Source organism: Pelophylax lessonae (genome assembly GCF_965119305.1).
Source record: "Pelophylax lessonae genome assembly, chromosome: 8".
NCBI lineage: Eukaryota > Metazoa > Chordata > Amphibia > Anura > Ranidae > Pelophylax > Pelophylax lessonae.
This window is the reverse complement of record NC_138775.1, coordinates 131,634,998-131,891,123: the sequence shown is the minus strand read 5'-3', so window position 1 is coordinate 131,891,123 and position 256,126 is coordinate 131,634,998. Positions and strand designations below refer to the sequence as shown.

Here is a 256,126-nt window from a genome sequence, read left to right as displayed (position 1 = left end):
CTGAACAGAGGAAGCTCTGCGTGCAACCCCTTAAATGAGAATTATTAGCAAGAGTATGTTAAAAAAGAATGGAAGGCCAAATATTGTTCTACTACCAACTGAACGAAAGAACACAGGTCACTGAAAAAAGAGACTCACACCAGTAAAAATCATTTTATTAAGAAACTGGACAGATATTTTTCCAGGACTCAGAACCCAATGGCAGATACAGATGGTGCCCTGGTAGTGACATGGGATCAGTATGCCCTTAACAATGCATTTCCTTTGCTGAAACCTTTACCTCATCTACTTCAAAGGATTGAAAGCTAAGGCATTTAAGTAATTCTCATTGCTCCAGATTGGCCTCTTTTGTTTATCAGCTGACACTCTGTGGCCTCTACCAAATCAGCCAGAATTGTTATCCTAAAGACCAATCTTCCACCCTGCTTCTCAGTTGCTGGATTTCATGGCCTGGCTGTAAAACCCCATTGGAGAGACAGGGGCATTTCTTACACAGTTATCAGAAAGTCGACCATGCTTAAAGCTCAAACTGTAAATCTACTTCCTGCAAAATATATTAACGAATGTAGAAAATGTATTTTTTTTAAGTTTATTAAGTTTAGTTATTAATCTCAAAATCATAATTTTTCTTGCCACACTTTACAGTTATCTACAAATGTATCCAAATATAGTTCAAAAAATTGTAATAAAATAAAATCTTTCTAGCAAATATAGGTGACTGCGTATTTAGATCTTCCAGCACCTCTATATTCACTCTTCAAACCAGTGCTGTAAAAGAGGTATGCTTATAAACAAATGGACTAGTTATATGACCGTACTATGAGAAAAGAAAATCAGGTGCGCTAAATTCACATATGTCACACATCAAGACTTGGGTGTGACACTATAATGAGTGACCAACCAACCTCTGCAGTGTGTACCTTAGTTGATGTGCACTAAGAGGGTATATGGTATTACCAGATACCCTGGTGCTAACAAATGAAAGGTGATGGATGAAATAATAGTTTTCAATGTGATAATAACAACATAATCAAATGGTGCTTCACAAACAATACAAAATAAAGTCCAAAACTCCAGTGTGAACCACCTAAAGTGTATATACACCCTTGAGGGGTACACGAGTCCCAAGTTCCCACACAAATACTAATACAATCCACAAACGTGTATTGGGTAAACTGTGAGGGTGCAATGGTTCCACCACCTTGATGGGGATTGGCCTCTTACCATAAGAAAGAGGTCAAGGGCGGATAATTAACCCAGTGATGTCCTAGGGGTCCCGGGGATCACCTTGGGATGTGCAGACAAAATTGGCCTCTTACCAGATCACTCAAAGTATGGGCAAGTTGTCTCACTCTTGGTATTATGTCCCAATCCCGGTCCTCTATCTTCCTGGGGGTTCTCTCTATTGTCCCGGATGGAGGCTTCAACTTGTGGCTCATGAAAAGAAATCAGACCATAGTGCAGTACCTTGGGTGGTTTTATTTAACAAAAATAGATGCACTTACATTTGGATGGTCATCTCAAATCACAAAAACCAATTCCAGTAATAGAGGCCGAGACCACCTGCAGTGCGGTCCGGCGACCAACGATGACGGCGCGGCGCTCCTCCCTGACGCGTTTCCACTCAATAGTCGTCTACGGAGATAGGAGTATGCCTGCACCGTCATCTTCCGCCCTTAAGAAGCAAATGTGTGACGCACTTCCGGTGTCCGCAGTATCCTCCTTCCTGTGCGCGCACAGGAAGTGACCTCACACAAGAAGTCCGTCCCGATACTTCCTGTTATGAAAAGTAAACATCCGGATCAAAGTCCGTGACGCTACCATAAGCAGGCTTTCTTTTTCTTCTTTTACCTATTGCCCAAACCATGTTTAATTTGAGGTAATATTTTATTGATTTTATTATTATTATTTTAAACATGTGATTTAAATATTATTTAATATTGTGTAAAATCTATCTACCTACCTACATTGATGGCAGGGTTTTACATTTTTTATTGTATAATGGCTGTATTTAGCTGAGAAGCATTGCGGCTTTTTATTTTATTTTGTACCGTACGGAATTGTAATGGGCATTTTATATATGACCTTTATTTATATAGTACTAGTTAGTCCAGATCCCGACTTCCTGTGGCGGCCGGATCGGTCCCCATTACATGGGTGGCGATCGTGCTGCTTATGGTAGCGTCACGGACTTTGATCCGGATGTTTACTTTTCATAACAGGAAGTATCGGGACGGACTTCTTGTGTGAGGTCACTTCCTGTGCGCGCACAGGAAGGAGGATACTGCGGACACCGGAAGTGCGTCACACATTTGCTTCTTAAGGGCGGAAGATGACGGTGCAGGCATACTCCTATCTCCGTAGACGACTATTGAGTGGAAACGCGTCAGGGAGGAGCGCCGCGCCGTCATCGTTGGTCGCCGGACCGCACTGCAGGTGGTCTCGGCCTCTATTACTGGAATTGGTTTTTGTGATTTGAGATGACCATCCAAATGTAAGTGCATCTATTTTTGTTAAATAAAACCACCCAAGGTACTGCACTATGGTCTGATTTATTTTCATGAGCCACAAGTTGAAGCCTCCATCCGGGACAATAGAGAGAACCCCCAGGAAGATTGAGGACCGGGATTGGGACATAATACCAAGAGTGAGACAACTTGCCCATACTTTGAGTGATCTGGTAAGAGGCCAATTTTGTCTGCACATCCCAAGGTGATCCCCGGGACCCCTAGGACATCACTGGGTTAATTATCCGCCCTTGACCTCTTTCTTATGGTAAGAGGCCAATCCCCATCAAGGTGGTGGAACCATTGCACCCTCACAGTTTACCCAATACACGTTTGTGGATTGTATTAGTATTTGTGTGGGAACTTGGGACTCGTGTACCCCTCAAGGGTGTATATACACTTTAGGTGGTTCACACTGGAGTTTTGGACTTTATTTTGTATTGTTTGTGAAGCACCATTTGATTATGTTGTTATTATCACATTGAAAACTATTATTTCATCCATCACCTTTCATTTGTTAGCACCAGGGTATCTGGTAATACCATATACCCTCTTAGTGCACATCAACTAAGGTACACACTGCAGAGGTTGGTTGGTCACTCATTATAGTGTCACACCCAAGTCTTGATGTGTGACATATGTGAATTTAGCGCACCTGATTTTCTTTTCTCATTTCATATCACCTATTGGCTCTAAGGTTGCTGCTTTTTTCACCTACTCTATCCAGCGCACTTTTTTCTTCATACACATATGACCGTACTAGAAACTCAGGTCAGTAGCAATTGGTTTAAACAATCCTCTGCTCTATTCCTTGAATGTTCATCCACTATGTCCTCTGACAGTTCTATAAACTCTACATATTCCCTCAATAACCGGGGCAATGTAAAAACACATGAAGCTCTCCATGATGGAAAAGGGAAATGTTCTGGATGTCACACATTTCCACAAAACCCCATAAGAAGGTGTATAACAGTCTCAGCTCGCGCTCCAACCAGGCCACACCCCCTACGTGTTTCACTCCACCCTCGGATATTAGTCATGGGTGAAACACATTGTTTTTTTTTATCAAAACTTTTTCATTGACAGGGATTGTAAGTGACCATACAGCCCAATAATATGGTATACAGATCAACCAGAACATAATTATTGCACATACTAATACATATATATTCAGAAAAATAAAAGGCAGTCACTTGGTATATAGCACATACAGTGGTGATCGAAAGTTTGGGCACCCCAGGTAAAAATTTGGATTAATGTGGATAAAGAAGCCAAGGGAATATGGAAAAATCTCCAAAAGGCATCAAATTACAGATTAGACATTCTTATAATATGTCAACAAAAGTTAGATTTTATTTCCATCATTGACACTTTCAAAATTACAGAAAGCAAAAAATGGTGTCTGCAAAAGTTTGGGCACCCTGCAGAATTTATAGCATGCACTGCCCCCTTTACAAGGCTGAGACCTGCCAGTGTCATGGATTGTTTTCAATCATCGTCTGGGAAGACCAGGTGATGTCAATCTCAAAGGTTTTAAATGCCTAGACTCATCTGACCTTGCCCAAACAATCAGCACCACAGGATCTTCTAAGCAGTTGCCTAGAAAACTGAAACTGAAAAAAGTTGACGCTCACAAAGCTGGAGAAGGCTATAAGAAGATAGCAAAGCGTTTTTAGATGTCAATATCCTCTGTTCGGAATGTAATTAAGAAATGGCAGTCATCAGGAACAGTGGAAGTTAAAGCAAGATCTGGAAGACCAAGAAAAATATCAGACAGAACAGCTTGCAGGATTGTGAGAAAAACAATTCAAAACCCACTTTTGACTGCACGATCCCTCCAGAAATATCTGGCAGACACTGGAGTTGTGGTACACTATTCCGCTATAAAGATATACTTGTACAAATATGGTCTTCATGGAAGAGTCATCAGAAGAAAACCTATTCTACGTCCTCACCACAAAAATCAGCGTTTGAACTTTGCAAATGAACATATAGACAATAGAGAAAAAAAAAATATATATATATACGAAATATATATTAGCGCGCCAAGGAGGTTATATCAGAATCTGGTATGAATAAATATATGTGTGGATAAATAAAGTGATTTATAAATTAATAAATTAATAAATTATTTGCAGCTGCTATGTAAAGTGCGGGTGCTAGTGATGAAAGAAAAGTAATCACAGTAGTGATAACTATAGCGCTTGCAGTGTTCCCCTAGTGGAAAAATTGTGAATTACGATAGTGCTAAAAATATATATGTTGCTCTCAAATTAAATCAATCAAATACACTGATAGAAATAGATCATAAATAAATAAGTAGATAAATTAATAAACCACTTATAAATAATGTCCTTCCAGTGTATAGTGATAAAAAGCTGATCAATGTGCCAAAAAATTAAATAATTATCATATACAGTCCAAAAAACTTAGATGACTAAAGTGCTGGTGCTTCTTGCTTGATTTCTTGGTGCTTCCTTCACCGTGAAAATAAATGAAATGCCCACTCACCAGATACTGTGGGTTCTATATGTCTTACGACATTAGAACCGTGTGTGCTTAATAGGAGATCCTTTCCAGGTTCGGATAAACTCTCCCTGGGTATATACAGCCACTGCGGGTTAGACTTCCACCTTAGGATATATCTCCTCCAGCCATGATCCAATTCCTGGAATGTGCCTCACCTGTAAATCACCAGATACTGTGGGTTCTATATGTCTTACGACATTAGAACCGTGTGTGCTTAATAGGAGATCCTTTCCAGGTTCGGATAAACTCTCCCTGGGTATATACAGCCACTGCGGGTTAGACTTCCACCTTAGGATATATCTCCTCCAGCCATGATCCAATTCCTGGAATGTGCCTCACCTGTAAATCACCAGATACTGTGGGTTCTATATGTCTTACGACATTAGAACCGTGTGTGCTTAATAGACATATAGACAAGCCTGATGCTTTTTGGAAACAAGTTCTGTGGACCGATGAGGTTAAAATTGAACTTTTTGGCTGGAATGAGCAAAGGTACGTTTGGAGAAGAAGGGGCACAGAATTTAATGAAAAGAACCTCTGTCCAACTGTTAAGCATGGGGGTGGATCAATCATGCTCTGGGGTTGTATTGCAGCCAGTGGCACAGGGAATATCTCACGAGCAGAAGGAAAAATGGATTCAATAAAATTTCAGCAAATTTTGGATGGTAACTTGATGCCATCTGTGAAAAAGCTGAAGTTAAAGAGAGGATGGCTTCTACAAATGGATAATGATCCTAAATACACCTCGAAATCCACGGGGGATTACATCAAGAGGCGTAAACTGAAGATTTTGCCATGGCCTTCACAATCTACTGACCTCAACATAATTGAAAATCTATGGATAGACCTTAAAAGAGCAGTGCATGACGGACAGCCCAGAAATCTCAAAGAACTAGAAGACTTTTGTAAGAAAGAATGGGCAAAGATACCTCAAATAAGAATTGAAAGACTCTTGGCTGGCTACAAAAAGCGTTTACAAGCTGTGATACTTGCCAAGGGGGGCAGTACAAGATAATAACTCTGCAGGGTGCCCAATCTTTTGCAGATGCCATTTTTTTGTTTTCTGTTATTTTGAAAGTGTAAATGATGGAAATAAAATCTAACTTTTGTTGACATATTATAAGACTGTCTAATCTGTAATTTAAATCCTTTTGGAGATTTTTCCATCTTTCCTTGGCTTCTTTATGCACATTAATACAAATTTTTACCTGGCGTGCCCAAACTTTCGATTACCACTGTATATAACATTTTTTTTGCAAAAACAGAAAACAAAAGGAAAAAGAAAGAAAAAAAGAAAAACGAATCAAACCTCCCGAGCTTGTTAATGGACATCTGTTCAAAATGTCAACTTAGCTGTGCTGATATTAGGGATGAGGTTGGAGTCGAAGGTAAGTTCGACTCGAACATCGATAATTCGATCGTTCGACAAATGACGAAGAAGTGTGCTTCTTCAAGGGAAATTTGAGTTTCCCATAATGCACTGCACGAGCGTTATGTGATTGGGAAAAGCATGCACCCTGATCTCATGCTTTGGCCAATCAAATGATCTCTGCCATGATTGGATTAAAGGCAGGCGGCCTTTAGCCAATCATGGCTCAGGAGCCAAGTACATGCCCCACACTACATAAAGGCTGCTCGCGCAGCCGCAGCTTGTAGTGTCATTGTGCGGGTGATAAGACAGGGACAGGCAGGCGATTTAGGCAAGGAGAGAGTCATTTTTTGGGGGGTCAGACAGTGCAGAGAGACATTCCTAGCAGTGTAGGGAGGGAAAGGTTCCTGTGCGAGGTAGGGATAGATTGATTTCTTTACATCATATCAGACAGTATAGCGCCAGTGAGTGAGTAGCAGTGTAGGGAGGGCCAAGGTTCCTGTGTGAGGTAGGGAGAGCTGTCTTACTTTACATCAGATACCAGTCACAGTATTGTTCATCGGTCAGTTTCTACAACATTCTAAAATATTCATAGACCTGTAGGAATAGAGATCACTGCTGATATCAGCCACAGTAACCTTTGCTCAGTTGTGGATCTTGCTATAGGGATCACAGACCTGTAGGAATAGAGATCACTGCAGAAATCAGCCACAGTAACCTTTGCTCAGTTGTGGATCTTGCTATAGGGATCACAGAATTGTAGGAATAGAGATCACTGCAGAAATCAGCCACAGTAACCTTTGCTCAGTTGTGGATCTTGCTATAGGGATCACAGACCTGTAGGTATACAGATCGCTGCAGAAATTAGCCACAGTAACCTTTGCTCAGTTGTGGATCTTTCTATAGGGATCACAGACCTGTAGGAATAGAGATCACTGCAGAAATCAGCCACAGTAACCTTTGCTCAGTTGTGGATCTTGGTATAGGGATCACAGACCTGTGGGAATAGAGATGACTGCAGAAATCAGCCACAGTAACCATTGCTCAGTTGTGGATGTTTCTATAGGGATCACAGATCATCCATCTATAGGATTATAGATTACATCAGATATCAGTGAGAGTATTGATTAACGGTCACTTGCGTACATCTATAACCATCACAGCTCATCTATAGGGCTATCAATTACATCATATTAGCTCATTGAGTATCTATTGGTCAGTTGCGTATACCCTATATTGATCTGTATCAACATCATGTCCGAAAGGAGGGGCCGATGCTCACAGGCTACGAAAAGAGAGCAACACCTACCGCAAAGGCCCAACTTTTGGCACTTGTATAGCACATGCGATTTCAAATTTGCATGGAATTCTTACCAGCAGGTCCCATTATTGCACCCACCAAGAGCAACTGCGAGGCCTTGGTTACAGTGTTAAGGCACCACCTACCGCAAAGGCCCAATTTTTGGCACTTGTATAGCACATTCGATTTCAAATTTGCATGGAATTCTTACCAGCAGGTCCCGTTCCTGCACCCACCAAGAGTAACTGCAAGGCCTTGGTTACGGTGTTAAGGCACCACCTTCCGCAAAGGCCCAATTTTTGGCACTTGTATAGCACATTCGATTTCAAATTTGCATGGAATTCCTACCAGTAGGTCCCATTCCTGCACCCAGCAAGAGCAACTGCGAGGCCTTGGTTACAGTGTTCAGGCACCACCTTCCACAAAGGCACAATTTTTGGCACTTGTATAGCACATGCGATTTCAAATTTGCATAGAGTTCTTACCAGCAGGTCCCATTCCTGCACCCACCAAGAGTAACTGTGAGGCCTTGGTTACGGTGTTCAGGCACCACCTTTCGCAAAGGCCCAATTTTTGGCACTTGTATAGCACATGCGATTTCAAATTTGCATGGAATTCATACCAGCAGGTCCCATTCCTGCACCCACCAAGAGTAACTGCGAGGCCTTGGTTACGGTGTTCAGGCAACACCTACTGCAAAGGCCCAATTTTTGGCACTTGTATAGCACATGCGATTTCAAATCTGCATGGAATTCTTACCAGCAGGTCCTGTTCCTGCACCCAACAAGAGTAAAACCAAAGGCCCAATTTTTGGCACCTGTATAAACTTTTCCTCTGTTCGCGATGTTCTGGTGTGAATTGAACCGGGGGGTGTTCGGCTCATCACTAGCTGATATATAGAACATAAGAAAAATCCCAAGCCCCGGCAAACATCACTAAAACTTTTGGTGGGTTTAAAATCTTAACAATCTATCCATTCACTAGCTGTGGAGGAGCAAGGCTAGAGTTATCTAGCCAGTTTTGTCAGACAAGGTTGAATTTTTTGACTGCATTACGATGATGATAGACCAATTGTTCTCTAAGAAGAGTAGAGTTAACATAGGCAACCCACTGGGCCCTAGTAGGCACAGTGGATGCCAGCCAAAATTGGGCAATCAACTTCTTAGCAAGGTATATTAATCTGGTTACCATGATGTAAATACCTTTTGGATACACTTCAGCATCGATTGTACCCAACAGACACACCAGCAGGTTGTGAGGTATAGGTGTTTGGGCTAGATCATAAATGGTCTGCAGACTCTGCATAACCTCTGCCCAATATTGTGTAAGCTTTGGGCAATGCCATATCATGTGTATAAAGTCCCCTCTGTGGACTGTACATTTCAGGCATAAAGGAGAGTCCCTCCAGCCCCAATCAAATAGTTTAATAGGTGTACAATATGTTCTGTGCAGGGTAAATAGTTGCAAGAGTTTATGGGAAGCTGATACTGACAAAACTGGAAGAGACTCCAGGACCATGTCCCATTGATCCCCATCTATATCTCCAATATCAGCAGTCCAATGGGTTCTACATTTAAATAAGGCAGGATCCTGAATGGATGATAACAAAACTGAGTATGCTCGTGATATCAACCCCTTGCGATCAGACGCCTGCATAACCTTCTGTAGCAACGAGGAGCTAGAGACAGTCAAATTTAGTGTTTGTTTTTGGGTCTGTATGGCATGCCTGAGTTGGAGATATCGATAGAATTGTTTGTGTGTTAATCGAAATTCTGCACATAATTGATCAAACGTCTTGAGAGTGCCACTAGAGTATAATTGATTGAAAACCCAGATCTCTTGCTGCCTCCATAAGGAAAATCCTTGTAGCTTACATAATTCAGGATAATTAGGATTATTCCAAAATGGAGTAAACTCCATAGGTCCAGTAATGGATAGTGGCTCCCTGGTTGCTTGCCAAACCTTTCTAAGCAGATTCACTGTTGAAGATGAAGAGGGGACACCTGGAAGATCTATCTCCAGGTCAGAGCCAGCTGTAAGCATGGGAATAGGTAAAGACACTAGTTGGGCAATTAGATCTTCTGTGTCCCCAATCCTCAACCTACGAACTGCTGTAATTGGGATGCCAAAAAGTAAATTTTGGAGTGTGAAAGGTATCTAAAAGAACTAACAATATCAATCTGAGAGGCACCTATGGGGAGGGGTGATACCAGCGGGTCAAGGGGCATAAGAACAGATTTAGACCAGTTTATGGTAAATCCAAAGAATTCCCCAAATGTAGTGATGGTTCCAATTTAAGTTCACAAGGAGTCAGTGTCTCCTAAATGCATTATCCACATAAAGAGACAGGATTCCTACGGATCAACATAGCCAAAGGTTCCACCGCCAGTGCCAATAAGGGGGACAATGGACACCCTTGATGAGTTCCTCTATGCAGGAAAAAAATGAGAAGAGAGGGAGTTGTCAATACGGATTCTAGCACCCTCACCCAATTGATAAAACTGATAAAATTGTCCCCCAAGCCAAACCGAGACAGAACCTCCCAGAGGTGCGGCCACTCAACACTATCAAAAGCCTTGGCAGCATCTAAAGTTAGAATGGCCCTACCCCCAGGATTATCCACCAGTATTTGTAAGTTTAGAAATAGTCGTCTTATATTATCTGCCGTAGATCGTTTGGGATAAACCCAGCTTGTTCTCGGTGAACTATTTAAAAAAAGAAATAGGACAGTATGAGTCTGGAATGAGTCTGTCCTTACCCGGTTTAGGGAGCACCACTATTATGGCCTCCTTCATGGAATCAGGTAGATGACCTGTTCTAGCCGCCTCATGTAAGGCCTGCAAAAGCGGAGGGAGAAGGACCGGGCCATACCTGGAGTACACTTTCCCCAGGAGGTCATCTGAGCCCGGTGACTTGTGGTTAGGTGCATCAGCAAGGGCATCAGTTAGTGCCTCAATAGTTATCTGGGAGTCCAGGGCAGCTCTTTCATCAACAGACACCTGTGGAAAGATACAATCTTGTAAAAATAGTGTTAAATCAAGAGGCGTAGTATTGGTTTTTGAGGCATACAAGACAGTGTAGAAATGCTGAAATATATCCAAAATGTCACAGCTAGATGTATACACACTACCAGTCAATGGCTTAATCGCAATAATAGAACAATCCTCTCGCTGTGCTCTAGCAACCAGAGCCAACAGGTGGCCCTTGCTTTCCCCCCTCCTCAAAGTAACTCTGTTGAAGGAAGTATCTCTTTTTCTCTGCTGACGATAACACTACAGAATTATATAAGGATTGGGCCTCAACCCAACTACTATGAGCAGCTTGTGTGGGATTAGCCATGAATGCCTCCTCCCTACGTTGTAATTCAGTAAGAACAGTGTTCTCCTATTCTCTAGTTTTACGTTTAACACCAGTGATTTCCCAAATAAACAGAACCTGTAAGAACGTCTTAACGGAGTCCAATATAACAGCCCCGCTAGCAGAATGCATGTTAAATTGGATAAATTCCGCTAATGCACTGGAAATATTATCTGGGGTAGGGAGCAGTGTTAACCAAAATGGGTTAATTCGCTACAAAGGATGAATGAGAGTCCGCAATAGATAAAACGCACCCAAAAGGGAGAATGATCCGAAAGAAGGCGGGGTTCATATGCAGAGTCTACTATATAGGGGAACAGGGCATTATTCCCCAATCCTAAATAAATTTGAGATAGTCCACCATGAGAGGCAGAACGACAGGAATAACACTTCATATCGGCATGTCGTATACAGACATCCGACGGGCCCCTCTCAGAAAGCAGGGAGGCAAACAGTATTATACCAGAAGCGGCAGGTGTAGGCAGTGGCGTAGCGTGGGTAGTCAGCACCCGGGACAAGGCAAGTAATTTGCGCCCCCTAACCCGTGGGATTTTAGCACTCGAGTCTCTTCCACTAGATTAGTTAAAGAAACCTTTACCCCCTAAGCACATGTATTGTTTGTTATGAAAATACTGATGTAATTAAAGTAAAATGCATCTAAATACAAGTTTGAATGACCAGCATGCCCCCTTTCAATGCAGAATGACCAGTGTGCCCCCTTTCAATGCAGAGACACCAGCGTGCCCCCTTTCAATGCAGAATGACCAGCGTGCCCTCTTTCAATGCAGAATGACCAGCGTGCTCCCTTTCAATGCAGAATGACCAGCGTGCCCCTTTTCAATGCAGAGAGACCAGCGTGCCCCCTTTCAATGCAGAATGACCAACGTGCCCCCTTTCAATGCAGAATGACCAGCGTGCCCCCTATTAATGCAGAGAGATCAGCGTGCCCCCTTTCAATGCAGAATGACCAGCGTGTCCTCTTTCAATGCAGAGAGATCATCGTGCCCCCCTTCAATGCAGAGAGACCAGCGTGCCCCCTTTCAATGCAGAGAGACCAGCGTGCCCCCTTTCAATGCTGAATGACCAGCGTGCCCCCTTTCAATGCTGAATGACCAGCGTGCCCCCCTTCAATGCAGAGAGATCATCGTGCCCCCCTTCAATGCAGAGAGACCAGCGTGCCCCCTTTCAATGCAGACAGATCAGCATGCCCCCTTCAATGCAGAGAGACTTACCAGCAGCAGTGGCTTCTCCTCAGTTCCCCGCATCTCCTCGAGTCCTCCCGCCTCCTCCTCGGCCAATGGCATGCGAACGCCTTTCGGCCAATCAGGAAGCAGGTCTCGGACCCTCTTCCTGATTGGCCAGAAGGAGGATCTGTGTGACAATAGCGAATTTTCATTCGCTATTGTCAAGCAATGGGTGGGATCGAGGCGCACTGCTCTACGCCCCGGGTCCACCCTTTTTTAAAGCCTATTAGAGCCTCTGGCTCTAATCAGGTGATTAAAAAAAAAAAAACCCACTCTGTGACAGCGCCAGGCTGCTGACTCACTCGCTGCTAAACTGTCTGAGCAGTGAGGAGAGGCGGCATAGGCGGGGCTTGGCTTGCAACGCCACCCCACCCTACACCAATGGACAGGTGAGGCACAGTCCAGCCCCGACCCGCCATTTTCAGCCATAGGGCGGCCACGCTGGACATCTCCCAGCCTAAAGATGGAGGCAGCCGCAGACAGTGTGTGAACTGTGTATGTCAGAGTCAGACAGACAGAGTGACACTGCGGATGCGCCCCCCCCAGATGTTGAGCCCGGTGCGGCCAGCCCCCCCTGCACCCCCCACGCTACGCCACTGGGCGTAGGTCTCGAATGGATCGACAGTCTATCCAACTGTGGATTAACAACATTGTTAAAGTTTCCCAAGGATAAAACAGGAACACCAGGGTGCAAAGCCATAAATTGTGCCAGTTTCTTAAGAAGGTCTGAAGAGAAGGGTGGAGGAACATACATGGCTGCAATAATACACAAGAAGCCCTTAAGTTTACAAAACAAAAAGACGAATCTACCATCTCTGTCAACCTGCTGTTCCAGGCAGGTAAAGGAGATATTACTAGAAATAAACACAGTCACTCCCCTGGAAAAAGAGGAGTATGCAGAGTGGAACTGAACAGGAAATTTGCTGAAGCGTGGCAGGCGAACAGAGTTAGCTTCTCTCACCCACCAAGCTTTCACCTGGATACCTCTATCCCTGGCACTTTTCACAGTCCACAGAGAACCACAAGTGAGTGCTCCGGCCCTTCCTCTAATGTATTTTGTCATGAAGGATTTTTTCAAACGATTCTTATATCCTTTCTTATATCCTAATATTCAAATATCCTTTGTAAACTGATAAACTAGCAGACTGTATATGTGTTCACTCTTCAAACCAGTGCTGTGCCCAACACCTGTGCTTATAAACAAACTAACTAGAGTTAAATAAATATTAAGGTACAGTGCTTTTTTAACATCAAATATCAGTGAAAAAAATCACTAAATACCGTGCAAACAATATGATGTGACTCAAAGTGCTCAAGTGCAAATGAATAGCATTAAAGTGCAAAATCTTAATGATAAAGTGACTAAGTGCTATAATCAATCACATCAATCATTGGAAACCAAGGTGTCTATAGAAAAATTAAAAGTCCATCAGGTTTCTTCTCCCAGGTGTGTAAACACAATAGAAAGGGTCTTATCCAGTGCTTCAAAAAGTGCCAGTGCTGTGTGTTATCACTAGGTCAAATAAAGCAATTCCTCTCAGGGGTTAAAGATGTTTCCTCCTCTGACTCAAAATACCCAGGGGTTAATCCAATGGATTGGATGTATTATATCAGGCAATCACCAATATCACTTACAGCATACTATCCATATAGCATGTAAGGAAGAGAGAGGCACAAAGACATCTAATGCTCTCCATTTTTTAAAAGTTTAATTGGGAATTAACATAGTAAAACTCACACACTCCAGCACAACAAGCTGTGCGGGCTATGGGCACATTTCTCCTAAGACTCCAAGCGAGCGAGCTGGCAGCTTCCTGGTTGCCGTGGAAGTTTCCACCCCTATACGCGTTGCGTCACCGGACAGGGCTGTTTGACTTCGTCAGTAGGGGTGGAGAATCACAGGCAGCCAGGCTAGAGTTAACTTGAGTTAAATGACCCTACTAGAAATTCAGGCTGATAGCACTTGGTTTAATTAATTCTCTTCTCCCTGAATGTTCATCCACTATGTTTACTGATAGTTTTATAAGCTCTGCATATTCTCTAAATGATCATAGTAATGCAAAAACACATGAAGCTCTCCATGATGTTATACCATTTAAAACATCCTTTGTAAACCAAGAAGCTAGCAGACTGTGAATGTGTACCATAGGGATAATTGGAACATGAAACTCTACACAGACAAGCAAAGATTCTATCTCCATCGCCATCACAACACTCCTGGTGCCCCCCTGAATACTGATGTAAGCCACCGTTGTGGCATTATCCGATTGAACCTGGACCAGAAGTCTAAAAGACAAACACAAATAAAACACAAATAAAGACAGACAAATTACTTGCACCTCCACAATGTTGATTGAAAGTTTTGATTCCTCCAGAGACTAGCAGCCTTGAACACACATCTAGAACTCTGCACCAACCCAGAAGGCTGGCATCCATTGTTAGAATCTTCCAATGTAAAAGAAAAGAAAATTGCCTTCCAACAATGTTTAAATGGAAGCCACCAAAACCGTTGGTTTGAGGAACTAACCCATTTAGAAAGACTGGATTTGTCCCATGCCGTGAGGATGTTTTGTTGCAATGTTCTGGACTGGAATCAAGCAAAATGGAACTGATTCAAAGGTAGATATCATCAATTCCAGCACTTGCATGCAACTCTAAAGTGAAGACACGTCAGGATGGAAGTTCCCAGGTCTAATTGCAGTTTTATTAACTTCTCCGGGGGTAGGAAAACTTTGGATTGAAAGGTATCCATGTGATGTTGCAAAATCAGAGATGGCTTCTCAAAGTAGTAGAGGTCTGTTTGCACAGCAGCAGATAAATCAGATATCTAACCTTTGGGATGAAAAGGACCCAGAAAGCCCAAGAGAATGGCCTCAAACATAAGTTTGCAGTTGAGACCCACAGTAAAACGAAGAAATTGCTGGTGACCTGGAAAGATGGGTACTCCTTTATGTTGATGGAAGCTAAGAAGTCTTCGTAATAAAAGGCAATGATAACTGACTGAACTGATTTCATCCAAAACTTTTGAGAGCGAACAAAGGTACTGAAAGCTTTTAAATCCAAGATAGGACAAAAGGCCTATTTTGGGTTTTGGAACTGTAAACAGGTTTAAATAATTACCTTGAAATCTTTCAGCTGTAGAAACGGGAATGATAACTCCCTGATTCAACAATTCCTGAGTTGCTGAAAGAAAGTCCATCAGACAATGTGGAGACATAGGAAGATGCACAGAAAGAAAATCATGGTGGATGATATAAGAAATTCTATATTTGGAGACCTTTGCACCCATGCATCAGCTATGCAAGCTTCCCAAATCTCTGTGAAGGAGGTGGTGGGGTCAAACCTTCACCTGCTGGCAGATTGATCTGCAAGGATTTGCGCTTTTAGTCTATTTATATTTATAATTGCCTGAGCAAGTGGGAGAAGACTTGTGTGTCTGGGAACTGGAACCTGATTTGGAGGAAAGAAAGGAACATTTAGTATCTAGAAGTAGTAGTAGAATCAGAAACATTAGGCATCTCTGCATCAGGTGCCATGTGGGAAGGTGGCGATGGGCAGTTTAACCCCATGCTTTCAGGGGGGAGCAACAAACTGCATTAACTGAGTTATAAAACCATGCAAGACCGTAAAGAATACTTCTGATTATTGCCCAAGCTTTATTTGACCAATATTGAATCAATAAAAGGAGGAGGAATGAGCACCAGAGGATGAATTCTAGGGTAAGAAATGGCAGCCAGAGTAAGTGTTCTGTGATAAATACAGCACAATATTTTCTGTGACTTTACACTTAGAACAGATAAGGTCCTGCATATGTGGTTTGCCAGCAATCACAGGGTGATAGCTTTTCTGTTTAGTGCCAGACATTTTATCAAATACAAAAAAAGAGAACGGTGGCATGGCTTGGTGCGCGGGAGTGATGGCCGTATAGCAGAGGAGCTCCGCCAGTGACTCGACCCCATCCACGCTCGCTTGCTGAGATCTACAAAAATATGGGCAGAATTTCAATGGCAGGCACTCTCTCTAAGCCCCTGAAGGCCGGGAGCTCTGTTTCAGGCAAAAACATCCAGGATTTATTCAGGTCCCATTCACTAGGCCGGAGAGGCGCGGTAGGCCCCAAGATGGCGTGGGCACAGCAACGGGAGGAGAAAGATGACTTTGACACTGAATCCCTAGCAGAGTCTGAGGATACGGTAGACCTTGCCCCACATGATCACCCTGCTTGTCCACCTTTGCAAGAGGAAATTTTATTTAAGGCCAGACAGAACGATCAGGTCCTCTTTAATGATCATACCATTCATCTATTCCAAGACCTCTCCCCTATAACACTCAAGAATAGGAGGGCAGTTAAGCCTATGCTGGAAGTGCTGAGGAGCAAGAATATTCCATATAGATGGAAGTTTCCCTTTGCAGTGCAAGCCACTTATAATGGGAAGCAATACTTTCTCTGCACACCTGAGGACATACTTACCTTTTGCTCCAACCTGCAAATTGATTTAGTGGCCTTACCGGAATGGTACGCAGAATTTCTCCTGCCCCCTCCTGTTGGAAATAATCAGGCCTCTGCGGGTCCTTCCTCTCGGAAGTCTCCACATCTGAAGACTGGCAGGAAACAAAAACAGCGGGTCCTGAGCAACTTGTTTGTGTCTCTCCCTAAAACCCCCCAGAACCAGAGACCTCAAATAATAGGTCCACAGCTTCTTTGAAGTCACTCCTGTTCTGCCATTCTTTTGCCCTTTTCCATAACTCATTATGGTTTACACATGCCTGCATTCCTTTCTTTTTTTGGGTTTCCCCCTTTTTTTTTTTTCTTTCTTTTTTTTTTTACCGTTTTTACTGCCCATTATTTGTCAATTCCCTTCTCATCTAGCTAACCGCACTTTTGCTGGACTGCAATTCCAGCTCTGGCCACTAGATGGTGCCACAACCTCAGTTTTTGAATTTGTTGTTTTTTTCAGCATGACTGCTTTACTACTGATAGGATTCCCTTTCCCCCTTACAATGGCAACGCACCAGACTGTGTCACCAGAAGGTTTTAGTGCTGTGTTGTCATTTTAGAATGTCTCTTCACATTTGCAACAGCTGTGAGAAATACCCCATGCCTTTTTGTTTATTTATTTTTTAAAAATTTTTGTGAAGGCATGCAGCTCGCTATGTGGTCGCTATATTATGATTCTGGAGGCAACGACCTTAGAAAGTTTGACAAAGACAGATGTCTCCTATATGGGCCCACCTGATACTCACCTGACCCTGATGTGTCTTGGAGGGGTCCATGTTTCTCTATGTTGGTTCTTTCTTCCCTGCAGATTTACCGCACATAAGGACTATGAGAAGGACCTGTATCTACGGACCAGCACAGGACATCGTGGAGGAACATGTACCAGAAGCTGTCTTGTCAACTGCTCTCCACCGAAAGGCGGTACACTTTTCATGATGTCTAGTTCCCACCGGATTTGACAACACCTTTTGTTCAAGTGTACATTTGTTATGAATCCACCTTAAGGTTTATGAAAATCCCTCCCTACAGTCCCTAACGAATAATGTTGAGCTGACATACTTTAAGAGACACGTTGGACTGGGGGGGGATGTTATGTCCCTAACCTCTTTTGATCTCGGAGATATGAAGTAGTAATCAGCAATGGCGGTTGTTTAGGGGGAGGTGGTGAAGGCTTCCCGCTTTCCTTAATTTTGGGTTTCTGTTCCAGCAACTCTCCCACATACTCCCAAATCTCAGTATTGGTCTTAACTAGTGTTGAGCGAACACGGACTGTATTATTCGTGTTCGTACCGAATAATTGGATTTTTTGTACCCGAACACGGACACGGACACTTTACTGTATGTTCGGGTAAAAATCCGTGTTCGGTCGTTTTATTTCCGGGTTTTGCATGCTTTGGCGCTCTTTTCATGGCGGGCTTTCAACAGCCAATCAACAATCGTTTAACTGGTGTGCCTTAAGCCATCCCAGCCATGCCTGCAAATGTCTCAGTAGCTGTGATTGGCCGTCTGAAGCATGTGACCAAGTCTTTATAAGTTCGAGGCAGCCGCAGCGGCGTCATTATGCTGCTTAGATTCAGGGACAGAGCACACATCAACGTGCTGGCTGCTGATTAGGGAAAGATAGGCAGGAAAAAACCATTTGTGTCCGGATAGAATTGAGGGACAGGTCGGAGTGTTTAGGCAGGGCGAGTTGTAGGCATTTTAGGGATAGAGTCTGCTGAATTATAGGGTCAGTGTCTTCTACAAACTACAATCGATATTGCTGTGTGGGGGGTGGGGTCTGCACTCAATCCTGATCTACGATCTCTTCTCAATCCTGTTAGGGACAGAGTCTGCTGAATTTTAGGGAAACTGTGTTCTACAAACTACAATCGATATTGCTGTGTGGTGTGGGATTGGAGATAGGCAGGTGTCAGTGATCCACATCCATTTTTCTGTGTGTGAGCTGCAGTGAACACAATCTTTTTGGGCTGCAGTGAACACAATCTTTTTGGGCTGCAGTGAACACAATCTTTTTGGGGTGCAGTGAACAAAATCTTTTTGGGGTGCAGTGAACACAATCCTTTTTGGTGTGCAGTGAACACAATCTTTGTGGGGTGCAGTGAACAAAATCCTTTGTGGGGTGCAGTGAACACAATCTTTTTGGGGTGCAGTGAACAAAATCCTTTTTGGGGTGCAGTGAACAACATCCTTTTTGGGGTGCAGTGAACACAATCTTTTTGGGGTGCAGTGAACAAAATCCTTTGTGGGGTGCAGTGAACACAATCTTTTTGGGGTGCAGTGAACACAATCTTTTTGGGGTGGAGTGAACAACATCCTTTTTGGGGTGCAGTGAACAAAATCCTTTTTGGGGTGCAGTGAACAAAATCATTTTTGGGGTGCAGTGAACACAATCTTTTTGGGGTGCAGTGAACACAATCTTTGTGGGGTGCAGTGAACACAATCTTTTTGGGGTGGAGTGAAAAACATCCTTTTTGGGGTGCAGTGAACAACATCCTTTTTGGGGTGCAGTGAACACAATCTTTTTGGGGTGCAGTGAACACAATCTTTGTGGGGTACAGTGAACAGAATCTTTGTGGGGTGCAGTGAACACAATCTTTGGGGGGTACAGTGAACACAATCTTTGTGAGGTGCAGTGAACACAATCTTTGTGGGGTGCAGTGAACACAATCATTGTGGGGTGCAGTGAACTCAATCTTTGTGGGGTACAGTGAACACAATCTCATACTTCTGAAGGTTTGAGGGTGCTGCCTGTTCCATACTCCCCCTACTCCTCATCTAGCCTTTTAGGGGTACAAACAATAGTAATTGGGGCCTAGTGTGGTTGTGTACGTGTGATATACATACACTTTTTTGGGATCATATTTTCTATTCCGCTATTTAATCAAAAACCTTTGGGGATCAGTTAAATTGGGGGATAGTCTGTGTTGGTACGTGTGAGAGAGATCCACCTTTCCAAGTTGTTGGGGTTCATCTCATACTTCTGAAGGTTTGAGGGTGCTGCCTGTTCCATACTCCCCCTACTCCTAGCCTTTTAGGGGTACAAACAATAGTAATTGGGGCCTAGTGTGGTTGTGTACGTGTGATATACATACACTTTTTTGGGATCATATTTTCTATTCCGCTATTTAATCAAAAACCTTTGGGGATCAGTTAAATTGGGGGATAGTCTGTGTTGGTACGTGTGAGAGAGATCCACCTTTCCAAGTTGTTGGGGTTCATCTCATACTTCTGAAGGTTTGAGGGTGCTGCCTGTTCCATACTCCCCCTACTCCTAGCCTTTTAGGGGTACAAACAATAGTAATTGGGGCCTAGTGTGGTTGTGTACGTGTGATATACATACACTTTTTTGGGATCATATTTTCTATTCCGCTATTTAATCAAAAACCTTTGGGGATCAGTTAAATTGGGGGATAGTCTGTGTTGGTACGTGTGAGAGAGATCCACCTTTCCAAGTTGTTGGGGTTCATCTCATACTTCTGAAGGTTTGAGGGTGCTGCCTGTTCCATACTCCCCCTACTCCTAGCCTTTTAGGGGTACAAACAATAGTAATTGGGGCCTAGTGTGGTTGTGTACGTGTGATATACATACACTTTTTTGGGATCATATTTTCTATTCCGCTATTTAATCAAAAACCTTTGGGGATCAGTTAAATTGGGGGATAGTCTGTGTTGGTACGTGTGAGAGAGATCCACCTTTCCAAGTTGTTGGGGTTCATCTCATACTTCTGAAGGTTTGAGGGTGCTGCCTGTTCCATACTCCCCCTACTCCTCATCTAGCCTTTTAGGGGTACAAACAATAGTAATTGGGGCCTAGTGTGGTTGTGTACGTGTGATATACATACACTTTTTTGGGATCATATTTTCTATTCCGCTATTTAATCAAAAACCTTTGGGGATCAGTTAAATTGGGGGATAGTCTGTGTTGGTACGTGTGAGAGAGATCCACCTTTCCAAGTTGTTGGGGTTCATCTCATACTTCTGAAGGTTTGAGGGTGCTGCCTGTTCCATACTCCCCCTACTCCTAGCCTTTTAGGGGTACAAACAATAGTAATTGGGGCCTAGTGTGGTTGTGTACGTGTGATATACATACACTTTTTTGGGATCATATTTTCTATTCCGCTATTTAATCAAAAACCTTTGGGGATCAGTTAAATTGGGGGATAGTCTGTGTTGGTACGTGTGAGAGAGATCCACCTTTCCAAGTTGTTGGGGTTCATCTCATACTTCTGAAGGTTTGAGGGTGCTGCCTGTTCCATACTCCCCCTACTCCTAGCCTTTTAGGGGTACAAACAATAGTAATTGGGGCCTAGTGTGGTTGTGTACGTGTGATATACATACACTTTTTTGGGATCATATTTTCTATTCCGCTATTTAATCAAAAACCTTTGGGGATCAGTTAAATTGGGGGATAGTCTGTGTTGGTACGTGTGAGAGAGATCCACCTTTCCAAGTTGTTGGGGTTCATCTCATACTTCTGAAGGTTTGAGGGTGCTGCCTGTTCCATACTCCCCCTACTCCTAGCCTTTTAGGGGTACAAACAATAGTAATTGGGGCCTAGTGTGGTTGTGTACGTGTGATATACATACACTTTTTTGGGATCATATTTTCTATTCCGCTATTTAATCAAAAACCTTTGGGGATCAGTTAAATTGGGGGATAGTCTGTGTTGGTACGTGTGAGAGAGATCCACCTTTCCAAGTTGTTGGGGTTCATCTCATACTTCTGAAGGTTTGAGGGTGCTGCCTGTTCCATACTCCCCCTACTCCTAGCCTTTTAGGGGTACAAACAATAGTAATTGGGGCCTAGTGTGGTTGTGTACGTGTGATATACATACACTTTTTTGGGATCATATTTTCTATTCCGCTATTTAATCAAAAACCTTTGGGGATCAGTTAAATTGGGGGATAGTCTGTGTTGGTACGTGTGAGAGAGATCCACCTTTCCAAGTTGTTGGGGTTCATCTCATACTTCTGAAGGTTTGAGGGTGCTGCCTGTTCCATACTCCCCCTACTCCTAGCCTTTTAGGGGTACAAACAATAGTAATTGGGGCCTAGTGTGGTTGTGTACGTGTGATATACATACACTTTTTTGGGATCATATTTTCTATTCCGCTATTTAATCAAAAACCTTTGGGGATCAGTTAAATTGGGGGATAGTCTGTGTTGGTACGTGTGAGAGAGATCCACCTTTCCAAGTTGTTGGGGTTCATCTCATACTTCTGAAGGTTTGAGGGTGCTGCCTGTTCCATACCCCCCCTACTCCTCATCTAGCCTTTTAGGGGTACAAACAATAGTAATTGGGGCCTAGTGTGGTTGTGTACGTGCGAGATACATACACTTTTTTTGATCATATTTCCTATTCCGCTATTCAATAAAAACCTTTGAGGATCAATTGAATTGCGGGATAGTCTGTGTCGGTACGTGTGAGAGAGATCCACCTTTCCAAGTTGTTGGGGTTCATCTCATACTTCTGAAGGTTTGAGGGTGCTGCCTGTTCCATACTCCCCCTACTCCTCATCTAGCCTTTTAGGGGGTACAAACAATAGTAATTGGGGCCTAGTGTGGTTGTGTACGTGTGATATACATACACTTTTTTTGGATCATATTTTCTATTCCGCTATTTAATCAAAAACCTTTGGGGATCAGTTAAATTGGGGGATAGTCTGTGTTGGTACGTGTGAGAGAGATCCACCTTTCCAAGTTGTTGGGGTTCATCTCATACTTCTGAAGGTTTGAGGGTGCTGCCTGTTCCATACCCCCCCTACTCCTCATCTAGCCTTTTAGGGGTACAAACAATAGTAATTGGGGCCTAGTGTGGTTGTGTACGTGCGAGATACATACACTTTTTTTGATCATATTTCCTATTCCGCTATTCAATAAAAACCTTTGAGGATCAATTGAATTGCGGGATAGTCTGTGTCGGTACGTGTGAGAGAGATCCACCTTTCCAAGTTGTTGGGGTTCATCTCATACTTCTGAAGGTTTGAGGGTGCTGCCTGTTCCATACTCCCCCTACTCCTCATCTAGCCTTTTAGGGGTACAAACAATAGTAATTGGGGCCTAGTGTGGTTGTGTACGTGCGAGATACATACACTTTTTTTGATCATATTTCCTATTCCGCTATTCAATAAAAACCTTTGAGGATCAATTGAATTGCGGGATAGTCTGTGTCGGTACGTGTGAGAGAGATCCACCTTTCCAAGTTGTTGGGGTTCATCTCATACTTCTGAAGGTTTGAGGGTGCTGCCTGTTCCATACTCCCCCTACTCCTCATCTAGCCTTTTAGGGGTACAAACAATAGTAATTGGGGCCTAGTGTGGTTGTGTACGTGCGAGATACATACACTTTTTTTGATCATATTTCCTATTCCGCTATTCAATAAAAACCTTTGAGGATCAATTGAATTGCGGGATAGTCTGTGTCGGTACGTGTGAGAGAGATCCACCTTTCCAAGTTGTTGGGGTTCATCTCATACTTCTGAAGGTTTGAGGGTGCTGCCTGTTCCATACTCCCCCTACTCCTCATCTAGCCTTTTAGGGGTACAAACAATAGTAATTGGGGCCTAGTGTGGTTGTGTACGTGTGATATACATACACTTTTTTTGGATCATATTTTCTATTCCGCTATTCAATAAAAACCTTTCTAGGGCAAGATCTTAAATTACAGAAATATGAGGAGACCGTCAAATAAGGGCCGTGGCCTGGGTCGTGGTGCTGCTGGTAGAGCTCCTGTTGCAAGGAGAGGACATGGTCGATCTGTGCCAGCTACACGCACAAGTGAAACACCTTCCTCAAGTGTGAGTAGGCGACAGAACCTGCATCAGTATTTGGTAGGGCATCAAACGCCCCTAGAAGTGATGAGGCCAGAACAAGTTGAGGCGATAGTAGATTGGTTTGCTGCTGACAGTGCCTCCAGTTCCTTCACATTGTCTCCCACCCAGTCTACTGCAGAAAGGTCAGAGTTGGCACCTGCAGCCAATGTCCAACCGTCTTTCACCTCACCCCCTTGCAAATCAGGCCAGCAGTCTGAGCCCCAAGCCATACAGCAGTCTCTTATTCTTTTTGAGGACTCTGTCAGCAGGGTTTCCCAGGGCCATCCACCTAGCCCTGCCCCAGAAGTGGAAGAGATTGAGTGCAGCGATGCCCAACCACTTATTTCTCAAGATGAGTACATGCAAGGATCATCGCAGCACGTCTCCGATGATGACGAAACGCAGGTGCCAACTGCTGCGGCGTTCAGCATTGTGGAGACCGACAAGGAGGGCAGGGGTGAAGACTGGGTGGAAGATGATGTGGAGGACGATGAGGTCCTCGACCCCACATGGAATGAACGTCATGCAGGTGACCTGAGTAGTTTGGAGGAAGAGGCGGTGGTCGCACAGAGCCACCAGCACAGCAGAAGAGGGAGCAGGGTGCAGAAGCGGAGCGGCCGTGCCCTAGACACTACGCCCGCTACTGCCCAACGCAGCAAGGGAACGAGCGCACCAAAGTCAGCTCAAAGGAGTTCTCTAGCGTGGAAGTTCTTTAGAAAATGTGCTGATGACAGGACACGAGTGGTTTGCACCCTGTGCAATCAGAGCTTGAAGCGAGGCATGAACCTTCTCAACCTGAGCACAACCTGCATGATCAGGCATCTAAGTGCAAAGCACGAGCTGCAGTGGAGTACACACCTTCAAAACCAAGAAACGTCTCTGGCTCATCCTGCTTCCTCCACCCCGCAAACAGACGATCTGTCAGCAACACCACCACCTGGGTCACCAACAACCATCTCCACAATGTCCCGTGGAAGCGTTCAGCTTTCCATCTCCCAAACACTTGAGAGGAAGAGGAAGTACCCCCCTACCCACCCGCGATCCCTGGCCCTGAATGCCAGCATTTCAAAATTATTGGCCTTTGAAATGCTGTCATTCCGTCTGGTGGAGACGCACAGTTTTAAAAACCTTATGTCGGTGGCTGTCCCACAGTACGTCGTGCCCAGCCGCCACTACTTTTCCAGGCAAGCCATCCCTTCCCTGCACAACCAAGTGGGGGAAAATATCAGGTGTGCACTGCGCAACGCCATCTGTGCCAAGGTCCACCTAACTACGGATACGTGGACCAGTAAGCACGGTCAGGGGCGTTATATCTCCCTAACGGCACACTGGGTAAATGCAGTGGCGGATGGGCCTGAGGCGGATAGCAATTTGGCGCATGTCCTTCCACCACCGAGGATTGCAGGGCGCTTCAGTTTGCCTCCTGTTCGTAACTCCTCCTACTCCGCTTCCTCATCCTCTACCGCCTCCTCATCCGGACAGCGTAACACCTTCACCACCAACTTCAGCACGGCCAGGGGTAAACGACAGCAGGCAGTTTTACAACTTGCCTGTTTGGGGGACAAACCACACACCGCGCAGGAGTTGTGGAGGAGCATGGAACAGCAGACAAATGAGTGGTTGCTGCCAGCGAGCCTCAAGCCCGGCCTGGTGGTGTGTGATAACGGGCGAAATCTCATAGCAGCTCTGGGCCTAGCCGGTTTGACGCACATCCCTTGCCTGGCGCATGTGCTGAATTTGGTGGTGCAGAGGTTCCTTAAAAACTACCCCGATATGTCAGAGCTGCTGCAGAAAGTGCGGGCCGTTTGTGCGCACTTTCGGCGTTCTCACCCTGCTGCTGCTCGCCTGGCAGCGCTGCAGCGTAACTTCGGCCTTCCCGCTCACCGCCTCATATGTGACGTGCCCACAAGGTGGAACTCCACCTTGCACATGCTGGAAAGACTGTGCGAGCAGCAGCAGGCCATAGTGGAGTTTCAGCTGCAGCACGCACGCGTGAGTCGCTCTGCGGAACAGCACCACTTCACCACCAATAACTGGGCCTCCATGCGAGACCTGTGTGCCTTGTTGCGCTGTTTTGAGTACTCCACCAACATGGCCAGTGGCAATGACGCCGTTCTCAGCTTAACTATCCCACTTCTATGCCTCCTTGAAAAAACAATTCGGGCGATGATGGAAGAGAATGTGGCACAGGATGAGGAGGAGGAGGAGGATGAAGAGGTAACATTTCCAAGGCTTTCAGGGCAGTCATTCGCAAGGGGCTCCGAGGGTGGGTTCCTGCACACGCAAACGCCAGGGACGCAATTGTCCAGCAGGGGCACAGTTCTGGAGGATGAGGAGGATGAGGAGGATGAGGAGGAGGAGGAGCTGGAGGAGGAGATGGAACCATGTTCACAGCAGGGTGGCACCCAGGCCAGCTCATGGCCATCACTGGTGCGTGGCTGGGGGGATACAGAGGACACGGACGATACACCTCCCACAGAGGACAGCCTTTCGTCGCCTCTGGGCAGCCTGGCACACATGAGCGATTACATGCTGCAGTGTCTCCACAACGACCGCCGAGTTGCCCACATTCTAACTTGTGCTGATTACTGGGTGGCCACGCTGCTGGATCCCCGTTACAAGGACAACGTACCGTCCTTAATTCACTCACTGGAGCGCGATCGCAAGATGCGCGAGTACAAGCGCACGCTGGTAGACGCCATGCTGCTGGCATTCCCATCTGACAGCGGGGCCACAGTGGAAGCACAAGGCAGAGGAGGAGGAGGAGGAGGTCGCCAACGCAACCAGGGCACCGCCAGCACCTCAGAAGGCAGGGTTAGCATGGCCGAAATGTGGAAAAGCTTTGTCAGCACGCCACAACAAACAGCAGCACCAGCAGCTCAGATGGAACGTCTTAGCAGGAGGCAGCATTTTACCAACATGGTGGAGCAGTATGTGTGCACACGCCTACATGTAGTGAATGACGGGTCTGCCCCCTTCAACTTCTGGGTCTCCAAATTGGGCACATGGCCTGAGCTTGCCCTTTACGCCTTGGAGGTGCTGGCGTGCCCTGCAGCCAGTGTATTATCTGAACGGGTATTTAGCACGGCTGGGGGCGTTATAACAGACAAGCGCAGCCGCCTGTCCAGAGACAATGTGGACAAGCTCACGTTCATTAAAATGAACCAGGCATGGATCCCACGGGACTTTTCCGTACCTTATGCAGAATAGCAATGGATACCGACCTTACCCACCCATTGTTCCATTTTTGCTCTTTCTCACTCTTTTGGGGTGTACCCTCATTTAAAATTTTTGAAAAGAAGCAGTGTTGGCTACCTCGTCCTCCTCCTCAGGGCCAGATTAATGTAGGGGCTATTGGAGCTGCAGCTCCAGGCCCCTACCTTTTATATAGGCCCCGGGTTGGCCATATTCACTGTTACCGCTCTTCTGTCACTTGTAAACACAGAAGTCTGGCTTCTATGCTCGCTTCCCCAGGCAGCACCCTCAGAACCTCCCCACACAGCGTGAAGGCCGGACAAGGAGGGACAGTTGGCGATGCATGGATGTGTTTATGGGCTTCAGAGACAGCATCCCATGTTGAATTAGGCATGCATGGCTGCACCCTTCCTCCTCTGGGTGCATGGCAAGGCACGGCCCTTAAGGCCCTTCAAAATCCTCAGCACCAAGCCCATGATGCTGTTAATCCGGCCCTGGTCCTCCTCCACCGCCGCTTCCACCTACACCGCCCATAGGTGTGCGCAGCCTATTGCATTAAGGTGTGCACCCCAAAGTTGAAATACACATGCATGTGTTTGCCAGCAGGGAGAGTAATGTATCGGGGCCATGTACCTGTAGGCAAGGAGAAATAGAGCAGAGCAGGTCCCAGGGAGATCTTTCCCATCTCCTCACTGGCAATGCTATGTGCCCTAGGTGATTAGGGTGTGCCCAGGCACACCCAGCACACCCTGTGCGCACGCCTATGTCACCGCCACATCCACCACCACCTCAACCTCCCTCCTACTCCATATGGGCCTCGTCCTTCAGAGATGAAGAAGAACATTGTTTTATTTTTCTGTTTTTTTTTTGTTGTTTAAATTTATTTCCCTATCCACATTTGTTTGCAGAGCACTTGCCATGCTCTTAATTACGTTTTGCTGCCATTTGCAGCACTCTAGCCCTTTCCTTTGGTGTTTTAGAGCCATTTTAGTGCCTTAAAGTTCGGGTCCCCATTGACTTCAATGGGGTTCGGTGTCCGGGAAAAGTTCGGTAAAAGTCCGGGACACGGACCCGGACTTTTTTTTAAAGTTCGGCCGAACCCGTCGAACACGGACATCTAGGTGTTCGCTCAACCCTAGTCTTAACCCAATGTTCATCTAATCCGCTTCGTATGTATGCTTTACCATCTGTTTTACAAAGTGTTTTATGGTGGAAGGATCTCTGTTTACAAAATCAGCTACTACTGTTTTATAGAATAACTAGACATTAAGCCCGTTAAATTAACGGGCGCTAGAACATATGGCTGACTGATCGGGGGCTGCGCGCATGGTACAAGGGAATGCGGGGCTGCGCGCATAGTACTGGGGAATGCGGGGCTGCGCGCATGGTACTGGGGAATGCGGGGCTGCGCGCATGGCACTGGGGAATGCGGGGCTGCGCGCATGGCACTGGGGAATGCGGGGCTGCGCGCATGGCACAGGGGAATGCGGGGCTGCGCGCATGGCACAGGGGAATGCGGGGCTGCGCGCATGGCACAGGGGAATGCGGGGCTGCGCGCATGGCACAGGGGAATGCGGGGGCTGCGGGCATGGCACAGGGGAATGCGGGGGCTGCGGGCATGGCACAGGGGAATGAGGGGGCTGCGGGCATGGTACAGGGGAATGCGGGGCTGCGGGCATGGTACAGGGGAATGCGGGGGCTGCGGGCATGGTACAGGGGAATGCGGGGCTGTGGGCATGGTACAGGGGAATGCAGGGGCTGCAGGCATGGTACAGGGGAATGCGGGGGCTGCAGGCATGGTACAGGGGAATGCGGGGGCTGCGGGCATGGCACTGGGGAATGCAGGGCTGCGCGCATGGCCCAGGGGAATGCGGGGCTGCGCGCATGGCACAGGGGAATGCGGGGCTGCGCGCATGGCACAGGGGAATGCGGGGGCTGCGGGCATGGCACAGGGAAATGCGGGGGCTGCGGGCATGGCACAGGGGAATGCGGGGGCTGAGGGCATGGCACAGGGGAATGTGGGGGCTGCGGGCATGGTACAGGGGAATGCGGGGCTGCGGGCATGGTACAGGGGAATGCGGGGGCTGCGGGCATGGTACAGGGGAATGCGGGGCTGCGGGCATGGTACAGGGGAATGCAGGGGCTGCAGGCATGGTACAGGGGAATGCGGGGGCTGCAGGCATGGTACAGGGGAATGCGGGGGCTGCGGGCATGGTACAGGGGAATGCGGGGCTGCGGGCATGGTACAGTGGAATGCGGGGGCTGCGGGCATGGTACAGGAGAATGCGGGGGCTGCGGGCATGGTACAGGAGAATGCGGGGGCTGCGGGCATGGTACAGGGGAATGCGGGGGCTGCGGGCATGGTACAGGGGAATGCGGGGGCTGCGGGCATGGTACAGGGGAATGCGGGGGCTGCGGGCATGGTACAGGAGTACCATGCCTGCAGCACTGCATCTCTTGTAGTATGCCTGCAGCCCCCGCATAATGGCAGGCAGTGCAGCAGTGGAGGAGTCTAACTTACCTGTTCCTGATATGTGCTGGGGAGGATGGGGGAGCTCCTCGGTGTTGGAGGCCGGTTCCCGGGTGTTGGGGGTCACCCCCGATAATGGTGCGGTGTGAGGGCCGTTCTGAATTCCTATGTGCTGGGGGCGGGCACTGAACTTTTTAGGCTGGGGGAGTTCCTCGGTGTCGGAGGCCGGGTATTGGGGGTCACCCCCGATGATGCTGCGGTGTGAGGGCCGTTGTACTGCCGATCGTTTCAGTAGCCACCGTCTGATCCGTATGTGTTGGGGAGGCGGAGTTCCGATCCGTTGCCTTAGATTTAAAAATGGCGCCACCCGGCGCCACACGTCATTGCGTATACGCCGCTGCTCTGTAATTTTCGGGAATACCCAAACGTTTCCGAGCTTTCCCGAGCGGCAGCGTATACTCAATGACGTGTGGCGCCGGGTGGCGCCATTTTTAAATCTAAGGCAGCGGATCGGAACTCCGCCTCCCGCCTCCCCAGCACATACGGATCAGACGGTGGCTACTGAAACGATCGGCCCTCACACCGCAGCACCGTGAGCACCGGTAGTACAACGGCCCTCACACCGCAGCATCATCGGGGGTGACCCCCAATACCCGGCCTCCGACACTGAGGAGCTCCCTCAGCCTAAAAAGGTCAGTGCCCGCCCCCATTCCCAATCCCATTGGCTGTCCGTGGTGCACATGCGCAGTAGCGCAATATCACGGACACACGGAATCTAGAGTGTGGACGCAGGGACAGTTGCATTTTATAAATATAGATAAGGGGAACTGGCGCCTAGGAGTTCCTTGAAAAAATAGAGAGCCTTCCAAAAATAAGAATAATCTATCAGGAATGCAGTCAATGAACCATAGCAATGCTATGTATGCAATATCATAAAAAATAATTAGCGCAATACCTGTAGATTAATCTCCAATGTGTCTTATATATGTGGTATACTAAATCCTAATAGTGATATCTGTTAATGGATGAAAAATTAAAATTGAATTAATTGGACAATAATTACAAGTGCTAGTGCATGTGCAAACTGCAAAATATAAATAGATAAATATGTCCAATTGTGATTAAATAATCCTATATTATTCTCAAACACAATAATATAAATACGTTTTATTGGAATAAAATCTATGAGTTTATCAATGCACTACCCAATATTATGAAAGTACCGGACTCCTTAATTAATTTTAAAGTGAAATAAATAAGGTGAATAAATAATTGATGAATCAAATATTAAACTGATCAAAAAATGTCCTAAGCCACACCCTACCGGTTTCGTCACCTGACTGGACCTCCCCGAGAAGACGTCAGGTGACGAAACCAGTAGGGCATGGCTTAGGACACTGAGACAATACCGCACACTGTTACTTTGTATCCATGCTCGCGGCTTAGCATACAACAACCCGGGCAGCGGAGGAGGTTTATTATGCAGATTCCTAGTGTCTGGTAGACACCATTATATGCAAGTGCTTTTATTTTGTTGCTCAATAAAAAGTTTCATACAATATTATGCTATTGTCGGCATCCCTTCTTATGTTTCCTCACATGATCCATCCTGAGCTGGTGTCCATCCTGGGGTGATTAACCATGCTATAAGGAGAAAGGATTCCAGGCTGATCTCTGTTGTGGCTTATTCTGTTTTGCTGGTATATAACTTGACCAGCAAAATTTCTGGTGCGTTGGATCTAGGCAAATTAATTAAGCACTGTGGGTGGAAGGATCCTCACTGAACACCTGCGTTTGGATGAATAGCACTGTTTGCACTTTGTCACTGGATGATTTAAATATGGACTTTGTTTGATGGACTTCTTATAATCTACACCATTTATCCATTGTCTTATTATTTTGGATAATTTCTGTGGTTATTGCTTATTGATATGGTCTATGCATAACTTTTTTGCACTGCACTAGCGCTTTTTTTATGAATTAATTAGTCATTGCACTAGCACTTCCATTTTGGAGGATTAATTTTGTCATTACTTGTTTCACTTCTAAATTAATTGATTATATAAGATTATTAATTAGCATACAACACATACATTAATAGTAATCAGCAGCCAATAGCTGCAATAAATAACACATTGATTTGCACTTTAATTTAGCACATTTTTGCACCAGCACTTTCTCGATCATTTTTTGATCTTTTTAATATTTGATTCATTATTTATTTATTTACCTTATTTATTTCATTTTAAAATTAAGGAGTCCGGTACTTCCATAATATTGGGTTGTGCATTGATAAACTCATAGATTTTATTCCAATAACTCGTATTTATACCATCGTGTTTGAGAATAATATAGGATAATTTCATCACAATTGGACATATTTATCTATTTATATTTTGCAGTTTGCACATGCACTAGCACTTGTAACTATTGTCCAATGAATTCAATTTTAATTTTTCATCCATTAACAGATATCACTTTTAGGATTTTAGTATACCACATATATTAGACACATTAGAGATTAATATACAGGTATTGCGCTAATTATCTTTACTGATACTACTGTTTTATAGTCTCGCTTTTTGTGTTACCGAGACTTTTTATATTGCGGTACCGAGTCGTCTTGGACTCACAATGTGGATGACATTTATTTTTTTTTTCCTTTTTGAGGGTGCACAACCTCGACCCTACCAAGGAAATATCCTTTGTGACTGTGATATCATTTATTCACATATTTCTCTCACTTGTGTTTTTTCCTATTGTCCTGAGTGATCAAAGTCAGTAAACTTTTGCTTCTCTGGTCACTTACTACTTCATAGTCGGTTTTCTTCTTCTTTATAGTTTCTCCTTTCCTCCCTTTTTTTTCTCCCTTCCCCCTTCCTTTTCCTCCCCTTTATCCCTGAAACATGGCATACTCACATTTGGGGAAAAATCTGTTGGTCTTGCATAATGTAAATGGTCTCAACGTCCCTGAGAAAAGAAGACGTATCTTGTCTGAACTTAAAAAGTGTAAGCCACAAATTGTCTTTTTACAGGAGACCCACTTTAGAAGTTCCGACTCTCCAAAACTTACTGACAGATATTTCACAAAGGCATACTTTGCCTCCAATCAACAAGCCAAGACTAAGGGTGTCGCCATCCTATTGCATAAAAATTCCACCTTTTTAGTGGAAAAACAACTAGCAGACCCAAACGTTAGGTATTTGTTTCTTCCGGGTACCATACAAGGGAAGCCGGTGACCCTGGCTAATGTCTATTTTCCGAACAAAGCTCATATCTCATCCTACAATTCAATAATTACAAGCTAAAGGGCTTTGCCCGGGGATGTGTCATTTTGGGGGGAGATTTCAACGTTCCGTTGAAGCCCTCTCTTGATACCTCCACGGCCAAGACATCCGTTGTATATAAAATCCTCAAAAGGCTCAAGCAACTTCTCAGATCTATGACACTGATTGACGTTTGCAGGCTTCTCCAACCGTCAACTAAAGATTTCACCATCTACTCGGCCCCTCACAGGAGATACACTAGAATTGACAACATTTTTATCTCACAAAGAGACTTACCGGACTTGACAGGTGCAGAGGTTGGATTGATTTCGATCTCTGATCATGCTCCGGTTTCCCTACACTTGACTGTTGTTTGGCCCCTGAGGAAGTCTGACTCTGTCTGGAGGCTGAACCCCTCTTTGTTGGTTGACCCGGGAATCCAGGACAAAAATACAATCCTCATTACACAATTATTTCGTAGAGAACTTCTCCCCTGATGTCTCTCCACTCAGGATATGGGAGGCCCACGAAAGTGTCCTCAGAGGTGAACTGATCAAATTGGCTGCCACTAAAAAAAAGAGAGAGAGAAGCGCCTAAATTATTTAGTTCTAAGATTTCTTCCTTAGAAACCCAGCAAAAGCAGTCTCTCTCTTTACGGGTAGAGAAGGAATTGACCCAGGTGAGAAAGGAGCTCACTTCAATTCTGGATGCTGGAATTCGACGCTCCCTCTTTTTAAAAAAATCACTATATTATGAACATGCGAAAAAGAGAGCAGGGTCTGAGACTGCTTTATAGGTAACACACCTCCATCCCTATTCGTACATACAAAGAAGAGAAAAACGCCCAAGGGACGTTAGATGAGGTGGGTACCATAGGCCATAAATACTGCATTTTATTTTGTCATACAATACACAGTAGACAGGATCAAACAGCAAAAATACAAAAAAAAAATAGTAAAAAAAGTATACATATAGGTCCCATAACAGTATAAATTGCATATTGGTACATAAACATCTTGAGGCTCAATGCATTTCGTGAGGTTCGACTCTCTTCTGCAAGATTAGATGCGTATTTGATCTATAAATATAATACAACATAGTATCAAAATACAATGCAGTAATCATAAAATTTTATGTTAAAATGGACCTAAAGGCGGATAAGTACTCACTTTGGCTGAGCCGGGATGAGAGACCCGTGCAACCCCCAGGTAGAGGCCGCAAACGCCTGATCCGGGAGTTGAAGGTGTGGAACAAACAGATAGCCTCCAAGGGGGGACATGTGGGAGATAAGTGTGGTATATCGAATGTGGGAAGGTATCCCTTGTGCTCCATAGCGGTTTGCTGTAACAAATATATGTGTATATGCGTACATAAGAATATGTAAAAATAATGAAATAAGGTCATCTACTATATATAATGTAATGGAGTAAAGGAGGTATCTGTGTAATATACATATAGTAGAGCACAAGCAGGAGTATGGAGCAAGAGATAAAAAGATTAAAGATGTATAGTGAAACAGATGGAGACCAGGGAAGTGGAGGAAAAAGAAACAGTAATACCAATAAAGAGTGTGGCAAAAAAGAGTCAAGAAAGAGTGAGAGATATATAGGGGTAGGAAAGTGTGAAATCCATAGGGAATAAATGAACATACCAGAGTGAGTGGAAGTCTGCCAAGGCATACAAATGTGAAGCCAGTATATACAGTGCCTTGCGAAAGTATTCGGCCCCCTTGAACTTTGCGACCTTTTGCCACATTTCAGGCTTCAAACAAAAAGATATAAAACTGTAATTTTTTGTGAAGAATCAACAACAAGTGGGACACAATCATGAAGTGGAAAGAAATTTATTGGATATTTCAAACTTTTTTAACAAATAAAAAACTGAAAAATTGGGCGTGCAAAATTATTCAGTCCCCTTAAGTTAATACTTTGTAGCACCACCTTTTGCTGCTTTATGTTTTGGATCATTGTCTTGTTGGAAGACAAATCTCCGTCCCAGTCTCAGGTCTTTGCAGACTCCATCAGGTTTTCTTCCAGAATGGTCCTGTATTTGGCTCCATCCATCTTCCCATCAATTTTAACCATCTTCCCTGTCCCTGATGAAGAAAAGCAGGCCCAAACCATGATGCTGCCACCACCATGTTTGACAGTGGGGATGGTGTGTTCAGGGTGATGAGCTGTGTTGCTTTTACGCCAAACATAACGTTTTGCATTGTTGCCAAAAAGTTCGATTTTGGTTTCATCTGACCAGAGCACCTTCTTCCACATGTTTGGTGTGTCTCCCAGGTGGCTTGTGGCAAACTTTAAACAACACTTTTTATGGATATCTTTAAGAATGGCTTTCTTCTTGCCACTCTTCCATAAAGGCCAGATTTGTGCAGTATACGACTGATTGTTGTCCTATGGACAGAGTCTCCCACCTCAGCTGTAGATCTCTGCAGTTCATCCAGAGTGATCATGGGCCTCTTGGCTGCATCTCTGATCAGTCTTCTCCTTGTATGAGCTGAAAGTTTAGAGGGACGGCCGGGTCTTCATAGATTTGCAGTGGTCTGATACTCCTTCCATTTCAATATTATCGCTTGCACAGTGCTCCTTGGGATGTTTAAAGCTTGGGAAATCTTTTTGTATCCAAATCCGGCTTTAAACTTCTCCACAACAGTATCTCGGACCTGCCTGGTGTGTTCCTTGTTCTTCATGATGCTCTCTGCACTTTAAACGGACCTCTGAGACTATTACAGTGCAGGTGCATTTATACGGAGACTTGATTACACACAGGTGGAGTCTATTTATCATCATTAGTCATTTAGGTCAACATTGGATCATTCAGAGATCCTCACTGAACTTCTGGAGAGAGTTTGCTGCACTGAAAGTAAAGGGGCTGAATAATTTTGCTCGCCCAATTTTTCAGTTTTTTTATTTGTTAACAAAGTTTAAAAATTTCCAATAAATTTCGTTCCACTTCATGATTGTGTCCCACTTGTTGTTGATTCTTCACAAAAAATTACAGTTTTATATCTTTATGTTTGAAGCCTGAAATGTGGCAAAAGGTTGCAAAAAGTTCAAGGGGGCCGAATACTTTTGCAAGGCACTGTATATTACGAACAAGGGGACAAGGGGGGGCAAGACTCTTGCTCTGGCTCTCAAAGGTGCTCAGGTTTCAAAAAACATACATGGTGTTCTGGATTCCCAGGGTAAACTCGTACATGACCCTAGAACAGGGGTGTCAAACTCCACTTCCATCGCGGGCCGCATCAGCATAATGGTTTCCCTCAAAGGGCCGGTTATATCTGTAAGGTTAGATGTCAAGAGCACCCCACGCCCCCTTACACCACAATGCACCCCCTTACCAGAGGGTGGATCTGGGAAGAAGTGCAGGGTCTGGAGGAGAACCAGAGAAGGGCTGGAGTCAGCTTCCGGAGTCTGCTGAATGCTGAGACCAGGGGAGGCAGAGACAAGGTGGTGTTGCGGCTGCACAGAGAGGTGGAGGATCTGCAGGAGGAGTTTTGCCCTCCTCTCTGATACGGACTGCTGAGGAGGAGGGGGGGCAAAGATGAGCCTTTGGCACTGCCACTCCAACAGTAAGGCTTGGTTAGGCATTGAACGAAACTGGACTGTATGAACTTAATAGCACACTATCTATTTTCCAGCGAGTCGCTTCCAAACACAACCTATTTTCATACCCGAGCCCGATTACTTCTTTGTCTAACAATCGAGAGTTTATGCCCGGCGTGGGGAATGCCTCCCTGCTCAGCTCCTCAAGAGATCCAAAGCGGCCTGTCCTGGCCAAAGACTGCTTTCGCAATGCTATTTTCCTCACCTTCTCTGAGCTGGGGGGGGGGGGGGGGGCAAGCAATGGGAGAAGGCATGCTTTTTCTCGCACAAATGCTCCCTCAGTACCCGCATGTAGGAAACTGCTTTTAAGGTCAGGAATCAATGGTACAGAACCCCCGTTAAACTGAAGCAGTGGTTTCCCCAACTCTCAGATGTATGCTGAAGATGTGGCGTCAGTTGTGGCACATTCCTCCATATATGGTGGGAATGTCTCGAGATACAGCGATTTTGGACAGCTGTGACTTATTGCATTAAACATATTACAGACTCAACTGTGAACTTTGATGCCCCCTCATGCCTTCCCCACATTAACAGGCTCTCCTATCGGAGGTATAAATCCTCCCTTATGAGACATCTTTTGAACGCGGCCAAAGCCTTGATCCCCCTACACTGGAATTCCAAACAAGTCCCGAGTATCTCTGACTGGATAACCAAGGATTCTTGGATCTACGAAATGGAAGAGACTGTAGCAATTAAATCTGAAAGGAATGACAAGTTCTATAAACTATGGAACCCTTGGCAGATCTTTGTTCTTTCAGAGGAATACAGGTCCTTGAAATCCCTCTGAACGATCCCCCTACTTTGACATCATTTCTTTAAATTTAAGAACCCTCTGCATTCTGTATGGCCAACCTCCCCCTTCCCTAACCCTACTACCTTACCCACCTTCCCCCCCCTTTTTTTTTTTTTCTCTTTCTAGCTACTAGTTTCTTCTCTACCATTTCCTAGCCTTTCTGTCTTTTCTTTGCTTTCTTCTCTGGTTGACCCTCCGGTCCTAAGATCTCCGTTGATGCCCGGAGGGCACATTCTTGCCCTCATGTGGGACATTATATGTTCACTGTACTATTTATACTGTAGTACTTATCACTGTTTGAAATGTTTCATCTATATTGAACTTTCTCTATTTGATAGTTTTCTTTTATCATTTATTGCTGATATATTTCTCATTGATGGCCAATTTCTCCCACAAAAAAAATCTTATTTTTGATGATGTTACTTAGTCTTCTGTGTTAATTTTTCGTTATTGTAATATCTGAAGTTGTAACTTGATTCACTCAATAAAGCACCTTTTTGTGAGAATTACCCTGCTTCCCCAGACATACCAACAGATTAGCTAAACTTGATGAGAGTCAAAGGGTACACAGAAGAAGCCAATGTGACCAACATCCTGCAGACAGGGCGCAATTACCACCAGGCTGTCTCTGCTACAAAGCTCTGACCCTGTGCGGCAAGCGTAAGGCATAATCTGTGTGGAGAGATTTGCCATTGCCACCACTAAGCATCCTGGTACTAGCTGCAGAGAGCTGCATCTCAACGACCAATCTGAAAAGAAAAAAAAACGTGCTAACAGAGCTAGGTGTGCACACCAACTGCTCCAGAGTGCTGCATCGTAAGAAACCAGCCTAAGAAAAAAGCAGTGGGAGATTCAAATATCTGTTCTAGATATTCAAGTATCTGCATAAACAGTGCCTGTCTGCCAGATACAGACATGAACAAATAAGGGTTTCCCCTTGTGGTTGTTTCAGAAACTGCTCATCTTAGAAAAATATGTTAAAAGAACATAGCAAAGCAACAAAAAATAAATAAATACTGTCCTACTCACACAGTGCCCAAATACGGCCAAATATTTTATAGTTAGTAAGTACATAAACAGAGACAAATCTCAGGTACATTAAGAGAAATAATTCCCGCCAGGAGACCTCTAAAGCCACTGACAAGTCTTCAGAGACAGGGAGACATGAACCGTCACAGTTCTGGTCCTGAGAACACTGTAAATTGGTTATAGGTTCTTCCAGGGCCTACTGGTTATTACCGTTTGATTTACTGTGACCTTTATTTGCGCATATGATGCAGCACCTATGATGAATAAATTCCACAGTGTGATAGGGGTGGGTAAAATTAGTGTGTTTATTAAATGGTAGCTGCAAGGGCATTGTACATTACCCTGGGGGAATAGGGTATAACTGAAAGGAAGTTCCTACCAGAAACAAGTTACTGCGTTTTCTTTTCCACCTGCTGGCTGGCAGTGTTCTAGGAAATGTGTCCTCTTTTCAGAGCAGGATTTTAGTTCCAGGCTGCAGCTGCTGGACATAATATGTAAACTATGTAATATAAACTTTATTTTTGAGGGGTGCCTACTTTTTACATCCTTTACACTCTCACCCACAAAATTTTTGTGTTGTCCTCCACATAAGCAGATGGGCTATGATATAGCATCATTTTCTTACAGTATCACAGTATCTTTAGGAAGTCTTGGGTAAGTAGAAATTTGGGTTTTATTTCTATATGTTTGGGAAGGGAGACTGTGAAAACAAAAAAGGCATACAGTCTAATGAGACATTTATACATTTTATACTACCCATTAAAAGGGCCAATCTGATTTTAGCCTATTGAAGTTTACTATACGTATAGGGATCTCAGATAGGCCCCACATGTCCCAATATGAAAATATTTTTTTCTATCCATTCAAAGGGAAGGGTTAGAGAACACCCCAGGCACCTCACAACTGAAGAGCGATTAAATATTGGTGCTAACCAGTAACTCCTCATTAAGCCCTCCTGGGCTCATAGTATTTAGGGTAAATATCCAAAAAGTTTCTCTATGGTATAATTGGGTGTATCTTTACCCTTCTGGTAAATGCACAGAGATGGCTTGTATGCCAAACAGTTCTATCCTCTGGTATTCTCAATATGTTAGATACTGAAATGGTGAGGCATACTATGCTTAGTAATACCTTCCTCGATAAACCTCCTATGTTCGTTACCTCTCGTTCGCATAGTGCGAATAGTAGAGATCACATAATATAAGCCACATGGACACCTTAATTGGGTACCACATGTAATAAATTGGTTTATTTTCCATTACTGTCTATGGACTCCTTTTGACCATGTCTTATAAATGTACAAGCCCTACAGTTTGGTTTTTACACTTGAAAGTGCCCCGAATGTCGAAGAGGGAGAGAATTTGTCAATTTTTGGTTGTAACCCCTTAATTTTGCTGGGTGCTATGCGGTTCTTTATATTCTTGCTCCTCCTAAACACAATGTTCAACTGGTACTAAGGAGCCAAAAGTGTGCCAAGAAAATATCTCCCACACCATTACACCACCAGCCTAAACCGTTGATACAACGCAGTGTGGATTCATGCTTTCAGGATGGATTCATGCTTTCATGTTGTTTATGCCAAATTTTGACCCTACTATCTGAATGTTGCAGCTGAAATTGAGACTCATCGGACCAGGCAACGTTTTTCCAATCTTCTATTGTCCAATTTAGGTGAGCCTGTGTGAATTGCAGCCTCAGTTTCCTGTTTGTAGCTGACAGGAGTGGCACCTGGTGTGGTCTTCTGCTGCTGTAGCCGATCTGCCTCAAGGTTTGATGTGTTGTTCGTTCAGAGATGGTATTTTGTATACCTTGGTTGTAACGAGTGGTTATTTAAGTTACTGCTTCCTTTCTATTATCTCAAACCAGTCTGCCCATTCTCCTCTGACATCAAGGCATTTTCGTCCACACAACTGCCCCTCACAGACTATTTTCTCTTTTTCGGACCATTCTCTATAAACCCTAGAGATGGTTGTGCATAAAATCCCAGTAAATGAGCAGCTTTTTAAATACTCAGACCAGCCCGTCTGGTACCAACAATCATGCCATGTTTATAGTCACTTAAATCCCATTTCTTCCCCAGTCTGATGCTCAGTTTGAACTTTAGCAAGTCATCTTCACTACATCTAGATGCCAAAATGCACAGAGTTGCTGCCATGTGATTGGCTCATTAGCAATTTGTGTTACCAAGCAATTGAACAGGTGTACCTAATAAAGTGGCCGGATAGTGTATATACATATATACACACTCACACATACTCGCAAACATTCACATACTGCCCAAGATCATTTAGCATGTTAGAGGGTGCAAAACACAATAACATATTTCTGACAGAGCTTTATTTTACAGATTAATACAAGTACAAAACAGTTTCAATCCACCCCATTGGTTATGTGAAAAATGCTTTCCTTCTATTCTGCTTTGCTGTGCTTTGACTAAACAAATGACATTTTCAGAAACTGTGTAACCTGTAATTAACAGTCTTATTTAAAATACTAATAATATTACTTTTTCTACAAAATACTTGGATTGGATAGGTAAACACAAAATAGGTGTATATACATTTGTTATATATAGAATATATTTATATATGTATACTAGATCAGTGAAGTGGTTTAGATTCAGCCCTTGAAAAAAAATCAATATTCACTGCAAATAGAGGTTGCTATAGGTAGTTACTCACTGGTGAATACAAGTGATGTTTGCTACAGGAAATCCAGCAACAGGTAACAAATGTGCAATGCAGAAAACAACAAAAAAACATCTATGTCCATAACATTTCCGCCTACTCGACTTTTATTAAAAGGTAACTTTAAATATGTACAAACACATACTCCTGGGTTGGAAGAAAGCTAAAATGCTTTCTAAAACGTAAACTCTGTGCATACAGATCTTTGTGGCAGACATAAAACAGCAGGACATGTCCATAGCACTGCTCTCATATTACAGCTTTCCTTCCCTTCACTCTGATGGAGAATGGTTTTTACACGTTTCCCAAAGTAGGCTGACATGCTATATACACTTTTCTAATTAAAATCACTTCAAACAGTACATCCGGGGAAAAGAAGAAAAAAAAAAAAACATTTTCTCTGACATCTTATCTTGCAAAACACTGGATGTGGGTAGAGTTTTTAAGGTTTCAAATCACAGTATGGTATCGATGACTAGCCTCTCTGCAAAAAACTTTGCTGATTTCTACCAGTTAGTAATGTCTTAGGAATGCCAACAGCGTGACTGCTGTTATAAAGTATTGAAAACAGAGATATCTAAATAAAGAAATAGAAGAGTCCACATGTTATCAGGCTCAGGACTATGTTCCACTAGTTTGTCTTCTTGTCATCTGTAGGTGCATATGGAGGGGGTCGTTCCTAAAGGGAAAAAAATAGAAAATTATTGACAAGATTTAAGGCAATTGCATACAAATATATGCAAGTGTGAATGTCTGTCCAGGTTGCACCTATCTGTATGAGTAGTTTCCATCAGCCAGCTGGAACAACAAAACAGCTTTTAAATATAAAATGAACAATTGTGTAGCAGTTTGTTGAGCCAAAAAGGAAAAAAAAAAAAAAAAGTACATTCGTAATTCAAAAAGTGTATGGGTGTTAAATTAAGTAATGTGGTGTATAAATCACAAAATATTGGTAAGTGAAGCAGATCCATGCAAAAACATTCTCAGTCAGAACTGCTTGCGATTATTCTCATGATTCACCATTCTAGTGTGATTTTTTTTTTTTTTTCAAAAAGGAAAATGTTTTTTATATAACTTAGAATTTCCTTAAACTGACAACAGCAAAAAAAAACTCCTCCTAAAACCCACTAGTTCTGGGGTTTTTTTTCCAGCCAGAAAACGCCCCTGCCAAAAAACACAAATAACAGCCTATGTCTGCATGGACACATAGGACAACATGCTAGGGAGTTTACTGGCTGCAGAAAAAAAATTGGATTTTTGACACACCGTAAACTCCATTTCTCTGATGTTCATTGACGGACACAGCTCCTTATCTTCTTGATCATTGGGTTATACTGCCCCCTACAGGAGCAGGACACTAGGCAGGAAAAAGCTTGACTATGCCTATAGTGCAGTCCCAGGGGGTATACTCCCACTCCGCTATAGGCACTCCGTTTTGTTACAAGCAGTGTCAGAAGAAAGCCAACTTCACAGAGGGGTGGGTGCTGTGTCCGTCAATGAACATCAGAGAAATGGATTTTTCAGTAAGTCAAAAGTCCTGTTTTCTCTTTCGTTCATTGACGGACACAGCTCCTTATCTTCTTGACCATTGGTATGTCCCAAAGCAGTGTCAAACATGAGGGGTGGAAACAGCAAGAAAAAATTCGAAAGGCTAAACCGTAGCCAACCAGGTAACATGGCGCTCAACCATAAAACAACTGGAGCTCGCCAGAAAAAAACAATACACCCGCAAAGCGGGCGAGGTCCTCTAAACAGCAGCCTGCAAAACCTTGTGGCAAAAAGAAGCATCCACAGATACCAACACATCTACTTTATAAAACCTTGTGAAAGTGTGCACAGACTACTAGGTGGCCGCCTTGAAAACCTGCATCACTGACGCCTGAATACGGAAGGCCCAGGAGGCACTAAGTGCCCTGAGTAGAGTGCTCCCTAACAGGAGGAACCTGACCCCTAATTGAATAGGCCTGAATCACTGTTTGTCTGATCCATCTGGAAATGGTCACAGCAGAAGCGGCCAACCCTTTCTGAGGTCCATCTGAGAGTACAAATACTGAGTCTGACTTCCTAAAAGACTCCGTAGCTGCCAGGTACACCCTGTTTGCCCGAACCACATCCAGCGAATCCAAGGCAATTTCCTTAGGATGTTTAGGCCTGGGGCATAGGGAAGGCAACACAATGTCGTCACTCAAATGGAAATCAGACGACCTTTGGAAGGAACGACAGACAGGGACGAAGAACCACCTTATCTCTAAACCACCAGGTAAGGTGAACGACAAGACAACGCCGCCAGTTCCGACACCCTATGCGCAGAATAGCCAACAAAAAGGCAGACTTCTGGGAAAACGTAAGCAGGGGAACCTCCCAAATATTTTTCTGGAGAACTGACAACACCAAATTGAGGTGCTGCGGCGAAAATGGAGACCGCACTGAAGGAGCCAAGTGTCAAACTCCCTGGATAAAGGTACACACCAAGGAATGCGTGGCCAATGGACATTGAAAAAAAAACACCAAGGCCAAAACCTGGCCCTTGATGGTAGTCAAGGCCAGGCGCTGTTCAACCCCTCATTGGAGAAAAAAAAGGGGAACCCTAAGAGACTCACACCACGCAATGTACATCTTACAAGTACAATTGCAGATCTTCCTAGAGGTCAATTTTATAGCCTTTAACAGCATAGGAATCGCCGATTCAGACAAACCTCTATCCTTCAGCACCTGGCTTTCAAAAGCCATTAAAGCCAGCAACTGTAAAGCAGGATGGAAGATTAACCCTTGTGACAGCAGACCTTCCCTGAGTGGAAGTCTCCAAGGAGCATCGGCGACAAGTTGTACCAGATCGGCGGACCAAGATTGCCGAGGCCAGTCTGAAGCCACTAGAATGCGTCTGTGGAATCGGCCAGAGGATCCCAAGACCGTGCCACAAACCTCTGTACCTTCCTAGAAAAGTGTACAGCAGAGGACTGGAACAAAGCGGTCTGCCCACCTTAGAACCCTGGTTACTTCCCGAGCCGCCAGGACATTTCTTGTGCCCCCTTTGACATAGACCACAGCTGTGGCATTGTCCGACTGAATTTGCACCGGACAACCCTGAAGATGAACTGTCCAATGATCCAGACAAGTCTGATCGCTCAGAGTTCCAGTACATTAATCGGCAGTCGGGACTCTTCCAGAGTTCCAGAAACCAGACCCCCTGAGCACAATCTGTGCCGAGGACGCCTACCCACCCAGACAGGCTGGCATCCGTGGTAATAACCGTCCAGTACAGGGGGAAAAGGATTTTTCCCTGTCGAAAAGTGCCGGAAAACTAAGCCACCTCTAGAGACCATGGATTCTTGTCCCATTTCACCAGAATCTCTTTTTGCAGAGATCTCTAGTGGAACTGTGCAAACAGAACTGCCTCAAAAGGCAGACACCATGAGGCCCAGCACCCGCATGCAAGCCCGGAGGGATGACCGTCTGCTGGACAACAGAAGCGGAATTGCCTCCGGCAATGTCTGGGTTTTTTTTCAGAGGAAGAAACATTCTGGCTGAGGCCGAGTCCAGAGTCAGACCCAGATATTCCAGTTTTGTGAATTGAACCAGATTAGACTTCTAAAGGTTCAGAATACAACAGAACTCCCTCAGAGTTCGCAGAGTAATCTCCAAGTTGTCCATAAGAGCAGTCGGAGGCTTCGCTCGCAGAAGAAGATCGTTCAGGTACCCCAGTACCGTGATCCCCCGCTGACGCAACAATGCTAGCACTGGGGCCAACATTTTTGTGAGGACCCAAGGAGCAGAGGCGAGAACAAAGGGTAACCCCACAATTGATAATGCTCCTCGCCCATGGCAACGTGAAGGAAGCGCTGGTGACTGCCACATATTGGAATGTGAAGGTAGGCGTCCTTGATATCAATAGAAGCAAGAAAATCCCCCTGATGTAGGGACACCACTACCATGCGAATAGACTCCATTCTGAACTTTTGTACCTGTACAAAGCAGTTTAGCGCCTTGAGGTCCACAATTAGATGTACCTTGCCTTCCTTCCTGGAAACTGTAGAGAGGTTTGAGTAAAACCCCTGAAAACGTTGTGAATTTGAAACGCCCCTTGAAGTAACAAGTCTTGCACTGCCCCAAAGAGACACTGTAAGCAATCTGGGGAAAAGTGCAGGTTAGAAAGGGGGAGACACTTTCTGAGAGGATAAGACCAAAACTCGATCTTGTAGTCAGACAGAATGACTTTGTGGACTCACTTGCTTTGTACCAGGGAGGTCCATGGATCTGGAAACATCCCCCCACCTCAGATACGGGTGAGGGCGCCCCTTCATGCACAGGAATCCTTGTCCGCAGGTCTGGAAGAGCCTGCTCGTGGCTTTCCAGACCAGGTCCCCTTGAAACCTCAGCAGGAGGCCCTGAAGGGCTTTGGTTCCTTATCTTGAGAATCTGAGGAACGAAAAGCCCTCTTATGAGCCAAGAAGAATGGTCCACATCTACAACGGGGCTCCTTGCCCTTGGTAGCCTGTGGAAGAAGAGTACTCTTTCCCCCCCCCCCCCCCCGTGAGACCCTTAATGATGTCATCCAAGGAAGCTCCAAACAGGCGATTCCCTACAAGGGGGAGATCAGATAAGGCCTCTTAGAAGTCTGGTCCACAGACCAGCATTTCAGACAGATAATACGCCGAAGGACCACTGCTAATACAGACAGCCTAGAATCAAAGGAGCCGCATCCAAAGAGGCATCACAGATAAACTGTAGCCCCTGGACCAACGGATCTGCCAGCTCCGCAAAGGCAGGGGGAAATTACATAGTTAGTCAGGTTGAAAAAAAGTCCATCTGGCTCAACCAATTAAAAAACAGTAAAGAAAACACAACCATACAATCCCATATACACAATCCTCTACCTGCAGTTGATCCAGAAGAAGTTGTTTCCCCTCCAGGTCCCAGTGTAAAAGTTTAGCCCACTCGGTCATTTTTTTCGACAGCAGGGCAAAAGTAAATACCAGCCTAAATGCCAAACCAGCCACAGTGAACATATGGCGGGCCAGAGCCTCTGCCCTTCCTATCAGCTGGATCTTTAAAAGCCAGGGACTCCTCAACTGGAATTAAAGTAGCTTTATTTAACCTGGAAACCAGCGAGTCCCTACAGTTGGGACCGTCCACTTTTTAAGCAGGGAATCCTCATAAGGATACCACATAGCAAAAGGCTTAGGGACCACAAGAGTGTGTTTTGGACAACCCCACTGTTTTGTGACGTTGTCAAAGTAAGAGGAAAAGGGGAACACCCTCGCCACTTTGGAGGGCCTGTGCGTGCCAAAAGGGACTGGAGCCTCCGATGAAGCATAAGCTGCATCCTCCATTTTTTGAAGTTTCACGCACTGACGCAATCAGTGCATCCACCAGCGCCTTTTTTATTAGCGGCTAGAGGAGCAGAGGAATCATCCTCACTATCTGAGCAATCAAGGTGCGTGGATGCAGACCCAGTAGGTTGACTTGCGTCAGTGGTGGCCAAAACAGATTCAGGATCTGATGGGACAGATAAGGCAGGGGAGGGCAGGGGGAGCTTTATACTAAGCTCACCCGGAAAACAATCTGGGGAGGGCTGCCGACTGCGATCCCGCAAAGGAGCCCTGATAGTCCCGCAGCTCTAAAAAGGGGCAGGTGCCCTACACAATAGCGGCATGGCTGCCATCAAAAAACAAGACGCCCCCACAGCACCACCCCCTCCAAGGGAGGCGCCAAGCTGGCCGCAGGGCCTAGTAGGCCGCAAGTCACTATCTACATTTTTATGAAGGCCCAGTTGCAAGTGCATGGATCCCAGCCAGGCAAATGGCCAAGAGAAAGAGTGGGGGGCTTCAGCTTACCTCACTGGGGCTGCTCCCCAACGGAGGCGCTCGACTTGGCCTCAGCCTAAATTTTTGTGGATGCCCAGCCGATTGGGTGCTAGCCACAGTGGAGCCAACCACCCTGGGGCAGCGGAGGGGAGGGCGGATGCCCAAATGGAGGGGAGTGGCTTTAGCCACCCTCACTGGGGCCGCTAGTGGAGGAAAATTTTAGAGGGGCTGGGGGAAAGGAAAGGGAACCCAAGGGTCCCACCGTCCCAGGAAAGCCCACGTCCACCCCAAAACCTTCAGGGGACGAGGGGGGGGGGGCTACTTACCATACTAGGAACAGGGTGGGCACTGCTCCTGACAGACCACCGCTCCATCGAAATGGGGGGCTGTTGGCCAGGAGGAACGCTGCGACTCAAGCCGAGGCCAGGTCGTATGCGCCCTCACGAGACATTTAACTCACAGGCCAGCCCCCGTCCAGTGGGGCTATGTCATGGCTGACCTAGCGCGGAGCTGAGGCCTGTGTGCGCTTGCTGGCCAGACTGAGGGGGTCCCTCTGGATCTAGATTATCCAGTCCATTGCCCAGTTCGGCAGTTGATTGTAGGACTCTCACAGGAACAAAATAACATAAGACAGGAAAAAAATTCCATTTAAAAAGAAAAATTGCCAGGACCAGAGATCCCAACAAGGAACTAGGTCCTTACTCCTGACTAAGCAGAAGAAAACCGAGTGCCTATAGCTGAGAGTGGGAGTATATTCACCTGGGACTGCCCCATAAGGGTAGTCAAACTTTTTCCTGCCTAGTGTCCAACTCCTGTAGGGGGCGGTATAACCCAATGGTCAAGAAGATAAGGAGCTGTGTCCATCAATGAACGAAAGAGAAAAAATGCCTGAAGCTAAAAATAGCAGCTGTAAAAACATTCAGTGTGCATGAGGCCTCAAGCAAATGGTAAAATACTGTATATTACTACAGTTGAGTAACATATGGAGGTTTCAAAAAGGTGCTAAACATTTACCATTACGGTCAATAAGTAACCAAATAATGCTTATAAAAATGAATATTTATTAATGTTACATAAAAAAGTATGATCTACTAAAAAAGTTTGTTAAAACATACTTTCAATATTTGAAACCTATAACCTCCCAATATTATCCCATTAGTTATATTAAACATCATTTAGCTGTCTTTTTGCAAAGAATACATCAATAAATTTGCCATTACAACTTTAATGGTTGGAACCCTTGTTTTGCAGAATAGATTCACTTCATCACAAGACAGAGGTGGTAAGTTTTGTTATACATACATATCCAACATTAATACCAATCTACTGTTGGGATAGGGGGTCTGCAGAAAACATCAATGAAGGACTGGATGGGACCAATTTGAAATACTGGCTTACTCTTAAAACTATAGCAATCCCAGCGATCCAGTGGGACCTTTCCTTAGTGGTCCACATCTTATAAAAATAATACGGGAATCCATGTGAATCCTGTGATATGGCAGATCATTCTCGGAGCCCTCCACTGAGCAAACAGTGGTTTGTAGGGTTGTATGTAAGAGATGGTCCTTCGTTAAAAAAAACTGAAGCCAGTCTTTGAAATACTGTATTTCTCATGCAATCCCTTCATAGACATCCACTACAGAAACCATTATCTCTGAAAAGCACACAAGGCATTCATGAAAAGTTTAGTGAGTGGAAAAGTGCAACTTTGAGGAGTGTAATTCTTGCTTACCATAGGCATGTAGACATCATGAGGATTTGCTGGGTTGTAATAGGCGCTGGAAGCAGCTTCTGCTGCCTTGCCATTTGCTTGGGGAAGAAAAATCAATACTTTAGGTTCTAGTAGTTTTAATTATTGCAAACTACGAATCTTTTGCAGGCTTTCCACAATCATGTCATTCTTGTTATTTAGCATTTACAATGTGGATACTTTTAATGGTGTTCTACAATTCTAACTTTTACAAACATCACAGGAAAATTCAGGATTGCTTTTACCAAAAAATGCTGCATATGAAGGCTATGCCTTAGGGGCATTTCTTTGGCATAGTGTTTATATGCATTTTTTGGTATAACTTCCATATGCAGCATTTTAAGTGCATCTAACAATTTAAAGTGATTATAAAGTCTCGGATTTAACCCCCCCCCCCCCCAAAAAAAAAAAAAACCAAAAAAAAAACCGAACAAACATATTATACTTACCTGCCCTGTGAAGTGGTTTTGCACCGGGCAGCCTGGATCCTCCTCTTCTCGGATCCCTCTTTGCTGCGCCTGGCTTCGTGTGTCCATTCAGAAATGGAGCTGATGTTCAGCCCTGCCCACTCTCTCTCCCCTGATTGGCTAACTGATTGGCTAACTGACTTTGATTGACAGCCACAGGAGCAGCACCATCAGTGCCCACACTCAGTGCCCATAGTGCTGCCAGTCAGTGCCCATCAGTGCCTAGATGAGCAGGCACTGACTGGCAGCACTATGGGCACTGATTGTGGGCACTGATGGCATTTTATTTCACTCTTGTGTAATCAGGGCACTGGTGATCAGTGCCCTGATTACATTTCTCTGTTTTCCCTATGAGGAGGAGCTGCTGATCGGCTCTCCTCGCCTCACACACTGACAGTGTGAGGCGAGGAGAGCCGAATAATGGCACTTCCTCATTTACATGTGACTGGCTGTGATTGATCATGTCATTGACTCTTTACCGAGACAGGGATCGCACCGTGTCCTAGCAACACGACGTGGTCACGATCCCCGCTACGCTCGCCCCCGGGGGCGGGGCGAGAGAGGCTGTTCTGGTGCGCCGTCATATGACGGCGTCCCAGGATAATAGCTACACCGATCCGCCGTCATTTGACGGCGGGCGGGTAGTAAGTGGTTAAACATGAGAGTGTGCACTTTCAGCCCATATCCATTATAAATCTATAGCTTGAATATGTTTTGGTAAATACCTGAAAAAAACAAAATTGTGCCTGTATCTATAATATATTATATACACACACACATTATATATATATATATATATATATATATATATATATATATATATATATAAATACACACACACATACATACATATGCACTATTGTTAAAGTTTGGGGTCACTGACAAATGTCCTTATTTTTGAAAGAAAAGCACTGTTTTTTCAATGAAGACAACGTTAAATTAATCAGAAATACAGTCTAGACAATGTTAATGTGGTAAATTACTATTCTATCTGGAAACGGCTGATTTTTAATGGACTATCTACATGAATATGGTGTACAGAGGCCCTTTTAAAGCAACCATCACTCCCGTGTTCTAATGGTACACTGTGTTAGCTAATCGTGTTACAAGGCTAATTGATGATTACAAAACCCTTGTGCAATTATGTTAGCATGGCTGAAAACTGTTGTGCTGATTAGAGAAGCTATAAAACTGGCCTTCCTTTGAGCTAGTTGAGTATCTGGAGCATCAGCATACTCTCAAAATGGCCAGAAAAGGAGAACTTTCTTCTGAAACTTGACAGTCTATTCTTGTTCTGTTAAATGAAGGCTATTCCTTGCAAGAAATTGCCAAGACACTGAAGATTTCCTACAATTGTGTGTGCTACTCCCTTCAGAAAACAGCACAAACGGGCTTTAACCAGAATAGAAAGAGAAGTGGGAGGCCCCGGTGCACAACTAAGCAAGAGGACAAGTACATCAGAGTCTCTATTTTGAGAAATAGATGCCTTACAGGTCCTCAACTTGCAGCTTCATTAAATGGTACCCACAAAACGCCAGTCTTAACGTCCACAGTGAAGAAGCAACTCGGAGATGCTGGCCTTCTAGGCAGAGTACAAAGAAAATCTGAGACTGGCCAATAAAAGGAAAAGATGAAGATGGGCAAAAGAACGCAGACATTGGACAGAGGAAGATTAAAAAAAAGTGTTTTGGACAGACAAATCTAAGTTTGAGGTGTTTGGATCACACAGAACAACATTTGTGAGACACAGAACAAGTGAACAGATGCAGGAGGAGTGCCTGACGCCATCTGTCAAGCATTGTGGAGGTAATGTGATGGTGCTGGTAAAGTGGAAAATTTGATAAAGGGATAATAATGAATTGATAATGAATAAGGAAGGCTATCACTCCTCTTTGCAACCCCATGCCATACCCTGTGGACAGCACTTGATTGGAGCCAATTTCCTCCTACAACAGGACAATGACCCAAAGCACACCTCCAAACTATGCAAGAACTATTTAGGGAAGAAGCAGTCAGCTGCTATTCTGTCTGTAATGGAGTGGCCAGTGCAGACACCAGATCTCAACCCAATTGAGCTGTTGTGGGAGCAGCTTGACCGTATGGTACGTAAGAAGTGCCCATCAAGCCAATCCAACTTGTGGGAGGTGCTTCAGGAGGCGTGGGGGGTAAAATTTCTAAAGATTACCTCAACAAATTGACAGCTAGCATGCCAAAGGTCTGCAAGGCTGTAATTACTGAAAATGGAAAATTCTTTGATGAAAGCAAAGTTTGAAGGACAAAATTATTATTATTTCAAATAAAAATCATCATTTCTAACCTCGTCAATGCCTTGACTATATTTTTTATTTATTTGATGAATAAAAGTGTGAGTTTTCATGGAAAACATGAAATTGTCTGGGTGGCCCCAAACTTTTGAAAGGTTGCGTATATGTATGTATATATTATATATATATATAATTTTTTTTTTTATATATTTACGCACGGCTTCAGATGCCCAGGCTGCAGATGGCCGTGCTTTACAGGAGAAGAATAGAGGGGCAGGTACTGCGTCCATCAATGAACTTAAGAGAAATGGATTTTATGGCAAGTCAAAAATCCAATTTTCTCTATCATTCATGGACGGAAGCAGTCTCTGATGCATAGCAGTAGAGACGTTCCAAAGCAGTGCTATAAAAAGAGGGGTGGGAACAGCAGAAAATGAAGTCCCCAAGGCTAAACATAGCCAACCAGGCAACATAGGACTCATCAGAACAAAAGATGAGGCCCACCTGAAAAAAACATTAAACGTCCTTAAGGAAGGCTAAGAACAGCAGCCTGCAAAACTTTACGGCCAAAAGAGGCATCTGCAGGTGTCAGCACATCCACCTTAAAAAATTTTGTGAAGGTATGAAGAGACGACCAGGTAGCCGCCTTGCAAACTTGAACCACAGATGCCTGATGACGAAACACCCAGGAAGCACTAAGTGCCCAAGTAGAATGCGCCTTAACAGGGAAAGGAGGAACCTAACCATTAATTGAATAAGGCTGCACCACTGTCTCTCTGATCCATTTGGAAATAGTCACAGCAGACGCAGGCAGACCTTTCTTTGAACCATCCGCGAGTACAAAGAGCTAATCAGACTTCCGAAAAGACTCAGTAGTCGCCAAGTACACTCTGATTGCCCAAACTACATCCAGAGTATGAAGTGCAAATTCCTTAGGATGTTTTTGCTTAGGGCACAAAGAGGGTAACACGCTGTCCTCATTTAAGTGAAAACTGGAAACCACCTTCGGAAGGAAGGACAAATCCGGACAAAGTACCACTTTATCCCTGTGAACCACCAGGACGACGACAGGACAACGCCGCCAGTTCCGACACCATGCGTTCAGAAGTATTAGCCACCAAGAAGGCCACCTTCTGGGATAAGGTAAGCAGGGGAATCTCCCGAATGCTTTTAAAAGGAAGTTTCTGAAGAACCGACAGCACCAAATTAAGGTCCCAAGGTGGTAACGGAGGTCACATCGGAGGTGCCAAATGTCGCACCCCCTGGATGTATTTATGCACCAGGGAATGGGTGACTAATGACCTTTGGAAGAAAATTGGCAAGGCCGAAACCTTACCCTTGATAGTACTCAAGGCCAACTTTTGATCAATTTCCCTTTGAAGGAAGGCCAAAATCCGAGCCACTGAGTAAGCACGAGGGGGGAGCCCCAGGAGACTCACATCACGCAATATAGGACTTCCACGTACGATGATAAATCTTCCTAGAAGTCGCTTTCCTTGCTTTAAGCAAAGTGAGAATCACTGAAACCAACAATCCCCTGTCCTTCAGCACCTGGCTTTCAACAGCCAAGCCGTCAAAGCCAGCGACCGTAAAGCAGGATGGTAGATTGGCCCGAGCCAGTAAATCCTCCCTGAGAGGAACCCGCCAAGGAGCCTCTGCGACTAGCCTGACCTGGTTGGCGTACCAAGCTCAGCAAGGCCAGTCCGGAGCCACAAGAATGACCGGAATCCCTTCCACCTCAATCCTGTGAAGAAGTCTTGGCAGCAACTTGAGAGGAGGAAAGGCATACATCAGCTGATACTGACCCCACGGGGCCACCAGCACGTCTGGTCCCGAGAGCGGAAGGTCCCGAGAGCGGGCCACAAACCTCTTCACTTTTCTGTTGATCCAAGACTCCAACAGATCCTCATCTGGAGTGCCCCAACAAAGGCACAACTGCCAGAACACCTCAGGATAGATAGAACATTCCCCTGCATCCGAGGTAATCCGCCTGCCAATTTTTTACTCCTGGAATGTAAACAGCGGAGAGAGCTGGAACAAAGTGTTCGGCCCACTGAAGGATGCCTGCCACTTGCAAAGCCGCAAGGACACTTTTGGTGCCCCCTTGGTGATTGACATAATCCACAGCGGTGGCATTGTCCGATTGAATGCACACCGGACAACACTGCAGGTGCTCTGTCCAGTGGACTAGGCAAAGCCTGAATGCTCTCATCACCAGAACATTGATCGGTAACCTGAACTCTTCCAGGGACCAGACAACCTGCCAAGAACCCCTCCCCACCTGGACAGACTGGCATCCATGGTGACAATCATCCAATACACAGGAAGAAAGGATTTTCCTAGCTTGAGCATCGGGGACCGAAGCCACCATACCAGGGACTCCCTGGTCACCTGGTCCACTTAAATCTGGTTGTCCAGGGAACTTGGATTCTTGTTCCATTTGAGAAGGATTTCCTTCTGGAGGATCCTCGTGTGGAATTGAGCGAAGGAGACCGCCTCGAAGGACCACAATGCGGTCTGGAGTTTTTGAAGTTGTTCCGGAGAAAGAAACACCCTGGCTGAGGACGAGTCCAAAGTCAAGTTCAGATAGTCCAGTCTCATGGAAGGGACCAAGGATGACTTCTGAAGGTTCAAAACCCACTCGAACTCCTCCAGAGTTCTCATGGTGATCTCCACATTTATTTCCAGCACCGTAGGAGACTCTGCATGTAGAAGCAGGTCGTCCAGGTAACCCTGGACTGATATTCCCCGCTGCCGCAATAGCGCCAGGACAGGAACAAACACTTTTGGGAAGACCTGAGAAGCAGAGGCGAGATCAAAGGGTAACGCCACAAACTGATAGTGATCCTCTCCCACGGCAAAAGGAGAAACCGTTGGTGTCCTGCACATATTGGGATGTGAAGGTAGGCATCTTTGATGTCTATGGAGGTCAGGAAATCCCCCTGATGTAGGGAAGCCACCACCATGCGAACGGATTCCATCTTGAATTTTTGAACTTGCGTGAAGCAATTCAGTGCCTTCAGGTCCAGGATCAGATGCATCTTGCCTGCCTTTCTGGGGACCGTAAACCGGTTTGAATAAAAACCCTGAAAATGTTCCGCGCAGGGAACCGGAAATATTACACCCTGTTGTACCAGGTCCAGAACTGCCCCAAAGAGAGCCTGTAAGCGATCTGGGGACAGTGCCACATTGGAAGGGAAAAACCTTACCAGCGGTACGGATCGAAACTCGATCTTGTGACCGGACCGTATGACCTCCTGAATCCAATTGTCTTGTATCCCGGACAGCCACAGGTCCAGAAACCGGCAAAGATGTCCCCCCACCACAGATATGGGTGAGGGCGCACCTTCAGGCTGAGGTGACATTGTCCTCCGGTCTGGAGAAACTAGAATTTTGTTTGCCAGACCAGGGTCATTTAGAACCGCCCGAGGGAGTCTTGAAGGGCTTTGCCTTATCGACTGACCCTGAGGGACAAAAAAACTTCTTGTGTGCTGAGAAGGAGGGACCCCATCTATGACGAGGGTCCTTACCCTTGTTAGCCTGTGGGAGAGAGGTACTCTTACACCCTGTGAGACTTTTTATAATGTCATCCAGAGTAGCCCGAAACAGGTGATCACCTTGAAAAGGTAGATCAGTCAATGCCTTCTTTGAGGTCTATTCCGCAGACCAGCACTTCAGCCAAAGTATATGCCAGAGGACCACTGCCAAAACCGACAGTCGGCCCAATATGGGAGCAGTATCCAGCGCGGCATCGCAAACAATTTGTAGCCCCAGCATCAGTTGGTCCAACAGCTCCACGAAGGTAGGGGGGAAGTTCTTTCCCCTCCAGGTCACAGCATAGCAACTTAGCCCATTCAGTCAATGTTTGCGAGACCAGGGCAACCGTAAATACCGGTCTTAGAGCAGACCCCGCCAGGGAGTACATATTGCGGGCCACAGACTCCACCTATCAGCGTATTCTGACAGCGGAGTCTCCTGTCAGAATACAATCTTTAAAGTGGTAATAATTCTTTAAAAATGTAGATGAAAGAATCAGTTTTTTTTTTTAAACCCATCATCTTAAGACATCAGCCACCAGTGCAAGGGACACTTCACTGAATGTAGGTACTGTACTTTGTGCTTATCTTTGTTTAGGCTTTTAAATGATTATGAAATAGAGACACACGAAAACAACTGTCAAGGCCTTGTTGATGTCAGAAGAGAATGGGCAGACTGGTTTGAAATTAAAGAAAGGCAACAGTAACTCAAATAACCAAAGAGATGGGATGAACGGAGTTGCTAAAGGCCTATATGAAGGCACAGATCTGAAAGAAGAACAGGTTCGATATATTTTGGAAGGTCTGGAGCTGGCAATGGAGAAAAATTATTTCTGGTACAGTAACAACTATTATGTACAGACTAAAGGCGTAGCCATGGGAGCTCGGTATGCCCCAAGAGTTGCCAATCTGTTTAGGAACATGTGAGAGGAGGAACGGATTTATAGCATAGATAAACCACACCTGAAATTCTACCAGCGATATATAGAGATGACATTATCATCCTATGGGAAGGATCGGAAGAGTCCCTGAAAAAATTCCTTGAAGAGATTAACCAGAATAGATACGGAATTTCATTTATCGGGGATTGGAATTGGCAACAGGTAGATTATCTAGATCTCCAGATATACAAAAAAGGAGACAGACTAAGTACAAGGACCTTCTTTAAGCTTACCAATAGGAATGGTTATATACCAGTTTCCAGCTGCCATCACCCGAGATGGAAGGAAAACATCCCGAAAGGTCAGCTAATGAGACTGAGAAGGAATTGTGATAAAATGGAAGACTATGATGAACAAGTTGAATGAATGGTGACAAGGTTTGAAGAGAAAGGCCATCGCAGGGAGAACTTAGAAAGAATAATAAGAGAGGTGAGGAATATGAACAGAGACACATTGCTAACCAAGAAAGTGAGAAATAAAAATAAGAACATGGGTCTAGCTTTCATTACAGGGAAACATACAATTCAGATCGATTGAAGTTATTGTCAGGAAATATTGGCCCATTGTTAAATCAGACAGGACTCTCTCCAAGATCTTTCCTATTAGACATAGGTTTATCTATAGAAGAGCACCTACACTTAGAAATCATCTTGTACAATACAAGACTATTTCCAGAATTAAAAGGATTCAACAGATGCAAGAAATGCTTACCATGTAAGGTAAACAAGAAACAACCAAGAAAGATAGTTAACTTTAGGTCTTTAGTCACTAACAAAACATTGCAGGTCAAGGAACAGATTACCTATAATAGCACACGTGACATATGTGATTGAATGCCCTTGCTGACTCCAATATGTGGGAAGGACCACTATACCCCTCTTTGTTAGGATCAGGAAACACATTAACAACATCAGACATTTTTCATAGGTACATAACAGAGACCACAAGGGAATGACATTTTATGGGATAGATTTATTTAAGGGATATTGGAGAGGGGACAACAAGAAGATTAAGGTGTCCCAAAACCAAACTAAATGGATACCAACTGGGGTCCCAACAGCCTGGGGGCCTGAACATAGACATTGACTTGACGGTTTTATTTCCAATTTTTAATTTGGGTTATTTATCCATCTATACCAAATGGTTCAGTTTAGGGACCTATTTATACGTATCATGTTTTGGTACATAGCACATATAATGTTCATGCCCCTACTAGTGATTAGGCTTAGTATACTATCCCTCCTTTCTAGGAGATACATTTATACCTGTACCCCATTTTCGATTTATAAAAAGTTAGTACCAACTCATATGGAGTGAGGATATTTGACCTGCTCCTGAATTCGTGTGCGTATATCTATAATGTGCAAGTTTATGGTGATTCCAGGAGAGGCTATGTGTGCCCTATCCACATAGGTCTTAAATACAGGATTTTCCTGGTTTCCTATGTATGCGTTTATTGGTACACATATTGTTAGCTCACTTTATTACATTCCCCTCCTTTAAGATATCTTATACATACACACACTACTTACACTCTACAAGACACACTACTTACACCCTACACACTCCTGTAATTTATATGTATATTTTTTCATATGTATTTTTTTCCATACATATTTTTTTATATGTATATTTTATTTTCAATTAACAGGTACCTTAATTTGACTTTAGCCTATAAGAGTTGAATTCATTACATTTGTTTTATCTGTTATTCATAATTTTTACAGTCCCGGAAGTATGTTCGTGGAGGCTGTATTTTGCGGAATGTAGATTTGCAAGCCAGAACTAAATTTCCATATACCAGGTGTATGGCATTCTGATCTGTGCAGTAGCCGCTTGGGCTGGCTTCCGGTTATGGACCTTGTTGTTGTTCCTTGCTGCCTAGCAACTACATGGTCTAAATACAGCTGAATTGACGCAAATGACGCTGCTCCTGACGTCATTCTGACAAACACAATCATGCCCTACACGTCACTTCCAGCTTTGTACTTCTGGTCCATGAAATGCATTACGTTCTGAAAGCGGCACCTGTATTTAACACAAGAGCTTCCTTACTTAGTTTGTTTGCAAGTACAACTTATACTGCTTTGGAATAAAACTCTTTCTAATGGATTTATGCTATGAGATACCTCTTTCCATCCCCATATACCTGTGATGATATTCCTTGGAATCAAGCATATTGTGAGATTGCAGTCTAGCTGGTGTCTGTGGCCCCCTGTTAGAGGTTTCTATCTTCTGCACCCCCATGACCTGGCATGTAGAGGAAACATACAGCTTTCTGATTGGTGCCTATGACCTGCATGGGTTCTACATTCTGGTGAGTGAGGACCTGGAGAGAGGGGTAGCATGACTATATCCACCTTTACAGCTGATCACTGGAGACTGCAATTTACTTGCACTGATTTCTGAACTTTAACACCTTTTTATGAACTCATGTATTAATTTATTGGTTTGAAGAACAATTTATTGTGGTTTTTCAAGTTTTTACAACACAGACTGTATTTTTTTCACCCATTTGGCACTAGTCACTTTATATTGATATACTTTTTGAGTTCACTGTATGCGCTTTGCACTTAGATCACTTTCTATATCACATCTGGTTTAGTATAGATTTAGGAGATTATTGTCGATTGATTCTTTGTCATGCTAAGCACATTATATTGCAGACACACATAGGATTTCTTATAGGCTATTAACACTTTCCTATCTGGTTTACACATAATTAGGACCCTTAAGCAATAGCATTTTGCTTGGATACACTTGCAGTTCTTTCTCAGGCAGGTCCCCCCATCCCTCCCTTTAATTTCAAATAAGTACTTGTTACAACCAAGGTATGAATAATACCAGCTTTGAACTCACACAATGAACCTTGAAGCAGATAGGCTACAGCAGCAGAAGACCACAGTGGGTGCTACACCTGTCAGCTAAGAACAGGAAATTGAGGCTACAATTCACACAAAGCTCACCAACGGGAATGGGAGATTCGCATCATGGATGTGCAGCTGACATATCTGCAGCAACTGCATGATGCTATCATGCCAATATGGACCAAAATCTCTGAGGAATGTTTACTATGCAACAAAGAACAAAGGCAGTTCTGAAGGCAAAATGGGGTCCAGCCCGGTACTAGCAAGGCGTACCTAATAAAGTGGCCAGTGAGTGTATACTACACAAGAGTGTATAAGAATGTGAATATGTTCCTATGTGTCTACCAGTAAGAAGAAGAGAGAAAGTAACCTCCCACCCATCATTTTATTAGCACACCCAGCATGAGATTCTTACCAGGTTCTGACCAAACAGTGGGGCCAGGAGGTGCTTGGGTTCCATTGTATGGAGGTCCTGGGTAAGGAGGTGGAGGTGCCATGTACATTGGGTTAAACTCAGGTGGATGTGGATACATGCCAGGACCTGACAGAGAAGGAAAAAACTCACAGATAAATAAATATAAAGACACACATAGTACAGGTCCAGACAAATCATTGTAGGATACAGATGCCACTCTCCAATTTAATAGACAGCAGGCCATTTTAATTACACTTAGAATATCTACTTCCACAGACAACAGTAGAAAAAGTTAGGTTGCAGCTTAGATTTAGATGTGTTGGGTAACAGGTTTCAGGTGTTTATTCTGCCTCTCCATAGGATATCATGTACCAGAACAGTATTACGGTCTCTGCACACAGTACACTTGGATCTTCCTGGCAATAAAATGCAAGCCATTTTTTGGTCCATATAGTGCATGTTTACATTATTATTATTATATAGGATTTATATAGCGCCAACAGTTTGCGCAGCGCTTAACAAAATGAGGGCAGACATTACAGTTACACTACAATTTGGAACAAAAGGAATCAGAGGGCCCTGCTTGTTAGAGCTTACAATCTAGTTTACATGCATACAAACATTCTTCTAGCTATATTATAATCAGGAAAGGTGTGATTCAAACATGTAAAATACTAACCAGTAACACATATTTTTGTATTTTTATTATTGATCTCAACATTGCACTAGCTTCCTGATATTTACATCCCTGTGTGTACAGACCCAAAGAAAGCAAATGGGCTGCATTTAGATCAGTGAAATATTTGCCTCACCTAAAATTGTGGTGTTTTTGGCATGTGCAAGAGCCCTTTGGCTTATCAACAAGGCTAAAAAAGAAGAAAGTGTAAACTTGACACTTCAGCGCTCAGTAATGGTAGAGGTACTCATCACGTGAACCATAAATCTCAAAGATATTCAGCAACCCAGACTGGAAAAAATTGGAGGTGCAGCCCTCCTCAGATCACGGAAATCAAACACTGTACAGCACTATCAACAAGACTAAATAATGCTAAAGTTTGGATTTCTCATTAGTTTAACAGTTTAAAATAATGCAAAATAAAGTAGTCAGATTAGCTGGACTTTGCCATAAAATAATCTAAAGGTTAAAATTAAAACTAAAAAAAAGAATGCTCCTAAGTTTCTATCTTTTCATTTTTCTCAAGACTTTTTATATTTATGGGTTTTCTGGTAAAAAAAAAAAAAAAAGAATTTTTGTAAAATCTTACCGTAAAATTCCTTTCTCTGAGTCCTCCGACAGTCGCCGCCCACTCACACAGTCTTCACTAATGGGGTATTGTTTCCTCTCCGCAGGAGTTTCTAGGCATAAGACTTGTAAAAGAACAATTCATCTACATAGTCACACCCATGGGGGCTGTCTTTCTAGTCCAATACCCCCCTGCAATAGCCATCCCAACTCAGTTTGGTCGCAAGCAGTATAGTGTAGAAAAAACCCCCAAAAGAGGGGCGGGGGCGGCGACTGTCGGAGGACTCAGAGAAAGGAATTTTACAGTAAGATTTTACAAAAATTCAGTTTCTCTTACGTCCTCCGACAAGCGCTGCCCACTCACACAGTCTTCACTAATGGGGATGTCCAAAAGCCGTGTAGACATGAGGGGTGGGCAACGCAACCTTCAGAAAAGCAACGCAGTACCCACATCAGAGAAAGGAACCTTACATGAACAGAAGGACAAACCTTCTGGGTAACAAAAAGGGCTCAACAGGAGCAACAACCCAGGAAAACAAATAACCAAGGGGAAAACAACCCCAACAGCCAGGGACCCGTACAAAACCAGAGTTCCCTATGGCACTGCCGCACAGAGAACTTTGCGGCCAAAAGGAGGCATCAGCTGATGCCAGAACATCAATTTTATAGAGTTTGAAAAGGAGTGCACCGACGACCAAGTCGCAGCCCTGCACACCTGGGCCACCGAAGCCTGATGCCGGAAGGCCCAGGACGCACTCACCGGCCTGGTAGAATGCACCTTGACAGGGAAGGGAGGAACCCGTTGCCGCAACGAATAGGCCTGTACAATGGTCTGTCTGATCCATTTGGCAATGGTTGCAGCAGACGCAGCCATACCCTTCTGAGGTCCCTCAGGAAGGACAAAGAGAGAATCCGATTTCTGAAAGGATTCAGGCGACGACAGGTAAACCCTGATCGCCCTGACAACATCCAAAGAATGCAAGGCAACCTCTTTTGGATGCTTAGGGTTCGCACAATGCAAAGGTAAAACAATGTCCTCATTCAGGTGAAAATCCGAAACCACCTTTGGCAGAAAGGACGGATTAGGTCGCCAAACCACCTTATCCCTATGAACCACCAGGTAAGGGGAACGGCAAAACAACGCCGCCAACTCCGACACTCTGCGAGCAGAAGTGATCGCTACCAGGAACGCAACCTTCTTAGATAGCATAGGTAACGAAATTTCCCTAATGTTTACAAACGGGGAACGCTGCAACACGGACAGAACCAAGTTCAAGTCCCATGGAGGTAAGGGCTCCCTTCTAGGAAGGGTCAAGTGACGCACACCCTGAATAAATATGCGAATCAAGAAATTAGACGCCACAGGGCGCTGGAAAAGAATAGCCAGTGCAGATACCTGGTCCTTAATCGTGGCCAACGCAAGGCGCTGGTCCACACCAGACTGAAGGAAAGCCAACACCCTCGACACCGAGTAGGAACGAGGAGAGAAACCCCTGGACTCACACCAGACAAAATAAGCTTTCCACGTACGGTAATAAATCTTACCAGAAGAGGCTTTTCTAGCCTTGATCAAAGTAGGAATTACCTCAGAGGAGAGACCCCTGTCTCTCAGGACCTGGCTTTTTCCCTGAGACAGTAGATCTTCTCGCATTGGCAGCCGCCACGGAGGCTCTACGGCCAGGTGAACGATGTCCGTGTACCAGGACCGGCGAGGCCAGTCCGACGCTACCAGAATCACCAGTGACTGTTCCGAGGCCAACCTCCGAAGGAACCTGGACAAAAACTGAATCGGAGGAAAGGCATACATCAGATGATACTGATGCCAAGGCACCACCAGCGCATCAGAGGCGTCTGCCAGAGGATCGCACGTTCTTGCCACGAACCTTTCCACCTTGTGGTTTAGCCGAGACGCGAACAGATCCACATCCAGGGGATCCCCACTTCGCAGACACCATCTGAAAAACCTCCGGGTGTAGGGACCATTCCCCCTGGTCCAGGGTCTGGCAGCTCAGATAGTCTGCCTGCCAATTCTCCACACCCGGAATGTGAACTGCCGATATCGCCGGGACATGAGTCTCAGCCCAAGACAGTATACCGGTCACCTCCTGGGCCGCCCGGGCACTCCTGGTGCCCCCTTGGTGATTGATGTAAGCCACCGCAGTGGCATTGTCCGTCTGCACCCGTACAGGACGGCCCTGAAGACGATCCGACCAATGGAGCAGGCACAGCCTGATCGCTCTCAATTCCAAACTGTTTATCGGGAGGGAGGATTCTGCTTGAGCAGAGTCCAGAACCATTCCCAGATACGGGAGACGAACCGAAGGCGACAAGGTCGACTTCTGAATGTTGATTGTCCAACCAAACTCCTGGAGCGTCTGGACCGTAGTGGACAGATCGCGCAATAAGCTCTGATTGGCACTTGATCTTAACAGGAGATCGTCCAGATAACCCAAGACCGCAATGCCCTGTGCCCGCAACAGGCCCAGAACAGGCGCCAACACTTTGGCAAAGACCCTTGGAGCCGAAGCGAGACCGAAAGGCAACGCCACAAACTGGTAATGATCCTCCGCGATAGCGAATCGGAGGTACCTCTGATGACCCTCAAAAATGGGGATGTGCAGATACGCATCCTTCAGGTCTATAGAAGCCAGGAACTCCCCCGGATTCAGGGAGGCCACCACCGAGCGGAGTGATTACATGCAGAATTTTCGAACGTGCACGAAGCGGTTCACAGCTTTTAAGTCCAGAATCAGACGCACTTTTCCCTCCTTTCTGGGCACAGTGAACAGATTCGAATATAACCACCGAAACCTGTCCCAACGACAACCCCCTGGGCGAGGAGATCCTGCACCGCCTGATGCAGGTCCTGCAACCGCCCTGGGGTCAAATGAAGATTTGAGGGAAAGAATCTGTTTGCCGGCCGTGAAAGAAATTTGATCTTGTACCCTGACCGAATGATTTCCTGAACCCCCCTGTCCGTGATGCGGAGCAGGCAAGGTTGGAGGAAACCGCGCAAACGTCCCCTCACCCCTGAAACGGATGAGGGCGCTTCAGGCAGAGGCAGACTGAGCCGCCGTCCCAGCTTGGCCGGATTTTTGTTTGCCGAACCAGGGCTTTTTCTGGCCACCTTGACCCTTGAAAGGTTTTCCCGTGTTCTGCGCCTTGAAAGCACGAAAGGACCCCTGATTAGGTTTAAAGGAGGAGCCCCGCTTACCGCGGAAAAATTTTCCCTTAGGGTTCTGGGGCAGCAAAGTGCTCTTACCCCCAGTGATTCCTTTAACCAATTCATCCAGGGATTCCACAAAAAGGCGAGACCCCGCATAGGGGATATCAGCCACCGTCTTCCTGGATTTATGGTCAGCCGACCAGCTTTTTAACCAGATTAGGCGACGGTTAATCACTGCGACACTGGACAGGCGTATCGCCAAAGGGGCCTCATTTAGGGCCGCATCGCACAAATACATGACCCCTTGATAAATCTGATCCACCAACTCCACTGTAGCAGGAGGGGCAGAGTCAGCCACGAGGGTGCGTTTGAGCACCTTGGTCCAATCCGCCACAGCCTGAGCCACCATTACAGAGGCAGAGAAGGAGTCAACTAAGGACACCGTTATGCAAATTAAACAAAAATAAACTTTAATAGGCACATGTGCCAGTGCAAGGTAGCAAAATCAGTGTAATCAGGTGTGACATAACATAAGTAAAATCAGATTAAAACACAATATCATCCAAATGAAAAACATCAACCCGGGTTGGATAAATGAGCTTCCAAAGATAATTAGATGGTAGTACTGATGATAATAATCATAATGAGGATGATGATGAGGGATATCAGGTTACATAAACCAGGAGGGTGAATAAGATCAAGCAATCCCCGGGTCAAAGAGTCAATCACATAAGTACTACCCATATACAGTTCAGCCGATGTAATTCCTCAAGTAAGAGCTCACCATCACAAGTGAATGGATGTGAGTAATATAGGGTCCTATATGAAGAACCTGGAATCAACAAGAGCCGAGTAGTTGGTAACTGAATGGCAGGCAGATGCGATTTGCTGAAGTACACAAACTCTCAGATAAACCCAGCGTTGTGTGGATAATGAGTTCTCTCAAACCATATCAAATAAAGAGACTGTTATAGGAGAGATAGTGAGTTACCATCCTGGAGTGTAAGCCATGGAAGTCTTCACGGGAGATGTTGACCCAAATGACCTGTAGATGGTGCACTCCGGCAAAGGCGTACCCCGTGTCTGGCTCCCCTCTGCATGCTTCCCTATGGCGGGAACAGGAACGTCAATGGCAGCCCGACATCACGCCGGACGTAGTGGGCGGGGGAACGGATAAGATCCAGCCGTACGGTGCCCGATGGTCACATTGGTCAAGATTCAAATGGAGACAAGCTGATGATGTATACACTGACATGTTTCACTGGTGCCAAGCCAGTTTCCTCAGAGCTAGAGCTAGAGAAAATGGATGCCTATTGAAACTAATGGGAGGCTTCGGCAAGATGGCCGCCGACATGTGCTCGGAACGATCGCTTGCCACACGCAAGATGGCGCCGCAAGGCGCCAAAACACACTACATAGCATGCTGTATAAGCGCCCATAGTGAAGCCAGACATGCTGCCCACACCTAAAATGGCGGACCGGTGGTTTTTAACCCCGCAGCGGTCGCCGCATGTGTCTGCACCTCCAAGCACCCTAAAGTGACATTAGGAGAGGGACCCCCAAAACCCCACACAGCACTGCTGTGAGAGAATAAAACCCCCGCAGGGACCGGGAACAGGGAACCCAAAATGACATAGGGGACACCACAGGCACAAAGGACTGCCGATCCCAGACAGAGGCCCCACACAGAATGTACTTACCTGTACCCGATGGCGTGGGGTGCCTCATATCACACGGGAAACCGCCCACCCTCAGATGGCAGGGGAGTGCCGCCAGCCAGAAACGCAGGACACTAGTAGCGCACGGACGAACCTATGCTGTGTCCAGTGAGGTAGCCACCTCACATGGCTGCATTCCTGAGGGCAGGGATGGGTCGTTTGCGAGGCCAGGGCGACCACATAGCCTGCAAAACGCTCGATGGCAGGCTGGGATTCCATCTGACCCTCTGTCCTGGAGAACCAGGGCGGTCAGTCCGATTCCCAGCTCCGCAAACGCCGTCTTCATCCGAAGATCCGACTAACTAACGCTGATAAAATAAACCGCTAGCAATGTAAAGAAAAAATGACATTTCCAGAAAATAAATCATAAAATAAAAGAAGAAGGCTGAGACTGTAGCCTCAGCACAGGGAAGCCTATCCACTCCTAAGCTAGGCAGAAGACAAAACTGAGTTGGGATGGCTTTTGCAGGGGGGTATTGGACTAGAAGGACACATGGGTGTGACTATGTAGATGAATTGTTCTTTTACAAGTCTTATGCCTAGAAACTCCTGCGGAGAGGAAGCAATACCCCATTAGTGAAGACATGTGTGAGTGGGCGGCGACTGTCGGAGGACGTAAGAGAAAATAGGTCTTCACCTTCATCTCTTGCCACCAACAATCTGTTTATTAGTGTATATTTTAATAGACACCTTACCTTTTGCGTGCCACAAAAGTAAACTATCCTTTAACGCTGCATGACTGTGTGATATATCTGCCAGCCAGATGTTACTATTAGATTGCAGATCTATCACACAGCCCTGAAGCACTTGACTGATGGTTTACTCCAAATAAATGAACAGTCAGTGCTGGCAGGGCTCTGAGATGGAGATGCAATCTGATAGTAAACATCTGGCTGGAGATACATCACACAGCCCTGAAGCGCTGACTGATTTTTTATGATCATCAATAATAAAAGTCAGCACTGTCAGTGCTGTGTGAAAGATCTGCAGGAGCCCTAAATATTTACTAGGAGCCAGAAGCTCTATAACACAGCTCTGTAGCCCTAAAGGTTTATTCACTGAGCTTCAGCATGGAATGGAACTACAGAACAGCACAGACAGAAAAATACAGTCATTGTACCACTGAGCAAACTGTACCAAGTATGATATCTTTAATGAGGATATTGTGGCAACACTAATGAAGATATTGTGGCAACACTATAAAAGTTCGGAAGTCCCTTCACACAGTTCTTTAAAAATTTGGGAAGTGTGGGCGAACAAAATTTGAAGATGGCCCTCAAGCAGGGCCGGCCCTACCATGGATCCTGCTGGGTCCATTGGTCCCAGTCGGCAGTTTGAGGGGGGCGGCAAATTGACACCCACATTTTTTTCTAGCAGTTTTGTGTGCAGGGCCGCCGCTATTAGTACACAAGTCAGGGGCGCCGGAGGTGCCCCCTCCTCATTGTCCGGTTGTGCGGGTTAGGGACAGCAGAAGGAAAGGGCACTTCTGGACGTGACAAGCTCCATGTCTTCCCCCCACCCCGTCCAGGCGGGCAGATGGTGCATCCCAGTGAGCCGGGGCACAAAGCAGCATCAGCAGCTGGGCTGTCTCTGGAGCCTGCGGCCGCCCATTCAGTTCAGGGAATGGCCGAGGGGCGGAGACTAAAGGTCAGCTGACTCATGAGGGCTGAAAGTTGGAAGGGGCTGGAGCTGATCTCGGCAGAGGTGTCACTGCTGCTAGTGCCAGACACCACGGAGCCAAAGTGAGTACAACTCCTAGGCGTGCACACCCTAATCCTCTCATGCATGTTACATACTTGCCCACAGCAGTGACTGTCCCACTACTGCTCCCAAACTCTTTTTTTCTATCTTCCCCCAGAAATCTCCTGTACATTCCATCTGTGCCCTGATTTCTTATATCCCCCCCCCCCCCCCTCCAATGTCTGCTCAGAGAACCTGAAGGTGGGTTCTGCTGACACTGTGCAAGGAGGGGGTGAGCTGATGTTCTTAAAAAAGTCAATTCAAGGAGGTAAGCTGTCCGTTTTACATCAGCACTAATCAGGAGGATTTGATTTTAGGGAGATGAGAACGATTAAGCTAATACTGAGGATCGGAAGAGCAGGGGTGTGTGTGGGGGAGAGTCGGCCGAGTCTGCTGCCTTGCTTACAACTAAAGGCCCGTACACACGTACCGATCGTCGGCATACAAACGTCGGTGGACGAAGGATCTGCCGATTGTACGCGTGTTAGTATGGTGCCTCCGACAGATGTCTGCGCACAATCCGCGGACAAAAGTCTTTCTTGCAAACATGAAAATTTTTGTATGCCGACACCAGAACGGACGATTGTTCGCCTGTCAGTACACAATTCGGCCGACAGACCGCAGATTTGCAAGACTGGGCATGCTCAGAAAATAGAAAACACAGGGAAAGTTAACCATTACATGACATCACTTCTGCAGTCGGCGGACAAAATTCTTGTGCTGTCCTTGTGCTGTCTTTGCACTTTTCAGCAGACACCGACATCCCGGGGAGAAAAGAGGAACATTTGTAAGCCGACCATCGGTACGTGTGTACGGGGCTTTACAGACATCTGCTGAGCTGGCACATATCACTACATACAAAACACACTCTGTGCATGTACAGATAATGTGAAGAAACTTTGACCATTCCATTTAACCCTCTGTTATCAAAGTCTAAATTCCCCACATTACCTAACCACTCAATACAAGTTAACTGTCCTCATTAAACAGAGCAGAGCACAGTGTTCATGGCCTTTTACATGGTAGTGCAATTGTATGAACACTACATATTTAGAGAAAATCTGTTATTTTGAATTTACACAGTTTAGCTTTTTTTTTGCACACAAGCGCAGATGTGGTTTTTATGCATCACATGTAGGGCCGCCCATTCATTTCAATGGGCTGCCCCACTCATGAGCAACATAGAAAAGAAGTCCCTTCCCCATTCCCCACCAGCACTGCCACTGATCCCACTGTCATATACTACCCTAGCCTGTCCGTATACTACCCTACCTAGCCAGTCCGTATACTACCCTACATAGCCTGTCCGTATACTACACTACATAGCCTGTCCGTATACTACACTACATAGCCTGTCCGTATACTACCCTACCTAGCCCGTCCGTATACTACCCTACATAGCCTGTCCGTATACTACCCTACCTAGCCTGTCCGTATACTACACTACATAGCCAGTCCGTATACTACCCTAGCCTGTTGCATATAAATCTGATTTCCTGTTAAATTTTTTATTTTAATTATTTTTATCTAAAAAAAAATGCATGTGGGTTCCTTTTGGTGGGTGTGTTTTTTTTTTTTTTTTTTGGGGGGGGGGGCAGCATTTTTATTCTTGGACCCAGGCAGCACAATATCTTGGGCCAGCCCTGCCCTCAAGTCAAAGAAATTATAGAAAAAGTAAACAGGAGCAACCATTAATAGCCAGGCGCATGTTACATACACTAAATTACCAAAAGTATTGGGACGCATACCTTTGCATGCACATGAACTTTAATGGCATTTCAGTCTTAGGGTTTAATATGGAGTTGGCCCACCCTTTACAGCTATTACAGCTTCAACTCTTCTGGGAAGGCTGTCCACAAGGTTTAGGAGTGAGTCTTTAGGAATGTTTGACCATTCCTCCAGAAGCGCATTTCTGAGGTCACGTACTGATGTGGACGAGAAGGACTGGTTTGCAGTCTCTGCTCTAATTCATTCCAAAGGTGTTCTATCTGGTTGAGGTCAGGACTCATCCATGTCTTTATGGACCTTGCTTTGTGCACTGGTCCAAATCATTTGGTGGAGGGGGGGGATTATGGTGTGAGGTTGTTTTTCAGGGGTTGGGCTTGGCCTCTTAGTTCCAGTGAAGGAAAGTTTTAAGGCATCAGCATAACAAGACATTTTAGAAAATGTCATGCACCAAACTTTGTGGGAACAGTTTGGGGATGGCCCCTGCCTGGTATAACATGACTGCACACCAGTGCACAAACAAAGTCCATAAAGACATGAATGAGCAAGTTTGGGGTGGGGGAACTTGACTGGCCGGCACAGAGTCCTGACCTCAACCCGACAGAACACCTTTAGGATGAATTAGAGCGGAGACTGCGAGCCAGGCCTTCTTGTCCACATCAGTGCCTGACCTCACAAATGGGCTTCTGGAAGAATGGTCAAACATTCCCATAGACACTCTCCTAAACCTTGTGGACAGCCTTCCCAGAAGAGTTGAAGCTGTTATAGCTGCAAAGGGTGCGCCAACTCAATATTGAACCCTACGGACTAAAACTGGGATGTCATTAAAGTTCATGTGCGTGTAAAGGCAGACGTCCCAATACGTTTGGTAATCTAGTGTAGATGGAGATCAAATCACATGTAGTAGTGAAAACACAACCTGGGACAGACATGGAGGCCAGCAGCAATGTGAATGTACGATGTATGTGGTCTTTGGCCTAAAATGCCCCTGTGGGCCTAATTATGCTGACCGTACAATCCATACAATGTACAGGAGATTCACTGAACACTACAGATTGATAGAGCAAGGCACCATGGATTACAGCATTATGCGCCATTTTATTTTACTTTACAACACCATACCAAGAACTTCTCAAAATTATTCAATCAAGAATTGTTTTGGATTTTTATGTTAAATGGTATGACCCCCCAGAGGCCTTAATGATGACCTAGACATTAGTATGATCATTTAAATCTCATCCTTCGATCTTCAAAATTATGAGTTGTATATCTCACAATAGTGCAGGTTTTTTCTTTTTTTTTTTACACAGGGGATACAACCACTTTAAAGCTCTTTAAATGCCAGTCAAAACCCCTGTCACTAAATAAAATGGTTAACTTCCAGTCCTGATTACACCTTGCATTTGCTTTGCTTCAAAAATGATGTGTGTTATACAGTATCTCACAATAGTGAGTACACCCCTCACATTTTTGTAAATATTTCATTATATCTTTTCATGTGACAACACTGAGGAAATGACACTTTGCTACAATGTACATTAGTGAGTGTACAGATTGTATAACAGTGTAAATTTGCTGTTCCCTCAAAATAACAACACACAGCCATTAATGTCTAAACCGCTGGCAACAAAAGTGAGTACACCCCTAAGTGAAAATGTCCAAATTGGGCCCAAAGTGTCAATATTTTGTGTGGCCACCATTATTTTCCAGCACTGCCTTAACCCTCTTGGGCATGGAGTTCACCAGAGCTTCACAGGTTGCCACTGGAGTCCTCTTCCACTCCTCCATGATGACATAACAGAGCTGGTGTATGTTAGAGACCTTGTGCTCCCCCATCTCCTGATAGAGGATGCCCCACAGATGCTCAATAAGGTTTAGATCTGGAGACATGCTTGGCCAGTTCATCACCTTTACCCTCAGCTTCTTTAACAAGGCAGTGGTCGTCTTTGGGAGGTGTGTTTAGGGTCGTTATGTTGGAATACTGCCCTGTGGCCCAGTCTCCAAAGGAAGGGGATCATGCTCTGCTTCAGTATGTCACAGTATATGTTGGCATTCATGGTTCTCTCAATGAACTGTAGCTCCCCAGTGCTGGCAGCACACATGCAGCCCCAGACCATGACACTCCCATCACCATGCTTGACTGAAGGCAAGACACACTTGTCTTTGTACTCCTCACCTGGTTGCTGCCACACACGCTTGACACCATCTGAAAACAAATACGTTTATCTTGGGCTCATCAGACCACAGGACATGGTTCCAGTAACACATGTCCCTAGTCTGCTTGTCTTTAGCAAACCCCGGGCTTTCTTGTGCATCATCTTTAGAAGAGGCTTCCTTCTGGGATGACAGCCACGCAGATCAATTTGATGCCGTGTGCGGCGTATGGTCTGAGCACTGATAGGCTGACCCCCCCACCCCTTCAACGTCTGCAGCAATGCTGGCAGCACTCATACATCTATTTCCCAAAGACAACCTCTGGATATAACGCTGAGAATGTGCACTCAACTCCTTTGGTCGACCATAGCGAGGCCTGTTCTGAGTGGAGCCTGTCCTGTTAAACCGCTGTATGGTCTTGGCCACTGTGCTGCAGCTCAGTTTCACAGTCTTGGCAATCATCTTATAGCCTAGGCAGTCTTTATGTAGAGCAACAATTCTTTAAGATCCTCAGAGAGTTATTTGCAAATACTTATCAGAAGGTTCTTCGACAACATGCGGTTCCTTCCCTGTGTTCTTCACCGAATCAGCCAGCAATTTTTATGCAAGAAAATGCCCCCTGTCACACAGCAAAACTGGTAAAGAGGTTCCTTGAAGCTGAAAACATTGACATTATGAACTTGTCAGCCCAGAGTCCTGATCTAAATCCAATAGAAAACCTCTGGAAAATCCTTGGCGACAAAGTTATGGCCAAGAAACCCACTACAGTCACTGAACTGTGAAAGAAACTGGAAGAAGAGTGGAACAAAAATCACACTAGGGCAGTGTGAGAGATTAGTGATGTCCTATGGCCACAGATGCGCTGAAGTCATTCAAAGAAAGGAACCCCCCACTTCCTGCTAATTGTTGATTGTTGTAACTTTCAGAAATTTTAGTTGTAATCTTTCTCCGTGCTACAGTCATTGTTGTTCTCTAATTTCTCTAATTTGGTCATTATGTTTGCTACAAAATAAAGGTTTTTGGTTGAAGTGGCTTGGTTATTTTGAAAAAACCTGTTCTATTAGCATGGTATATCCACAACAAAAATTCCATCAAATGTTGAGAAATGAAGATTACATTATTTCAGAAAAAATCAAGTGTTCACAAATTTTCTAATTTTGATCTCTAATGTATTCGTTTGCACAGGAGTGCAGCATTCTTCCTCACAGGAATTCCAGCTTGAGGTGCAGATCAGAAGCAGGAGTGGCTCTTTTTACCCAGCTGTTTGATATCACTGATCTGATAGCACAATACTTTTTATGTTGTTTTAAGGTTTACCACGTAAGGTTAATGTGCTTCCCTTCCCTTTTTGCCTTATCAGTGATGTCACTACCCAGTGGTCAAGTGGAAGCAGCAAGACCTGTTTGGCAGCATTGTTCTCTTACTGGAACTCCTTCCTGTTTGTCTGAGCAACTATATTGACTTTTATGGATTGTACTAACTTTTTGGACTCTATAGTGTTGCACTAGCGCATATTCATAAATAGAATTGGTATAAATTAAAAATACACCTTTATAGTTAATTTTGGAATCTACTGGACAACTCATAATATATATATATATATATATATATATATATACACACACACACACAGTATCTCACAAAAGTGAGTACACTCCTCATATTTGTGTGAATATTTTATTCTACCTTTTCATGTGACAACACTGAAGAAATGACACTTTGCTACAATGTAAAGTAGTGAGTGTACAGTTTGTATAACAGTGTACATTTGCTGTCCCCTCAAAATAACTCACACAGCCATTAATGCCTAAACTGCTGGTAACAAAAGTAAGTACACCCCTAAGTGAAATGTCCAAATTGGGTCCAAAGTGTCTATATTTTGTGTGGCCACCATTATTTTCTTTTATTAGGACATACTTACCTTAGAACGAACCCCCCGGCACGGTCGTCTGGACAACGCTGGGGGCGCTGACATGCTCCCTCGGCGTCTCTTCCTGGTTCGGCGGCTCTGGCGCTGTAAATGGCCGGAGCCGCGATGAAGTTTCACTTTCCGGCAAGATCCGCCAGACCTTCAGAGCGCATGCGCCGCTGACATCAGCAGCTGCATGCAGGTTGAATATCTCCTAAACCGTGTAGGTTTAGGAGATATTTTTTTTCTCTAGAAGGAAAGCAGTCAGGGTAGGTTTAGGAGATATTAATTGTACCTACGGGTAAGCCTTATTATACCTGTAGGTAAAAGTCAAATAGCGGAGTATACTACCGCTTTAAAGAAAATAGAATACAGACAAGAACAGAAGCTCCATGTCAGAATGAATAAAAGTAAGGCCACCTATTTGTCACGACGGCTGCAAAGCAAACCATCACAAAAGCATGGAAAACCCCCACGCTCTGTCATCTGGCTATGCTACACAGGGTTACCCAAGCCATGCTCCATGCTAAAACGGAAGCAATTTTGTTGAACAAACTGGCCCCCTATGAATGGCTATGGCGACCCTGGATTGACCATTGCCTACCTCCTGGCCTTGACGACAGCCTTGTACTCACCTGATTGGGCGTCCTCATTACCGGCTCTCTTTTCCCACCTGGGCCCCTAGTAGGGTTCGAGGCTCCCTCCGGGCACCTGCTGTTACCCAACTTGCCTTCCGGCCCTGCCAACCCAACCCCCCCCCCCCTCTCGGCCCCTGGCGTACCCACTTAAGAGCTATACCTTGGTTTTGGTTGAGACCCCTTCTGTGTTGGGTCCATCCACGCAGCGTGGCCTTGGCCACACCTACAGTTTGAGCGTACCTTCATTACATCCCAGACGGGAAGCCGGGTCAAACCCATATATGTATTGCATTTGCTACATGTTGTTTGTATGTTATATACAGCAGTTTTGTATCTCAATGTACCTTGTTTTATCTAGGCATGTACCTACTATTTTCACTGCATATTGCTGTACCATGTTTATTTTGCCTTCAATAAAAACCGTTTAAAAAGAAAAGTAAGGCCACCATTATTTTCCAGCACTGCTTTAACTCTCATGGGCATGGAGTTCACCAGAGCTTCACAGGTTGCCACTGGAGTCCACTCCTTCATGACAGCATAATGAAGCTGGTGGATGTTAGAAACCTTGCGCTCCTCCACCTTCTGTTTAAGGATGCCCCACAGATGCTCAATAGGTTTTGGGTCTGGAGACATGCTTGACCTGTCCATCACCTTTACCCTCAGCTTCTTTAAGAAGGCAGTGGTCAACTTGGAGGTGTGTTTGAGGTTGATATCATGTTGGAGTACTGCCCAGTCTCCAAAGGGAGGAGATCAACGAGTCACATGACCTTCGTGGAGGGAAAATGGCTAATTGAGCCCAATTAAGACATTTTCACTTAGGGGTGTACTCACTTTTGTTACCAGCAGTTTAGACATTAATGGCTGTCTTGGGTTATTTTGAAGGGACAGCAAATTTATACTGTTATACAAGCTGTACACTCACTACTTTACATTGTAGCAAAGTGTAATTTCTTCAGTGTTGTCACATGAAAATATATAATAAATTATTTACAAAAAATGTAGGGGTGTACTCACTTTTGAGAGATACTGTATATATATATATATATATATATCTCATCTCAGACACCACCAGTCACACACTCCCCTGGAAGCAGGAATCCCTTATAAACATGGATCTCAGAGAGAAGTGCAGTTATTCAAACAAACTGATTGATACAGCTACCTCTAACAGACACAAACTTCTCCCTTTTGGACTACAGACCAGTCATCCATACATATTAAATATAGCCTCTGGTGAGGTTCTGTGCTTTAGCCGCCCCTTGTGGTGGAATCCTCTGGTGATCCCCGTGGGCTATGTCCACGCAGGAGACTGCTGGGAGACAACTAGACTTCATTGTGATGGTGTTTATTTTCTGTCAATTTTATACATTGAGGTTCTACAAAACATTTTGACCTTCTTACACTCAAGATAAAATTATGTATCATGCTCATTGACCCCTGAGGAAGAAAAATACATATTATAAGTCAAAACCCGTTGGGTCCTCCACTGTCCTTCACTGTGGATAATGGATAGGAGTGTGGGTCAAATTGTGTCTTTGAACTACTTGGTATTTTATTAAGTGTATGATTGTTGAATATTGAGCTTGTATATTTTTGTACTAAGCTTTGATATCTATTTTTTATAAAAATTTTCTACTATACCTTCATTTATTGCCCTTTAAAATCCCATTCAGAGGAAAATTGTTCTGCTTCTTTTTGTACATGTAGGGATGTGAGCATACAAATAACCATTTACCCTTTGGCTTACCATATTTCATTCTTTGTAATTTTGTTTAAGTGATGTACTATTTCTTTACCTGGAGGTGGAGCATATGGATATCCCATGGGCTGAGGTGCTGGAGCATATCCATTCATAGTAGGGGGTACATATGGGTAAGGTCCAGCTGGAGGTGCAGGTGCATATCCTCCTGGAGCAGGGGGATATCCACCAGGTCCATAAGCACCTGGCACAGCAGTAGGGGTGTACCCATATCCAACATTAGGAGCCTGGGGTGCTCTGGAAGCTGTAAAAAAAATAAAAAGATATTTAAGACCGAAAATTGCACTTAAACGATTACAACCAACCAAATTGTAGCTTTTTCCATTTAAAATAGTAAACACAATGAAAACCAGATCAATATGATATGGAATACATTCTATACATTATAATTAGAACATAATAAAACATACCATTGGTTGCAAATTTAAACATTTGTTGTCCAAACTCAATTGCGCCTCCACTGTTAAAAGTAAGTTTAAATGATGCCTGTGCTTCCCATCCACCTGTAATGATAGCATAAGGTTGGCATGAATAGCTGGTTGGAAGGAAAGGTAGAGATTAAATGCTTGTTGTGCCACTCCTAGTTTACCAAATAAGGGATAGATGATAAACTGATCTGTCCTTTTGACTTGCAAATATGTTCAGTTTAAAGTGCCTTTGTGTTGGATCTCAGTGATTTAAATTGACTTTTAACATATCTGCTGGTCTTGAAACATGTTTCTGCAACCTGGGACGTTCTATTACATCCCACGAGCCAGAGTTCAATAGAGAGTGGGGTGCCGAGTATTAAAATGCTCGCTGGGTTCCAGCACCCAGTACTGCCTGTTGGGCAGAGGGATTTCTTGCCTGCCAGGGATATTATAGTTCTGGTAAAAAAAGTATGGAAGAAAAACCACAGGAACCTGTAATTACTGAACGCCAATGCTGTGAGTTTTTAGTGTACCCACAGACATCAGTAAAGAGGGGGAGTCATTTGTGTATTACTGACACTAGTAAAGAAGGGGGGGGGGGAGGTATAGTACACACTGACACAAATAAAGGGGGGTGGGGGTGGTTATTACCCGGTAATACTAGTGAGGGGGGGGGGGAGTGGGGTCATTACTGTACTCAACGACATCAATAAAGGGAGAGAGAGGGGAATTAGTGTACCCAGTGACACCAGTGGGTATTATTATTGATTCCACTGACTGATAATGGCATGCCAGCGCTGATGAAAGGGGTTTATTACGCTGCCACTGATAACAACACTGAGGATTATTATTGCTGCTAATGGGGGATCAATGAGCTGAGCTGCTATGAGCTGAATACCACTTCCCAAAAACCGTTGCATGGTTGAATCTGTGACAGAATTTCGGCAAGCAGAGTGTCTGGAAAATGTTAAAAAAAATAAATAAAAATAGGATGAGAGGGGGATTAAGATGCAGCCCTCCACTCAAATTAGGTTAAGGTACTTTGAAATGATATTAACATTCAGTGCACCGTTTAGTAAGGCTGCTAATTCCAATACCCTCCCCTCTCCATCCTGAAGATAGCAGGACTTACCAATTATTCGGTGGGTGGTCTCAGAAAGCCACAGAGGAGCACTCGGATTTGTTCCTTATCCACACATCTGCAGTCCACTCCCTCTCATCTGCAGTCCACTCCCTCTCATGACTCAGTATTCACAAAGAGTGAAAAGAGAGTGGACTTTGCACGCGTGGATAGGGACCAAAGCCATCTGCATGAAGAAAGACGCTGGTAGCCGAATACATGACTGTATTTGAGCACCCTGAGAATAGGTAAGTATTTGCACCTTCCTTTTACAGGGTAGTTAGTATAGGTGATAGAAAGGGGTGGGAGCAGTTTTAAACTTGGTTAGTTCTAGCCTGAAATTCCAGTTTAAATAGCTTTTTCATATAAAAGTCTTTTCAATGTACCCCTTAACGATGCCCTAACTATCCCCAATTAACTTATTGTCTCAGCAATATTTCTTCTTCCATTTTTTGAAGGCCTAGTTCACACGGTTTTAAAGTAGTGGGAAGGGCCGTGTTTTGATTGCACATAATGCACAAAAATGTTCAGTGCATCCTCGTGCAGGCAGTTCCATTCACGTCAATTAGATTGCAGCGGCTGCACAGACACAGTGGCCGCTCCCAATTTGACATCCATGTGGATGAATGTCTCTAAACTCACACTGACTATGTCCGGGAATGCACAGATGTCAAATTTTGAGCAGCGGCTGTGTCCCAATTGACATGAATGGGCCTGCATGCATGGAACACCTGTGCATCCCGTGCAGGCCGACACTGCCCTTTCCACGGATGTACGCTTAAGTATGCTGGTTTTTTTTTGCGTTTCTCTGGATCAACTGTGGGTATAGGATTGTATGATTCCCCCCCCCCCCTTTTTATTGGTTGAACTAGATGGACTTGTGTCTTTTTTCAACCAGACAATGTAACTTACGTACCACCGGGTTCTGCATTTACTGTTCCTTTGATGTAGTTTGCAGAGAAAACGGGCTGTTCAATGGAGCATCCCTTCACCAAGTAGAAAGGCATCATAAATGACATCATTGGATCCTTTCCTTTGCTCACAAAGATTACCTAAAAAAAAAAAGGGTTAGAACTATAAAGTGTGGAAGATACATTCCTAGAACTAAAAGTAATACATAACAATGGGTGAGAACAATAAGACCCCATTCACACCTGCGTGCTCCAGATCGTGAGAAAAAAAGCACGTCGTGCTTGCGGTGCAATTAATGGCACTTCAAACATGGATAGGAAAAACCAGAGTTAGAGTTACCGGTAACTCGGTTTCTAGGAGTCGTCCAAGAGAGCACAGGAGAGATAGGCTCCACCTCTGGAGGTAGGAAACACAAACGATCCGGTGAATAAAGAACGGTCCCCATCCCACTTCCCCAGTCATCTTACTCCAGAACTCCCCCGGAAACAGTATCTGAAACAAGAAAAAACACTCATCCAAGGATACAACAGCATATAGCCCTGCTGTCCTGGATGACTCCTAGAAACCAAGTTACCGGTAAATCTAACTCTGGTTTTTCTCTAGTCGTCTGTCCAGGACAGCACAAGAGAGGATCAGAAGGAGAATTTACCAGATTGGGGGGGGGGGGGGGAAACGACTAGCGCCTGAAGGACTGTTCTCCCAAACGCCTGATCTTGCGCTGAGAGAAGGTCCAGTCTATAATGTTTAATGAAGGTCAAGAAGCTACACCATGTTGCTGCTCGGCAAATTTGTTCTGGTGTTTCCCCACCTCGCTCCGCCTAAGAAGCAGATAATGCCCGCGTGAGTCAACAGGGAAAAAGGGCATTCCTTTTTTTAGGCCTCCACAATTGCCTGTTTGATCCACCGAGCAATTGTGTTCTTTGAGGCTTGAAGCCCCAATTTTTTGCCATAATGTAAGATAAACCAAGCATTAGATTTTCTAATGTCTTTGGATAATTCTAAATAGCGCAAGACACAAGCCTTCACGTCCAGAAGGTGAAATTCTGCTTCTTTAGGATTAGTTGGAGCTGTACCGAAGGAAGGTAAAACAATCTCTTGGGCCCTGTGGAACCTAGACGCCACTTTAGGTAAGAATCCCAGATCTGTACGTATCACCAGTCTGTCTTCAAAAACTTGCAGAAATGGTTCCTTAACTGAAAGCGTCTGCCGCTCGCTAATGCGTCTAGCTTTTGCAATAGCAACCAAGACCATGAGAGTAACCCACTTCAAGGACAGGTCTTCAACCTGGGAAAGCTTTATCCAACCCTGTAATATGATTTCCAAATCCAATTTTGGCAGAATTTTAAATGGGACTGGTCTGATTCTGGCCAATCCCTTAAAGAACCTGCACACCAAGGCATTCAGTGCCAGGGATTGCTCGAGAAACACAGACAAGGCCGCCACTTGGACCTTTAACATACTAATGGCCAGCCCTTTGTCTTCTCCTTCTAGTAAAAACTCCAAGATGGCTGGGACACCCGCCGTCCACTTTCTGGTGCTCAACCAAGAACAAAAAAAAAAAAAAAACACTTTACAATATTTTAAATAAATGGCTTGGGTTACTTTTTTCCTACTAGATAGGATTGTGAGCACAACTCCATCTTAAAGTCCTTTTGATTTCAAGAGACTTTCCTCAGACACCAAGCCGATAATTTCAGATTCTGAACTTGGCACTTGGACCGGCCCCTGAGCCAGCCTCCCTCTCGAGTAACATAAGCGGAGGCTCTGACCCTAGATGCATCAGCGCTGAAACCAAGGCCTTTTTGGCCAATATGGAACCACCAGGATCAAAGTGGTGCTCTCCTGAGCAAACTTTTTAGGACGAGGGGAATACGTTTGAACGGAGGAAAGGCGTAGCCCAGGTGAAATGTCCTTTTCTCAGCCAGGCATCTATACCTTTGCCCCCCCTGTCCTTTTCCAATGAGAAGTACGTTGGAACCTTGTTTTTCGACTTGCTGGCGAACAAATCAATGTCTGGGAGGCCCCCACTAGTTGGAAGGCATCTTTGTTCAGAGACCACTCTGATTCGTGCACATGATGGCGACTTAAGAAGTCTGCCAGACCATTGTCCACTCCCCAGAGGTGGACTGCGGGGATTGAACTCAAATTTGCTTCTGCCCAGAAAAAAATGGCACCTGCGAGCTGAATTAAGGAAGGGCACCGTGTCCCTCCTTGTTTGTTGACATATGCTACTGCCACCACACTGTCCGAGAGGACCTGCACATGGTTACCACTCAGATCTTTGGCGAATGCCCTCAGGGATTCCCGTACCGCCCGCAACTCCCTCCAGTTGACCGATCTTAGAGACTCTGCCCTGGACCAGGACCCCTGGGCCACTTTTGTTCCCCAGTGGGCTCCCCATCCCCAAGCACTGGCATTCGTGGTAATCAAGGCGGATACTGGGAAGGACCACTACAAACCCTTCAAGAGGTTCTCCTCGCTCCTCCACCACCAAAGCATCTGCTTGGTCTTGTGGGATAGGCTAAAGGTTTCGTCCAATGACTGTTGTCTCCCATCCCAAACTTTTAAGATGTTGGCCTGGGAGACACCTGAAGTGGGCCCTTGCCCAAGGAACTGCTGGAATCATTGCCACCAAGAGCCCCAGGCCCGACATGGCTGTCCTGATAGACAATGCTAGATTGCTTTGAAAGGCAATCGCTGTAGCCTTTGCCTTTTCCACTTTTTCTGGCATGAGAAAAAAATTTTGCGCCACAGAGTCTACTTTGTACCCCAAGTAGCACAGGTCTTGTGCTGGGACCAGGTTTTATTTCTCCTGGTTTATCAACCAATCTAGATCCTCTAGAAAAAGAATGGCCACCCGTAGTTCCTTCTTTATTTGGGCAAAGGAGTGGGCGAAAAATAAAAGGTCATCTAAATATGGGATTATTGAGATCCCTTTTAGTCTCAGGGGAGCCAGTGCCTCTGCCAGGACCTTTGTAAAGATTCTGGGGGAAGAGGACATGCCAAATGGTAGAGCCCTGAATTGAAGATGGCAGACTTCTCTCCCCCACTTGATTGCTACTCTCAAAATTGTTTGCGATTCCTCGTGGATCGGAATATGCAAGAAAGCGTCCCTCAAATCGAGGGAAGCCATATATCAGCCTGGGGGGAAAACCGCCTTTACCGTAAGGATGGTTTCTATCCGAAACCTCCTGTAGGTTACCTATTTGTTTAGAGATTTTAGGTTCAAAATTAGATGATATTTGCCTGACGGTTTCTTCACCTGACGGTTTCTTCACTACGAAAACGTGTGAATAGAAACCTTGGTTTGTCTCTTGTTGAGGCACCGGCATCAGGACCCATTGATCCATCAGGTTGCCAATTTGAGATAGAAGTGCCGACGCCTTGTGAGGATCTCTGGGAGGGGAACTGTATCCGATGGCCCTCCCTGATTATCCTCAGAATAAACCCATTTGGGGTCATTTATACCCACTGTGGGAGGAACCCAACCTTCCTCCCACCGGGACCCCGTCACTGGAATTTAGTTTTTTTTTTTTTCTTTAGGAGAGGAAAAGAGAATGCCACCCTTCTGTTTTCCCGTCTCTCACTGTTCCTTAGTGGTTGGTGCATTCGAAGTCTGCCCCTGCAGCTTTTGGGGGCAGAAAAAAACACCTTTCTGGAACCATTTTAGTTTTCGTTGGGAAGGCTTTCTTTTTATCCGCTGTTCGGTCCAAGACTTTTTCTAGGTCCAGACCAAACAGAAGATCCCCATCGAAAGGAATGCCGCAAAGTCTTATTTTTGAGGCTGAATCTCCTGACCAGCATTTCAACCACAGGGCCCGGCACAAAGAATTTGCAGCTTTTTTTTTTAAACTTCAACTTTATTAGAGTATCAAACATACAAAAGTAAACACATCACTCTCGGTGGGAAGGGCTACAAACCCAGTCACTGCACCCAAAACAGGTATAAACAAGAAGGAGAAGCAAAGCGAGTGTTACAGAGATCATTGCAATATACATGGATAGGGAATACAAAAGGGAAAGGCTGCAGCTTTAGCTGAAAGCCTAACAGACTCCGCTGAAACATCCACTATATACCCTGCCGCATAACTTAGCATTGGCAGGGAATCCAAGATTTCTTTTGGGCTTGAAGTTGGTCCAACCAAACTTCCAAATTAAGGGCCACTATTGTTGTAGCCATTGCCGGTTTTAGATTATCCATGACTACTTCCCATGACCTCTTTAACAAAACCTCCATTCTTTTGTCCATGGGCTCACTAAGGACCCCCATGTCCTCCAAAGCCAGATCTGAAGCTTTGGCACATTGCGAAAAGTCTGCATCCAACTTCAGAATTTAATTCCAAACGCAGGATGCTCTTCATTAAAGGGGAACCTCCTTTTCAAGCTTTTTGTAAGAAAAAATTTTTTCTCAGGCTTCGACCACTCTTTTTTAATGGAGTCTGATAATGCGCTATGTACCGCAAAAACCCTAGTTTGACCTTCCTTCAGGGTTTGGTACATTTGGTCATGCAGGGACAAGGAAACATGTTCCTCTTTGATATCCAGGGTTTCATAAATCAATCCTAGCTAAGGACTCCACTTCTTCAAGAGAAAGCTTGTATCTAGGCGATTTTGTCCCAAGCTCAAGGACATCCCTGGAAGAAGCTGCTTCACTCAGCTCCTCCAGGAAATCCGAGTCCCCCTCCCCGGTTTCTCTACCCTCCTCTGGGGCTGAAATGAGGGGTACTTCCACTGGCTGTTTGGGGGTCTCAATGTTTGACAACATAGACTTAATTGCCTTCATCTCATTTTAAACACCGGGAATTAAGTCCTTACATGCCCCCGTCACCTCTTTATAAACGAACTTGTCTATACAAGGTTTGCAGAGTGGTTTGTTCCAGCCCCCAAATTTATATATACAGGCTGGACATCTCTTCCCCCCCACGCCCTGCCCCCCGGTCTCTCCGTTTCTTTGGGCAGAGCCTGAACAGAGAAAAGGGAAAGAGAGAAAACAACTGTCAGACGCCTTATTAGAAAAAAGGTGCACCGCTACCAACACCCTTACTGCCAGTGAAATAGATGCCGAATTCCATGGCTCTTTAGCCTGGATCCAGCCTCCCGAGGGAGAGAGGACAATAAATACAGGAAAAACCAACAGACACCTGAAGGGTTCCTCTCTCTCTCACCCAGCCCCATAGGCTAATCCACCCCTGTGACTGCCTACCTGAGCTGGGCCGGCGCTACTGCCACTCGGTTCCGCTGGTTTCACTGGTCCATCTGCCTCCTGCATCTTTGCGCCAGAGCCGGACCGCCAGCTACCTGTGGCTAGCGTTTTAAATAAGCCGCCATGGTCCCGGTGTCCTCACCGTTGCAAGACCCGGAATCGGAAGTGACGCGTCGGAAGCCCTGCCCCCCTCCTGCATTCCAAAGGCCAGAACTCAAGGCCTCAATGCGCACCGCCTGTCCAGCTCTCCCCTCCGGCTGCAGAGATATGTTTCCCCCACCAGGAGAGCCAGGCAGCAGACATCCAGCCCTCCCCGGGCTGCAAGGAGGAGAAGCGCCGGTGTGTAGTTAAGTTAGTCTTGTCGGGGGCCACCTCAGCCAATACAGGTACCGACCTCCTGAGCTCCACACCTGCTCCTCCTCGGGTGGAGGAAACATAAAAGACTGGGAAAGTGGGATGGTGACCGTCCTTTATTCACCTTTGTGTTTCCTGCTTCCAGAGGTGGAGCCTATTTCTCATGTTCTGTCCTGGACAGACGGAGAAACAAGCCTTTTCTCAAAGAGCAAAACGCACATTAAAAATCACGCACATTGGACCGCGGCAAATGCTCCATGAGCTACTTTGCCTCATTTGACAGGTGTAGGATAGCCCATTCAACAGAACTGGCTGAACTTTGTTGTTGTGTGAAAAAGCATCCGTAAAGTGGTTGTAAAACTCAGACATGAAATATGAACACCCTATAGTGTATTTGTCTCAATCCAGTGTTTGGGTAACTAACCACTGAACACAAAGGAGTCACTTTCAAAACAAGTTTTCCTGACACCAAGAGAAAAAAAGTGACAGCGGAGGGAGCTTCAGCACACAGTCTGCGATTGACAGCTTCAGCTGTGTTCCTGTGAGAAAGGGGGGGGGTGTGTCCCTTCCCTCCAATCAGCTCTCATTGAGCTATGCAGAGTGTAACTTCAGTTCCCTGCCCCCTGCTCGCCGAAAGCTCAAACAAGCTGTATAAATTCGGCATTTTGAACGGATGGTAAAGAAGAGAAGACTGCAGATAAACAGGTATAACTTATATAGGAGGATTTGTTTCATCTCTATGCATCACCTATATCCAGTTTTACAAATCATAAACAACAAATTTTAATGTACCGTATATACTCGAGTATAAACCAACTTTTTCAGCACATTTTTATGCCCCTCTCGGCTTATACTTGAGTCACTTAACTGTTCTCCCTGGGGCTGACCGAACGTCAGCTGCGGCGGGCCGACATGTACATTGCCGCTCGGGAAAGCCTGTACGCACTCGGCCATTCTCGGGCAGAGAGCGCATGCACAATGACGTGTGGCGCCAGGTGGCACCATTTTTAAATCTAAGGCGCCTCTGGGATGGGTAAGTAAGACCCCCCTCTGCATATCCTGCACCATACCCTCAGCCCTGCATCTCCTGCACCATGCCCGCAGCTCCTGCACCATGCCCACAGCTCCTGCATCTTCTGCACCATGCCCACAGCTCCTGCATCTTCTGCACCATGCCCGCAGCTCCTGCATCTTCTGCATCTTCTGCACCATGCCCACAGCTCCTGCATCTTCTGCACCATGCCCGCAGCTCCTGCATCTCTTGCACCATGCCCGCAGACCTGCATCTCCTGCACCATGTCCTCAGCCCTGCATCTTCATCTCCTGTCCCATGCCCACAGCCTCTGCATCTCCTGCACCATGCCCGCAGCCTCTGCATCTCCTGCACCATGCCCGCAGCCTCTGCATCTCCTGCACCATGCCCGCAGCCTCTGCATCTCCTGCACCATGCCGTAGCCTCTCGCATCTTTTGCACCATGCCCGCAGCTTCTTCCTCTCCTGTACCATGCCCACAGTAGCTGCTGCATTTCCCACCCTAGGCTTATACTCGAGTGAATAGGTTTTCCCAGTTTTTTGTAGTAAAATGGAGGTGCCTCGGTTTAAATTCGGGTCGGCTTATACTCGAGTATATACAGTAATATGTATGGCGCAAACACAACCCCAAGTGCTGCATCCTAGAATTTGCATATGTCAATTGTAACTACTAAAATTGTCAGTGAGATCACTAATAATTTATGAAAAATGTATTATTCGTTACAGGCACTTATATAATCGCTAGAAATTTACGCAGAGCGTTACATATATACTGTTAATTCACATCAGTCCCTGCTTTCAAGGAGCTTACAATCTAAGGTTACTAACTCACATTCATACATACACATGCAGTGCTGTGAAAAAGTATTTGCCCCCTTCCTGATTTTTTTGTGTTTTTGCATATTTGTCACACTTAAATGATTCAGATCATCCAATTTTAAAAATTACACAAAGATAACCATAGTAAATACAACATGCAGTTTGTAAATGATGATTTCATTTATGAAGAGAAAAAAAGCTGTCCAAACCTAACTGGCCGTATGTGAAAAAGTAATTCCCCCCACTTCCTAAATTATGAATGAACTGTGATTAACCACATTTTTTTGGAAAGCTGAGTTAAGTGTCACTTGCCACACCTAAGCCCAACTACTGCCAGACCTGTTGAATCAAGAAATCACTTAAAGCGGTAGTATCCCGCTTTTTGACACTTTTACCTACAGGTAAGCCTATAATAAGGCTTACCTGTAGGTACAAATAATATCTCCTAAACCGGCATGGTTTAGGAGATATTTACAGTGCATGCAGCCGCTCTCGCGAGCGGCGCATGCGCTCTGAAGGTCCGGGGGTACCTTCAATTAATTTGCCGGGAGCTTGCCGGAAAAATCACTCCCGCGTGCATGCGCGGGAGTGACGTCATAAGCGGCTCCGGCCAATCATCGCGCCGGAGCCGTCTCTTCCGGCCAATCACCGCGCCGGAGCCGGAGCCGCCGAACCCGGAAGAGACGGCGAGGGATCATGGCAGCGCCCACAGCGATGTCCGGGGGTCCGTGTCAGGGCTTCGATCTAAGGTAAGTTACACATAATGGGCTAGTATGCGATGCATACTAGCCCATTATGCCTTTGTCTTGCAGGTTTTTTTTTTTTTTTTACCAAGGGTTTACAACCGCTTTAAATAGAAGTTAAAAAAGTAATAGCCCCTTAAACCGAATAACTGGTTGTGCCACCCTTGGCAACAACATCTGCAATCAAGCATTTGCAATAACTTTCTTTCACATCGCTGTGGAGGAATTTTGGCCCACTCTTCTTTGCGGAATTGCTTTAATTCAGCCACATTGGAGGGTTTTTGAGCATGAATGACCTGTTTAGGATCATGCCACAGCATCTCAATTGGAAGTCCAGACTTCCAGACTTTGACTGGGCCACTCAAAAACCTTAAATTTAGTTTTTTGAGCCATTCAGAGGTTGAGTTGCTGGTGTGTTTCGGATCATTGTCCTGCTGCATAATTTAAGTGCGCTTGAGCTTGAGGCCAGGAAACGAATGGCCAGATATTCTCCTTCAGGATTTTCTGGTAAAGCTCAGCATTCATGATCTAATCAATTATGCCAAGTTGTCCAGGTCCTGAAGCTGCAAAGCAGCCCTAGACACACTGCCACCACCATGTTTGACTGTTGGTAGGATATTCTTTTTATGAAATGCTGTGTTAGTTTTACACCATATGTAACGGGACGAACGCCTTCCAACAAGTCAACTTTTGTCTCATCAGTCGACAGAATATTTGCCAAAAAGTCTTGGGGGAAAATCAAGATTTTTTTTGGCAAATGTGAAATGAGCCTTTGTGTTCTTTTTTGGTCAGGAGTGGCTTTCTTCTTCGAACCCATGGATGCTATTTTTGCCCAGACTCTTTCTTATTGTTGAATCATGAACATTGACCTTAAGTCAAGTGAGGCCTGCAGTTCTGTAGATGTTGTTTGGGTTCTTTTATGACCTCCTGGATGAGTCATCGTTGTGCTCTTGGAGTATTTTTGGTAGGCCGGCCACTCCTGGGAAGGTTCACCACTGTTCCACATTTTCTCTATTTGTGGATAATGGCTCTCACCATGGTTAGCTGGAGACCGAAAGCCTTAGAAATGGCTTTGTAACCTTTTCCAGATAGATAAATGTAAATTACAAGTTTTTACATGTCATGGACATGTTTTTCATCTGTTCTTAAAATTCCTTTAGACTGCAGCATGAGGTGTTGCTTTTTTAGATCTTTTAATGCACTTCACTTTGTCAGACAGCTTCTATTTAGGTGATTTATGGATTCAACAGGTTTGACAGTAATAAAGCCAGGGTGTGGCAAGTGAAATTTAACTCAGCTTTCCAAAAAATGTGGTTAATCACAGTTCATTCATAATTCATTTTTTGACATAGGGCCTGGCAGGTTTGGACAGCTTTTTTCCCTTAACCACATCCATAAAGGGCGTATTGTAATATGACGCCGGCAGGATGGCTTTACTGTTCCGGGCGGACGTCATATGACGGTTCCAGCTGCTACTGCGCGCCCACGGGGGCGCGCAGCGATCAGGGACGAGGTTCGTCCCTCGGACATAGCCCATCCCCGATCAAGGTAAAGAGCCAATAGAAATTGGCTGTTTACCATGTGATCGGCTGTGTCAATCACAGCCGATCACATGAGCGGCTCCAGCGCGAGCCGCTCGTTCTCTCTGCAATGCGCGCCCCCGGGGGCGCGCAGAGCAGCGATCGGGGACGAGGCTCGTCCTCGGACAGAGCCAATCCCCGATCTAGGTAAAGAGCCAATGAAATTGGCTTTTTACCACGTGACCGGCTGTGTCCAATCACAGCCGGTCACAAATGTCAACAGAGAACAGGTAACTAGCTGTCACCGTGTTCTCCTCCTCACACACTGATCCCGTGTGAGGAGGAGATTGTGGTAACAGCTAGTTACCAATTACAGTGCACCCCAAACACACTGATTGCCCCCCCCCCCCAATAAAGAGCACCTGTCACTAGCCCATCAAAGTACCTGTCACTAGCCCATCAAAGTACCTGTCACTAGCCCATCAAAGTACCAGAGTACCTGTCACCAGCCCATCAGGTACTCTGATGACAGGTACTCGGGTACTCTGATGGGCTGGTGACAGGTATTCGGGTACTCTGATGACGTGTACTTGGGTACTCTGATGACTGGTACTTGGGTACTCTGATGACTGGTACTCTGATGACGGGTACTCGGGTACTCTGATGACAGGTACTCAGGTACTTTGAGTACCTGTCACCAGAATACCCATCATCGGAGTACCCGAGTACCTGTCACCTACCCATCAGAGTACCCGAGTACCTGTCACCTACCCATCAGAGTACCCGAGTACCTGTCACCTACCCATCAGAGTACCCGAGTACCTGTCACCTACCCATCAGAGTACCCGAGTACCTGTCATCAGAGTACCTGATGGGCTGGTGACAGGTACTTGGGTACTCTGATGGGCTGGTGACAGGTATTCGGGTACTCTGATGATGGGTACTCTGATGACGGGTACTCGGGTACTCTGATGACGGGTACTCTGATGACAAGAACTCAGGTACTCTGATGACAGGTACTCGGGTACTCTGATGACAGGTACTCGGGTACTCTGATGACAGGTACTCGGGTACTCTGATGACAGGTACTCGGGTACTTTCAGTACCTGTCACCGGAGTACCCGTCATCAGAGTACCCGAGTACCTGTCATCGGAGTACCCGAATACCTGTCACCTACCCAGCAAAGTACCCGAGTACCTGTCACCCTTCATACAGCCACCATGTCCAAGTCCAAAAAGGTTTATATATGTCCTCCGTTTAAACCTAAATACCGGTGTTATGGCAGCAGATAGCTGCCATAACGCTGGTATTTTTTTAAACGGTGGACGGTTGGCTTTCCGATAAGGGTGGTCCCAGCGGTGGATTCGCCGTGGGATCACCCTTCCGGGATGGCGGAAGAGGTGCCCCCCCCTCCCGCCGCGTTCCGGTCCTTTTCCCCGCTTACCTGACCCGCCGGCAGCGGGGAAAACGATCCGGTCCCAGATCCTCACAGACAGGATGTTGAATGAGGGCAAGCTTGCCCTCACTCGACTCTATGGTCTTGGAGGACTGGAGCTACGGCAAATGTCGTTGCCTAGCAACCGGTTTAAAGGTCCTTTTTTTTTTTTTTTCATTTTATATAATTTTTTTTATTTATTTATTTATTTCTATCTTTTAGTGTACTTGTGAGATCTGAGGACTTTTGACCCCAAATCTCACAAAAAAGAGGTCCTGTCGTGCCTATTTCTATTACAAGGAATGTTTACATTCCTTGTAATAGAAATAAAAATGATCATTTTTTTTTTTTTAAAACGGTGTAAAAATAAAAAATAATAAAATAAATAGTAAAAAAAAAAAAATTAAAGCGCCCTGTCCCCATGAGCTCGCGCGCAGAAGCGAACACATACGGAAACCCCGCCCACATATGTAAACGGTGTTCAAACCACACATGTGAGGTATCGCCGCGATCGTTAGAGTAAGAGCAATGATTTGAGCCCTAGACCTCCTCTGTAACTCTAAGATGGCAACCTGTAGACATTTTTAAATTGTTGCCTATGGGGATTTTTAAGTACCAAAGTTTGTCGCCATTCCGTGAGCGTGCGCAATTTTGAAGCATGACATGTTGGGCATCTATTTACTCGGCGTAACATTATCTTTCACATTATGGAAAAAAATTGGGCTAACTTTACTGGTTTCTTATTTTTTTCATTAAAAAAAAGTGATTTTTTTCCCCAAAAAATTGCGTTTGGAAGACCGCTGCGCAAATACGGTGTGATAAAAAATATTGCAATAATCTCCATTTTATTCTCTAGGGTCTTTGCTAAAAAAAAATACATAATGTTTGGGAGTTCTAAGTTTTCTAGCAAAAACTGATTTTAGCTTGTAAACACCAAATGTCAAAAATAGGCCTAGGCAAGTGGCCAGGATGCATGATGGTGCTCCTTGGATGTTGGGCCCCTCTATATGGCTAGGCGGTGAAAAAGTTTCACACATGTGGTATTGCCATACTCAGGAGGAGTGGCAGAATGTATTTTGGGGTGTCATTTTTGCTGTGTACATGCTATGTGTTAGGAATATCCTATAAATTGACAACTTTGTGTAAAAAAAAAAAAAAAAGTTTTTATTTTTTTCCCACATTTTTCCAAAAACTTGTGGAAAAAAATGACATGTTCAAACGACCCATAATGCCTCATAGAATATACGTTGGAGTGTTTGCTTTCCAAAATGGGGTCATTTTGTGGACTTTTCCATTGTATTGGTGCTCTAGGGCCTTCAAAAGTGTGATAGGTAGTAAGAAAGTTTTATGTGTATTTATGCTCCTAGAAAGCCTGAAGGTGCTACTTGGATGTGGAGGCTCTTTTTGTGGCCAGGCTGTGTAAAAGTCTCACATATGTTGTATCACCATACTCAGAAGGAGTAGCAGAATGTATTTTGGGGTGTCATTTTTGCTGTGTACATGCTATGTGTTAGAAATGGCTTATAAATTGACATCTTTATAGGGAAAAAAGGAAAAAAAACATTTTTCTTAATTTTCCCAAGAATTGTGGGAAAAAATTATGACTTCAAAAAACTCACCATGCCTCTTACTAAATACCTTGGACTGTCTACTTTACAAAAAGGGGTCATTTGGGGGGTATTTGTACTGTCCTGACATTTCAGGGCCTCAAGAAAGGAGATAGGCCGTCAGTACATCTGGTGTAATCAATTTTCAGCAATTGGTACCATAGCTTCTAGACTAAATAACTTTCACACAGACTAAATAATATACACTAATTTGGGTTAATTTTACCAGAGATATGTAGCAGTATAAATGTTGGCCCAAATGTATGAAGAAAAATTAATTTTTTGCAAAATTTTATAATAGAAACTAAAAAAAAGTGTTTTTTTTTTTTTTAAATTTTTGCTCTTTTTTTGCTTATATCACGAAAAAAAAAACCCCAGTTGTGATCAAATACCACCAAAAGAAAGCTCTATTTGTGTGAAAAAATGATAAAAATTTTGTTTGGTTACAGTGTAGCATGACTGAGCAATTGTCATTCAAAGTGTGAGAGTGCTGAAAGCTGAAAATTGATCTGGGCAGGAAGGGGGTCTAACTGCTCTGTATGGAAGTGGTTAATAAATGAAATCATCATTTAAATTTGTATTTACTCTGGTTATCTTTGTATAATATTAAAATATGTTTGATGATCTGAATCATTTAAGTGTGATAAATATGCAAAAAAAAAAAATATCAGGAAGGGGCCAAATAAAAGAGGTGCCAATTCCAATACTAGCATGTCTTTGCTCCATCCACAGATTTGTACATGAGCTGAAACATACATCAGCCACCAAGTTCAAGCTGCAATAGGAGGTCTCAGGCAGTGGATGAAGAAGCAGGAATACAAATTGCCAAATCCACCCATTGCCAGGGTCATTTTTTTATAGGCAAATTGTAGAAAGTGTGTTAAATTGTATAAGGTAGCAGTTTGTCTGTTTTTTTGATAGTAAAAATGGGTTTATATTTTGCAAAGAACCGGAAAGGACAAAAGATGATTTAACACACCCACAGGTGCGGTCATTCTGCTCTATACTTACGATCAGGTGGGTTTAGCATCTCCCCATATCGCCATACATAGGCTAAAAACTGGTAAATTAGACATATGTATAAATACCTTAAAGGGTAGCTCCACTTTCTTGGGAAAAATGAAGCATATACAGTGCCTTGCAAAAGTATGCACCCCCTTGACTTTTTACCTATTTTGTTACATTACAGCCTTAAGTTCAATGTTTTGTTAATCTGAATTGTATGTGATGGATCAGAACACAATAGTCTAAGTTGGTGAAGTGAAATGAGAAAAATATATACATAAAACTATTTTTTAGAAATAGAAAATTGGCATGCGTGTATGAATTCAACCCCTTTGTTATGAAGCCCATAAAAAGCTCTGGTGCAACCAATTACCTTCAGAAGTCACATAAGTGAAATGATGTCCACCTGTGTGCAATCTAAGTGTCACATGATCTGTCATTACATACACACCTTTTCTGAAAGGCCCCAGAGGCTGAAATACCTAAGCAAGAGGCACCACTAACCAAACACTACCATGAAGACCAAGGAACTCACCAAACAAGTGAGGACAATGTTGTTGAGAAGTACAAGTCAGGGTTAGGTTTTAAAAAAATATCCAAATCTTTGATGAACCCCAGGAGCAACCATCAAATCTATCATAACCAAATGGAAGGAACATGGCACAACAGCAAACCTGCCAAAAGACGGCCGCCCACCAAAACTCACGGACCGGGCAAGGAGGACATTAATCAGAGAGGCAGCACAGAGACCTAAGGTAACCCTGGAGGAGCTGCAGCGTTCCACAGCAGAGGCTGGAGTATCTGTACATAGGACGACAATAAGCCGTACGCTCCATAGAGTTGGGCTTTATGGCAAAGTGGCAAGAAGAACGCCATTACTTTCAGCAAAAAAAAAAAAAATGGCACGTTTTGAGTTTGCAAAAAGGCATGTGAGAGACTCCCAAAATGTATGGAGGAAGGTGATCTGGTCTGATGAGACTAAAATTGAACATTTTGGCCATCAAAGAAAATGCTATGTCTGGCTCAAACCCAACACATCAATCACCCAAAGAACACCTTTCCCACAGTGAAACATGGTGGTGGCAGCATCATGCTATGGGGATGTTTTTCAGCAGCCGACACTGGGAAACTGGTCAGAGTTGAGGGAAAGGTGGATGGTGCTAAATACAGGGATATTCTTGAGCAAAACCTGTACCACCTTCCAGCAGGACAATGACCCCAAACACATTGCTAAAGCAACACTTGAGCGGTTTAAGGGAAAACATGTAAATGTGTTGGAATGGCCTAGTCAAAGCCCAGACCTCAATCCAATAGCAAATCTGTGGTCAGACTTAAAGATTGCTGTTCACAACCGCAAATCATCCAACTTGCTGGAGCAGTTTTGCAAAGAGGAATGGGCAAAAATCCCAGTGGCAAGATGTGGCAAGCTCATAGAGACTTATCCAAAGTGACTTGGAGCTGCGATTGCTGCAAAAGGTGGCTCTACAAAGTATTGACTATAGGGGGGTAAATAGTTATGCACATTGACTTTTTCTGTTATTTTGTCCTATTTGTTGTTTGCTTCACAATAAAAAAAAAAAAAAAATCTTCAAAGTTGTGGGCATGTTCTGTAAATCATAAAGTGAAAGCTCTCCCGCTCTGAATATGTGTCGGACTTACAATACCAGTGAATTCAACAAAATTTCAAATAAAAGCAAAGTGCAAATATCATGCTGCAGCATTGGAGGAGGACGATTTAAGGACAATACTTTTTTACTAGTGATTCCACTGCGCATGAGCCCTAACCATGGGGGGCAATCATTTGGGGTGAGTTGCCAGCTGATGGGAGCGGTATAACAATGGTGGTGGATTTATTGTGACCCAATCTTATCACGGGACTCTCATTATCTGATCACATTCTCACTTAAAGTTTATTTCATAAGAACTGCATTGTGTACGGAGCATACTGGACTAGTCCCTTTGCACATCTATTTGAAGACTGCTATTTATTTATTTATTTTGCCACTAATATTATTTATTATGTGATTTATTTATTTGCACATGCATTATTTATTTGCCCATGCTCTTTCTAAATGTGCGGCTTAGTGATCATTGTTTTGAATGGGAATCGTTCTGTAAATCAAATGATGCAAATCCTCAAACAATCCATGTTAATTCCAGGTTGTGAGGCAACAAAACACGAAAAATGCCAAGGGGGGTGAATAATTTTGCAAGGCACTGTACAGTTGCTACTCGAGTCATATTATAATTGAATGTCATTAATAATTACCTTTCCTTTTCAATCTGCAGCACTGTAATTTTCTGTAAAATGCAATGTAATATGCTTACCTGGAGGCATTCTGTACACAGATCGTGTACAGAATGCCCTCAAGAAATGTCATTACCTGCTTGTGTGATTGACTTACTGACTTTCCCTGAAGTCTGCACTAAAATACAAGTCAGATTTTGGGCACCCTATTCAGTAAAAATCTAATTCTTGGTAAGATACTACCAAAGAGGAAATCAGGCCTAAAGGCATGCAGACCCTGCCACTTTCCTCATTAGGGTTCTGCAGGTACAGCAGCTGATTGATAATTATACAATCCCTCCCATTATGTTCACTCTGAACATGGACACAGACAAACAAAGCCATTTCTTTGGGGTAAAAAAAATATAGGAATCTGCAACAAAATTTGTTAAAATTCTTACAATGTACATTGATCACACAGTGGGGAATGTTTTTCTCTTATAAAAGTGGAGTCACTCTTTAAAAGTGGTTGTCACCGCTTACATTTACCAAATGAAGTGACTAGCCTCCTACATTAGTTGTACCTGCTTATCTGCAGCCTTCTTTCCGCTATAATCTCCTAAAGCACAGATTTTACAAAGCATTTCTGAGTTTTAGAAAGTAGGGGGTGGGAATGTCACACCCTGAACAGCATAGAGCAGGGAGCTGAGTGTAGTCTGAGACCTGAGTGGATTGAATTGACACAGTCTCCCAGGGAAACACGCACAGCTGAAGCTGTCAGTCACCTGCTGTGTGTTGGAGGGGGAGGGGCCATACCTGGGGATTGTCTGGTGACCATCGACTCTATAAGGAGTGTCTCATGCAGAAAGCAGAGGAACGAGAGAACAGACAGATATAAAAGCAATTACACAATATAGAACAGGGGTGTCCAACCTTTTGACCTTCAAGGGCCACATTGGAAGAAGAGAACTGGCCTTGTGCCACACATAAACTATACTAACAATAAGGATAGCTGATGAGCAGAAATGTTAGGCAGATTGCATCACTGATATAGATAATGTACCTAGCTGAGTAATCAAACTTTTTTTCTGTAATATCTTGTAGTATAAAGGAAGCAAACACAAAACTAGTGTGATATCGGACAAGTTTTTTAAAAAACGAATGCATTAATATCTGGTTGGATGGATGTACAACTGTGGCCACAAATTTTGAGAATGACCCAAATATTAATTTTTCAGAAAGTCTGCTGCCTGAGTTTCTATGGTGGCAATTTGCATACAGTCCAGAATATTATGACGAGTGATCAGGTGAATTGCAATTAATTGCAAAGTCCCTCTTTAATTTCAGACCTGCCACAAAAGGACCAGCTGACATAATGTCAGTGATTCTCTCGTTAACACAGGTGTCAGTGCTGACAAGGACAAGGCTGGAAATTACTCTGTAATGCAAACGGAGTTAGAATAACAGACTGGAAGCTTTAAAACTAGGGTGGTGCTTGGAATTATTATTCGTCCTCTGTTAACCATGGTTACCTGCAAGGAAACATGTGCAGTCATCATTGCTTTGCATAAAAATGGATTCACAGGCAAGGATATTGCTGCTACTAAGATTGCACCTAAATCAACCATTTATCGGATCATCAAGAATAGAGGTTCAATTGTTGTGAAGAAGGCTTCAGGGTGCCCTAGTGCAGCAAGTGCCAGGACTGTCTCCTACAGTTGATTCAGCTGCAGGATTGGGGCACCATCAGTGCAGAGCTTGCTCAGGAATGGCAGCAGGTAGGTGTGAGTGCATTTGTACACGCAGTGAGGCAAAGACTTTTAGAGGATGGCTGGTGTCAAGAAGAGCAGCAAAGAAGCCACTTCTCTCCAGGAAAAACATCAGGGACAGAGTAATATTCTTCAAAAGGTACAGGGATTGGACGGCTGAGGACTGGGGTAGTCATTTTCTCTGATGAATCCCCTTTCCGATTGCTTGAGGCATCATTAAAAAAAAAACATGTCCGGAGAAAAAAAAAAATTGTATTGAGACCGTCCTCCACCCCGCCTCCTCTCAGTGAGCTCAGTGAGGATATAATGCTTTCAGTCCTTGCTCACTGAGAGGAGGCGGGGCGGAGCTGGGCCTCAATACAATACATACAGTACAGCTCACTGAGAGGAGGCGGGACGGAGGCGGGGCAGAGCACGCAGTGCAGCTCATCTCCTGTGTAATAATGCAAGATTTCTTGCCCTGAGATACATCCCAGCACACACTGCGAATCGCCGAATGACGCAATCGCCGACCAGACCCGGAAGTGAAAAGAGGATAAATAAAGCAGAAAATAAGGTATTTACTAGCAACAAAAAAAAAAAAAAACTTTCCATTGGTAAAAGTCGTTTTAAAGGGGATTACATACATCTAAAGTCACTAAAATGGGTGGAACTCCACTTTAACAGGATACCAACCACAACTGTCTTACAAGGTCCTACCCAAGTGATGTAGTCACCTCCCTTTTCCCCCTCTTTTTAACCACCTGAGTCCCTAGTGCCCCATTTGTGGCTTCGCACTAGGCCCACTCTCCCTTGAGTCTTAGGTAATAGGATGTTACCCATTCATTTTGTTGCCTTACCTTTATGTTATTATATTACACTGTTGCCTGTGTCCCTTCTCATCTGTAGGAAACATGCTGTTTGACAGTCCTCTTGCGAATATTTCTTTATCTAACCTATACCTGTGTGGGCTGTGTCCCTGTAATTTATCCCCTCTACCTTGGGCATAATTCCTATTTGCCCTCTACTTCTGTATGCCTATTTTATTCTATAATAAATTGCGTGGACAAGAAACGAAGTGGCTTGGGGAACAAAACATCAACATTTTGGGTCCATGGCCAGGAAACTCCCCAGACCTTAATCCCATTGAGAACTTGTGGCCAATCCTCAAGAGGCGGGAGAACAAAAAAACCTAAAAATTCGGACAAACTCCCAAGCATAGATTATGCAAGAATGGGTTGCCATCAGTGAGGATGTGTCCCAGAATTTGATTGACAGCATGCCAGGGTGAATTGCAGGAGTCAACACTACAAATATGGACTCTGCATAAACTTAATGTAATTGTCAATAAAAGCCTATCACTTATGGAATTCTTGTAATTATACTTCAGTATATCATAGAAACATCTGACAAAAAAAGATCTAAAAACACTGAAGCAGCAGACTTTGTGAAAAATATTTGTATCATTCTGAAAACTTTTGACTAGGGCTTTAGTAGCAATTCTTAATGAATTCTCAAGGTGCTCATTATATATTTGTTTTTGCCCTTCGTGTGCTTTATTCTTGAAAATAGTTGCTCACATAGATGCTGGGAGATTGGGGAAGATAAAACGTATCCACTAAAAGACACTATCAAATTTTTTTTCGACTGCCTGTGTTCAGCAAATGTAAATGCCTTTTTGAAAACCCCTCCCCCCCCCCCCCAAAAAAAAAAAAAAAAAAAAAATCAACATTTTGAAGTTTACAATTTTGTTTCCGCCCGTATTCATAGACACCTGGGGCCGCAGGTTGGGCACCCCTGCTATAAAAAGGTTAGCTTTGTTAATTCTTCATTTCTGAGGTTTACAATCACTTTAAACCTGTCACCCTCATAAAAATAAAAGTGCTAATAACTATATGGTTTCACTTCAAGTGGTAGTAAAGGCCCATTGTTTACTTGTACCTACAGGTAAGCATAAAACAAGGCTTACCTGTAGGTATAGTAAATATCTCCTAAATGTGCGCCGTTTAGGAAACATTTACTATACAAGCAGCCGGTGACATCACCGATGCAGGTGCACTGCGCTCTTGATGGATGGCATGCCATCCATTGAGAGAGCCATGCCACGATTGGGACGTCATTGCGGCTCGGTCAGTCAAACTGCCGAAGCCCGTAAACCCGGAAAGAAGACCTGGTGAAGATGGAAGCCTTGTTGGTGACAGTGCACAGCTGAAGGGCTTCGTTGCAAGGCAAGTCTTTCATAATGTGCTAGTATAGGATGCTATTATTTTGCACAAAAAAAAATTCTGGAAATGTATTTATTTTTTTTGCGGTTTTAATACCACTTTTAAATTAACTTTTTGACCACAGTGAGAAGCAAGATGGACATTTTTCCTCCAACAAAAGAAATTCTAACAGTGTATGTGGTTTTCATTCCATAAAGTCTATTCATTTCAAAATACAATATTTAACCAGTTCTGGACTGCCCTTATGCAGAGATACATCGGCAGAGCAACCCTCCTGCGCAAAACTTTGTACCTGTACGTCATTACGTGCACTGGGTCTGGGGTGCACGCATGAATAGAAAGAAATCAAATATCAAAGAACTAATAAAATTCCTTTCACATCACACAAATGAAATACAATAAAACGTAAATAATGCCACGCCAAAGGTATAGAAGTGAAAAAAGTGGCAAAATTTCTTAAAATCCCATACAAACAAATGTGGATGAATCACTAAATAATCTTAAATTCCCATAAAAATGTGAATAAATTACATAAATCCTCATCAATAGTGAAAAAGATGCAGGCAAAATATTAGAATAGATATTGTCCTCCTAAATTCAAAAAAAAATCAAAAATACAAATATATTATATATATATATATATATATATATATATATATATATATATATATATAAATAAATAAATAGTGCATCAAAAAAGCACCCACCGGCGACCCGCTCCCGCTGTGATTGGACACAGCAGGAGCCAATCAGCGGGTCTGGCAGATCAGATGTTTGCCGGCACCCCATGATTGTTCATCAGAGAGGCAGAACGGTGGTCTGCCTATGTAAACCAGGAAGACCGCCATTCTGTGATAGAAGAAGATAAGAGATCTTGTGTTCCTGCTAAGGGTTCAAGGGTATTGGGGGGGGGGGGGGGGTGCTATGACTGGGGGAAGACAGAGATCAGGAACACTGATCTCTGTCTTCCCCCAGTCATAGCACCCCCCCCCCCCCCCACACAGTTAAAATGCACTCCCAGGGAACACATTTAACCATTTGATTGCCCCTGTCATTAGTACAGTGACAGTGCATTTTTTTTAGCACTGATCACTATTTGTGTCACTGGTCCCCAAAAAGTGTCACATTGTGTCAGATTTGTCTGCTGCAATGTCGCAGTCCCACTAAAAAGTGCTGATCGCCATCATTACTGGTAAAAAAAAAAAATATTTTTTAATTCCATAAATCTATTCCATAGTTTGTAGACGCAATAACTTTTTCGCAAACCAATAACTTTACTTTTTTTTTTTTTTACCAAAAACATGTAGCAGAATACATATTGGCCTAAACTGATGAAGAAATTTTATTTTAATTTTTTTATTGCGCTTTATAGCAGAAAGTAAAAAATTGTTTCATTTTTTTCAGAATTGTCATACATTTTATTGTTAATAGCGCAAAAAATAAAATTCACAGAGGTGATCAAATACCACCAAAAGAAAGCTCTATTTGTGGGGCAAAAAAGGACTTCATCTTATTTGGGTACAGCGTCGCACAACTGCGCAATTGTCTGGCAAAATAACGCAGTGCCTTATCGCAAAATATTGCCTGGTCATGAAGGGGGGTAAACCTTCTGGGGCTGAAGTGGTTAAAGCAAACTGAATTTTGAAGTACTTTCAAATGACTTTCATCAGGTCACTGTACGAGTATTTGTAAAAATAGTAGATTGAAAATAAACTAGTGTATGGCCAGTTTACAGCTGAAGTCCAGGTTTACTTTCCCTTTAAATAGTTTGTTCGGGCCAACTCTTAATTTATTACATGATGTGGCTGCTGTCAGCGCTGTATAAATTGTACGTAGCATTAGCTACATGCAGTATACAGCACTCTGGTCCCACTGCAGCACATGGACTGTGTCTGCTGCAAGAACAAAAGTCAGTCGAGTGGTTCTTAGCTGGAAGTGACGTTATCTACCCGCCTTTCCATCTCAGTCAGACTCAATGTTGTTCTGCTAAAAGTCACGAAAGTCAGCCATAGACAGTCAAATTTCGACCGGTTCAGCAAGAACTGGCCGAGATGTGGACCACCTATGAGCAGGTTGAATGTAACCAAGTTGATTGATCAATTAACTTGGGTAAAACCAGCCAGTCAGATTTTACAAGCGATTATAGCTAGTGGGTGTTATAGCCGCTAGCTATAATCAGTGCTCCGCAATTTTCTTTCCTGCAACCCGTGCTCTATAGCTGGCCTAAGTCACTGTGTTGTGGGAACACAGTGCTGTATACTGTATATAGCTGATGCTGCCTACAGTTTATGCAGTGCATAGGGGAGCACAGCCAAACCATGCATGTGAAAAGAATCAGGATATACAAGGACTCAATTCCAGTTCCGTATGAAGACCTTTTGGATGAAACGCGTCGGGGCGTGGCATTTGGCACTGATGTCTCGCTGCTGAGCGATTCCGGGTCGCCAGCAGCAACCCTCATGAGTTTATATTCGTTTTTTATTTTGGCACTTGATGTGTTTTTTTATGAAATAAACCTTTCTAAACTAGGAATACACTTCTGGGCTCTGGGTGAGCCTATTTATTCCCAGTTGGATCCCGGTACGAATGACTGGCGGAAGTGATCCACTGTGTGATTTCAAGAAGGACTTCCATATGTGTTTGAGGCTTAGGCTGGACTTCCATATGTGTTTGTCAAGAAGGACTTCCATATGTGTTTGAGGCTTAGGCTGGCCATACACTATACAAATTTCTTATTCAATTTCCTTTAGATTTACCTTAAACTATGTAGTGCAAGGGCCTGCCTGATTGCATACAAATTGAAAGTGTTTAGGTTTGACCCTATATTACATGGTTTTGGTAAATCTAAAGGAAAGTTGAACAAGAAAATTGTATAGTGTATGGCCAGCCTTACTTGCTGCTTAAATTGCAGCCGCTTTACCCAGTGAGTTTGCCATTGGTGGCGGTACATTTGATTGGACACCACTGCCTTGCTGTCTTCTCACTGGATTGGTGATTTTACTATGGACTATATTTTGTTCTATAGAATCATTTTATATGGACTCTTTGTTTAATCCTTAACATATATTTATGTATCTGCATGTTTTTATGCTTGAACACTTCGTGTTTTTTTAATATTTCTCTATAAGTTGGATACACTTTTTATGTGACAGCTGCCTTGATTTTAGATACCCATTATACACACAATGCAGAATTCCCACACTAAATGTAAAATTTACATGTTTCAATTGATAATACCTAATGTCCATTTTTGTTAGGACTTACCCTAAATGGGGTGAGATACAGTAAGCCCTTTTTTGTGCCTTTAAATGCGTCCATCTTGTAAGCCATATCACTGAATGTGAGTTCCACATCTTTGCACATTTTAATAATACTAAGGGAGAAAAAAAGAAATATAATTAGAAGGTCTGTTAGGACATAAAACAAAAATGTATCTTATATTAAATCCGTGCCAAGAGAAACACTGTGGCTGCAATTGCTGAAAATGCTATCTGTGTGGCTGCCATGGTAACCCAATGGCTTCAATACGATAAGTCAGGAGTCTCCAAACTTTACTTCAATGGCAACTTTGTATAATATACACATATTTGTGGGCCGGAAAACCATTTATAAATAAATGCACAGTAGAAGAATAGAATTGGACATACTACTGACAGCGGGCTGGATGATGCTCCTGTATCCTTCGCCGGCACCTAAATGCTGGAGCATCATGCAGCAGGGATAAACTTTGGGTGTGCATGGAGCTTTACCATGCGGGATGTGTGTCCCCATCACAGTCTCCCCATACATTTGTGTCCCCATCACTTAAAGTATCCCGCAAATTGGTGTCCCCTATTAGAGCCCCCCCACATTTTTATGTCCTCATCGCCCATCACAGTCAGAGTCTCCCTGCACATTTATGTCTCCCATAAAACCCCCACACATTTGTGTCCCCATCAGACACACCACCCACCCGCAACACCCGTAAGTGAAAGTAAAGTTTCATTTTTTTTCCTAATAAAATAACAAACATGTCATACTTACCTATTCTGTGCAGTGATTTTGCACAATTTAGCCCAGGGCCTCCTCTTCGGTTCCCCTGGCTCCTCCCTCCTGCTGTGTGCCCTAACAGCAAGCAGCTTGCTATGGGGGCACCTGAGCCAAGCCGCAGCTCCGTGTGTCCATTCAGACATGGAGCCGCGGTTCGCCCCATCTCCTCATTGGCTAACTGAGTTTGGTTGAAAGCAGCGGGCGCCGATGGCGTGGCTGCTGTGCCTCAGCCATTCAGGAAGGAAATTTCTGGAGGAATTTGTGGACATCGCTGGAGCGAGATGAGGCTCAGGTAAGTATTAGGGGGGCTGAGGGGTCCTGCTGCACACAGAAGGATCTTTATCTTAATGCATAGAATGCATTATGATGAAAAAAAACCTTCTGCCTTAACAACCACTTTGAACCCAACCCCTGCACAATTTTTAATGATTTCACAGTTCCCCCTTGCATGTGTCCTTTACCACTGTACAGTGCGTCTCAGACAGTGATTACACTGTCTGTGCAGACTGACAGCATCTCCCGACTTCTGTCCGCTGGTATTACACAAGCACTGTACGTCAAATGACATAGCTGAAGAAGGATACTGGTAACAGCAAGGCATGAAGCCGGAGCCAGAAAGGTGGCAACTAAGTGGTGCACTAAGGCACTTCACTGGTTTCTAGGATGCCAACAGTCCTAGCAGCAAACACAGTGAGATGCTGGGAGGGGGTTGTGCATACTGCAGGAGGGGGTGAATATGAAGCGCAGGTTCTACAACCGATAGAGACCATCCCTGCAGTGAGTGAGGACTCCAGCTGCGGCCTGGAAAAAATGGCCTGATGTGGCCCGCATGCCGTACTTTGGAGACCCCTGCTCTAAGTCACTGACCCAGAACAACTACAAAGATCTAAAAAGTCAAAACTTCTGACCTCAATCTTTTCTCCAGGTCACCGACATCACTGATTCACACGGCAGCCAGGCAACTAGCAGTTTCAGGATAAGCAATGGCAGCCTCTATACTTCCTCAACCTGTGCTGAGAAAAATTCTGAGGCTGTCCTTGCTGACCTCCCTCTGAAATGCCATATGCCTAGCTGTCCTGCTTATAAAAGGTCCGTACACACGATGCGAAAATCGGAAGGGAAATTTCATCCGAAGGATCTGCCGGTTTTCGGATTGTTAGTATGGTGCTTTCGACAGCCGCTTACGAATTTTTGGACGACAAAATCGGGATGTGCAGGCTATAAAATGTTTATTGTACGTCAACACAGCGTCCGATTTTCATTTAATTAGTACAGTTTTTGTCTGAAAAAATCGTAAGAGCAAGACTAGGCATGCTCAGAAACAAAAGAACGCATACAAAACAATCCAACACATGACATCACTTCTGAAGTAGAATTCTGTCGTACGGGAATTTTCATATGAAAGTAACCTTTTCACTTTCCACATCAGACTAGCATGCAACAAAAAACGGACGACAGATCGTTCGATAATCTGATTGTGTGTACGAGGCTTAAGAGAGGTATGGAAGAACATTATTTTTTGGGTCACAAGAGTGCATTTACATTGGTCTCCTGTGATCCGGATTCAGCTAATAAGCGGGTTATTGCCTAGTACCTGCTGACACCACAGAGGCATGCCAAGTCAGAGAAGGATCCTGACAATGTTGTCAGGATCCACCCACTTGCTTGATTGACAGCTGCACTGCTGAAAGCCAGAGCCAGCCGCACCTATGCTCGCCCCAGCCTGTGCCCCACAGAGACAGAATGGGGTGCAGTGACAGACGGTCACTATTCAGAGGCCATGTGATCTTTCTGTTCTCAGTCTCAGAGCTGGCATGGCATATGTTTGTTGTCTTATAACAACCCCATCATTCTCTTTTATTCCAGGATTTTATGGCATTCAATGACAGCAAACAACATATGACGCCCCGATCAGCTGATTTGTCATGTGATGACAGGTCATGTGACATGTCTATTAATGCAGACCAGTAATAATGGCAGACACAGGCCCATCATTGTACAATCACAGGCTGATCCCCCTTTATAATGTATATTATCAGCACTGGGGGACTCCAGGACAGTGCAGGCTGGATGGGACTTGTAGTCCCCCAATACCTGTCCATGTTTTATCATAGATCTGATCATCCACACAATGACAGAAGTTCTAGTATAAGCCTGCCCAGATGGGGGTGGGGGATACATCATTCAAGGGGGGGAGGGGGTTTATAGTCCTAGAACAGCTGTCATACACATACATGATCTTCCCACATCCCAGCCTCAGCACTGACCTCTCTCCATTGTTAACAATGACTGTCCCATTCTGAGAGTGGTTCTTGTTTAAAGCCATGTCGTATGTGCCCCGTCAGTCGTGGAACACAAACCAGGAAGTTATGGAGACCGATGACCCGAAATTACTGACGTCACCTCCTTGTGTAACCGATGAGTCAGCTGACCGGCATTAATGAACTCAAAGGGTGTGCATTCTCAGTAACGACCACGAGATGGCGACATTGTTAGGAGAATTTTCTAACTGTCTACAACTGATAGCCTCATGTAAGGTCCTCATCCGCAGAACTACATTGTACTACATAGAACAATACACTGCAACGTGCTGAAAATTCATCTTCTGTAATGTGCATTTCTATATATTTTTATGCACGTTGCAATGCATTTTTTGTTATCCATTTTAGCCATTTGACTTTTGGAAGGTTTTACCCCCTTCATGACCAGGGCATTTTTTGCTATTCGGCACTGCGCTACTTTTACTGGCAATTGCTCAGTCATGATGCAACACTGTATGTTAATGAAATTTATATACATTTTTTTCACACAAATATAGCTTTTTTGGTCACCGCTGGCTTTAAAAAAATAAATAAAAACAATGTATTATTATATAAACGGGGAAAAAAATAAAACACAAAAGGTAAAAAAAAAAATCTCTTTTCTGTTATAAACATTTATATTATAAAATATAAAAATAAATGGTACAGGTAAGCAAATGATACAGGTAAGCAAAAAGTTAATTGCCATCTGTTGATAAGTATTTTGCAGTCCCTTTGCACTGTCAATTTCTGAACACGTAGTCATATTATAAAATATAAAAAAATGTCTTCATAAATTTAGGCCAGAATGTATTCTGCTACATGTCTTTGGTAAAAAAAAAAAAAATAGTGTATATTATTTGTTTTTTGTGAAAGTTATAGGGTCTGATATATATGTATATATACGGGAATTTACGCAGCTATAGACACTATACAAGTAATGTGATCAGTGACTTAAAGTGAGACTAGTGACACTAATACAGTGAGTAGTGCTAATACTGTACACTGTCACTGTACTAATGATACTAGCTTACTAGATGGGGAGGGGTTAACATCTACAGGCAATCAAAGGGTTAACTGTGTGTGTAATGATGGGTAATGTGTGTAATATGTGCTGCTTTTACATTACTATCTGGCTGTTAAATAGCCAGATCCCTGTTCACAGTATACATACCTCCCAATCGTCCCGGATTCTGTGGGACCATCCTGAGATTGCAAGTAAGGTCTGTGCTGGAGTCCCGGAATAAGTTCTGGCACTAGGCTGCAGTCATTTGAAATTTTCCACAACGAGTGCAATGTGTGCTCTCACACACTGCACCCAGGGATGATTCCTGTCAGCAGGGGCACCAACTGCTTCTTTCCTGTGCCTTAATCTTTTTTGCAGCCATATGATGCCAGGACCGCTGGCGTCCTAGCAACTGATGATGTTTTGCAGGCAGGCAAAACTTCACCTCCAAGCTCCGCCCCCCCCCCCCCCCAGTTCCGACTCCTACTTCCTAGCTCCCAGTGGCTCCTGGCAGGTAAGGTAATGGCACACAAGGCCGGGACAAGGTGGGATGGGGATGGGAGTGGGGGGAGTGCAGTGGATTGCTGTCTTTTCCTTCCATGTAACGTGCATTGCTGTCTGTGCCTTCCATATAACATGCATTGCGGTCTGTGCCTTCCATGTAATGTGCCATGCTGTGACACACTGCATCTAGTGGCAGGCAATGGTGGCAAGTGACATGCTCCCGGATCCCGCTGATTCTGCATTATGGTCAAGTTTAATTATTTAATTTTATTTCTAGAAATAAATGTGCTTCAATCATCCTGACACCATATAAACTATGGTGTCATGATAATTAAAGTGCTAAAACCAGACATTGCAATCACTCGTGGCCAACACCCCCCCCCCCCCCCCCCACGAAACTGGTCACCGGTGTCAAAAAGACTGATGTACACTATATTCTACATTACATACTTCTGACCTAAGTATTCATTGTCTTAACAATAGCTGGTTTTGCAGAGGCTTACGTAGCGTGCCGCAGGTCTTTACCTCCGTCAAGTGTCCCTCATTCTCAAGTTCAAAAGTTGGGAGGTATGCAGTATATACAGTAGAGTCCTGTGTTTTTGTAAACACAGAACTGTGTGTGATTTGACACAGCCAATCGGCTGACTTCTGCCAAAATCATTGGCTGAAATCAGCTGCTAAACTCGTGTTGTGTCTAAACACAGCACGGGTCGGCAGGGGCGCGCGCACACAAACAAGCAGGTAATGTACAGGCAAGCAAACAATTAATTGCCATCTGTTGATGAGTATTTTGTAGTCCTATTGCACTGTCAATTTCTGAACACGTAGTTCAGAAGCGTTGAATAATCATTATCAAATATCCAAGTCCTATTTCCTGTTACATCATTTCTAGTTCCTGTTATGGATTGTGAGAGGAGAAAGTTAGGGTCCTTTCACACGGTGCGCCGTCCGATGAGGTCCATTCTCTGCTCAGCGGGGATCGATCCACCGATCCCCGCTGAGCAGGCAGATGACAGCTCTGTCTCCGCTCTGTGTATGGAGACGGAGCTGTCAGATCCCCGCTCTCCTCTATGGGGGAATCGGATGAGAACAGACCGCCTGTCCGTTCTCATCCAATCCGATCCGCTGGACGGATGGAAAATAGGGTTTCCATCTGTCCGGATTTCACGGATAGGATCGGAAACAGATAGCAGCGGGTGTCAGCGGAGATGCTGTCCCATAGGGATGCATGGAGAATCCGATCAGGTCCGCCTGAAAAACTGACAGGCGGATCTGATCGGATAGTTTGTATGAAAGGACCCTTAAAAATCGTTTATTCTTTCTTGCATTGTGTTTACAGACATTGTGTTAAAACGTATACACGTTGTATTTTACCTTACTGCACTGAAACGTTATAAGGGAAGTATAGTCAAAGCGTTTTTGGCCATACTTCTCTTGGGCCGCTGTTAGCTGACATCGCAGATACGCTCCAGGGTCTGGAATGATTCTGTCCATTTTGAGAGGATTCACCCAGTGGCCTGATTAACAGCTGGCTCCAGCTCTCATCGTGCGGCGGTGAGCACCAGAGGGGCAGGTTGGAGAGCAGTGACTGAGCGATTAGCATTAATGTGATTGCTCAGTTCTCAATCCTAGAGCATGCAGAGAACAGCTGCAGCATTATACTGATACTACATCATTGAGGTGAGCATGTGTATTCGTTTTCTTTTGCAAGTCCATACTTCTCCTTTAACTGCTTCCTGCCCAGCCTACAGTAATATGACAGCTGGGCATGAGCTCCCTGGTACCAGGAGGATATCATATGAAGTCCTCCTAGTCCTGCATCTCCTGCGCACTCTTGCAGCCATGCTGCAGCTCGATCTGTCACTCAATGACAGATCAATGTATCGGGCTGGCCCCGGTATCATGTGATTGCTGTAACCAATTACAGAGATCACATACCAGTTATACACAATGAATGGCTTTCATTCATTGTGTACTGTTGTAATTGGTCACAGCAATCACATGGTACAGAGAGGGTCAATCTCAGAACGCTGTACTACGTGATAGCTGTGGTCAATCACAGCTATCCCAATAGTACATAATGGCTATGAATGGAAGGCAATCATAAACTGATTGCTTAAAACAGTAATCATCACTGTTATAAGCAATCAAAGTGTTTAAGAAAATAAAAAAATAAAATAAAAAAATCCTGATAACCTACCCAGAGTAGTACAATGTCACTACAAAAACACAGATGACCCTGTACTGCTCTGGTGACAGTATACAAAAAAATGTGAAAAAAACCCACATTTTCTTCAATTTCTAAATTTTCCCTAAAATTCTGACAAAAAATACAACTTAAAAAAACTCAACATTTCCCTTACTAAATACCTTGGACTCAATGCCGGGACAAAGTCAATCCCTTCCCAGGGAGAAGATGGGAAACTACGCCCCCCCATTGTGTGGATGCAGAGCTCCAATCTTCTCCCAACCCCCAGTACACAAATCTCACCCCTCCTCCCACCCCCCCAGTACAGAGCTCCCCCCATCCCTAGCCCCCCATAGAACACAGGTCCCCCATCTTCCCCACTGCAATGCTATCCCACTCCATAGCACCCCAATATACAGCTCTTCCTCCACTTCCTAGTACCCTAAATATATACAGAGCTCCCCCACCTCCCAGCACCCCCCAATACACAGATCTTCTCCCACCTTATAGCACACCCAATATACAGATTTGCCCCCCATTCCTAGCACCAATGGTGTAGGTAAGCTGTAGCGCATCAGTGTGAAAGCAGCCTTATAGGGGTCTCAGGACAGTAAGAGCTTATTTACATTTGTGGTTTGTAGGGCGGTAAAACTCCATAGTTGAGATGTGTTTTTACTACATCTGGGAACAGTTTCTCCACTTAGGAATGACTGACATAAAACCTGACATAGAGTCCTTTGTAAAAATAGAAACATAGAGTCCTTTGTAAAAAGTAAACAAAGTCAGTGTTCACACTAGTGACTGTCATCCACTCTTTTTTTTTGGGATTGTGATTAAACAGTAGATGAACATTCAACAGGAATTGGTCCCACAAAAAAGGATGATTCTGGCTGTTGATTAAAATCTTCATTATGCTACTCAAAATAAAAATTCAAAATTCTGAACCATTTCATTTCATTGTGGCCCGCAACCAGTTACCAAATCACTTAGCTCCTCCACTGCCAGGTCCGTACGTTGTATGGACCTAGAGCACTGCTTCCAGCTGCCCAGGTCCGTACGCCGTACGGACCTCATTCCTCCTTCTGCTATAAGCACATGGTCACTTCAGTGACCATGACCTTATAGCAAAACTGTTCAGCAAACTCTGCTGAACAAATCAATAGCCCTGATCTCTGGATGAAAATCCCCTGATCAGAGCTATTCCCCCAAAAATTGAACCCCCCCCCACCAGCCGCTGCTGCTTCTGCCACTTCACCTCTGCTTCACCTACCTCCAAATACCCTGCACTGGATAAAATTATCCTCCCCACTGCCACTATAATTCCCCCTGCCCTCCTGCACCAGTCCTCGTGGCACCGATAACCACCCCTCCCCCTCCCCAGTACCGATCGCCAGCTTTGAACGATGGTGGCTTCCCTGCACTACCTCCCACCGGCTTTAGATGCTGCAGGGAAGACCCCCCCAGTCACCCTTGTGTTCACTGATCCTGGGAGCCCCCTTCTTGCTGTGTTGCTAGCCAGCTCTCCTTCCTCCCTCTCATGCTGGTTGCAGCTTCTGCTGGACAAAGCTAAACTGTTCTGTCAGTCTGGAGTGCGGTATGTAAACATGTGTTTACCACCCCCTTCCTTTCCTTGAATGGACATAGTGAGCGATCAGTACCGATCACTCCTATGTCCATTGATCACTAGAGAATAGTAAACTGTGTTTACTATACTTCAGTTTGGTGAATGAACAGGAATCTCTCTATTCGCTCAAGTACAGTGAAGCTCTCTGGATGGAGAGAAAGGGACTGTCAGTCTATTTCTCTGACTCAAAAAAAGAAACCTCAGGGGTCTCTTTAGACCTCTGGTATCTCACTAAAGACCCCTTCTCCTTCCAAAAAAAGTACAAAATATCTAAAAATAAAATTGTAAAAAAGAAAAAAAATTGTAGTAAGACCTTGTTCACACAGGGCATACTACAGTGTACACCCTTGTGCAGGCCATTGATGTAATTTGAGATGTCGTTTCTGCACGCACACAGCCGTTGCTCCCAATTTGACTTCCATGTGGGTCTGGGTGAATGTCCTCATGCATGAGCTCATACTGTCTGCCTTTAGGGTCTTGCACCTGCATTGATGTCAGATTGAGAGGAGCAGCTGTGCCAATGCAGCCGCTATGTCCCAAATGACATGAATGAGACTGCCTGCATGGGGATGCATGGAACACCTGGGCATCCCCATGTGGGTAAACACAGCCCTTCATGGACATACACCTTATTATGCCCCATGTGAACAAGCCCTAGGAACATAGCAGGAATTTTGTAGCACATTTTTTTTCTACAGGTCATGTGCTTTCAGAAAATATATGGTTTGGGGGTCTTTTAAAAACTCTGAAAGCTGTATGTGCAAAATGGTGACCTCAGATTTTTAGAGTAAATTGTTTTTTTTTTACAGTTTTGCGCACCATGCCTTTTTACCATTTCATAAAAAGTCACAATTTAAAATTTAGAAATATTTGATATTTCTTAACTCAGTACAATTTTACATGTTATATTTAGTAGGAATTTAGCAGGAATGTTGTAGGTTTTGCTATGTTTGTATCTACTAATAATGATTTTAGTGTATTTTTAGCAAAAATATTGCTTTGATAAACATTTGTGCAAATATCGCAGGGGCCTTAAAGTCAGTAGCACCTTCTTTTTATTCTACTGGTCATGTTCTTTAAGAAAATATATGGTTTGAGAGGTCTTTTACAAACTCTGAAAGTTGTAAGTGAAAATTTAAGACCTTCAGATTTTTAGAAATATTTTTGGGTATGTCCGATTTTTACCATTTTGCAAAAAAAACAATTTAAAATTTACAAATATTTGTTATTTTTTAAATCAATACAGGCTTAACTTTTATATTTGGTGGGGATTTAGCAGGAATTTTGTAAAATTTGCTGTGTTTGTATCTGCTAATAATGATTTTAGTGTATTTTTAGCAAAAATATTGTTTTGATAAACATTTACGCTATAAAGACACAGTTTTGCAGAGCTCCGCACCAGCTGATTCAAAGGCAGAGTTTGCCACCCAATTCCACTCGCTCAATCCATGTCCAAGTGCGAACCGAATTAAGGGAAACATTGCTGTACACGATCTGCCAACATCCAGCAATTATTTTCCCCTGGAACACCACAGACCCACTCAGCCTCCCGACACAAGATGGTGCCAGGAATCGCCTTGAGGGATGGCGCGGTTCCCCCCACCGGCCGGACAACAGGTAGGTGGCTTTCCTTCTCCCTCACCAGCTGCGGACAGAGCTCAATCCCCATCGAGATCCAGTCAGGATCCCGTCAGGCAGCAGCAGTGGGGACATATCCTACTCTCCCTCCCCACGAGAAAGGACATGGAAAACATTGCAGCTATGCTTAAATCATCCCTCAAGCAAGATATTACCAATGTGACCCAAACGGTATAAGTTCTTGAAGCTACTGTGAACACTCTTTCCATTGACAGAGACTCTATTATAGAAAGGCTGAATGCCTTGGAAAACTTGCATAAAGAACAACAAGCTGCTCTAACCCATCTCCGTCTACAACGCTGATGATTTAGAGAATCGCCATTGGCGAAACAATATTAAGCCGAGTGGCAATCCCAGAAGCCACTAGACCAGCGGACTTACGAGACGCTGTCATCAGCATCTTTATTAACATATTGGATAGACCTGTCTCCTCACCTATTGAGCTTGATAGGGTGCACAGAGTCAACGTCCCTGGTAGTAATGAGCGCACCCAACCGAGAGATGTAATATGCAGGATGCATTTCTTCCTTTTGAAAGAAGAGATCATGCAGCGGGCCTGAAACAGGGGACCGGTTCAATATGATGGCACTACTATCCAGCTTCTTCCCGATCTTTCTCACAGATCTCTTTCCACGAGGCGCCAAGTGAAACCTCTGCTGGATAAAATCGGAGACTGTGGGGGCACATATGTATGGAGCTACTCTTTTGGCCTTACTTTTAGTCTACACAATGCCAGTATCTTCCTAAGTGACACACAGCAACTACCGGATGTTTTCCTCTTTCTTGACATGTAACCTATTGACTTCACTGATTGGCTTGCACTGGATGCGGTTCCCAGCGTACCCCCACTCCCTCAAAGCAGGCACCGTACACCTTTAACCCCGAAGTAGATCCAGATCGCAATCCACTGGTCCACTGTATAGAGAGCCATGAATCGACCTTTGCTGCTTCCAATCGGCTTTGCTTTTTCACCGCTTCTTTTGATACCCTGTGAGATACCTTGTCATCAGAAATGGTCATTGTCCATGAATGACACACCTTTCCACTGTTATCATCTGTTCGTGGCCACAGTTACTGTATTGCTGATTTGATCCATGGGACGTACAGAGATTCACCAGTGTTGCATCTTTGATACTTCTTCATATGTGTTTTTTTTTTCTCCCTTTACCAACATTCGCTGATGTGGGCTGTGTACTAGTATATCGTTTTTTAACACTTATGGTACTCCATTACTCCAGTTGCAAGTTATGAAGATTGACATATGTCAATTTTTCAGTACTCTAAATTGTCTTTTTTTGTGTGGTTTCCATGTGGACCCTGGGGGGGGGGGGGGGGTGGATTCCATTTCATTTCCCCTTAATATTAAACCGGGAGGTTATTTTTCGTTTTCCTACATGTTTAATGTTTGTTGTTATCTAGCATAGATGGCTCCTTTTGCGGGCCGTACCATTACTATTTTTAAGGTTCTTTTACTCTTCCCTCCCGGGATGCTTCTCATGTGAATCCACAATGCCTGAGTTATGTTAATTTTGCAGTTATATACTGCTTATGCTTTTTTTTTTTTTTTTTTTTTTTTTTAAAAACCCCTGTTGGTGTATTTGATCCTAACCATCCTGGGATCGGGCAGACCTCTTCCTTCATTTCCTTTTACTGTATGGTAAATGGCAGCATGGTGTGCTGCTTTGATATTTAGCTGAGTGTTTAGTCCTCCTCCCCACATAGAAATCAGAGCTTCTGCCTGTTTCAAATCTTTGAGACAGACTGAACCCTGCTGGCCTTTGTAGCCACCCCCTTGTAGGGTACAAAAGTGTTGCTAGATCCTATACTAAGTGTATCTTATCTTCTCCTTACTTCTAATTTCCTCTTTTTGTTGTTTAGAGTACTTTATTTTATCATAACTCTGTGATGTTTGGTTTCTTATTACTACGGTATTAATGTGTATCCACTGAAATAGACTAACACTCTCATGTTTATTCTATATACTGTTTGAAACCTAAAAAAAAGATTCAACATCTCCCTGGAGAAGAGACGCCTGAGAGGGGACATGATAGCAATTTATAAATATCTCAATGGTGATCTCGGCATAGAAAAACAGCTATTCAGTCGAAAGGATTGCATGAGGACTCAAGGGCATACAATGCGATTAGAGGAGAAGCGTGTTACCCTAAGGCAACGGAGGGGGTTCTTTACTGTTAGGGCTACAAGATTGTGGAATTCTCTACCACAAGAGGTGGTTTCTGCGGGAAGTATGGTGGCTTTCAAAAGACTCTTAGACGTACATCTCAAGGATCAGAACATTCAGGGGTATGTGAGATGATTACGGCCACACACACCTACACAGGTTGAACTGGATGGACTATTGTCTTTATTCAACCTGGCATTAAGTAATTAAAATAAATAAATATTATCATAACATTAAAGAAAAGTGGAGCTGTAGTTTTCTTTTAGTCATTTATACGTATAAGCATGAAAAAGATCAGCTTCGTGTATAGATATTTATGTGTGTTAATTAAAAAATGTAGTTCTATGTGTGTGGTCAGTTGTATGTGTGTGATAGACAATGCTTATATTTAAATTGGTGGTGATGATTGTATGGAAGTAAGGGTTTTATTAGTAACAAAACCATTAAAACAGTTTTGTGATAGCGTTTATAGATATGTATACCGTATCTCTTTGGAGATTTTATTAACATGTTCTTCTTCTTTATGACTTATTTGTCTACCCTGTAATTATATACAGTATGTAGTCAGCATTAGGGATGATCGAACGGTTCGGGTCGACCATCGGTTCGACCCAAACATTGACTGTTTGAGGTTCGGCCGAATATAGAACTTTTTGCTGAAAAAGTTCGGAATTCGGCAACCAGAACCGACCAAAATGCAATGGGTCAGGAAATGGGCTTTAAAAGCCCGTGCTTGGACCACAACCATTAGTAAAAGCCAATTGAGGGGGTAGGAGAATGCTAGGAATGTGATTGGAGTGACTAGGGGGTCCAGAGGCCAATCATTAGTGAATACGCCCCCCAGTATATAAGATAGCCCCGCCAAATTCCTAGCATTTTAATACAGGGACATGGAAGAGAGTGGAAGCAGTTCTGTTACTTCTGCTTCAAAAGTGTCATTTAGCAATTATTAGTGTGAGGAAAGGGATATCTAGTGTAGTTAGGGTGCTATTTTCCACTATAGTTAGCTTCAAAAATCTAGTTTCTGTAGGGAAAGTGTTAAAGAGGTTGTAAACCCGTACAACCTTTTTTTTTTTTTTTTGGCAACCTGTAAGAGAAACACATAATGAGCTAGTATGCATTGCATACTAGCTCATTATGCAATACTTACCTTAGAACGAGCCCCCGCCGCGCAGTCCGCTCACCTGTATGACGGGCGACATGTCCAGTCGCCCGTCTTCCGGGATCGAGGCATCCGGCCATCTGATTGGCCAGAGCCGTGGTGACGTCACTCCCGCGCACGCGCGCGTGAGCCGTCAGTCACGGCACGGGTCTCTGAAGAAACGGCACCAGTCGATCATCCCTAGTCAGCATATGGACAGCCATATTTCCTCACTGCATACATAGGCTTTGATTACTGTTCACTAACTCTGCATGGTGATGGCTCCTTCTTGTTTGTTTGACTGACAGTACAAGACTCTGCAGTCTCTAATATTGTGAAATATTAGAGAATATTACTGATACTATAAGAGCCGGTTCACACAGGCGCGACCCGGGACTTTTGAAGTCAATGCAGGTCGCTCCAGGTCGCTCCAGGTCGCTCCAAAGAAGCTCAGGACCATTTTTCTAAGTCGGAGCGACTTGTGTCGCTCCTATTAGAACGGGTCCTGTGCTAATCTATGGCAGGCGACCCGCAGTGACTTGTCAGGCAACCAGGTCGCCTGACAAGTCGCCCCAGTGTGAACCGGCTCTTACTGGTACTGTTTTTCTCACATCTAAAACAAACAGGTACATTTTTCTTAGAAGACAATACTTCAAGTGCTTGAAGTGCTATTCAGATATGTGTATTTGTGACAAACATTCTGGCTGCAGGTTAAACAAAAGTGAAATAAAGGTAAGATGTTTCACATCCTCAATGACACCACACAAAGTAAAAATCCTCAATTCAAATGTGATAAGTGCTGTATGTACTGTCCAATACCGTATATACAAATTAAATATTTAAACCATATATAAATATAACAAAAATAGTGTAGCTGCCCTTCAAGTGTGAATAACACTGTGTACAATTGACAATAACTGAAATAAAGGTGCTTCACATCCTCAATGGAATCACATACTCTACTCTATATCTGTGGATAAGTGAGGAACACGTGGTGGAGCACATTTTTAGTGTCATAGAAATTGGGAGGGGAAAATACGAAAATAACTTTATTATATGAGCCTGGTGGTGAATAATATACACTCACCGGCAGTTATATAGTTACATAGTAGTTGAGGTGGAATAAAGACAATAGTCCATCCAGTTCAACCTGTGTAGGTGTGTGTGGCTGTAATCATCTCTCATACCCCTGAATGTTCTGATCCTTGAGATGTACGTCTAATAGTCTTTTGAAAGTAGCCATACTTCCCGCAGAAACTACCTCTTGTGGTAGAGAATTCCACAATCTTGTAGCCCTAACAGTAAAGAACCCCCTGCGTTGCCTGAGGTTAAATTGAGGTATTTATAAATTGCTATCATGTCACCTCTCAGGCGTCTCTTCTCCAGGGAGAATAAATCAGGCGATTGCAGACACTCTTCATAATTAAAGAATTCCGGGCACAAAAATATTTTTTCAATGAACATACCCCCGGGACAGTCAGGGCTAGTACATTCCACAATGGCTAGCCTCTGATCTGTCCCGGTTCGCACTTACCTGCAAGAAGAAATACTCACTTATAAAATATCTTCCACAGCGTTGCCATCTCTGTTGTGGGCAGCTGAAGCCAGCGCGGTCCTCTTCTGCGTCCTCTTCCGTGTCTTCTTCTCCCAGAATGCGCCTTCACCGCCCCCCCTCGACACTTCCGGCGCGGCGCCACACCGGAAGTGACGAGCGGGGACGGTGCCGTCGCATTGATTCCTGGGAGCGATGACGTTCAGCTCCCAGGAATCATTGCAAACCGGAAGAGACGGCGCGGGCCGAGGCCACAGAGGGAGAAAGTGACAAAAGGTGAGTATTTCTTTCTACAATTACAAGGTAAGTAAAAAAAAAAAAAATAATCCTAACTATCCAATTCCTTTTCAGGTGAAGCAAAGCAAGTGGATGGGCACAAAATCGATCAGGTCGATTTTGTGCCTGGAACTCCGCTTTAAGGACCTCCAATCCCCTAATTAGTTTAGTTGCCCTTCTCTGGACTCTCTCCAGCTCCAACACATCCATCCTGAGGACTGGCGACCAGAACTGGACAGAATACTCCAGATGCGGTCGGACCAGAGTTTTATAAAGTGGTAGGATTATAGTTTTATCTCTGGAATACATCCCTTTCTTTATGCATGCTAATATTCTGCTGGCTTTGGCAGCTGCCGCTTGACATTGCATGCTATTGCTTAGTCTATCCTCTAACAAGACTCCCAGATCTTTCTCCATTTTTGATTCCCCCAAAGGTTCCCCCCTAAAGTGTATTGTGCTTTTATGTTGCAAAACCTTACACTTCTCCACATTAAACCTCATTTGCCATGTCATTGCCCACTCCGTTATTTTGTCCAGGTCATTCTGTAGGATATCTGCTTCATGCTGTGCAGTTATTGCCCTGCCCAATTTTTGTCATCTGCAAAAACTGATATAGAACTACTGACCCCGTCCTTAATGCTATTTATGAATAAATTGAACGAGGTTGGTCCCAGAACTGAGCCTTGGGGGACCCCACTAACCACCCCAGACCAGTCTGAGTATGTGCTATTTATTACCACCCTTTGGACACGCCCTTTTAGCCAGTTCCGTATCCAAGAGCAAACCTTGTGGTCGATGCCTGCAGACCTTATTTTATAAATTAAGCGCTTGTGGGGAACTGTATCAAACGCCTTAGCAAAATCCAGGTACACCACACCCACTGGTCTCCCCCTATCTAGTTCACAGCTCACCTCCTCATAGAAGGTTAGGAGATTAGTTTGACAAGAACGCCCATTTGTAAACCCTTGCTGATTACTGCTGATGATGTTGTTGTCTTTAGCAAACTCTACGATATAGTCCATTATCATCCCCTCCAGAAGTTTACATACTATCAATGTCAGACTGACAGGCCCATAATTTCCCGGGACATGCCTCTGCCCTTTTTTGAATATCAGTATCACGTTAGCTTTCCTCCAATCCCCTGGTACATTTCCTGTCATAATACTGTCAGCAAAGATCAGGAACAGTAGTCTAGATATAGTTTTACTAAGTTCTTTGAGTACTCTCGGATGTACGCCATCCGGGCCTGGTGATTTATTTGTGTTAATTTTATCCAGCCTTTCCCTGATTTCACCCTCTGTTAGCCATAGCGGCAAGTCCTGTGTATTACTACTAACCATACAGTCATGGTCAGTGTACCCCTCCTTTTCCTGTGTAAAGACTGAGGAGAAAAAAGCGTTCAGCACGGTTGCTTTTTCAGTTTCCTCTGTAACCATCCTCCCATCATCGTTAATTATGTGTGCAATATGCTCTGCCCTAGTATTTTTGGTGTTGATATATTTAAAGAATTTCTTTGGGTTCTTTTTACTATCCTCCGCTATTTGTCTCTCAAAGTTGATTTCAGCCATTTTGATTTCGTATTTACTTTTCTTATTTGCCTCCTTGTATTGCTCGAAAGCCGATACTGTGCCCTCTGATTTATATTTCTTGAAGGCCATTTTCTTACCCCTAGTACGTTTTTTAACATTACGGTTTAGCCAGCCAGGTTTGGCTTTGTCTCTTATAAATGTATTTCCCATAGGAATGCACTGAGAGATGTCTTTGTTTAATATGTTCCTAAAGCATTCCCATTTTTCCTCCGTGGTTAGTGTTCCTATGGTTTGGTCCCAGTTTACCCTTTCCATCATTGAGCACAATTTGGGAAAGTTTGCCCTTCTAAAGTTTAGGGTTCTTATGTTCCCCTCTTGCCTTGTTATATTGTTATTTACGTTAAATGTGATCATCCTGTGATCGCTAGAGCCCAGGTTGTCCTGGACTCCTACCTCCGAGATTAGGTCTGGGTCATTAGTGATCAATAGATCCAGCACTGCATTTTCTCTAGTAGGAGAATCCACCAACTGTGACATGTAGTTGTCCTGTAAGGTTTCCATTAAGAGACGGGCCTTCTGTGAGTGTGTAGTCCCCTCTTCCCAGTCAATGTCGGGATAATTGATAGTTGTGTGGGTGAAAACACCTTGTTGATGTCAGAGGTCATAGGAGAATGGTTCGAGATAGTAGAAAGGCAACAGTAACTCAAATAACTACTCATTATAACCAAGGTACGCACAATACCATCTCTAAATGCACAGCACATCAAACCTTGAAGCAGATGGGTTACAACAGCAGAAGACCCCACCGGTTGACACTCCTGTCAGCTAAGAACAGGAAACTGAGGCTACAATTCGCACAGACTCACCAAAATTGGACAATAGAAGATTGGAAAAACATTTCTTGGTCTGATGAGTCTCGATTTCAGCTGCGACATTTAGATGGTAGAGTTAGAATTTGGCGTAAACAACATGAAAGCATGGATCCATCCTGCCTTGTATCCACGGTTCAGGCTGGTGGTGTAATGGTGTGGGGGATATTTTCTTTCACACTTTAGGGCCCCTTAGTACCAATTGAGCATTGTTTAAATGCCACAGCCTACCTGAGTATTGTTGCTGACCATGTCCATATCTTTATGACTACAGTGTACCCATCTTCTGATGGCTACTTGCAGAAGAACAATGCACCATGTTACAAAGCTCAGATCATCTCAAACTGGTTTCTTGAACATGACAGTGAGTTCACTGTACTCCACGGCCTCCACACAATCACCGGATCTCAATCCAATAGAGCACCAACCACTCTGCTCACTAGAGCTCTACTGCGGCAAAGTGGTTCGTTATCATCTGGCAACTTAGACCTACGTCGCCAGACACTCCCCTTTCTCGGCGGCGCGCGCGTGCCGCCAAAGGCTCGCTCCCGCTGTATTCAGTCACAGCGGGAGTTGGGCCAGGGGAGGAGCAGCGGCGATCGCCGCTGCTCTTTCCCGATCGTCGGGGATCTAGTGTGGAGATCCGCCTGCTTGTGTAAACAGAAGCGGGTGGATCTCCTAAGTGACAGGCAGTGACAGATTGCAGGGTTCAGCATAGCTGAACATGCGATCTGTCCCTGTGTCACATAGTCAACTCCCCCCACACACATCAGTAAGCACCAGGCATACATTAACCCCTCCCTCTCCAATAAAATTAACCCCTTCCCTGCCAGTGTCATTTTTACAGTAACAGTGCATATATATAGCACTGATTACTGCATTAATGTCACTGGTACCCCCAAATGTGTCAAAAATGTCAGTCAAGGGTCCGATCTGTCCGCCGCAATGTCGCAGTCCCGCAAAAAAATCGCAGATCGCCTCTATTACTCGTTAAAAAAAACACCAAAAATGACAGAAATCATTCCCTTAGTTTGTAAATGCAATAACTTTTGCGCAAACCAATCAAAATACGCTTATTGTGATTTTTTTTACCAAACATAGGTAGCAGAAAACAAATTGGCCAAAAATGTAAAAAAAATTTGATTTTTACATTTTTTTGGGGGGAATTTCATATAAAAAATGTTAAAAATATTGTTATTTTTTCAAAATTTATGCTATTTTCTTGTTTATAGCGCAAAAAGTAAAATTTGCAGTGGTGATCAAATACCACCAAAAGAAATCTCTGTTTGTGGGAAAAAAAAGGACGTAAATTTTGTTTGGGTACAGCGTCGCACGACCGCGCAATTGTCAGTTAAAGTCGCACAGTGCCGAATCGCAAAAAGTGGCCCAGACGTAAGACAGCAAAATCCTCCGGTGGTAAAGCGGTTAAGATGTGATGGAATGGGAGGTTCATATCATGGATGTGCAGCCGACAAATCTGAAGCAACTGCATGATGTTATCATGTCAATATGGACCAAAATCTCTGAGGAATGTTTCCAACACCTTGTTGAATCTATGCCATGAAGAATTAAAGCAGTTCTGAAGGAAAAGGGGGTCCAAACTGGTACTAGCAAGGTGTACCTAATAAAGTGTCCAGTGAGCATATATTTATCATATTTGAGTTCAGTATTTTCATTTTATGTGGTGCCATTGATGATGTGAAGCACTGTACTTTTCAGTTATTGTCAATTATACAAACTTTAAAGTAACATCAAAATGTATGAAACCTGATTATTAAAATATGATCACAGTGCAGAAGATATTCAGATCATCTAGGAAAACGCTATGATACCAAATGTATTTAACTATACCAATTATTATAGTAGGACGAGATTTACTGATGTCTAAATTGTTACCTGGAGGTCAGCTGGGCTAATTAGAACATATTATTCAAGCTTCCATTCAGTTTATATATACTGTATCCTCATGATTTTCTGATCACATGTGTAACATATCAGTGTAAGCAGCAGATTTTTAGGGTGCTCCAAGGACTTACTCATAATTTAAAATGAAATTTCTTTAAACTTTGAGTGGAGTATCGGGCAGTATGGCTTCTGTCAGGTTTTTATTGCCATGTCTGTTTGTCCTAATACGCATTGCCCCTGGAACCAAAAGTGATGCAAAAGCCAAAATTTTACAGTTGTTACTGAAAAGTTGCAGGGAAATCTTCTAACAAACACATCTGTGTCCCCCCAAACATTTCTTTGGTAGAGATATACTTTTAAGCCCAACTCCAGGCAGTTTTTTTTTTTTTTTTGTTTTGAGTGAAGGAATAATTAAAGCCTTATCAGGTTTTTATTGCCACCTGTGTTTCTAATAGAGAGATTTTCTTCTTCTACTCTAGGTCAGGAAGTCATGGGAAATCTCTCCAAGGAGGATGCAAATAAAAACAAAACTTACATTTTAATAGAGTGAGGAAAGGTTAGAACTTCCAACATTGTTTTCATTGCTACTCGTGCCTTTCTGTCCCGCCACCATTTCTTGTACAGGCTTCACCAGAGCAGGCAGAGGTGATTAGAACCAAAGAATGCAAGAATACTAGAGATTAATAGTATAATTACATAGTTATGTACAACCCCAATTCCAAAAAAGTTCAGATGCTGTGAAAAATGTACATAAAAATAGAATTAAATGATTTGCAAATCTCATAAACCCATATTTTATTCACAATAGAAAACATATCTAATTTTAAACTGAAAAAAATATACCATTTTAAGAAAAAAAAATAAGGTCATTTTGAAATTGATAGCAGCAACATGTCTCAAAAAAGTTGGGACAGTACAATGTTTACCACAGTGTAGCATCCTTGCTTCTTTTAACAACACTCACTACTTTACATTGTAGCAAAGCGTAATTTCTTCAGTGTTGTCACATGAAAAGATATAATAAAATATTTTCAAAAATTTGAGGGGTGTACTCACTTTTGTGAAATACTGCATATTTCAGAACCTTTCCAGATGTGCAAGCTGTCAATTCCATACACACTAATGCACCCCCATACCATCAGAGATGCAGGTCTTTGAATGGAAAGCTGATAACAAGGACGGTCCGTAGGACACGGCACCCAAAGTTGCCAAAAACAATGTCCAGTTTCAAATCTGACCAAAGAACAATTTTCCACTTTGCAACAGACCTATTTTAATGAGCTTCGGCCCATAGAGTTTGGCCACATTTCTGGATCATATTCAGATATGGTTTCTTCTATGCATGATAAAACTTGCCTTGCATTTTTTAATGACACAGCAAACTATGTTTACAGACAGTGATTTTTGGAAGTTTTCCTGAGCCCAATCAGCAGTGCCATCTTAGAAGCATTAAATGGCCCCCGGGCAATGCAGTGCACTGGGGCCCTGCCTACACAATCACCCACAAGAATAAAATTGCAAATTATCGATAAGGCAATATTTATTGGTACAGCAGTGCCAGGCTAATGACAGCTTCCAAGTTCGGTGGCTGGGTCTGGTGAACACACACACAGAGATGGGAGTCAGACTCAAATTTCCTGTGTGTGCCTGTTCCCATGTAGGCGGGCAGGCATTCCAGCAGTTGTGGGCTCCCCCTTCACAGCCCAAGCGGCCTGACAGCAACGCAGGACCGACAGGCGTTTGTCACCTGCTAAGTTCAACAGCGGGATGCACATGGGAATCAGGACTAATGCTTGACTGGGGCTGGGTCGCTGGGCAGGTGGGGCCCCCCGGACAAGTGGGGCCCTCGGGCAACTGCAAAGCCTGCCCATTCGGTAAGATGGCCCTGCCAATCAGTGATATCCATCGTAGAATCATGCCTGTTTTTAATGTTATGCCATCTGAAGGCCTGAAGATTAAGGGCATCCAATATTGAGGGCAATAAGTTATAATAAATAGGTGCAATTATGTGATGTGGCGTGAAAACACTACACTCACTAAAAATAAATAAAACTGTGCAAATGTTACAATAACGAATAAATGGTACCTATGATGCAATTCATAAATAATAGATAAACTGTGCAAATATTACAATAATAAATAAATAATTAGTAGCTATGATACACTTCTATGTGATAAATCTACAGTAGCTTTTATATTGTTAAATAACTGTTACCATAAATAAACAAATAAATGCAGCAATATTACAAATAAATAAATAATGAAAAGTGACAATATGGATAAAATTAATAGGGATCTCTCATGCAGTGAACTGATCAATAAAGTGATAAGTGCTGATGGAAAAAACGTAACTAGGCTCCTCCTCCTTATGTTAAAAAGTCCTCTAATTCAACAGTCTATAACTTCAACCAAGTAAGTGACCAGTGTCCACCGTGCAAAAGGGATGGCATTCGTGAGTTCACACTGTGCTCAGTGTTGTGAGCCGTGCTCCCCTCTCTCCTCCCTGCTTACCAGAAGTAGGCAGGATATACACCTTATTGATTTCCACTCTGGGCAAACATCTCCTCTGGGGATGGGGTTACTCCAGACTGTTCTCCTAATGATACTTCCTAGGCTCTGTCCTCCTCACCACCACATACCAGCCGCCACATAAATGAAGCAAACTCCCATAGTGTAATATGTTTTAAAAAAGCTATTTATTAAATAAAAGTATTACACTCACTCACAAGTTCTCCATGTAAAAACAGCTATTTTGCTGCTGTGGTGGATGCTATCACACTCCTGCGCTCCAACCACCAGGACCGGAAATTATGTCAGACGTTCGATTCACACCTTGGCCGGTTTCGCCACACCCACATGGCGTCCTCTGGAGCTTTGGAGGTGGGTGAGGGCAGCCTTGTCCTTTGCGCAAAGAGATTTCTCCAGATTCTCAGAATCTTTTGATGATACTATGTACTGTAAGTGATGATATATTTAAAGTATTTGCAACTTTATATTGAGGAGCATTTTTCTGAATTGTTCGACAATTATTTTGATTACTTTGACTCTCTAAAGCCTTATACACACGATCAGATTTTTGTTACATGCTAGTCTTATATCAAAAGTGAAGAGGTTACTTTTATACGAAAATTCTCATACGACAACAGAATTTAACTTCAGAAGTGATGTCATGTGTTGAATTGTTGTGTGTGTATTCTTTCATTTCCGAGCATGCGTAGTCTTGCCCTTTCGGATGAAACCTTGAACTAGATAAATGAAAATCAAACATAGTGTTCACGTACTATTTTATAAAATTTGTAGTTTTATAGCCTTTACATTCGGTTTTTGTCATCCGAAAATTCATAGTCAGCTGTCGGAAGTACCATACTAAGGATTCGAAAATTTGCAGATCGTTTGTCGGACTAAATTTTACTTCCAATTTTCTTATCATGTGTATGGGCCTTTGGACGCTGTTTCTATACCCAGTCATGTCACTGACCTGTTAACAATTAACCTAATTAGTTGCAAAATTCTTTCAGCTTTTCCTTGTTAGTATCACTTACTTTTCCAGGCTTGTGTTGCCCTGTCCCAACTTTTTTGACATGTTATACTGCCATCAATTTCAACTTTACCTTATTTTTTCTTAAAATGGTATATTTTCTAATTTTAAACATTTCATACATTTTCTATTTTTTATTGTGAATAAAATATGAGTTTATGAGATTTGCAAATCATTGCATTCTGTTTTATGTAGATTTAACACAGCATCCCAACTTTTTTTTTGGAAGTGGGGTAGTAGTTTATAAGATTGAAAAAAGACTCAGGTTCAGCCTATGTGTGTGTATGTGTGTGATTTTTATTCTTTAACAATTCCTATAGCCCTATATATTCTGCTTCTTGAGGAAAACATCTAAAAGTTTTTTGAAGTTGTCAACATTCCCAGCTAGCACCACTTCCTGGGGAAGGAAGGGACATATTTTACTGCTCTAAAGGTAAAGAACTCTAAGGTTAAACCTCCTTTCTTCCAACCGCAATTCAATGCTGCATGTCCTCTTCAGGAACCTTAGAGTAAACAGTTTATTACAGTTACTGAAGTCACGTTTGATATATTTGTACATTTTAACCAGGGGCGTAACTACAGGGGTTGCAATAATTGCAACTGGGCCCCATGCTCCAGGGGGCCCGTGTGGCTCCCTTGTACACCTGCATAGGGGGGGGCAGCGGGGTAAGCATGTAGAAAAATCACTGTCCTCCTTTTTCCTCCTGTAGCTACAGGAGGAAAATGGAGGAAATTGGTTCCTCTGTATGCTTCCCCCGCCTCTCCTCCTATCCAGTTCACTTGTGTTCTGCTGTCTCTGGGCCCCTGTGTGCTCCACTGCCCCCCCCCCCCCCCACTGTGCTCCCTCCCCTCTCCTGCCGGCTGCTGCAGGGGATGTGTCACAATAGAGAACCAGGAAGGGGTCGGTAAATAGTCAGTGACATTGTAAAAAAATAAAATAAAATGATAAAAAATAATACAATTAAAATACCAAAAAATAAAAACTGCTGACACCAGTAGGTGAACTTCCAGGATCACAAAGGTCACACTTGCGACCAGGCCCCGGCATTCCACCACCGTGGGGAGGCCCCAAGATTGGTGGAAGGGGGCCACTGCGGGACCGTAATAAAGGGCCCCGCAACGAGAGTAAAGGGCCCCAGGATCGGTGGGAAAAGCCCTAGGCTTGAAGGGAAGGGCCCAGGCCAGGGGTCCGGGGGGGCCTTCATGGGTTCTTGCACCGGGGCCCTGAAGGTTCTAGTTACGCCTCTGATTTTAACCATAACCCTTCTTAAGTGCCTCTTACCCAGAGTGAATTACTGTAATCTATGTAATCGATACTCATAGCTGAGGTCCTCCATCCCCCTTGACAGGTTTGTTATCTGTCGCTGAAGTCTTTCTAGTTCAACATCGTCTTTCCTAAGGATTTGTGTCCACACTGAAATGCATATTCAAGATGAGGCTGAACCAGTGTTAAGTGGTAGAATTATTAATTTATCTCTTGAATGTATGCCCTTTTTAATCTATTACAGCATTATGCTAGCTTTGTTAGCTGCAGTTTGGCTTTGAATGTTTTAGCTAAGTCTGTGACCCCCAGATCAGCCCCGGATTATTTTCCATCATTGATTCTCCCAGGGGAGTGCCTCATAGTATGTAAATTATATTTTTTATTTTTGCACTCAACTTTGCATTTCTCAATAATGAACCTTATCTGCTATTTAGTTGTTCAACCCCCTATTTGGTCAACGTCTTCCTGTAATGATGCTACATCCTGTGACAAAGTTATTTCCCGGCATAATTCGATTTTATCAACAAACATGTTTAGCCCTTATTTACAACATTTAAGTCATTAATAAGTGAATTAAATGGCCTTGGCCTCAAAACAGAACCCTGGGGCACATAGCTCACATTTTTCCCAACTCTCTGGACCTGTCCATGTTAATTACTTCACTACAATACCAGAGGCGGTATCATTTACTTTTGAGCAACTAAGAGATTGGTACTATACTATTTTTGTATGTACTAACAGTTAGTAATGTTCACTACCAACAACAATGAGTCCTGTACAATTTCACAAGGCTTCGAGAGAATGGCTTTATGCCTTCTTCATTTAGATCTCCTATTTTTACTTTTTAGTCCCCGTTCACACTAAGGCGACCTGGTCGCCTCACAGGTCGCCGTAGGTCGCCTTCCATAGGGAAGCTGCGGACCCGTTCTAATAGGAGCGACACAAGTCGCTCCGACTTAAAAAAAGGGTCCGGAGTTTCTTTGGGGCGACCCGGAGGCGACCGCCATAGACTTCAATGTTATGAAGTCCGTGGCGGCCGCTCCGGGTCTATTTATCAATATTTTCAACCAGGATTCATAGATGTTTCACCCAAGATTTACCCATTTTCTAACTCTATCAGCAAGTTTTTTTTATTTTAAATTAAATTAGTTTACTAACTAACTAGATCAAAATAAAAACAAGATAAAAAAGAATAGATTTCGGCCACAGTGTTTTGTTTTTTTTGCTATTAGATGTCCTTTAAGCGGAGTTCCACCCTCTTTTTTCTTCTTTACGGATTCCTGTGGGGAAAAGCAGGTTAAAAAAGAATTGGCCTTTTTTTTTTTGGGGGGGGGGGGGTCACTTACCTTATTTTAGGGACATCTCTGTCCGACTTCCTCTTTCTGCGGCCACAGCCCCTGACGTCACTTCCGGTTTCTCATTGCGTCCTGGGAGATGTGAGTCATCAATCCCAGGACGCAATGGGAATGGCCGGCCGCTACTCTAATTGCCGATGGCAATCTACAGCGCATTCGCAAGATTGCGATCAGCATTCTGGGAGCCAGAAACCAGGAAGAAGGTCACAGCGGGGGACACAGCTGCTTCAGACGCCCACACCGGAGATGGCCGTGCTCTGCAATCAATTTTAAAGGTAAGATTTTATCTTAATTCAATTACTGTCTTGTACTGTAATGTGGGGTTAGTGTTAGTGTTATTGGTGTTAGCTTAGGATTAGGGGGGTATTTTTATCTCAAAAACGTGTATGTGGCCGGAAGTCCAATTTAATCTAATAGTCAGCATCATTCAAACTACTTCTTGTGAACCCAAGTTGGCTTGGATCTGCCTCAGTCAAGCTCATCTCTCTATCACTGCATATCAATATTGGCATCTTGTACTGCTTGTTCTTTCTCTCAAACTCCGGCCCTTCTGTACAGCAGCTGATAGAGGCTGATACCAGAACAAAATGAGGTTCTTACACTGCTTGCTTTAAAAAAAAAAATACATTTAATGCTGTATGAATCAGTAAAGAGTTTCATTCATTTGTATTTTTTGCATCTGCTCATTCAAGCCTAATATCAATGTATCTCAAAATATTATTTGAAATATTTGCTTTAATGCTTACACAAATATATTGGGCCAGATAAACTATAAATGGTGCAGTGCCCTGCACTGATCCATGTATATTTGTGAAAAAATATGCTCTCTGTGCCCCTAATAACCACCGGTCCCACAGGGACCTGGCACACTATCACTGTGCAGGGAGTGAAACAGTAAGTTATAGCAGCTCACTGTATCATTTGTTCTCCTCTCTCCCCCACAATCAGGGAGTGATCAACGGGGGAGAGAGAAGTGCAGGCAGAAGAGCAGCACAGAGCTACTTTCTGCCTCCTCCATCTGTTGAGTAAGTGTCCCTTATCAGAGGAAACCTCCTGGCTGCTTTCCTACTCCTTCCCTCTGCTCAGATAGACACGGAGAGGAAACAGCTTCTCCAGGATCAGTCTCCCTCTGGTAAGCGTCTGTACAGAAACTTTTTAAAAGTGGTTCTAAATGCTCAAGGCTTTTTTGACCTTCATGCATTCTATACATGAAGGTAAAAAACCTTATTTGTGCAGCAGCCCCCCTAATACTTACCTGAGCTTCAACACGATCCAGGAATATGCACGAGTGCCGCCACTGAGCCAATGAGAAAAGAGAGAGGGTGGGGTTGAGCCATGGCTCTGTGTGAAAATGGGCACTCAGAGCAGTGGTTAGGGAGCAAGTCTGCTTGGGTGCCCCCATTGTGAGCTGCTTACTCTGGGGGGCACTCAGCAGGGGGAGGGGCCTGGAGCACCAACAGGGGACCCGAGCAGAGGAAGATTGGGGCTGCTCTATGGAAAACTGCTCCACAGAGCAGGTAAATATAAACCTGTTTTAATAAAAAAATAATTGTCCTTAATATAACATTAAAGGAAGTCATCCCAGTGCAGAAACTGCAACATTAGTGCGACAAATCACAAGCTGCAATTTTGTATTTTATAGTGCACATGTCTCTCAAACCCTCTTCAGTACAGGTGCTTTGTGAAGTGTGCATGTGGGAAAAACAATAGTTTATCAGGCCCATTGTCTTATTTGATAGCATGATTATTACGTTGTATAATGTTTAATATCCCAACACAATAATATCATTAATGATCTTGATTACAAATTATTGATACTAAAGTCTTTTCATGCAGGCATGTGGGGGTACTTCTGCAGTATAGTGCTGATATAAAATAACAGTTGCACATTATACAAAAAAATCCAAGAGGTCTAGGCTTTCACTCTTCTTCTTCTGATGTATACTTTCCTCTTCACGGAGAAAGGACGGTTAGGAGGGTGAGTAAGTTTTTCTTGCCACTGTGGAAAAGCACTTAGTTTTCTCTGGATTGTTGCAGGGTTTCTAGGAGCCATGCTCAGCCTCTTTCTTAAGAAAGCCCTGTTGATCCCATCAAGACGATCATTTAATTCACCAATCCGTTTTTTCAGAGAGTTTACATCTCTGAGAAGGTCATCGAGGGCTTCAGAAAGTGATCGGATACTAAAATCAAACAAAATAATTGAAAAGATGACTCATGTTCATGTGAATAAGTGTATGCACACTTGGTTTTATTCCTTGGCAAAATACATTGTTATACTAAGGATATGCATACTAAGAAACTACCTAAACCATGTATCCCCAGACACTCATTCTCTATTTAAAGGTGAAAATAGCAAGACCTTAAGAGTAAAAGTACTTGTAGACTGTTCCAACTGGGCAGTCATCAGGCATGCATAGTAAAAGATTGCAGAACAATCAATTTCCTGTTCCTTTCTTTGTATCCATATAGGCTGTAGCTGCTGTTTACCCAATCACTTCCAATGAGGCCTTTTTTCACTTTTAAAATAATAAAGAGGGCCTGGAGGACATGGTTTATTTTTCTTTATAATACTGCAGTTATCATTTACCAAACCATGCAAAAGTTGTAAGAGAATGAAGAGAGGCACAACAAATCTAAATTTTCCATTTACAGTATATGCATGTAAATGAGGTTTTGCTCATTTCATAAGCACCACATATGTAGGGATCCTCTGCCTTCTGCGATTAGATTTTAATATCACAGTGTTATGTATAATTATGTATTAGCACTTACTGTCTTGATGGGGGGGGGGGCTTACAAACCCTAGAAGGAGAAAGTAGAGAGAGATAGAAAGAGAGAGGGAGAGAAAAAGAGGAGGGGCTCACACCAGTTGGTCTGGATTCTATAGCTAATTTTAGTTTAGGGCTCAATAACCAGAATAAGCTAGAGCCAGGTTAGGCATCTGATGGACACTTTTGGTAGTCGGAGGTCTAGTTGCATGTAAGATTGCAAACTACTAGGGAGGGACTAAAGCACAGAGTAGATAGGCTAACTCTGAGTTTCAGTGCCACACCACAGTTTCTGTGTGTGAGAAGCTGCTGGTTGGCTTACAAACCCTAGAAGAAGAAAGTGGAGAAAGAGAGAGGGAGAGGGAAAGGGAAAGAGGAGCTGACACCAATTGTCCACATGCAGGAGCTACATTACTGCAATACTGTATTTTATCCAGACCAGAAGCAGTGACTATTAGGTAATTGTTCCTGTGTTCTGGCTGTTTAACTGTAGCTTCTTGTTCTAAATCCTAGTAACAGACAAGAAGGGGGTCCTATTGTTAATATTTTTACATGGACAATGCCAGATAGCTAGGTCTGTGCTACTATATGTAGTCATCACCTTCCAGTATATTAGTAGGATAACCTGCTTATTGTAATAGAGTTTACTTGTAGCTCCTGTTGTTTTTGGTCTGGATTCTATAGCTAATTTTAGTTTAGGGCTCAATAACCAGAATAGAGGCATGGAGGAGCTCAGCTATGAGGAAAGATTAGAGGAACTGAATTTATTCTCTCTTGAGAAGAGGAGATTAAAGGGGGATATGATCAACATGTATAAATACATATAGGGTCCATATAGTGAACTTGGTGTTGAGTTATTCACTTTAAGGTCAACACAGAGGAACAGGGGGCACTTGTTACGTCTAGAGGAAAACAGATTTAGTCTCCAAATACAGAAAGGTTTCTTCACCGTAAGAGCTGTGAAAATGTGGAATAGACTCCCTTCAGAGGTCGTTCTGGCTAGCTCACCAGATTGCTTTAAAAAAAAAGCCCTGAATTCTTTGCTAGGTGTACATAATATACATGGGTACTAATATTTATAAGTAAAGTTGATCCAGAGAATATTCAATTGCCTCTCGGGGGATCAGGAAGGACTTTTTTTCCCCTTCTGTAGCAAATTGGATCACGCTTTGCTGGGATTTTTTTGCATTCCTCTGGATCAACTGCGGTATAGGATTGTGTATAGGGGATTGTATGGTTGGGGTTTCTTTACCGTTTTTTGTTTTTTATTGGTTGAGCCAGATGGACTTGTGTCTTTTTTCAACCTGACTAACTATGTAACTATGTAAGAATAGGCTAGAGCCAGGTTAGGCATCTGATGACCACTTTTAGCAGTTAGAGGTCTAGTTGCATGTAAGATTAGATACTATTAGGGAGGGACTAAAGCACAGAGTAGATAGGCTGACTCTGAGTTGCAGTGCCACACCACAGTTTCTGTGTGTGAGAAGCTGCTGGCTGGACAAAAGTGAAATGAAGCATCTCCCCATCACTGCAGTCATTTCTTCAGGTCTCCCAACACAAACACAGTAGCTGCATCGTAATCTTTCTGAGGTGCCCCTACAACCGGACTTTGCTGCAATATTCATCTGGAGGTTTCTCTGTTAAAAACTATACACGGATACATGTGTACAATTCCACCAGGACTCCCAACGGGCCCTTTGCTGATAATACCCATTTGTACATTGGATGTATGTACTATTATTACTTTTTTCTTATGGTAATGTTATATGCTGGTTGCAGTAGTTCCTCTGAGCCCAATTACTTTGTTTAGATTACTGGTAAATTTTCCAGGTAGGGAATCACAGAGGTCCTGTCCTGAGTGGGTACACTGCCACTTTTATTATCAGAACCACTCTACCACTTAGCAAAGGTTCTGGTTCTCTTATTTATCTACAAGTTTAACACACTATTTAGTTTGAGGAGGTTCCTTGGCCCTAACCCCCCTCCAAAAGAGGGCTAAATTTGGAGGCACTTCTGAGACTGAAGTGGGATTAACAGTAGTATTGAGGATCAGTATAACCCTTAACCTGGATCCTCAAGACTATACTTTCCTACCAGTTCATGTAAAAAAAGAACCCATATCAACTAGCTATTTTTACAGGATGGATAATGAAAGTGAACACCCTAGTGAAGATGCAAGTGGCACTTTAGCCAAAGTTACTGAAATGTTAGCACAAGGTTTACAGGCAGCACATTACAGGAAGTTAAAAGTGTTATCTGGTAATGTTCCTGTGTGTCACAAGGAGAAGAAAGTTTCAAAGTCAGGAAAGAGCGCACTTTCCAATGTCTAAGGGAGTGGTCCCATTCAGAAGTAGGCAAGCGACAGCGTGTCACTGAAAGCCTGCAGTTCCCAGCTGTGGAAATAATCCACCTGTATCGAGACACTCGTGAAGGAGTCAGTGCAATAAACTAAATACAGGTACTGACATCACTTTGAGCCATACTATGATCATGAGCAGATGGTCGTTAACTACAGTATGTATCTTCAGAAAGAAGGGGGAAGATGTTTCCAGATGTTTCCAGTTGTATTAAACCATTACAGTTACTCTTGTCACAACTGGTGTATCACACTGCTAGAAGATGATGTTATCGGTTATTCTTTCTCTCCATGAGTTAATGAAGTTAGTGAAGAAATAGAAGGCTGACTTTCAGTTTTGTATTCCTAAGAAGGGGAAAAGTGATCAAAACAAGGATCACTGTTCTAACTCTCCCCAAAAAGACCATTCTAAGTCTTATCGACCCAAATGTTTGGTTGCTTTCAGGCCAAAGCCAAGAGGGCCTCTCGTAGACTCTAAGTCTATAGCTAAAGTCACTGTCAACAGATATACAATCCCAGCTCTATTTGACACATGTTTCCAAGTAACACGTATTTACTGTTCTTTCTACCAGAAGTATTTAAGTAGCATACCTGTTAGGACCAAGTTTGCCTGCTGGTAGCACTTTGGTACTTTGGGCAAAAAGCTGCAATTTAAGTGTCCACTAGCAGTTGTGTCCCAGCAATCAGCAGGTTCCAGCAATAAGCTTCAATTGGCCATACCTGCTGGGAGGGTGCATAAAGCATAACTCCACTTTTGTTGAGAAAAAAACACTCCCCTCTAGGTGATCTATTCACATTGCAAGGATTTTAATAAACTTTGTTGACGATTCCTACCTAGTGTTATCCTGAATAAATCACTGTGTTGCTCTGTGCCCCTGAGCTGAGTCTAATGGGAGTGGTATCCACCAGCTTCTGCAGAATCAGGGCTCTTATGAGGAAAGTTTCAGTGTCTGCATCCCTTTAGAGTAGACGTTATTTCTATTTGGGATTATCCTACCAAAAATTACATTTTTTGTTGTGGGGGATGCCAAAAATCGGACTTGTTTTCTTAGTGTAGGCTTCTGGGAAAATAAGTAAGCCAATCACACAAGCAGGAAATTATGTTTCTGGGGGTTGAGCATGATGTGAATAAGACGAGACAGACTGCACAACACAGTGTGTGAGTATCAATGCACTACACAAAAGTTTAAGTCCTTGAGGAAGTCCATATGAGGGAGTCTATTAGATAATAACCACACTGCTAGGATGGCCGCCAGCTCTGAAGAGAGCTAGAAGAAACTCTGTAAACAGATAAAAGTGGGGGAAAAGAGCAGCGCCATCTAAATGAAGTAAAAACTTTTCTTTTGCACACACAGTATATGTGACTCACAAGATGTCAGTTGAAATGCACCAGGACGTAGTATTAGTCATCCGCTCTGTGGACGTGGATTGTGAGGATGGATGTGCAGCCTCTGGCCCCCCTGTCAATGGTTTCTGACACTTCCTGGATCTTCGGTGCCTCCGCCTCACTCAATGTCGTCACGTCCGGTGTGAGCAGGAGAATACATGCGTTCGGAGCATGCCTGATGAAGGAGCATGCATGCTCCAAACGCGTGCATTCTCCTGCTCACACCGGACGTGACGATATCAAGTGAGGCGGAGGCGCCAAAGATCCAGGAAGTGCATTTCAACTGCATTTCAACTGACATCTTGTGAGTCACATATACTGTATGTCCAAATAAACGGTTTTCCTTTACTCAGATGGCGCTGCTCTTTTTCCCCACATTCTGTGTACAGAACACCTCCAGGTAGCCAAATTGCATTGCACTTTACAGAAAATTAAAGACCTGCAGATTGAAAAGGAAAGGTAATTTTTAATAACATTCAATTACAATATGACTCTGTCGCAACTGTATACGTTTTTTTTTTTTCCCCATGAAAATGGAGTTACCCTTTTAGTTCCATCAATGCTACTGCTCCTTGCTTCAATTTTTTGGCTGCTCCTGTTTGCCACGCTGCTGCCTGACTCTGTAGCTATTTTCTCTTGATTTTGCCTTTGCCCTGCATCCAGTATCCTGCTGCCTCATTCCCATCCCAGTTATGTTTTCCCCCTTCTCATCTGCTCCCTGCTCTCCCCTGCCTTGTGTGTTTTGCATTTGTACATTAGTTTGTATATAGTTAGTTTGTTAGGTTGATGGTTAGGCATTTTGTTATTTCATTTTACTTTTCATGGGTTCTCATGTTTTTTTATATTGGTGTGCTGTTATTGTTCACCCTAAATCAGGTAATTTGTAAAAATCTATTGTTGTGGCCCCTGTGAATCCCCGAGTGCTGCTCAGGACCCCTGGGATCTCTGGGTCTTTCAACGCCGCGGGACTGCACGTATGCCATATTAGTTCTTTTACCATTCATTTTACACATCCGTTTATATATGCTACTGTTTTGAATGACTTATACTGAAAATCATGATTCATCCTGGCCCGTTGCATCCAATTCCGGTTTTTCCTGTTACTTGTGAATACACTATTGTTAACATCCGCCGCCCGCCCTTGCCAGCTTTATATACCTTGCTCAATATGGCCTCGGACTTAGCCTGATTAGGGAGCACTAAAAAACACAAATAAATCCAGCGCTAGTATGACAGGACCAGCGCCCTCTTCATGATAATTGGTATAACACCTGGGGGTCAAGTAGTAGCTGTGTGGGAACAAAATACACCAGGAGGGATGTTCAAAAGTGTCAGTCACACAAGGGTTAACCACATATAAGTGCTATATGAACCCACCAATGATGATTACTGATGGCAGCAATAATTGTTATGAATGATGATGCCAATGTAGTAAAAAGAACATTGAAAAGTTGTCAGGGCAACCATACAAGAAGCATGCACTCCTCGCGCTCCCCTACATTGGGTCACCGCACACGTCGCTCACCACCAGCGGCTCTATAGCGGTTCAAGCCTTGTTTTGGTCCTCCTTCCCCCAGAGTCTGATGTCATGTCCGGGTCCTCTTCCCAGTCGGCACTCATTGTGGGTGATCAGGGCGACCACAGACGGCAATCCTCCTTGCCTCCTATACCAGGCATTGTGTGACCCCTTTTCCCCCCTTCCCTGTCCAGGATTGAGGCATTCCGTTATCATCTCCTCACAGCCCGAGCAAGGCACAACTGTCCACACTGCTGCATTATTCCTGGCTGGTTTTATGCCTTCACACACACTGTATGGTCACCAAGCTGTGAGTTTCTAACCCCTTATTTTGGCTTCACCATTGCAGATCCAGCGGGGGTCTGTGTAGAAGGTGTACTGCTGTTTTATACATACATGGAACTGATATTGAATAAAACTTTTCAATGTTCTATTTACTACATTGGCATCATTCATGACTATTATTGCTGCCATCATTAATCATCACTGGTGGGTTCATCTAGCGCTTATATGTGGTTAACCCTTGTGTGACTGATTAGGGAGCATGCATGCTCCGAATTCATATGACGAAATGAAAAATATGCTTTTTGCAATAAACTTTACATAAAATAGTTAATTTGCATTTAATTTTAATGGTCAAAAAGAATGTCAAGAAAAATGGAACGGCCCTCAGGCATGTTCACTTCATCAAATCTGGTCCTCTTTGAAAAAAGTTTGGACACCCCTGCCGCGTAAATACATCTCACTTTTAAGATATATACATTGTTTGGTCCCAGTTTCTTAGTGTAGATACATATATTTGGTCATCCCAGCTGCTGACTCCTGACAGTACCTCTTTAGTCTACGGGGGGAATGAAATTGTGGGTCCTGAACACTAAGTTGTATCCTGTTGGACATTTTTGAGTAATTGTGATGGTTCCGGGTATAGAAAACAAGGGTGTTCTTCTTTTGGAGATCATTACTCTTGTCTGTCCTGACACAGGTGATTGTAATGTTCTGGTACCTTTGGGTACCCTAATTACTCTTTCATAAGTGTATGCGCCCCACCATTCTCTTTTGGTAAGGTGCGCATACACCTTTAAGACTGATGCTGTCATCACTGAGCGCCGGACTGGATGGCTATTTAGATCGCCGGCTCTCACTCACATGTGTTCGTTCAAACTGCTTTGTGCCTTGATGCTAACCTGTCTTGAAGCTCACATGCTTGCAAGCATACCTCGCTGTCGGAACCACGCTGCGCTGATCCCTGTATCCCGCTACCGGATCATCCGCTCTTGCCGAACCTCTCCTCTGCTACATTGCTATTAGTGATAAGTACCCCACAGGGGAAACCTCTATAACCTTTATACTAAAGCTTACACTATCTAGCTCTGCATACTAAGGACTATTACTACATCTGCATTATCTAAGATTGCTAGCTCTTGAGCCTACTACCACCTGTTCTTGCACTGGGTTGATCTCTCTTGTATGTCCACCTGCTACTCTGTCATCTACTACCATACATGATTGCTAAACCTATCTGCATCCCATCTGCTACTATCTTACTTTCAAGAACATTTCCTTTCAAGTTTCTGTCATCTACCATCTCTACCCAACCTGTCTCTTCAGCCTATCATCACTGTGTTACTATATACATAAGTCACTCTAGGAAACATCTTATTGAGTGTGTGTATTTACTTGCTGAATTGAGATCATCCACACATGATGAGTCATTGAGAGTTGGGAATGGTGTCTCAGCGTTTCTCTACATGACTACTGAAGTGGAATATTTCTGCAGCTGAAAATCCACATCATACGTAAAACGCAGGAGCGTTACAGATTGAACGAACCACAAATGGATTCAGCAGAAATAACCACTCAGATGACACAATTAAAACAGCAAGTAACTGCGTTAATACACGCACTTGCTGAATTAAAAGAAGACAATCAGGCTCTGTCGCAGCAGGTAATTAGACTGACACAACTTACCTCTGCTCAGTCCCCTGAACCCAAAATAAATCCTCCTTTGGTATTTACAGGCGATCGCAAAAAATTTCGCGAATTTAAAAACGCATGTGAGTTACCTTTCTTGCTAAAACCCCGTACCTACCTTACTGATCACAGTAAGGTTTGTACTATTATTTCTTACCTAACAGGCGATCCTCGGGCCTGGGCAGACTCTCTTTTTGAGAGAAACGACCAGCTTCTCAACTCCTATGCCTTGTTCCTAGCAGAACTCACTAGCCTATATGATGATCCCAATAGGCAGAGTACTGCCGATCTTTAATTAAGATCCTTGAAACAAGGTAGGAGACCTGTAGAAGACTTTGTCGCAGAATTCAAGAGATGGACCCTTGATTCAGAATGGAATGATGCATCTCTGAAAACCCAATTTAGGCTTGGCCTATCAGAGGCCATTAAAGACGAGCTCGCCCGAGCGGATCTGCCAAAAACCCTGGATGCATTGATACAACTCAGTATCACCATAGATAGAAGACTACGAGAAAGAAAGGCTGAGAAAATGGGAATGCCATTATCCAGTTCTTCTCGGATTTCGGCCGTTGACCCCGTTCCTATGGAGGTAGGAACCATACGCCCACCTCTATCAACTATGGAAAGAGCCAAAAGACGATCTGGTAATCTCTGCTTGTACTGTGCATCCCCGGATCACAAGATAAACGTCTGTCCCCTAGTCTACAAAAAGAAGGGTGAGTGTTCACATGTCCTCTTAGGGGGATTGACAACTTCAATCACTAACCCTTACCTTTCTGTTTGCTTAACATTACAGTGGGACCAGAACAGGATTACTACTAAGGCCATGATTGACACAGGATCTTGTGGAAATTATATTGACATACGTTTTGCTGCTTTAAATAAAGTTCCTATTATTTCAAAACTTAAACCTGTCTCAGTAAGTCTTATTAACGGTGTTCCTTTATCCTCTGGTCCGATCACTGACCAGACACAGGCACTCCTAGTCACTACTAACGGGTCTCATATGGAGACCACTACCTTCGATCTAATACCTTTCACCCCACTTTCCCATTGTGTTGGGACTTCCCTGGTTGCACACACATCAACCAACCATAGATTGGAAGGAACGGACCCTGGCCTTCCTCTCTTGCTATTGCGAGGGTACGTGTAACCTCCCGTCTTTCGGGAAGATCCTGTCTGTGGTGACAGATGAGATTGCACCACTATGTTATCAGGATCTCTCTGAGGTTTTTCTTGAGAAAAATGCTCAAGCACTACCTCCCCATCGAGACTATGATTGTAGCATTGATCTACTCCCAAATAGCAAATTGCCGTTCGGTCATGTTTATCCTCTTTCACAGGATGAACTTTCCCATCTCAAAGACTATTTGGATGAGAATTTGGAAAAAGGTTTTATTAGACCTTCCACTTCTTCCACAGCAGCAGGACTCTTTTTTTGTCCGCAATAAGGACTCAAGTCTCAGGCCTATCATCGACTATAGGCAATTGAATGCTATTACAATAAAAGATCGCTATCCTCTACCGCTTATCCCTGAGCTCATTGAGCAGGTGCGTGGAGCTACCTATTTTTCAAAATTGGACCTGAAAGGAGCATACAATCTCATTCGAATCCGTGATGGACACGAGTGGAAGACTGCATTCAGAACCAGATACGGATTGTTCGAATATCTTGTAATGCCATTCGGGCTATGCAACGCCCCTGCAGTTTTTCAACGATTTATAAACGATATTTTCAGAGACTTACTAGATGTCTGTGTTGTGGTATATCTGGACGATATACTTATATATTCACGATCCCTGTCTGAACACATAAGACATGTAAGACTAGTATTATCGAGATTGCTTGCATACAACCTTTATGTGAAACTGAAAAAATGCTTGTTTCATAAAGAAGAGGTACTCTTTCTAGGCTACATCATATCCAAAACAGGAATCAAGATGGACATGAGTAAGATATCCTGCATTCAGGATTGGCCTACACCAACCACACGCAAGGCGCTACAGCGATTCCTTGGATTTTCGAATTTCTACAGGAAGTTCATTAGAAACTTCTCTGCCATTGTGAGACCCCTCACACAGCTCACTAGCATTAAAAAACCATTCAAATGGTCAGATGAAGCAAATAAAGCTTTTCACCTGTTAAAGACAAGGTTTACTTCTGCTCCCATATTACGCCATCCAGACCCATCCCTCCAATACATTCTGGAAGTAGATGCGTCAAACATGGCAGTAGGAGCAATACTCTCCCAACGACCAACTCACACTTCACCACTTCATCCAGTCACCTTTTTTTCTAAATCCCTAAGCAGTCCCGAGATAAATTACCCCGTGGCTGAAAAGGAACTGCTTGCTATAAAATTGGCTCTGGAGAATTGGCGACATCTACTCGAAGGCACCCAATTACCAATACTTATATACACGGACCATAAAAATCTCCAATATCTTCAGACTAACAAAACTCTCTCGCACCGACAGGTACGATGGTCACTATTCTTTTTAAGGTTTAACTTCCTAGTGACCTACACACCTGCAGATATGAACAAAAAGGCGGATGCACTATCACGACTAACTGAAGAAAACTACTTCGAAATCCCTTCCGTTCCTATAATACCTCACAAACGCATTATTGGAGTTGTCCGTTCCTTGAAGGAAGAGGTTTTGCATGGTATAAGTTTGGATTCACACCCACCACAACTAAATACTGATGCAGAAGGCTTCCTCTACTACAACGACAAACTTTACATACCACCTACCATACGCACCAAGATCTTGGAATTATCGCATGATGTGCCTATGGCAGGACATATGGGTATGACAAAGACTCTTAATCTGATTACCAGGCAATTCTGGTGGCCTGACATGAAAACATCTATACAAAAATTCGTCTCTTCATGCAATGTCTGTGCCAGGTCCAAAATTGACACTACGAGACCATCCGGTCTACTATGCAGTCTACCAATACCCCAAACTCCATGGGAAGTTGTGTCCTTGGACTTTATAGTGGAATTGCCTCCTTCCAAAGGATTTAATACCATCTTAGTGTCAGTGGACCATCTGACAAAAATGGCACATTTCATTGCTATTCGCAGACTACCTTCGTCCAAACAAACGGCAGAACTCCTGATGAAACATGTCTTTAAGTTACATGGTATCCCAAAAACTCTTCTGTCTGACCGTGGATCACAATTTATTTCCAAGTTCTGGCAAGAACTATGTCACATACTACGGATCGAGCGGAAGCTCACTTCTTACCATCCGCAGACCAATGGACAGACTGAAAGAGTCAACCAATGCATCGAGCAATATTTACGTTGTTACACTTCTTACCAACAGGATGATTGGGTGGATCTTCTCCCTCTGGCAGAATTTGCCTACAACAACGCAACCCACAGTACGACCAAGCAGAGTCCGTTCTACTTGAACTATGGGTTTCATCCCTCTATTCTTCCACCACGCATCCTTCCTTCAAATAACCCAGTAGCTTCAGACTATCTTACCCAAATAAAGGACTCTCTGGGTTTGCTTAATACTACCATTGCACACGCTCATAGTCAACAAAAGAAGTACTATGATCTTCGCAGAAGACCTTCTCCTCAGTACGCTATCGGAGACCTCGTTTGGCTCTCAACAAAAAATTTAAGACTGAAAATCCCTAGCAAAAAGCTTGGACCTCTGTTCTTGGGACCTTTCCCAATCAAGAAACTTATTGGAAAAGCTGCAGTACAGCTTACATTGCCAATAGACCTCAAAATACATCCCATTTTCCATGTGTCGCTACTGAAGCCCCATGTTCCTGACCAAGGAATAAGGCCTACTATCCCACCTCCTCCTCCTGTACAAGTTGAAGGTGGAGAAGAATACGAGATAAAAGAGATTCTGGATTCTCGTATCCACAGAGGAAGACTTCAGTACTTGGTTCGATGGAAGAACTATGGGCCCCAAGACGACACCTGGCTAAACACCTCTGACATACATGCCTCTAGATTAATCCGCAATTTTCATGCGAAGTACCCAGACAAACCAGCTCCAGAGGCCTTCAGGAGCCGGCCTTAAGGGGGGGGTACTGTAATGTTCTGGTACCTTTGGGTACCCTAATTACTCTTTCATAAGTGTATGCGCCCCACCATTCTCTTTTGATAAGGTGCGCATACACCTTTAAGACTGATGCTGTCATCACTGAGCGCCGGACTGGATGGCTATTTAGATCGCCGGCTCTCACTCACATGTGTTCGTTCAAACTGCTTTGTGCCTTGATGCTAACCTGTCTTGAAGCTCACATGCTTGCAAGCATACCTCGCTGTCGGAACCACGCTGCGCTGATCCCTGTATCCCGCTACCGGATCATCCGCTCTTGCCGAACCTCTCCTCTGCTACATTGCTATTAGTGATAAGTACCCCACAGGGGAAACCTCTATAACCTTTATACTAAAGCTTACACTATCTAGCTCTGCATACTAAGGACTATTACTACATCTGCATTATCTAAGATTGCTAGCTCTTGAGCCTACTACCACCTGTTCTTGAACTGGGTTGATCTCTCTTGTATGTCCACCTGCTACTCTGTCATCTACTACCATATATGATTGCTAAACCTATCTGCATCCCATCTGCTACTATCTTACTTTCAAGAACATTTCCTTTCAAGTGTCTGTCATCTACCAACTCTACCCAACCTGTCTCTTCAGCCTATCATCACTGTGTTACTATATACATAAGTCACTCTAGGAAACATCTTATTGAGTGTGTGTATTTACTTGCTGAATTGAGATCATCCACACATGATGAGTCATTGAGAGTTGGGAATGGTGTCTCAGCGTTTCTCTACATGACTACTGAAGTGGAATATTTCTGCAGCCGAAAATCCACATCATACGTAAAACGCAGGAGCGTTACAGTGATTCCCACACAGGTTCAGTGATAGTGGGCACTAATTGCGCACTCCATAAATTTCTTAAAGGACGTTGGATGGTTTCTTTCGATTAAGTTGCTATCCCATCTGAACTTTAAGAGCCCTGTGATGTCCTCTCTGTTAGATATCAGCATGGAGTGGTGTATCACATCTGTGAGCACCCAGTAGAAATTCCACTTGGGGTTGAAAGAGTGCTGAGAGTAGCCTCCAGTATTGCTCCTGGGCTACTTAGGGATGGCATTTCCCAGATAGCAAGCAACTGAGCTGCAAGTTTGAAAATGACTTGCTAAGCTATTGCTAGACTTGCCAGGCTTCATAAGTTTGTTGCACAATTGCAGCAAGTCCTCATTACATGACTCCAGATTATTATTGTTGTACGGGATTTATATAGCACCAACAGTTTGCGCAGCGCTTTACAACATGAGGGCAGACAATACAGTTACAATACAACTCAATACAGGAGGAATCAGAGGGTCCTGCTGGTTAGAGCTTACAATCTAGAAGGGAATGTTAAGTGAAACAAAAGGCAATAACTGTGGGGGATGAGCTGCGAAAAGGAAAATACAGTTGTTAAGTGTGGGTAGGATAGGCTTCTCTGAAGAGGAGGATTTTCAGAGATCATCTAAAAGCTAATAGAGCAGGAGATAATCAGAGAGATTGGGGTAAGGAGTTCCATAGGATTGGAGAGGCTCTGGAAAAGTCCTGGAGGCGAGCATGGGAGGAGGTGACGAGGGAGCTAGAGAGCAGGAGGTCTTGAGAGGAACGAAGAGAACGATTAGGTTGGTATTTTGAGACTACGCTAGTGATGTAGCTGGGGGCTAGGTTGTGGAGAGCTTTGTAAGTTGTTGATAGTATTTTGAGTTTAATTTGTTGCGTGAGCAGAAGCCAGTGGAGGGATTGACAGAGAGGATTAACAGACACTGAGCAATGACTGGCAGCAGCATTTATGACAGATTGATGGGTAGCCTATGTGGAGGTAAGCTAATAGAAGGGAGTTGCAGTAGTCGAGGTGAGAGATAACCAGTGAACAAAGAGCTTTGTTGTGTCAACTTTCTTTGAAAACATTCTTTGCAAATAACATGCCTAAACGTACCTGCTCTGTGCAATCATTTTGCACAGAGCAGCCCTTATCCTCTTCTTCTGGGGTGCCCCGTCTGCGCTCCATGCCCCTCCTCTTCATCAGGTGCCCCCAAGGAAAACCACTTTCCCTTGGGGCACTTGTGCGGGCTAGTTCCTGAGTCCTGCTGCTGCATCAATTGACTTGGACTTGGCCTTGCCACCCCCGCTCCCATGTCACTGGATTTGATTGACAGCAGAGGGAGTCAATGGCTCCTGCTGCTATCATAATGTCCAATGAGAAGAGAGACAGCGGGTGGAGCTGCTGCACTCAAAAACATTGCTGGATTGGATTGGGCTCAGGTAAGAAAAAAGGGGGGGTCTGAGGGGACAGCTGCAGCACAGAAGATTTTTCAACTTAGCGCATAGAATGCATTAAGGTGAAAAACCTTGAGGCTTTACAACCACTTTAACATAGAAGAAAATATAAATTCATTGGTCAATAAATATGACTATATTACCAGATTCAAAAAACGTAATTATATACAGTAGACTTCCTAGAAGAAATAGACATCATACATGTCATGTTTGGTCTCAGATCTGATAAATTATATGCTGATTTATGAACTGTGAAGCCTTGTCCTATGCAAATAAAGACTTACCCATGATAAATATCATAAAAAATAAAGTGTATAACTAAAGGCAAAACTTTTTTTATTTAGTTTGGGATAGAGTGGAGAGAAATTAGAACACCTGTCAGTTTTTATTGCTGTCTGTGTCCCCGCTCAGGAGATTCACCCTCTCTATTTGTCCTGTAACCTTATCATTGAAAGTGAAAGTAAAAGAAAATCTAAAATTTTGGGTTGTCCCTAGAAAAGTAATAGAGTGGAAAACCTCTAATCGGTAAACTAGTTATGGTGACTTGGGGGTCCCCGAGGAATTCCTTTCATTTGCAGTAATTTCCTCTCACTTCCTGTTTGGCTATAGGACAAGCAGTGAAGGTAAATCTCTGCAATGGGACACAAATAGCAAAAAAAAAAAATGACAGGGGTTATAACCCTCCCTTGCTCTATCCAAAATGAGAAAAATAGTTTTGCCTATAGTTAAAATAAATGGCATCATACCTTTTGATTGGGTGAGGAAGCTCTGCATTACCCATTCCAAGGCTGAATTTCAATCCATTTATGGCAGTTCCCGATCAGGAAAAATTGACCTAGTGACTGACTACTCCCAAACAGGAGTGACGATATATTTTTGCTAGATCAGCACTTGCAGCCAATTGGCTGCAGTACTGATCGTTTTTAGGAGGCCATCGGGCTCCACTGCTAGAATACAATAGTGAAGCAGGGGGATTTCCCCACATACCTCAATGGCCAACTGCTCACCTTTTTATGAGCATGAAATATATTTAGCTGGCACATGACTAAGATCATTACTTTGTTCACCCACTTTTGTGATTCATATATCTGTGACAGATGGCACAGAAACTAGTGTAATATCACTTTTTATGTTACAGGATCAGGGATACAGTAGTGTCACCTCTCCGCTTCCAGCCTGCTGACTGTACAATGATAAGCAACAAACAAGTAAGTCATTGGCTCTACTCACTCGGGCTCCCACCTCTTGTGAGCATGCTTCCTGTCAGCACATGTAAATGCAGCAGAGCCTGATAAGCTTTGTGCTGTCCTTTCTGCTCCTAGAGTTATGCTGTGCAAGAGATGACCCCGATAGTCCTAATCATAGAAAATGTTGTGGCTGAATGATAGGATTGAGTTCACCTGATGGTGGCACTATGTTGCCCTGGGCTGTATGCTGCAGTTTCAATGTCTACCAGCAGGTGTCTTCCAGAAAACAGCAGGCTTCTATGATCACTTACAATGGTGTTCAGCTGCCAGGCAGTGGCGGAGCCAGAGGGCTGGCTGGGGTGGCAATTGCCACCCCAGACGAAGTCCTTGCCGCCCATGTTGCCACCCCGCTCATGGGCGTCTGCAATTCCAAATTCCACACACAATATCTGTTTGCTTTCGTGCATCGCTGATCGCCGCCAAATCACAAACGTGGTCCGCCCGCCGGCTCTGGCTAACTCCTCTCTCTGTCTTCTGCTGCCCTGCCGACAGCTGTAGGGGGCGGGCCGGGGATTCCCTGCTGCTGATGTCAGTCAGGAGGGGCGGAGCTGCAGCTCGTGGAGGAGAGGAGCCTCAGCGTGCCCTGGAGAGGAAGCAGGACTCGGAGTGACCTGACCTGAGCGGCGGCGGTGAAGAGTAGTAAGTCTGATTGTCACTCAACTCCAGCTGCCCTGTATATACTGCTCACCCAGCTTCATCCTGCCAAAACCCCATAATTCCTGCCTACCCAACTCCATCCTTATTGCCTGCCTACTCGACTGCATTCACTAGGAATGCCTGCTTACTAAACTCCACCCTGCCCCCACTTCATACTGCCTCCAACTAAACTCCATCTTACGCTGACCCTCCTACTGCCTGCCTACCCAGCTTTCTACTGCCAGCCTAAATCCATCCTGCACCAAACCTGTACTGCCTGCCTATCCAACTGCCTTATATAGACTTCTCACCCATCTCTATAGTGCCCCCACTCTATACTGCCTGCCTACTCAACTCTATCCTGCCCCCACCCCATACTTCATCCACCCAGAATGACTGCCTCCTTACACAAGTCCATCCTAACCTGACCCTGTACTGTCTACCTACCCAGCTCTATACTAGAACCCTAAATCCATCCTGCCCTCACCCTATACTGCCTGCCTAACCACCTGCCCTATATAGACTGCCTACCTATGTCCATCCTGCCTCCACCTCCACCTCATTCTGCCTGCCAACCCAATGCTATATAGACTTCCCACCCACATACCCTGTCTGTTCACTGATCTTCTTTCTGTCTCTGCACAACATTGCCACCCATTTTCACCCTGCCCACTTCCCTTATATAGCCTGCCCACCCAACTATATTCTGCCTCCGCATACCCTTTCCATTTCTGCCCACCTCCCATTTATAGAATATCCATCCACCTCCATCCTGCCCCTACAAAATCTGTCTTCCTGACTTCATCTTGCCTGCCTTCCCCTATATACTGTAGTATGCCTATCCACCTCCATCCTGCCTCTACATAACCTGACCATCCATCTTCACCTTTCTCATTTCCTTTATATAGACTGCCCACACACCTTCAGGCTGACCATCTATCTTTATCCTGCCACTTTGTATATTGACCCCCCCAAAATAATACCTTGCCACCCCTTTGCCACCCCTGTTTTAAAAGTCTAGCTCTGCCACTGCTGCCAGGTGGCTATTTAAGGCTGCTCCTCGCTTTCCCAGGCGCGTCACTATTTTGATTGCCTCCTTGCTGCCTGAACCAAGTGTCTGTGATCCTGATCCATACCCTGATCTATCCTGTACCCCTTGCCTTGCTCCTGCTCTCTGCTTTGTATCATCCAGTCTAGTTTGCCCTCTTCCTTGCTTCCCTGCTCCCCTTGTCCTGTATAGTGTATATATTTGTAGATAGTTGGTTCTTTAGTTATTGTGTTTTTGTTTACTGGCATTTGCTTTGTTCACTGTTGCTGTGTATGTTTGTTTGTTTTGTGGTTCACTATTTGAAATTTTTCTTTAAGGCTATATATATTGTTTTGGTGTGTAGCTACATGTGTCTGGTCTCCCTTGCTGCCTGAACCCTGACATAATATTGACGCCCAATATGACCAGATCAGCTACACTTTGGAGCTGGAAGCCAGTTGCTTTTGACTTTATCTTCCTTTTGTCAAAATGCATAGAGCGCAGGTTATTTGTCGTGTGCATGCAGCAGAAGATAAAGATTTTTGTCGTTCATTGTTGCAGGCTTTGAGTTTCACTGAGGAGGAACTGTTGGAAAACATTCTGACAGCCCATGCTTTAGCTGTTCAGGGCAGATTCTCCCTTAGACAAGTTCAGCCTTTAATTCAGGTCTGTTCTGAGCTAGTATTTCAGTCGATCTCTCAGGGCCAGGATGTTTTCACTCCTCCATTTACTATGTTCCAGGCTGGATTTTTGGGATGGTTGTTGAAATATTGTGCAGGTTCTTTCTTCCAGCAGTATTCAGCCTATTCACAACAGGTGTTGTTAGATTGCATTGCTGCTGTTCAGTCTTCAATTGAGCAAAGTGAGCTGGGGAAAGACAAACTGACTCTAGTGCACCCTCTGCTACAATCTTGGTCAGAGATCCTATCCCCAGTTCTAGATGAGTCACATAAAATTATATCTGCTGAAAGAAATCAAGAATCTATTCCTTTTTTACCCATAGCAATGTCTCGGGCCTCTTCCTATACTTCTGCTACTCTTCCCTCTATTCCCCTCAGTACTGTTACTACATTTCCATCAGCAGTACTCTCTGGTCAGCACAATGCAAATACTCACAGGACTCCAGTATCTCATGCTGCTGACTGCTGATGAGATCCAGCCCTCCTCCATGCTGCCGCCTGCCGATGGTGCCCAGACCTCCTCCATGTTGCCGCCTGCCGATGGTGTCCATGCTGCTGCCTGCTGAGATCCAGACCTCCTCCATGTTGCCGCCTGCTGATGAGATCCAGACCGCCTCCATGTTTCCACCTCCTCCATGTTGCTGCCCGCCGATGGTGTCCAGACCTCCTCCATGCTGCCGCCTGCTGGTGAGATCCAGACCTCCTCCATGCTGCCACCTGCTGATAAGATCCAGTGTTCCTCCATGCTGCAGCCTGCCAATGGTGTCCAGACCTCCTCCATGCTGCCGCCTGCCGATAGTGACCTGCCGTTTGTTGCCGAGCCTGCCACGGGTGACTTTCCGGCCGTTGTCCCGCTGGACTATGCAGATACCGGGGCCGCCGCCCAGCCGGACTCTGCTGATACCGGGGCCGCTGCCCAGCCGGACTCTGCTGATACTGGGGCCGCCGCCCAGCCGGACTCTGTTGATACCGGGGCCGCCGCCCAGCCGGACTATGTCAATTCACCACTTGCTGTTAAACTGGACTCTGTTGACCGGGTTAAGCTCCCACTTGCTAATGTCAAGATCCCTACTGTTGCTCATTCTTTGTTCTTTTCGCAGCCAGCTGATCCTGTTATGCTAAGGCCAGGAGGTCCAGATATCGACTCTGAACATGAGAACTGCATCTGCTGTTACGGCCCCAGTAGTAGAGGTCCTATGGGAAAAGGCAGTGTTCCATATGAACTTTGTCCTGACCCAGGGGTCATCTCTGCAATCCCTGGTGCATCTAGGGACCCGAGTGGGGAAACCTATGCCCTGGGTAGACCAGAGTGGCAGGTAAAATACAGAGCAGTCTCTAACAGTGTGAGAAGAGGTCCAGTTGTGATGGGACACCCTTGTGTCAGGGTACCTGCATGGACCAGGGACTTTGGCATTAAGCATTCGGGTATCTTTCAGTGTCTCAACATTGGGACACAGGCTGCTTATAAGAATGGTAAGCCATCGGTGCTGCGACTTCTTAAGGATCTGACCAGCAGGAAACCCAGCCAGTTGTGGGACCCCGGCGGCTGGGTTCTCAGCCAGCCTTCAGACCTTGGCAGTGGGGTACCCAGTCGGCTTGCAGAACCCTGGGGTAAAGCCTTATGGAGCGTCCGGAGGCCGCTCCTTAAGGGGGGGAATCTGTTAGGATTGAGTTCACCTGCTGGTGGCACTATGTTGCCCTGGGCTGTATGCTGCAGTTTCAATGTCTACCAGCAGGTGTCTTCCAGAAAACAGCAGGCTTCTATGATCACTTACAACGGTGTTCAGCTGCCAGGTGGCTATTTAAGGCTGCTCCTCGCTTTCCCAGGCGCGTCACTATTTTGATTGCCTCCTTGCTGCCTGAACCAAGTGTCTGTGATCCTTATCCATACCCTGATCTATCCTGTACCCCTTGCCTTGCTCCTGCTCTCTGCTTTGTATCCAGTCATCCAGTCTAGTTTTCCCTCTTCCTTGCTTCCCTGCTCCCCTTGTCCTGTATAGTGTATATATTTGTAGATAGTTGGTTCTTTAGTTATTGTGTCTTTGGGGTTGTTTTTTGTTTACTGGCATTTGCTTTGTTCACTGTTGCTGTGTATGTTTGTTTTGTGGTTCACTATAATAAATTTTACTTTAAGGCTATCTATATTGTTTTGGTGTGTAGCTACATGTGTCTGGTCTCCCCAACTGCTGCTGAACCCTGACACTGAATAAAGTTTATAAAAGAAAGTGACTGGAGTGTGACCTTCTGTTTGCTGTAGTTACAGTGCTAGGAGCGGGGACAAGTTCCCTCAGGCGGCATTTGACAACTCTATTGCTGATGAGGGGCATCACTGCCTTGAGCAGTGCAATTTTATTTGAATCTTCGAATGTGTTTTTTTTTTTTTTTTCATATTTGCCTTAAGTTCATCTTTCTGACCCTTTTGCACATTTATACTATATTACCAAAAGTATAGTGACCAAACATGTAAACCACAACCAAGATGACCCAAGCGCTGACAACTGCGACAAATTCGCTGTATGATGTCCCAAACAAAACCGTTGCTGCCGTCAGTACAAAATGACCATCCAGCAGGCAACCAGGGGAGACAGCTCTACATGGGTTTTTGTTATCTTGATAGTGATTAGATATTGCCAGAAACGATAACCATGGTAACAGTTTATTGTACAGTCAAAGTAATGGACACAAGTCAGTAAAATACAATACTAGGTTGTTCCAGTTTGGTGGAGACCTGTGAATGGCTGCTGGGTCCGTTTGGCAATCAGGGAACAAAGCAGCATAAGGATGGGTATTGCCTGAGGAACCGTGAGCAGACAGGAGCCAGGCCGGGCCTGCCCTCACTCAAACGTGACGTGAAACCGCCTCAGGGCCCTGGGGCGGAAGTGACTAACTGGTGACCGGAATTAGGAAGAGCCAGCCTGGAATGCATATAAGGTCCGTTGCCGTGACTGTTACTCTTGTTATCATTTCTGGCAATATCTGATCACTATCAAGATAACACAAACCCGCGTAGCGCTGTCTCCCCTGGTTGCCTGCTGAAAAGTATTGGGACGCCTGCCTTTACACACAAAATTAGTCCATCCCTTAATCATCATGGACTGTGGAATATGTTGAATTTCATTTGGAAATCAAGGTCCCAGAGTCTGGAGGAAGAGTGGAGAGGCACAGAATCCAAGTTGCATGAGGTCCAGTGTGAGGTTTTCACAGTCATTGATGATTTTAGGAGCCATGTCATCTGCTGGTGTTGGTCCATTGTGTTTTATCAAGTCCAAAGTCAGCGCAGCCCTCTACCAGGAAATTCTAGAGCACTTTAAGTGATTGTAAAGTCTTGTTTTTTTCTATTAAAATAACAAATATGTTATACTTACCTGACCTGTGTAATGGTTTTGCACAGGGGCAGCCCAGATCCTCCTCTTCTCGGGTCCCTGGCTGGAGCTCCTGACCCCTCCCTTCTTTTAAGTGCCCCCACAGCAAGCAGTTTGTTATAGGGGCGCCCAAGCCGAACTTCAGCTTCATGTATCCATTCAGACACAGGTCTGCCGTTCCGCCCCGCCCCCTCTCTCCTGTTCAGCTAACTGACTTTGATTGACAGCAGCGGGATCCACTGATGCCACTGCTGTGTCTCAGCCAATCAGCAGAGAGAGTCCCAGACAGCTGAGGCATTCATGGACATGGCTGGATAGAGATGGGGCTCAGGTAAGTCCTAGGGGGACTGAGGGGGGCTGCTGCACACAGAAGGTTTTTTATCATAATGCTAAGAATGCATTAAGATAAAAACCTTCTGACTTTACAACCCCTTTCATGCTTTCCTCTACTGACCAGCTTTATGGAGATGCTTATTTCATTTTCCAGAAGGACCTGGCACCTGCCCATACTGCTAAAAGTAACAATATCTCATTGTCTCATTTGGATCATGGTTTCACTGTGCTTGTTTGGCCAGCAAACTTGCCTGACCTAAATCCCATAGAAAATCTGTGGGATATTGTCAAGAGGAAGATGAGAGACAGCAGACCCAACAATGCAGATGAGCTGAAGGCTATTATCAAAGCAACCTGGGCTTCCATAACTCAGCAGTGCCACAGGCTGATTGCCCTCATGCCACACAGCACTGATGCAGTAATTCATGCAAAAGGAGCACCGGCCAAGTATTGAGTGCACCGTCCAAGTTTTGAGTGCATACCATACTGTATATGGGCATACTTTTCAGTAAAAGAAACTATAGGAACCCAATAGGTTCTAAACCTGTGCAAATCAATAACTAAAAAACAAATAAACTACAATAAAGAGCTGCGTGTTGTAAAGTGTAAAAAACACCTATATCATGAAAAGAAACAAAGAAACTGCGTGCTTACTTCATAAAATACATATCACCTTAGTGAATAAACAATAGGGAATAGACAAATAAATAAAAACATCTTAATTTAAATTAATAAAAAATACACAAATATTATGAAGTCCATATATAATCCCACACGTCAATAGCGTCCACAGTGAGTATAGGAAAGGTTCCTCTCCACCAGCATACAGATGCACTATACACTCACCAGACCTAATTGACCCCTATTACAAGGAGTCAAATTGCGCATATGGGAAAATCCAAGATGTCATACATCAGGTCACCGGAATGATTCCAAACTGCTGCTGTCATCAATTCAATATGTATATAAGTAGTGTATTCAAAGCTCCAGTGTTGCCATATAGAGAGGGAGAAACACTCTCATGGTGCAGTATATCAAATCATTTATTTAAAAAGAAGGTTGTATATGCACTTACATCAAATAAGACAGGGATCAGCATGTATTTTATATGAATCCCTGCTTTGAGCTCCACCTGTGTTCCAGCTGACCAGAAATTACCTATCTCAAACACCATGTCATTTCCGGTCAGCTGGAATGCAGGTGGAGCTCAAACCGCCGATTCATATACAATACACGCTGATCCCTGTCTTCTTTGATGTAAGTGCAATACAACCTTCTTTTTTTTTACTTCCAATAGATTTTTATTAAGATTAGAACATAGCAAGTACAAACAGTATAAAAGAAGGTATTTACGGATTCCAGGTGACCACACAAAGAGGCGCTAGCCCGCACCTGGAAAATCCTGATATAATCAACAATTGCCATGTACAAGGTTGTAAACAGTGGAAGTAAAGTACAAGCTACAAGACAAAATTACTAGAAAGACTAAACTAAACTTGTAAAAAAAAAAAAAAAATGAGTCTGCAGCATCTTGTAATCAACAGGAAGTGCCAAAGTTACGGAAAGTTAATAAATCAAAGTGCTTTACCATTGTTACCATTGCTTTACCATTGTACCAACTGTGCCAATCCATCCAGGGGCTCCATTCCTCATCAGCCCTATGTAACACATTTTGTGCAGAAGCGAACATTCTCTCATATGTGCAGTATTGTTGGGTTAGTTAGATGGATAATATCTGCTAGAGGGGGAATTGAGTGAGTGTGCCAACGTCGCAGTAACATCAACTTGGCAGCTAGGAGAATGTTAGTGACTACATTCCTTAGAGGGTAGGGGATATTATCTATGGTTAGATTTAGCAAAGCTAAACCGGGGCACAAAGGTAAGGGAATGGAGGTCACCTTATGTAAAAGTTGGAAAAAAGCTGGCCAGAATTTGGACCAAAGAAGGTGGTAAAGAGTTCCAATCTGACCACAACCCCTCCAGCACGTGTTAGGAAGGTGTGGGTAAAATCTAGTTAGTTTAAAGGGAGTCAGATACCAACGATTGGTGATTTTGTGCATCAAACCTTCTTTTTTTTAAATAAATGATTTGTTATACTGCACCATGAGAGTGTTTCTTCCTCCCCCTCTCTATATATGGTAACACTGGAGCTTTGAATACCCTATTTATATGCATGTTAAATGGATGACAGCAGCTTGTTTGAAATCATTCCTGTAACCTCATGTATGACATCTTGGTTTTTCCCATATGCGCAATTTGACTCCCTCTAATAGGGTTAATTATGTCTGGTGAGTGTATAATGCACCTGCATGTTGTTGGAGAGGAACCTTTCTATATATATATATATATATATATATATATATATATATATATATATATATGGACTTCACAATTTTTATGAATTTTTTATAATTTAAATGAAGATGTATTTATTTATTTGTCAATTCCCTATTGTTTATTTATTATGGTAATTTGTATTTTATGATTTAAGAGCACAATTTATTTGTTTCTTTTCACAATACTTTTCAGTAGGCCAACATTTCTGTATTAAAAATCCTTTTTTATTGTTCTTATGTAATTTTCTAATTTTATTGAGATCCTACATTTTGGGTTTTCTTTAGCTGTAAGCCATAATCATTAAAATTAAATAGAAAAAAAAAAAGAAATGCTTGAAATGTATCACTTTGTGTGTAACACATCTATATAAAATATATGAGTTTCACTTTTTGAATTAAATTACTGAAATAAATTGATTTTTTTGATGATAATTTAATTTTATGAGATGCACCTGTATGTGCAATGGGCTGCATTAGGGCAGAAATACTTGCGCCTTAGGATGCACTGTAGTAATGTGCAGTAAAACGTTTGTGCCATACTTTGCTCAAATGCACAGTTATAAATGTCTCCGGTCCCTTGTTAGTTAAAACAAATAAAATGGGTTGACTGTAGTTACATAGTAACTTAAATAGTTACATAGTAGTTGAGGTTGAATAAAGACAATAGTCCATCCAGTTCAACCTGTGTAGGTGTGTGTGGCCGTAATCATCTCTCATACCCCTTAATGTTGTGATCATTGAGATGTATGTCCAAGAGTCTTGTGAAAGCAACCATACTTCCCGCAGAAACCACCTATTGTGGTAGAGAATTTCACAATCCTGTAGCCCTAACAGTAAAGAACCCCCTGCTTGGCCTGAGGTTAAATCGCTTCTCCTCTAATCGCATTGTATGCCCTCGAGTCCTCGTGCAATCCTTTCAAATGAATAGCTTTTTTTTCTATGCTGAGATCACCATTGAGGTATTTATATATTGCTATCATGTCCCCTCTCAGGCGTCTCTTCTCCTGGGAGAATAAATCAAGCAATTGCAGACGCTCCTCATAATTAAGGTCCTCCAATCCCCTAATTAGTTTAGTTGCCCTTCTCTGGACTCTCTACAGCTCCAACACATCCCTCCTGAGGACTGGCGGCCAGAACTGGACAGAATACTCCAGATGCGGTCGGACCAGAGTTTTATAAAGTGGTAGGATTATAGTTTTATCTCTGGCATACATCCCTTTCTTTATGCATGCTAATATTCTGCCGGCTTTGGCAGCTGCCGCTTGACATTGCATGCTATTGCTTATGCACTCACGTTAGTAAGTATATATTCATGCCCATAAAACAAAGTTCCAGTGTGGAGAAGTGTACATCATCCGGTCATGGACATCCGTCCTGCTGGAGCCAAAATCCTTTCGCCATGGCCGGCTTGTACGACAAGGTTAGAACCAGGAAAAAGGCTCGGTGTATTTGCTTGACAGCGAGGCTTGGTGGATAGTCGAACCTGGATGATGTCATCTGCATGCGACGCGTTTCCGAGCATGTTTGCTGCCTGGGGGAGGGCAGCCGCCCTCCTTCTTCACGGCAAGTATAACAGCAAGTGACACGGTGTACATTTAAATAATGAAATGGGAGGAGAGATGCAAATGAACCAATGAAGGGGAATATATCTAATCAGTGGTCTATACAAATCGCTTCTCGGCCTTTTGGCTAAGCTCAAGTGTAGTATCTGTTCTTATCAATTGGTATGGAACCTGATGGTTAGTATCGGTGGGGGCCGAAATGAACCAGGGCGCTCCGGAACTACCGGGGGACTGGGAAGTAAGCCACATCAGAGAAAGCCGGATGGGTCCATTGCCTTCTGATTTGAATGGGTCCGCCCCTACCAGTTTGAAGGGAGCGAGAAAAGTTAGTACTGCTCCTAGATGTGATTGGTAAGAAACGGCGGTGGCGGTGGGGGAGCCTTTCCTCCTGGGTTGAATCTGGCCTTGCAAAAGGCTTGTCCCCAGTTGAAGGTAGGTTCTCCCTAAGCTGTCCAAAGTTCTGATGCCTCCTGGTAGGATAGGGCTACACTCAGTCTGGCCTTTGGGCCAGGATAGAAAAAGCCTGTAGTGTATGTGCCCCTGGGGTGGCAGCCCAGGGGTGCCTTAAATCTCACTGGTGAGGGGCAGCTTGCCTGAGTTTTTTCGGCACCATGGTCACTGCACCTACACACTTTTTCAGCACCTGCCTCTTGGGTAAGGCCTTTTGGCTTCGACCAGAGGAATTTTTATTCCGGCCGGAAGGCCGGCCTTTGTATTTTCACTTAGGCACTAATTCACCTCTCCACTTCCCCTTCCCCACCTTTTTGTTTGTGTGTATTTTTCTTTGTGGTGTGTCACTTCACTTTCACTCTTCTCTTCCGCAACGACGAGTACGGTGTGGGTCTCTGGGCCTACCTTGAAAGTCTTGGGAGGGGGTGGACATGGCCTTCTGGCATAGTTCGCCCTCTCTCATGGGGTCTCCCTTCGGGGGAGCCCCACCCAGTACTTGGGGTGGTCTGTTTCGGCAGTCCCCCTGGAGAACGGGGTTTGCCAGGTCTCGGCTAGGCAAACCATAGGAAGTACCTCAGTCCCTGTCAGGAGTCTTGCGCCCCGGGGAATCAAGGTATAGGTCCAACCTCTTCGGAGGCCAGGCCATTTTCGCACACCCTGTGCAGTTTTTGTGTGTTCACGTTTGCGTGCGTGCACTTTTTTTGCACCGGGTGCAAAGTCTTTTTGAGTGTGATTCACACGCTTCGGGCTTTAAAAAGTGGTCTATACAAATGGGCTAATAATGAAATGGGAGGAGAGATGCAAACGAAGGGGAATATGTCTAATCAGTAATCTATACAAATGGGCTAATAATCATTATGTCAATGATATCAAAAGTCACAATATAATATTGCTAGATAAACATTCAACTTTAAAAGAGTAATTCACCAATATTTATATATATAAAATATGTATGGTAGTATTAAATAATAAAAAAATAGAAATGGGTGTATCACAATAACAATGTTAAGCTATACCAACTGGCTGTGTGTGGCTGACCACCGTTACCAACCAGTGGGTATTGTTTAGAAATTACTAAATAATGATAGAAAGAAAACTAAATAAAAAAATATATAAAAATAAATATAAGTAAATGTAAAAATAACAAATAGAAATAATATGAGAAAAAAAAGAAAATATATATATATTTTTATATAAAAATACAAAAATATATAAAAAATTTGAAGATATATATATATATATAAGAAATATATACATATATGTGTATGTATTTTAAATGAGAGATATTGCTAATGGATGTCGGAAATTGATAAATATATTCATAAATAAAGATAATAATGGTAAACATCAGAGATTTTATGAAAAAAATTAATAGATTCATTATAAATAGAATTAAAATAATGTGGCAATCCACTCCTGTATATCAATATGCATCCATATAGGCATGTGAATCTATATACAGTCATGTATGTCTGAAACAAATATAGCCTGTAGGTATTCATAATATGGTGGCAATCTCGATGCCCTCATTGAGGCCACCAGGCGAAAGAGAATCCAGGGAGTAAATCCAATATGTCTCCCTGGCACATAGTTTCTTATAACGTTCAGCTGCTGTAAGGGTTTTTGTTATCTGTTCAATAAACCATACAGTTAGACCTATAGTAGATCCCTGGTGAGCCTCAGCATAGTGTCGAGGAACACTCTGCTTTTCTTTGCCAAGTTCTATAAAACGTCTATGTTCTCCAAAACGTTGGCGAATTGGACGAATGGTGCGGCCCACATAGACCAGCCCACATGGACAGGCCATATATAACAATATCTGATGAGCAGTTAAAAAATTCACCCAGATGAAAACTTTTTCCTTTTGTTTGAAAGGAGATTTGGCTGTGTTTGACAAACGAACACATTTTGCATAAAGGTTTCCGACATTGGAACATTCCTTTAAGGGGAATGAGAATCAGTACAGAAGTAGTCGGAGTGATAGATTTGATTTTACTAGGGGCCACTTTATTTTTCAAATTTAAGGCCTTTCGATAACTCACCCTGGGTCTTTCCGGTATTATGGTTTTAAGATTAGGGTCTTCCCGTACGATGTTCCAGTGTCTGGCCAGAATTTTTTTCCATTTCTTTTATGTTGAAAGTGGTAAGTGGTGGTAAATCTAAGGGTCTGATCTGACGTAGGTTGACTCTTTTTTGGTGTTTTTTTTACCTTTATACATCTCAAAAGCTTCATTGACCAAAGGTAGTGGATATGCTTTGTCTAAAAATGTGTTTTTCATGACAGTACCTTGGTCAATATAGTCTGACTCTAAGGTACAATTCTGATTAGGTCGGCAAAATTGTCCCTTGGGAATATTCGTAATCCATTTTGAAAAGTCAGGAAAGGAGTTGCCAGCTGTCGGTTTTGTATAATTTTTAGCACAGATTTTCTCTCCAAGATGATAAAGCTCCAGATCCAAAAAAGCCAATGAATCAGTACCTGATACTGAGGTAAAAGAAAGCCCATATGTGTTCCGGTTACAATGACGGACAAAATCATCAATGAGATCTAGGAATCCATCCCATATGACAATGATGTAAAAAAACATGATATTGGCCAAAAAAGTATTACATTTCCATATGTGATTGTGTTCCCAGTACCCCATTGCCAGGTTAGCATATGAGGGTGCAAAATTCGCGCCCATCGCGGTGCCCTGAAGTTGTAGGTAGAATTGTCTGTCAAATTCAAAATAATTATGAGTCAAACAGAAGGCCGTGGCCTCTAAAATGAAGGCTGACTGTCTAGCATTGGTCAGCGGATCCTGGGCGAGAAAGAATTCCAACGCCCTCAGTCCAAACTCATGGGGGATAGAGGTGTATAGGGACTCATAATTATTTCAAATAATATATATAAAAATATATATATATTTTCTTTTTTTTTTCTCATATTATCTCTATTTCTTATTTTCACATTTACTTATATATATTTTTTTTATTTTTCTTTCTATTATTACTTAGTAATTTCTAAACAATACCCACCGGTTGATAGCGATGGTCAGCCACACACAGCCAGTTGGTATATCTTAATCATAGTTATTGTGATACACCCATTTTTATTTTTTTATTATTTAATACTACCATACATATTTTATATATATAAATATTGGTGACTTACTCTTTTAAAGTTGAATTTTAATCTATCAATATTATATTGTGACTTTTGATATCATTGACATAATGATTATTAGCCCATTTGTATAGATTACTGATTAGACATATTCCCCTTTGTTTGCATCTCTCCTCCCATTTCATTATTAGCCCAATTGTATAGACCACTAATTAGATATATTCCCCTTCGTTGGTTCATTTGCATCTCTCCTCCCATTTCATTATTTAAATTTACACTGTGTCACTTGCTATTATACTTGCCGTGAAGAAGGAGCGTGGCTGCCCTCCCCCAGGCAGCAAGCATGCTCGGAAACGCGTCGCATGCAGATGACATCATCCAGGTTCGACTATCCACCAAGCCTCGCTGTCAAGCAAATACACCGAGCCTACTTCCTTGTTCTAACCTTGTCATACAAGCCGGCCATGGCGAAAGGATTTTGGCTCCAGCAGGACGGATGTCCATGACCGGATGATGTACACTTCTCCACACTGGAACTTTTTTTATGGGCATGAATATATACTTACTAACGTGGGTGCATAATTTTATTCATTAAACCTGTTGCATAAAGTCTACACTTAGAGGCGCCTCTGTCTGTCTTTGTTTTAGCCCTGTGGAACACCTGGCTTTTGGTTTCTGGATGGCTGCCCTACATGGTGGACTTTTTCTCCCCCTGTGCCATTAATGACTTTTAACTCCATCGACTTTTGGTTCGATATGTGATCAAGTGCCTGTTAACATTGTCTATTGCTTAGTCTATCCTCTACCAAGACTCCCAGATATTTCTACATTTTTGATTCCCCCAAAATTTCCCCCCTAAAGTGTATTGTGCTTTTATGTTTTTAGTCCCCAAGTGCAAAACCTTACACTTCTCCTCATTAAACCTCATTTGCCATGTCGTTGCCCACTCTGTTATTTTGTCCAGGTCATTCTGTAGGATATCTGCTTCATGCCGTGCAGTTATTGCCCTGCCCAATTTTGTGTCATCTTCAAAAACTGATATAGAACTACCGATCCCGTCCTCAATGCTGTTTATAAATAAAGTGAACAGGGTTGAATAATGTTGGCGCTATTTATTACCACCCTTTGGACACGCCCTTTTAGCCAGTTCCGTATCCAAGAGCAAACCTTGCAGGCGATGCCTGCAGACCTTATTTTATAAATTAAGCGCTTGTGGGGAACTGTATCAAACGCCTTAGCAAAATCCAGGTACACCACATCCACTGGTCTCTCCCTATCTAGCTCACAGCTCACCTCCTCGTAGAATGTTAAGAGATTGGTTTGACAAGAACGCCCATTTGTAAACCCGTGCTGATTACTGCTAATGATGTTGTTGTTGTCTTTAGCAAACTCTACAATATAGTCCCTTATCACCCCCTCCAGAAGTTTACATACTATCGATGTCAGACTGACAGGCCTATAATTTCCCGGGACATGCCTCTGCCCTTTTTTGAATATCGGTATCACGTTAGCTTTCCTCCAATCCCCTGGTACATTTCCTGTCATAATACTGTCAGCAAAGATCAGGAACAGTGGTCTAGATATAGTCTTACTAAGTTTTTTGAGTACTCTCGGATGTACGCCATGCGGGCCTGGTGATTTATTTGTGTTAATTTTATCCAGCCTTTCCCTGATTTCACCCTCTGTTAGCCATAGCGGCAAGTTCTGTGTATTACTACTAACCATACAGTCATGGTCAGTGTACCCCTCCTTTTCCTGTGTAAAGACTGACGAGAAAAAAGCATTCAGCACGGTTGCTTTTTCAGTGTCCTCTGTAACCATCCTCCCATCATCGTTAATTATGTGTGCAATATGCTCTGCCCTGGTTTTTTTGCTGTTGATATATTTAAAGAATTTATTTGGGTTCTTTTTACTATCCTCCGCTATTTGTCTCTCAAAGTTGATTTTAGCCATTTTGATTTCGTATTTACTTTTCTTATTTGCCTCCTTGTATTGCTCGAAAGCCGATACTGTGCCCTCTGATTTATATTTCTCGAAGTCCATTTTTTTCCCCTAATATGTTTTTTAACATTACGGTTTAGCCAGACAGGTTTGGCTTTGTCTCTTCTAAATGTATTTCCCATTGGAATGCACTGCAAGATGCATTTGTTTAATATGTTCCTAAAGCATTCTCATTTTTTCCTCTGTGGTCAGTGCTCCTAGGGTTTGGTCCCAGTTTACCATTTCCATCATTGAGCACAATTTGGGAAAGTTTGCCCTTCTGAAGTTTAGGGTTCTTATGTTCCCCACTTGCCTTGTTATATTGTTATTTACACTAAATGTGATCATCCTGTGATTGCTAGAGCCCAGGTTGTCCTGGACTCCTACCTCCGAGATTAGGTCTGGGTCATTTGTGATCAATAGATCTAGCACTGCATTTTCTCTAGTAGGAGAATCCACCAACTGAGACATGTAGTTGTCCTGTAAGGTTTCCATGAATAGACGGGCCTACTGTGAGTGTGTAGTCCCCTCTTCCCAGTCAATGTCAGGATATTTGAAGTCCCCCAATATGATGACTGATCCCAGTTTTGTCACTTTACCCAACAGTGATATATATTCCAGCTCTACCTCCTCCCGTTGGTTGGGTGGCCTATAGCAAACCCCCACAATTACTTTTCCCTTTACTTCTTCCCTATGGAGTTCCACCCACATGGATTCTAACTCCATACTCATCCCTTCCATAATATCATTCCTCTCTATCACCCTTACATTATTCTTGACAAAGAGACATACGCCTCCCCCTCTTTTTTCTACCCTGTCCTTCCGGTACACCGAATACCCTTGGATATTGGCCAGCCAGTCATGTGAGGGGTTGAACCAAGTTTCCGTTATTCCCACAAGGTCTATGTCCTCCTCATGTACTAACATTTCCAACTCATCCATTTTATTAGCTAGGCTCCTGGCATTTGCATATACCCCTCTTAGTTTTGTGGAAGTTGATGTAACCCCGAGTGCTCCGGGTCCCGTGGCTTCCCCGGAGCACTCGAGGCGTCCTGCGGGCTGCAGCGCTCCGGTCGGCGTCCCCGACCGTGAGCGCCGTTCCCCCGCATCGGCGGTACTCACCCGCCGGGTCCTCTCTTCTCAGACTCCCGGCACACGCCGGGCTCCTTCCTCCTCCCGGCGCACGCGGTCCCGCTCCCTAGGGCGCGCGCGCGCCGCTGCATTAAAATTTAAAGGGCCAGTGCACCACTAATTGGTGCCTGGTCCAATCAGTCCAAATCCCATAAAAACCCACTTCCCCTTCCTATCCTTGCAGGATCTTGTTGCCTTTTGTGCCTTGAGAAAGCTTTTGGTGTATTTTCCCTGCCTGTGTATCTGACCTTCTGCTGTTGCCCCTGACTACGAACCGTTGCCGCCTGCCTTGACCTTTTGCTCCGTCTGACCTTGCCTTTGCCTTGTCCTTCTGTACCGCACCTAAATCAGCTGTCTTTGAGGTTGAGCCGTTACCGGAGGATACGACCTGGTTGCTACCGCCGCAGCAAGTCCATCCCGCCTTGCGGCGGGCTCTGGTGAAAACCGGTTGTAACTTAGAATCGGTCCCCTGGTACGGTCCACGCCAATCACTCACTGACACAGAGGATCCACCTCAAGTACAGTCACCTGCCGCCAGTCTGGACCCTGACAGTAGATCCGGCCATGGATCCCGCTGATGTGCCCCTGCCTAGTCTCGCTGACATCTCTACCGTGGTTGCCCAGCAGTCCCAGCAGATTGCTCAGCAAGGTCAACAGCTGGCACAGCTGACCGCCATGCTGCAGCAACTTCTTCCCGCACGGCAGCAGCCGCCTGCTTCTGCTTCCGCTCCACCTCCGCAGCCGGTGGCCGCCACCTCCGCTAGAATCCGTTTGTCTCTCCCGGACAAGTTTGATGGGGATTCTAAGATGTGCCGGGGATTCTTGTCCCAATGTTCCCTGCACCTGGTGATGTTGGCCGATCAGTTTCCTACGGAACGGTCTAAAGTGGCCTTCATGGTCAGTTTACTATCTGGAAATGCCTTGGCCTGGGCCATGCAGCTCTGGGACCGCAACGATCCTGCCACTGCCTCTGTCCAGTCCTTTGTTTCTGAAGTTCGCAGTGTCTTCGAGGAACCTGCCCGTGCCTCGTCAGCAGAAACAGCCTTGCTAAACCTCGTCCAAGGAGACGCTATAGTAGGCGAATATGCTATACAGTTTCGCACTCTGGCCTCTGAACTGACCTGGAACAACGACGCCCTCTGCGCAACTTTTAAAAAAGGTTTATCCTTCTATTCTATTAAAGCAACTTCTGCTCAGGCGCATACCGAGGCGATTGGAACCTTGGCCTCTGCAGAAGCTGCGTATACAGCTGACCCGACACCCACTGGTGCGGATCAATTAAAATTAATGACAAGGGTAGTTGAGCAGCTGGAGTATGAAAAAGCCCGTAGGACACTTTTTTTTCAAAAACAAAAGTTGTATGAGCATGGAGAACGGGCGGGTAAACTTTTGGCCTATCTAGTACATTGCAACGATAGGCCTCCGGTAGTGATCACTCTTCATCCTCCAATGGGACCTCCTGTAACCGACCCTGGGTTAGTGGCTGACCGATTTCGGGATTTTTTCCGCGACCTTTACACTTCTACAGCCCCGGCCGATGACTCTCCGATTTCCCTGTATATGTCCCCGGATGTTCTTCCCCAATTGTCGGTCGAGCAGCTGGAGCTTCTCGAGGCCCCGCTGTCGCAGGAAGAGATTATTGAGGCTATGGCTAGAATTCCCAGGTCTAAGTCCCCGGGAACAGATGGAATGCCCATAGAATTTTATTCCACATACTCTGAGGTATTGGTGCCACACTTGTTGTCTATGTTTGAATGCGCATTTGAATCCTACACACTGCCCCCTACTATGCGGGAAGCTTTAATTGTTCTTATTCCTAAACCAGGTAAAGATCCCCATCAACCCACCTCTTATCGCCCAATTTCTTTGTTACAAGTTGACGTTAAGATTCTGGCTAAAATCCTGTCTATTCGCCTCAGTAAGGTCATTCTTTCTCTTGTTCATGCGGACCAGTCGGGTTTTATGCCAGGCAGGAACACCTCATTCAACTTGAGGCGTCTCTTTATGAATTTACAGGCTGCTCATGACAACATTGGCTCAAGAGTTGTGGTGTCCTTAGACACAGCAAGGGCATTTGACTCAGTAGAATGGGGTTTTCTCTGGAGATGCCTGGAGGGATATGGCTTTGGCCCCAATTTCATCCGGTGGGTACGGATTCTCTACCAGGCACCGGTGGCTAAAGTACTGGCTAATGGGAGGACATCGGAGGGGTTTTCTCTTACTAGGGGTACTAGGCAAGGTTGTCCCCTTTCGCTCCTTTTGTATGCGCTGGTAGCAGAGCCACTTGCGATAGCGATCCGGTCGCACTCTGATATACATGGTCTCCGGGTGGGAAGATTAGAAGAAAAAATTAGTATGTATGCAGATGATACCCTGTTGTACCTGGCTGACCCAGATTCATCTCTCTCGGTAGCCCTTTCCCTTATTAAACAGTTTGGCCGATTTTCTGGATTACAAATCAATTGGGACAAATCTCAAATTCTCCCCATAGATAATATTTCCCCCTTCCCTGTAAACCCACTTTTCCCTTTGCAGGTAGTGAATTGTATTAAATATTTAGGGATCCAGGTGACTAAATCTTCAGTGGATTATATACAGAACAACATACAACCCTTGTTTACATTGTTAAAAGCTAAGACACAGATATGGGCGCGTCTTCCGCTGGGGGTTTGCGGCCGGATTAACCTCGTAAAAATGGTGTTACTACCTAAGTTTTTGTATATTTTGTGGCATTCTCCAATTTACCTTCCCCTTAAGTTTTTTCTTCAGATAGAAGCTATACTTAAGCCCTTTATTTGGGGATCCAGTAGACATAAGTTGGCATGGCGGAAGCTTAAGAGTCCCGTTGACCTGGGTGGTATGGCTCTCCCAGATTTTAATTTATATTACCTGGCATCACAGTTATCCCACTTCTTTCATCTTCATAGTTTTGATAGGGAGAGATTCCTGGCCCTTCTAGCCCCTGCATGGGCCCATGCATTAGTTGAACCCCTATCCTTGATTCTGGTGGGCGTACGGGGGGCTGAAACCCGGGGGGATAAGACCTCTATGTTATATCAGTATAGGCGAATATGGGAGGTGGTGTCAACCAAATTGGATATACCCTCGCTACATGCATATACGCCGCTGTGGCATAATACCAGTCTCCGTGAGTGTGCCTCTATTCCGGATGCACATGTGTGGGCCCACTATGGAATTTCCTATTTGGTTGATATACTTACCAATGGTGAACTCCAATCTTTTGATGAGTTAAAAGGGCAACACGATCTCCCTAACCATATGTATTTTAGGTACCTGCAGCTTAGGCACGCTTTTGCAGTTCAATTTCCCCGTCCTATTCAAGAATTGACCGTAATCCCAGTCTTGGAGGTGGTAATGGGCTTTGAATCTAAACAACTTATTTCATATATGTATAATGCACTCCTTTTGCCAGAATCAACGGTCTTGGCGTATGCCATCAAGACTAAATGGGAGGGAGATATCGGGACGCTTGAGGATAAGGAATGGGGGGAAGCCTTAGATAACTGCAAATTGGTTTCTCCGAAACTCTCGGATCGCCTGACTCAATTATATATTCTACATAGAGCCTACCTGACACCGGCTGTGGTGGCTACCTATAGTAGCGAGGCTACTGGCCAGTGTCCCATGTGCAGGGTGGAGCGTGGCACCTTTTACCATTTGCTCTGGACATGTACCGAGGTCCAGGGCTTTTGGGAGCAGGTGGTTAGATTTCTACATGATACCATGGGGTCTCCTTTGACCCTGGTTCCGAAATTCTGTTTACTAGGAATACCCCCTGATATTAATATAGATAAATATACCACACTGTTTTTGCATGAGACACTGTTTCTCGCTAGGAAGTGTTTGGCCCGCCGCTGGATGAGAGATTCACCTCCATCTATACAGGACTGGCTCCGGGAGATCAATGTAACCTTGCCCTATAAAAAACTGATCTACTCCCATAGAGGAAGTGTATCCAAGTATAATAAGATATGGGATAGGTGGGTTCAGGCCCCAGAGACGTGCATGCCATCTGAATAAAGCCACATAAGAGATCGTTCTAATTTCAGGGAGTGGTACAGCTGTTTGTTTTCATTCTTTGTGTTTCCTCTGTTTCCTTTCCTTCCCTAGGGAGGGGACGTATTAGTAATGCATATTATTAGTAGTATGTACAAAATGACAGATATCAGTCTACTTGTATTGTGTTCCTCGGCTTCCTTTAATTGCAGTACAGGTTCCTCTATATGAACCCTTGTTTGATATATGTAAATTAGTTTGGTTTACTCATTCCTTAAAATTTCAAGATGTGTATTGTACAAAGTTGTATAGTTTTTGCTTTGATTTATTACAATAAAGAACTTGTTGGAAAAAAAAAAAAAAAAAAAAAGGTTTATCCAGCCATATCAAGGATGCTCTGGCCGCACGAGAGATACCTGATTCCCTGACGGAACTCATCCAGTTGGCTACTCGCATAGATATGCGCTTCATTGAAAGACGCCAGAAACTTCGCCAAGAAAAGAATCTTGTTCGCAACAGGCGTTATCCACGCCTGGCACCTCTCTTCCAGCAACCATTGCAGCCGGTTGCTGCGCCTTCCGCCGAGGAGGCCATGCAAGTGGATCGGGTTCGCCTGACCCAGCAAGAAAGGTCTCACCGGAGGAACGAGAATTTATGCTTATACTGTGCGAGTTCCGAACACTTCTTAAAGGACTGTCCAGTTCGTCCTCAGCGTCAGGGAAATGCTCGCACCTAGTGAACGTGGGAGAGGCGTCGCTGGGTGTAAATTCTTCCTCTCCACGCTTGATTGTTCCGGTACGGATTTCTTCTGCTGCTAAAGTCTCCTTCCCGGCAGACGCCTTCTTGGACTCTGGTTCTGCGGGAAACTTTATTAAAGCCTCCTTCATCAACCGCTTTAGCATTCCTGTGATCCGTCTCGTCAAGCCCTTCTTCATTACTACAGTTAACGGAGAAAGTCTGAACTGTACCGTGCGTTATCGCACAGAACCCGTGCTCATGACCATAGGGGTCCTCCACCAAGAAACCATTGAATTTTTTGTTTTACCGAATTGCACATCTGATGTCCTTCTTGGCTTGCCCTGGCTCCAGCGCCACTCTCCTACCCTTGACTGGACCTCTGGGGATATTAAATCATGGGGGTCTACCTGCCACACTCATTGCCTCAAGTCGGTACCTATTAGACAAGTCTCCGTCTCCTCACCAGTGCTCGGCCTTCCTAAGGCCTATCAGGACTTTACTGACGTCTTTTGCAAGAAACAGGCGGAGGTCTTACCACCACATAGACCCTATGACTGTCCCATTGATTTGCTTCCCGGTACCACACCACCCCGTGGCAGGATTTACCCCCTCTCCATTCCTGAAACCAAGGCCATGTCGGAGTTCGTTCAGGAGAACCTCAAGAAAGGTTTCATCAGGAAGTCTTCTTCTCCTGCCGGAGCCGGATTTTTCTTTGTTGCCAAAAAGGATGGGTCACTACGTCCATGTATTGACTACCGTGGTCTTAACAAGATCACGGTAAAGAATCGCTACCCTTTGCCTCTCATCTCGGAGCTCTTTGACCGTCTGCGCGGAGCAAAGGTCTTCACTAAGCTTGACCTCAGGGGCGCTTATAATCTCATCAGAATCCGTGAAGGAGACGAGTGTAAAACCGCTTTTAATACCAGAGATGGCCACTTTGAGTATCTCGTCATGCCTTTCGGCCTGTGCAACGCTCCTGCAGTCTTTCAAGACTTTGTCAACGAGATCTTCCGGGACATGTTGTATACTTGTGTAGTGGTCTATCTTGACGACATTCTAATCTTCTCTCCCAACCTGGAGGAACACCGTCGCCATGTTCGTCAAGTGCTCCAGCGCCTTCGTGTCAACCACCTTTATGCCAAAATGGAAAAATGTCTTTTTGAGCGTAGCTGTCTTCCGTTTCTGGGATACCTAGTTTCTGGACAGTGTCTTCAAATGGACCCCGACAAACTCTCTGCAGTCTTCGATTGGCCACGCCCCTCAGGACTTCGCTCCATTCAACGCTTCCTTGGATTCGCCAACTATTACTGCCAGTTATTCCCCACTTCTCCACTATCGTGGCACCTATTGTGGCACTAACCAAGAAAGAAGCGAATCCGAAATCCTGGCCTCCCCAAGCTGAAGAAGCCTTTACTCGCCTTAAAACCGCCTTCGCCTCCGCTCCAGTCTTAAATAGGCCCGATCCTCTGAAACCATTTTTCCTGGAGGTAGATGCCTCCTCTGTTGGAGCCGGAGCGGTTCTTCTTCAAAAGTCTGCTAAAGGAAAAAACGTCACCTGCGGCTTCTTCTCAAAAACATTTTCCCCTCCTGAAAAGAACTATGCCATCGGGGACCGTGAACTACTAGCCATTAAGTTTGCACTAGAAGAGTGGAGACATCTTCTGGAAGGATCCCTTCATCCAATCACCATCTTCACTGACCACAAAAATCTCTCGTACCTTCAGTCTGCCCAGCGCCTTAATCCGCGCCAGGCCAGGTGGTCATTGTTCTTTGCCCGATTCACTTTCCAAATCCATTTTCGTCCTGCTAATAAGAACATTAGGGCGGATGCCCTATCACGTTCCACCGATGCCTCCGAAGATGAAACCGTTCCTCAACGTGTCTAATTTCAACTGCCCCTGCTTCACTGGCATCAGTCCCTCCAGGGAAAACATTTGTTCCTCCACGTCTTCGCCTACGGACTCTCAAATGGGGTCACTCCTCTCACCTGGCGGGTCACGCTGGAATTAAAAAGATGACACTGCTAATTGCCAGACACTATTGGTGGCCTTCCTTTGAAAAAGATGTAACGGAGTTTGTTCGGGCCTGTACTGTCTGCGCACGTGATAAAACTCCCCGCCAGAAGCCTGCAGGTCTTCTCCTTCCTCTGCCAGTGCCTGAACAGCCTTGGTCCCACATAGCAATGGACTTCATCACGGATCTTCCCGTATCCCATGGTAACACAGTCATATGGGTGGTTGTTGACAGGTTTTCAAAAATGACACATTTTGTCCCGCTTCCTGGTCTCCCTTCTGCGCCACAGCTGGCGAAGCAATTCTTTTTGCACATTTTTCGTCTTCATGGCCTTCCAACACACATCGTCTCCGATAGAGGCGTTCAGTTTATCTCTAAGTTTTGGAGAGCTCTCTGCACCCAATTAAGAATCAAATTGAACTTTTCTGCCTACCACCCTCAGTCCAATGGACAAGTGGAGAGGGTTAACCAGATCCTTGGTGACTATCTGCGACACTTCGTCTCCTCCCGTCAGGATGATTGGGTCGACCTGTTGCCCTGGGCCGAATTTTCGTATAACTTTAGAGACTCTGAGTCATCCACCAAATCTCCGTTTTTTGTGGTGTATGGCCGTCACCCGCTGCCCCCCTCCCCATTCCCACTTCTTCTGGGGTTCCTGCCGTTGATGACTTGACTCTGGACTTCTCCTCCATCTGGAAAGATACTCAAAAGTCGCTCACTGGCCGCTTCTCGCATGAAGAGACATGCAGATAAAAAAAAAGAAGAACTCCTCCTGTCTTTTCCCCTGGGGACAGAGTGTGGCTCTCTGCCAAATACATCCGGTTTCGGGTCCCCAGCTACAAACTGGGTCCGCGTTATCTCGGGCCTTATAAAATCAAAAGCCAAATTAATGCTGTCTCTTACAAACTCCATCTTCCTCCCTCTCTCCGTATTCCTAACTCCTTTCATGTATCCCTTCTCAAACCCCTCATTCTTAACCAATTTTCCCCCAAGGTCACCGTTCCTGCTCCTGTCTCTGGGTCCTCTGACGTCTTCTCAGTAAAAGAGATCCTCGCCTCCAAGGTCGTCAGAGGTAAAAAGTTTTTTTTGGTTGACTGGGAGAATTGTGGTCCTGAGGAGAGGTCGTGGGAGCCCGAGTCCAATATCCTCGACAAGGAGCTCATCCACAGGTACCTGGGCTCAAAAAAGAGGGGGAGACCTAAGGGGGGGGTACTGTAACGCCGAGTGCTCCGGGTCCCGTGGCTTCCCCGGAGCACTCGAGGCGTCCTGCGGGCTGCAGCGCTCCGGTCGGCATCCCCGACCGTGAGCGCTGTTCCCCCGCATCGGCGGTACTCACCCGCCGGGTCCTCTCTTCTCAGACTCCTGGCGCACGCCGGGTTCCTTCCTCCTCCCGGCGTGCGTGGCCCCGCTCCCTAGGGCGTGCGCGTGCCGCTGCATTAAAATTTAAAGGGCCAGTGCACCACTAATTGGTGCCTGGTCCAATCAGTCCAAATCCCATAAAAACCCACTTCCCCTTCCTGTCCTTGCCGGATCTTGTTGCCTTTTGTGCCTTGAGAAAGCTTTTGGTGTATTTTTCCTGCCTGTGTATCTGACCTTCTGCTGTTGCCCCTGACTACGAACTGTTGCCGCCTGCCTTGACCTTTTGCTCCGTCTGACCTTGCCTTTGCCTTGTCCTTCTGTACCGCACCTAAATTAGCTGTCTTTGAGGTTGAGCCGTTACCGGAGGATACGACCTGGTTGCTACCGCCGCAGCAAGTCCATCCCGCCTTGCGGCGGGCTCTGGTGAAAACCGGTAGTAACTTAGAACCGGTCCCCTGGTACGGTCCACGCCAATCCCTCACTGACACAGAGGATCCACCTCCAGTACAGTCACCTGCCGCCAGTCCGGACCCTGACAGTTGATAGTGAATGGTGATTATTTTTATTCCTGTTTGGTCTGAGGTTTTTCCGCACAGACCCCCCAATTTACGTTATGGAACTACTGTCGCTGCTGACTCTAATACTGCCTTCTGTCCTTTGCTCCCTCCTGACTGACTCTACTTCTGAGCCCTCCCCCCGTCTCCTAGTTTAAAAGCCCCTCCAACTTGGTGGCCATCTTTCCCCCCAAAAGAGCTGTACCATCCCCATTAAGGTGCAGCCCATCCTTACTAAAGAGCCGGTAGCCGACTGAGAAGTCAGCCCAGTTCTCCAGGAACCCAAACCCCTCCTTCCTACACCAGTTCCTCAGTCACTTGTTAAGCTTCCTAATCTCCTTCTGCCTCTCTGGTGTGGCTCGAGGTACCGGCAGTATCTCAGAGAAAACCGCCTTGGAGGTCCTATTCCTCAATCTATTCCCTAAATCCCTGAAATCGTTCTTTAGGATCCTCCACCTTCCTCTTACTTTGTCATTCGTGCCCACATGCACCATAACCGCTGGGTCATCCCCAGCCCCGCCCAATAATCTGTCTACCCGATCCACGATGTGCCGAACTCGACCGCCCGGTAAACAACATACTGTCCGGCTACCGCAATCTTTTTGACAGATTGCCCTCTCTGTCCTCTTGATAATTGAGTCCCCCACTTCCACAACCTGTCTAACCTTTCCTGAATCTCGGCCCCCCTTCTTCCTGGAGCCGCCACTCCCCTGGCAGCTGGGGGAGGGCGCCTGCTCCAGCACTGCCACCCCTGAGCTGATATCCCCATCAACATGCCACTTGGCAAATTTGTTAGGGTGTACCAACTCAGGACTGGCCTCCCTGGCACTCTTCCCTCTACCCTTCCTAATGGTCACCCAACTGCCTACCTCTGATGCCTGTGTCTCCTCTACTCCTCCCTCCTCTATGCCGGCCCCTACCAGCGCCTGATGGGTAATGTTCAAGCTCCTTTCCAGGAAGTTGATGCTACGCAGTGTTGCCACTATGTTTTCTAGATCCAGGATCTGGGCTTCCAGAGAAACAAGTCACACACATCTTGCACAGCAGTATTCACCCTCTATTGGTTCATCAAGGAACGCATACATGCAGCAAGAAGTGCACTGAGTGGCATCCCAAATCCTGTTGGACATTATTACCCTCTACTCTATGGGGATAATTAGTAACAACCTGCTATTCCTTACCTACTTTACCTTTATCTCCCCTGGTACTAACCCTAAGGTACTCACCAGTCGCTAAGATACTCACCAGTCGCTAAGATACTTACCAGTCCTCCTAGGTACTCACAGAGCATGGTCAGTCGCAGAGCACAGTCAGTCACAGTGAGTCGCAGAGCACAGTCAGTCGCAGATCGTAGTTCATATAGTTGAACATCTTGGCATTGAATCAGTTTCTCAGTGAATGCATTTAGACCATCTTTTCTATTACATTTTTGTATATTTTGTTTTTCATATAGTGATCATTTGGAATAAAGATTGATACCCTGTGTAATCTGGAAGGAGGATTTGGGGCTGGTACATGAGAATATCTTTCCCTTCATTGAAGATCTCATTTCCCCATTTCTCTAATGTCCCTGTGATGCTGCGGGTTCCTAGGATATTTACTTTCCCTGCTGAAAAAGCAGAAAAGAACACCTTAGAATATAAATATTCAAACATTCTTTTACTCAGCATTGTATTTTTCTGTACTAACTGCAATAAATAGGATATAGGGGATATGGAGATCATATTGGGCAGTCCATTAATTATCAACACAAGGAAGCCATTACTGTTTTCAGCATTAGGCTCTTGATTCTAAAGCTGCCAACTAACTTGTAAAGTGTGCTCTACCCTAAAGCACATAGTTTAAATACTTACTGTAAATACTTTAAGCACTTTAGCAGCTGATTTAATCACTTAGGGTCCATATACACGGGATGCTGGAAATGGCCGTTTAGGAGCAGTTGGGCGTTTTTTTCAGAAGCCCCTGAACCCATCTACATTTTATCTTATCTGTCCATGTACACCAGGTCGTTTACAGTCATTTGCAGGCAGTTGCATTCAGGGACTTTTTTTAGAACGCAATTATTTGCGTTCAAACGTGTGTTTCCCGGCGTTTCAAACGCACAAACGCATCCGAACGCGTCTGGACGTGATGACCCGCGTTTAGCGTTCGCGTTTTTCAATTTTAAAGGGGAATAATTTTTTTGACCTCTAGGAACGGTTCTAAACGCAAACGCCCGCAAACGCTGCTAAACGCCCGCTAAACGCGGGTACCCAACGCGACCAAACGGACGTTTCAAACGTCCTAAAAATTCCAGCATGCAAAGGGACTTTTAACAACGTCCCGTGTACATGGAGCCTAACTGAGTTTCCGTTTCTTAATTTTTAATTTTTATCTATGATACTCTTAAAGATAGTGCCAAAACTGCTGCCCCAGTTTCATTTCTCTTGCAGCATCCTATGGAGCCACCCTTGCAAGCAGGGGCTAGATTTGTGTCTCCCTACACTGTGTGCATCAATAAAAACACACAGCCCTTTAGCTAAGGATAGCAGGGCACTCCTCCCTAACCCCTCCCTTCTTCAAGTTAACTGTTGATTCAAGAAATATCCAATTGTCTCCTGGGGGACCAGGAAGGAATTTTTTTTTCCTCCATTGGAGTAAATTGGACCATGCTTCATAGGGTTTTTTTGCCTTCCTCTGGATTAATTGAAGGCCTAGGATTGTGCATTTGGAGGTTTTCTATTTGTTTGTTTTTTTCTTTCAGTTAAACGAGGTGGGCTTGTGTCTTTTTTCAACATGACTATGTAATAGACTGGTTGGACACTGCACTGTCTACTGCTAACTCTTTCCTGTAAAGAGTTTAGCAAAACACCACTGAGAGAGCAGACGCCAACAACATTGAACGTTGTAAACTGCAAGTGCTGGAGCAAGAATTTTAACAGTTTACTAAGAAATGTTTATTTTATTGTGCTCAGTGTGTTCAATTAGGAAATGCTGAGGGTTTATTACTAATTTTGCTAACTTCCTATTGCCTAAAAATTTAACCCCTAAAACCATTAACACTTGAATCCCCCAACACAAAACCCTTAACCTAAGCTGTACAGCTGAAATCCAGGTGTGCATAATTTTTGTTTTGGAAACTATTACACATACCTGATCAGATTGTGTTTGCTATTTATAAATCAGAAACAACTCTGACTATTTAGGTGTACATCTCAATCCTTCTGTCTTACAGCACTAGGGTCTTTGGTTTGAATCATAACCACAAAACTACCTGCATAGAATTTGCACATTTTCTTTATGCTTGTGTCGGTTTTCTCCAGGTACTCTGGTTTTTGCCCACCAGGGCTTTTTTCAGTGAACTCTGTGAAACTCAGTTCCACCACCTCTGGCTCAGGCTCTTTGCTCCCTGCTCATCACTATCACTTGTACACAGAAGTCCGGCTTCTCTGTTTATCAGTGACAGTTTGTCTCTCAACGGCTCCCTCAGATCTTATCTACTGAAGGGCACCCACTTAGTACATGATGTGAACAATTGAGATGCAGGTGCCTGGGATGCAGTGCAGATGCCAACACCCCACTGGGTGATCTCCCCACAAGTGAGAGAGCCACAGCTAGCTACAGTGTGGAGGTACTAGAGCCGACTGGGTGCTTCAGCTTAATACAGCAACAAGGGTAAGACATGTGGAAGATAGTGGAACTTTTAAGGAGGTGGGGAGAAGATGGGGGCAGTGGTGGGAGGGAGGGGTTGCATGCAGAGGTCAGAGCTGAAGAGGTTTGAAGTGAGATGTGGATGGGAGATGCAAAGGTAAGCAGCTGTGGAAAAAGGCTGAACTCTGCACTCTGTATGCAGTGCACTGCTGAACTCTGCACTATGTACTTAGTGCATCCCCGAACTCTGCGCTCCATGTGTAAGCCCCCCCTTCCGGAATTCTGCACTCCTGGTATTTAATGCTCCTTTAAGACACTCCCACGGTTAGTGAAAATTGACCACACCCACTATTTGATGCTGTTCGAAGTTGATAAAGTTTGGGGGGTCGTAGTTGGGTTCCTGTACCTATTTTCTGAGAAAAAAAGCCCTGTTGCCACCACTCCAAAGATATGCTGATAAATGAATTGGCTCCTGTCTAAATTAGCCTTAGTATGTGTATGTATGCATGTGTGTTGTATCTCTATGTCACAATTATCATTTTTGTTTGTGTCATTTTTATCGACCTATTGTATTTTTACTATGTTTGTAATAAAGACTGCCACCTGCCTTTTAAACTTATATCTATGACATTGTCTCTAAATTCCCTTGGGGGATTTTTTATTTGTATTATGATCATTTTCTGGATGTTAGCAAGACACTGGTCTAAATGTACCACTCAGCTCTATTTAAATGTTTTGATCCTTCCTGAGGACTGGTCATAACGTTTGGGGGGGTCGTGGTTGGGTTCCTGTCCCTATTTTCTGAGAAAAAAAGCCCTGTTGCCCACACTCCAAAGATGTACTAATAAATGAATTAGCTCCTGTCTAAATTAGCCTTAGTATGTGTATGTATGCACGTGTGTTGTATATCTATGTCACAATTATCATTTTTGTTTGTGTCATTTTTATCGACCTATTGTATTTTTACTATGTTTGTAATAAAGACTGGCACCTGCCTTTTAAACTTATATCTATGACATTGTCTCTAAATTGCATTGGGGGATTTTTTTTTCGTATTCTGATCATTTTATGGATGTTGACAAGACACTGGTCTGAATGTACCACACAGCTTCATTTAAATGTTTTGATCTTTCCTGAGGACTGGTGACCAGACCTGGACGGCATACTCTATTTGCGGCTAAACCAGAGTTTTGTAGTGTTAGAATTATAATTTTATCTCTTGAGTAAATACCCTTTTTATTGCATGATAATATTCTGGCCTTGCTTGTTGCGGCTTGGCATTGCATGCTATTGCTGAGTCTGTAACTTTATTTTACAGTTTCTTAAAATTGAACTTATTTACCATGTAGTTGCCTACCTGAAGTTGCTATATACCATTGAGAGTTATTACTCTGCTTAGGTTTGTATTGTCTGCAAACAGTGAGATTGAATCCCAACCTCTAAATCTATTATGAACAAGTTAAACAGAATTGGTCCCAGAATAAAGCCTTGGGGTAACCCACTTACAACTCCAGACTATTCAGAATATATGCTATTTATGTACTTTTGCACATGCTCTGCAACCAGTTTTTTAAGCAGGTACAAACACTATTGTCAGTGCCAACAGACCTCAATTTGTAAATGAGGCATTTATGGGGTACCGTGTCAAAAGCTTTGGTAAAGTCTAGATACATTACAGCTCCTGTTATTCTAGTTAACCAGTGCCTTTTAGCCTGATTTCTATAGCTAGTTTTAGCTCAGGGCTCAATAACCAGCATAGGCTGGAGCCAGGATAGGCATCCGAAGGCTACTTCTTGCAGTTACAGGTGCAGTTTCATGTCAGATCAGAAACTACTTCCTAGTAGAGTTTAAAGTGCAGATATTTTCTGCGAGTGAGAAGCTGCATTCCAGGCTGGTTAGACAATGATAGAAGGATTTACCTATCATCGCTGCTCTTATCCTAAGGTCTTTGGCATCAAGACAAAGGCTGTATTGGGATCATCCTAAGGGGCCCCCGTGACTGGACTTTACTGTAACATTCATCTGGAGGTATCTTTATTAATAACTATATATACCCAGGTACATATGCACAATTCCATCAGGACTTCTGTTGTGCCCCTTTCCCAAAATGATCTCTTTGTACAATGGATGTATGTACTATTATTTATCTTTTCATATCTAAAGCTCGTATTATTTCCATACTGGTGTGCATCTGTATTCTTGTGGTTAATGTTATATGTTGGCTGCAGAAATTTCTCTGCACCCATTTATTTTGATTAGGTTATTGGATATTTATTCCCAGGAAGGGAAACCCCTTACTTCACAGAGGCTCTGTCCTGGGAAGAGGTAAAGCTAATGTTTAATAAGTAAAGTATTAAATACATTTTGAGCTCTATAAATACCTGTAATAAATAAGTATTTAAATGTGCAACAGTGCATTTACCTCCTTCTCTGTAATTCCACTTCTCAAGCTGGTCAATCAGCTCTTTGTTGCCATTAGAAGCTCTGACAAATGTGAAGATGGTTAACGTGGAGAAAAGGAGGTGACAATTAAACATTATGGGCAATCCTGTGCGACAAAAGAAAGATAAGAATTGTGATATTTAGTTTAAATAAATAGGCTAACGCATCCTAGTTAAAGTTCTTTAGGATTTAAAAAAAGTTTTGCAATCTTTTTCTACGAAAATACTTGTTTTTACCTTTTTTTTCATACTTTGCATCTTAGAACTGCAGATCCTCTGCAGCCACCTCCTATCTACATGCATGCATACCAGCAATGGCTTTATTTCTTAGAATGGATTTTATGATGATATCAATAAACCATGCCTGCATAGTGTCTCCATCATAAGGCATTATGATAAGGTGACAATGCAGGAGCACTATATGGAGACTGTGAGAGAACATTGCCACCCAGTAACAGGAAGTGCCTGAAAAATAACCACCAGGTATTATTTTAACATTTTAAATAATGAGATTTTATCGATATACTTTAACCCATTTCATTGCCACCAACATATGTCATAAGTTAGTAGCACCAAAACTTTTTACACACACACGTATAAATCTGAAAAGCTGACTGTCGGCTGTCAGGTGGAAGTGATCGGGCTGTGCAGCCACCCGATAGCTTCCACAGACCCCCAGTAGTGTGACCCCCCCCCCCCCTCCCCTCATTATGTTTTCAAGGCTCTGCTATCCCACCTGGAGATCTGGGTCCCCTATCGCAGATGTCGCTGGGTAGAGGGGAGAGAGACAGCAAACGTTCATTCGCTGATTCGACCTTGATAAAATGAGCAAGAAAGCAATGTGCATTACTTCACTTCCAGGTTCAGATGCCATTTTCCTTGGCCTCTGTGGCTGGGTAAGAAGCTCTGCTACCTTCTGTTGAAGGCAAGCGATCCCTAATGTCTCCTTAAGGCCCCTTTCACACTTGTGTGATTTGTCCTGCGATTTGGAACTGCAAAGTCGCATTACGAGTCGTTCTCCATGATTTCCAATGAGTACCGTTCATATCTGTACGACTTCAAGTCGCAACGACTTCATAGTAGTCCCTGCACTACTTTTGGCCGATTTTAATGCGTTTTGAGGTCCAAAGACATAGGCATTGCTTCAAGTCACATCAAAGTCACGTCAAAGTCGCGGCAACAAAATTGCGGCCAAATCGCTGTAACATCGCGTGACTTTTAAGTCATACAAGTGTGAAATGAGCCTTAATAGAACTTGTCTAAACAAAATGCTTTCACGTATGGGAAATTTGTTACCCTTTGTGATAAAAGTGATAACAAAAAGCAAAAAATATAAGTTACACCCAAGCACTTGAACCTTCTCCCCACAAAAACAAATGTAGAGCCCATCCCCACCCTTAGGTACAGTGGTGTATTTAGATTTTGTGCTGCCCTAGGCCTGACTAAACTTGTGCACCCCCTAATTTAAATATGACCCCCTTTCCTGTAAAGGCCACACCCCTTCCTGTTTCTGACCCGTTCTGTCATCTGTAAACCACAGACCACAACCACAGTGTATCAGTGCCCATCAGCGTAGCCTCATCAGTTCCTATAAGTTCAGCCTCATTAGTGCCCATCAGTGCAGCCTTATCAGTGCCGCCTCATTATTGCCCATCAGTACAGTCTTAATTGTATATGATGGAATTCAATATGCTCGCTCAAGGACAAGGATGTTTAAAGAAATTAAAATTATATTATTGACATGATGCCTGCCATACCTGGGGGCAGAGGAGGGTAGGCGGAGCATTAGACTGCAGTGCCACACTTATTGGCATTGGGGGCCGTCGGGCCAGTTGTATTAAGTGTGGTTGGTGGCCTGCAGTCTGTCCGAATGTCCTCACCCGCCGGTATTATCATACTGGCTGGTAGCAGTGTGAGTGATTTATGTGGGTGCCAGACTTATTTGCCTCCTGGACCCTGCCCTCTGGTACAATTCCCCCCATAAGACTGGCACTATACTAAAAGTGTAGTGCAAGCTGACGGGAACCCTTTTCATGCAGGAGCAGGGAGAAGGCTTTTTTTTTTTTAATGCGGGGTGCAGCTTTTTTGCTGCCCCCCTGCAAAGTGCCGCCCTAGGCCTGGGCCTTGTTGGCCTAGGCCATGATACAGCACTGCTTAGGTACATGCACATTAGAATATAAACACATGTGTCTTGGGAGCCTATGTATGAAAAACATGGTTGCACTTCACATGCTACAAATCACTGTGCATGTCCTAATGAGAGCAATAATTCTAGGGACATTATTGATGACCTGCAGGGTGTTTTTAAAACATTGCTTATTTAAAATATATTTAGACCTAAATAGATTTTTTAAACTTGTGTGCAAAAAAAAAAAGAAAAAAAAATAGCCTTGGTAGCAAAGTGAGTAATATACATTAAGTATTAGAGATACCCTTACTTCAAAGTGCAACTCTCCAGGATTTTGTAATGAATTTTTAGTAGGGGTGTTGCTGGCATTATATACCTACTGGGGAAACCTGGGGCACTGCAAACAAACAAACAGGGGGCCTAGCCACACTGAAGACAGTGAGAAGGGTTTGAATGAATATAGTAGATTAGAAACTGAATCTATTTGCTGCTGTCACGTGTTTATGTTGTCTGAGATTTCCTCTCAACTGCCATTCAGCTCCCAGGACAGGATGTAAAGAAAAACTTTCTAATGCGATAAAGGCAGAAAAAAAAATTCAGGGCTTTAACCCATTTCCACTCTATTTAATACAAAAAAGTTTGATCTATGCATATACTTTATTACTGTACCACAAGTGAGTGTCTCACAGACACATACAGTATTAGCACAGTCCTAAGAAAAAGTGAAACACTTTCATTACATATGCTTTTTTGCTATCAAGATATCGACAAAACGCTACAGCTTTAGGCCCACCTTAAAGAAGAACATCATTAAAATCGTTGGGGACTACAGAGATGCCTGCAAGTATGTAATATATATAGTTACATAGTTAGTCAGGTTGAAGATAGACACAAGTCCATCTGGCTCAACCAATAAAAAACAAAAAGAAAAAACAGTAAAGAAAACCTTACCCAACCATACAATCCCATATACACAATCCTATACCCGCAGTTGATCCAGAGGAAGTCGAAAAAATCCCAGCAAAGCATGATCCAATTTGCTACAGCAGGGGAAAAAAAATCCTTCCTGATCCCCCGAGAGGCAATTGGATATTCCCTGGATTAACTTTACTTAAAAATATTACTACCCATTTATATTAAGTACACCCAGAAAAGAATCCAGGCCTTTTTTAAAGCAATCTAGTGAGCTAGCCAGAACCTCCTCTGGAGGGAGTCTATTCCACATTTTCACAGCTCTTACGGTGTAGAAACCTTTCCGTATATGGTTTAGGCCCACCTTAAAGAAGAACATCATGAAAATCATTGGGGACTACAGAGATGCCTGCAAGGCTTAACAGTATGAAATATACAACACTGTGTATATGGTACAGAGGTCTGGAGTAGATAATGGACAGCATGCAAGGGTCAGGAGTATGTAATGTATGCCCCAGTATAAAAGGTTTAATAGTCAGGCATATGTAACATTCAGTCAACCATACAGAATTCAGCAATCCCAATTTTGTAACATTTAAGGATTATGTACCATACTGCACAGTGTACAGAGTATGGCAATCAAGAGTCACCACTCCTGACCTCTTAATTGTGTATGCTGCCCTGTATGTTGCACAATTTTGACCAATGCACTCAGGGAATACAAAGTGCAGAGGTCAGGAAAACTAAACACACAACACAGAAAAAAAACCCCTCTACCCTTCAAGCAACTCCAGAAGAAAAGTTTCCCCAGCCTAGCAAAAAAAAAAAATCCTATACCTCAAGCAACCCGCTCCCAGCAACCCCTACCTGTAAAACTAAACCACTTTCTCAAGCAATAATTTTTCCCAAAAAGCACAGCCTTACCTCATAAAACCCCCCATAACAAAAATCCCCCCTTCATAAGTAAAAATCCCAAACTCAGTGCCATCTTAAGAGCCTTATAGGCCCCTGGGCAATGCAGTTCACTGGGGCCCCCTGCCTACACAATCACGCACGAGAATAAAAATGCAAGTTATCGATAAGGCGATATTTATTTTTATTGGTACCTCAAACAAAATCAGTGTTTAAACCTTAACACAACATTTGGACAACATAACATGAGCGTGAAACACAAGGAATTAAAAAACAAGAAATTACAGTACGAAAACGCTATGGATTATTGATTACAAGGAACACTATATACTACGAGAGAGTACAACTACTACCTGGATGATATACCTTACTATATACATATTACAGGGAGCAATATATACTGCAAGAGAGTACAACTACTACCTGGAGTATGTACCTTACTATATACCTATTACAGGGACAAATATATACTACAGGAGAGTACAACTACCTGGAGTATATACCTTACTATATACATATTACAGGGAACACTATATACTACAAGAGTCTCTTGTAGTATATAGTGTTCCCTGTAATATTTATATAGTAAGGTATATCCTCCAGGTAGTTGTCTCTTGTAGTATATATTTGTCCCTGTAATATGTATATAGTAAGGTATATACTCCAGCCTGAGCCTAGTTGTACTCTCTTGTAGTATATATTAGTCCCTGTAATATGTTTATAGTAAGGTATATACTCCAGGTAGTAGTTGTACTCTCTTGTAGTATATAGTGTTCCCTGTAATATGTATATAGACTATATACACATTACAGGGAACACTATACTACAAGAGAGTACAACTACTACCTGGAGGCTATACCTTACTATATACATATTACAGGGACCAATATATACTACAAGAGAGTACAACTACCTGGAGTATATACCTTACTATATACATATTATCGGGAACACTATATACTACAAGAGTCTCTTGTAGTATATAGTGTTCCATGTAATATGTATATAGTAAGGTATATACTCCAGGTAGTTGTCTCTTGTATATAGACTATATACACATTACAGGGAACACTATACTACAAGAGAGTACAACTACTACCTGGAGGATATATACCTTACTATATACATATTACAGGGACCAATATATAGTAAGGTATATCCTCCAGGACAGGTAGTTGTCTGTCTCTTGTGTCATCGATCATCATCATGCCATCATTGCCATGAGAGAGTTAAAAAAAGAATATAATTTAATCAAGCAGCCTGGCAGCTGGGCTGGCTGCCTTACCTTTACAATGGCTGCACATGGGAGGAGGTGGGTGGAGGCGGAGCCAGTCTTCTAGGGTCGAGACGGAGGAGAGGAGGACGAGCCGACGAGGAGGAGGATCCTCCTCCGAGTCCTCCGCTGCGGCGCTGTGCATCCTGGGTCTGCACTCTGCTCTGCTAACGTCACTGGTTGCTAGATGCCAATCGGGCTGGCCTTAGCAACCAGTGTGCACTGCAGTGCAGACTCGAGCCACGGCCGCAGCTGGCAGACGGAAAGCAACAAGGGGGGGGGCCCGGGCCGGCGGACAACGGAACGGAGGGGCCCTAGACCACCAGGGACATGCCACCATCCATGTGGGGCCCCTTGGCAAGTGGGGTCCCTGGGCAACCGCCGGGCATGCAGAGGGGAAAAGACGGCCCTGCCCAAACTCTCACAAGAAAACCTTCCTGGAAAGCCTCCCCTGCCTTCAAACAACCTCCCCAGAAGTAAACCCCTCCTTTCAGCAAAGATCCCCCCATATCACCCCCCAAGAAAATATCCCTGATCCCAAAACATTCACCCCTAGCAAAATCCACCCTCCCCAAGCAAACTCCTCACAAGAAAAAATCACCCCCCCCTTTCCTTGAGGAAAAAGATCTCTTTCAATTAAGGTAAACCCAGAGGAACTCTTCCATCCCAGGCTCCCTACTAGCTGTGTCATTGTCAAGCCTATAAAATGATATCTTTAATTGAATGCTAGTGGATTTGGTTCCCAAGACCCTGTTAGTAAGTTTTAGCCTTCATCCCTGAAAAATTGGTAAGGGTTGTTTTGGTACCTCAGGCCAGTGGTTTGGGACTTTATGGGCTAGTATAGAGTCAAGTTTGGTAAAAGTAAAATTTTATTCAGAAAAATGTATTCAAAGAAATTGAAGGTAACAATACATATGTAGAATAATCACATAAAGTGAGGGTTAGAGACCCATTGGTGATTGGTGAAAAGTAAGAAAAAGAGAGGGTGACATATGTGATGGGTGACAATTGGTATTCCCCCCTATCTTCACGCTTGCATGGCGTGGAGTCTGTAGGGGGAGATATCCTTAGTTCCTACGCGTTTCGGCTTACGCCTTTTTCAAGGAATTTTTTATCACCGTATTTTGAGGGGGAGGGTTGCTGCCATGAAAGACTTTATCCTTGGTCCTTGTTTCTCCAAACAGAAATTAGAGGAGGGCACTGGTCTAACTGATATAGTATTGGAAAGCACCAACGGTGAGGTAATCCTCCATCTTGGTCCTAATGTTTTTGTATAAAGACAATCAGGGTGTAATATCTATTTTGGCCACCGGGTGGTGTTCTCATAAGTGTTAACAGTTTTTAGTTGGTAGGTCCTGTGTCCTTACAAGGTTTATGGTTCGGCAGAGCAGCAGCGTCCAGGCATCCTATCGTTCCCTCGGCTGGAGGGACATATACAAAAACATTAGGACCAAGATGGAGGATTACCTCACCGTTGGTGCTTTCCAATACTATATCAGTTAGACCAGTGCCCTCCTCTAATTTCTGTGTGGAGAAACAAGGACCAAGGATAAAGTCTTTCATGGCAGCAACCCTCCCCCTCAAAATACGGTGATAAAAAATTCCTTGAAAAAGGCGTAAGCCGAAACGCGTAGGAACTAAGGATATCTCCCCCTACAGACTCCACGCCATGCAAGCGTGAAGATAGGGGGGAATACCAATTGTCACCCATCACATATGTCACCCTCTCTTTTTCTTACTTTTCACCAATCACCAATGGGTCTCTAACCCTCACTTTATGTGATTATTCTACAAATGTATTGTTACCTTCAATTTCTTTGAATACATTTTTCTGAATAAAATTTTACTTTGACCAAACTTGACTCTATACTAGCCCATAAAGTCCCAAACCACTGGCCTGAGGTACCAAAACAACCCATACCAATCTTTAATTGAATATTAGGTCCAAAATGACTCTGCTAGATCCACCTACTTCTCCCACAATGTTCAAAAAAATCTTAGCAACCCTAGACAGTACCATTTATTGTTGAATGCTTACTTTCCTTCCACATTTCCAGCATCAACACAGCTTGAAAACACATTCTTAGACTTTTTCACCTCCAAGATTGAAAAAATCGAACCTCCTTTTTTTTTGTTTTTTTTACAACACACGTTTCTCCTCCGTCTCTTTCTGGTTTATCCTGCTTTACTGGTTCTTCTCCCTCCTACTTCTCTCAACTCAACTCTGCATCTCTCATTAAATTGTTCCCTAATATGAAATCTAAAAGGACATTTTCCACCAGCATACTTAATCCCATTCCCACCCAAATATTTAAATCTTATTTGACTTCTTTGGGCCTCATTACTCTCCATATAGTACATATACCTTAAAGTGTTTTTTTTTTTTTTTAAATAAAAAACATGTTATACTGTTATACTTATTTTTTTTGGTGCCCTGTGTGAGGAACGAAGTTATACTTATTTTAAATAACAAACATAGTACTTACCTGCTTTGTGCAGTGGCTTTGCATAGAGCAGCCCGGATCCGCCTCTTCTTGGATCCCTCTTTGCTGATCCTGGCCCGTCCATTCTGTTGAGAGCCCCAACAGCAAGCAGCTTGCTATGGGGGCACTCGAGCTGAGCTACAGCCTTGTGTGTCCATTCAGACACAGAGCTGATGTTAGTCTCTGCCCCCCTCTCTCCTGATTGGCTAACTGACTTTGAATGACAGCAGCATGATCCAATGGCCCTGCTGCTGTGTCTCAGCCAATCAGGATGGAGAGCCCAAGATGGCAAAGGGACATCACTGGATAGAGATGGGGCAGAGGTAAGTATTAGGGGGTGCTGGGGCGGCTACTACACACAGAAGGCTTTTTATCTTAATGCATAGCATAACTACAGTGATCAGTGAGGGCTTGTTCATTTACTGCATATTAATTATATGCAAATATTTGAATGTTAAAATTACACTTTACAGCAAGAGATACATCCGAAAAAACTAAACAATTATTATAGACATATTTCCTTCATTCATCTCCTCTATTTCCACTGCTATTACCAACTGCCAAAATTACAGTCTGGAATTAACATAGCAGAAGTAAATCAATTATTAGAAAGTACCATGCAACTCTGTGATTACAATGTGAATAATAAAGAAACATGTATACAAATATTATCAATATCTTTTACATGGCATGACAATTAATAATGTGAATTATACTCTACAATAAATCACTGTGATTCATGTATGAAAAAAAAGAATACACCGCTTATTATATAGTCCGTTTATAAGTTATACTGTATGTGTTCCAATATTTCAAAGTGCCATCCACATTTGATGCTTGAAAAAAATATGTTCTTTGAAATAATATCCTTAAATTCAATTTATTTTGTTTCTGCTTAACTCAGAGGTGTCCCAACTTTTTTCAAAGAGGGACAGATTTGATGACGTGAACATGCCTGAGGGCCGTCCATTTTGCCTGACATTCTTTGGATCATTAAAATTAAATGCAAATTAACTATTTATTTAAAGTTTATTGCAAACAGCATACTTTTCATTTCGTCACATGGATGACAAATCTAAATAGGTGTTAAATCACTCTGCCTTTCATATCTGAAGGCCAGATGAAAAAAAAATACAGGAAGCTACACTGAGGTTCCAGTAATTTATGTCCTTAGTCTGCTTGTCTTCAGCAAACTGTTCGTGGGCTTTCTTGTGCATCATCTTTAGAAGAGGCTTCCTTCTGGGACGACAGGCATGCAGACCAATTTGATGCAGTGTGCGGCGTATGGTCTGAGCACTGACAGGCTGACCCCCCACCCCTTCAACCTCTGCAGCAATGCTGGCAGCGCTCATACGTCTATTTCCCAAAGACAACCTCTGGATATGACGCTGAGCACGTGCACTCAAATTCTTTGATCGACCATAGCGAGGCCTGTTCTGAGTGGAACCTGGGCTGTTAAACCGCTGTATGGTCTTGGCTACTGTGCTGCAGCTTAGTTTCAGGGTCTTGGCAATCTTCTTATAGCCTAGGCCATCTTTTTTAATCAAACAGTTTCTTTATTAGAAAAATAAAAACATTACAGGAACACAACAACATATACAATGTGCAAGAAGTAGATATAGTACTTTCAACACAAACAAAAGGTCCTCACAGGAGTAAACCAATCTCTGAGTGGGTAATATACAGGAGATGTACAGAGCTTATTGGGAAGAACAAAAGGAGCTAAAATAAAATGCATACAACACAAAGAGAGAAATCGTGCAGTGAAATCTATTTGCAACGTCCATTGGCAGCACAACACGGGTGTCTAGGCTCGCAGAAGGGGAAACACCTCAAGCACACGTCTTAGGGGCCTGAATCCATCTATCCCAGATTTTATTGAATTTGGAAGGGAAACCTCGATAAATATAAATAAACCGCTTATAAGGGATAGTATCATTCACCTCCCTCAGCCAGGCACTGAATGCGGGAGGTTGCTCACGCATCCAGTGTCTCGCTATTAGCTTCCTCGCCAGAAACAACATCTCCTGCAGGAAAAGCGTAGTGAATTTATCCATATCGGTGTCTGGGAAAATCCCAACAAACACAGTTTAGGGAGCAGTGTCAAGGGGGAACCCATGGTATCATGCAAAAATCTGACAACTTGCCTCCGGTAGCCCTGCACCTCCGGGCAGTCCCAGATCAGATGGTAAAAAGTGCCCCAGGTGAGCTTACACATGGGGCATGAGGTGGTGGTATCAGTTCTGTATCTAGTAAGCTTGAGAGGTGTGAGATACGAGCGATGGAGGATATACAACTGAGTAAGGTGGTCAGATAGGTTAGGAGATACCAGCTTGCAGGCATCCAGTGCATCAGTCCATTCCTCATCCTCCAGCGTGCCCACGTCACCCTCCCACAATACCTTGGAGGCTTAGGCCTCCACCGTGGATTTTGGGAGATGGAGAGCATCATAGAGTATAGATATGAGGTGTTTGGGGTCAGATCCCCGTACTACCTCAAGGAGTGGGATTGGTGCAATGGTAGAGTTGGACTGGGGTAATTGTGTCGAGAAGGCGTATCGAACCTGCAAGTAGTGAAAAAATATATGATTCGGCAATCCCTAGTCACTCTTCAGAGTGTCAAAGGGTTTGAGTGTTCCATTGGCGAGTATATGTGAGAGGTAGCAGATCCCGAACTGTGACCAAATGTGAGTGTTAGGTATTGTTAGGTTAGGTGAGTGAGAGGTGATTGGAGGTGAGGTCATGTAGGTGGGAAAGGGTAAGCCTCCCTGACACAACATCCTATACACGTCTGTAATGATATAGTAAGGATTTGCTTTCTCCCCTAGCCTCCACCCCTCGAAGTCTGCTAAGGATAATGGTCAATGGGTCCATAAAGGAGCGCATCCACGAGGGGCCAGAGAGGGCAAGGAACCTCAACCTGTCCGTTCTGTTAATGTAATAGAGTTGGGAAAGCTGTGGCGCCACGTAGTACAGGTTAAGGTCAGGCAGTGCCACCCCGCCGAGGTTTGTGGGATTTTTAAGTTTCCGCCACGACAACTTGTGCCTGCTAGCACCCCACACAAAGCCTAAGCCATCTTTATGTAGAGCAAAAAAAATTTTTTTTTCAGATCCTCAGAGAGTTCTTCGCCATGAGGTGCCATGATGAACTTCCAGTGACCAGTAGAGAGAGTGAGAGCGATAACAACAAATTGAACACACCTGCTCCCCATTCAAACCTGAGACCTTGTAACACTAACGAGTCACATGACACTGGGGAAGGAAAATGGCTAATTGGGCCCAATTTGGACATTGTCACTTAGAGGTGTACTCACTTTTGTTGCCAGTGGTTTAGACAATAATTGCTGTGCGTTGAGTTATTTTGAGGGGACAGCAAAGTTACACTGTTATACAAACTGTACACTCACTACTTTACATTGTAGCGAAGTGTTATTTCTTCAGTGTTGTCACATGAAAAGATATAATAAAATATTTACAAAAATGTGAGAGGTGTACTTTTGTGAGATACTGTAAAAACCTAATACTACCAAAGAAAGCTCAATTTGTGTGAAAAAAATGATATAAATTTAATTTATGTAAAGAGTTGCATGACTACGCAAAATGGCAGTTAAAGCAATGCAGTGGTCAAAAGCAAAAAATGCTCTGTTCATGAAGAGAGTCAAACCTTCCGGAGCTCAAGTGGTTAAAGCTCATTGCTTGTTGAGTGCCCAAAACCTGGCAAAAAGCACATACAATATAGTGAGGGACAACTTAGTACCACATCCATAATACAATTCAAACAAGAAAAAAATGAATATTTTTGGTGGACTTTACAGGCACCCTACGGAGAATACAATTTAAAATGATATTTTACATAATGATATAATAATAATAAAAAATGATGTCGTTTTAAATTGTAGCCTTTATTTAGGAAGATCTGTAAATAAATCCTGTTTTTGACTCGTTTGAAACCTGGCAAAAAGCTCACTTAAAGCAGTATTTAACCCAAAAGCAAATATTTATTATATTGCAGCTTACTGATCCAGCCAGTAATTCTGTTGTTTTTCAAAAGCACAAGCTCTCCATCAAAATGTAGCAGTTTACATGGATGGGATAAATTATTTAACACTGGCAGGAGTGCTGAAAATGATCAGCTTTTATTTATTCATGTAAAACCTTTATCCCAAAAGGAAAAAAAAACGTTTGCTGCAACCGATTATAAAGCGTGGCTTTAATTTGTTAGTGTATCAGCAGGGAGCATTGATCGTTTCAAAAAACTAGTAGATGGGCACCTTAAAGACCACAACATACAGGGGTATACAATGTACGGTTAACAGCAAACATGCACACACATCATAGGTTGAACTGGATGGACTGATGTCTTTTTTCAACCTCACAAACTATGTAACTATGTAACTACCCGTATTTAAATCTGCTAATGCATTTAACACTACCCTCCCCCTCAGACTGACAAGGCTGCTGTCTGCTGTGCCACCTGTGCTCATTTATCGAGAGCAGTATCTCACTAAGGCTCGGTTCACACTATTGCGATGCGGGAAGGCTGCGAATTCGCAGCCTGTTCCCGCATCGCACACGCACCCCCGGCAGTTCACACTGCCATATGCGATCCGCTGGGGGTGTCAATGTAATCTTAACGACACCCCCAGTTTGATCGCATATCGCAGTGCGATCGTGCAGTTCGCACAGGATGGGATCGCACAAGTGTGAACCGCTGTGCGATCCGATCCTGATGCGGCTGCAAAAATGCCTCCTGTGCGTGTTTGCACCGGGTGCGATGCGAATTTAGCCATACAAACTGTATGGCTAAACTCGCACCGCACAGCTGATCGCATGTAATGTCGGAGCAGTGCGCTCCGACATTACATGCGAACCCGGCACTCGCATGAGTGTGAACCGGGTCTCATACAGGAGGTATGTTACTGGCCACCAGGTGAAAACTGAGGGGAAAAAAGCCAAAGAAAAGAAAACTGATGCAGCCACCGCATCTAATGATTGGTAAGCTGCAATATATTACATTTTAAGTTTTGGGTTTAATACCGCTTTTCAGAGCTATGATGAGGTGACAGAGAATTTATATATGTACCAAAAACACAGAGCTGAAACAGTGTAGATCTAAATAGTGTAACAAAATTTATAATCCAATCCCAGTGGTAAAATGAACAATAATATTTGAGCAAGTGTCCAGTAAAAAAATGATGATAGTAAGCAAGTGTCCAGTGAAAAAATATATAATCAAAATCTCCAGTGCAAACAATGTGTGTGATCACACGTGGCCAATAATACTTCCAAGTGAATTCTGGTGATTTTTGTGGTTCCAATGTGCCCTCTACCCCACAAGTCAGTCCACTTACCAGAAGACGTGGACCCCAGGCTTAAGGGCTGGTTCACACTTATGCGAGTGCGGAAAGGCTGCGAATTCGCAGCCTGATCCCGCATCGCACACGCACCCCCGGCAGTTCACACTGCCATATGCGATACGCTGGGGGTGTCAATGTAATCTCAACGACACCCCCAGTTTGATCGCATATCGCAGTGCGATCGTGCAGTTCGCACAGGAGCGGATCGCACAAGTGTGAACTGCTGTGCGATCCGATCCTGATGCGGCTGCAAAAATGCCTCCTGTACGTGTTTGCTGCGGGTGCGATGCGAATTTAGCCATACAATTTGTATGGCTAAACTCGCACCGCACAGCCGATCGCATGTAATGTCGGAGCAGTGCGCTCCGACATTACATGCGAACCCCGCACAAGTGTGAACCGGGGCTAAACCATATGGCCCAGGGGTCTAAAAAGGCTCGGCAAGTGGATATAAGATGGGGTCCCTTTAAGATGTCCTCTCCTCAAATGCAGGAAGATAAATGGAAAAGACCCAGATAGTGTAGTATGTTATGACGAATGTATTTAAAAGAATAAAGGCTTCCAGATATGCACTCACAATGTATAATACTTTATGGGCTCATCAAATGCGTATTACAGAAAAATCTCCGGCATATAGTGGAGAGCGATCCTATCGTGCTTCTCGCTGCACTAAGCGGCATGCGTTCCATTGCACTGCCACTTATCTTCCACCACACCTGAAATTACGTCTTACGTTTGCTGTGAAGGTGTAATGTTCCGGTACCTCTGGTACCCTTGTCTCCATATTTCTCCTCTCCAAATTGCGTCCCATCTTATGTAACAAGGGACGCATATACCTTTAAGACCGGATGACATCATTGCCGAGCGCCGCTATGAGCGGCTATTTCAATCGCCGGTTTGCTCTCACTCATCGCTCGTTCAAACCCACATGTTCATCGCACCTACGCCTGAGAAGTCGGAGCTGCTGACATATCTCCCTTGCTGAACTGAAGCCGGAAACCTCGCTGGTGATCCGTATCTCGCTACGGGATTACCCCTCTCCAATGGACACTGTTATTCCTAAACCTATCTAAGTGATAAGTACCCCGCAGGGGATTCTTGCTAAACAATCTCCTACTGTCATCTACTGCAATTACCAAGACTATCTGTATCTATCTATTCACTATCATCTGCATAGACTGTTAGCTCTTGGGACTACCTTCAACTATCCTTGCACTAGGTTACTCTGTCTAAGTATACTCCATCTGTGTCCTCTTACCATCTGCACTATACTTGACTTCAGAACCTATCTGCTTTACCATCACCTGCAACTCTCCTAATACTGCTTCTAGTGCTCACCATACAATAGCCTGTCTCTCATCTATATATCCTCATATACTCTATCCCTCCATTAAACATCTATTAATATATATATAGTATATAACAGGCTGTACACGGTGATGAAGTCCTGAGAGTTGGATATGTTTGTTCAACAGATTCTCTACAAGGCTACTGAGTGTAATAATTCTGCAGCTGTAAATCCATCCACTAACAAAAACGCATGAACGTTACAGATTGAACGAGCCTTTAAAAAAAAATATGGATTCAGCAGAATTATCCACTCATGTACTACAATTAAAACAGCAAGTAGATGCATTGATCCTTGCGCTTACAGAGGTACAAAATGAAAATCAGACCTTGAGACAGCAGCTTGGCCGTCTCACACAGCCTCCTGCTGCTCAGCCCCGTGAGCCTAAGATAAACCCTCCTATAGTGTTTTCTGGTGATCGGAGCAAATTCCGTGAATTTAAAAACGCATGTCGATTGTTTTTTTTGTTAAAACCTCTAACCTACACCACTGACCAAATTAAGGTTTGTATCATCATCTCCTATTTAACGGGCGAACCCCGGGCCTGGGCAGATGCTCTCTTTGAAAAGGATGATCCACTCCTTAATTCTTATCCCTTATTTCTAGCACAACTTGCTACTTTATATGAAGACCCCAACAAGCAGAGTACCGCTGACACCCAATTACGGGCCTTAAAACAAGGAAGGAGACCTGTTGAAGATTTCGTGGCGAATTTTAAAAGATGGTCCCCTGATTCAGGGTGGAACGACACATCTTTGCGAACGCAGTTTAGACTCGACCTATCTGAGGCCGTTAAAGACGAGCTCGCCCGAGCGGATTTACCTGGCACTCTAGAGGGACTGATCCAGACCAGTATCAATATCGACAGACGACTACGAGAAAGAAAGGCTGAGAAGATGGGCTCACCATTTTCCAGTCCTTTTCGGATGTTGCCTGCTGACCCTACTCCTATGGAAGTAGGAATGATACGTCCACCTCTGACCCTTTCTGAACGTGCCAGGAGGAAAACCGAACATCTTTGCATGTACTGTGCATCCCCGAATCATTTGGTAAACGACTGCCCTCTTGTCCGCAGAAAAGAGGGTGAGTGTTCAAATGTCTTGCTAGGGGGACTCACAACTTCCTTTTCTAATCCTTATCTTTTTGTTCAATTAACATTGCAGTGGGACCAAACTAGGATCACCACCAAGGCTATGATTGACACAGGATCTTGTGGAAACTACATTGACAATTGTTTTGTCTCCCTTAATAAAATACCTATTGTTTCAAAACCCAAACCTGTCTCCGTTAGTTTTATTAACGGTACCCCTTTATCCTCTGGTCCTATCACCAGTCAGACACAGGCACTTCTTGTAACTGCTGACGAGTCTCATGTGGAGACCACCACCTTTGATGTATTAACTTCACCACATTTTCCAATCATTTTGGGACTTCCCTGGTTACACATACATCAACCAATCATCGATTGGAAAACAAGAACGTTAGCCTTCTCTTCTCACTATTGTGAGACGACGTGTAACCTCCCCACACATAATAGGATCCTGTCTGTACTGCCGGATGACATTATTCCTAAGTGTTATCAAGATTTATCTGAGGTTTTCCTTGAGAAAAACGCTCAAATGCTACCTCCCCATAGGGACTATGATTGTTGTATCGATCTGCTCCCTAATAGCAAGTTGCCTTACGGACATGTATATCCTCTCTCACAGGATGAACTCTCTCACCTTAAGGAGTATCTGGATGAGAACTTGGCAAAAGGATTCATCCGACCTTCTACTTCCTCCACTGCTGCTGGGCTCTTCTTCGTCCGCAATAAGGACTCTAGCCTTAGGCCTATTATTGATTTCAGACAATTAAATGCCATCACAATAAAGGATCGTTATCCTTTACCTCTTATTCCTGAACTTATCGAACAGGTGCGTGGGGCTTCTTTCTTTTCAAAATTGGACCTAAAAGGGGCATACAATTTAATTCGAATCCGTAAAGGGGATGAATGGAAGACGGCATTCAGAACCAGATACGGACTGTTTGAGTACCTTGTAATGCCATTTGGGCTATGTAATGCTCCCGCAGCCTTCCAACGGTTTATAAATGAGATATTCCGAGACTTGCTTGATGTTTGTGTGGTAGTATATTTGGACGATATACTTATCTATTCTCATTCCTTACCTGAGCACATAAAACATGTGAGACTTGTGTTGTCAAGACTACTTGCACATAACTTATATGTTAAATCAAAGAAATGTTTGTTTCATAAAGAGGAAGTACTATTCCTAGGATATATTATATCTAAAAGTGGAATCAAAATGGACATGAGCAAAATATCCTGCATTCTGGATTGGCCTGTGCCAACCACTCGCAAAGCATTACAAAGGTTCCTAGGATTCTCTAATTACTATAGGAAATTCATTAAAAACTTCTCTGCGATTGTGAAACCTCTCACACAACTTACAAGCACGAAGAAACCATTTAATTGGACAAAAGAAGCAAATGGAGCATTCTCTCTGCTGAAATCAAGCTTTACTACTGCCCCCATACTATGCCATCCAGACCCATCCCTTCAATACATCTTGGAGGTAGATGCATCTAATATGGCAGTAGGAGCAGTTCTCTCACAACGACCAACAAACACCTCACCTCTTCACCCAGTTGCTTTCTTTTCAAAGTCATTAAGTAGCCCCGAGGTGAACTACCCAGTAGGTGAGAAGGAGTTATTAGCCATAAAACTGGCATTAGAGAATTGGCGACATCTACTTGAGGGCACTAAATTGCCAATTCTGATATATACTGATCACAAAAACCTTCAATACCTTCAGACTAATAGAACTCTTTCCCACCGGCAGGTACGGTGGTCGTTATTCTTTCTGAGATTTAATTTTTTAGTAACTTACACCCCCGCAGACAAAAATAAAAAAGCGAAAGCACTCTCACGACTAGCCGAGAAAGATTGCACTGAGGTTCCCTCAGTTCCTATAATACCACTTGAGCGTATTATCGGAGTCGTTCGCTCCCTGAAGGAGGAGATTTTGCACAGCATAGGGTTGGATTCACCTCCACCACAACTAACTACTGAGGCAGAAGGCTTCCTCTACTACAACGATAAATTATACATACCCCCTACTATGCGAACCAAGATCTTAGAATTGTCGCATGATGTACCTATGGCAGGACATATGGGTATGACTAAAACTCTCAATCTACTCACTAGGCAATTTTGGTGGCCAGACATGAAGACAACCGTAAAAAAGTTCTTTTCATCTTGTGATATCTGTGCAAGGTCTAAAATTGACAACACTAAACCATCAGGGTTACTTTGTAGTTTACCGATACCCCAGGTTCCGTGGGAAGTGGTATCCTTAGACTTCATAGTGGAACTACCACCTTCCAAAGGATTCAACACCATCTTGGTGTCAGTGGACCATCTGACCAAGATGGCACATTTCACTACTATCCGAAAACTACTTTCATCCAAACAAACAGCGGAATTACTTGTGAAACATGTCTTTAAGTTACATGGTATTCCAAAAACACTGCTGTCTGACCGTGGTTCACAATTCATCTCAAAGTTTTGGCTAGCTCTATGTCAGATACTGCGAATAGAGCGTAACCTTACTTCTCCCTACCACCCTCAGACCAACGGACAGACAGAGAGAGTTAACCAGTGCATTGAACAGTACCTGCGTTGCTATACTTCGTATCTACAGGACGATTGGGCAGATCTCCTCCCGCTGGCGGAATTCGCCTATAACAACGCTACTCATAGCACTACTTAGCAAAGTCCGTTTTACCTGAATTATGGGTTTCATCCCACACTCCTTCCTCCACGTATCTTGCCATCAAGTAATCCAGTGGCATCTGATTATCTTGCCCAGATAAAGGATTCTCTGGGATTACTCAACAATACCATATCTCATGCTCATAGCCAACAAAAAAAGTACTACGACCTCCGTAGGAAACCCTCTCCCCAATATGCCATTGGGGATCTTGTTTGGCTTTCTACAAAAAATCTGAGACTAAAAATCCCTAGTAAAAAACTTGGACCTCTATTTCTGGGACCTTTTCCAATAGAGAAGCTAATTGGAAAAGCTGCAGTACAACTCACATTGCCAGTAGACCTCAAGATACATCCTGTCTTCCATGTGTCTCTACTGTAGCCCCATGTTCCTAACCAAGGAATAAGGCCTACTATCTCACCTCCACCTCCTGTACAAGTGGAAGGTGGAGAAGAATTTGAGATAAAAGAAATTTTGGATTCCCGTTTCAATAGAAGACTCCAGTATCTTGTACGATGGAAGAATTATGGGCCCCAAGATGACACCTGGCTGGATAACTCCGATATACATGCCCCTAGACTGATTCGCAATTTCCACTCGAAATATCCGGAAAAACCAGTTCTAGAGGCCTTTCGGAGCCGGCCTTAAGGGGGGGGTACTGTAATGTTCCGGTACCTCTGGTACCCTTGTCTCCATATTTCTCCTCTCCAAATTGCGTCCCATCTTGTGTAACAAGGGACGCATATACCTTTAAGACCGGATGACATCATTGCCGAGCGCCGCTATGAGCGGCTATTTCAATCGCCGGTTTGCTCTCACTCATCGCTCGTTCAAACCCACATGTTCATCGCACCTACGCCTGAGAAGTCGGATCTGCTGACATATCTCCCTTGCTGAACTGAAGCCGGAAACCTCGCTGGTGATCCGTATCTCGCTACGGGATCACCCCTCTCCAATGGACACTGTTATTCCTAAACCTATCTAAGTGATAAGTACCCCGCAGGGGATTCTTGCTAAACAATCTCCTACTGTCATCTACTGCAATTACCAAGACTATCTGTATCTATCTATTCACTATCATCTGCATAGACTGTTAGCTCTTGGGACTACCTTCAACTATCCTTGCACTAGGTTACTCTGTCTAAGTATACTCCATCTGTGTCCTCTTACCATCTGCACTATACTTGACATCAGAACCTATCTGCTTTACCATCACCTGCAACTCTCCTAATACTGCTTCTAGTGCTCACCATACAATAGCCTGTCTCTCATCTATATATCCTCATATACTCTATCCCTCCATTAAACATCTATTAATATATATATAGTATATAACAGGCTGTACACGGTGATGAAGTCCTGAGAGTTGGATATGTTTGTTCAACAGATTCTCTACAAGGCTACTGAGTGTAATAATTCTGCAGCTGTAAATCCATCCACTAACAAAAACGCATGAACGTTACAGAAGGCCGGAATTACGTTGACGCGTTTCCCCCCTCCCAGTGGGCGTTAATTTGTCATAACGTACTACACTATCTGGGACTTTTCCGTTTTGTCTTCCTGCATTTGAAGAGAGGACATCTTAAAGGGACCCCATCTTATATACACTTGCCGAGCCTTTTTAGACCCCTGGGCCATATGGTTTAAGCCTGGGGTCCACGTCTTCTGGTAAATGGACTAACTTGTGGGGTAGAGGGCACGTTGGAACCACAATTTTTTCACTGGACACTTGCTTAAATATTGATTATTGTTCATTTTACCACTGGGATTGGATTGATTATACATTTTGTCACACTATTTGATCTACACTGTTTCACCGCTGTGTTTTTGGTACATATATATTTTTTTCACTTGGTGATGAGCAGCAGCGGCAGTATTATTTAAACTTGCATTTATTATCATCATTTTTGTTGCCTAAGCGCAAGGTGGACTTTTTTAAGTCATTTATTTCCCTTGACAGAGAACTTGTTTATTAAAAAATAATTTTATAAGAATTTAATATCAGTTGTTGATCAATTGGCATTAATCAGTTGGGTCAAAAGAAGCACTATGAATTGTACAGACACCTAGGAATTATTTAAAAATGTCAGATTCTTGAGTACGCTATTTTGTCTTCCCAACATATACAAGCTACATAGAAAAAAATCAGACCACCAGTTGAGGAGAGATCAAAGTATGTTTGTCAGGTATTACTGCATAGGGCACTCAGTAGAATGTAAGGAAAATGGGCATATTTTATGCCCCCATTTTCCCCATGGGGTAGTTAACAGGGCAAGAGAGTGTAGGTAGGCGTTAGGTATTGGCTGAGGTAGGCCTAGGTCACAGGGGTCATTTGAACTTTTGACCTGGTTCTCCTGAGCCTGTTTTCCCGCTCATTTCTGTGCCTATAGCTAGGGAGAATTTTAAACTGCGGGGTTTTCCCGCCCAAAGCTCTCCCTGTATCTGGGGAGATTTTTGGTCCTCTGCACCTTCCCGCTCAAAATTGGCGCCCAAAGAGCCATAAGCCGGCCGGTTCTGGTTCTGGACAGGGCTATTTAAGGGGCTCATTGCCGCCGTTTTCCTCAGTCATCGCTAAGAAGACAAAGAAGAAGACCTCAGCTTTCCCTGAAGATACCGAACTGCTCAGAAGATAAGACTGCGGGTCTCCAGTCAAGAGTGAGCGGCTTTCAAGCTGGGAAGGCAAGCGGCTGTCAAGCAAAGAAGGCTGAAGATTCTCACCGTGTCAAGAGGATGAGCCTGAGGGGACGTCTTATCGAGAGGGCCGGCGGCGAAGGAGGCGGGGAATAGATCTGTCGGTGTTTGGACCTGCCGTTGGAGGAGTCAGGTGGCCCGTTTCCAGGTGTTGGGGCGAACTGACCCATCGGTGGTGGAGCAGCGGCGGTCGGAGGAAGTATCCCGAGTCCATCGGAGTCCGGCGGAAGAATGATGGCGTCACCGGAGCCGGATGAGGAGGAGCGGTCGCATTCGTCAATGCGCAGCCGCGGAAGTTCCGTCACCTCCAGTCGTGACGCGGCTCCCGGGAAGCGGAAGAAGATTCCCCGCCGAAGATTCCCCCCCCTTCTTCTCCCCACAGGAACGCCGGACAGCAGAGGGCGCAGCGGTCCCCGAGTCGTCAGAGGAGCATCGGAGCATCGGCAGCAGCAGCATCAGCAGCAGCAGGAGCAGTAGGAAGGCCGGCGGGTCCACACGCGGCTGAAGAAGAGGAAAGGCAGCCATCCTCGGGTCAGCCCTCCAGGGTGACAGGTGAGAGGAATGCTAATCTGTTTGCAAATTTTCAGAGCTGTCTTCCCACAGGTGGAGCGGAGCAGGAACAAGGACCTAACAGTGTCAGGGACTCCAGTTTCAGAAACGGTGAGTATGGCAGCTGGCTAGATAGAGCTGATGCAATGCTTTTATTTGGTAAATTTTTCTCTGATTTCAAATCACTGATGGAGCAGGGTATCAGTTTCCCTAGCCATTCTGCAAGTGGGGTTGGTTACCATCTAGTGGTGAGCTAGTGGAGGAGCCAAGGGAGGCATATTTAAATTAAAAAAAAAAAAAAAAAAAAAATGTTAGCTCTTTTAGGTTAGCTCGGGAGCAGAATTTGCCCGAGGTGGCCTTGAAGGAATCACTAACCTGTGAAGTCTCTTCTTTTGTTTTTCACTATTCTGATGCCATTTAAGAAAAGATATGGCAGAAAAGAGTTTTACTCCAATTCTGACAAATGCTGGCTGAGACATCAGCTTCAGCCACCGTCATGTGCTTAAATTGGTATCAATACAGAGAGGATTAGCATGGCCACCTGCGCAAGGATGACACGCATAAAAAAAAAAAAAAAAAAAAACATGATGCGATATCAAATTTTTTCTTCAAGCATTTTTTATTACTCTGCTGTCTCAGCAGTCGGCCTCCAGCTTTAAAAAGAAAAGGGGGGCTTTCATTTTAACCACTTGCCTACAGTGCACTTTCACCCCCTTCCTGCCCAGACCGATTTTCAGCTTTCAGTGCTCTCACACTTTGACTGAGAATTACTCAGTCATGCAACACTGTACCCATACAAAAATTGTGTCCTTTTTTTCACACAAATAGAGCTTTCTTTTGATGGTATTTGATCAATACTGGGTTTTTTATTTTTTGTGCTATAAATAAAAAAAGACTGAAAATATCGTGAAAAAACGCATTTTTCTTTGTTTCTGTCATAAAATTTTGCAAATTAGTCATTTTTCTTCACAAATTTTGGCCAAAATTTATACTGCTACTTATCTTTGGTAAAAAAAACCCAAATAAGTGTATATTATTTGGTCTTTGTGAAAGTTATAGAGTCCACAAGCTATGGTGCGAATCATTGAAAATTGATCACACTTGATCACACCTGATGTACTGAAGGCCTATCTCATTTCTTGAGACACTAAAAGGTCAGGAAAGTACAAATACCCCCCAAATGACCCCTTTTTGGAAAGTAGACATTCCAAGGTATTTAATAAGGGGCATGATGAGTTTTTTGAAGTTGTAGTTTTTTCCCACAATGCTTTGCAAAATGAAGATTTATTTTTTTTTATTTTATTTTTTTTACAAATTGCCGTATTAACAGGTTATTTCTCTCACACAGCACATGTATACTTGCAACTACACCCCAAAACACATTCTACTACTCCTCCTGAGTATGGCGATACCACATGTGTGAGACTTTTTCACAGCCTGGCCACATACAGAGGCCTAACATCCAAGTAGCAGCGTCCGGCATTCTAGGAGCACAAATTACACATATCATTTCCTGACAACCTATCGCACTTTTGAAGGCCCTGGAGCACCAGGACAATGGAAACCCCCATAAAATGACCCAATTTTGGAAAGCAAACAGCCCAACGTATAATTTTTGAGGCATAATGAGTCTTTTGAATATGTCATTTTTTTCCACAAGTTTTTGGAAAATGTGGAAAGAAAATGAAAACACATTTTTTTTTACACAAAGCTGTCCATTTATGCAATATTTCTAACACATCGCATGTACATAGCAAAACTTGCACCCCAAAATACATTCTGCTATTCCTCCTGAGTATGGCGATACCACATGTGTAACACTTTTTCACAGCCTGGCCACATACATAGGCCTCACATCCAAGTAGCGCTTTACACAAAGTTGTCCATTTACCCACTTTAAGACTGGGCCTATTTTTGACACTTGGTGTTTACAAGCTAAAATCATTTTTTTTGCTAGAAAACTACTTTGAACCCCCAAACATTATATATTTTTTTTTAGCAGAGACCCTAGAGAATAAAATGGAGATCGTTGCAATATTTTTTATCACACCATATTTGCGCAGCAGTCTTCCAAATGCGATTTTTTTGAAAAAAATTCACTTTTTTGAACTAAAAAATAAGAAAACAGTAAATTTAGCCCAATTTTTTTCCATAATGTGAAAGATAATGTTACTCCGAGTAATTAGATACCAAACATGCCATGCTTCAAAATTGCGCATGCTCACAGAATGGTGCCAAACATTGGTACTTAAAAATCCCCATAGGCAACATTTTAAAAATTTCTGCAGGTTACTAGCTTAGAGTTACAGAGGAGGTCTAGGGCTCAAATTATTGCACTCGCTCTAACGATCGCGGCGATACCTCACATGTATGGTTTGAACACCGTTTACATATGTGGGCGGGACTTGCGTATGCGTTTGCTTCTGCGCGTGAGCTAACGGGGACAGGGCGCTTTAATTTTTTTTTCTTTTTCCCTATTTATTTTATTTATTATTTTTTTATTTTTACACAGTTTAAAAAAAAAAAATGTTTTGATCATTTTTATTCCTATTACAAGGAATGTAAACATCCCTTGTAATAGAAATAGGCATGACAGGTCCTCTTTATTGTGAGATCTGGGGTCAAAAAGACCTCACACCTCACAACTACACTAAAAAAGAAAAAAAAAAAAAATTGTTGAAAGAGGAAAAAAAAAAAGCAAAAAAAAAAAGCGGCCCTTTAAACCGGTTGCTAGGCAACGTCTTTTGACGTAGCTCCGGTCCTCCAAGACCATAGAGTTGAATGAGGGCCATTTTGCCCTCACTCGACTTCCTGTCTCTGAGGATCCGGGACCGGATAGTTTTCCCCGCTGCCGGCGGGTCCGGTAAGCTGGGAAAACGTCTGGGACGCGGCAGGAGGGGGGGGGGCACCTCTTCCCCTGCACCGTAAGGGTAATTGCGCGGCGAATCCGCCACTGGGACCAACCTTATCTGAAAGCCGACCGCCCGCCGTTTCAAAAAATACCGGGGTTATGGGGGCTATCTGCTGCCATAACCCCAGTATTTAGCTTTTAATGGCCAACGCATATAGTCGTTAGACGGTCAGTAAGTGATTGCATGTATATGGCAAACAGGTGACGATGACTGACGGGGTGACAGGTGACGATGACTGATGGGGTGACAGGTGACGATGACTGATGGGGTGACAGGTGACGATGACTGATGGGGTGACAGGTGACAATGACTGATGGGGTGACAGGTGACGATGATTGATGAGGTGACAGGTGACGATGATTGATGAGGTGACAGGTGACGATGATTGATGGGGTGACAGGTGACGATGATTGATGGGGTGACAGATGACAATCACTGACGGGGTGACATTTGACGATGATTGATGGGGTGACAAGTGACGATCACTGATGGGGTGTCAAGTGACGATGACTGATGGGGTGACAGGTGACGATGACTGATGGGGTGACAGGTGACGGGCGATGGTCACTGATGGGTGACAGGTGACGGGCGATGGTGCACGGCGGTACTGATGGCAGTCTCTGGTGACCGGTGAACTTTAGGCTATGTCCACATGTGAGCGTAGCGATCGCGGGCAGAATCACTGCGATTCTGCCCGTGATCCAGAAATCATTGCAAATTGCGGGGCGCCTGTGCGTTGCCCGTGATTTGCAATAGCACCCCAAATGCTGTGCGATGTTGCTGCGATTTCCGCCTGCCGAATCGCGGTAACATCGCGCAAACAACGCATGACGCTCAAAAGAAACTCTTGTACCTTTTTTGGGCGTCATGCGATGTTTGCGTGATGTTACCGCGATTCGGCAGGCGGAAATGGCGGCAACATCGCACAGCGTTTGGGGTGCTATTGCAAATCAGGGGCAACGCACAAGCGTCCCGCGATTTGCAATGATTTCCGGATCGCGGGCAGAATCGCAGTGATTCTGCCTGCGATCGCTGCGCTCACATGTGAACATTATGTGTGTCAATTTCTGGGCACTGATGAGGTGACTGTTGGGTGACAGGGGACATTGGGGGGGGCTGAGGACTGTGTGGGGACCTTTATTAGTGTGATTTTTACTTTGTGACAAGGTATACAGAGCAGTAACTTACTATTTCTAGCTCTTCTCCCCTCACACTGGAAACTGTATGAGGAGAGAAGAGCTAGTAACACTGAGTTACTGCTCTTTGTTTACATTTTGTGATCGGTTGTGAATGGATTCACAGCCGATCACATAGTAAACAGTCACTGTCAGTGACTGTTTACTACCGCCGGTGACAGCTGTGTTCCTACGGAACACAGTGCCACCGACATGACCGCGCTGCGCGCTCCCGATCGCGCATGCGCGGTCATCTTGTGGGCGCCTTCATTGTGATCGGCTGTGTCATTGGAACACAGCCGATCACGTGGGAAACAGCCACGTCCATTGGCTGTTTCCCCCCTGCCGGTGACGGGGGGTGTCCCGGGGACACCCCGACACTGGCAGTGCAGGGCGGCGCGCACGCGATCGCGCGCCTGCCCTGCTTAAAGTGCCGCTGTCATATGACGGTGGCCCAGGATAATGGTCGCTCAGCTCCGCCGTCATATGACGGCGGGCGGGCGGCAAGCGGTTAATGAGTCGCAATGTCGATAGCCCGGCTCATGCCGTTACAAGCATGAATGCGTTTTTTGCTCAGGGTCGCGTCAGCAAATCAGATAGCTGGAAGTATTCCCAAAAGCTTCATCCCCAGTGAAACTCAAAAGAATGTTACCATGGCTTCAGAAGTACCCGACAGGCTGAAGGCTGAATTGCTATTTGAAGGTTTCAGCGAGGGTTTTTTCGCTCCCTTCATTGTATTGTTGTAAATAATTTGAAATCGGTTAATAGTTTAAAGGAAGTAGTCTTAGAAAACATTAGGAAAGAAATTAATTTAGGTAGATTTATGGATTGTCTCCCCTCCCTTTCGGACTTTCGGCTTTCCCCCCTGGGGATAGTACAGAAAAAGGAGCCTAATTCTTATAGGCTCATTCATCACCTGTCCTATGGGCTTTTGCCAGTTCACCCCAAATGTTTAAACTTTTTAGGTTTTTCTTTCGAGAGTTTATTTTATTTTGACAGGTGTTTGCCAATGGGGTGCTCACTGTCATGCTTTTATTTCGAGTGTTTTTCTTCCTTTTTAGAGTGGGTGGTAACTCAACAGTCAGGTACAGATTTTTTTCTACGCTTGGGACAGCGGACTGTCTGCTTATGCTAAGTACATTTCATGAAATATGCAGAAGTTTTGTGGTCCCCTTGGCACACGAAAATCGTCTTTGCCATCCATGCGCATAGAATTTTAGGAATCACAATAGATTATCTTTTAATGGAATTTAGTCTCCCAGAAGAAAAGGTCAAACAAAGTTAAATAGATTGCTTCTTACGGTCATTCGCAAACACAAGGTTTGTTTGAAGGAGATGCACTCGCTTCTAGGATTATTCCTATAGGGTAACCTTTTTCTAGAAAATTATATCTAGCTATTTCTGGATCTAACATCTCATTCAGCGCACGTCAGATTGTCTCACGAATTACGTGATGACATGTTAATTTGGACACAATTTTTAATAGGCTTCAACGGGAAATCGGTCTGGCAAGAAATTTTAATTTGAGATCAGATTTCTAATTTGAGATTTCAGATTATATACGGACTCGGCGGGTTCAGTGGGATTTGCTGCCATTTGGCGTTCCCACTGGTGGGGCGGATAACTGGTGCAAGAGGTGGGTTTCCCTTGGTTATACGAAGAACAGCATCTTAATTGAATTTTTCCTATTCTGGTGGCACTTGAAATTTGGGGTCATCATTACAGGAATAGGCGATCATTGATTAGCACGGACAACAAAGGCGTCATGTTAGCCATTAATTGTTTGTCGGCTAAGTCTTCACCAGTAATCAAATTGTTAAGGTTTTGGTATCCAAATGCTTGCAATTGCGTATTCGGATAAAAGCTAGATACGTGCCTGGTAAGGACAACTCCATGGCAGATTCTCTGTCTCGCTTGCAGATAGGGAAGTTTTTTCCGCATATTCCCAGAGGCAGATCCTTACCCGCAACGCTTATGGGACCTGATCTAGAGCTAATTAACTTTAATATTAACAGGTCTTTGGCTCCATCCACCCTAGCTGAATATCAGTCGGCTTGGGTCAGGTGGGTATCTTTTCTGCATGCACATAATTTGGTTTTTCTGAAAACTTAGTTTTATGTTATATTATGTGGTCATTTTTAGATGTTTAGGAGTGGAAGTTGATGCTTTATATGTGTTTTTTATTTATCCGGCCTGTGCTGTAGTGGCTAGGCTGTTGAGTGTATTTAAATTTTTAATATATATTTATTATTGAAAGTTATCCGGCCTGAGCCGTGGTGGCTAGGCTGTTGAGTGTGTTTAAATGTTTAATTATATATTTATTTATTGAAAGTTTTTGAAAACCAATTATTTCTCAACTCGCTTTTCTTGAAGAGGTTGTTTTGGTCACATGTTAATGAAATACTGGCAGGGGTTTCATTTTAGTAAACTTAGGAACACGTCATCTTGCATTTCTTATTTTTCAGTGAAGCAGGCGCTTAAGGGCCATGGGAAAAGTAACCTATGCAAAGACCTTAGGAAGCCAGTTACTTTTGAGCTTTTAGAGCAAATTTGTTTCATTGCAATTCAGTGTGCTATTCGGCATTCGAGTCAGATTTGTGCCAAGCAGCATTTAGTTTAATGTTTTTGCGGCTCTCCGCATTTCAGAATTAATCCCGGATGGTAGGTTTAAAGATGCGGGCCTTTTATCTTCTGATATGAGTATTTCTGACCGCAATGTACATCTTTTTATCCGTTATTCTAAAACGGACCAATTGGGTATGGATTAATGGGTTGCTCTAAACAGATTCTCAGGATCCAAGGTTTGCCCTGTTTTACTGCTAAACAATCATAAGATGGTCAGGCCAGTGGTTAATGAGTTAATTTTTATACACAAGTCGGGTATACCATTGTCCAGATACCAGTTCAACAGTGTATTTAATAAATGTTTGCAACAGATAGGTTTAGAACAAAATAAGTTGTCATCCCATTCTTTTAGAATAGGGGCCGCCACTGAGGCGGTTCAACTAGGTTTAGAGGGTGGAGTGCTTAAGAGGATAGAAAGATGGAAATCAGATGCTTAATTATTTTACATTCGTCCTAATCCTTCTTCATAATCCTTTTAGGTGAACAGCGGTTGATTTGGATCCTGGGGCTTTCCTTTATACAGTGGGCAAGATTGAGAGCTGAGAGCAGATCATACAAGGAAAATCTGGGTTTGAATCACCGCAAATTTAAAGTGTTATGGTTTAGCAAAGAGGAATGAAATGGTCCGAGTTTAGGTTTGCAATTTTGGCTGCTGCAGTTTAATTGCCCCCAGGATGTGCTCATAGTCCATTATGGGGGCAACGATATCGGTAAGGACAGGACTCTTGTCTTAATATTTAGGATTAGGGATGATTTGCAGCTCGTACAGTTACATTTCCCTAACATTTTAGTGGTCTTTTCAGAATTTATCCCAAGGTTAGCCTGGCACAAGTTCAGACATCTGAAACCCCTTGAGGAAATAAGAAAATGGATCAATAAGGCCGTTGAAAAATGATTGCCTCAATTGGTCTTCTTTTCTTTTAGACACATGGAGCTAGAGGGTTGGGTGAATAGTTTTTACAGGTATGATGACACCCACCTTTCAGGAATAGGATTAGACATTTTCAATGCCAATTTGGGTACATGTATTGAACAGGCCACGTTTTGGGGGGTGACAGGAGGGTGTTGATCCCCCTCCTGTCTTTTGGATAAAGTTTTTGACGATGTGTCATTTAATAGCACCCGGATCGTGGTGATCGGGTGGCTTACAGTGTTTAATATATTGTTATATTTTAAATATTTATTTATATTTTAATGCAAATAATAAATGGCCGCGGCCTATAAAAATTTTATTCCAACAAAGAAAGGTGTGGTGTCATTTATTTATTTATAGTTTTAAAATTATTTATAAATAAGGGTGATCCTGGATACTACCCCATGTAAGGAAAATGGGCATATTTTATGCCCCCATTTTCCCCATGGGGTAGTTAACAGGGCAAGAGAGTGTAGGTAGGCGTTAGGTATTGGCTGAGGTAGGCCTAGGTCACAGGGGTCATTTGAACTTTTGACCTGGTTCTCCTGAGCCTGTTTTCCCGCTCATTTCTGTGCCTATAGCTAGGGAGAATTTTAAACTGCGGGGTTTTCCCGCCCAAAGCTCTCCCTGTATCTGGGGAGATTTTTGGTCCTCTGCACCTTCCCGCTCAAAATTGGCACCCAAAGAGCCATAAGCCGGCCGGTTCTGGTTCTGGACAGGGCTATTTAAGGGGCTCATTGCCGCCGTTTTCCTCAGTCATCGCTAAGAAGACAAAGAAGAAGACCTCAGCTTTCCCCCCCCCCCCCCTCCCCTCCCCTGGCTGTCGCGGCTAAATTTATTATTTGAGGGTCACCTTTGTTTTATGCAAAGGGGGACAATATGTTTTCTATGTTTCAAACTTTGGTGTGGATAAAGTTTTTGACGATGTGTCATTTAATAGCACCCGGATCGTGGTGATCGGGTGGCTTACAGTGTTTAATATATTGTTATATTTTAAATATTTATTTATTTATATTTTAATGCAAATAATAAATGGCCGCGGCCTATAACAATTTTATTCCAACAAAGAAAGGTGTGGTGTCATTTATTTATTTATAGTTTTAAAATTATTTATAAATAAGGGTGATCCTGGATACTACCCCATACCTGCAGTGTATTCCCTTGGTGTCAGTTTCCAGTAACGCCCCTCCAGCAGCATTTGCAGAGGGACCTGCAGCAAAAAAAGCATAGACTGCATGTTAGGTGCAAATTAGAAACTTTTTCACAGCCCAGTATTTAACATAGCAAAAGGGTTGTTAAAATGAAATTACTTTAGAGTCTTTAGGTCTACTTTTCCTATTTTATTTTTTTCACCTTTCTTGTGAATGTTTACAACATACCAAGTGAGTGAGTCTGTAAAACATTTTACTGCTTGATGACAAGAATGAAGTCACAACTTCCGTTACTTTTTCATTAGATCTAAATTAGCAACAGCAAATGAAGAACATGTGTTCACACGATGGAGTCATGGAAAAATAGAAAAATATATTTGGAATCTGATAAGAGCCTCTGAACAAATCATTGTGTATGAAAGTGGATGGCTAAACAAAGCAAAGGGATATTTGGTATTTTTTTTGTAGTAAGTCTATACCATGGGGATTGCAACTGAACACGTGGATATATTTTGAACTTGAATGGCAGAGCCCTTTTACCCTACTTTTACAAAACATAAAAATAGTTTCATTTTTATGCCAAAGAGGGGGTGGGTGTAGTACAGGAGGATGCAGTCTGAAACTGAATGCTTTTATTGTAAAGTAACATTTACAGGTGCTTAGAGCAGTGGAGAACTTCTGTTACCTAGTAAAAAAACCTGGCATAGAAAAACAATAACATACAGAATGTTCACATTTAACAGTCCTATGCTTTGCTGAAACGTGTACTCCTTTGTACCAGTCCACGATATATATCAGCCTTTTTCAACCATGGTGCTGTGGCACCCTGGGGTGCCTTCTGAGTTCTTCAGGGTTGCCTTGACAAAATCTCTAGAAATTGCTACAAATTGCCCAAAAATTGTCAACAAGCCAGTGAGTGAGTCAAACCGGCCTTTTTATTAAATTCAGCCATAGTTTTTTTTTTTTAGCAGCATTATAACCCTAGGCACTGTGAAGGCCAGCCACCTGCATACGAACAACTAAGGACATCATCAGTTGATAAAGAGTATATTGGGCCCTGCACAGCATCCTTTTTTTCCCCACCCTGCCTCTCTCTGTCAGAACTGCAGTCACATTAGCAGAAAGAAAGAGAGAAACTGAGGGTGAAGAGAAAGGCTAGAATACTAATCAATACCAGTTTGCAAAGGTGGGTGAATAAATCACTTAGATTGAAGGTAATAGGAAAGATGAAGCCGCTCAGGTGTGTCAGTCCGACCTGGTGCTGGTAAGACCCGCCATCCGGATAAATGCAAAAAAAAAAATTGTTGGAACCGCACCCAGGTAGATGAAAACAATTGAAGTACTTTATTCTTTAAATCAAAATATGAACAGACAGTGCACGGAACAGGTAATCCAGGTTAACGCGTTTCACGGCGCACACAGCCGCTTACTCATAACCGGTTATGAGTAAGCGGCTGTGTGCGCCGTGAAACGCGTTATCCTGGATTACCTGTTCCGTGCACTGTCTGTTCATATTTTGATTTAAAGAATAAAGTACTTCAATTGTTTTCATCTACCTGGGTGCGGTTCCAACAATTTTTTTTTTTTAATAAATCACTTCTAATGTTGGGTGACCCACATAAGTGGATGCTGCTTCGATATTTAAAACTATTATATATTTTTTTTTTACACTTTAGAACATGGTGCCTAGGTCTGGAATGCCAGTTGGAGCGGGCGCGGAAGCTGCTGGTACCACCAGGTGGAATGTGACAGGAGTCCCAATGTGGAGGAGAAAGCTGGCCAAAGTCCTTCCTGAAGCAGGTGGAGCACAGCGTGGAACACAGCCAGGAGAAGGATGACGCAGACAGGGCTCGGAACCAGAATGCAACGCATCTCAGGGCATGTGCTGTACCACATAGGGGCATGCACGTTCCCCTTTCAAGCGTATGCAAGTGGGATTTTGTCCCACTCCTCTTTGCAGATCCTCTCCAAGTCATTAAGGTTTAGATATAAAAAAGTCGCGGTAAATGATATGAATAAAAAAAATCTTGGGGGGGCTTGGCTTGACACTCAGCGGAGATGGCTACTTGAGAGAGAAGCTCCGGACTGCAGACAGCTCTCCACACGTTCTGAGGCCACTGAACTCACAAATTTTCCGCGAGATGGGTAAAATCACCAAGCCTAACTCACAGGGCAAACTCCAGAGATCCAGCAAGACCGCTAGCAACAGGATCATAGCAGATCTTTTCAAGGCCCAGGCTCCGTCCAGACGGAGTACACTAGGCCCCATGATGGCGCGGGTGTCGGCACACGAGGAGGAAGACGACTATGATGCTGACTCAATTACAGCATCTGAGGACACGGTAGGAGACATCCCTCATAACAGCTGTCAATTGACATTTAATGACATGACTGCCATTGCAGAAGACATAAAGGAGTCATTTGCCGCGGCAATCACAGACCTGAAGGCCGACATCATCAGGCTCACTGATCAGATGGGGAGGGGGGGGGGTGGAGAGATCAGGGAAGCACAGGGACAAGGCCATAAGGAGATTAGAAGAGGTCACAGCTCTGGTCATTTAATCGCTATGAACCGTCAGCTAGAAGACCTAGACAACCGGGGGAGCCGAAACAATATCAGATTAAGGGGAATCCCGGAATCGGTGGAAAATGATAATATCAGACCGGTCCTGACCTCTGTATTTAACAATCTGTTGGAAAGGCCTCCTGAATCCCCAACTGAGCTGGAAAGAGCTCACAGATACCTTAGGCCGAAAGACCCTGATTCTACACCCCCGAGGGACATAATCTGTTGCCTGTCAAGTCATACCTTAAAAGAGGAGATTTTATATAAAGCCAGGCAAAATGAACAAATCCTGTTCAACGAAATACCGATTCAGCTTTTCCAAGATTTATCACCCATCACACAGAAGGGCGGTCAGACCTGTGTTAGATGCTCTGAGAGGGAGAAACATTCCATACAAATGGAAATTTCCATTCGCGGTCCAAGCATCCTTCCGAGGGAAACAATTCCTATTGTGAACACCAGATGACCTACCCTCATTCTGTGCCAGCCTGCATTTGGAACCAATTAATCTCCCTGAGTGGTATGCCGAATTTATGCTGTCCACATCACCATCTTGCCACCACCCTGTGACAAGCTCTCCTGCCTCTCATAAATCCCCATCTGCGAAAGGGGGGGGGGGAGAATTCAAAAACAGGGATTTACTTAACCCATTCTCCTCTCCCCCTAAGACACCAAGGTCAAGGGATCCCAAATAAATGTACCAAAGGAAGATATTCCTTATGCAATGCTGCTTAATCTCAGTTACCCTCAGGAAATGACATTTTCCCTCACTTCTCTCAAACAAGGAGTTCATTTTAATTCACTTCCAACTCTCCCCAGTAGATGGGGCTCCTGCTCCATTTGGTTTCAACTATAAAGTGAATTGATGTTTAATAGTATCCTTATGCTGTGTACTGCACTACCTACTATCTCCACTAGATGGCACTGCTTGCTTCGGCCTGAAAGCATCTAAGAAAGATGAATTCATAGGGACCAATTGCTTTCCACTAACTTGCAAATGATCCTTTACATGTCAATAACTTTGACTGTTTTTTTTCTCAGTTTTGGTTTATATCGCCGACATGTGTTAGAAGTTCTTCCTGGATCCCTACCCAGAAGACCTGGACCCGTTCCTCATCAATAACGCTGATCTAGCGCTCAACAGATTGGTAAAGGTAAAGTGAGGTATTAAATGAAGAGAAACTTCTATTGTGGAACTGTCACTTTGCCAACTCCTACATACACTTCTTCCACAAATCCCAGGGTCATTCCTCTAAAATCAGGGCAACATCCTCCCATGTTTTGCCCCCTCCTTCTTTTGTTTTCCCTGCATATTGGATTCAAGAGACTCTACTACACTCTTTGAGTTTTCCTACATGCCAAAACTGTCATCTATGTTAACCTGATTTCTTTGAAGGAATATCAAGACGAGGAGGGGAAAAAAAAAAAAAAAAAAAAGATTATAATAATCTCATTCATCATCCTGAGAGGGCTTTGGTTTGGGAGGGTTGATTTGTGGCATTGCACTTTATTGCACTCTATTGTTATTGATCCCTTTTACCATTATGCCTCAGAACTTTGTTCTTGTTTATTCATTGTTTTCATTCAGAGAGCTGTCCTCGCCAGGTCCGGATTGGTTACTCTTTTTATTGACTAATTCCGTTTTGGTGAGATATCTTCTGCTGCGTTTCTTTCATTGTTCCCCATTAGGCAGTATTTTTATATTACCTAGAAGTTTTGGAGTATTTTAGGCATAAGTCCTTGACACTTTTGCCAACTCAAGGAGCTCGTGGACTATTGAGTTGGCCTTTTACTTTTTTGTCTGCTCTTCTTTCCTACTTTACCTTTCTTTCTTAAACTCTCCTTTTACCCTCCCCCCTTATTTCCACCCCTACCCATTAGGAACTTGTTCCAACAATGGCCTTTTCCCAGCTTGGGAAGCACCCGTTGATAGTATCTCATAACGTCAATGGTCTTAACATACCCGAAAAGCAGAGGAAACTCCTTTATGAGCTCAAAAAAGGGAAGGCTCAAATAGTGTTTCTACAGGAAACCCATTTTAGGGGTCCCGATATCCCAAATTTGACAGACAGACACTTTACAAATATCTACGCGGCCTCCAACACACTAGCTAAAACAAAAGGGGTTGCCTTTCTGCTAAGTAAAAAATGCTCCCTTCATAGTTGAAAAACACCTAGCAGACCTGGAGGGCAGATTCATTTTCTTGGCAGGTACTCTGAACGGGCGCCCCACCACACTCGCCAATGTTTATTTCCATAACAGAGCTCACATAACCTTCTGCACCAAACTCTTGGATGAGCTGAAATGTTTTGCCAAGGGATGTATCATATTAGGGGGAGACTTCAATATTCCTTTGAGTCCCCTTTTGGATACCTCCTCGGGTAATTCATGCATCACATATAGGTCCTTGAAACAGATCAACTTGTTGCTGAGATCCTTGAATCTCGTAGACACCTGGAGAACGTTGCACCCATCAGGGAAAAATTTCACATACTTTTCGGCACCTCACGACAGATACCCAAGGATTGATCACTTCCATATCTCCCAGAGGGACCTTCCATTCCTTTGGGAGGCTAACATAGGAGTCATCTCATTCTCAGACCATGCGCCCATCTCATTTGCCCTTGATCCAAACAACAATTGTCAACTGGTCTTCAATTGGAGACTGAACCCATCTCTACTCGTGGACCCAAAAATACAGCTAGACATTCAAAATTCTATCTCAAATTATTTTGAAGAGAACAAATCACCAGACATTTCTCCTGTTACACTTTGGGAAGCACACAAAAGCATAGTCAGAGGTGAATTCATTAAATTCGGTTCTAGGAAAAAAAAGAGAAAGAAAAGCTAATGAATGATTGGATTCTGAAAATAGCATCCCTTGAAAACCAACACAAATTATCACTAGCTCAAAAAACGCTACAAGAACTGGTAGATCTTAGGAAAAACCTCTCGGAACGTATTAATAACAAAACTAAGAAATCTCTCTTCTTTAAAAAAGCAATCTATTATGAATATGGAGATAAAGGAAGTAAATATCTAGCTAAAGCCTTGAAAGAAACTCAAGCATCCTCCCATATCCCCTGCATACGTGACTCAGCCGATAACATTTTACACGACTCGAGGAAAATTGCAGAGGCCTTTAGAGCCTTCTACGAGAAACTATACAATCTACCACCACAAAATCAGCCCACTGAGCTTAACGGCCCTAGACATATGATCATACAATAGTACCTTAAAGATAGTGGACTCCCATCACTTTCAAAACAAGATGTGTCTACATTAGACATGGACATCTCCCAAGATGAAACCAAAACAGCAATTCGAGACCTTAAAAATGGGAAAAGTCCGGGACCGGATGGTCTGACTTCCCAATATTACAAAACATATGAAAATCTTCTTTCTCCACCCTTAACTGATGCACTTACAACCTCATATAACTATTCCTAATCTGAATTTACATTTCTGTACCTTCAGGTACATTTCAAGTTTCAAGGTTAATCACTCCAAGTCGGAGGCCATGGACATCTCACTACCGGACTCGTTAAAACGACTAACTAAATCCAATTGCCCTTACAAGTGGGAATTAAACTTCTTAAAATACCTAGGAATCAGACTCACCCCTAAACTAGACTCACTCTACGAAGCCAATTTTGTTCCACTTCTGCGCAACATTAATAAAGATTTGAGTAACTGGGATATCAAAAACTTCTCTTGGTTCGGCAGAGCTGCCATTTTGAAAATGGTTATTTTACCTAGATTACTCTATTTATTCCATGCCTTGACCATTAAAGTTCCAATGCCCTTCTTTAGAAAACTTCTCAGCATTCAACGGAAATTTATTTGGGCAAGTAAAAGGCCTAGGATACAATTAAGATTGATGCAACTGCATGGGGGTACCTGACTTCTTTAAGTATTATCAGGCCACTCATCTGACTAGAGTGTTAGATTGGCACTGCCATGCTACACAAAAAGATTGGGTATCTCTGGAGAGACAATGCTCTCCATATCCGACCCAACATTTATTGAAGACAGACCCCAGCAATTACCCCTCTGATGTTAGGCACCATCCACTTATCAGTACCAATTTGAACATTTTCAAGAAACTTGCAGAGACCTATTAATTGTCCTCAAATCTGGGTCCCCTTACCCCTCTAACAAACAATCCAGACTTTGCACCTGGTACCACTGTTGGGCGTCCAGCACAAAACACCCCTACGGATGACCATCCTCTACTAGTTAGACAATGCTTCGTAAATAATAGATTCATTACCTTCTCGGAATTTAAAACCTTGAAAGGCCATAGTCTCCCGGTAAACTATTGGAATTATTTACAAGTGCATAGTTTTGTACAGAATAATAAACAAAACAGTTACCTATTTCTAAAACTACTTTGTAAGCTTATAAATGGATCTCCGCCCCCCCTATCAAATCTCACAGACAAATATAAAAAGATTTGGGAGGGAGACCTGGCATGTAATATTTCTGACAAACAATGGGAAAAAGGCCTGTGTCTTCACCCATAAATGCTCACTGAGTACCAGAATTCAGGAAACTTCATACAAGATTCACACGCAATGGTACATTACCCTGGTGATGCTCAAAAACTGGTCCCCACATTATTCGGATAGATGCTGGAGATGCTTGTCCCATAAGGGAACCTTCCTCAACATCTGGTGGTCATGTGCACTGATAAAGAGTTTCTGGTCTAAGATCGTGCATTTGATTAAAATGATTACTGATACCACTTTAGAACTGAACGCTGCTACTTGTTTACTTCATGTCAACAGTTTTTCATATAGGAAGTACAAGAGGTCATTGTCGAGATATTTGCTTAACGCAGCCAAATCTATCATTCCGTTGTACTGGAACTCTAAATTGACCCCATCAACCAAAGACTGGGCGGATAGAGTAAGGGCAATCTACGAAATGGAGGAAATATTGGCCATTAAGAAAGAAAGCAGTACCCCCTTCCACAATATGTGGAGACTTTGGCTAATGTTCACTCTATCTTCCGACTATGAAAAATTAGTGTCATCTTAAACTTTTATATGTGGATATTATATGATTATCCTTTTGTTGGCTACTTTGACTCTGAGCGATTATACATTTTTCCCGCCACGCTCATGACTTATGAGATTATAAAGACAGTGAACCCCCATTCCCTTCCCCTCTCTCCCCTCTTCTCACTATTTCACTCCTCTTTTCCTTTCTAATCTTCTTTCTTTGGCCTCCTTGGCCAACCCGTGGAGTCCGATACGACCCTTCTTTGCAGGATTTCCATGGGTTTTACATATGTTACTAAGCTGGAATTTACTTGATTGTCTTATTACATTCTGGACAGATACACCTGATAGGTCTTCAAAATTGACTTAGAATGTTGATTGGAATGCCCTGTTCATATTTGTTAATTGCTTATGTGCGCATTTCATCTGTATTGTTCACATTGTTAATCTTATTTTTGTATTTATTTCTCAATAAAAGCCTTTTATTGGAAAAAAAAAATCTTAAATGAGAAAGTCCAATTGAACATATAGCAATGAAAAGGTTTGTGAAGTCCGATAGTGAAAGGTAAACAGGCTAAGCGAGAAAATCCACAACTGATTATTATTCCGCTTACCAGAAATAGATGAATATTGTGCAAAATAGCTGATCACACTCCACCAGGTATAATGAGGACAATGGATAATCCCAATAGCAAGGAATTAATTCTGTGTGAACTGTTGAATGTAGTGTGTTGATGACATCAAATTGACTCAAATGCAGGTGAAATCATTGTGAACGGTGATTAACATGGAATGACAAAAATAAATGCCATAGCATAAAACCCCCAAAAAATATTGAACAATAAAAAAGAGAGATATTGCACTCACAAAGAAAAAAGGATTGTAGCACCAAGGAAGAAACAACCACCACTGTGCTTAATCACAACTTGTATATATACTTCTTACCAGAAGAAAGCGGGAATGTGCACTTTAACTATCCAGCATGGAGGAGAAAGGCGTGCAACGAAGGATCATAAATTTTCCACCTGGTGCGGGATACACAGAAGGGGTCTCACCCCCAAAATGAGCCACCACCAACAATATCAATGCTCCTTACCAGATGTAAGTAAGGAAAAAGCCCATAATTCAAAGAAGGCAATCTGATAATTGTAGAGTCCAGGGGAGGTCTAGCAACCTCCTGGGAACGGTCCTGGGACCAATCCTGTTTAATTTATTCATAAATGATCTAGAGGAGGGGATATCTAGTACAATCTCAGTATTTGCGGATGATACTAAACTAAGCATGCCAATATCTTCTATGCAGGATGTGGAAACCTTACAAGCGGACCTGAACAAAATAACGGGGTGGGCAACTACATGGCAGATGAGGTTTAACGTTGAAAAATGTAAAGTAATGCACTTGGGGGCCAGAAACCAGAAAGCAAGCTACTCACTAGGGGGGGAACCTCTGGGTGAGTCTAGGATGGAAAAAGACTTGGGGGTACTGGTAGACAACAGGCTTGGCAGTGGCATGCAATGCCAAGCCGCTGCAAGCAAAGCCAACAGAATACTGGGATGTATAAAAAAGGGGATTCACTCCAGAAATAAAGAGATTATTCTTCCACTCTACAAGACTCTGGTCCGGCCACATCTGGAGTATGCTGTCCAGTTCTGGGCACCGGTCCTCAGGAAGGATGTGCTGGAATTGGAAAGAGTCCAGAGAAGGGCAACAAAAATAATTAGGGGAATGGAGGACATCAGCTATGAGGAAAGACTACAAGCACTGAACTTATTCTCTCTGGAGAAGAGACGATTGAGGGGGGATATGATATCAATGTACAAATACTGTACTGGCGACCCTAGCATAAGGAACAAACTATTCAGAGTAAGGGAATACAATAAGACACGTGGCCACTCACTAAAACTAGAGGAAAGGCGGTTTAACCTTAAAATGCGTAAGGGGTTCTTCACTGTAAGAGCGGTAAGGATGTGGAATTCTCTTCCACAAGCAGTCGTATCAGCAGGAAGCATTGATAGTTTAAAAAAACTACTAGATGGGCACCTTAAAGACCACAACATACAGGGGTATACAATGTACGGTTAACAGCAAACACACGCGCGCATCATAGGTTGAACTGGATGAACTGATGTCTTTTTTCAACCTCACTAACTATGTAACTATGTAACTATGTACTGTAACTTAATCAGGGACTCGTCAACACAGACAACTTGTTCGGGTGTAAACAAGGCTGCAAACCATTGATTGAAGTGGTCTATGAGGGGCCGAATTTTGTAGAGCCGATCATATTCAGGGTCTCCCCGAGGACGACAGATTTAATTGTCGTTGAAATGCATAAATCGCAGAATTTGCTCGTATCTCGCCCTGGACATGGAGGCAGAGTACACGCGCATATGGTGAATTGGGCTAGTGGACCAATATAGCCGCAATTCACTCTTTTTGGTTATGCCCATGTTGAGGGAAAGGCCCAGAAAGATTTTAAATTCGGGAACCGTTATAGGTTTCCAGGTGAATTGTCTGGCAAGGGGCAAATTTGGGTTGGCGGCGATGAATCGTTGTGCATATAAATTTGATTGATCCACAACAGATCCGAAAAGATCTTCAGTGTAGAACAGCTCAAAAAAATTCACGGGCATAAAACCAGCTGTCTCCACGTGGATTCCAGGTTGGGCAGTGAATGGGGGAAGTACTGGCGCTATAGTATCAGTAGGTTGCCTATTAGATGGGCACCTTAGAGACCACAACATACAGGGGTATACAATGTACGGTTAACAGCAAACACAAGCGTTCATCATGGGTTGAACTGGATGGACTGATGTCTTTTTTCAACCTCACTAACTATGTAACCTCAAGATATCCCACAGCAGATGCCTTTACAGGTCCAGGTACAGTCTTTGCCATCGTCCTCATCAGCAGAATATGCCTTACCTTTCACTTCACAAACTTATTTCATGTTCAATTGGACTTTCTCATTTAAGATTTTTTATTCATATCATTTAGCGTGACTTTTTTATATTTATTGTTTTGGGGTGTTGTCAGACTTGAAGTTGCCACTTACTAATTTTCATTATTTGGTTAGCATTAGCACGGTTCATTTATATATTTATTACATTAAGGTTTAAAAGGCTGATGTTTGGTAACTCGAAGACTGGCTAGACCACTCCAGGACCTTAATGTGCTTCTTCTTGAGCCTCTCTTTTGTTGTCTTGGCCGTGTGTTTTGGGTCATTGTCATACTGGAATACCCATGCATGACCCAATTTTAGTGCCCTGCCTGAGGGAAAAAGGTTCTCACCCAAGATTTGACAGTACATGGCCCCGCCCATCATCCCTTTGATACGGTGATGTTGTCCTGTCCTCTGAGGAGAAAAACCCCCCGCAAAGCATAATGTTTACACCTCCATGTTTGACAGAGGGGAGGGTGTTCTTGGGGTCATAGGCAGCATTCCTCCACCTCCAAACAAGCGAGTTGAGTTGATGCCAAAGAGCTGGATTTTGGTCTCATCTGACCACAACACTTTCACCCACTTCACCTCTGAATCATTCATCAGCAAACTTCAGACAGGCCTGTAATGTGCTTGATCAGGAGGACCTTGAGGGTGCTGCAGGATTTCAGTCCTTCACAGCGTAGTGTGTTCCCAACTGCCTTGAGATCATTGATGAGATTCTCCTGTGTAGTTCTGGGCTGATTCCTCACTGTTGTTATGGTCATTAAAACTCCACAAGGTGAGATCTTGCATGGAGCCCCAGATCGAGGGAGATTGACAGTTATTTTGTGTTTTTTCCATTTGCAAATTCCGAATTCCAAAAAATTCCAGCCATGTGTAGGTCTACAATCTTGTCCCTGACATCCTTTGACAGTTCTTTGGTCTTAGCCATGGTGGAGAAGTTGGAATCTGATAGATTGATTACTTCTGTGTACAGTTGTCTTTTACAGGTAAGAAGCGGAGATTAGGAGCACTCCTGAGAGAGTGCTCCTAATCTCAGCTTGTTTCCTGTATAGAAGACACCTGGGAGCAAGAAATCTTGCTGATTGATAGGGGATCAAATACTTATGTTACTCATTAAAATGCAAATCAACTTATATCTTTTCTGAAATGCGTTTTTCTGGATTTTGTTATTCTGTCTCTCTTTGTTAAAATAAACCTACCAGTAAAACTATAGACTGATCATTTCTTTGTCAGTGAGCAAAGGTACAAAATCAGCAGGGGATCAAATACTTTTTCTATCACTGTAAGTACTGGACTGGTACTGTTCTGATAAGTAGGTTGCCAAATGACTGGAAGCATCTGGGAAATTTTACACACCCAAGTGAAGTCAGGGACCTGAAGGCAGGCAAAATGTTTGCTTTTGTTTTGGATTGAGTGGGGAAAGGCTAAAACCTTTTACAGGTTTAAAATATTGTATGTGACTTTAAAGGGTAACTTAACTTTGATGGGAAAAAAATAGCAAATAAAAAATAATATAGCATATACAATTACAACTCAAGTCATATTATAATTGAATGTTAATGAAAATGATCTTTCCTTTTCATGCTGCAGCTCTGTAATTTTCTGTAAAATGCAATGCACTATGGCTACTTGGAGGTATTGTGTACACAGATGGTGTACAGAATTCCCCATGAAAATGCCAATAGTGAAGTACTATGGATTGAAATTTTACTGTGCAGTATAAAACATGCTTACAAAAGAGAGGATAAAAACAGGCATGTAAAATGCAAGGATACTTTCGTGAATGCCGTAACCAGCATGCGTTTCATGGCTGCCGGAAGTTACGTTGTTAAAACTCTGAACTGGAAATTATGTCAACGCGTTTCACCCTCCCACAGGGTGTCATCAAGGAGGTCCCTGAACAGTACTTCACTATCGGCTCCTTTTCTCTGTTCTGAGCTGAAGGAATCTCTGGATTATCTAAGATGTATACTGAGGAGTTCTTGACTGGATCCTTGTGACCTACCGGTTTAATAGTGTCAAGCCTGCCTTACTCCCAGACTGAAAAGTTTGGAGTCCATTATCTCTGGTAAGTAGGGACACAGAAGGGGTGTGTGTCACATCATGGAGTGAATTTATGTGGAGCACTTTAGCACTTTTAAGAAGATTGGAGCACAAGAGCACTTTATATGGCGATTTTCTTTTCAATATTGATTTTCATTGGACATTTCTGGACTTTTGAATTTCTGGTTCTTTACATGTTGTATATTATGTAAGCACTGTACTGTTGTATTTTCAAACTATTCCCTTTACTAATGCATGCAGCTGACAGCTCTGTGTTCCGGCAGTGGAACGCAGACTTCCAGGCTGTTGCCAGAACAAAATTGTATCGGGCTGAGTTTCATATTTTCTAAATCATACAAGTCTTCCTCTGATTGGCTGAGATGGAGAGGCAAACAGAGGAAATCACAATTCCCACCTCAGCCATTCAGGGGAAGCCTTGTGTTCACTGATAAAATACAATGTTCTCTGTGGATGGCTAAGTAGCACACAGTCTGACTCAATGATTTTCTGGAAACGGGACAGGAAGTCCCCATACCGTTGCCAGAACACAGCGCTGTATACTGTATGTAGCTGATGTTGCATACACTTTATACAAGGTTAAAAGCGGTCACAAATATTAATTAATGGAATAGTTAATTTGCCCCAATTTGACCCAAAATAACTATTTAAAATGATAGCAAAGCTAGAGTTAGGCTCTAATACCATACAGCAGGAAGCGGGTCCACCTTTTAATGCGACTTCGAAGGCAACACATGAAAAATACAGATTCCTTAAAGTGTAACTCCACTTTTGTTAAGAAAAAAAACATTCCCCTCTGGGTGATCTATGTACATTACCAGGTCTTTAACAAACTTTGTTGCAGATTCCAACCTTTTGTTATTCTGAAGAAATCATTATTTGTTCGTCTGTGCCTCTGTGCTGAGTGGGTCAAATTGGAGTGGTTTCATAATTAACAATCAGCTGTGGCAGCTGCAGGGCTCTAACGAGGAAAGCTGCTGGGCCTGCATCCCTGTAGGCATGTTCCTATTGGGAGAATCTCACCAAAAATGAAATTTTTGTTGCAGGGGATGCCAGAAATCACACAAGTAGGAAATTATGTTTCTGGGGTGTAGTCAGTATACATTCTGTGTACAGAACAGCTCCAAGTAGCCATATTGCATTGCATTTTCAGAAAATTACTGCAGCTGCAGCTTGAAAAGGAAAGGTAATTTTTAATAACATTCATTTACAATATGATTTGTGTCGCAATTGAATACGCTATATTGTTTTTTCCCCACAAAAGTGGAGTTACCCTTTAACCACTTCTGGACTGAAAGATTTTCCCCCTTAATGATTGACCAGGCCATTTTTTGCGTTTAGGCACTGCGTTAATCGTGCGACGCTGTACCCAAATAAAATTGATTTCCTTTTTTCCCACAAAGAGAGCTTTCTTTTGGTGGTATTTGATCACCTGCGCGATTTTTTTTTTTTTTTCGCTATAAACAAAAAAAGAGCGACAATTCTGAAAAAAAAAAATATGTATATATTTTTCACTTTCTGCTATATAACATTCCCAAAAAAATAAAAATGTAAAAATTTAATTTTTTCATCATTTTAGGCCAATTTGTATTCTGCTACATATTTTTGGTAAAGAAAAAAATCCCAATAAGCGTATTTTGATTGGTTTGAGCAAAAGTTATCGCATCTACAAACTAGGGGAAAGATTTATGTCATTTTTAGTTATATATATTTTTACTAGTAATGGCAGCGATCAGCAATTTTTAGCGGGACTGTGGCATTGCTGCAGACAGATGGGACCCCTAACTGACATTTTTGACACTTTTGGGGGGGACCAGTGACATTACTACAAAAATCAGTGCTTAAAAGATTTGCGGGAACCTGACGACCTGCCGCCGCATAACAGCAGCGGCTTGTCGGTAAGTGGTTAAATTACATTCTTAGGAGATGCCTTTAAACTTCATGTTCCAAATGCTTAGTAAAAATTCTTGAATGACTCTATAGTTGATTTATTTTTAATAAAAGCTGGACAGTGTCTGTCCCATTCAAAATGCTTCCCAGTAAAAGTACTTAAATACTGTGTATGAAGGCAATACAATATTTGTTGGCTTTTTCAGTAAAATAAATACAAACTTTAATTGATTCCCTGAGGCTGGCCGATGTCTGTCCTGCTCTAAAAAGTACATCAATTGAAAAATTGTAAATAGCTACGACCGCTATCAGCCTGTCATTGCATTGTATGGGCTCAGCAGCTGCAGCTATTTGCACACATTCCAGGAATTCCCAGATTATATAATCTGCTATGTGAATGGACCCTAAAGTGTTTAAATACTGTGCACATAATTAATACAATATCTTGGTGGGTTTTTTTTTCAGTCAAAAAATAAACACACTTGTGTAGAAATAGTGGTAGAAATATAGTCTCATCTCTTTTAACCACTTTAGCTCTGGAAGGTTTTACCCCCTTATTGACCAGGCCATTGTTTTTCGATTCGGCACTGCATTTTTTAACTAACAATTGCATGGTCGTGCGACACTGTACCCAAATACAATTGATGTTCTTTTTTTCCCCACAAATAGAGCTTTCTTTTGGTGCTATTTGATCACCTCTGCGGTTTTTAGATTCTGCACTATAAACAAAAAAGGAGCGACAATTTTGAAAAAAAAAAACACTATTTTTTACTTTCTCCTAAATAATATTCCCAAAAAAATGTAAAAATCAAATTTTTTCATAATTTTAGGCCAATTTGTATTCTACTACATATTTTTTGGTTAAAAAAAAAAAACAATAAGCGTATTTTGATTGGTTTGTGTATTTTGATTGGTTTGCGTTATTGCGTCTACAAACTAGGGGAAAGATTTAAGTCATTTTTATTTATCTTTTACTAATAATGGCAGCGATCAGCGATTTTTAGCCGAACTGCGACATTGCGGTGGACAGATCGGACCCCTAACTGACATTTTTGACACTTTTGGGGGAACCAGTGACATTACTACAGTAATCGGTGCTAAAAATATGCACTGTTACTGTAATAATGACACTGGCAGGGAAGGGGTTAACCCAGGGGTGATCAAACGGTTAAGTGTGAGCCTAGGGGGTGTTTTTTAACTGTGGGGGAATCAATACAGAGACCTGTGTTCCTAAATAGGAAGAGCTCTGCATTGATACCAGAGAGAACAATGGTCTGCTGTGTTTACAACAGCAGACCGCCGTTCTCTCTTCACGGGGAGCGATCGCGGCTGCCCGGCGGCAATTGCGACCACCGGCCCCATGGATCGGCTTCTCCACTAGTGAGTGGGCGCACGCCCCCAGGAATGCTCCCGGACCGCAGTACAGTTACGGCAATTTGCGAGAACCTGCTGACCTTCCACCATATAACTGGGGCGGCTGGTCGGCAAATGGTTAAAACAACCTCTCTACCATTTATGAATGAGGTAAACAAAATTGGTCCCAGAAGAGAGCCTTGCCCCACTCATAACTCCCAACCATTCTGAGTACACATTATTTATCACCAACCTTTGAACGCCCCCCTGTAGCCAGTTTTCTCACCAGTGACAGGATCCAAGGGGTTAACAGGCAGTTGTGATACAGTTTAGTCAACTTAAAAAGGCTTTATTCAGCAAAAGCAACACAAAAATGACTGACTTTGTCTTCATGGGCATCTCACAACACCGCAAAAAACTCTTCTTATCAGTATAACACAATCTTTTTAACCACTTGCTGACCGCCCAAAGCAGATATACTGCAGTAGGGCAGCTCGGCTGCACAAAATCACGTAGATCTACGTGATTTTGTGAACACAGTCTCGGCAGCACGCGTGCGAAGCCAGAGCCGCTCCCCCCCTGTGATTAGACAAAGCAAGAGGCAGCCCGTGGGAGGAATGGCGGCAATCGTCAGAGAAACTGACAGAAGACCCGCCTGCTTATGTTAACAAAGCAGGCGGGTCTTCTGTGAGACAGGCAGAGAGAGATCAGGAGTTTCAGCTAAGCTGAAATCCGGATCTCTCTCTGCCTGTCACAGAGCCCTTCCCCCCAGGGGAGGACTGGGCCAGGGGGGCAACTGCCCCCTGGGCCGCTCTGATGCTCCGTAAAAAGGCTGCACCTCTTCTGCCACAGACATGCCTAAAGGATTCCTGGTGAAGAGTAAAAAGTCCCATGCCGCTGACCTACTGAGTGCAGGTTGAAGACAAAGACAAAGGTCCAATCTGTCCACCGCAATGTTGCAGTTCCGCTAAAAAAATCGCTGCTTGCCGCCATTACTAATAAAAATAAATAAAAAATTCCAAAAGTCTATCCCTAAATTTGTAAACGCTATAACTTTTGCGCAAAACCAATTAAAATACGCGTTTTGGGTTTTCTTTTTACCAAAAATACATAGCAGAATACAAATTGGCCTAAACTGATAAAAAATTAGCATTTTTAAATGTTTTTATTAGGAATGTTTTAAAGGAGAAAGTAAAAAATATTATGTTTTTTTCAAAATTCTTGCTCTTTTTTTGTTTATAGCGCAAAATCTAAAAACCGCAGAGGTGATCAAATACCACCAAAAGAAAGTTCTATTTGTGGGAAAAAAGGACATCAATTGTATTTGGTAAAGCGTTGCATGACTGCGCAATTTTTTGTTAAAATAGCGAAGTGCTGAATCGCAAAAAATGGCCTGGTCATTAAGGGGGTAAAACCTTCCGGAGCTTAAGTGGTTAAATAAGGCTCAGCATGCCAGCCACAGCATATAACATAGCAAAGTCTCAGTTCAGGCAAACTGGCCTGAAAAGGAAGTACTTGTCCTCTTTCAATAATGCTCTCTTAACCTAATCCAGGCTGACTCTCTACACCAGGTACATACATTATCATCCATGCTAACAGGCCGCAGTTTGTAAATTAAGCATTTATGGGAAACTGTGTTAAATGTTTTGGAAAAATCTAAAAACATCATGTCCTCAGGACCTTCCTCTATACAGATGACAGCGCACTTATACAATGTTAACAAATTGGTCTGGCTAGAACGATCTTTCATAAATCCATGCCAATTACTACTAAAGATACTGTTTTCCTAAGCAGATTCTTGGATAGTCCCTTATCATCCCCCCCAATAATTTACATACTCTTAATGTTAGACTGACTTGCCTGTAGTTCCCTGCTATAGATCTTAGCTCTTTATTAAAAATTGGTTCTATGTTGGCTTTTCACCAATCAGCTGGTTCCATTCCTTTCAGTAAGCTTTACTTAAAAATAGGAATAACAGTCTGGTTTTAACTTGGCTAAGTTCTTTGAGGACTCTTGAGTGAAAGCCACCCGGTCCTGATGATTTATTTACAATACACTTTTTGAAGTCTTTTTTGGACACAAAGGTACATTCTGTTTTACTAACAATATAAGTCTAACAAAGAAAATAGTAGAACTGGAGCAGCTGATACACAAGGAGGATTTCGACTTCGTGGGGTACACCTTTTATCAGAGAGACAGGGAAGGAAGACGAAGGGGTGAGGTGTGCCTGTATCTCAAAAATGACTTGCTAGTGAACATGAGGGAATGACATTCCTAATGGGGCAAGGGAAGAGGCAGAATCCCTGTATTGGGAGTATCAAAGGGAAGAAAAAATGGCGAACTACTTTTGGGTGTATACTACAGGACCCCCAACCAGAAGAATGAGGTCTAACCTCCGGACACTGTTAGGAATGGTGGCAAGGCAGGGCAAAGTTATTATAATAGGGGACTTCAATTATCCAGATATTGACGGAGCAGATGAAACTGCTCACTCATTTAAGGCTCGCCATTTCTTATATGTCTTGAAGAACAACTTGGTAAATTGGTGGATGCTCTCTATTAAAAATAATGCTCTGCTAGATTTACTAATTACAAACAATGCATATCTGTCTGCAGATGTGGAAAAAAGGACACGGTAAACACAGAGTAATTACATTCAGCGTAACTCATAGGGAAAGGAGGCATGAGAGAAGTGCAAGAATGCTTAATTTCAAAAAAGCCAACTTTTCTAAACGGCATCCATACCACAAGATATTAAATGGAATCAATTTCTCAAAACATTGAACACTGAGGAAAAATGATAGAGCCTTAAGGGCATATTAAATAAAGGCATTAGCCGGGGCGTGGCCGGGATGTAGACGGCGCCGGACGTGCTTCAGCAGAGCTCCGCACCATCCTGACTTTATCTGCCTCCATCCGCAGCCCCTGGATCCTGAAACATGGCGGTTTTGTCCCCATCCACCTCGGGCACCTGCTGGGGACTGATGCGGGGGAAAAAAATCGGAGATTTCTGCACCTACCCCGCGGCCGCAGCGGACGGCCCACACGCGAGGCGCGGCCGCCGCCATCTTGCCTTCACAGGCTGCCTCCTCTCTCCATCCATCTCCGGCTGCTCGGGCCCCCCTGAAGGCGGGAAAGATGTCTGTGTCGCCTGGGACCCCTCCTACAGCGCAGATGGGGGAGCCAGGCACCTCTGGATCGCTGCTGGGAGCTGCTGGTCCAGCTGGAGGGACCCCTGGAGGTGAGGACATCACAGCTCCTATTTTAGCTGCCATTGATGGGTGCAAAACTGCTCTGATGCTCAGAATTGACAACTTGGCTTCTAAATGCACCCTTATCCGTCATGATCTGGACAAAATAAGGGGGCGCCTGACTGAAACGGAGGGTCGCATCTCTGAGGTGGAGGATGTTACAGCTTCTCATTCGGCTCAAATAATTGCTATGCAGGCCCAAGTGAACGCCATGGCGGATAATATGGAAGATGCTGAAAATAGACAGCGTCGCAATAATGTCAGAGTGGTGGGCCTGCCGGAGAAGGCTGAGGGATCTAATCCCACTCAGTTTGCTGAACAATTTTTCTGTGATCTGCTTCACCTGCCTGCCCCTCCTCCTACCTATGTGGTGGAGAGGGTCCACAGGGTGCCCAACGGAGCTCGCCCGTCTGGGCACCTCCCCGTCCGTTTCTGGTCCGGTTTCTGAACTTCTGTGATAGGGACCATATTCTCTCTGAGGCCCGTAAGTGGGAGGAGCTACAGTTTGATAACAGCAAGATTCTGTTGTTTCCTGACTTTTCGGTGGAGACGCAGAAGAAGCGCAGGTCCTATACTGAGGTGCGTAAAGGTTTGCAGGCCAAGGGACTGAAATATGGCATGATGTTTCCAACTCGGCTGCGGGTGGATTACAAGGGCTCTGCACTTTTTTTCAATTCAGCGGGGGAGGCTGCGGACTGACTGGAATTCATCTGATTGCTCTCCTGTACCAGTTATTTTGATGCCTGCTGTTCCTGTCCTGTTGTGGGATGACCTGTTTTACCTCCTAGCTTCAACTCCTGTCTGCTGCTGTACTTTACGGATTTTGTTTCTGAGGGGTTTTTCTCCTGTTTTGACTTTCCTCCAGCTGTTTTCCTGGTTGTCCTTGGCTCTACATTGTGCCCATCTGGCATCCTCACGTGGGGTCGTGTACTGGGCTGCTGCCCATGGGAGCTCTGTTCTATCTTTTTGCACGACACTGAACTTCTTTTACATTTTTGGGTTGTTTTTTTTTATTATTTTTTTTTCTGTGACTTTGGACTGACGGCCTACTTGTTGGGCAGTCTTTTGTGGACACGGGTTCTGCCGGCTGTTGTTCTGTGATGCAGCCATGCCTTTAATTACAGTTTTGGGTTCTGGGATAAGGCTGAATACCACCTTTTGTTTTTTTGTTCTCAGGTTTTGGGTATTACAGCAGGAATGTTTTTTTCTAGGCTCTGGGCTCCATCTAGTGGTCCATTTTTTTATTACATGACTGTTATTTGCTCTTTACATTTATTTTCTATATTCAATGCATGTATTTTTTGCAGGTTGTGCGGGTGAGGCTGGGAGCTGGGGATGGTTCTTCGGGCTGTTCCTGGTCTTCCGACTCGCCCACTCTGTTTGCCTCAATACTACACCATGGCTGGGTTAATTAAGATTATGTCTTGGAATGTGCGGGGTCTTAATGATAAGGTGAAGCGAACGGCGGTGTTTAACTATATTAAAACAGTTCCGCCTCACATTATCCTCCTCCAGGAAACACATTTTAGATGGGGGCGGGGTTCTCTCTCTAAAGCGGCCTTGGATCCAACGGATCTTTAATGCCACGTATTCCACGTATGCCCGTGGGGTTTCTATTTTGCTTGGTAAGAGTGCCCCCTGCTCGGTTCAAAAAGTGATTACGGATCCTGGAGGACGGTACGTAGTTGTTCTTTTGGAATTACATCAATAAATGCTGGTACTGGTCAGTGTCTACCTGCCTCCGCCATTTCACTCTCAGCTCCTCGTGGACCTCCTGGTGTCCTTGGCCCCTTACATGCCCCTTCCCCTTTTGCTGGTGGGAGATTTTAATGCTATCCTGGATGGCGGACTGGACACCTCTAACCCGAGGAGGGCGTCAAGTAGACATTTTTAAAGTGTTACATATGGGGAATTTTAAGTACCAATGTTTGTTGCCATTCCACGAGCGTGCACAATTTTGAAGCATGACATGTTGGGTATCAATTTACTTGGTATAGGGATAGTCCGATCTGTTTTTTTCAGGTGTATATATAGGTACATATCGGTATCGGCCGATATGGGCCGATATTTTGTACATTTAAAGTTTTTAAAGTTTTGAAAAATAAAGACAATTTTTGATACAAATCTGGTACTGAACATGTTCATTTTTGTTTAATGCTTAATGGCTGGCTTGCTGGCACCCTGTGGTGGGTGGCTGGCTGGCTGGCACCCTGTGGTGGGTGGCTGGCTGTCTGGCACCTTGTGGTGGGTGGTTGGCTGGCACCCTGTGGTGGATGGCTGGCTGGCACCCTGTGGTGGATGGCTGGCTGGCACCCTTTGGTGGCTGGCTGGCTGGCTGTCACCCTGTGGTGGGAGGCTGGCTGGCACCATGTGGTAGGTGGGTGGCTGGCACAGGGGCTGTTGGTGGCTGGCTGGTACAAGGCCTGTGGGCGGCTGGCTGGTACAGTGCCTGTGGCTGGCCGGTACAGGGCCTGTGGGTGGCTGGCTGTCTAGCACCCTGTTTGTAGGTGGCTGTCTGTCTGCCACCCTGTGGTGGGTGGCTGGCTGTCTGCCACCCTGTGGTGGGTGGCTGGCACCCTGTGGTGGGTTTATGGCTGGCACAGGGGCTGTGGGTGGCTGGCTGGTACAGGGCCTGTAGGTGGTTGGCTGGCTGGTACAGTGCCTGTGGCTGGCAGGTATAGGGCCTGTGGGTGGCTGGCTGGTACAGGGCCTGTGGGTGGGTGGCTGGCTCGCTGGTACAGTGCCTGTGGCTGGCTGGCTGGTATAGGGCCTGTGGATGTGGGTGGGTGTATGGCTGTGATACACTTCCGCGAGACTAGTCCCGACTCCAGACGAGGCTGTCCAAGGCGAGGGAGGTGGCCTAAGAAGGCAGAATGATGTCACAAAAATATCGACCGATACCGATATATAGGGGAACATGCATATCGGCCGCCGATATATCAGCCTTGCCGATAATCGGTCTATCCCTAACTCGGTGTAACATTATCTTTCACATTATAGAAAAGAATTGGGCTAACTTTACTGTTTTCTTATTTTTTAATTAAAAAAAGTGAATTTTTTCCCTAAAAAATTGCATTTGTAAGACCGCTGCGCAAAGACTGTGTGATTAAAAAATATTGCAATGATCTCCATTTTATTCTCTAGGGCCTCTACTAAAAAAATATATCATGTTTGGGGGTTCTAAGTAATTTTTTAGCAAAAAAAAATGATTTTAACTTGTAAACAAGTGTCAGAAAAAGGCCCGGTGCAGGCATTAATACATTAAGGCACAGTCAGCTTTTGCCATTAAAAATATGTACAGTCCTGTCTGAGGTACCTAAAACTACATTTAAACTTGTTTTAAACACCAAATATCAGCATTGGTGGTTATTAGAAATTCACTCAAAGAAATTATATTTAGCCCAAGTTAAAAAAAAAAAAAAAAAACAATGACAGGAACCTGTTCCTATTTCGCTACCTGAAAACATCAGCACAATGAGATATTGGGGCAGATTGGACAGGAAAATATGTTATCCCACTGATGCAAATGCAATGAGATATCTCTGTGAGAATAGCATCACTCGCGCTGTGGATTGTTATTTGGAACAGCGAAGTTACTGCTATGTGTGTTTATATGTTGTCAAGCCCCATCCACATAACATAAGTACCTCAGAATAAAGGAAACACTATTATGCAAATACTAGAATTTATCATGAAAAAGCTTTTTTAAGTCTGGAAGCTAGTATTCGATCCTGTCACTGCCCACACTTCACTGATGCTTTGTCATTGTGATAGATGGTTTCACTCGCCAATCAATGCCAACTAATAGAGAGACAATGACCACCAGTAAGGGGGAACAGACCACTTATCACCTATACCATATATGGACCAAGACCACTGACAGCCAATACTATGGGAAAGCTGATCACTGAACCCTGGTGTTAAAGGACATTGACCACCACTGTATTAAGGCCACACTAACCACCAATTTAGGGTGGCACTTACTGCTGACCACTGCACTCCATAGTCCTGACTCTGGCATATGTTTTGAACAAATTACGCTTAACTTAATAACTTTTTCATATCAATACCTGTGTTTTTATATAAGAAAAAATATTATGGCCATTGCGAGCTATGTTTTCTAGTTTTCTAGCTATGATTATAGTAACATCTATTGAGCATGCCTAAGATGATTGACTGATGTTTCCTTTTAAAGCTTAGAAGTATGTTCGCATGCTCTGTTATTTTCTTATGACCATTTGTACACACTAACATACATAACCAAATGCACCCAGTTTAGTATCAAAAGGGAATAAAAATAATTGCTTCATATGACTTAGAGGTTGACCTGTTGCCCAACCCACTGGAACCAGATGTTGTTTTCTTCAATAACGATTTGTTTTGAGACCATTAACTTTGGAATGTGAAAAGTCATTTGTGTAAAAATTCCACTAAATAAACAGAAAATAAATCAAATCTGTATTTTACATACATGGATTGCAAGCAATAGTTTGAGAAATATCAGCTTGTTATGCTGTGAAACTTGCAACACAGGAAGAGAACAGGTCCACTATTTGCTGATATAACATATATTACATATCACTGTGTGAGTTTCTCATTAAAGGTTTCATGTAAGTGCCTACAGTAAACCTATGTTTCAAATGAACCTGTTAGAGCCAGGTTCCAGGCGCTACTAGCTGTGAATCCACCACTATGATGTTTGTATGAAACAAGAAATCCAATGAACAGTCATAGCTCAACTGTGCTGCTGTCAGGAAACATTGGATTGATGCTGGGAGATTGAGAGAAACAGCAAGATGGCCCTCACTCAACTTCCTGGCTGAGGGGACAGCAGACCGGATCCTTTCCCCCTGCTACCGGCGGGTCCCGTAAGCAGGGAAAACAACCTGGAAGCAGCGGGGGGGCACCTCTTCCACTGCCCATAAGGGTGATCCCATGGCAAATCTGCTGCTGGGACCACCCTTATGTTAAAGCGGACCACCCGCAGTTTAAAAAAAAAAAATCAGATCACTGACTGTGTGTTACTGCAGCTATCATAACACTGAGTTCACACTAAGTCACTAAGCGCTGTCAGCCTTCTGTTTCTCCTAAGCTCTACCTGTTGCCCATGCAGATTAAATCATCAGGTTCACTTAAATGCATCATTAAAGCATCAGGTTCACTTAACTGTTTCCATCTTCAGATGTACAGTAAATACTAATTTTCCCTATTTGGCCCCCAGAGGAGCAGAGAAATACTAGCTGCTACCGGTTTTGAGAGTATGCAACTCACTGTCCTTGCTGCCATATGACAGCATTTGCGCTTTGTGATTGGCTGCTCAGAACTCATATGGGGGGTAGGAAAAACAGTCCCCACCCCAATGTAAGCTCCAAGTCAAAATTTGGAGATTAAGGTGAGTTTCCTCTCTTATGTCATGGTGTCTCAGGCAAATTTCAGGGAAACAAAGAGATGGTGAGTATGTGCAGCTGAGGAGGGCAGCAGTTACGTGAACCTTGCCCTTGCTAATTTGTTGGTATTTACTAGCACATCATTGATATATAATGAACTTCTGCTGCTAATGCAAAACAGATTCACCTGTTGCCTTCAACCCTCTGGTAGGCAAGTCATGCTGGTTATTTATGTTATGAATGTAATCATTTTCCTAGATTAGAAAATACATTACACATTTTGCCAATTTGCTACAGATGCATTTTACAAGATTCTCCAGAATGAAAAGAGTAGAAATGTTGCTGGCAAATGTTGGGAAATATATAATCATTCAGAGCAAATCAAGGCAGTTGAATGGTTATGGAATAATGGTTGTCATGAATGTTACTATTTTTATGCCCAACCACATGAGACATAAATATTGTCAAGCAACATTCTGGCCCCATGAATCAATCATTTTAACAGCATTTTACACTATCTAATACAATATTAGGGCAAACACTAGTTATATTTTATAGATTTAAGGGAATGCTTGGTATATGTTTCTTTTTCTATAGGATATTTAAGATAATATATTGGGGTTCATTTTAACCACTTAAGCCCAGGAGGATTTGGCTGCTCAAAGACCAGAGCCCTTTTTTAAACTTGGCACTGCGTGATTTTAACTGACAATTGCACGGTCATGCAATGCTGTACCTAAAGGAAATTTACATCCTTTTTTCCCCCACAAACAGAGCTTTCTTTTGGTGGTATTTGATTGTAACGTTCATGCGTTTTTGTTTGTGGATGGATTTACAGCTGCAGAATTATTACACTCAGTAGCCTTGTAGAGAATCTGTTGAACGACATATCCAACTCTCAGGACTTCATCACTGTGTACAGCCTGTTATACACTATATATATTAATAGATGTTTTATGGAGGGATAGAGTATATGAGGATATATAGATGAGAGACAGGCTATTGTATGGTGAGCACTAGAAGTAGTATAGGAGAGTTGCAGGTGATGGTAAGCAGATAGGTTCTGATGTCAAGTATAGTGCAGATGGTAAGAGGACACAGATGGAGTATACTTTAGACAGAGTAACCTAGTGCAAGGATAGTTCAAGGTAGTCCCAAGAGCTAACAGTCTTATGCAGATGATAGTGAATAGAAGATACAGATAGTCTTGGTAATTGCAGTAGATGACAGTAGGAGATTGGTTAGTAAGAATCCCCTGCGGGGTACTTATCACTTAGATAGGTTAGGAATAACAGTGTCCATTGGAGAGGGGTGATTCCGTAGCGAGATACGGATCACCAGCGAGGTTTCCGGCTTTAGTTCAGCAAGGAAGGTATGTCAGCAGCTCCGACTTCTCAGGCGTAGGTGCAATGAACATGTGGGTTTGAACGAGCGATGAGTGAGAGCAAACCGGCGATTGAAATAGCCGCTCATAGCGGCGCTCGGCAGTGATGTCATCCGGTCTTAAAGGTGTATGCGTCCTTTGTTATACAAGATGGGACGCAAAGAGAGGAGAAATATAGGAACAAGGGTACCATAGGTACCGGAACATTACATTGATCACCTCTACGCTTTTTTATTTTTTGCGATATTAATAAAAAAATTTGAGAAAAAATGAAATTTTCAACTTTGTCTTTTAAAAAATATCCAATATACTCAATTTATGTCATATGTTTTGGCCAAAATGTGTTTAGCTACATGTCTTTGACAAAAAAAATCTCAATGAGCGAATTTTTATTGGTTTGCGCAAAAGTTATAGTGTCTACAAACTATGGTGTAAATACTGGAATTTACGCAGCTTTAATTTCTGACTGCCTATCTCAATTAATGAGGGGTATGTCTGTATATTAAGAATAGTGTACAGGTAAATATGAGGGATGATATTAATAATGGAGCTATGGACGAGGCAGAATCCCTATGGGTAGAACTTAAAAGGGAAGGCACTATAGGGAAGGTAATATTGGATGTATGCTATAGGCCCCCCAACCAGAGGGAGGAGGGGGAGGGGGATGTGGACCTCCTTTTACAGATAGGATTGGCAGCAAGGATGGGAAATATCATTATAATGGGGGACTTTAATTATCCAGCTATAGACTGGGCAGAGGGAACCGCGCATTTAGCAAAGGCTCGGCAGTTCCTAAATGTTATGCAGGACAATTTCATGGGTCAGATGGTGACCGCACCGACAAGAGGCAATGCGGTACTTGACCTACTGATTTCCAACAATACAGACCTGCTCACGGATATAGAGATACGGGACAACTTAGGAAACAGTGACCATAGGTCAATAAGTTTCAGTATTAATTACAGTAATAGGAAACACAAGGGTAATATAAGGACACTGAATTTCAAAAGAGCCAATTTCCCAAAACTGCGCTCTCTGCTAGAAAATATCAAATGGGATAGAACCCTGGGAACAAAGAACAGGGAAGAAAAATGGGAGTGCTTCAAGAGCATGCTAAACAAAGGGATTGGCCAGTGCATTCCAAAGGGAAATTAATTTAAAAGAGCAAAACTAAACCCTGGGTGGCTAAACTCCAATATAAAAATGCATATTAATACTAAAGAAAAGGCCTTCAAAAAATACTAGGCTGAGGGGTCATTGGCAGCATTCAAGCATTACAAAGAGTGTAATAAGAAATGTAAAGACGAAATCAAGGCAGCTAAAATAGAACACGAGAGACATATAGCGGAAGAGAGTAAAAAGAACCCCAAGAAATTCTTTAAGTATATAAACAGTAAGAAACCGAGGCCAGAACACATTGGCCCCATAAAAGATGGCAAAGGAAATTTGGCCATAGAGGACAGAGAAAAGACAGAAGATTTAAATAATTTCTTCTCTTCAGTCTTCACAAAAGAATTGGGGGGCTACACTAACCCAGCTTGTAATGCTAAACTAAATAATACACCTCAGGAAGTAAATAGCTAACAGAAGATAGACTTAGAACTAAACTAGAAAAACTTAACATAAATAAATCACCGGGACCGGATGGCTCGCACCCCAGGGTTCTTAAAGAGCTCAGCCAGGTGATTGCCAGAGCATTATTCTTGATCTTTAAGGATAGTCTACAGACGGGTATGGTGTCAGCTGATTGGAAAAAAGCCAACGTGGTACCAATATTTAAAAAAAGTCCGAGATATATCCCGGGTAACAATAGGCCGGTCAGCCTAACATCAGTAGTCTGCAAGATTTTGGAGGGGATGTTAAGGGACCACATACAAGACTTTAGTAATGAAAACAGTATTATTAGTAGTAATCAGCATGAATTCATGAAAAATCATTGTTGCCAAACCAATCTATTAACCTTCTACGATGAAGTGAGCTGCCACCTAGATAAAGGTAAGCCTGTGGATGTGGTGTATCTGGACTTTTGCAAAGGCCTTTGACACAGTGCCCCACAAACGCTTACTGTACAAACTAAGGAATGTAGGTATGGACCATAGGGTGAGTACACTGACTCCAGGGGAGAGTACAGAGGGTGGTGATTAATGGGGAGTACTCGGATTGGGCGGGTGTGGAAAGTGGGGTCCCCCAAGGCTCTGTCCTGGGACCAATCCTGTTTAATTTATTCATAAATGATCTAGAGGAGGGGATATCTAGCACAATCTCAGTATTTGCGGATGATACTAAACTAAGCATGCCAATATCTTCTAGGCAGGATGTGGAAACCTTACAAGCGGACATGAGAAAAATAATGGGGTGGGCAACTACATGGCAGATGAGGTTTAATGTTGAAAAATGTAAAGTAATGCACTTGGGCATCAGAAACACGAAAGCAAGCTACTCACTGGGGGGGGGGACCTCTGGGTGAGTCTAGGATGGAAAAGGACTTGGGGGTACTGGTGGACAACAGGCTTGGCAGTGGCATGCAATGCCAAGCCACTGCATGCAAAGCCAACAGAATACTGGCATGTATAAAAAGGGGATTCACTCCAGAAATAAAGAGATTATTCTCCCACTCTACAAGACTCTGGTCCGGCCACATCTGGAGTATGCTGTCCAGTTCTGGGCACCGGTCCTCAGGAAGGATATGCTGGAACTGGAGAGAGTCCAGAGAAGGGCAACAAAATAATTAGGGGAATGGAGAACATCAGCTATGAGGAAAGACTACAAGCATTGAACGTATTCTCTCTGGAGAAGAGACGATTGAGGGGGGATATGATATCAATGTACAAATACTGTACTGGCGACCCTAGCATAAGGAACAAACTTTTTAGAGAAAGGGAATACAATAAGACACGTGGTCACTCACTAAAACTAAAGGAAAAACGGTTTAACCTTAAATTACGTAAGGGGTTCTTCACTGTCAGAGCAGTAAGGATGTGGAATTCTCTTCCACAAGCAGTCATATCAGCAGGGAGCATCGATAGTTTAAAAAAACTACTAGATGGGCACCTTAAAGACCACAACATACAGGGGTATACAATGTACGGTTAACAGCAAACACACGCGCGCATCATAGGTTGAACTGGATGGACTGATGTCTTTTTTCAACCTCACTAACTATGTAACTATGTAACTATGTAACTATGTACTGTAACTTAATCAGGGACTCGTCAACGCAGACAACTTGTTTGGGTGTAAACAAGGCTGCAAACCATTGATTGAAGTGGTCTATGAGGGGCCGAATTTTGTAGAGCCGATCATATTCAGGGTCTCCCTGAGGACGACAGATTTAATTGTCGTTGAAATGCATAAATCGCAGAATTTGCTCGTATCTCGCCCTGGACATGGAGGCAGAGTACACGCGCATATGGTGAATTGGGCTAGTGGACCAATATAGCCGCAATTCACTCTTTTTGGTTATGCCCATGTTGAGGGAAAGGCCCAGAAAGATTTTAAAATCGGGAAGCGTTATAGGTTTCCAGGTGAATTGTCTGGCAAGGGGCAAATTTGGGTTGGCAGCGATGAATCGTTGTGCATATAAATTTGATTGATCCACAACAGATCCGAAAAGATCTTCCATGTAGAACAGCTCAAAAAAATTCAGGGGCGTAAAACCAGCTGTCTCCACGTGGATTCCAGGTTGGGCAGTGAATGGGGGAAGTACTGGCGCTATAGTATCAGTAGGTTGCCAATTGGGATATGCCAGCGCATCAGGGAGGGCAGTATGGGCTCTACGGGCCTGTTTTCAAATACGCGTTGGCTGCAGGCCACTATTTGTGCTAGCCACCGCACCAGATTCAACTGCACTTATGGGACTTACCACGTCACCAAGTGTTACTGCAGTGCTGGTTGTACTAGGTCCAGGGTGTACTAGGCCGCTGGTGCTTGCCAGGCCACCAGAAGGATGAGCGGCACTAGTACGACACTCTGCTCCATATGAGCACCCTGCGATTCCTGCATCTCAGCAACTCCAGAATAGGGTCGGGTATGCCTGGGTCTAACAGGGACCCATCCGTCATCGGAGCTATCTCTCAGGGAGCCGCTGCTGTCATCAGGTTCGTATACTGACCCTGATTCTGTCAGTGAGGCTTCCCCATCGCTCTCATCTGACATGGTCAGTATTCTGTAAGTCTCTGCACTACTGTACCAACGTTTGGACATTTTAGTAACTAAATTTACTGGTACAGTAGTGTGACTCACAGGTAAAAAAAGCACCTGGTTGTCAAGGACTATTTCAACCGCTACCAAAAAAAACCTGCTAATGCTAGCAGGGATCAGGCCTGACTCTGCTAACACAGCGGTTTTGTGTGTTGTGTTTTTTTGTAAGTGACAGTAATCTATTGATTACTACACTTGCCTGGGTGGGGTGGGGTGGGCTGGTTGGAGGGGTTAAACGCAGGTGCTGGCAGGAATCAGTGCTGATCGTGCAAACACCGCGTTTTGGGAACCCTAAACTATGGGGACGCTATTATAGTTCTGATCAGATCAGATATTAATCTGTTCAAACACTATACTAGTAATGGAAGTGTATGTGTGTGTGTGTGTGTTTGTGTGTGTGTGTGGTAATCAAAGGGTTATTTCTAACTATGCGCCGGGGATCTGCACTATCTTAGACTGATGCTAACACTAGCTAATGTCACCTGTGTCACTAATAATAGTGATCAGAAAAAAAACTGTACACTATAAAAGTGACACTGTGACAGGGCAATGAAGGGGTTAACTTGGGGTGATCAGGGGGTTAAATCTTTATTGGGGGGGGGTGGCGGGGATCCTAAACCTACTTGGGACAGAAAATAATTTGCTAGTGCTAACTCAAGTCACAATCACACTAATACAAAATACAGTAAAACACTGTATTACCTGTTTATTAGTGTGCAATGTGACAGGGGGGAAGGGTTAACTGGGCGTGATCAGGGGCGGATCAGGGGGTTAAATCTTTATTGGGGGGTGGTGGGTTTCCTAAGTATAAAAGGAAGGGCCGCAAGCGCTAAACCTGGTCACAAGTCACACTTATGTGGGTATATAGGAAAATGCTATATACTGCATACAGTGTTTGTTGTGACAGGGGGTGTAGGGGTGATCAGGGGGGATCAGGGGGTTAAATCTTTATTGGGGGGTGGCCAGGACCCTAAACCTCCTTGGGACAGAAACTAACTTGCTAGCCCTAACTCAAGTCACAATCACACTAATACAAAATAAAGTAAAACACTATATTACCTGTTTATTAGTGTGCAATGCGACAGGGGGAAGGGGTTAACTGGGGGTGATGAGAGGGGGGATCAGGGGGTTAAATCTTTATTGGGGGGGTGGTGGGTATCCTTAGTATAAAAGAAAGGGCTGCAAGTGCTAAACCTGGTCACAAGTCACACTTATATGGGTATATAGGAAAATGCTATATACTGTTTACAGTGTGTGTTGTGAAAGGGGGTGTAGGGGTGATCAGGGCATTCAGGGGGTTAAATCTTTATTGGGTGGGGGTGGCGGGGACCCTAAACCTCCTTGGGACAGAAACTAACTTGCTAGCGCTAACTCAAGTCACAATCACACTAATACAATATACAGTAAAACACTATAGTTACATAGTTACATAGTTAGTGAGGCTGAAAAAAGACACAAGTCCATCCAGTTCAACCTATGATGTGTGTGTGTTTGCTTTTAACCGTACATTGTATACCCCTGTATGTTGTGGTCTTTAAGGTGTCCATCCAATAGTTTTTTGAAACTATCAATGCTCCCTGCTGATACGTCTGCTTGCGGAAGAGAATTCCACATCCTTACCGCTCTTACAGTGAAGAACCCCTTACGCACTTTAAGGTTAAACCGCCTTTCCTCTAGTTTTAGTGAGTGGCCACGTGTCTTATTGTATTCCCTTACTCTAAATAGTTTGTTCCTTATGCTAGGGTCGCCAGTACAGTATTTGTACATTGATATCATATCCCCCCTCAAGCGTCTCTTCTCCAGAGAGAATAGGTTCAGTGCTTGTAGTCTTTCCTCATAGCCGATGTCCTCCATTCCCCTAATTATTTTTGTTGCCCTTCTCTGGACTTTCTCCAGTTCCAGCACATCCTTCCTGAGGACCGGTGCCCAGAACTGGACAGCATACTCCAGATGTGGCCGGACCAGAGTCTTGTAGAGTGGGAGAATAATCTCTTTATTTCTGGAGTGAATCCCCTTTTTTATACAACCCAGTATTCTGTTGGCTTTGCTTGCAGCGGCTTGGCATTGCATGCCACTTCCAAGCCTGTTGTCTACCAGTACCCCCAGGTCCCTTTCCATCCTAGACTCACCCAGAGGTTCCCCCCCTAGTGAGTAGCTTGCTTTCTGGTTTCTGGCCCCCAAGTGCATTACTTTACATTTTTCTACATTAAATCTCATCTGCCATGTAGTTGCCCACCCCGTTATTTTGTTCAGGTCTGCTTGCAAGATTTCCACATCCTGCATAGAAGATATTGGCATGCCTAATTTAGTATCATCTGCAAATACTGATATTGTACTAGATATCCCCTCCTCTAGATCATTTATGAATAAATTAAACAGGATTGGTCCCAGGACAGAACCCTGGGGGACCCCACTTTCCACACCCGCCCAATCCGAGTACTCCCCATTAATCACCACCCTCTGTACTCTCCCCTGGAGCCAGTTCTCTATCCAGGTACTCACCTTATGGTCCATACCTACCTTCCTTAGTTTGTACAGTAAGCGTTTGTGGGGAACGGTGTCAAAGGCCTTTGCGAAGTCCAGATACACCACATCCACAGGCTTACCTTTATCTAAGTGGCAGCTCACTTCATCGTAGAAGGTTAATAGATTGGTTTGGCATGAACGATTTTTCATGAATCCATGCTGATTACTACTTATAATACCGTTTTCATTACTAAAGTCTTGTATGTGGTCCCTTATCATCCCCTCCAAAATTTTGCAGACTACTGATGTTAGGCTGACCGGCCTATAGTTACCCGGGATATATCTCGGCCCCTTTTTAAATATTGGTACCACGTTGGCTTTTTTCCAATCAGCTGGCACCATACCTGTCTGTAAACTATCCTTAAAGATCAAGAATAATGGTCTGGCAATCACCTGACTGAGCTCATTTAGAACCCTTGGGTGCAAGCCATCCGGTCCCGGGGATTTATTTATGTTAAGTTTCTCTAGTTTAGCTCTAAGTCTATCCTCTGTTAGCCATGGCGGCACTTCCTGAGGTGTATTATTTAGTTCGGCCTTACAAGCGGGGTTCGTGTAGCCCCCCGATTCCTTTGTGAAGACTGAAGAAAAGAAATTATTTAACACTTCCGCCTTTTCTCTGTCCTCAGTGGCCATTTTTCCTTTATCATCTTTTATGGGGCCAATGTGTTCTGGCCTCGCTTTCTTACTGTTTATATACTTAAAGAATTTCTTGGGGTTCTTTTTACTCTCCTCCGCTATATGTCTCTCGTGTTCTATTTTAGCCGCCCTGATTTCATCTTTACATTTCTTGTTACACTCTTTGTAATGCTTAAATGCTGCCAATGACCCCTCAGTCTTGTATTTTTTTGAAGGCCTTTTCTTTAGCTCTAATATACATTTTTATGTTGGAGTTTAGCCACCCAGGGTTTAGTTTTGCTCTTTTAAATTTATTTCCCTGTGGAATGCACTGGCCAATCCCCTTGTTAAGTATGCTCTTGAAGCACTCCCATTTTTCCTCCGTGTTCTTTGTTCCCAGGGTTCTATCCCATTTGATATTTTCTAGCAGCGAGCGCAGTTTAGGGAAATTGGCTCTTTTGAAATTCAGTGTCCTTATATTACCCTTGTGTTTCCTATTACTGTAATTAATACTGAAACCAATTGACCTATGGTCACTGTTCCCTAAGTTGTCCCATATTTCTATATCCGTGATCAGGTCTGTATTGTTGGTAATCAGTAGGTCAAGTACCGCATTGTTTCTTGTCGGTGCATTCACCATCTGACCCATGAAATTGTCCTGCAAAACATTTAGGAACTGCCGAGCCTTGGCTGAATGCGCGGTTCCTTCTGCCCAGTCTATATCAGGATAATTAAAGTCCCCCATTATAATGACATTTCCCATCCTTGCTGCCAATCCTATCTGTAACATGAGGTCCACCTCACCCTCCTCCCTCTGGTTTGGGGGCCTATAGCATACGCCCAATATTACCTTCCCCACCGTGCCTTTCCTTTGAAGCTCTACCCATAGGGATTCTGCCTCGTCCATAGCTCCATTATTAATATCATCCCTCATATTTACCTGTATACTGTTCTTAATATACAAACATACCCCTCCCCCTTTTTTACCCTCTCTATCTCTGCGATAAAGGGAATACCCCTGAATGGTCGCCATCCAGTCATGAGAGCTGTCAAACCAAGTCTCAGTTATCCCCACAAAATCTAAGTCCTCCTCAAACATCAGCAGCTCCAGCTCTCCCATCTTGTTGGCCAGGCTTCTGGCATTGGTATATAAGCCTCGTAATTTTGATGTTTTTAGGCTGCTCTCTTGATTTTTCCCCGTACCCACCCTGGGTATAGGGGCTCCGAACACCCTACCGCTAATGCCCCCATTTCTGCCCTCTGAAACTTGCTTTCCACTGGCTAATTCTACATCTGTACCCTCCCCCCCATTCCCTAGTTTAAAAGCCCCTCTAACTTTTTGGCCATCCTCTCACCCAGTACGGCTGCACCCACCCCATTTAGGTGCAATCCGTCCCTACCAAAGAGCCGGTGACCGACTGAGAAGTCGGCCCAGTTCTCCAGGAACCCGAAACCCTCCTTACTACACCAGCTCCTCAGCCACTCGTTAACTTCCCTAATCTCCCGCTGCCTCTCTGGTGTGGCTCGAGGTACAGGTAGTATTTCGGAAAATACTACCTTGGAGGTCCTAGTCCTCAACTTAGCGCCTAAGTCCCTGAAATCGTTTAGGACTCTCCGTCTTCCTCTGCCTATGTCATTGGTACCCACGTGTACCATGACAGCTGGGTCTTCCCCAGCCCCACCCAATAATCTGTTCACCCGATCCGCGATGTGCCGAACCCGAGCGCCCGGCAAACAACAGACTGTTCGGCGCACACGGTCTTTGTCACAGATTACACTATCTGTCCTTCTAATAATTGAGTCCCCTACCACCAGCACCTGTCTTTCCTTTCCCTTTCTCCCGGCCTCACTGGAGGAGTTCGTCCCCTGGCAGCTAGGGGCGTCGCTCTGCTCCAGCAATGCTGGTCCCTGACTGGTTTCCCCAACATCACACAACGGGGCGTATCTATTGGGGTGCTCCAGCCCAGGATCAGCCTCCTTGCCTTGTTCCCTTCTACCCCTCCTAACTGTCACCCCTCTACTCTGCTCTGATGCCTGCACCTCCAATACTCCGCCCACCTCTGTGCAGGCCCCTGTCTGCACCTGATTGGTACAATCCTGGCTCTCCTCCGGTATGGACATTCGTCTCAGTGTTGCCAGCTGCTTCCCTAGATTCAGGACCTGAGCTTCCAGGGAAGCAACGTGCTCACATTTTGCGCATTTGTATTCGCCCTCGATCACGTCTGAGGAACGCATACATATTTCAAGATGTACACCGAATCGCATCCCCACACCCGCCGGGCATTGTACCTACTATCTAATCTAATGGGGATTCAGTAATTTAAGTCTATCCTATGTGGCTATTTCCTGGCTTCCTAACGCTACCTTCTCACCCTCTGGTATTCCGCTCCACTCACTTGACACCGGTCAGTCACCCAACACTCACAATCTCACAGCCCGGTCAGACGCACAACGATGAGTCGCACAGCCCGGTCAGACGCACAACACTAAGTCGCACAGCCCGGTCAGACGCACAACACTAAGTCGCACAGCCCGGTCAGACGCACAACACTAAGTCGCACAGCGCGGTCAGACGCACAACATTCAGTCGCACAGCTCGGTCAGACGCACAACACTGAGTCGCACAGCCCGGTCAGACGCACAACACAGAGTCGCACAGCCCGGTCAGACGCACAACACCGAGTCGCACAGCCCGGTCAGACGCACAACACCGAGTCGCACAGCCCGGTCAGACGCACAACACTAAGTCGCACAGCGCGGTCAGACGCACAACATTCAGTCGCACAGCCCGGTCAGACGCACAACACTAAGTCGCACAGCCCGGTCAGACGCACAACACTCAGTCGCACAGCCCGGTCAGAAGAACAACACTCAGTCGCACAGCCCGGTCAGACGCACAACACCGAGTCGCACAGCCCGGTCAGACGCACAACACCGAGTCGCACAGCCCGGTCAGATGCACAACACCGAGTCGCACAGCCCAGTCAGACGCACAACACTCAGTCTCACAGCCCGGTCAGACGCACAACACTCAGTCGCACAGCCCGGTCAGACTCACAACACAGTCGCACAGCCCGGTCAGACGCACAACACTGAGTCGCACAGCCCGGTCAGACGCACAACACTGAGTCGCACAGCCCGGTCAGACGCACAACACTGAGTCGCACAGCCCGGTCAGACGCACAACACTGAGTCGCACAGCCCGGTCAGACGCACAACACTGAGTCGCACAGCCCGGTCAGACGCACAACACTGAGTCGCACAGCCCGGTCAGACGCACAACACTGAGTCGCACAGCCCGGTCAGACGCACAACACTGAGTCGCACAGCCCGGTCAGACGCACAACACTGTGTCGCACAGCCCGGTCAGACGCACAACACTCAGTCGCACCGCCCGGTCAGACGCACAACACTCAGTCGCACTGCCCGGTCAGACGCACAACACTGAGTCGCACCGCCCGGTCAGACGCACAACACTGAGTCGCACAGCCCGGTCAGACGCACAACACTGAGTCGCACAGCCCGGTCAGACGCACAACACTGAGTCGCACAGCCCGGTCAGACGCACAACACTGAGTCGCACAGCCCGGTCAGACGCACAACACTCAGTCGCACCGCCCGGTCAGACGCACAACACTCAGTCGCACCGTCCGGTCAGACGCACAACACTCAGTCGCACAGCCCGGTCAGACGCACAACACTCAGTCGCACAGCCCGGTCAGACGCACAACGCTCAGTCGCACAGCCTGGTCAGACGCACAACGCTCAGTCGCACAGCCCGGTCAGACGCACAACACTAAGTCGCACAGCGCGGTCAGACGCACAACATTCAGTCGCACAGCTCGGTCAGACGCACAACAATGAGTCGCACAGCCCGGTCAGACGCACAACACAGAGTCGCACAGCCCGGTCAGACGCACAACACCGAGTCGCACAGCCCGGTCAGACGCACAACACCGAGTCGCACAGCCCGGTCAGACGCACAACACTAAGTCGCACAGCGCGGTCAGACGCACAACATTCAGTCGCACAGCCCGGTCAGACGCACAACACTAAGTCGCACAGCCCGGTCAGACGCACAACACTCAGTCGCACAGCCCGGTCAGAAGAACAACACTCAGTCGCACAGCCCGGTCAGACGCACAACACCGAGTCGCACAGCCCGGTCAGACGCACAACACCGAGTCGCACAGCCCGGTCAGATGCACAACACCGAGTCGCACAGCCCAGTCAGACGCACAACACTCAGTCTCACAGCCCGGTCAGACGCACAACACTCAGTCGCACAGCCCGGTCAGACTCACAACACAGTCGCACAGCCCGGTCAGACGCACAACACTGAGTCGCACAGCCCGGTCAGACGCACAACACTGAGTCACACAGCCCGGTCAGACGCACAACACTGAGTCGCACAGCCCGGTCAGACGCACAACACTGAGTCGCACAGCCCGGTCAGACGCACAACACTGAGTCGCACAGCCCGGTCAGACGCACAACACTGAGTCGCACAGCCCGGTCAGACGCACAACACTGAGTCGCACAGCCCGGTCAGACGCACAACACTCAGTCGCACAGCCCGGTCAGACGCACAACACCGAGTCGCACAGCCCGGTCAGACGCACAACACCGAGTCGCACAGCCCGGTCAGATGCACAACACCGAGTCGCACAGCCCAGTCAGACGCACAACACTCAGTCGCACCGCCCGGTCAGACGCACAACACTCAGTCGCACCGTCCGGTCAGACGCACAACACTCAGTCGCACAGCCCGGTCAGACGCACAACACTCAGTCGCACAGCCCGGTCAGACGCACAACGCTCAGTCGCACAGCCCGGTCAGACGCACAACGCTCAGTCGCACAGCCCGGTCAGACGCAAAACGCTCAGTCGCACAGCCCGGTCAGACGCACAACGCTCAGTCGCACAGCCCGGTCAGACGCACAACGCTCAGTCGCACAGCCCGGTCAGACACACAACGCTCAGTCGCACAGCCCGGTCAGACGCACAACGCTCAGTCGCACAGCACGGTCAGACGCACAACGCTCAGTCGCACAGCCCGGTCAGACGCAAAACGCTGAGTCGCACAGCCTGGTCAGACGCACAACACTGAGTCCCACAGCCCGGTCAGACGCACAACGCTCAGTCGCACCGCCCGGTCAGACGCACAATGCTCAGTCGCACCGCCCGGTCAGACGCACAACGCTCAGTCGCACAGCCCGGTCAGACGCAAAACACTCAGGTAGTGATAGGTACTCCCAGACACTCAGGTAGCAACAGGTACTCACAGATACTCAGGTACTTACAGATACTCAGGTACTCACAGATACTCACTATATTACCTGTTTATTAGTGTGCAAAGTGACAGGGGGGAAGGGGTTAACTGGGGGTGATCAAGGGGGGATCGGGGGGTTAAATCTTTATTGGGGGGGGTGGCGGGTATCCTAAGAGTAAAAGGAAGGGCCGCAATCGCTAAACCTGGTCACAAGTCACACTTATACGGGTATATAGGAAAATGCTATATACAGTATACAGTGTGTGTTGTGACAGGGGGTGTAAGGGTTAACTGGGGGGGGGCGATCCGGGGTTAAATGTGCCTATCTAAGTGTGTGTGTGCTTGGTGCAGTACTCACAGTTTAGATGTGCTCTCTCCTCTCAATGAATCCAAAAAGGGTCATGGGAGGGGAGAGCAGGTCTTTTCTGTGCCTGTGTTTACATTACACAGGCACAGATCAGTATCTGATTGGGCAGGACCAATCAACAGGTCCAGACCAAATATCATTGGCCTGGACCTGATGACTGATCAGTTCTGAACCCAATGAAGCCATCAGCGGCGGCGGGAGCGCGCCCCAGAGCGGCGGGAATGAGCGACGTAGCCCTACGTCGGTTTGCCTGTAGGGGGCTGACTGTCGCAGTAAATAGTCATGTCGGCAAGTGGTTAAGTGCAGGTGCTGGAAAATGGGCCAAATATTGTATTTAACCACTTTAGCCCCGGAGGATTTGGCTATTTTGCGATTCGGCACTGCGTGACTTTAACGGACAATTGCGCGGTCGTGCAATACTGTGCCCAAATGAAATTGACGTCCTTTTTTCCACAAACAAAGCTTACTTTTGGTGGTATTTGTTTACCTGTGCGATTTTTATTTTTTGCGCTATAAACAAAAAAAGAGCGACAATTTTGAAAAAATAATATTTTTCACATTTTTTTTATATGAAATTCTCAAAAAAATAAATAAATTTAAAAATCTAAATTTTTTAACATTTTAGGCCAATTTGTTTTCTGCTACATATTTTTGTTAAAAAAAATCGCAATAAGCGTATTTTAATTGGTTTGCGCAAAAGTTAGTGCATTTACTAACTACGGGAAAGATTTATGTCATTTTTATCATTTTTTTTTTATTAGTAATGGCGGCGATCTGCGATTTTTTTGCGGGACTGCGTCATTGCGGCGGACAGATTGGACCCTAAACTGACATTTTAGACACTTTTGGGGGTACCAGTGACATTACTACAGTAATCAGTGCTAAAAATATGCTTTGTTTCTGTAAAAATGACACAGGCAGGGAAGGGGTTAGCTGTACTGGTTATCAAGGGGTTAAATGTGTCCCTAGGGGCATGATTCTAACTGTCAGGGAGCGTGGCTTGTGAAGTAATCACAGAGACATGCGATCCTATATAGCAGGATCACATAGCCTCTGTGATCACTTCAGGGAGAATGACAGACGGCTGTCTTTACATCAAAAGGAAGCGAGGAAAGCGCCTCTGAGTATAATTAAGGTTTAATATGGCAATAAAACGTAGTAACTCACATGGAGGTAAGGAGTAGTGCATCTGGATAAGTCAGGCTCTGGGAGGATGGTGTGGCTGTCCGCAGTGTATGGCGATGTCCGGTGAGGTTCAGGGAGATTTGAAAGAGCCAGCTCTAGCATCTTCAGGATGGACGAGCAGGAACTCTGTGCGGCGGCCGGCAGCGTCTGACGTCAGGAACAGGAAGAAGGGCAACTGGGCATGCGCGAATACCCGGGCCGGGCATGCACACTCCTTTTTCAAGTGTCCAGGCCAAGGGAAATAGGACAGTCTTTTAAAGTCCACTGGGGGGTGTGTGAGTTTATTTAAGGCGGCAATGATAAAAGTGTACTAAAACTTAAAGTGGCAATCTACTGATTGAGATGACCGGAAACTGTAGTAATACTGATTACAGATGGGGGACATGGGAACAGCATGGAAATGCAAGGAAAGCAGGGGCTAATATATTGGTGCAATCCAAACGAGCAGAACAAGAAATGCAATAAAAATATGCAATAAAAATACAAATACAATGGAAAAGGCAATACAATCAATAATTGCAGTGATGATAAAAATACGGGTATATATGTATGTAGAATGGTGGAAATAAGGCCCATTAGATGACAGCAGTTGACATAGCTGTGTTATTGTATTGATGTACTAGGGACAAAATTAAACTAAAGACCTAAGTGGATGTCAGTATGCCTAGTATAGTCAATGGATGGGATATAAACAGAGGGCATGGTATCCCTTGACAATGTATGTAGTATATGTGGATGTGTGTGTGTGTGTGTGTGTGGGGGGGTTGGGCGGGAAGGGAAAGAAGGGGAGGGGGGGAAAGGGGACAAAAGAGGGGGGAGAAAGAAAAGGGAGGAGAAAAAGGGAAAGGGAAGGAGGGAGGGGGAGAGGGGGCAAAGGAAGGGGGAGAAAGAAAGAAGAGGGAGGAGAAGAAGGGAATGGAAAGGAGGGGGAGGGGGGGAAGAAAGGGAGATGTTTTATACTTACTTGATGGAGTCTTGATAGAGTTAACAAAATGTGACATACAATGTAAGAGAACCTGAAATACTAACAAAACAAGGTTAGGTGGAGTGATGGTAGCGGGAGGATAAGTAGATGACTATAAGATGGTGTTGATGTCAAGTTCCTTGTTTAACCCATTGGGTTTGAAGCTATCCAAGGTGCAAATCCAGAATGTCTCCCGTTCGCATAGTAGCGAGAAACGCTCTGCTGCTGGTAGGTGCTTGGGGATGGATTCTAGTATCCAGACACGTAATCCAGCAGTCGACTGTTGGTGGAACTCTAAGAAATAGCGTGGGACGCTGTGTTTGTCACAGCCAGTCTCAATAAAGCGTCGGATGTACAAGACAGAGAGGATTGGGTGTGGAAATTTTTAATTGACTAGGTGCGATTTTGTTCTTGAAAGAAGGTGCCCTGCGATAGGTGATCCGGGGTTTGTCATGGATGCTGGAAGAGAGGAGAGGATCCTGTTTGAGGATACCCTAATTTTTAGAAATAATGTTTTCCATTTTTTTGTGTCGTGCATGAAACTCGGTGATGAATCGGATTGTGGAGTTGGAAGCGGGGTTTTCCGGGGAGGTAGGTGTTAAAGGCTTGGTCAATGAGTGTGTTAGGGTAACCTTTGTCCAGGAATTTCTTTTTAAGGTGGTGCAAAATTGGTGCCCATGGTCCATTGGTGCCCATTTCTTGTCTCAGGACAATATGATCAACCCCGACCAAGCCACCTTCATATCAGATGCCATAAAATTTTGCCTCACCCACAATTATTTTCTTTTTCAAGGTGATTACTATCTCCAGATTACAGGCACAGCCATGGGCACCAATTTTGCACCATCTTACGCTAACCTGACCATGGGTTTTTGGGAAAACTCATACATTTGGCAAAATAATCCTTACATCCAGCACCTTATTTTTTACGGGCACTATATCGATGACATAATCATCATTCAGGATGGCTCACCCACTACCATTAACAACTTTGTCCACCACTGCAACAACAACCCCTTCAGCCTATCTTTTACCTCTGCTTGGCATCGTGAGCATCTAGCTTTTTTGGATCTTGAACTAGGCCACGATGGAGGCACTATTTTTTCCCAGAACTACTCCAAACCCACTGCTGGCAATTCATACCTCCATTATGACAGCTGCCACCACCCTCTATGGGTTAAAAACATCCCTAAAGGCCAGTTTTGCCGGGTTAAGACAAAACTGCACTAGAGACTCTGATTTCATCACCCAAAGCAAGCACCTGAAAAAGAAATTCCTGGACAAAGGTTACCCTAGCACACTCATTGACCAAGCCTTTAACACCTACCTCCCCGGAAAACCACCTAAAAAAGAAAATCCTGCTTCCGACTCCACAATCCGATTTATCACCAGGATTCATGGACGACACAAAAAAATGAAAACATTATTTCTAAACATTGGGGTATCCTCAAACAGGATCCTCTCCTCTCTTCCAACTTCCATGACAAACCCCGGATCACCTATCGCAGGGCCCCTTCTCTCAAGAACAAAAGCACCTAGTCAATTAAAAATTCCCACACCCAATCCTCTCTGTCTTGTACCACTCAAAGGGATGTTTCAAAGTAAAAAAGCTTTATGTAAGACTTGTGAATTCATACAACACGGTCAAAAATCATTTTCACACAAAGGCAAGACTTACAACTTTGATAACTTCCACAATTGCTCCACTGACCACGTGGTCTACTGCCTCTCCTGCCCATGCCCACTATATGTGGGACGTACCATCTGCCCCCTCAGACATCGTTTCGGTAAACACCGACGCTTTATTGAGACTGGCTGTGACAAACACAGCATCCCACACCATTTCTTAGAGGTCCACCAACAATCGACTGCTGGATTACGTGTCTGGATACTAGAATCCATCCCCAAGCACCTACCAGCAGCAGAGCATTTCTCGCTACTATGCGAACGGGAGACATTCTGGATTTACACCTTGGATAGCCTCAACCCCAATGGGTTAAACGAGGGACTTGACATCAACACCATCTTATAGTCATCTACTTATCCTCCCGCTACCATCACTCCACCTAACCTTGTTTTATTAGTATTTCAGGTTCTCTTACATTGTATGTCACATTTTGTTAACTCTATCAAGACTCAGAGTAAATATAAAACATCTCCTTTTCTTCCCTCCCCCCCTCCCCCTCCTTTCCCTCCCTCTTCTTTCTTTCTCCCCCCTTCCTTTGCCCCCTCTTCTCCCCCCTCCTTTTCTTTCCCCTTTTCTCCTCCCTTTTCTTTCTTTCTCCCCCCTTCTATTGTCCCCTTGCCCACCCCTCCCCTTCTAGATTGCCACTTTAAGTTTTAGTACACTTTTATCATTGCCGCCTTAAATAAACTCACACGCCCCCCAGTGGACTATAAAAGACTGTCCTTGGCCTGGACACTTGAAAAGGAGTGCGCATGCCCGACCCGGGTATTCGCACATGCTCCGAAACACGTTGTGAAGCCCAGTTGCCCTTCTTCCTGTTCCTGACGTCAGACGCTGCTGGCCGCCGCACAGAGTTCGTGCTCGTCCATCCGGAAGGCGCTCAAGCTGGCTCTTTCAAGTCTCCCTGGACCTCGCTGGACATCGCCATACACTGCGGACAGCAACACCATCTTCCCAGAGCCTGACTTATCCATATGCACTACTCCTTACCTCCATGTGAGTTACTACGTTTTATTGCCATATTAAACCTTTATTATACTCAGAGGCGCTTTCCTCGCTTCCTTTATCTCAATATGCAGAGTTGAATTCACTCCATCGGACAGCTTGCCCTGAGCGCCTTCCATCCACCCCTGGAACCTATTTGGACCCCTATCCCCATCGGACTCTCAGATAGTCCTTTATGTCCTTTATTTCCAGGGACTTGCACATGGACTTTTAATCCCCCCCTTGTGCCTTGCATGCATTTTTTTAAGTGTCATTGTGTCCTGCACATAACACTGACACATATCAATACCTGCTGTAGCAACATTGCTTGCACTACCTCTGAGAGCTAACACCCCCATACATAGGCCGTGTTTACATCAGCCGACTGTCCTTCTCTCTCTGCTGCGGGAGATCACCGGTGGCCGGCGGCCATCGGAGCCGCCGGTCACATGCGCTAGCTCCCCAGCTAACGAGCGGGGGCGCCCCCTAGAGTCTCCTGAGCGAGAGACGTAGGGCTATGTCGCTTTGCCCAGCAGCGGCAGAGTGCCGCAGTAAATGAACGGTGGGAGGGGCTGAAGTGGTTAATAACCTGATAAAAACTGTTTATGAGCAATCTGTTTTTTCATGACTGAACGCATCTCCTGAAACTGCAGATATTTAGAATGTTGTTCTAAAATGTTATCTCATACTAAATGGTATTTTAGAGTCTATTAGTTACATTTATAGAGTCATAGTGTTCTTGGCTTACTGTACTGCAGAGGATTTGGATGAACCCGACAAAAACTTCTCAGACTCTAAGGAATCAAACCCAATTTTTGTTGCCAAGATATTTTTTTTTTTCAGTATACCAATAGGGGCCAGCTGTGGAGTTTGGGTATTAGCTCAGGACAGAAAAAGTGTAGCAAAGAACTTGTCCACAAAAATATTTTTTTCTACACCAAAATATGCAGTGCATGCATTGCAGGAATCAATCAAATCAAATCCATGCTATTATAGTCAAAGAGTAAAAAAAAAAAAAAAAAACTCCAACCAAATAGAAATGTTATTTCTGTGTGGTTACTAGTACGTTGATGATGTTAATCTGCTACCTTAATCATTATGAAAAGAAATTATTTAAAAAAATATTATTAGATAGTGCAGTTAGAAAGTGAATGCCTTAATTATTACATGCCCTTAAGAATGGATTTTATTGCAAAATAATCTCAGTAAATCCCACTAAGAAAGCCCCATAGAGATATGAGGGGAGCCAGAGAAAAAACAAAACAAAAACAGTGCCAATTCAAACTTAAATAATTTTGGAGTAGAGTTGTCCATATTTTACATATCTAGTGGTCACAAGTGGCACTATTTTTTAACGTTCAATATTTTTTTATTAAAAGTTTTGCAAAATAACATAGGAAAGATAAAAATTGGAACATTCGTCAAGAAAAAATGTTACGGCATCAGAATACAATCGTGTCAGTGATATTCATAGAATTCCCGGAAATTATGCATATAAATCCTAATACAGAACAACATGTGTCAAATAGTTGCATTTAAAGCAGCAACATCCATGTAACAAACGTCAACTGGAAACAAACCGTCTAAGCCATATCGGATTATCCCGATAAAGTAGAGTGCAGAACAATGAAAGCAGAAGAGAAAGAGGATAGGAAAAGAAAAGGAAAGATAGAAAAGGAGAGAAGAACAAGTCAGAGTCTGTCCCCCCCAGGACCGTGCCCTATTACAAGTATAGTATGCCACCGTGGCACTATTTTTTATGTTAACATTTTCTGCAAATATTTGTTAGTTTTCATTTGAAATCAAACAGGTTAACGTGTTTACTATTGAATATCCCCTCCCATTAAGACAATAATGTAATTTTAAAAAAGCATGTTTTATAGCTGTTTGGTTTTTCTGTTCCATAGCTGCAATGAAGTCAGTGATAAACACAGAAACATGGTTACAACGTTTACAGTCTGCAGACCCCATTTACCAAACACTTTCTAATGGATCAAATGAAATGCAGTGGTGACATGGCAGCAGACCCGATGCGTTTCGTCTGAAAATACATCATCTGGGACGTCTGCCCCTTGTCCACACTGCAGTTTTATACAAAAATAGAGTCACCCCCATTACAGAAATCACCTGGATAAGGTACAGACCGTGTTGATCCATATCACTTCCTGTATAATTCAAAGATGGCAGCATCTTTTTCTCATTTGATCCTAGGATGTTTTATTCTCAAAGCGCTTTTATTCATCATTCTTGTAAGTGTTCTGGATTTTAATGAATTAGTCACTTTTTGTATGGTTTTTCACTATGTGGAGTTTTATTTTCCATTGAGTTTGTGTGGAGAAGAGATTGAGACTCCTCTTCTATCTGGACCTTCTGCTGTGGGAGTTGTCTGTATATAGGTGACTTATCAGTTGATGCTGCTACTCTTTTTGAAGTCAACCTGGATGGCCTGCGATTTTCTGTTCATTTGTACATGCTGAGTTAGACCCACTAAGCGTTAGGTTATGTGAGTCCACTTCTTCTGGTAAGCCCCCTCCTTTTCCGTGGTGGTCCCTGTGCACAGTTTGGATTCTTCACGTGGAATAGCGTTTGAAGATTTTCGCTTCTAATTTCACAATTTTGGACTCACTTTTTGTTTCTTCTTGGTTTTGTGGTCATCCCAACCAGTCGCTATTATTATTGTTATATTTTGGTTTTATTACATGCATATTTTGTAACAATTTCTACTATAGATTTATATTTTTGCACTTACATGCACTTTATTTTACTTCACAGCACTGCACTATATATTTTAAATGTGAGTACACACACTGTAAAAAAGTACACAGTCTGCCCAAGGTTTCCGGCAAGATATGTCCCTTCTTCTGGTACCTGGTGTGCTATGCTTCTTCTTGCTTGCAACAAGGAATTACTCACCGGAATTACTCAGCGGAAGGGTCACCCATGCATATTTTAAAATGTAAAGTCAGTTTTTAAAGAAAAAAAAACAATTAAAAAAATATGGAAAAAAATAAATATAATGTGTTTTTTTTTCTTTTTTTTTTTTTTTTACAATCTTTCCTTAGGTATTTGGACCCAAAGAGAGCATGCTGAGTAAATGGCTCTAGAAATTATTTTTTCAGGTTGAATACAAGCATGCCTAACTATATTAGGCTAATATACATACATACATACATACACATACATACTTCATGTAAATTGTACTTCTTATCCCTGAGAATAATATACTGTATAGTTTATAATTTATAATGATTATAATTTAACCAGGGAAAATAAAGACTGTTTAAAGGATTTGAGAATGGTCACACAATAAACTCTGTGAATCACTGTATCTGTAGGCAAAATAAGTAAATAGATTTGTTTTACGACTGGATAATTGAAATTAATCTTTACACCTTTTATTGTGTGAACATTCTCAAACATTTTAGAAAATCAGCTTCAAAAAGTATACACTGATCAGCCATACCTTTATGACCACCCTACTATTATTATGTAGGCCCTCTTTTTGCTGTTAAAACAGCTCTGACCCTTCAAGACATGGACACCACTGGACCTATAAAAGTATGCTGTGGTATGTGGCACCAAGCCATCAGTAGCAGATTCCTAAAGTCCTCTAAGTTGCGAGGTGGGGCCTCCATGGATCGGACTTGTTTTTCCAGCACACAGATGCTCGACTGAATTGAGGCATTCTGGAGAATTTGGAGGCCAAGTAAACATCTCACTGTTGTGTTCCTCAAAACATTTTTGAACCATTGTTGCAATGTGGCAGGACACATTATCCTTCTGAAAAAGGCCACTACCATCAGGGAATACCATGTCCATGAAGGCGTGTACTTGGTCAGCAACAATATTAAGGTAGGTGGTACCTGTCAAAGTAACATTCCCATGAACGGCAGGACCCAAGGTTTCCCAGCAGCAGGCATGTGCAGGGGGGGGGGGGGAGGGTGCTTGAGCACCTGCCCCTTTGCCCCTTGATTCCCAAAGTGCCCTTTTGTCAAGGCAAACTTTCCACAACGGCGCCCATAAACAATACGGCTGTGGGCCAACAGTGAAACTGCACATGCACCATTCCCGAAGCCTGCCTGGCTCTGGAAAGCTCATAAATGCTCAGCAGAGGGGGCGCAGTGACGTAATGGCGCCACCTGGTGCCATTTTTGAAAGTGAGGCACTTGGTCTTTGCGCAGCAAATGTGCCTCATTGTCACATCAGCAGGTAAGACCAGACCCTGAACCGCTCCACAGCCTCTGACTACACCTACACCATGTCCACAGCCTCTGACCAGACCACCACCTGCACCATGTCCGCAGCCTCTTACCACCCCTTGCACCATGTCCGCAGCCTCTGACCAGACCACCACCTACACCGTGTCCGCAGCCTCTTACCACCCCTTGCACCATGTCCACAGCCTCTGACCAGACCTCTACCTGCACCATGTCCGCAGCCTCTGACCACCCCCTTCACCATGTCCGTTGCCTCTGATCAGAGCACCACCTGCACCATATTCGCAGCTGCCGATCACCACCTCCATCATGTCCGCAGCCACTGATCACCCCTCGCACCATGACCACAGCCACTGATTGACCCCCGCACCATGTCCGCAGACACTGATCACCCCCCGCACCTGCCCTATTTAAAGCCCTGTTCCGTGTGCCCTTTTTATACTTTGAGCGCCTGCCCTTCCAAAGGTCTCTGCACGGCCCTGCCCAGCAGAACATTGCTGAAGCATCCCAAGCCTCCAGCAGTTTGCCTTCTTCACATACTGCATCCTGTTGTCATCTCTTCCCCACTTGCACATGCCCCTGGCCATCCAGATGATGTGAAAGCTAACATGATTCATCAGACCAAGCCACCCTCTTCTATTGCTCCATAGTCTAGTTCTGATGCTCACGTGCCCATTGTAAGCACTTCTAGCTGTGGACACGGGTCAGCACAGGCACTCTGATAGGTCTGCAGCTACGCAGCCCCAGACACAACAAACTGCACTGCCCTTTTTTCTGCTTTCAACAGATCAGCTTCAGGGACAGTATGTTTACTTGCTGCCTAATATATCCCAGCAAATTACCGATGCCATTGTAATGAGATAATCAATGTTATTCACTTAAACTTTCATATAGCGATGCCACAAATCTCCAATCAGAAAAATTTTTTCTGCCACAAATCTCCAATCAGAAACGCAAACCAGAAGGATTTTTTTCCTGTCTCTAAACGCTGAGCTCAAAATATGCCTGCGATACTCCTAATGTGCATGGATACATAGGATAAAATTGAGCTGCGTCTACAGGCAAAACACATAACTCCTGTAGAAGCAGCATTTTGAAGTCAGCGTGCATGGAGCCTTAAGGAGCATGCATGGTATGATGACAACTCTGCTGCTGATTGGATTGTTTTTAAGAAACTATTTTACAGTTTTACACACAAAGATACATACACTGAAAATCATGATTCAATCAATCAATTTCATGTTTGCATTCCCTTCAACATAATCTATATCAAACAAACCCCCACCAACTCATTTTTAATGCCATAATCTAGTGATCCATCAAATGGTGGGAATTGTTTTTGCATATTTTTTTACCAATTGGCTGCCTGTTCCCAAAGTCACCTTTTGACCTTGACTCACATGATATTGCTGCATTTTAGTGTTATCAGTTATCGATTTTCAAAGAGAACAGTAATGGGCCATACACACTATAAGATTTTCTAAAAAAGACTTTTTCGTTTAGACTTACCAAAACCATATAATATGAGGTCAAACCTAAACACTTTCTATTTGTATGCAATCTGGCAGGCCCTTGCACTACATAGAAAAGGTAAATCTGAAGGAAAAAGTCTTCAGAAAATCTTATAGTGTGTATGGCCCTTTACTCATAGACAAATGACAGAAAGCTTTGTCTTTTTTCAGTTAAATTTAGGGGATTGGGCAGCAGCATAAGGAAGCATGATATGCTTTTTTAAATCTGACAGTAGAAAATTTGCTTCCGTAACCTTTACAGCCCATTCAGACTGGCGCGACACGACTTTGTGGGGCGACCTGTGAAGTCGGGGTGCACAAAGTGCACCGCGACTTCGGCGCGACTTGCACGGACTTCATATAATTGAAGTCAATGCAAGTTGCCTCCAGGTCGCCCCAAAGTAGTACAGGACGAAGTCGCCTGACAAGTCACGCTAGTCTGAATGGACTCTTACTAAGCATTTCTGCAATAATAAGAAACATAATTTATTATACATATATTCTGGAATATAGGTTTATTTACTGAGAATTCATCCCTAGCTACATTTCTAGTAGCCTTACAAACTGCCTACCCTCAAATAAGGTACTTCTGATGAATTAGCCTCTTATCTACAAGCTGGAAATTTTCTTAATTGTGCGTTAGTTCAAACTCTAGCAAGTAATATTCTTCAACTATTCCACGTGTCTTTAAGTGTGATCTCATTTTTTTTTCTGCATCCTGGGATTAGAAAGTAATATATTTCAAGACACTAAGATTCTTATGTAACTGTTGTTTCCACTCCATTCCATAATCCTGTCTTAGCATTTTCTACAGATGTCATGAGCTTTGCACTTTCAACTCACATAAAACCCCCCAAAAGCAACGGGTGCACTTGAAAAGACACGGTGCCGTAAGTACAACAGCTGCCTACACAAACTCGGTATGCCAAATGTAACTCATCTACTTACTAAAAATTTACTAATAACATGCGTTATACATATATCATAAAACATACCTTTACAAAAAAGTATTACAACTGAAATGTGAACTGGGAAATATCACAGAGACATTATCAACAGTAACAGCGCATCCACAGATAACCCAAATCATTTTCTTAGCCTATGCTAGATAATATCTCTAGTATATAATAATATATTAGCACTGTATGAAAAACATATGTGTATTATCTGTTTTTATGAGATAAATTACCTGAGTCCTAGATTAGTTGTCACAGGTCATCAGTTACAAATCTGCTAGCTGGACATGTCTACTAGTTTTAGGGCTTCAATATTTTCACTGACTCGTATGAACTATTTCCAACTCCTCCCTACTCCCCCTTTCACTAACATACCCTCTCCAAGGCTGACATCATTCTATGCACACAGACACATGGACCCAGTATGGACACCGGCTGCAAACTTAATCAGACCCAAAGTTTTTCCTAATTAACCTCTGGAATTTATGGTTTTAATATATCTTATAATATGTGCAGCACATGAATGCAGGGCTGCTGATAGAAATCCCAGGGCTCCGTACAGACTACCTAACAGCCCCCCCCCCCCCCCCCCAAAAAAAAATATAAAAGCTATATTTCAATAAAAATA

General features: G+C 43.9%; 2 protein-coding genes across 2 annotated transcripts; both read right to left on the bottom strand.

Annotated features, from left to right (window-relative positions):
• Positions 1–41,049: 41,049 nt before the first annotated feature.
• Positions 41,050–103,561, bottom strand: WBP2NL (WBP2 N-terminal like). Its single transcript, XM_082265798.1, has 8 exons — positions 103,418–103,561; positions 100,386–100,494; positions 77,207–77,342; positions 75,171–75,263; positions 74,798–75,004; positions 58,691–58,834; positions 48,201–48,277; positions 41,050–41,343 (listed from the first exon to the last, which is right to left on the bottom strand). Exons 1-8 carry the CDS (start codon positions 103,474–103,476, stop codon positions 41,296–41,298), a joined length of 873 nt encoding a protein of 290 aa, XP_082121924.1. The 5' UTR covers positions 103,477–103,561; the 3' UTR covers positions 41,050–41,295.
• Positions 103,562–127,933: 24,372 nt separating this feature from the next.
• On the bottom strand, positions 127,934–255,819 carry LOC309561987 (uncharacterized protein; the record flags this gene model as incomplete). Its single annotated transcript, XM_082266082.1, has 4 exons — positions 255,732–255,819; positions 174,949–175,074; positions 170,376–170,505; positions 127,934–128,201 (listed from the first exon to the last, which is right to left on the bottom strand). The coding sequence occupies exons 2-4, from the start codon at positions 175,061–175,063 to the stop codon at positions 127,934–127,936; spliced, it is 513 nt and encodes a 170-aa protein (XP_082122208.1). The 5' UTR covers positions 175,064–175,074; positions 255,732–255,819.
• Between the last annotated feature and the right edge of the window lie 307 nt (positions 255,820–256,126).

Excerpts from the sequence above, each read along its gene's own strand:
- WBP2NL (XM_082265798.1), bottom strand. The coding sequence starts at position 103,476 with ATGGCTTTAAACAAGAACCACTCTCAGAATGGGACAGTCATTGTTAAC. Across the intron at positions 75,005-75,170 it reads GTTTAAATTTGCAACCAATG|CTTCCAGAGCACCCCAGGCT; the intron begins GTATGTTTTATT and ends TTTTTTTTACAG. Across the intron at positions 48,278-58,690 it reads TGGTAAGAATCTCATGCTGG|CAAATGGCAAGGCAGCAGAA; the intron begins GTGTGCTAATAA and ends TTCTTCCCCAAG.